The 288,358-nt window shown below is 38.0% G+C and overlaps 3 protein-coding genes and 2 long non-coding RNA genes across 5 annotated transcripts; 3 read left to right on the top strand and 2 right to left on the bottom strand.

Annotated features, from left to right (window-relative positions):
* The first annotated feature begins 6,755 nt into the window (after window positions 1–6,755).
* Window positions 6,756–18,500, top strand: LUM (lumican). The gene is made up of 3 exons (XM_010312353.2): window positions 6,756–7,124; window positions 10,212–11,108; window positions 17,459–18,500. The coding sequence occupies exons 2-3, from the start codon at window positions 10,232–10,234 to the stop codon at window positions 17,611–17,613; spliced, it is 1,032 nt and encodes a 343-aa protein (XP_010310655.2). The 5' UTR covers window positions 6,756–7,124; window positions 10,212–10,231; the 3' UTR covers window positions 17,614–18,500.
* An 11,087-nt stretch (window positions 18,501–29,587) lies between these two features.
* KERA (keratocan) lies at window positions 29,588–39,456 on the top strand. The gene is made up of 4 exons (XM_075748467.1): window positions 29,588–29,751; window positions 29,871–29,968; window positions 31,266–32,158; window positions 37,513–39,456. Exons 3-4 carry the CDS (start codon window positions 31,273–31,275, stop codon window positions 37,683–37,685), a joined length of 1,059 nt encoding a protein of 352 aa, XP_075604582.1. The 5' UTR covers window positions 29,588–29,751; window positions 29,871–29,968; window positions 31,266–31,272; the 3' UTR covers window positions 37,686–39,456.
* A 22,327-nt stretch (window positions 39,457–61,783) lies between these two features.
* On the top strand, window positions 61,784–86,120 carry EPYC (epiphycan). The gene is made up of 7 exons (XM_010312352.2): window positions 61,784–61,848; window positions 63,998–64,178; window positions 77,709–77,862; window positions 80,542–80,700; window positions 82,277–82,479; window positions 84,032–84,127; window positions 85,663–86,120. The coding sequence occupies exons 2-7, from the start codon at window positions 64,011–64,013 to the stop codon at window positions 85,831–85,833; spliced, it is 951 nt and encodes a 316-aa protein (XP_010310654.1). The 5' UTR covers window positions 61,784–61,848; window positions 63,998–64,010; the 3' UTR covers window positions 85,834–86,120.
* A 27,531-nt stretch (window positions 86,121–113,651) lies between these two features.
* Window positions 113,652–232,352, bottom strand: LOC142601021 (uncharacterized). Its single transcript, XR_012834572.1, has 3 exons — window positions 232,205–232,352; window positions 113,767–113,909; window positions 113,652–113,720 (listed from the first exon to the last, which is right to left on the bottom strand). It is a non-coding gene; the product is annotated as an uncharacterized LOC142601021 (long non-coding RNA).
* On the bottom strand, window positions 207,506–217,029 carry LOC142601023 (uncharacterized). The gene is made up of 3 exons (XR_012834575.1): window positions 216,893–217,029; window positions 215,650–215,710; window positions 207,506–207,679 (listed from the first exon to the last, which is right to left on the bottom strand). It is a non-coding gene; the product is annotated as an uncharacterized LOC142601023 (long non-coding RNA).
* Window positions 232,353–288,358: the final 56,006 nt, after the last annotated feature.

The following is a 288,358-nucleotide window of genomic DNA, read 5'->3' as shown; positions in this document are numbered from 1 at the left end:
GTAGAACCACAACTAAACAGACACAAGCCAATGGCTTAAAATTAAATATGTAAAGAAAAATCAGTAGACATTGTTTCTCTGCTTTTGGAGAGGAGTAGACTGATGTACTTTCATCAGAATGATGTATGTTTATCATATTGGGACTATCATGTTCTTTCTAAAGGGAAAAAACCCTAAATAGTATTTATTAGTGATAAATACTTCTAAATTGGGTTGTCATAATAATATGTACTTAAATATCTTAGGAAGCTGTGTAAGAGATCTTTGGTTCATTTGCAGTCCCTTTTCATGAGCCTGGGAATATCAGAACGCCAGTGCATTGTTACTGTTCATGGACTACCAATAGGTAGATACTATACCTCAAGGCTATTAAACTGCCAGCAGTCCCAGGAAAGATAATGTAAAAATCTGATACAGCATTCAGCTGGTAATGAATTAAGTGACAACTAATGTCAAAAAAGATACTAAGAGTTAACTAATGATATAATAGATACTATCTAGCAAGCCTTTACTTGCTGATAAGGTTGTAAACTTGGTGGATAACAGGATCTTCTGTAGTAGCAGTAGATTTTTCCCAGGTGTTTCATTTTAAAAATGATAATAAGCAGTACTTCAAAAACTGCACATTAAGTGGCTCCCAAACTGTCCCATCTTCATGGCAAAGACAAATTATCACCAAGCGGATATCTTCCCGTAGAGGGTCTCATTGAATGGCAGAAGGTCAAATGCTGTGTGCTGGTTGTCTGGACATCGTGTTCAAAGCTGAGGGGTGTGTGACTGCACATCACTTTAGGCAAAGGGTTGCAGTTACAGGAACTCACTGGGAGACAGTGTCTCATGGAGAAGCAGCATGATGCAGTAAACCAGCTTTGCAGGAGGCAGCAGTTCTCACTCCCACTGAGGTCTCGTAGAGCAGAGTGGCTGCTGCCCACTGCAGCTGCATGCACAAACAGAAGCAGCCAACTCCTCAGGACCTCACCATACACCTTGCAAGCTGGAAGCTACTGTTCCTGTACTGGCTGGCAACCCTGTGGAGTTTGTAAGCTTAAAGTTTTCTGGTGTTTGTGCTTCAAGGAGAAACAGAAGACTAGTGTACTGAGTGGGGATGCCCTGGGTCTGTGCTAGCTGAGCAGACCCTCCTCCCTATCAGCCTGGGAACCAGCTCTCTACTTCTGGGTGCTGCCTGCAAGCACACATTAGCAGGCACAAGGATGAAAACTGTAATAAATAAGCCTTACTCAACTGGCAATCTAAATTACGTTGGCTGCTACCCCAAGATGTAGCCCTCTACCTACTAATGGGAAAGTGCGGAGTGCCCATCATAGCTTGCCAGATCCTGAAACGAGACTGGGCAAAAATTGACAGATTTTTGCACCAAACTAGAAAACTCCCTAACGTTTCACGTCTTAGACCATGGTTATATGTTGTCTGGAGCATAAGTAGGAAAAGATGTTTTGTTGAACTCAGTAGAGTAGTAACAGGATGAAGTTTAATGGTTTGTGTTATACAGCAGGTAAGGGTAGATGATGCAATATCCCTTCTGACCTTAAACAGTAGCAATCTGAAAGGAGACAGACATTGCTAATACTTACATTAGGGGAAGATGTTTGGCACCCAATGATTTTCAAAGGAGGTCTTGTAGATACAGCATTAGTATATACAAAGAATAGGCAGTGAGCTAGCCAAGTTTGCCAAGTCCATCTCTTTCTTTGCCTATAAATTATCTGTACTGTTTAAAATATGGGGCTGCTACTATAATTTTACCTGTAACCACAACTTTCCCACAAATTCAACAACTTCTTGAGATTCTCTTACATTCTTTGCCTTAGGAATCCTTTGAATTGTTTCATGTTGAGGCTTTAGGCAACGTGGTCTAGTGGAGGGTGTCCCTGCCCGCAGCAGGGGGGTTGGAACTAGATGATCTTTGAGGTCCCTTCCAACCCAAACCATTCTATGATGATTCTATGATTCTATGTTCCAGGGCCACCTGACTCTTTTGTACATAGATCAGCACATTTTAAATGCTATAACACAAAGTACAGAGCATATATATATATATATATGAATCTGTTTTAAAAGCAGCATCTTGCCTTCATCTGTGCAGTTCTTATATAAGAGGTTTGATCAAGAGGTTTGAATCAACTCAAAGGAATTTTGCCATTGACAATTTTAATAAAATTAAGTGCAGTCTAGTACAAAAACAGTCTGAAAAGCAATGGAGAGGAGGATAACAGTACTAGAATGTAGACACTGTCAAGTTTGAAGCTAAACAGTGAGCAATTTTTCAGAACGACAAAAACAAAGATTTATGCTCAGCTAAAATATCTGTTGTGGTCTGCTAATAGGTTGTACCACTATTACCATTTTTGTAAATTTCCAAAGCTGTTATTTCCTTTTTAGGAGAAAAGAAAAAAAGTATTTGGATCACCACAAATTTTGTAATGCTTATAGTATGTGCTCTAACACTTTCCGTTTAACATGTAAGTGCAGTGTAGAGGCTGAACAAATAAAAATTTCAATTTAGAGGAATGGAAGTTTTCAGATGAAAAAATAATAAGCACCTACAGCCTTCAGAATCTGGAACTGAAGTGTTTTTAGTGGAACTCATTTGATATGAGTCAGCCTTAAGTAATATTTCCAAAATGCTGCAGGACTTCACAAAAACATTTAACTAATTATTACTGGAGATTTGAGTCAATATAATACTTTTATTTTATTCACGATATATAGGCTAACAGGCTATATATTCACTATTTAGAGATTTGGAAAACACCATGCATTAAGACTACACTTTAAAATTAAGTGGCTTGCTGTATGGTGCCCATGGAATGTCCTTTTCCATTAATGGAGATTTCTGTACCTTCTGCTGCAGGTAGGGAATTAAAATGAACAGTCTTCATTTCATCTTGAGAGTAATACTTGATTTAAATTTTCAGTGATCAGTGCAAAAACTCACTAATCATTTTATGTGGCAATGTGAAAAGTTCCACATGCATTTTTTCTGGGGCTATAGGCTCCTATGACCCAGATATCCTACTCTTAGTTTTGGGCATCCAAATCTCTTGGTTCTTAGGGTACACATCTGTGTACCAGATGTGTACACGGATTTAAGACTAAAAGGAAGCAGTTGATTTAGATAATATCTATTAGGTCTTAGTAACTTGAATCTTTTGGGAGAAAAGAGATTAAAAGCAAACAGATTGGGAGAGGTTTCCATTTCTGTAGAAGTGCGTAGAAGGCATAAAGATAGTTTTACAGGAAAGAAAAGGCAGAAAGGATATTGCTGGTGAGTTAAGAAGGAAAGTAGCGAAACTGTAACTTGGCAATATTTGAAGGCTAGATGTCACCCACTGCAAATTGATATAGATATAGTTGCAGTAAGCTCTGCTTTCAGATTCTTTCACTACAACCTACCAGGCATCTTGGCCATCTCCAGCCATTAAAACATGAATTAACATGAAAGAAACTTTGAATCAAATAAAAGGAATATTTCTGTTCATATATCACAAACCAAAGAAAACCAGATGAGAATAAGTTTTGATCACATTTCCCATCAAAGAAAAATTAATAAATAAGAAATAAATAAGGCTTAATTAAGAGCACAGTTGCTGTAAACGTGAAATATCAATATTCATACCTGATATCATCAGGTATGAAGCATATTCATAACTGTTTTTCAACTTAGATGTCACAGGTGAATATACACATTATTTTGTGTATTCCTTGGAAATTAGCTACAGTACATTCACATGCCATTTAATGACTTCTGAGAGCTACTAAAAAACCCCACAAAATAGGGCCAGAAAGAAGAAATCACCCACCCACTTTCCCACCCTTTGCTGCAGAAGAAGCCATACCTCCATTTGCTGGGCTTCAGTCCCCACCTGCTCTCCCAAACAGAGATTTATGAGGTGAGTGCTTCACGAGTCAGAACAGTAAGGTTAGGAAAGCATATAAAATGGTGCTTGTCATGGTTTTGCCCCAGCCGGCAGCTAAGCACCACACAGCCGCTCGCTCACCCCTCCCACTCCAAGAGGATGGGAAGGAGAATGAAAAAAACATGGGTTGAGATAAAGGCAGTTTAATAGGATAACAAAGGAAGAGAAGAAGAAGAATAATAGTAATAGCAGCAACAACAATAATAATACAAGTGATGCACAAATGCAATTTCTCACCACATGCAGAAGGCAAATAAACCAACCCAATGCCCAGTCTGTTTCCAAGCAGCAATCCCACCTCCTGGCTCGTTTCCCCAGCTATATAAGGAGTGTGACATTATACAGCAGGGAATATCCCTTTGGCCAGCCTGGCTGGGTCAGCTGTCCTGGCTGTGCTCTCCCAGCTTCTTCTGCACCTGGCAGGGCACAGTGAGAAGCTGAAAAATCCTTGACTTAGTGCAGACATTACAACTACCTAGCAACAGCTAAAAACTTCAGTGTGCTATCAACATTATTTTCATATTAAACCCAAAATGCAGCACTGTACTAGCTACTAGAAAGAAAATTAACTCGGTCTCAGCTGAAACCAGGACAGTGCTGAAGGGACAATATTAAATAACAGAATGGAGAGATGGCAAAAATCTTATTAATGAAAAGGGAAAACCTATTGGTTTATATCTTATTCTTGGAAGGCATATGATTCTTCATCTTGACCACGCAATTTATAGAGCTAATTTAAAACAGTAAGCACAACAGGAAATATATGAATGAAAAAGTCTCAGCTGAACTTTCTGTGACCCAAGCTTTTACCATACATTTATTGCAAAATATCATCATATTTGTTTAATAAGATTTTTCTACAAGTTATAAAGATATGCATGCTTTTTATTTCAGTTAATAGAATGAAAAAAAGGATGTATACCAAACCTACAGAAATCAATGTAAAAACAGCTGGTGCATAAATATACCTGTGCCAAACCCATATTAATTCTGCACTATCCTCTATTTGCAGCCAGTGTACAATTCTACTTGTATTGCAAATGTTAAACTACATCTATTACTGAAAGATCAAAAGATGTATTAATTTATTATAATAATAATTTGTCCTTCAAAACAAATTTTTAATCAGAAAAGCCACAACTAGTGCCTTTCCTGTGAATTTTAAAATTCTCTTTACAAATATTATGCTCCATTGCTCAGCTTGCTGTGCCTTCTTCCACAGAGCAAACGTCATTATTGCCTTAAGGGGCATCTCTCTCTACATTAAAAATCTCTTCTTTAGTCCAATTGATGTTTTGCTGAATTCTCCTGCTTGTTGCCTCATTTGCAGTCAAGACTACAGTTTAGGTTTCCTTGGTCAGCTGAAACTAATGAAGTAATTTTCAGATAAGTATCATATGGTGCATGAGAAACTCCATCTGGTCTCCCTTTGTCCACATGCAGAACAACAGCAGCTTTGTCCACTTCTACTTTTCTAGTTCTGATACCATGCACACTTCTTCACCTGCTTAGCTTAATTCACTATCGTAATCCCATTGCTTCACATTCACTTATTTGCATCATTCAAATAGTAATGTAGTTATGGTCTGTCATCAGCATGTTTCCTAACCTGTAAACGGTTCTCTCTCGCCAGGGGCACAGGTGTGATGTCAGAACATCAAAAGACAACATTCAGTCCCTATGGGTTGCAGTGGCACTCGGCACTCTGTCTTGAGCAAATTTGTTTGCCAATTTTGCTATTGAAGAAGCAATAGAGGTCTGTAATCATTTGGCAGCTTTGCAGTTCTCAGTGAAGGGCACTGAATTATGCCAAGCCTTTCCCTGCTCCCAGTAACCTGCACTGGCACAGAGGCCCAGATGCATCAGCAGCAGATTTTTGGGGGGAGCCCACATCCAGGCTCCTCTTCTTTAGGAAGATGATAGGGTTCTCCAGCCCAGCCACATCCTGTACTACGACTTTTCATAAAGATAGCAAGTTGATAACAGAAAAAAACCCCACAAACCAAAATAAAGCAAACCCCCTTGATCTGTGCCCAAAACCATTGCCGTCAAATACAGTTAAATACACCAGATACTTTAAAATGGCTTGTGCATGCTTTCTATATGCACATTTCACATTTGTCCCCATCCAGATTTATAAGAAAGAACTTGCATCCCATAAAAAAAGGGAAGACATCCACCATTTAGAGATAAGGAAAAGTTCTTATGGAAACATTAAGACCCACTTTAAACAGTTACTGTCTTAGTGCATTATTTTTTGGCATTGCCTGGTGAAAATAACATCTCATCCAAGCCTTAAGATGCATTCTTGAACTACATCCATGGAATAAGAAACAGACAACGTAAAGCTGAGTAGTTCCAGATTCTGAAAAGCAGGAGAAAGCTGTAAGTGCAAAAACGAACAAATGTATGAAGTGAGTTTACAGTAACTGCTGAAAAACCATGCCTGGGATGTGTTTTTATTAAACATACATTCAATCACCAAAGAAAATCTCCAGACCAAATAAATTCCAATGCGTTGTGGAAGAAACTTTTAACTCTGTACTTAATGTTGTGGAAAAGGTTATAATTCAAAGATATTCCTGCATCTTTGGTTTTGAACCTTAATCTAAAACTTTTTTAAAGGTTATTTTACTGCGGACATAAGATAGTTAAACAAAAAGGCAGAAAAATGAATGAGTCATTTGGCTGAAGAAGTACAGCAGCATTGAGGTTTGAGTGTTATTTGTTAGCTCATGTCTAGCAGTATAAAATAAGTTGGAAAACAAAAGTCTGTTTGTAATTTGTTTTACAATCTAAAATGTTTTCCCTCTAAAATACAAAAATTCCTTGTGTAAAAAATGGCTAGTGGTCTAAACTTTCTCAGGTTTGTGAAACACTGATCATTCTCTCATCCCACAGGAATAACAGATGGGTTGTCCTTGTACAAAATATGGTATCCACCTGCACTTCATTAAAGAGCTGCGTTTTTGTACATGCCACACCACAAGATCACCATGATGACATAGCAGCTTCAGAGAACAGCGTGACTAGGGCTTTTTTTTTTTTTTTTTTTTTTCGCCTCTTGTAACACAGAGGATCTGGCAGAGTTTTACCTCCTGACACTGTTTACAGCATATATTGGTTGATACAGTCCCTTATTGCATCTGCTCTGGGAATTAAGGAAAGCAGCTTCAAGGCAGTAAGGTAAGTGTTGCATGTTTTAACCGTAATGTTCAGCTATTTAAATGTAGCTGTAATAGGAATGTGAAAACATGTCAGGATAAGTTTGCCAATTTGTAGATTGAACACAAATCAACAGTTGCTTAGTGGATTCACTTTCTCACTTTCCTAAAACTACCTCACATATTTTGTGCATCAGTGTTGCACTTTTTTGCAGTCTGTTTTGTTCTACTTCAAAAGAAGAGTCGATGTACAGTACAAAGAAATTTGTAAGACTACTCACTGCTTACTTATTCATTCATAATCTATTAGTAAGAGCTCCAGAGACTCCATTTGTTAAATAATTTTACTTCATTTTACAAAACGACAAGGTATTCTGATATTTAAATAATTAATCAAGTAAACAATGATAAGAAAATCATAAGCATTTTGAATTTTTTATATAATTTAAAACCACATTTTCAATATACTGTTGAAACTTTTAAAAATTAAATCTTTTGCAAACTGTGTAAGATGTTATGCTGCAGAATTAAGGTATATTTAGTTTAAGGCTGATTGAATGATAAGATTATACTTGTTTTGTTTCACAACAACTTTAGAATTAACGTAGTATCAAAGTAGCTCCAAAATAGTTTGAATAGTTTGTCTACTCTACTGTAGTAAGCATTTTTCCAAAATTGTGGATTTGCCATTGAGTATGATTTGGCAAGTTGCCTCAGCAGCTTCACAAATATTTTCACAGGTATTTTACAACATAACTGGTTAGAACAAACACAGGCAATTAGTTCAAGCATGCTTCTGCTATTAGATAAACATCTAAGAATGCATTCTGATTTTATCTTTTGGATTCATGTAGTTCAGTGCAACAAACAATTATGTGTACACGATCTATTTACCTTTTACACTTCTGACAGAGAAACATTTAGATACGTGAATGAGAAATCCATGTATAAAACACGTTAACTACACTATATATGTACTTTACTGTGCTATTTTATGTCACACACATGATCATATGTCCTTGCACTACAGAATTGTCACCTATATATCTTAAAATGTTGTTGATAAAATAATTCAAAACACTTGTTATCTAACTTTTAAAATTATTTCCAGGGTCCTGCAGAGCTGTATACTATTTAAAAGAACTGTCAGCCTATGATATCAATAATAAAATTTATCATTACAAATATAATTTAAAACTAGAACAATAGAATTTGAATTTAAAATGGATATTTGTGTTACTTTATCAGTAAGACTAATTATGCAGATGTGTAAAAATGTCACTGTAAGGCCAAAGAGCGTAGTTCAAGAAGTTCATTAAACTGAGTCTTATACTTTGAATACAGAAGCAGTTAGTTCCCCCATCCTTAATGTTTAGTACCTAAATAGGACCAGATTTTGAGCTGAATTGTGTCACTGTAGTGTCTTTGCTTTCAGAGGAGCTGTACTTATTTATAGCAGCAGGGGACTAAAGGTTGAGTTTGCATGTTCTCATGCAGTAATGAAGAACAGACAAAGGAAATTACACTGATAACTCATATTCCAATAATGGCTCTGTCCTACGGTTTGTAATTAGGTAAACGTGACGAGACCAACACCGTGGAAAAGATATGCAATTGTCCTCCTCATTCAGGGGACAGCAGCTTAATATCTAGCAGAGGGACTTTGTGGGTGATTAACTGGAGATAACATGAGAACATTTTTTTAAAAAATCTTCATGCTGTACTGCATGAGATCAATAGGCTTGCCTAGAGGTACTTTAGTTGAGATTATTAGCTGACTAGAATGTGATGTGGCTTTTATCAAGTCAATAAAAGAAAGGAAATTTAGAATTAGGGAAGACTTTCTAGCTATGGCCCTGCATTTTAACTCTGTACTCTGTGTAACATTAAATAGTGCCAATAGCAGGACTGACTTACTCTGCTGGAAGATTGCCCAGATCTGAGATCAATGTCTGGTGGTCTGTTTACAGTCTTCACATACTTTCTGAAATTACTTGAGAACAAGAAGGTTCTAATGATTTTCTTAATCATCTCACTCTCCGAACAGTTGTTGAGTAGACCGAGCCTTGTCTTTTACTGGTGAAAAGTAAGCTCGCTGACTTCAGTGATGCTAGACCCACTTTTCCAACACAACATCTATCTAGGTAGTAAGAAATAAAAGTAAGATATTAACCGTCACAGATTAGCATCTTGTGGAGTATCTGAAGAGAAAGGTATGCCCTTAAAAAGTAAGGTGAGACCACTTATAGTGGATCACAGCAAAACATCCCCAAGGACACTGAACATCCTTTTGCTGTACGTGAACTGAGAGACCAACTATGTGAAGCCAGTGCTTTATTGTTCTATTGATTTATAATGGTCATACAATGTAATCAACACATTTATTGTTATACATAGAATTTGCACTATCTGAAATTCAGTCATTTCAGATCCACTGTAGATCCATATTAGATATACGTGTGCACACATATGCAGTGCTGGTTGTTTGACATATCCAGAAGAATATGCTAGGTATGTCTATTAGTCTGTTCTTTAAGTGAACATGAAACTTAGTGGACCATACTTTAGTGGACATGACCCATGAGAAGCTACAGGCATCTTAACAACACGCTATACAGCAGATCATTACCCTGAGTTTGTAACTTCCCCAGCTCTTTCAAACTTACGTCAAATTGCCACGTTATTTACATATGAGGCAATTTGGTATATTACGAATGTTTGATAGAATTTAAATGGCAGAACTAGCTCTGAACATGGCCTTCATCAAAACTGAAAACTCTTCTGTGCCAAGTTTAAAAACCATGGACTTTACCATCCTTCTTGTGACTTAATGAATGAATATAGGAAGACATGAAGAATGTTTTACTTACAACAGCAGAATGGCCTGCAATTTTGCATTACAAAGGTAGATTGTAACAAGACAAGGACTGTAAGTTTATAGTAGAAACAATGCAATACTATCAAACTAAATTTTTTTCTTGATAGCGTTAAACAGGAAGCTTAAATTAATTAGTTTCTAATTATAATCTTTATGTGGTAAAATTTCAAATATTGCTGAAAGAGAGAAAAAAATAAAGTTATAACTTCTTTATTCCCTTTCATCATACAGGGACAAGACACATTGCAAAGATGACTTTAAACTCCCTACCCATCTTTTTGTTACTGATTAGTGGCATTTTTTGCCAGTATGACTATGGTCCTGCAGATGATTATGGTTATGATCCTTTTGGGCCTTCTTCAGCAGTCTGTGCCCCAGAATGTAATTGTCCTTTAAGCTACCCTACTGCCATGTATTGTGACAATCTTAAACTGAAAACCATTCCGATTGTACCAAGTGGAATAAAATACCTTTATCTTCGAAATAATATGATTGAGGGCATTGAAGAGAACACGTTTGATAATGTAACAGACCTACAGTGGCTGATCCTAGATCACAACCACTTGGAAAATTCAAAAATTAAGGGAAGAGTCTTCTCTAAACTAAAGCATCTGAAGAAACTTCACATTAACTACAACAATTTAACTGAAGCTGTTGGACCACTCCCCAAAACTCTGGATGACCTGCAATTAAGTCACAACAAGATCACAAAAGTCAATCCTGGTGCACTTGAGGGGCTGGTGAATCTGACTGTCATTCACCTCCAGAACAACCAGCTGAAAGCAGATTCTATTTCTGGGGCATTTAAAGGCCTGAATTCACTTTTGTATCTTGACTTAAGCTTCAATCGACTTACAAAGCTACCAACAGGACTGCCTCACTCCTTACTCATGCTGTATTTTGATAATAACCAGATCTCCAATGTTCCCGATGAGTACTTCCAAGGTTTTAAAGCCCTGCAATATTTACGTTTATCCCACAATAAATTAACAGATTCTGGAATACCAGGCAATGTCTTCAATATCACGTCACTGGTTGAGTTGGATCTCTCCTTCAATCAGCTGAAGAGCATTCCAACCGTCAGTGAGAACCTCGAAAACTTCTACCTCCAAGTCAACAAAATTAACAGTGAGTTAAATCTGTGTATTTTCATTAATATTTGCCACACTCTAGACATTGATGGTCAATGCAAGTATCTGAAAGAGTAGATTAACCAGTCTGAAGAAATGGTACTGGTTAGACTGTTAGCACACTCACATTTCTGGGACTATTCTCCACATCAATGTCAAAAGACAGTTATCAGAGCTACTCAAATTAGCCTTAAAGAGAGAAATTTCTGTTTTCATACTAATGTGGGTATTATTGGTTAAATTCTCATCTCATGTTAGAGTAGCTCCATAGAAGCCAATGGAGTTGTCTTATACAATTGAGTAAAAAACAGTGGGAAAATTTTGATCAGTGTGGAAGATGTTTAGAATTTGTAAGTCAGCAAAAAGAGACAGAAATCAGCTGAAGATCTGACTGTGGTATGTGTAACCTTTCAGGAGGCTGGCAGTGAAAGTGCTGGAGGAAGGAGAGAGGGAGAGGACAACAAATTCGTAAGATATCAGGCACAAGGGATAGTGAAAAAGACACAAAGTCTCTGCTTTTTTCTCTTTCTTCCCTTCTCTCATGCATCGTCCCTTCAAACCCATCTTTAAATCCAAAGAGCTGTTCCTGTTGTTTTTTCTTTTCATTCCCATTTCCCACATCGTATGACCAGGTGGTGAGCTTGTCTCCAATCAGTCATGATTTGAAAAAATTGATTTGACTTCTGAAGTCAATAAATGTCACACTTTACATGAGATCATAGAGGTTTCTATTGGGACACGGCTTTTACAGGGCTGTCCTAATCCTGGGATGGGAAGGAGGTGTTGGAGAGCTGGAGGGGCCTCACCATCACATCAGAAGCTCTCCAGCTGCACCTCTGTCAGTGATGGTCCCTGATGGAGAGGCAGATCTGTCAAACATAACAGTGTTTCTGCATCAGTTTCTGATGGCTTACATCATCTTGCTAGCAGGGATAAAGTAAACCATAAAACTTGCTCTTCTATTTGCCTGCTTATATCCATCAAGGGTTTAGGATATCAGTGTTAGCTATTCCATACATAGCTAACTCCATACAGATGTGGCCTTTAAAGTCAAATATTTTAGCACAGATCTTACCAGACAGAGGGCAAGATCTTTGAAATATTTTGTATTTACTATGCTTCACATTTTTCTCAATGTTATTACATCTCAGTGCCTTGTTTCGATGAGGGAAAATAAAGAGTTAATGCTTCCCAACTGAGGGACCACATGCACTGACGTGTAGAACTCTATCAAATACTCTCCCTCTCCTAAAAGAGCTAACAATTATGATGTTTAATTTCCCATGAGATAAGAGGCAATATTCCCTGCCTAGAGTGGTTGTTCTCAGCCTTCTGCAAGATACCCAAGTACCGAGTTTGCTTTCCATTCACATTTCCAAGGACTTCTGAGTCAAGGACTATGACAACAATTTAATTTTCAATGAAAGCTGTATTTCCAGAGTACTGGTCAGCAGCAGAGGGGTATGGCGTGAGGAGTGGGTGTGCGCTGCCTACTGCTACACTGTCATTGTTACCCTATGGACTGATGCAAGAGAACTCTGATTTACTGGGTTTTGCTTAACCATAAAACCTAGCAGACTTCAATAATAAATTTTCTTGACTATCTAATTTCACAGCCATAATATTTTGTTCCCTAAATGCTAATTGACAATGTCAAAGAAAATTTAGTTATCAATAAGCATTTCAGATTAATGCAGTACCAGATACAGGGTGATCAAAGCCTTTGCAGTTCGCTACTTATTACAGCTGACCTACTGTTGTGAGTGCTTAGTCTTTCCAAAAATTGATTGACCTTTGAGTATTTGAGCCTCAAACAAATGACCAGTTTCTTTTTTTAATAAAATATTATAATTTGCCAGACATTTTCATAAGGATGACTATAAGCAAGGCCAGCTTCCCTTCCATACCATGGCCCATGGTACACATACACTGCGAGAGAGAGACTTCGGTATTAGGGGTAATGATAATTTGTCCTAAAATGTACAAAAGGTATAATCTTTCAGATTATGCTTACATAGCTTAAAGCTTTCACTAATACTGAAACCTAACATAAATATATTTCTCCAGAGTTCCTAATTTATTACTGTCTCCCTTTTTCTCAGGTACCTTTAGGCTAGAAATTAAGATTTATATTTGTCTAAAAAAGAGTAATCTGATTCCAACCTTTTTGACATTGCCAGAAAGAAAGGGAATATTTCTCTAAATTATTGTCCATGAGTTTCATCCTGGGCTTGCTACATTCATAAAAAATTACCTATGTGAGAAATACCCTCATTTGAGTGACTTTGAGCTTTTTGAACAAGAGTTGATGAATATACACATAAAAAAATTGTAGCAGAATTGGCTTCACTTTAGTATGTTCTATCTTTGTCTGTGATGTGAGGGTAATGGGCAAAGTGGATAGCAAACTGGAATGAAGACAAATTCAGACTAGCTCCTCTGATCTCTAACTAATAAATTGAAGAACATCCATTGTGTTGAATGTAAGTTTGGTATAAACTGTATTCTCTATATACTGTACTTGATACTAGTTGGATCTCCAAGCTAGCATAGGAGCATAGGTTTATAAAAGCCTTTGCTTTCTCCATACCTTAGCCTAAACTGTAACTTCTTTTTATTTAATATTTATTAGTAGTAATTTAAGGGTGGAATTTTCTGTTTAATAACAACAGTTCTTTGCTACCATGCTTTAAGATGCCACTAGGTGTATATATATTTTTTTATATATATATGCACACACACTTGTTTTACAGACTCCTCAAGACAAAAAGAAACTCTGCAGGATGAAAAAAAGTACAGGAATCAAAGAGGTTCAGTGATAGAAGAAGAGGGTCCGAAGGCAGGCTTCTCCATATTTCCTTTATACTTTTAAAGTATTAAGGAGAGAATTGCTGCTTCCACATGAAACCCCAGCAAGGAGTATAACAAGGGGGAATATGAAAGTGTGCCAGAGGACAGCTAAGGGGCCACATATTCTGCTCCAGTCCATTGGCTGGATCAATACCTACACCATAATTGTACTTATTCTAAATAGAGTTAGTTCTGGAGGTGCTTGATGGCCTTTTATCTGGTTCACTCCACCAATCCCAACAGGATTTTTTCACAATGGCCTGTGCAGAAATTTCTTACATATGATTACTGTGCGACCACAGACCAGCAAGGATGACTATGGGATTTCAGATCCCATTAGGATTGCCCACTGTATTGCACACCTGAACAAGGATTCTTTGCACAGTTAATCTTCCTCTCAGCTAAAGGCTGCTTACACTACTTATGTACGAGATGATACACTCTCACCTAGCATGTAGTACGAAGTCAATTCTGTCTAAAAAATAAGTGTTTCTATGGTCCCATTTTGCTCTGTAGGTATTGGAGAGGAGAGGAGAGATATACCTGATTTTTTTTTCTCCAGATATTTAAAATATTCAGATAATTTGTTAATATTAGAATTTCTTATGGCAACACACACTTTTAGTGAGAAAATAATTGTTCAGCTGAAAATCCAATTTTCATCCAACCCTTATTCCAGTGTTTGACTCATGCAGGAATTCTGTGTTGGGAAAATGCCACACTAGTGGTAAATTCTAGTACATTGCCTCTGAACCTGAGTAGTATAAATTCAGAAAGACATTTTAACACCTGCAACATTAATAACTGTAATAAAGGAGGAAGTAAGCTACTGACATATTTTATGCAACAGTACTCTAGTCTCACTAATTGCAGTTCCCATACAGATCATATAGGTATCAGCACATCAAGTGAATTCACAAGACCCACTTATTTTCTGCTACTGGAGACTGCAATTAGAAAACAAATATTTTTAATATGCTTCTAACGACTGACAATTATATGAACTGTATAAAAAAAATAAATCCAAATGCAAACAGTGTGCACCAAATATTGGAGCCAAATCCCACTGAAGTCCATGACAGGGTTCCTTTGATGTCTGTGAAGACTAGATCTATACCGACTTCCAAAGTGGTTTCAGTCTCATAGTCAGCACAGATGAGTATTTTGGTAACAGAGATAAATTGTGTGCTTTATATGAATGAAGTTTACATCTTTCGAGTAGTTAAGCATCTACCCAACTTATATAAGCATACCTTGTTTTGCAACCAAATGCTAGTATTTATGCTCAAAAGTCACAATATGGAAAAAAAACAAGTAAGTAAATTTAGAAAGTTTTTAAATGTCCACCTTCAACAAAAATATACTTACCATGTTGTTCCTGAATGACAAGAAAATGGAAAAAAAATGTATATTAGAATTCATGTTTATTCTAATCTTTACAAATTACTCCCAAACTATCTGCAGAAAACTGAACCTAAACAGTTAATGGCATAGCCTGTAGGCCAAGCAAATAAGTTCAAAGTCTCAGGAACTTACGTTTTCATTCAGCAGAATTCCACACAGATCTAATCTTATAAACATCTCTCAGATTATATGATCCTAACTCACAAGAATCATCAGTGCACTTCAGCTGGTACATTCTAAATCAAAAGAGTATCAGAATTAGTCTGCAGTCTTAAAATTATACTATATTGCAATATGGACTGCCCAATAAATGTGCCATTAAGGGTGCATTTTATCTCTTACCCTTCCAAAAGAAGGCTGTACAATCTGCAAAATCTAGGAAATTGTTTTTATTTGCTTTAATCAAATTGGTGATCAAGATCTAACATTTGAAATATTTTTTCCTTAATCCCTACTCAAAACAATTTATTTTATGAAAGATACACAAATCTTTACCCATTCTTCAACATCATATCTCTGTGTCCAAAAAAATACCTAAGCTCTCATGTTTTAAAGAGCTGCCTGTACAGATGGGTGTACATTTCGTAAAGTGTACATTAAGCACTAAAACATAATTAGTTTACACAAGCCATGTTTCATCAAAGATAGCAGATTATTGCAATGTCAGTTCTGAAAGAATCTAATTGAGGTTAAAGTGGAGATATGAAAGACACTTCCTCCACTTCCTTTAGTACTACAGCATGATGCAGGTCATCACGTTTTCTTGGAAGAGTTAACAAATCATGTAGAAAAGATGTATAAGGCAGTGCTTTCAAAAATCCATGAATGACCTATGATTGGTAGTTAAAATGGCATCCAGTTTTCCTTCCTTGATTTCTCTGAAATTATGAGAGCTAGTCCTTTGCAACCTAAAAGCAACTAAAGATATGAAATCTGTCTGCATACTGGTGAAAGGGTTCATTGAAGGAGTCCCTTTAAAATATTTCTGTGTGAATGCAATTGATGTCACTGGCCCAAAGAAGAACAAGCCTCTCAGACTGCTACTTAAGTCGTGATGGAGCTTTTCAATAGACTAACCCTCTGTCTGACTCAAAGGAAACACAAGTGAGAATGAAATAACATCTTTGCAGAATTACACAATGGGGTATGTAGGGGACATCAGGTTTATTTACATACGTTCTCTCTTGAGAATAGATCTTCTCTGCATAATAGGGGCATATAATATGCATATGTGTGCGCTTATGTATACTGAACACAGAATTTCTCTTCATGTGATTTCTAGCTTAGTTAATACTGCTCATAAGATACAAGACATAGTTTTCCATTCAAGACTTGTTAGGTGTTATATGAACCAAATAATACTTCAACTGAATAGAGACTACAGATATAATGATAGATAAATTACAGTAAATATAAATATTTTTATAAAAAATTTTTACATTTATACACACCTTCTAATCCTGCTCTTCTGGAAAGGTTCAACTATATAATTTAAATGTAAAACTCCTCCCCAACCCCAGACCCAAATTTCATTTTGCAACTAGTAAATCAAAATGACACATCCAAAATAATATTTGACACAGCCACTCATTGGACTGCCTGTTCTTAAAAGTAAGGCTGTATCATGATTTTACTTTCTCCGGAAACTTTTTACTTCCATTAATGTCTTATGTAGCACTGTTTTACCCTTCCATCATAACGTACCCAGCATGATTGATTCCTCCTTCTGCATCTCCGGTTTTACTGGAGATTCATTTTTTTACTTTTTTCTAAATGCCAGATTAGATGTCTATATAAAATCTCAAGTCTTAAAAATCAAATGGGTATTGGGAGCACACAGCCCTTCAAAAACTCAGTTTGAAATTCTGAGTGTCTCACAACTAATGGAAAGAACCTCTCCTAACACAAGCCTCTGAAGTTCCAGTAAACTCATGGGGAACTACATCAGTGGATATGTGAAATACTGAAAAAATGGTAGAATAAATTTAAGGTCACAATTTCAAAATAAAATTTAAAAAAGCAGAAAAATACTGAGTTTGTCCTATTTGTCCTAATTATTCATTCTTTCTTTTACTCATGTTCCCTTTGTTTCAGAGTTCCCATTGAGCAGCTTCTGTAAGGTTGTTGGGCCAATGACCTATTCCAAGATCACACATTTGCGCCTGGATGGAAACAATCTCACTCGGGCTGACCTGCCACAGGAGATGTACAACTGCCTTCGGGTGGCTGCTGAGATTTCACTGGAGTGAGATACCTGGGAGCATCCAGTTCCCTTCTAGGGGCAGTAACTACAGGAATTACATCATGATAGCTCTTTAAAATTAGGATACGCCTTTAAAAAATTGTCAATCTGCATATTATCCATTCTGTTTGTTAATATTTAGCATGCACTTGGCAACCTTAAGGAAATGTGTGCATATTTTTGCAAATGGTTGTATTTAGAAAGAACAAGAATGACCAAATGTAGTGCAAAATATGCCTTCATCTGGCTAGGTAAGTTGATGAAAAGCATTCAACTTCATAAAAACCTACATCCATGCATGCAATATATGTCAGCTGGTACCAGGCTGGAAGTCAGGTGGGTTTCATCGGAGTGCTGAACAGTGTGGGCTAGCTTCTGTAAATACAAGATTCCTCTCCAACCAATCCAACTTTCTTAATTATTGACACCTTCTTCATATTATTATCTATTACAAAAGAAAAAAATGTTTTAACAATTTAAGAACAATCTAAAATGTATGAAAATATGTTTTCAGAGCCCATGACATTATTAAATTAATGGAATATGTGACAGATAACAGGAAAACAAATATTTTCAGGTTAAAAAATTGTTTACTCTTCTTTTTTGTCATACTTCATTTAAACTTTCATGGTAAAATTTTTATCCATTGCTGGTATAATTATTATTTCAAAGTAAGTCATATATATAGAAGTATTTTTATTCAATTATTTGCATGCTACGTTTAACCAGACTGTAGAAAATAAAACATAGCAAATAGTATTTTTGTGTCTATATCATTGTCAATTAAGTTTCAGTCTTTTATAAATTGAAAAAAAAACAAGTTAAGACAAGATAAACTAAGCTATTCTATTATTATTAAAATTTATTTTAAGGTTAAATAAATTGTTTTCTCTACTTTCAAGTTTCAATATGTTTGTAAACATATAATTTAACATACTCCACTGCACTTGTGTTGGCCATTAAGTTGATGCCTTTTGAAGTTTGCAGTACGGGAGACATGGCACTATGAAATAGTGCAAATTAATTTCTCAGTATTGTCAAAAGAACAATGAATCTCTCAGAAGCCACAGGCAATGAGTAAAATGCAGCCCTAGCTACTCATGATAGCAAGATGGTAGTATATTCTATCTGGGAATGAATAGTCCAAAGATTGTCAGCATCCTGGAACACACACTAAAACAAATGTTAGTAACTGAGCACCATAAATGGCTTGCTTGAAGGACAGGTCATCCCATGGGTACTATTTTCCTTTCAACTACGAGACTATTAAATACTCAAACAGAAACTCTTCTAGTTTCTATAGCAAAAGCAGAAACTATCACCTCTGAAAAAATAACAACACACCAAACCATTTAGTTGGCACATTGTCATTTCCAGATGTTCAGAATCAATACCTGAGGCAAAAAAAAAAAAAAAAAAAAAAAAAAAGAGGAGAGATTCAAGAGACAATAGAAATATTTCCCTCAGTTTTGTCATTTTGGAACTCATAAGTGTTGTTGCTTTTTTTTATCCACATACAGGAAGGATTGAAAGTAATGTTTGTTACAAGTAAGCTAGAATTCTCATAGAAGAATAAAGTCTTAAGCTGGAGCTTTCTGAGCGCATCAGAGCTGGAATCACTATGGAATAGCACCTAGGCATTATAATGTAGGAGAAGAAGAAAGGAGTGCATGCAAAACCCCCCCAGAGAATAGAAAATTATATGAGAAACAGCATTCAACCATTTCCAGAGAGATCTTAACCCAACTGTCCCCTTCACAGGAAAATAGCCTAAAAACTAAGACCTCTACAGCACAAACTGATACTGAGAAGTGTCACCACACAGCTGTGATCTAGCAAACAGGACAGAAATGTATTCTTCTTTTCAGTTTGTTTCATCAAACCAGTTATTTTTATGCAAAATGAAAGAGTGTGAACAGTGAGACTGAGAACAGTTCATCTCAGGATAGATTAAAACCTGTTGACGAGAGTATTTTCTACATACCCATATGTTGCAATCAAAGCATCCACAGATGTTCACGAGGCATTTTGAAGTTCTGTTCAAGGGATACAGTAGAAGGAAGCCCTCTGTCAAAATAGCAAACAGTACCAATGACCTCCCTCAGAAACTGGGGAACCTTCACCTTGCAATGAGCCCTTGGACAACTAAGAGAAAATAGCATTTGGCAGTACATTTTTATCTGGAACACCTCTTTCCCATGATTCAGAAATTCCCAGTTAGCTGGGGAGAGATAACATTGCACAGCTTGCTCTTCACACTACCTGTGAAAAAACTAGAACATGAAGTCCTTCTGCTAAAGGAGAAATGGGACACTGTACCTCTTTGCTTTCATATTGTGAGACACAGAAGCATAGGTTTCTGCTGCTGCATTAATGAATTGCTCTAAATCATTATAAAGACTGTTTAAGTTCCAAATCTCTACATATCTTACAGAAACAAATAGGCCACAACATACATATACGTTATTTCTCAGTTTATGAAAGCTACATGAATTGTTTTCTAGGCACTAGGCAGAAATGTAGGCATTTGGGAATATTTCACACAGCTAAAGCCTTGGAAACTGAATCACTGTAACTTGCAATTTCTGCCCTTCCTAGAAGAGAAGGTGATGGATCTTGATTATAAAGCCCTCAGCATTCTGGATACTGAAAAATATGATGCATACATCCCTGTTCCCACCTAACCTGATTGTATTTTAAAATACTTATGTGTACATGCAAACATGTTACTTAAAAGTAGGCAGACAGGAACAGAAAATAACACAGCTGCAATAGCATGGAGACAGTGGAGTGGGTAAATTAGCCTGAACCTGAATTTAGGGCTATATATTTACTTAAAATATATGTCCCTCCTTCTTTCAAGTCAAAATGGGTAAATTTGTCATGACACTTTCATGTGAAGTTTCATATAGAAGAATTTACAAAACTCAAGATCTTTTGGAAAGACATGAATTTGAAAGCAGACACAAAAAGGAAAGTTTGCTACTAATGTAATGAAAAGCCGTATTACAATTACAATATACAAAATCAACAGACAAAAACTTTACCCATGAAATTTCAGGAACTAGTCTGCAAGTATGTTGCACAGTCATTCACAAAGATAGAGTAACCCTTCAAATAAACATATATTGTCTGATTTAAAAGACATTTTTCACATTAGATTATATTACAGAAGTTCTCTAGAAGGAACAGGCACCGATGCATGAATTTTTGGACATGCACTGGAAGCATAAATCCTAGATGCCCTCTACTGCTTTATAGAGTCCAGCATAGTAAAATGGATCAAGAAAGGGGTGAACAGTGGTTGGTTACAGCTGTCCTTCTAGTGCAAGGAACCTGGCAGGGTCCCATCCCTACTGACAAAACTTCAGCTTTACAGAAAGGGAATAAATAGGTAGCTGCTTAGCATAAAACAAATTATTTTGAAAACTGGGAACAAGAAGGCAAAAGATCATTAAGAAAGGCAGTCTGAATTATTATACGTACAGCTGCAACAAGCATAGACTGGAGACGGTAGAGACTGTTAGGTTATAAAGCAACATGAAGTTCAGTGGAGACCCACTAAGATGGAAGGCTGCAAAAAGAACTTCCCTAAGCTGCCTCCTTTCCAGGCTATGCCAAGTCACTTCCCTTAGCCTCTCTGAACATACCATACGCCTCAGACCCATGATCTATTGCAGGCTTCCACTGCCTAAAAGAGCACTATAGAAAAAGGGACCAGATTCAGAGGTGTACAATGAAAGGGAAAGAAGGTAAAAGAAAAGTTCCAAAAAGAGAAATTCAGGGTTGACATACAAAGAAATTCTTCACAATCAGTGTGTAACGCACTGACACGAATTGCTCAAGGAGGTTATGGATTCTCCATCCTGCAGATTTTCAGAACTTGCATGGACAGTCCCCTGAGGAGCTCATCTGGCTTTGAAGTTAGCCTTATTTTTAGAAGGACATTGAAGTAAATGACCTTCAGATGTTCCTTCAAGCTTATGTATAATTTATGTGAATCTATGGTTCTAAGAATACTAGTAGCCAATGGAGGATAACATCAATTTTAATAACCACCTCTACAGTTGAAGAGTTTTGTGTTAAATTCACAGGGAATATTTATTGTTTCAGGTTCTAGTCCATAAATCAGACTCCCATGATACTCACAAAATCATAACTCAGCTAATATTTGGATATAGATTCCACAGGTAAAAACCGTGGAAAGTTTCCTCCCATGCCCAGATATCTGCAGCTGGCTTGTGCAAATGTGCTCCCATTCTGACACTTGTGAGCTATTCGGTACTGGCAGTGAAGTCAAAGATCCACCCCATCTCACTCTCCCAGGTGGGACAGCACTGGCAAACACGCTAGGATGTCTGTGTGAAATAAGGGAAACAGTCTGTGAGCTACCATCCCAGTGGACAGAGTGCTCATGGAGGACATTTTGGTTCTGAACTTTTTTTTGCAGATTTAGATATTGGATAAAAGATTCTCAGTCTGCAAGAAAATAACTTAATTGGTAGGCTATATAGTTTTCATGGATAAATATCTTTTAAATCTTTTCTACTTACTGTGAACAGTTCAACACTGTTAGCACAGAGAAAGAAAAGGAGTGCTAACTCTGTACTTCAGGACACTCACCTTGAATGTAGGAATATCAGGTTCAAGTGCCTGGGCAAATGATCACTTCATTATGCAAAGCAAAACAGCCTTAAAAGTAGAGGCTGAAGCACTTCTAATCACACTATACTCCTCAGCTTCTGAGATAAAGATGTGGTTGTGGGCTAGACAGGAAATAATTACATGCATATCTCCACATGCTGGAATCACAAGAAGGATCCCAGCAGTCCTCTCTGAGAGGTGACCTGCCTGAAGTGCCCAAATCAATCGAGTTCAGAAATGAGACTGAATTGCTCAAGGCTGTGCTCACTGAATCACATAAACACTGTCCTGAAGATTTCAGTTTGGGTACTTTAAGTTGTCCTGAATTTGATTGCTTTTGTGGAGCCTTAAGGTTCTAGCTGGGGGGGTTTTGTCAGCATCTATATCCCTCCATCAATGTATATGATGGTATAGGTATATAATCAGGACCTGAGGATTTCAGTGGGCAGCAGCATATCTGAAAAATTACATATTGCTACTCTTTGGTGTTATAAACCGTGATTCTCTGTGGGTGTAACCCCATCTACACAGGTTTTTTTGGGAGTTATCTTTTCAGAATTTGAAATCTTAATCTGCAGATCAGAAAACACAGCATTTAGAACAAGTCTTGATTGCCTGAATAATTATTATTTAAGTATAATCCCCCTTAGGCAGTAGCTCTGTGGTACAGCATACATTTTTATTCTGAAATTGTTAAAGAAAAGCAGGAAAAAAAAATTGTAATTAGAAGGCAGTGAAGAAACGAGGCAAATAATACATGAAAGAAGAAATATTATTTGTAGTTCAGATGACAGTGTGGAAGCACATGGATTTGGTCAAATGCACCTGACTTCTGAACCAGAGGTGTTAGCACAAGGGTTTATGGCTACGGAGGTGACTCAGTTAACATGTAGCCGTTGGATCTGCAAAGAAAATGGACTGTTAGATTTAACTATAAGGGCAGCTACACTGTGCAAAAGAGCATTTTTGTCTTTATTCCTTGTCTCCTAGCATGGGATAAAGCATGCAAGACAGCAGTGTTATCTGGTCAAGCTAACTAGAGCACATATTCCAAAAATTACAAAGATACTTTGGAATATATTGAATAATATTTGTAAAAATATATTTCTGTTGGAGATAATGCTTTTATTGAAACATGCATCAGACTCCAGACAGAAGTAATGGAAGTCTTTAGAAATGTCATACCTTATAAAGCAATTTAATAATATGCTGTCCTCAAGATAAACAAGGCCAAGAATTGTTTTTCAAAATTCCTGTTTTCATCAGCTTTCCAATATCTCATCGTGTGTATCTGCTATCCATCTTAATCTGTAGACTGGTTTCCAAACTAGATAAACAAATGTTTCTTGAACTTCACTCTTAGACTTCATCATTGTGACCATTTTGCTGCCAAAGAAATAAACAGTAAGACTAATAAGTTCTTGAAATTATGTGCAACGTTGCATTGATTTCAAGAAGAATTTGTGATTCCAAGTGTAAAAATGAGATGTTTTCATTCAGGTTCCTAAGTTTGGGTAGTGAAAGTAATCCCTTGCAGTATTTTTCTTCCCAGCCTAGATTCAAAAGGATGAAAGGTATGTTGTTCCTAATTGAAACCATGTCCCTGAGATGAGGTATATATTATACCCAGAATGCAGAAAGGAACTAGGCATTTACCTCTGGGATTCATACCAGCCACCAGGATGAGTGGGGCATCATCTAAGATAAGAGCAGGCAATGCTGGAGCACAACCCCGACTGTTTAGGGCCTCTGGAGTGCTGCACGGTGCTTGCACGGGGATGGATGCACCAGTTCTCCCTGGAGCTGGGTTCCAGAGCCGTCTTCAAAGAAAAAGGTGGTGTCAGTTGGCACCAAAGTGCTGGATGTTGAAGACTTTCATCTATAATATAAAGACTTATTTTCAAAATGTTCCATCTGAAAGGATAATTAGTGACGGGAGTATTCATGGTGAGTGGGATTCTAGCTTCAAGTCAGGACTCTGGAAGAAAACTTGAGTGCTTTGGGAAATGCCAACTCTTGAAAGTTATGACCAACATGACAGTTTAAGAAAAAAAATAATCATATGTTCTAATGCAAATTTCAATATTTCTCAAGAGTACCTGCATTAAAAATTACACCAAAAAATACTACAATTAATGGAAAATATAATAAGGCCTGGGTTTTCATATGGCTTATGCCATTTGGCTTTTCTTTTTAAATATTAAAAAAGCACCTGAACCTTGAATTTCTCATCTGGCAGAATTACTGAAGCAGAGCTTTGTTGTAAGGAGACTAAAATATTTTTTTTCATTAAGTTGTGCTAGTACACCTTTATGAAACCCTTGCCATTTATTTTAGAGGACAGATCTTTCTATAAGTATAAGCTTCTCAGAATTCACCATCCTATTGTGACGGTGAAGACCAATTCAAATATTTTTTGACTTCTTTAACAACAGAACAAAATAAGAGAGCAAAAGTAACGCTAACAGTCTGTTTTCACTATCTTTATGCTATCTTAAACTATTTAGTTGATGATGGTTTATATTTCAAAACTGCAGATTTACTGAGTGGGCATCAGATGACTAAATTATACTTTAATTTACTATTACTTGCTTGGAAAATACTAATCATATAAATAGACCCACACAGGCCCAAGAACTCAATGCATGCATGTAATCGATAAATGCATGTTAGATATTTCATTTAAGATACATTTAGCATATATGGTTGTACATCTAGCATTTTAAAAATTGGGTCCCTGGGTAGGATAGATTTGTTTCAGTGTTGAAATTGTTGAAAGCCTGAAAACAAATTAAGGTAAGGATTTGACAGCCATATTTACATAGTAGGTAAACTAAACCTGGGTAGCCAAGATAAATACCAGTTCTTGGCATTGTGTCGTGGAACCTTTATGGTGTCACTGTTGTAAAGAGCTCAAAATAGAGAGAGAAAAGGAATAGAAAGCCAAAAAATTCCTTAATGAAGCATATTCAGGAGCATATTATATTTCCCATAAAAGCTGAGCTCTTTTCCATAGTTATTCTGTTCTGAAACGTGTTGCTCTGCAAGGATCTCTTTAAACTGAGATACTCAGTTCTCACTGGGGTTTTTTTTTTTGTTTAGTTGGTTTTTTTACACAAGGGAGTGAAGGTGTGCAGAAAGTAAACTGCTAGAATTTTGTTCCTATTTTAGAATAGGATCTCATCTTCCTAAATTCTATATAAACAAAGGGACAGGTGACATTTACATTTTACAAATTAAGCCAGCCCACCTATTTCCCAGGGTTCCTTTAAAGATTGTCTCCTTAATCTAACCTGAAAGCTCCCCAGGTTAACTGCCTATACTTTAGCTGCCTGCATATGCACAGAAATGCCTGTTTAAATAAGAGATGCAATTTCTCCCACTGGGGTGAAGGCAATTCTTTAGGCAGGCAATTCTAGCCTTCCAGTAGAAGTGCAGAGTTCCTGCTCCTAAGTCTGTTTTTTGTTTGTTTTGTTGTTTGGTTTTGTTTTGTTTTTTTTTTTCATCAGGAATGATGTAGAGTAAAATGCTTCCGTAGGAGCAGGGTCTGGAACATCTGTGCTGGCCCCTTTGATCTGTCTGCACTGTCCCTTGGGCTAGCCTGAAGGGCTCACTGCTTAATTTTAGGCTCTTTGGTCTTGCCGACCTTTTGTGGCTCCTTTTAAAAAGGAGCAGCAGATATTACTAATTGGGATAATCACTGTCTGGAGATCAGGAAACTGTTTGGAAATAATAGAAGTTTTGGCTTTCCGACTCTGAGTAAAATTCAGAGCTTCCTACTCTCCATTTCAAGCAGCAATGCAAAAAAAGAGAGAGAGAGATCACCCCTACACGCCAGTCTTCAGAAGTGAGAGAGGCAGATTGAACCTTGAGTGAATGTAAACACCCGCCTTAAGTGGTCTGCGTGGCTGTCTGCCAGTAGAGTATGTGGTGAAGGGTACATAAACTGGACTTAGTCTCTTCATCAGCCTTTGAAGCATCACCTTTTCTCTAGTCATCATGAAGGGAATTTAAAAGCATGTTTCAGATAAACTGATTGTCCTTTGGAGCAAGACACCTAGCATTTTAGTAAACCAGTACCCAAATTAGGCATACTGGATTGCAGCATTTGCTAAATGAAGCAATCCACAGGGCTGGTGAATTAGGTCTGCTTGCAGTATACTCCTGGGTTTGCTGGTGATGAACTATACACATGCTTGATGTTTAACAGACCTTGCTTCGTATTAAATCTGAGACATATGGCAGCCATTACTGAAAGCAAGCAATGAATTCTTTCACCGTCAGCAACTTTGATGCTGAAACAGAACAACAGCTCTTACAGCACTCCCAGTTGTCCATATCTCCTCTCAATGGGTCTCTCCAGTCTTTTTAGCTCTTCTAGTCTTTCTCAAGTTTGTGGGCAGTTCTAGTCTCAAGCAAATACATCACTCTGCTCAAGGAGATGTTACCACCCTCTGCGGTTGTCGGTGCACCTCACTTTTTGATTTTTTAAAATATAGATTGTCTTATTACATTGATTAACAATGTTGATTGCCAGGACACATATGGAGAAAAAAAAACCCGTAATAGCTTAAGACATCTTCCTAAAACTAGAATACTCCCAGCAGTATCTTTTAAAAGGTCTCCAGAATTCTCAGAGAGAGCATTCACAGTATTTTTATTGTAATAATTTTTCTACTTCCTTTTATTGTCATGCAAATACCTTGTACACTGTTAGTTTTGGGGAAATTGTTTGTGATCTCATCTTATTCTTATTTCATTGATATTTGCCTTTGATTGCTCAGCTTCACAAGTTAAAACCAACCTAATTGACATGAAACTCTTAGCCCCCTCTTACTGAAAATAAGACCCTGGAAAGTGTCTCAGGCTGGATACTCAAAACAAAAAGCCTCCTAAACCATTAGTCATTTTTTTAAAATATTGGCCATGGCCTTTTATTAGGCTGTAAAACTTTATCACCATATATTGCACCCTTTAAATAATAAATAGTAACACCAGATGATGGAGGACTGAACACAACAAATGCATGATGGAGAATATGTGTGTAGTCTTGAAGGTTTCATGGAAAGCATGACTTACTGCAAAGTCTGCTTGGGCACCCAAGCAATAGCTTGTTCCTGCAGAGATCTTTCCAAAAGTTTTGAGTGCACAAGAGAATACATATTACAGTCATCATGCTCTTTCTTCCTGATTGTGAGGATATTTCTTGTCATTTTTCTTCTCCTTTCTTTGCATCAGAAGAAATGAAAATTCACGTTATTCAGAAAGTCTTAGCGCATGTTTCCGCTCTCGTCTTCTAGTGAAGAACTGCTTCTTTGAATGGGATGGCAGTGTACTTGTTTGATAAGGATCAAATACGTGGCGCCCAAATCCACAAAGGGCAGACTGTGCCGTGCCTCTCCCTTGCTGATCAGTAGTTCATACAAATAGTCCCACTGCCTGTCACAAGGCAACCAGCAAGTCCCTCTGCCCGTGACTTCTGTGATGATAACATAATGAACATCTGTACGTGATTAGCAGGTTAAAGGGTAAATTCAGCCCCCCATGAAGCATAAGAAAAATCAATCTTTCTTTTTTTTGTTAAATGTGCAACATCTGGCAACTTGCATTGAAGCATGTCACAACAGATATCTGCCACCAGGACTCACTATTTTAAACCCTTCAGTATAAGGATTTGTGAATGTCTTGGCTCGTTTTTAATGGTGAACAGACCTCAGTGCCTCTGTGTCCTCTCTGCACACTCTGTGAAGATGTAGCACAAACGCAAACCGGTTTCACGTTGCACTGCCTGGCTTTTACAAGAATCATCGATGCACTTTTCATGGTGAAGCCTCCTTAAATCACTCACAACTGAACACACAACTATTTTAACCTTCACAGAGTGGTGCCTCCACCTCTCCCTCCTCACCTCTCTTCCGTGGACTCCTCGTCACTGATGTGTGGTTCCACATTGCTGCGGGAGGTCAAAGGAAACGTTTTAAGGCTTGGATATTTAAAGTGACACTCATAATGAAAAGGTTAATACATCTAATTTTTGTGCTTATAATTAGTACATATGCTTAAATCTAGAACCTTTATTTTTAGGTATAGATGTAAATTCATTTCATGTAATTTTAAACTTTTGAAATATTCAGCTTAGTATGCATGAAGGAATCAATTTTATACCTAGCTTATAAGAAAGCCCTAATAAACTCTAAGAGATCTTGCAGGGTCTGGAGTTCTAACAGAGTGAAACACTCAAGCACTTGTTTTATTTTTAAGCACGTACTTAAGCCATATAAAAATAAACTAGTAATAAGAATGTATTTTTTCCTAAACAAAAAGGAAACATATAGTTTTCAAAACATGTTATGACATGTTTAACATTAGCCTTGCTGAAGTCAGCGGAAGCTGCCATGTGTTGCTTTTTATTGTTATTATTATTATTATTATTATTACTTATCCTTTTGTCTGCTCTTCTTCTAAACTTCTTTTGAGGCATTCTTAGTTGAGAAAGCAAAATATTGAATATTATGAAATAAGTTGTTAGAGATTTTATTGTTAAAATAAATTAGATGAAACTGAATTAAAATAATTATATGACTAAATTTTAAAACTAATATAAACTCATAAAAGGTACCAGGGTATATTTTATGTTTTCAATATATTCATTAGCTTTTTCCTTAAAATACTTATGCCATTGTTCTTTGAACGTGGCTAGTTTTCCTGACATTAAGTTGTTACTTTAAGTTTGGACTAAAAAAGAAAACAAAAATGCTCCAAAATACTTAATGTGAGAAATATGTGTCTATGCCTTGGACAGCAAGTTGGCTGGAAAGAGTTTACTTTAGATCAATGATAAAACAAGATAATTAATTGGTGCCTTCATAATTAAAACCAGACCTCACTGCAGGAGGCACTGGAGAGTATGAAATATATGTAAATATCTCTCTGAACAAAAAGGAAAAGGCATGGTTTAATCTTTAAAGAAATGAAAATACGTTATTAAAAAATTCTTAGCAAATGCTTTTGCTATCTTCTTTTCCTAATCAAGAATAATGTCTTCAAATGGCATGGCAGCATCTGCGTTTGATAAAAATCAAATAAAATATTTCCGTAGAAACAGATGGCACTGTTTTTAATTCTTTGTGGCCAGTTCAGGTATTATGAGAATGAATTATGATGTAAGCGAGCTTTGCGTGTAAAATATCTTCTGGCAAAAAATTTTGAATAAAGGTACATTTTGTGTTACCTGTTTCATCTAGACCAGTTCCTCTCATCTGCTAAAACGTAAAAATCAAATGCCTTCAGCTCTGTGGCTGCTTGATATTAAAGTCACGGTTTCCTGTCTTTTCCTGCCTAGGTGCTGAGGTGCCTTAGTTATTTTAGGGGTTAAAAGCTGTAGCCACTGATGCGTATATATTAGGCTGTATTCATAGAACACGGCTTGTAGCCTGACTCAAGCTATTACAGTCTAACAACAGTGACCAATAGAAACAGAAGAAGATCCAAGAAAGCTGAGGTAAGCCCAAACTCTGAAGCAATGTCAAATTAGAAACAATAGCTAATAAGGTGTGTATGGTAATACATCTGGGAATACTCTAGCATGTACTTCAAGTTTTATATGCTATTAATTCTTAGGAGGACAGGAAGAAAACACAGTGGTTAGCAGCCAAAGGCTGTGAATTTACAGTGATTTCTAACTGGCTTCAGATAGCTCCAGGAACTTAACTAACAAGGTAAATTACTTTACATTTCTCTTTTAAAATGTTATTAAGCTTATGAATATTTACACAGTGAGAAGGTGCCATTTCACTGTGTAAATTAGAGATGTTATTCTTTATATTTTATTTGTCTTTTTTTTGGAATGCTTCCAGATAGCAGTTTCTGAGGCTGGAAGTAACTGCACTTGTTACTGCTAATAACAATGTTGAAAACTATAAAATGACTACATATTGTATGCAGCAACTTAACAGAGCTCTTAACCTTACTGGTTCTGTGAGAGAATTTATTTTTTATTTAAATACTATTTTTGCCAAAACTAACCTCCTATTTTTGACCAGATATTTCAGCTATCAGTCTCTTGCCTCTGCATTGTAAAGTGCTTGCTAATCTTCATCAGAAAGTGAGCAAGATAACAGAGCTTCTGAAGCACTGGTTTTGTGCTACACAAAGATTTCCTTTTGGGATAAATTATCATTGACGATTTTGTTCATAGTTTAATGGTGGAAGGCGCTGAACAAAGCAAATAATTAAGTAGGTAAAACAGATACAAGATGCGTGAGTGTATATGATATAATTTGGTTAGGACTTACATTTTGTGTCATTTAGATCAGGCATTTGTTTTGGTTGTTTGTTTTAGAGAAGTAAATTCATAACTTTGGATATGAGAGAGTGAATGAGGGAGGGGAATGGATTACTCAAACATATTCCCTCCAAGCTTTTTAAGACCATGCCCAACAAACAGCTGTTAAAACACTCTTTGATCTTTCACTTTTCTGTGATGAGAAAAGACCCTGGAAAATCGAAACCAGATGCCATTATAATTTAAGAGAGAGGAAAAACAGAAAAGAGGGTACAATTAATTTTAAAAGGAAGAACGCTGAGTACAATAGTATTTATATCATCATGGTATTTATAGCTTTACTGACGATGGTAAACTATATAAAGTAGTTTATAGCTCTGTACAGGAAAACTTAAACAAATGTATAAGAAGCACTGATTTAATATCAGAAAAATGATCCATGTTTTCAGGTTCTTTGAAGTGACACTTGCATGAACATCCGTTAAACTGGTAGCCACTGTGGAGTCTAACTTGAATCAGGAAAATGTTCTTCAACTATAGCACTGAATTGCTTATACCTCTTATATTACTGTTCAGTTTTTCCTTAACATGCCATAGGTAATACCACAGAGGACAGAATCTGGCTGTTTATAAAGGGGATATTATTTTCTATGTAATACTGCTTTGTTAATCTAGTGTGCTGTTAGAGTTTTCTGTTGAGAGACAGCTAATTGTGTTTCTCCCCTTCCAAGGCAAACAATGACTCTAAAAGTCTATACAAGCCTTTTGCTCTTATTTTTGGTCAATGCTGTGTGGACTCGAACTGTGAGACAAGTTTATGATGAGCTGGATCCTGACCATTGGTCTCACTACACTTTTGAGTGTCCACAAGAGTGCTTTTGTCCTCCTAGTTTCCCCAATGCATTATACTGTGATAACAAAGGACTTAAAGAAATACCTGCAATCCCAGCAAGAATTTGGTACCTCTATCTTCAAAACAATCTAATTGAAACAATTTCGGAGAAACCTTTTGTAAATGCCACTCATCTGAGATGGATAAATCTGAACAAGAATAAGATCACCAACAGTGGAATTGGGAGTGGTGTGCTGAGCAAGCTGAAAAGGCTGCTTTACTTATTCCTTGAAGATAACGAATTGGAAGAGGTGCCTGCCCCGTTACCAGTGGGCCTGGAACAGCTAAGACTGGCTAGGAACAAAATCTCCAGAATCCCAGAAGGAGTCTTCAGCAACTTGGAAAACCTTACTATGTTAGATTTGCACCAGAACAGTTTGTTGGACAGCGCACTTCAAAGTGACACCTTCCAAGGACTCAACAATCTCATGCAACTCAACATAGCAAAAAATTCACTCAAGAAAATGCCTTTAAGCATTCCAGCTAACACGCTGCAGCTGTTTTTGGACAACAACTCCATTGAAGTGATACCAGAAAACTACTTCAGTGCAATACCCAAAGTGACTTTCCTTAGGCTGAACTACAATAAATTATCTGATGACGGTATTCCTCCAAATGGGTTTAATGTTTCATCTATTCTAGATCTACAGCTGTCTCACAACCAGCTCACTAAAATTCCACCAATCAATGCTCATCTCGAGCACCTTCACCTTGATCACAACAGAATCAAAAGTAAGTGTGTATTGTCAGTGTGGGATCCTACCAAGACATAATTATTTTAAAATGTCTACTTAACTACCCAAAATGCTCTTTGAAATAAAGAGATTAAAAATGTGCTGTAGATTATAGGGAGATGAGCAAGAGGACCTCCCACAGGCCAGTTCTCAAGTCAGGTCTAAAATATGACAACCAAATATGCGCATGGAAGTAATACCACATGTGAAAAATTTTCATATGCATACAGAAAAAACACATTGCAAGCAGATCAGAAATATGAGTGGATTAAGGAGAATTTGTGCATTCACATTTTGCTATATACATGCCAGTAACCATTCTGTGGGAACAAATTCAGTTTTCCCCAGAAAGGTTAGGCGTAAATAAGCAAGAAAGAACAATAAAAAAGTAGGTGCAACAAGTTAGGATATTCAATCCACGTCTGTACGACTGCTAGATTTTCAAAGTTCCAGAGCACCTTAGGGACTTCACTAAACTAAAAGAATTGCTGTGTGCTCAGTTCTTCTGACTATCTCTCTGCCCGCCTAAATTATGTAGGAGGAGCATAAGGTGAGGCACCCTTAAAACAGACTAAAACGTTGGCTGTAGTCAACACAATGTATTTTAAATATGACTAATTAGACTGGATATTGAATATTTCAGGCTTGAAAATCCTCCCCATCTTTTCTTTACTGTGCACAAAATGCTGACACTTGGGTTTAGTCTTCATGAAATATCTTTTCACTGACTTTACAGAATCTTTGTCCTACTAAGGTTTATCTCCTCAAATGTCTTCTAACATTTTTCACTTTGTATAAATGAGACAATGTTTTTTACCCAAGGCAACAGAAGTCTGTTCTCATGTCATAGTTCTGCTTCTAGCACTGCTTCCAGATTGATTCAGATACAGCGGGGATGCGGTGGTTAGGGACACTGGGTAAAGTATCTGCTCAGTAAGTCCTACAGACCTTAAATCCTTTGTTTCATGCCAAAAGCCAAAATCAAAGTGATGACTTTCTATTTATCACTGCACAGAAGGTAACCAAGTCTCAACATTTGTCTTCCTATCATGGTGATTTAATTGAATAAATGGTTCCTTACTCCTGTTTTGTGTCTCTGTAGTTCACAAATATAATAAAAATAATGGTTTGGCTTCTTTATGAAACAAGGACATATTAAAGGAAGGTAGCTGTTAATAATTTAGGTTAATTCACTACATTTTGCAAAACAAATCTATGAAACCTTGTAAAAAAAAATCAATTTTGTACAACTGGTGCATATTTAAGTGGCCTGTGAGAACTCTAACAGATAATTAGAGTCAGGGCTTATGACATATGCTGTTACTGAACATATTTCATTGCCCCTTGGTTACAAAGGGATTTATTTTAATTGCTTCACTGCAGGACCTCAGGTGCAGACTTTATCTCCTGTCAATTTAAATGGACACTAAACTGAAGCCAATGGAATGTAACCTGTCCAGTTTAAGAAGTGTTTTGTGTCTAGGTAGTATTTAAAGAACTGCCAAATTATCTTCCTTTCCTAAATAAGTTTAAGGAAGGTTAAAACCATGAAAATCATCCTGTGTAGTATGTGCAAATTCAGATCCTACTTTTCAATGACACATGGCCTAAATCACAATAGTTGTACACAAGCCTTATACTCCTTAATGCCTTTACCATTTTTCAAAATTCATTACTAACTTAAGCAAAATTCTGCTTTTAATTAAAAAAAATAAATTATTCTTAGAAACTACATATAAAGTAGGCAAAAATATTTAAAAAGGCAACCTAACACCTTAAATGAAATGCAGGTATTATGTAAGGCACATTTTACCACATAGCATAAGTGTTCAAGAGGTAAGGGATAACAACATAGTCTTCATGAGACACTGCTCTAATAGACAATATCTCAAAGGGCCTTTAGGATCTCAAATAAGGAATGTAATTCCATCAGGCAGGAGTAATAAGATGTGGCATTAATTCTGCAGAGTGTTTTTGTCTTCTTAAACCCAGGAAGTTGATGATCAGTCATTACTTTAAGATAAACTATGTAAAACATTTGAAAACAAAATAACTGTAAAAGCCTGGATCTGGTTTCTTCACAAGAGTCCTCCTAAAAGTTTACTTTTACATGTGCAGTACAAGCCCTTTTTATGATATTAATTCCCAGATACCCCCGCACACCTGCCATTGCTGCTTTATTTTCTCTTGGTCGTTCGTAGTTACGTTGCTGGCATTGCAAGAGCTGACATCAAAATTTCTGTGTAGATACTATTTGCCTACTTTGTATTGTATGTTATTGTATAACATCAGTTCTTCATATAATTCCAAGACCTTATTTCTCCAGAGACCATTTATGAAGATATAAGGCAATACCCTGAAGCCCAGTGGAGTCAATGATAGCCTCATCATTGGTCTCAGTGGAACCAGGATTTCTCCTGTGGTCCTTTCCCCAAGGATCTCAATGCACAGATGAAAAAAAGTACTTCAAAGTTGGAAGCAAAATCAACATAAAACCAAAACTAATTATGGCTACAACAGATACACACGACACTTGTTCCATGGCATTTTAGAACACACATATTTACATATTTATTTATGAGATACACATGTGAGGCTCTGGGGAGATGTCAAGTGACAGAAAGGGGAGCAGTAGAGGAAGCAAAAAGAGAAGGCATGAAATTATGACGCAGTGAGTGAGCAAGGGTAAGCAGGTGGTATTACAGTGCTATCAAAGGAGTGGTAAAAGGGAGTGAACAGTAAGTTCCCCTCGAGGAACACCAGGAAATTGGAATATCTCCTCTGACCTAATGTTATTCCACGTGTAGTGAAAGGGAGAAGTCCTTGGGCCAAGTGGCAATGCCAGTCTGTCAGAATCCATTATAAGATACTTGGAAAGAAATGGTTGAAGTTACACATCCTGACTTATTGTCAGACGTCTGCACTATAGCTGGAGCTGACTTCTTTGCTGAAGAGCCCAGAAAGGTGCAGATTTCCAGGTTGATGCATGGCTGCTGCCATTAAATGTTACATGAAAAGGAGAAAGGGAGTTCAACTATTCAAGTTGGACTACAGTGAGTGCAACTAAAGGTTACAATAATAGAACAGAAATACTCTCACAGTCGTATATGTCAGAACTCATCTATCTTCTAGATCAACTTACTTTCTGAATGTTTCTAAATTATGAGTTTTACTGGAAAAAAACCCAGGATCTTCTGCGATTTTTCAGACATACAGTATTAGCCACAAATGAGAACCTCTTCTGCAGTTTTTCCCTTCAGCAGCTCCAGAGTCTCATTTTTAAATACTATACCACTTAACAGTACTGTTGACAGGTGGAATTTATCCGATTTGAATTAACCATCCAAGTTTTTGTATCTAGTTTGGGTTAGTCATATAGACCACCTACTCGATTCATGGAGAGAGACACAATTGCAGAGGGATAATCATGCCATTTTAAGGACCTGTGAATCACCTTTTGGAAGTGTTCATCTACCTCCAAAGTTTATAAACAGAGTGTAAATGATTTACTTAGACTGACACTTATCCTCTACACAGATAATTTTAGGTGGGGTGAATTGCCCTGTTCCTCCTGCTTAAGCAAAATTCAGCAATATACCCATGAACAGAATAGCAAGAGAAGAGGAGAGACGCTTTTACTCCTCTGATAGTTTGGGTATTAGTGTTTATTGTTCATGGGAAGAGAAAAATAAAAAACCCCAAACAAACCACTCCATACCACACATCATCAGGAAACAACCTCTTCGTAGGTGGCCTGTGGTTAGATAACTGCTGTTTCACTTTAAGGTTGGAGTAATTAACCCAGTGAAAACTAGTGCAGGGGGATAGTTTCTAGGTCAGAGAACACAAAGATTTAGAACACACTTGAAGCCATCTTGTCTCCTAAGGACAGTAACGCTAACCTGAAAAGGCAGATATTTTCTACTACATAGTGTTAATTCACTTGTAAAACTTTTAACAACTGCCTCACTCCCAAGCTTCCTGCTTTGTAGCTTCACACATAAAAATTAGTTGCAGCTTGTTTCTTCCAAGAATATCAAATGTTTTATAAACATTAATTAAATTTCACAACATAGGCAAAGACATTTTGATGTCATGGGTATGATAAAAGTTTTAGGCCGTGGCCAACTGTATGTATTTATCTAGTTTCCATGACAAGGATAAAGTTCATTTCCAAGATGTTGCAAACATCTGGGCAGTTTTTCAAAATGGGGTGTGGCTTTTTTTCCTTTTTGGGGAAAAAAAAAATCATCATGACATTTAACCAATTTTTGGGATTGTAATTAAAAGATATGTGAATATTATCATTGCTAAATGTAAGGAGAGAAAAAAAAAATGGTAGAAATCTTTTCTATTCCTATTTCTGGGCCGCTAAAAAAACCTGTGCTCAAAAACAATGTGTTACACACATTCTCCATTCAACCACTTTTTGCCAGTGGTCTGGGGACAAGAAGATCCTCAAGCAGTCAGATCAATCACCAAACACCATAATTTGGTCAAAGGAATTTGACATCTTCAATAAACAAACACCACTTCAGTGTTTTCTAGAATAAGGCCATTTTGAGGCTGAAATAGGGCAGCGACAGCCTCGCTATTCAACAACTGAAGACAAAATATGAAAAGCACGTTAGCCAAGTGACAGTGCAGAGGTAACTTAGAGGAGACAATGTAAAGAACCCAACCTATTCAACTCTTATGAAAATGGGTAATGATTAAAGCCATAGTTTCAAATTTTATTTGAACTGTAACAAGCTATGTGTGATTGATAAAGAATTTTAAGAGCTAGTTTGCTTTCAGATTAGGAAGAAAAATATCCCATTGCACCAGTTATATTCTTGCAATTAAAACCAACTATACAGAAGAAGTTGAGAGAACAAGAAAGTACAGATGTTAAAAGTTACAGACACTATATGAAAAGCTCCTCTGATTTAATACTGTTATCATTTTGAATGCACAATCTTCATTGGGGAATATTAGCAGGTAAATTAATGTACTGTCATTGCAGTAAGATGTTCAAAATCCCTCAAGATTAACCTTGTTCTGTGCTTTCTGTGGGCAGAGAGCTATTTCTCAATTAATAGTTACCCAGTAGTTGTCTAAATTAGTTTCTTCTCTGTCCAAGATAAAATTATGCATTTAATGGCCTTTATTCATAATTGCAGCACATTAAATATGTACTTGATCAAAAAAGCTACTAATTGTTAATTTGGCATTTTCCAACTCTGATAGGAGCAAATGTCTCCCATATGAATATTAGTGGAAGCCTGTTTTAATTTTTTTTTTTTTAAATGAATTTTATCTTCATGAACTTTTCCCATGGAAATTACCTAATGTGTTGATCTACATTCTCAGGTGTCAATGGCACTCAAATATGCCCAGTCTCAATTTCTGTAGCAGAAGACCATGGGTTTTATGGCAACATCCCTCGCCTCCGATACCTTCGCCTGGATGGAAATGAAATTCAACCTCCAATCCCATTGGACATCATGATATGTTTCCGCCTACTTCAAGCTGTTATCATATAAAGATATTGCAGTGTCATTTGTGTGCTGTGTGAATGCTAAGATACAAGTTTTGCTGGAATGAAACTTGTTCTAACTCATAAATCAAGAAGTAACAGCTTTATTTTTTCTTTGCTTGCATCTTTTCTATGTCTGAAAAGATTGTTCTTCTTTCAGAAGAGATTTTGGATGGACGTGAAACATGTGCTTAACACTTTACCTAAGAATTCCTAATGCGAATATATTGAAAATCTTCTGTGTAAGATCCGAAATATTGCAACGCAAATTCTTGTCTACTCCATCTTTCTTGTCAAATTGTACAATGTATATCCTGTTAACATCATTGCTATAGAAAAATTATATTTCCTTATTTTGTTACATAGAAACTAACACAATGAATTTGGATGCACTTGGCTAATATATGTACTAGAAAAATCATGAGTTGCATGACTACTAGTTATCAGAACTGCCACTGTCTTTTTTAAGATAGTGAATAATGGTGAACAACCACTTAACATGTAAATAACTCATAAATCACTCTCATCCTTTGAAGACTCATACTTTTAAAGCATGAAGTCTACGAGGCTCAGAGTCCAAAGCAATATACTGAATATGTATTGTTGTATGGATTCATACAGTGTATGATTTCAGACTTGGAATACACTGATCCAACTCAAATCCAGGGACAAGGGAAAATGAGACGAAATCTTGGTCTACCAAAGTGCCAGATTTCTGCTGTTTCATTCTGCAGTACTCCATCTCTAGTTTTGACACCATTTCCTTTTGTAGCTTTGAGATAGTCACTGAATATTTGGTTTATTTTAATTTCCACTGAGATAAAACCAAGAACAGTAATGATTACATATTGCACAGACAAAGTACTTCACAAAAATTGGAATGGCTAGTTAATATAATGGTAATAAAGAGAAAATTAAAAAATTAAAAAATACATCCCCTCCCAATTATGTACTGAACTAGCCAAATATTTGCTTAAGAATTGCATCAGTTCAAGCAAATACAATCAACTCAGAACAGTGTGTAGCTATCTGCTGACTTGTATACTCGCACATAGTAACACTGGATTTTAGAGAAGTCCAGGTATTTGGAATGCAGCACAATCCCAATTCACTAACAAGGGAGATATCAGTTGGTGTCTTTTTGTGATTTTTTTTTTTTTTTAAATAAGATAACATTGGGATTTAAATACACAACTTCAATATCAGAGTCAACCATTCACTGGGAGAATATGATATTTTTATTTCTGATAGCCAGCACAGCAGATTATCCATCAGTCATATTATTTTAGTCTCCTTGTATTTGTAGATAGAAGCAATTAGTTGCTCTTTGATAGCTTGCATCTATTTCTAATATTTTAAGATTGGCCTCAGTAATAAGCATTTAAAGACTACGCATGTGGTTTAATTTTTTCTTTGAAGATGAAGCATTTTCTTAAAAGTAGATTTTTAAAAGGGTTAAGAACTGCAATTTCTAACAGTCAATTTCTTTTTATCAGAAAATCAGGTCTTATTCTGCTCTGGTGCACTTGTGGAAATAACCCAGTAGAGAAACCCAGCATAAAAATAACCCACTCAGAAATCCTATCACAAAAACATTTATTTTTGCAGTTCTTTTTTACGTGATTGCTGAGAAACTCCTGCCCTTCTAACAAAATATTTTCTGTACCTCTCTGTTCACCCTATATGAAAAAATACAGATTTAAAATATCTCTACAATATGTATGCATGTTTACCTATGTTCTTCAATCAATAATAGCATAGTAATTTATTTTTTTGAAAAAAAAAGTGACAATACTAATTAAATTATAACAGTAATTATGTGCTTGTCCTTGGAAATTAATTTCTACTTTAAACAAAGAACAAATATACATACTGCAAAGTGAATATTCACAGGCATATATGCATATTATTAACATTATTTGCAGTTCTAACTGATCATACAGCAAAGCATCTTGAAGTTTCAGCCAAAAATTATGACCCTTTAGGCACTATATACATATTACAACAGGAAAGACTAATCCTTCCCCAAAGAGATGTCAAACTTACATGTGAGAAGGGATGATATGTAAAATGATATAGGAACAATGGAACATCAGGGTAGTCAATTTTCTTGATAGTGGCATTATGTGATGAAATCAGGGGCACATAATCTGATGAAATCACTTTTAGCAGTTATTTTCCACCAGTTAGCCTGATTTTAATGGATTTTTCCAATCCACTGTAGGGTGGAAAGCCTTATAAAGTAATTCTTCAAAGGTCAGTACAATCTTATGGAACAATCTTTGGACACACGAGATTGATGCTCAAGACTTGTCCCTGTCAAATCCCAGTTAATCTGAGTAAAGACAAAAATTCATGATACATCCTTGGACAAACTTTTATTGGGCTGAGGAGCTGCTGCTGCCAAGTTCTCTGTGTTCTACACCTTTGATGCAACCCTCTGACTCCACATCTGGGAACTATTTAATAAAGAGAAAATCCTAAGTATCCTCATTTAGGCTAATTTGTCCCATCTTGATTCCCTCTCCCAGAACCAGCAGTATGAAGCAGGATGAAAAATAGTTATGTTACTGCAGTGATCTTCACAAGATAAATCAACCCTGGTTGGGGTTTGAGCTGCTTTACTGCATGCATGTCTCTATGTGCAACAGTCTTAATGTTCTTAAACGTTCTGGGAAAGTTGGTGAAATTTCCCCTCAGATTACAATAGCAGGCCTAAATTGTATTATTGTGTGGAACTCAACAATGTAGGCTTTTGGCCACATCTCATTCAATCCATTTGTTATGCCGGAAGACTATAAAGGAAAAAGTAAAACATGATGTCCTTTTCCCTATGAAGAGGGTCCCTAAAACAATGTAAAAAGTATCACTGTGCTTGAAAGTCTGATGTTAATTCTTCCTAATCCAAGATTGGTCTAAGACTCCCCACTGATATTTCCTGGTTCAGAAAAAAATTGCATTCTCTTCCACTGCAAGGAGGGAGGAACAGACCTCTCAGCTGTCCTGTCTGAACCCACAGCTGCCTTCACAAAGTCGACATTTGTTTCATTTAATTGTCAGAGCACATCACAAACAGTTTTGAATGGAATATCACGTGCAGAAGCAAAGACATTTACAAGTATGAGCAGTTGAGAACAAAGCAGGTCACCTTAAGCACACTGCAGTTGCGGTCAATCGCTAACGAAACCACAAACACATAGTGCTTTGCCAGAAATGCATATTACGTAGGAGTTAATTTTGAAATTATGGTTGTTAACACACATGTGCTATCACCTCAGCCCAGGGTACAGACAGTTGCTCTGTAAAGAAAAGAATTAAAGCAAAGTGAGAGTCTCGAGAACTGAGAAATACCCAGACGTTTCTGACACGTCTGCCAGCTTGATTGGAGGCTGGATGCTGGATCTATCAAAAGACTTTGTGGTTTTATAATGCAGCGGCTCTGCAGGAAGAAAAGTACTTTAGAGATACAGCCATATGCATGAATCTCCCTGCTCCTTACTCTTCTCCAGCATTTTCTGTTTCTTTCTCAGCATTTCAAACAGTTTGCTACCACTTTCTTCTTCAACATTTTTAATAAAAACACCACCACAACAATCATCTGCAGAGATGCCAGAGACCACAGCAGCTTGTATGACACTAAAAGGAAGAAGCACAAAGTGGTAAAAATTTGGAAGACAACTAGAAAGCCAATTTGCATGTTTGTAATTGGTAACTCCAACACATATCCTGTGTCACTGAGGGGATTTTCATTCACCCTTGCTGCACCCAAATGGTTTCTAATGTTTGCCACAAATACTTGCTGTCATTTTTGCAGCCTATAAAAACTGTTTGCTCATATTATATCACAGATAGTTTTGCTATCTATCTGGAATCAGATTACTGTAACACCTAAACTACTGTGTTGGTTGTTGAACAGCTAATATCCCACTTCTGCTGCGTGGCAGAGAATCTTTGGCACTGTTGAAGTCAGTGAGCAAACATCCTCCTCTTGAGTCTGCTCCATAATTGCATGCCTCCCTGCCCCCCCCAGAATTGCTTACCCATTTAAACATAAGGGGTAGCTCTACGAGGCACCACGCTGTCTGTGTAATGATACTCAGGAGTAGTACTAACCACTTCAGGTCAGGCACGTGCAACATGCATCATTTGCATCATGGTCTGCCGTAGCTAATTTACCTTCTTCCCCATTAGTAGATGTAATATTGCTTCTGAGTCCTATGCTTGCTCTGTCAGTGCTAGTTTAAACAAATCTATACTATAAGGAATTTGAAACCTTTCCCAATACAGTTGTTTCTTACACCCCCTGCACTGTTGCCAACAGCCTGGGTGTTCTTACCGGTTTTGTCTTGGTTCTGTGGCATATGCATTTGATCAACCTATCTGCCTATCAGCTTGATTCAGTTTTGTTTCCTCAGTGGTTTTTTTTTTTAGCTTAATCATGTTCGTGCATGCTGCGCTAATGGCTGTTCTGATTTCCTCTGTTTCCTGGCAGTTGAGCCGCATCAGGGTTTCTCTAGGAGAAGCGCTGTCCTGACTGCCGCACACGTACCGCAGCAGCACAGCGTGCCGCGTTGCTCGCAGCATTCGCACCTCCTCCTACGCACGTGCAAGGACTCAGGCTGATGCTGTCGTGTCGATAGGGTACATCTGGAAATCTCTTTTCCAAGGCTTCCTCTCCCTGCCCCCAGTCTTTTTGTAGGAAAAATAGTGAAGAAACTGGAATCACATCTTCCACAAACAAAAGCTGTTCCTAATTAGGGGCTGTGGCAATGAAAGTTACATGTGGAATCAGCAGATCTCAGTGAAGCTAGGCTTTTTCAATAAATCAGTTATTCCTTAAACTGCTCTATCACAGTTTTTATGAATTATTAGTGACTTCAGAAACAATATGCCAATAGTTTCAGCCACGGGAAAGAAAAAAAAATTAGAACAGTGCTTCTTATTTAATAATTCTGTTGCTAAGACATCCATGTAGCGTGATATGCCCTTCTCCAGGTAATGAAACCCCGGAATTTGTCTGAAATCATATTTCTACTACTAAAAAGCCTATTTCAAGGATGGTAATCTCCTTGTGATTCTCCGCTTTGTTTCAGGACTTGAAACCATCACCAATTCTCTATCCTGTCAGTAAGGATAGCCTTCATGATAGGATCTAGGCTCAAATAGTTGTCTGAATCAGAAGCAGAGTATCGATTTTTTTCTCTGAGGAGGCTGTTTTGAGCACCAGACTAGAGGTTCACTCCGTTTTGTGAACTCTAAGATTTTTTTCTTTTAGTGATTGGAAATGCTTCAAATGAAAAGACTGATAGCAACCCTTCTCAACACTGCTTAGCAGAAGAATAGACAGGAGTTACACCTAAAATGTCTTCTCTGAGAAAGCTGCCAGGCACAGGGCCCTCAAATTCCCTGCATCTGAATTACTGGCCAAATGGGGAAGTGAAAGATGCTGGTGATGATTTTCTCCGAAGGCCATGGTGGTTTGGATGCTTTAAAAAAGTAGTCAATTATGTGTTTGTTTTGGTTTGATGTAAGTTCTTTAACATTCAATTTAAAACACAACATATAAACATGGTGTGAGGTTTATTTTTCATTTCAATATGAAGATGAAAATATTTAATTCTTAGGCAAATAAACATAAATATTTTTATAGTGGTCTGACCATCAAACAAATAGAAAAGCCAATTTTCTCTTGTCGAGCCAAGATTTCCAAGCTTTTCTTTTTTTCCTCCGTTGGTTGGTTGTTTTTTTTTTTTAACATTTGCATTCTGTCTGGGATCACGTAACAGACTTATCAGGTATTGAAGAACACTGAGAATGATTTCAGCTTCAATGTTATGCATGCTTTTTATTCTCCTCAAAGTGTTAATCAGACTTACGCCTGTATTTTCCTACTTTTGCTACCTCTGCACACAGGCCCCCTTTTTTGTGCTGTTTCAATCACAATTGTCAATGTTTGTGCAAGATGCCTGTGGAGGAAATACAGTGCTCCCAGGGATTCAAGCCTTTCTGTGGTGCCTGCTTTTCTCATATTTAGACACCCACTGCCTACATCCTGAAGTTCTCATGGGGCTTATTCCTGGTGGTTTAATACTACCTTGATACTGGGATTTTTCCCAATGTTGGTACTGTGAAGGATGGAGCAGGATAAGTCCCATTGTTGCTGGGCTGCTTCTAACGTGGGCCACCCAGGCTGATGGAGGAAGGACAAGCTGTGGGCCTTGTGTCTGAGGAGCTGAAGCAGGTGACCAGCAGCTGAGGTTTATCAAGAGGTTAAATTGAGTGGTAGCAATCAAGCCAAGAAAGGGTTTCAACAGCTAAATGAAGGCTATTTTATCACAAACATGCAGAGCAGAAAATCATCCAGTGCAAGTCAGATGGTCATAAAGATGGGGCAAACTGTCAGACTTACAACTACGTGCAAATACTTGTATGAGTGAGAAACACAGAGAGAGGCAACAATTAGCTCTGTCGGGCTGAGGATCAACCCCATTTTTTTGATTTGTTTCAAACCTGGAGGATCCTAATACTGACTGAAGTCCAAAAGCCCACCTGATGCATTCTGCTTGGCACATTAGACCCCTATAACAATTTTATCAAATTAAGGAAAAAAATCCTAAATCCTTGGTGTCTCAGTCATGCTTTCTGTCAGCAGTTACACAGAACTTCTCCCTGAAATACATTTTCTTTTACAGCAGACCTTAACCTTAAATGAGTCAAGAAGTAATTAGGAGTCAAGTCCACAGGCTCATCTATATCAATATCAGCAAACAGTCCCATTTAGGTGGGAGCTGCATGCACTCTGGAGGGCAAATATACTTCTAAAGTATATTTTCATGTTTCCTTCGAGCAGCCATCCACACAGATTAAACTATATGAATGTCCATGAACTACCTGGAGAAAACACAACCCAGTTCTTGCATTTCCATTCCCACGAGGGAGTCTGGAGGCTGAATGAGGAGCAAGGGAAGGAAAGATCCTGGTTTGTCTGGGGAAGTTTTCAGGGCAGCCCCTGGTGACTGGACACATGAGCCAGACCTCTTAGATTGGGGTGTCTAAACAAAAAAAGGAGGGGGGAGAAGGCAACCTAAAAATAGGGAATTCTTCTAAATTAACTTTGGATTTTAAGCACTCATAGGATTTATAAAATCATATGTGCATCAGGACTAAACATTTCACTGGTTTTTACCCAAAGCTGAAATTCTCTATAATCAGTTACTTGAAGAACAGAATTTTAAGATCACCTTACCTGGTTCAGTGCCATTTGTTGCGGAGTTCATGTAATGACCTGCCGCAGCTGCGTCTTGACTCATGCTAACTCAACTCATCGTTGATCTTTGGAAACCTATGCATGAAGCTGGGGCAGTTTGCTGCTAAGGCAAAAAACCAGAGGGGCTTCAGAGAGAAGAAAGAGTGGAAAGCTGTGGATGCAGAAATGGAACCTTTTTTTCCTCCTCAAACTGGCTCTTTTTATTGCACTGACTTTACATTTGCAGTTTTTTGAAAATGCATAATGATTTGCCCCTTCTTGGTTACCTTCTCAGAGATAAACAGTAGGTTGGTAACATGGGTGGGTTTGTGACTTTATTATACTGACCATTGTGATCAGGTCATCTGTCAGCTCTTCCAAGTCTCCAGAAACTGTTTAAACAGCAGTTCAGGCACAGCCCAGCAGTTCTAAGTGCTGCTGAAAGCTCATGTAAACATATCCATAGTTTAAAAAAAAAACCACAAACAAACCACCTCTCCTTTGAAAGCTGTTACTGTTTTCAGGGAGAATATGTCAAATACTCCTACAATTTTGATTAACTTTTTCATCATTTCAGAAACCATTTCCATAACAGTTCTGATGAATTCATGTGCCTTATGTAAAAGAAAATAAACTTCAAACAAGCATACCTTAATATTAGCAGACAATTAGAAATGTTTTAGATAAATCTTTTCACATTGATCTGCTAAAAGACACATTTTGTGTTGAATATATGCATCCCATTGAAGTGAAATCACTTAAAATTTCTAAATTATCCCTGCTCTGTGTGTGTGCAGAGACACATATTTTAATTTTAAGACTACTTTCAAATTCAACAAAGTGCCTGAAGGTCTGGGAATCGCCTGAGCTGGTGACTGCAGTCTAATTGCTTGCTGGAAATGGAAATTCCTATTTTTTCAAAAGAGTAAACCCTCATACCAAAGCCTCTTAACTTCTCTAAACATCAGTGGGACATGCTGAAGCCCTGTGCTTTCTACAGCTGAAAAAAAGCTAAAAGCACTGCTAAGTAGCTAGCTGATACAGTCCTTGACCAGGATTAGGTGATGCTTCCCCCTGTGCATCACAAGATCATGGAGTTATGCTGTCAGTAGTTGCTGAACTGCGAGCAGACACAGTGTGGAAGGTAAGTGATGTGATAAAGCCTGGTCATATGAACAAATGAGAAATCAGTTAATAAATTACAGCCAAAGTGGTTGTGGATGGTATTCTTTACTTAGAAAGGTATATAAGTTTTTGCCACATTGATGGTCTTTTCCACCTGAAAAAAATGCCCTTTCACAGTATTGTAATTGTGGAGAATTCTCAGACATCTCAAAAATCGGTGCAGTAGCTTCAGCCACAGTTGGTATCAATTTTACACAGTACTCCCAAATAGATGAAAAGGCTTTTGTTGCAGTCATTATCTGGCCAAATAACAAACAACTGTATTTGTAATTTGTCATGTCACTAATATAACCAAAATTCGATAAGAAGGAGGCAAAGCAAGTCAAATACTATAAGAGAGAGGATGAGAGATGTGAAAAAGAAGACTTAGGCAGGGAAAAGAAGAGAGGGAATTTGGGATGGGACATAAAAGAAGAAGGAAAATAAGACTAATTTGGAAAAATAGGAAGCTTGAGAGAGATCTTTCAGGGCATCCCTTTGCATGAGAGTAAAAGGAAGGGGAAGGAGTCCCAAAGAGCTCAGATACTTTTTGGGAGGAAATCTGAGAGTCTGGAAGCTTGGAAACTACCAGTCTGCAATGCCTCTTGTAGCAGTGCTGTGGTCTTTCCTAAAACCTGAGACTTACAACGCCTCAGCCTAGTCTAGCGTTACTTCTTTTGGGAACTGGCAGGACAGCAACAGCTAACAGCAAGTGTTTAATATCTGTAATGCTGTCTAAAGTGCTGTGATTAATACGTAATCCAACATTTGAGCCCTATCCAAACACAAAGAAACGGTGCCGATGTGAAAATAACACCCATGAGCTTTCTTCAGATCATGCATTATTACATTCTGTGCACTGTTTCATGCTGATGTGGAGTTGTCTTTTAGAATGAATTCCAGAAGGAATATGGTAATATGCCACAACCATGAATTTCGTTAAAGATTTGTTGGAAACCACATGAAGAGGTAATGTCAGCTGGCAAATCAACTCTGCAGTGTTCTCAGGCTTAACCTTTATCCTGTAAACCATATGCTTCTTCATGTGCTTAGTTTAATCAGTTAATGTTTCAGACACTGGCTGATATAAGATCCATGGTCTACTAATTTTCAGTGACCCTCTAGCTTGTTGGGTTTTGCAGGAGTACTGTGGCCCCTTAAATACTTTCAGGTGCTGAATCACGGCTCAGATGTACTGCTAGCTCAAAAACAACATTTTGCTTCTCACTGGCCTCCACTTAACATCACATAATGAAAAAGTCCTCATTTTTTCCAAGAATACCAGAAAAAAGAGTGTCCATGCTGAAGGAGGAAAGTCAGCATTCGATGGTTATGGAAACAATGTTTAAAGAAGTTCTAACTACAATCCCAACACTGGTTAATCATATCTCTGACATCTCTACTCTTGTAAATGGGATGGCTTTGTAAATTCATCTTATTTGTGAAAAGCAGACAACTAGATACTTAAGCTTGATTAATATGGAACAAAGTAAAATTTAAATTCAGATTGCAGAATCTCAGATATCCAACTCACAGGAATTTTTTCACTGGTTACCTTTCCAGATAAACATTTTTCAGACTTTTTTTTTTTTTTTTTTTAATGGCAGATAAATATCTAATCTTTCATCCTTCAGGGTTCCAGGAATCTAAGAGTGAATCGCTTATTACATGCATATATTGGGTTACTTTGGTCCCAAACGGATTCTGGTCAACAATCGACAGTGAAAACAGCAGCACTGTTTTGAAACGGCCATGACAGCGATAGCAACAAAATTCAGCTGTTCTCTCACCCTGGATTATGAAGTCAGTGAAGGAGTCGTTCCCAGACAATGAGGATGACCTTATGGACTCCTATTAAAACATGAAGGGAAAAGAAAGGGCTAAAAGGAAAATTGTGTGAATTTCCCTAGGTCCTTTTCTACTATAACAATATCTAGAACAATGAAAAAGTTATTAACTTCAAGGGCTGAATTTCAGTAACAAACAGGAGGGAAAGCTGAGCAGAAAAGACTCAACACCTCTCATACCAAACCCCTCTACCCATAGTATTTCTTTTTGGCTCAACCTTAACACAACAGCATTTTTATTTCAATACATAATCTAGTTAGGGAAAAAAGATGTTGTTCTGGACCATGCATTCCCTCTCCACATCTACACATCTTCTTGCCAGAATCCCACAGTGGTAGGGTTCATCCTTTTGCCAATAGCACATGACAGACACATATGGTCATTTCAGCATGTTGTTATCCCATTAAATGCATGTGTAGCACACAAAAGAAATATACTGCATACACATAAGACAGAGCATAGAGGAAGAGGCACAAGAGTGAATAAAAGACATTATGAAATGAAGACTTTCATGAAACTGGTTTTAGTTAGAGAAAAATGAGGCTTTTAACCATAATCAATGCTTCAAGCTATTCCGGAAATAATCCAAGAGAAATAAAAGGAGAATGAGGTACATGAAAGCTTCTGGGTTTGCAATAGTAACAGCTGTGTCTAAAGAACCTGGGCAAGGGGTTTTTTTACTCAAGTATTTCTGTTTTAAATAGCATTTTCAATTCAAATGTACATCTCTGTCCATTAAAACAAAGAAAAAAATCCATGGCTAAGCACACAGGACAAACTCCATATGATCTTCAATAGACAGCCTTATAATCAAACACCATGTAATTAGTGTAAGAATTGAATGCCAAAAATATGTTGCGATTCTATGAAACGTACCCTTAAGGATTTGTGAAAAAGAATAAATATTTTAGGACCTGTGCCCATTTATCCCATTCTGTTCCACATGAAAGAAATTACATTAAATCAACTGAATATCTGGAAAGAATTAAATCATCATCTCTCATTGGCAAGCCTAAAGGAAAATTCACAAGAAAGCACAGTTTTATATAATAAAAGTTCTCATGTTTCATGGAGTAAAAAGGAAAAAAATAACTGCCAAAGGGAAAGTTTTTGTTGCCTTTGGTTATTCTTCTTCTTAGACAATATATTATGGAGTTCTCCTCTGCTCCCTTTTATTATCTTTATTCAGTGTGGCAGATATAGTACCCAAAGTCATTTAAATGAAACCATTTCAAACTCTATCGCAGAAAGTCCTACAGGAACCAACTTTTCTCTCTAGCAGCTGATACAGTGACAGTCATTGGCACCGTACAGTAGCAACCAAAACAGACTGGTCCCCTCAGCAGGATTCTTTTTAATGATAGAAATGTCTGGCTTTTTCACTGTCCTCAAGTTCTGTTTAAAGTAGCATGTGGGCCAAAATCTGCCTTTGTTAATGGTGTTTCAGAGGTGTAAATGAAAACAAGGACTTTCTCCAGCAGACCAAGCTCATCATAGTGTCCAAATGATTTACCTCAGAGATGGCTTTAGTTCAGTAATGGAGTTTTACAAGTCGTGATGCACTGTTCTTTAATGTATATTTAGTTTTGGCACATCATACTTGTGTGTTAGCTATCGTTAAACCACCATAAAATGTTCAGGGCTCAGCTTTCTTTTAATCTGCGCTCTGACGTGGAAATCTGATGATTTTCACCAGCTGAGGCTGTGTCCCTCAGACTTTACTAAGGAGAAGACACAATCTATGAATACTGGAGATTACAAATGAGATGCACGCTTACATGTCTGCATAATAAATATAAACTGAAATTTCTGTTTTCCTTCCAGAAAATGACTGTGTGAGCAACAGGTGGTTCAGCATCTTATTTATGGGTTTAGCAGCAACATCCATTCCTGGGTGTCCTCTTACATCTCAGGTCATCCTTCAATAGGTCTTAGTCTTTCCCTCACCTTATTCCATGCCCTGCTGATCTCCCATTGCTCATTTTTCTTAGACAAGTCAATTTATTCACACTACTTGATCTTCACCCTCTGTGGTGAGAATTCCCCAATCTCCTGCTGAAGACTATATTAAAGAAACTAGAATTTGGAATGGCAAAACATGGAGCTTACTTTTTTGCTTCTGCAATTCTCTACAATGCTATCTATGTGTCTTCCTTACTGCTATTAATTTCTCCCACTCCTTCTTCCTACTGTGGTCTGAATTTTGTCAATACATTGCTATACTGTTTTCTATACCTGAACTATTATTCCTATGGATAGCTTTTGTCAGTATTTTTATAAAGCTTGGTTCTTAGAATCTCTTATTTCTGGTCTCCAGTACAGCAGTTCCTATTTTTTTCCTTCTCTCTCCTCACATGTGATCATTCAGACACACTTCATACGTTAAAAATGTACAGTTTCAAATCATCTTCGATGCCTATCATTTTGACCACATCAGGCTATATCTGAACATTTCCACTTACTCCCTTTCGCCAGCTGGTGAAATTCAAGCTTCTGATCTTCATGTAGGACTTGTTCATTTGGAGCAAAAAATCTCAGATATTTCGTATCATGTAATCCAATTCATACAGTTCTGTCATTTTACACTAAAGCTACCAAACTGTCACTGGACAGTTGCTCCAGAATCTATTTCTCTTACAGTTAGAAAACTTTTTAGTTCCCACCTCAATTTATACATGGCTGATGAAGGCCCTTTTGCTGTGGTGCCAGCAGATTTATTTTTTTCTGGATATTTACAGTGGACCAACTGACTACCAAAAGGAATCAGCAAAATAACTGTGGGCATCTGGGCAAACGGCACTATAATCACCACATGGCTCATCAAAGGACAGAAACAGAAAGAAAGCACCATTTATACAATGAAATTCAACACTGTTTCCCTTGTGCTTAGATGGAGAATTTTCCTCTGCACCCGAGCTGGAGTAATACCCTCAGTTTAAAGCTGGATGAATCTGGATTCATCCGGGTTTCCTGACTTCAGGAAACTTGCACAAGCCGAAGCTTCCCCATGAATGATTCCCTCACATGTTCACCGGCGCAGCTTTGTGTGAAAACAGGACATTAGCAATCTTGAAATGGCACTGAGACACACTACATCTGCAGTTACTTTGAACCCTAAAACTCTCCTTTTCCCTTCCATATCTCATCCAGTGCTTGTGTATTTTCCCAACACTTGTTTAGATCTGCTGCTTAAGTTTTGGATTGTCTCTTCCTGATGATATACAGTAGAGAAATTCTACTCAACAAAGAATTTTACCTGTATTTTAACTATATTGGCTGTGATAGATAAAAGGTTTTTTCATCAGCTAACTGTGATCCTGTTTCTGTTAATGGCAACACAGAGATGACAGAGCTCACGGAATACAAACCACATGTTAACTCGTTGCAGATGGTGAGCTGAGCAAATGCTGATTGCAGTTTAATTTTAAAAGCAGTGAGAGTCAATGACACATTTTGCAGGCAGTGAAGCAAAACAAACAACCCCCCCCCCCGCATCCCCCCCCCCAAGACGATCCTGCAAATCAGAAGTTTTAAGGTCATTTGATTACACTGTCTTAAGGTTTTGTGAAGCTACCAGGATCTGTCTCTGTGTGTGTGTGTGTATAAATTAGAAAAACACTTTTGGAAAACGCCTCATACATTTCAAATAGAAACTGAAAAGCAAAGTTTTAATATTTCAGATCAACCAAAACCAATCACAAAGTATTAATTTAGGTATTTTTCTTGGATATTTGCTTTTAAAAATATGACTAATATCTGACCTTTAAAATTCATACCTTGCTCTTCAACCAATGATAGTTTCCTTTATTGTCATGCTAATAGCAACCTGCATTTTTCCTGAACTGCTATCTGGACTGATATTTTCTGTAAGGTAAGATTTTTTTAAAGATGTTTTCCAAATATTTAATTGATAGAAATGGAGTTCTGGCTAACATCATTGTGTTTCATTCTTGTTTACAGCCACATTATTTTATAGATAATTGATAAATCACCATGGTAATTTTAGCAGCTAAAGAAAATTAATATTTTTCCTTAAAACCTACGAGAAAAATCTAGATTCTCACATTCTTTGTTCATTAGTGTTTCAGAGGACATTGTTCCCAAGTCTGAAACTGAACTCGGAAAGAACTAGTTTAAAGCAGAAATTCAAAACAAATAAACAGAAATATTGGCTGAAGGTTGGTGTGTCTCTTATTTACAGTGCCAGAGGTCCTGGAGTCAGGCTGTGGTTCGCTGTGGCACAGACCAGCTATGTCTGTCTCACTCTGTGCAACCGGCTCAGTCCTTCCACCCCGCGCTCCCTGCCTGCAGCATTCACCTCCCACTCTGTGCCCAGCGCCACGGTTCCTCCTGTACCTCTCATCCCTGCCAGTCCAACCTGGCTGGCCGCTCTCAACTGGAACCAGGGGTCCAAAAGCTGGAGAGAGCCTGAAATGCTGTGTTGTAGTCAGGGTTGGATCATCTAACAGGACCCATATGCTCTCAGAAGCTCTACTGGGAAATGCATCTTTGATTTTAGCCTGGTCGCTCCCCCACCAGATGACCTAGCGCTGGTGTGGATATAGCCATTGCATCACTCAAGCCACCTATGTGTATCTGTGAAGCAAGATAGTCTTTCCCCTGAACTAACCTCTGAATGCTGTCTTTTACTAGGAGGAACAGTAAGGAGGGTTACTAAAGCTGGTGTACCCTCTCCCTTCCCCCTCTTTGCACTGCCTGGTGCCATGAGTCATCCTGTGGGATAGTTGGTGGTGAAGCTGCTCCCCTCCTCTACAGCTTGTCTAAAACTTTTGGTGCTATTCCTGCCACTGCAAAGCAAGCCTGGATCATGGTCTTATTTTATTTATTTTTTTTTTAATATCAAATATTTTAAAGTCGGAAACTGCTAGGTAACAGAAAAGAAAATTTCCCATAGAATGGACACTGTTATGGGGAAAAAAAACTTTTGCTAAAAAAAACCCCAACAACTTACTTTGTGAAAACATGTAATTTAAAAAAATAATTTCCATTTTATTAGAGTAATGGGAAGAAAACAAATTGTATGCAGTCAGTTGGACTGGCAGTAGCAACCCTGCTGAAGTTTAGCTCAGCGCTGGATATAGTGACAGATCTGCTTTTGCTGCAATCACTTTCAACTGTGACCTGCAGCTCTATTTTACAGTGTATGTACTTCAATTAAATTCATTAGAAAAAGAATCTGCTTTGCAGATCTGCATATTTTGAAAACTGTAAACATAGGGTTACAATTTTAATATTTTATAAAATTCTATGAAATATATTCCAATATCATATACATTTTATTCCTGCCTTTTGCTACAGGATAACAATATTTTTTAAAAAAATGTTACAATAACTTTTCATATAAACCTCCATTTTTTTTCATTTCAAAACATCTGTAAAAATAGTTGGGGGAATAAAAGGGAGCTATTTTCATATCCCAGCTTTATAACAAGCATTTTTCTAGGGTTTTTTTTCTTCCAGGGGGAGACACTCTTATATTCAATCCTTGATTCCATAGGAGATTAAGAAAATGAATATATTTCCCAAATACCAGACCAGAGCAACGTAGGTTAATGTGACAGACCAATGCCCTCAGAGCCACTAACTTGGCTACTGATAGACGAAACAATAAAAAGGAGACAATGCATAAATGCCATTGAAGGATGCAACTGATTTTATGATAACATGAATGCCAACTGCATGTCTGACACACTGGTGCCTGAGCAAAGTATTATAATGACTGGTTTATACACTGCACTAATAATTCTCAGATTACGTTCTGCAGGTTGGAGTAATTACAAATTCTTTGGATGCCTGTAGGTGAGAGTTACTTGCTAGTGAGTTGTACTGATGTTGTAAAATGAAAGATACTACAAGTAATTAATATTCATGCATTTTATAACAAATTTAATGAAAGCAGAGATAATTTTTATGTTACAACTGTAGGATTGCATGAAGGAATTCAAATGCAAACAATCATGCTATCCTCTTTACAAGCATTTTTTGAACATTTTAGAAGCCTATGTAGAGGGTATAAAACACTGCAATATATGCATTACAAAATGTAAACCTACAAACACACATACAATTTCATATGCAAACATCACAGGAAATGGTAAAATTTATGCTAACGAGAAAAACAACTTTAATTCATGACCTCAATTTCAAATTTATTGAGGATATTGAGGACATTATGACCCTCATTATGCAACATAAAATCTTTTACATTCTCTATCCATGAAATAAGTATAGTATAATAGTCTTCACCATTTCTTTTGAATAAACGGGTATATGTCAACATATAATATACAATACAGAGCCTGTGCTCTAGTGAATTCCAAATCCTGGTCTTATTGAACCTTGTTTCTGGTTTATTTTTCCATCCCAAGCAAAACATCATACATCTTTTAGTGATAAATATGATAACCCAGTTCTGAACTGTACTTGTTTAGCTAAGCAAAAACATTCTGAAGTTTTCAATCTCTGGGGCCAGGAACTGCTTTTTCCTGAAAGGGTCTAACACCAACCAGTCCACAGGCTGGGCTGGAACAGCAGACAATAGCTCTGGATGTTAATAAAAACCATTCTGCAACACCACATGCTTGCATACTCAGCAGTGCTATCTTATGTTCAACTATGATTAAAGAAAGGACAGAGATTTCTTTCCCAACTCCTTCTCAAAACTGATGCAAATTATACCTCTTAAACAGCAAACTGTAAATTTGGTTTTAGAAGAATGGCAGTCTGTCTAATGTGAGTGGAATATAACCCAAGTATGTGAGTCTGAAGCTCTGACTCCCGTCTCTGGCCTCAGTGGGAATTCCTGAGACTGCCTTCATTAACGAGCTACAGTATAACATGCATATATCTGTGTGCGTGCACATAGCTGATAGACCGATGAAGCACAAAATGTACATTTCTCGTCACCCAATTAATTTCAAAAGTATGAAGGGATTAGTAACAAGGTAGAAAAAACCTGACCATTATGATTTCTCCAGCAAAATCTTCAGAAAACACATCTCTCCATCTCTCCTTTGCAGGCTTACATGGAACAAGGAAAAATGTTATCTTAAGCAGAAACCTCAATTTACATTATATTTCAGTATTACCTGCCAGTTGTGTCCAAACCAAAATTACTAAGTATGCTGAGAAAAATACATTCTCTTGAGACTTTGGAATCAAATAAAAAAAAAAAAAAAGAAGTGCAAGGAATATAATTTATAATAAAGGCTATTTCAAACCTGTTTTAGCAGAGTTTGAATAATCAGAGTTCTCTGATTTTCTAAGTGCTTTTCTAAGCTAACCATATGGTTTATTCATATATAATATATAGTAATAATCTGACAAGCTTTTCATCTGCTTGAAAATTTATAACACACAGAAAGAGTGACCAGCATGCTGTGATGGATTTAACTTATGGGCTGATTATACAGACAAACATTAGAGAGGGAAAATTGGAAATGTATTTAAGGAGGATCTTTGAATTTTACAGGGCAGTCATGCCAGCAAGCCTGGCTAAAGATGATTAAAAGTAATAGCTTTTGGATCATGCTCATAGTTTGCAACAAAGTTTAATAATTTCAGAAGCAGATATTGCAGGTTCTAAATAATCCTTTCCAAAAGAAAAGTATTCATTCCTGTTGTTGTAACTATGGATTTGTTGTTTGATTTTTCTGTAAATGTGCATGGTCCCTGTTAAAGCTAATGCTTTATTCTTAACAACTAAGAAATTCCAAGTATGCTGAATGCAATGATGAATCAGAGTCTAAAGAGATATGGGCTTTACATACGCAAGAAAACAATATTCTGGGTGGTCATTTAGAAAATCATCATAGTTTGGTAGACCAGACTATATGAAAATAATCTGACATTCCACTGTTAGTAATCAATATTTACCAGATTCAGCATACATCTAACAAATTTTAAATAGGCTTGTTATTTGTTTTCTGGGAGATAAAAAAAAAACCCAAACATCTGGACAGGCAGTACAAAAGAGCAATAATTAATATCTGAATGACAGGAAAAAGGTTTTATACTACAAGATCTGACACTTTAATCTGCCTACATCAACCACGGAAATAAGAGGTGATGATAAAAGAAACTTTAAAGGAAAAGAATAGCAGCTTCTAAGGGTATGTGATTTGAAAGGGAATTTGCCATCAAGAACCAAAAATTGGACAAACTGAGGTGAGAAATAAGGCACTTGAGTTGATCCATACGTAATGGTTTTTTAGTTATTTCTGTGACTCATTAAAAAGCCTTTTCTTCCTTGCATTCCCTGTTTATGCAGAAATAATGAAACCTAAACAAGACTTTACTAGTAAAAACAACTGCTGCTATCTCACTTTTTCTGTTTAACTCTCTTTTTCCTCCTGTTTATGGTGATTTGCACAAGGGATGGAACAGTTGGAGCACTCTAAATCCTTCTTTTGTACTTTGTTTAACTTTGATGAGCAAAATGGAAATGCTAATCCCTTCTGCAGACACATGATTTCCTTCCTTTCTCCTTCTCTCCGAGACATTTGGTTTTCTGTTCTCCGGCCTTTGTTCCCTAGTCCCAGTGAGGTTCATATGATGCACTCCTTCTCCCAGGGTCCTAGGGTGAACGAGGTTCCACAATCCAGCAATTCATGAAATGCAAGTGATACTGAGACAGGCAAGGGATATATCAAAGCAGCTTCCTACCTCTCCATCCTCTCACCATGTCTTTAGAACAAACAAACAAACAGAAAGAAGAGTCGGGGTATTCAGTAGCTCAGAAGGAAACACTCTAAAATACTGGCCTGAATTTTAGCCCTGAAATTGATTGTAGCTAACTTCAATGATTCCAGGATTTCACATCGTGGTTTCTCTTTGTTCAATATAATTCTGGCCATATATTTAAAATTGGAAAATAAAGAATAAATAATGACTTGGTAAATAATAATGTCACACACCAAGACCAAGTTGACAAAAATATTTGTTTGGACATGAAGCAGACTCTCTGGTACAGTATGTAACATTCATGAAAATGTTGGAGGATTCAAGCATTAAAGGTCTGAGGAAAGTAGGCTGTCAAAAACGGATCCAGGTGCAAAAAGAGAAAGCTCTTTGCTATGCACCTTAGTAAAATTCTTCATGAACATTCAGTGGACATAGTTTGGAGTGCTAAATACTACTTAAATTTAGAAAACTAAAAAACTATCCAATTGGATTAGATTGATGTACATATATGCAGGTTAGAGGGTATTGGTTGAAAGATCATATTTTAAATTCTAAAACAAATTTTTTACAAGTTCATAACAATAGATGTCTTTCCAAATAGTTTAGAATGTCTGTGGAAGGAGTTAGATCTACTTTGTGGTCTCTTCTCTACAGAAAAGTCAAAGAAAACAAGCATTCATTGTGGGCATTTTATTAATAAAGGGTACATGTGTGCCACCAAATACTCTGAAACCTGACCTAAATATATAACAATTTATAGTCATTTAAAAAGGAGAAAAAATTTCAAAAATTAAATAGTCTATATAAATCAGTAACCAAAGTGACACAATGTATAACATTTTATTACTTCAACTATGAATTCTCTCCTATGTTTTAGGAAAACAACACAAACTTGCTTTTTCTAGAAATAATCCTTGCATAGGTTTAAAAATATAAGGAATCTGCCAAAAATATAAATTTTAAATTTTAAATATTAAGACAAATGCTTTCTTCATCCACTGAGGTGACTTTATTCAGAATAGATAGCCCCTGCCCCTGCTTGGTGGGTCTTTGGCTTACACTCAGTGCTCTGTACCAATTCAACCTGACTATTTTTTGCTACCTTCTTTTGTAAGTAAGTGCCCCACATTTGCTTTCTTATACTAATATTATTGTTAACAAGCTAATGCTAACATTAACACGTTAACGTTGCCTGCAATTTATTTGGGAGACACAGCATAGCTTGAGAAATGAATATTTACGGACCTCCCACATATGACCAAAACACAGTTGTCCCCATCACATAATGTGAGTGACCCCATTTTGTTCATCTGACGGATGCACTTCTGGACACCGAATATGGAAACGAGTTGGAGGAAACCCAATGCGTCTCCTTAAGAGACTCTGTAGCCCAAGCAGCTGAACTTACTGTCACCAGTACCGGAACACTTAAGTATTTGCTCTCCCTTATGTAGACTGGTCCCTGGCCCAGAGGAAGGTGATCTTTCATTTTGTTACTATTGTTTTGTATGAAAAAACATTGACATCTTCATTTATTGCTCTTACTCTGTAGTTTCAGACCAGGAGCACCTTTTAGCCAGGTGCCACGCAGAAACAACCAAATGACTGATTCACTTTGGGACTCCCCTGTCACTTCTTCCAAAGCTGGATAATGTCTTGCCCTCCTTGTCAAAAATCAGCACCAGAACTTGCCAGAGTTGACACAGCAGACTAAAGACCTGCACTTCTGTTCAGGTTGGCAGACTGAGAAGGTGCCACAAGAGAAACTCGGTACCATACACAAACTCTTTCCGAGGGTCAGACAGGATTTTTCATTTTATGGCAAAGCTAGTATTTTTTCCCACACATTCGTTCTTATCACAAGTTCCTGGGGATGAAGCTGTGAGGCCCAAAAGAAAATAAAGTGAAGAAAAAAATATATTTATGTCAAGTGGATGCTGACAGTCTGAATCAAAGGCTCAGTGCTTTATAATCAAGGTTTTGGAAAAACAAGAATAGGACAACTCTGAGGCTTTGGCACTGAGTTCAAGAACACAGTTAGGAGTCATTGCACCTCCAAGAACTGGGAGAACTGAAATGGAAACAAAGCCCTTTCAAAAAACAAGGGAATAAATTAATTCATTTAGCACTGCCAGCAATTATACAATGGGAATGCATTTTAGCTAGGAATGTGTTAGGCAATGACCACAGCTGGATATGCTTCCAGCTGAAGTAATGTTCCAAAAACCACTGAATGTGATGGAACACTCCATTAACTTTAGTGAGCTTTTAATCAAGCCCAAGTTAGTAAGTCAGACAGCAAGATTTAGAGACAACTGAGGAAGTTTGCAAGACAGTAACTTGAACTGCACAAGGCCAGAAGATCTGGAAAAAAACCAAGTGTCAGTGAAGGGACTAATTAGAGGACACGAAAAGTTCACTCCCCAACGTCCTTTAGTCAGACTCAGGAATTTCATTATCTTCTATGATAACAGAAAGCACAAGGCAGTGATCTGAATCAGTTCCTAGCTCAAGCACAGATTTGCTGTGAGCTTTTTAAAATACTTGTCTTTCTGCTCAGCAACACCACAAAGGCTATAAGTAGTCTATCTTTTCCTTTTTTTTTTAATGCCATAATATTCTCAAACTGCTTAGATGTTGGGTCTCTTGGGTTTCTAGGTATTCTAGGGTTACTAGCATCAGGATTTCTGGCATCCAAGCTCAAGTAAAATGTCAAATGCTAATTCTAGAATCGACTAAGGCATGTCCATTACAGATATACCACTCATTCTCCAAGTTCTGGTTCTTTAAAGCATAAATTGAGACAAACAAAACTGTTTTCTTTCTTTGACCCCTATTGGCAAAATTTGTGTGCCATATGAAACATTATGCTCATAAGCTTGTAAAATGCTTTGTATAAAACATATCATTTTTCAGATAAGTTTCCACAGCTCTAACAAAAAACCCAAAGCAACAAAACAAACAAACAAAAATCAACAACAACAACAAAAAAAAGCACAGCAATTTCAATGTTTGTGAGGTGGCATTTGCCTTCAATTAATTTTACTTGCTTAGTGTTCCTGGAAAACAAGACCAGCAAAGCATAGTGTAGTCTGACAGGAATATAGTAACCCACTAAAATCCAGGTAAGTTAACATCCGTAGACAAAGTGGTTTGAACTCCATTCGTCTCAGTAAAACAAAGAAAAGCAAACCTGGACACCAAAAGACACAAATATTTCAGGCCATAGGTCACAGTATGTCTAAATCAATTTAGTTGTGTAAGATTGAAGAAAAAACCATTAATATAGATATGAAGAATTTGTTGTAGATAAGAATTTTCCTTCAATAAAGAATACAAGATTGAGGTCTTTTGTACAAGTGAAATCCATGAACGCTGGACCTGTGCAGAGAGAATATGTTTTGTAAATGAAGACATACTGGGAGTGAGGATTTAGTAGAGTAAGTCTTAAATGACCAAGCACAGCAGAAAATAAAATACTTAAAAGTGAAATAATGTTAACTACTTCAACACGTGGAACAGCATAAAAATTACCAGTAGCAGTAAGAAGGTGAAATGATGCATTTTGCTGCAGAAGATCTAGCTATTTGCATTTCTGTCAGGAAGGATCATACATAGTCACTGAAGGAAACTAGATCTTTAACTTAAGGAGTAAACTGAGGCCAAAGCTACTGACCTGAAGAAAAAGAATAGCAACAGGACACAGTAGTGTAATGGTCCCGCTGTACTTATTGCCCTCATTCTTCATGGAAGAAGCTGCTTTTACAATGGGAAGGGACTGTGAATAAGGAAATTAAAAATATCTGATCTAATACTTCAAGGCCCCCATTTTCATAACAGCAAATCATGCTGAACCTTCCTTAGACAGAAGTCTGTCATCCAGGAGCAGTCATAGTACTGTAAGGCACTGCAGACTTGACTCAATTGCCAAAAAGCACATGATACCTAGTGCAATTTGATGTGTCCTACAATATCCTACCCTCTACCTATCTGCTAACAGAGCTGTTGCTCTTCTACCCTTTAATCTATCTATCATCTGCTAAATCCTTTCAAATGTCTTGGATTCCCTAGGCTAGCACTAGAAGTTTGATGTTGGACTTTCAAATAATTGAGAACTGGCTTAAAATTCTTAACATGCTTTGAATACCTCATAAAAATTTGGCCTTCTAGGATGTACTTCTCATGGGAAAAAACATTGATGTGGAAATCATGTAAAGCAAAGGGAATCAGGTTTGCTTAGCATATTGGAATCTTCTGCATGAATCTTGTATTCCTCCAGAGATAAGGAATGGGTTCTGCCTTTTCCTAACTGTTCATATAGAACATTGACAGTATTATATTTCATTGCAGAGTTGCAGGAATGATGAAAAAGTTCAGAGGAATGGTTGTAAGTTGTACAAAATACCAGTAATATGAAAGTAAGCACAGAATTAAGTAGGAACTGATAAGAAAGAAAATACCATCAGTAATCTAAAGAGATAGGTTGACTCCCTCTAACATTGTAAACCCTATTTCTGGTGTAACAAAGCACACGATACTACAGTGTATGTCTATCATTTCCAACATATTATAGCAGTTCATATCTATTAAGGAAGTGGTATTTCCCCTTCAGAAGGAAAACGTACTGGAAAGAGTAGATCCTATGAGTATTGCCTCATAAATACTTACAGAAAAGCAAAGGAAAAAAAAGTACCTCTAAGTACATACCAGACAATACCCACAGCAGATGGAAATTCATTAAACATTATCATATGCAATAAGCCCCAAAATAGAAATTTTACATATAGGAAAAAAATATTCATATGTAATCCAATTTGCTTAAGCCTTGATTTTGGATATTAGAAAATATCCATTTCTAGATTATCAGAACACCCAAAAGATTGTTTACAGAATGCAACTGAGAATGATATTGTTATATTGGTAGGAGCAGTAAGAAATTTGAGGGGAAGGGGTAAAATGCTGTGATGTGAAATAAATGCCATTTGCCTACAACAAACCTTTGTCTGACCTTGCTAAAATTCGATTCAGCAGAATCAAATATAAAGGTGTTTGAAGTCCGAGAAACTCCCCGGGCTGAGGTCTCCAGTTGAGGGTAGAAGCTGTACCACCTCCCACAGACCCAGAATGCCACTGCCATTGGTCAGGGTCTAATACCACTGGCTCTGCATTCGGAGTAACTCCATCCCATTTGAGAGATTGGAAGCTAAAGGTAAGTTTTGGTACTTCTCTCTTAGAACAGTTGATTGGGTTTTTAACGCTGGAAATATTTTTATAGCATTTGTTTTATTTTTATCATGCATAATACTGATTCAAAGACTGCAGATTGAGGAGACTATTTATTTTTCCCTGGATATGCCTTAGTTCCTTCCTGTGAAAGGAGTACATAATCTTCATCAAAATATTTGATCTTACAGCTACTGCAGATGCCAATATCATTACAGTGTGTTCCAATATATTACACGTAAGGGAAGTACAGAGACATGCAAACTCTGCAAGTTAGTGTAGATAATATAGCCATGAGTAAATAATTATTTTTTTTCACAGAGATTATTAAATTTGCTGGTTTTGTCTATATATATATACAAAATTAAATACTTATCAAGCCCTATACACTTTAAAAAGCTTTCAATTTTAGGCAATGATGTGAAATGAAAACAATTTTGAATAATGAGTAATTTTTTTTATTTAGGAATGGTTTATTCAGAGGAAAAACTACACTAGATATTTTAGTATTATATTTTGGCTTAATAGATAACATCCCTTATAGCTGAATCATTTGGGATAAATGACATGCAAAAGAAAAACAAGACCAAAACCAGTCTTGTCAAAAATAGGCAGCAGAAAATATAAAGACAGAAAACAAACATACTCCAGTATACTTCAGTTTATTTCAGAGATTGGTTGCTTTTTTTTTTTTTTTTTTTTTTTAACGAAGCAGAATACCTTTAGTCATATTGGAAGCTACTACTGAAAGGTGCAATTCAACTAAGTCTTCTCAAAGACAAGTCCAAGTGACTCTAGCTTCTCCCAGCAGCAGCTGAAAAGTCTTTTTGAATAAAGCGAATGAGGGAAAAATGAATGCCTTGTGTTGCTGATCATCCCCAGAGGAATTTCATATCCTCATGCCTAAACCAGCTTCATAAAGACCTCTTTTCATGAAGCTAAAATTCAGCTTGTTGCTCAGCACACACATTCAAAAAAAGTCTTATGCATTTCTTATACTTAATCTATTTTAAGTAGGTACAGTTTAAAATTTCAATATTTAAGTGTGTGTATTATGGCATCACTTCATGAGTACAATTTATTAGACCTATGCACTGCTCATTATCACTCTGCTTTTGGTGAAATTAGACGGAATTGTAGCTAAATCAAGGTACAAGTAGAGAATGCTGAATAGAGCCTTGTGTCAGGCATCTTATATGATAATAGTGAATACATTGCTTACAAGGAATAGGGAATGCCTAAACACTAATGTTCAATTCTAATGGGAATTTTCTACTATTTTACTAAAATATGGAACTTTTAAATGCATGATAATTCAATTTTACAATTCTATTCTCCAAAGAGAACAGGTGATTGTACTATTCTACCATTTCTCACTACTTTAAAAATGGTGTTGATATTGAATAATGAAGGAATGCAGAGTAGTGTCACTTACAGGGCTATGGAGGACACTGACTACTTTTTACTTGGCTTCCCAGACCTTTGCAGAAGTGATGTTCCAAATATGCCACACCATTCAACCAATTAAAACTATATTCTGGCAAAACAACTACTGTGTGAAAAGTGTTTTGATTATACTCATCCAGAGACAACAAAGAAAGAGGTCCTAATGTTGGGTTGGGGTTTTTTTCCCTTTTTTTTTTTTTTTTTTTTTCCTGGTGGAGGAGAAAGACAAAATTGCATTGCTGCACACTTCAAAAGATTATTCATTGTAATAGACACAAGTAATATAATTATTTAGCTTTTGGTTAGTTTCTCAGAAGTTATTCTCTAATGGTGCAGTGGAAATAAGTGAAATTAGATGAAAGGGGGAAAAGATGAATATATATCTTCCTTTCACCTTTTCAGGTACTTTCTAATGGATGTCAGTTTAGTCTTATACCAATAAAACTCAATAAATCTTTCCTAAATTATCTAAATGTTAGTACGGTCAAAGCAGTCTGCGGAAATTTTCAGATCCAGGGACTTTTCATGAAGCAAAACAGAATAACCATTGAGTTGTCATGAATAAATATGAATTATCAATCAGAAATATTGTTGCATACACAGAAGTACTGTACTTGTGTGATTAAATTTTCATAGATTCCTTCCAAATACCATATTAGCCACATTTTGTCCATTTTCTTCTCTTTCAGAAAAGAAAGCAGAATGCAGACCTTTCTAAATATTTTTCTGGGATTTTTTATCTTTAAGTCTATTGGAGCTGCGCCTATCACTGATACTGTAATTTATGATTCTGATTTCTATGACGTACCACTTGGAGAGCTGCCTCACCCATTTGTCTATGATGAAAATGAGCAGTCTGACCAACTAGAGGTAATCAGAACTTCATTTATTCTGTCTTTCCAAAGTGCACAAATGCAGTGACTACTGATGAGGTTTTGTTGGCCATGAAAACATTTATCAGACAAATCTACTCATGTGGTTGCTGTTACCTTTGGTTGATCAACAGTTTTCTGTGCTAATAACACAGAGTAGTTTATTCACATTTTCCCTAATCTACAAATGTGGCCAAAATATTTCATGTTTTTTGGGTTTTTTGGTGGTAATCTTTGAGAGCAGGTGAAAGCTACCATGCTTCCCTCAGGTGCCCTTGCATTGCCACGAATTCTGTTGGAGATTGTCCTTATGATTTACCTGTCTGGATGAGGCACGAAGGCAGTTGAGATAGGACATGCTGTATTCCCCATTAAATGAAGTTGTGAAATGCTGTTTCCAGAGGTTATTTCTTATAGTAATAGAGATGTTCAATACAAGTATTTCAGGCTACAAATGCTACTGGTTTCTATTTCTGTTAGGAAAGTGGACAGAAGGAAGTAAAAAAGAAAAGGGAAAGCACTTGAATTGAAAAACAGGAAAGTAAGAAGAATTACTGAAGAAAAACTGTTGAAATTCTGTTATAGTATGAGATAGTAACGTGTTGCCTGTACAAGCAACAGACTCCATTTGTTGACTTAAATGCCTCCTTCCCCTCCTACATTCTTGTATTTCTCTACATTACTAAAAGGCTACATTAATTTTAATCACACTCTACTGCTTAGACATGGACACAATTTCCCTGAAGGTGATATATGTACTGCATGATTCAGGATTGAGTGCAATAGAAGTTGAGTGAAAAATATAACATTTAAATAATAGATGGTTTTTTCCTTATTACACATAATATTTTAGTACTTTTTCACATAACAGTATATAATTCATGAAAATATGCTCCTTTGAGAGATTCATGATTGCAGCTGGAGGGACAGGAACTAGTCTTTCATCAAGGTGAGATCAAAATTGGATAGCGGCCTTGAAATCAAAGGGCAGAAACAATTTAAGAATAAATATATCCCAAAACCAGAGAACTGAAGAGATAAAAATAATCTCAAAGTTTTCACTAAGATCAGAACCTTACAGTTTAAATTGTCTTATCTAAGACGGACTGAGAAGAACTTTGCTCTAAAGAAATCACTTTGCCTTTGGCTTGCCATGCAGAATCAAAGCTCTTTGAATACCCATGCACTTGAGCTTTCTTCCCTGATAAAGTCACCCCCACTTTTAGTCACTGGATACTTGTGCTCTCTGTATTTCACATTGACTAATAAGTCACAGTTTCTGTCCTTATTTGCTCTTAAAAATGAAGCATTTATCAGTCCTACAGAAATAGCTTCCTTCCCAGAAATGGGAGAGGCTATTTTGTATGTGCCTTGCCACCAAGTTTTTCTTATTCAGACAATAGATTTCTTAGTAATACATCGCATGCTAAGTAGGACTCTGCTGTGCTGTGCTTTCTCTGTGAGGTCCTATGACACTGAAGGATGGGGTGGACCCTTTCCAAGTTCCTGAGTGAAGGACAGAGACAAGGCAAGGCGCCTGTCGTTCTTTTCCAGCTGAAAGGAAATTCAGGATGATCAATATTGCACTCAACAAGAAAAGATACGACAGATCCTATCACATGTTGCTTTTTTTAAAGAAGCATGGAATAGGCAAAGAGTCCAAAAGGTCTTTTCATTTTGTCTTGTAAACTTCTTTTCCAGAGCAGGATTGTCTCCCATTACTGAGCATTTCAGACAGCCTTCTTAAAATTCGTGAAGTGAAGGTCATCCATTATAGCAGTTGGAAGGAATGTTACTTTGCATATGGATGGACCTCCCTGTGAGAGCCTTTTTTCCTAGATATTTATCCAAAAACTTTTTTGCTTACATTCCTCTTACTATGTACCACCCAAAAGAAACCTAAGCATTCACAATTCCCCTAAACCCAGGGGAGCTCAGAATGGTCATTGCTGTAGAAATTAAGCAGCTTTTATAGATGTGTATGTCAGTCTTGCAAGTTATCTTTTACACACTGAATATTATTGATGTCACTCAAGTTTTAAACAGAATACATCTGATTTCTTGATCATGGTTATGACTTTCCTCCCTACAATCCTGTTATTGTAAAGATGTGGACAACACAAGTGTCTCTGTGTGTAAAACCCAGTATTTATGCAAGGTCACAGGTTAGTTTTTATTATGCATAGCTTAAATGATGAGCAATACCACAGAGACCCAGACAAACAGCAGGCTTACATTAGATCTAGCCTGTGTACAATAACTCTTTAGGGCCTGATTTCCTTTTAGACAACTCTGAATCATGACTTTAGCCTTCTGAAATAGTGGAGAAAAAATGAAATAGCATTTTCTGTTGTTGCTGTCTTCAATTTAAGATTTTAAAATTCAGTTCTGTGCAAATATAAATCATTCTGTTTAACACTTTTTTAGACTCATTGGAGAAATGCAAACTTTTCCAAGGTTGTGTGTCGGACTGATTTTCAGCAGGTCCAGGAGACTCACTCTTTCTAGGACTTCAGATGCATGTCGTTCCTGTTGATTTCAATGGGAATTAGGCACCGGTGCATCTTAAGGCATTAAAGTAAGGTGCCTATGTCTGTATGTCCTTTCCAGAACATTACCCATTGGGTACTATAATCACTCATTCAATGTGTAACCACCAAAATGAGGAAAGACCTAGAGATAATTAGGGAGGGATTCCTCCCACTCATTCTATGTGGTTAAATTAGGTGTTGCATCCCAAGACCATCCTCCAAAACAAGTATGAATCATTCTCTTGGGATATCTATTGTGGCGGGTTGACCTTGGCTGGCTGCCAGGTACCTATCAAGCTGCCTTCTCACTCCCCGTCCTCAGAGGGACAGGGGGAGAAATTAAGATTGAAAACTCATGAGCTGACATAAAGGCAGCTTAATGAAGAAAAGCAAAGATTGCACGCAGAAGCAAAGCAAAGCAAAAAGATTTATTCTCTACTTCCCATCAGCAGGTAATGTCCGAACACCTCATTGGAGGTAGGGCCCCAGTACATGTAGCAGTTGCTTCAGAAGACAAACACCTTAATAATGAAGCCCACTCCTCCCCCCCCCCCCCCCCCCCCCCCCCCATTCCCCCTTTCTCTCAGCTTTTGTTGCTGAGCATGACCCCATATGGTATGGAATATCCCTTTACTCAGTTTGTGTCAGTTGTCCTACCTATGTCCCCTCCCAATCTCTTGCCCACCCCCAGCCTAACAGCCTTGGGGAGGGGAGGGCGTTTGGAGCAACAGCCTTGATGCTGCGCAAGCACTGCTTAGCAGCAGCCCAAACATTTAGATTTTAGAGTAACTTTAAGGTTTGGAAAAGTTACTTGACAATGGAAATCAGAGGTTATCTAGCATTGCTTGCTAACATCAGCAGAGCTGTTTCATTTCTCGCATTCTTTTAGCTGTATTCAATATATGTACATGGAACACATTTTCTAATGCAAAGATTTTGCATGTGGAAAATACTTGTAGTTGTGTGTGTGTTTACTTGGGAGAATTGTACTGAATCGTCCTCAAAGCTATGCATTTTCATATATTTGATGGGTCAAATCTGGGCTATAAAATCTGTGGTTTCCAAGTTCCTAGGTTAGTGAGACACAGAAGACAGCTAAATCTTTGCATCCAAAGGGAAATTATTACTGAAAAAAAACTTATAGTAATATATTGTTCAGAATATATAGTAATATATCATTCAGAAATAAAAAGTGTATAGACACTTTAGAGAGAACAGTATCAACTCTTTCACATATAATGGTAAAAAAAGGCAACGTAAAAGAAAAGAAGAGAAGAAGAAGAAAAAAAATTCTTCCTATCACCAAGGAAGAAATTTCAAGGTCCTAAAGGAGAAAGAGACTGCAAAGGAATGTCACTGTAAGATAGTGTATAAGCTTTGTGTTGGATTTATCTTCTGAAACTGCCAGTTACAACAGTATAAACATGAGCTGCTGTATCGCCTCTTTTCTTCACAGTAAGTTTCATCATTATTTTCAATGAATATTTATATCATAATAGGGTCCAGAAGCCCCAGTCAAGACTGGGTTTTCATTGCCCCGACTGCTCTGCAAACATACACAAAGACAGATTTCCATCTTTAAAATGGATACAGTTAAGCCAGACTGTCAAAGGCATTCTTGTGTAAGCTTCTCACTGGTAAAACAGAAGGCTCAGAGTTTTTCTCTCTTTGAAACTAAAACTTTGTTTGGATACTGTGTGAGAAAAACAAATTGTGCTACTAGTGTCTAATAAAATCATATTGCAAACTTTTGATTACAGTGCCTGTTAAACATAACTAGTCTGTTTTCCTTCAGGTAGGAAATGCTAAGTTAGAAAAATAAGACGTGAAAATATAGGGGCACCAGAAAAATATTTGCATCAAAAAAATAGGCTGTCAGTGAGACTGAGAAGCAAGGGAGCTATCCTAGCACTGAATAAGCAGCAAATCAAGGGAGTTGAATACAGGTTGGTCTGGGTCTGTGTACACAGAAGAGGTAAGCTGGAAAGTACAATCCACAGAATAATTAGAAACAAGCACTGTGAAAGACTGATTTTTGATCCTGCATTGGCTTGTTGAATTTGAATCAAACTAACAATAGGATAGTCAGGTGCCTGCACAAAGCTCAGAACTAGAGTCATGCACACACATTCACTTATACCTATGTGTGCATACACTCAAAGCATCTCTGCTGTTACCATAACACACATGAAGATGGATCTTATTTTTGCAAGAACTCCATCTTGCTGTTCCGCAGAGTTGAGAGACGCTTACACTGCTGTTTCTGTCTTTGTGGCAGGTATCTGATTTACTAAGACTTCAAGGTGGATATGCAATGACTTTTCAGGACGTCATGTACACTGTTAAAAAACTTATGAATGGGTACAAGTAGTGTAGAAGTCAGATAACTACATAGTTGATAAGAGAATTAAATGTACCATTTGAAGCTTTATCCCCAAATAGGAAATTTTCTACTTTTTCAGAAACACTTTGACTATAGCTCTTACATTCACTTGGCTGTTCATAACTGATTCTATATGCTTCCCTACAGATGTCTTCACAAAAAGTGAACATTTCTGTGCAATAAAAAGTAGTCATGAAATACCTGAGTGATGTTTCATCTATTTTGTCATATAGCAAAAGCAAATAGCAGAAATACCACAAGAAGAAAAGGAAGGATTTGAAATAGCATGGTAGTTCCTAAGTTCTAGTACAACAATCCAAGAAGCGCTCATCTCACTCACTTACCGACCTGAAATGTTATAAAGTCTAAGTGTACTTACTGGCTAAGACATTCTTAAGTGCCTAAAACTCTGATACTGGGCATGCCATTAGTTACCCCTACCTTAGCTGAACAGAGTAACTACATCCTTCTTCTTAGCTCAGACTGGGTAAGATTCTCTAAGTAGTTGTCCTGGTCTGAAAAGACCTAAATTGGTCCAGCTATAGGGCTCATTGCTTATGGGTAACTATCACAATGTTTGAAATTCCTGTGAGAGGTGACATCTGAAACCCCACAGTAAGATTGCATGGACCTTTTACAGTAGATGCTTGCTACCTCAATTTCCCTGGTCACTTAAACTATTTCCCTTCCCCCCCTTCCAGTTTTGTGGCTTCTTCCAGAAAGAAGTAATGTACATCATCCCTACTGAAGTCAAATAAGAAACAAGGATACAGATATTTTAGAAAATTACCCCAAATTCCTAAATTGTACCCATGGCTATATATTTTCTCTGAACACTGTTAAGCTAAATAACATGCATTTCTATCCCATTTAAAAATTTATGATAAGAATCATTTTAGAGCCAATCAAAACAGGATCCAGAGCATGGTTTGGTACACAGCTCAGAGGGGGAAATGTTGTGGTTCTTCTCTGAGTCTGCTCTGAGTCATTTCTGTCTTAGTTCATGTTTAGTGATTGTCTAATGCATGGGACATTAATAATCCTTTGAAAAGGTCACAGGTCTTACTCAGTTCCTTTTGCATTAGGCTACATAATCATGTTTCCTTTGGCTCATTCTCCTTCTCCTGCCATGAGTTTTGCCTCTTTGGATGTATTGTGGCTTTATTTCATCATCTCATCCAAACTTGCTTCTGGCCCCCATTTGGTGGTTTGGATGTCTTCTGAAACAGAGGTTTTTGGGGTGCAGCCTCCTCAGGCTAGCAACTCATATCTCAGCTCTCTTGCTTCTTGGATGAATGGAGAACCAGCACCTTTGTTTTCATCTGAACTCAAATAGAGTAAAACAGGTGTGCAAATTTAGCAGATGAGTCCTTTGAATTACTTAGGTGCAGGAATGACTCATTCCCTACACAAATAGCCTTAAGTGTGAGACAGATAGCACAATAAGTTCTTCAGAACATGCATAATTGCCCTAATGAAATTTCTGCCTGAATCCTTAGCTACACAATACGTATCAGGCACCCGAGTTAGTGAAGTAAAACTTCATTGAATTTCTTTTCCTAGATTCCTCAATGCAACTTAATATCTTGTTAGATGCTTAAAGACTTGGGGGACTGTCCACCAGCATCAGCACAGTTATTTTTAACAACTTGTACCTTTTTTTTGTTGGTTTGTTTAAAGAAAAAAATAGTATAGGAACGGTACTGAAGTAATTGTATATAATCCATAGCAGCACAATCCCTGTTGTGACATGTCAGAAATCTGGGGATTGAAAATTTACTTTGAACGTTATTTCTCAAGGAGGGCTTTGGCTCTGGCTTTCTTTACAGGAGATCTAAGCCTGAACCAGCTTCCAGTTTCTCCTTTTCAACTTCCACTCCCAACTTAGCTTTTATTAATAGAAGAGGAATGAGTAGCTGTGGATAAAATAGCTGCAGCTATTGATCCTGGGCATACAATTCAAATCACATGTTCAAGAAAAAATAGGAAGTAAAAAAAATAAATAATAATGTGCAGGAAAAAAAGAAAAGTTCTCTTATTATTATTCGTTTTTTGATATTGGTGTTCTTTATTATTATTCGTTTTTTGATATTGGTGTTCCTTATTTTTAGAGTTGTGTAAGCAATGCCTGTTATGATGCAGAACGTCCCTTCCAGTGGCAGGAAATGCATCACACCTGTGTTCTCAGCACTTTGTTCCTTGCACTATATTCATGTCCTAGACCTGTCACTAAATGTTAACTGATCTTACACTGACAGGACATTTCTATATAGTATAATAGTCCACTGTGAAGACAAACCTAAACTATTAGAAACTTTTCTAGTTCTGGAGATACAGTAGCTTGTAAGCACTATGTCTGTATCACTGCAGGCTACATGCATGTACTGGATTGGATCAAATCTGATTAAATGTCTTTGCACTGTAAGCTGTAGAAATGAGAGGAAGAGCACATCTGACAACAGACTTTGGCCTTAATGTCTGGTAAAAAATATGATTGCCTCTACATGGTCTCCTTTACGGTCAAAGGAAGATGGACAGGCACCTCAGGAAGTTGATTCACGACATATGCGTGCTAAACCACTCTCAGGAAGTAATTCTTCCTCCACTGTCAGCACCAGGAGCGTAAGGAGAATAAGCTACTAAATAGAACACTTAAATTAAATGTCTGATGTTAAGTTGGGTGATTCTGGTCCTTTCTGTTCATGTTTCTAACACTGTTTGGTCATAGTTCAGATTCAAAGGAATCACAGTGCATTCAAGAAAAGCCAGGCTGGTGAACTGAGCAAAAGCATGTTCAGCCCCAGCAGTGCCTGGTCTGCCTGGACTGCGTGAGGAAATATGCTTGAGACCCTGAATCCTCCTTTACAGTGAGCTCTGGAAGTCCAGCTGACACAGGTCCTTACCACGGGGCTGAGGGCTGACAAAGTTACTGGTTGATACTCTGGTCATCTGAGTGATCTCCAACTTTGGCTGGCTGTGTATGCCTACTTTGTGGCTTGGATCAGCAGGAGCTCCTGTGAAAATCTTCATTAAATAGCTGGGGCTAGTTTTCAGTCCCTTTGCGCTTTATAATAGTGCAGAGAGCCCTGTTCTGATTTCTAAAACTGGCATATTTCTCTTTGAAATTTTATGTAATGCGAAACTTCATCACTGTTCCAAAGAAAATCATCTGCTGCAGGCTAACTCAGATATTGTATAGCCCTCAAAGCAGAATATTAGAAATAAATTCTGTGATTTCAAATACAGTGTTGGAATGAGACTTTGACTTCATTTGTACTCATGGAATTCCAGATTAGCTCCATTTATATGGACTTCCTTCGTTCTCAGACAACATAATTAATAAGTAAAATCTCTGTAGCAGTACTGTGCAGCATAAATGTTTTTACTTACCTAAATTCAGACATGACGTAGGTATACTTGCTTTTGAGACAATTAGCTTTAGGATATTCTGTGTTCAAGGTGCTAAAAAGACTGCTTCTCTTGCTAAGGCTAATTATAAGAACCTCAGAGTCTACCTATATTTTCCAAGGCAGAAGCCACAGACATTAATTTCTAGAGAACTGGGTTACAACTCTAGAGCTTTGTAACTTAAATATTACGGTTGGTCAGACTGAAGTATGAATGGAAATTTATGCATGTATGTGTGTGTAAGATCCAGCAGAAGCACCAAAGTAACTTTAAAAACTTAGAAGGCTTAAAGGGCTAAAAGAATAGCCTGCACTGATAATGAAGGACACTGTACCCGACTGCACCACTTCCAGACGCTGTTCCCAGCAGCAAAACTGAGGAATGGGTTGTTTATGCCAAAATCAAAGGTCTTGCACCCTGATAACGTTGCAGCACAGATGACTTCTCAGTGAAGACCCTACTACCAGCAGACAGGAAGTAAGGTTGTAGAGTACAATATATATTGTAGAGTACAATAATATAATTTCTTTCCATCTTAGCCACCATGAAATCACATTTCCAATAGGGAAAAGGAAGCAATGGGCAACAACCTGGTGTAAGATTGATGGACGCTGGAGTACCCAGGACTCTGAGGAAAAAGATTGCCCCATAACAGCTGGTGAATCTTAAAGGAGATAAAAACCTGTCCAAAGATTAATTTTCAATGCTTGTTAAGAAGAACCCCAAAGGCACTGAAAGCACTCAGTAGCTTCTGTACCTTGTCTTCTGTGTTGAACACAGGAGATGCTGGCCAGACCACTCAGCCACACATGTAGGTATGTGGGAGTATGTGGGTGTAAACGTGCAAGTGATTAAAATCTGAGAGAATGAGTGTGAGTAGGTAAATTTAGAAATTAGAAATGAGAAATTTTATAAACAAATATCACCTTCCCCAAGATCTCACTGAGTTTTATTACACTAATTTCTGCACACAACTTATTTATGTAGCTCTGTACAAGAAAATAACAATTTATCTGAGCTGCATAATTTGCAGTCTAAGTAGTTATTGCATTAACATGCAATGGCTTACAGATCTATTTTTTAAGATAGAACAATATAAGAAAAGAAGACCTTAAATGCAAAATTCAAGAAGAAACAAGTATGAGCCACTTTTGGAAAGGAAAACAAACCAAAAATGTCTACCATAATTAGACATTTTCTTGCAAGCCTTTGGTAGTTTCAGAACAGCTGTGGGGGGAAACTAGTTCCCTTTGATGGGTCAGTGTGTGGGACAACTGTCCCTTCAAGTTTATAATGTCTCTTTTTAAGTTCTGAACTTTTGTTTGTGTATTTAAGTATATTTTTTTTGCAGTAAAAGAAGCACTGAAACAGATTCTCCTGTGGATTTAAATTTATTACATGTAATATGTCAACTTTGATCCTAAAAGATGTAGACATAAAACAATAGACAAAATATCTGCCACTGGAATTACACCACCTCAGAAGAAAAATATTGCAACTGATGGCTTCCAGCCTTGCCATTTACCTCTTTAAATCTATTTATTTTCTGTATTTTATCACTTTGCATAGAGTGGGTCCATAATCCTCATATAGCTTACTCTTATCTACATTTCTGTTCTGTTCCACCCCTACTGACTCCTAGCCCACAGGGGGTTTTTTCACAGCTCAGCCTCCTGAGCCGTTTCTAATCTTAAAAATCTTTTCATTTGTCTCCCTTCCTTTTCAGCCAATGGTGAGAGATAGATAGCTAAAGAGCCCGTCCTAAAATAAGCATCTGTGGTCAGTGGCTGCAGCTACTTTTCAGAAGTATCATCTCATTCTCTGCTGTGAAAGGATGCTAGCATAGACTAAATGCTTAGCCTATGGATGACCAAAGTTATGAGTTGACTTTTACCAATTGTATTTTATCGCTCATTGATATGTTCAGATTTCTGTCCTCTTGACTTCTATAACTTCGTGGTCTGAACGTGCCTCTAAACTGGCCATCCACAAGCACTTTCATTTGTAAAGGCAGTCCTATTGGATAAATATAGGAAGGGGAAACATAGATACGCCATGCAATCTTAGGAATGATATTACTCTGCTTATGGCATGCTTTGTGGCTAATATTTTGCACTGATATTCTCTAAATCTCTTAAATGATTCCAAAGACAGAGTAGGGTAACTATTAACCACATAGTTAGATGGCTAAGGGTAGGTGATGTGATTCCCTTTCAATGTTTTCTTATGCCATGTATTAAATCTGCGTTGGAAGGCTGATTATGATTTGAAGACTTGCAACTATTGTCAAAGAGAAACATGCTTTATTGTATTTCTCTACAACATTCTTCCTACTTTGTGATTTTTCATAAAGATTATTCTTAGAGTAGCGAAGGAAATACAACCCCACCCCAAGCCCCAAACCCCCCAAACCCTATGGAGAAATCCCATTAAGGGATATAGAATAATTTGTTTCAATTTTTTAGTAAAGTGCATGTTGCCAAAAATAAACAAACATCTGGAAGATGAAGGATCATTCTGTCCATTATATAGTCCAAGAAACATCTTTGCCTTGTTACAATCTTGTGTGATTTATCAAATATTTAAAGATAGAAAGCTGCATGGATCAGATGACTGATAATGGAAAACAGACTTTTACCTTTAGGTTACTGGTTCAAGTCCAATCTACGTACAGCAAGCAAATACCGCTCATGCTCTGGATCTGGTATGCAACACATATGTATCAGTGAACTCCTACTCTGTTACCAGTGTAAAAATGGCGACATCATTAAATTCACTGCCATAATTGGTATTTTTTGACAGTCACAACTGGTGCAGGAGACTGAATAGATATTGATGCTAACTGGTTGGAATGGTTTCTCTCGAACCCAGATTTAGTACATTGGCAAGGAAACTATGGGGAGATTTTTAACTGTGGATCTCCAAAACCAGGTAATATCCTGTAATAAAAGAGAGAGAGATAACAGTCTAGAAACAGATTTAATACCTCTGCTTTGGTACCCAACAGCTACAGTAATTAATCAACTAGTAACACCTGAGAAAGCCAAAAGCAAATCACAAATCCCAAGCTAGTAAGTTCCATAAAGTATGCCCTCAAATATTCAGAGAAGTGGCAGTCAGTGTAGATGACCCAAATCCCATGACAAGTGAAAGGAACATTATCTTAGGTGTGATGCCTATTTACAGACTGTCTTGAAAATGCTCTTCTGCATAATACTATTTTCAGTAGAACTGCCACAAAAGATGCATAAAAAGTTGTTAATAGGTCTCAAAATCTCTGGATTTTGTTCCAAAGTTCAGGACACGGACTCTTTTATCTGATTTCCACAGAACTGGTGAAGATGTAGACTGCATGTGCAAGCACTTTAGTGCAGAACTATCCTGGGTCAATAAAAGTCTGGAATGCATCTCTCCCTCTAGGCTTCCTCCATTCAGAGAACATCTGTCCCATTTCCTTTGTTCCCAAAGTCTTCTTTTGATTTGTCCCCAAGTCCATTCCTGGTTAAGCTGTCTTACTGTCAGTGCTGCAGATGGGAACATTGTGTATTTGTCTGCACAAAGCAACAAGGTACATCCTTACTCTTACTTACACCAACAGGTTACTCAGTCATAGTTCAGCTGAAGTTCATTTTGCTCATTTGATCACGTTGCATTTTGCAAAGTTATGATCCAGGTAACGGTATCAGGCGTTTTTATCCATAAATCCTACTTAGTAATAGTATCTATGGCTTATTGGAATACAACTAAAGAATATACAGAGAACCTGAAGTGTGTTCAGCCAAAATCTGAGTTTTTGAGGTTCAGAGTTGATCCTGGTTTTTCATTGCTTCCATACTCTTTGTCTTCAGTGAAACTAATTGATGCAAGATATTTAAATTTATGGCCACTATGTAACTTAAACCAAATTATTTCGGTGCAAAAAGTGGGTTTTAGATGATTATTTAGATGTTCTCAAGCAGTCCAGGGTCATAATGCTTAATACTGCTAGTAGTGATATATAGTTACAGTGCAGAGACTCCATTGTGAAGTATTTTCTTGTTTTCTTTTAACCAGTACCTTAGATGTGAAAAACCCTATAAGGACACTAATTCATTGCTGGGGATTAAAAAAGAAAAAAAATAAAAAAAAAAAAAAAAAAAGAAAAAGAAAAAAATGCATTTTCAAAGGAGGCCCTGGGGTGGTCAAACAATATTATTACATATGGGTAAATCAAGATACAGTGGTAAAGTAACTTGCAAAGGTCACAGAACTAGAATGGATTCTCAGTGTCTGGGTGATTACAATAAACTACTCTGCCTCTTTAAAAATGTAGCCCCTCTGCAACAAGCCTGGCAAGTCTGCAGTACTCTTTTTATATGGGGTGATATGATGCAAGAAAATTGCTACATCTTAATTTTTATCCTGAAGTTGTCATATAGCAAAATCAATAGAATACATCTTTAGAACTACAGTTAACACAATAAATTCACTGGTTTGACTTATTACGTTGAGAGGAGAAGAAAAAGTAAGGTTTCTAGTTCCATGAAAGGATCTGCCAAATTTTATAGGATTTTTCTAAATCAAGATTTTATCTGACATTTCTTATTTATATTCTTAATTTTTCATAGTACATAATGCATCCACTGATGAATGAAGCTAACCAGTGCCTGCTGTTATTCAGATTCAGAAAAAAAAAAATTGACAAAAACACTGCCAACATATTCAGAAGTAGTACGTGAACTTAGACTTCAGAATTCTTAGATAGTAAGATTTTTAAAGCATGCTACTGTTCTTAAAACAGAGCCTGCACAGCTACATTGGGTTTGAATTTATGCTGGTACAATTTACAATTTTATGTTTCACAGCAAATTTTGTCACACAGAATATATCCATTTTTATCACAAATCTAATTTAACTTTAAATAAATATGGAAAAAGCATTTTGTTAGTACATATTCTTGCTAACGAAGTATATGCAGTGTGTATGCATGTGTACATACAACATAACATTTGAAATACCGAGATAAAAAGTGAATAAGCATGTTGGAGTTTCGTGAATTGTTTACATATCATCAGAATTCATTATAGCTGCCAGATAAAATGCAGATCAAGCACTAAACCTCAGAACATATATGACCTCTAGTGGGAGAATATGAATAACTGGAAAAGAAACAGCTGCCAGTGGAAGTAAACAGTAACATTTCCTGTTCCCTCTTAATTTTCCCTAGACAGAGATTGGGACAGCACTACCTTCTGTAATTCAAGAGAGTTATTCTTCTGCACCATTGACAGAAGAACCTGAGGAGGAAGCGTCAACGCCAAAATTAATTGATGCATCTTCAGCACAGGGGTCTGGGGTTCTTGGACCCCAAACTCAAGATGGTTAGTAGGAAAGAGAAATGTGTTTTGCATGTGTAGTTTTTCTTTTGAACAAGCCCACTTGGCTTGCTTATGAATGTCTACCACTCTTACTGTAGAGAGGTATAACATGCCTATCTTCAATGCTTTGAAGTCAGATAGGTGCCTAGTCAAAACGTTTCCACATTATTTCCACTATGAAAATGTCTGTGTGCCAATGAAGATTTTTTTTTTCAAATAGAATTTTGTTAACAACACTTACAACATTAGCAAAATTTACTAATGGTTGGCAAATGCTACCAGTCTTTTTTATTGACTTAGATTTCAATATCATTACCAACTATCTTTATAATGATTTGTTACATGATTTTTATAAATGTGTTCATACAAAATACAATTGAAATCTTGAACAATTTTTGACCATGAAAACTAGAAACCATGAAACTTAAGGAAACTATTTATAAATTTTGGGTCAAGCTGATTTTCTGTTCTTCTGAATAGCTATAGTGAAATAAGAACTTTCTACATCTCAGAGGGGAATTAAAATTGTAAAACACTATCTGTCCCTCTTCCATACAAACATTGTGATGCTTATAATTGGCATTTGTTAGCAGCTACTTTAAACTGTTGTGGTTGAAGCTCAGCTGAGTTATCCACTGTTGTGATGGGTCTTTGTGTTGTATGGTGATCAACACACAATAGGAAAAGCCTACTTTTTACTATGCCTGACACCACAGAACACAAATGAAAAAAAAAACCAACAAAAAAAGAGTTCATGTTTCCAAAACTGTGTGTTCGGTGAAGAGAAATTAATCATTCCTAGTCTTGTTTTCATACATACTACTAGTGAGCCTTGGCCAGACAAAAAAAAAATACACTGATGTCAAACCAAATAAAAATGGAGATGTGAATTTCCCAGGAGAATTCTGAAAAAACCCACACAATTTCCTTCAATTTTGAAAGCTGCAGGATGTTACCAAACATTTCACATAAATGTTACATATTATGAATTCTGCATCTGTCAACATTTTTGAGCACTGAATGCAAATCAACATCAACTAGTGCATCAACTAAAGATATGCATGGGAAGCTCAAGGTTGTAACAAATCAAATCGGATTTTTTTTGTGTCTTTTTTTTTTTTTCAACAACATATTTTCCTGTCAGATGTTGCTGCTGTTCTTGGCTTGGTACTGGATAGAAGAGTACAAGACTCAGGAACATCAAGCCAAGTTCATTTTTCTTGTTGATATCTTTTTGAATCCTTCCCATACCTCTGTCTTTTTTCAGTCTACCTCAGCCATAGGTGACAAATACCACTCCTTCAAGATCAAAAATAGAAAAGCGGGGGAAACTCTCTTCCTGTGCTACGTTGCAATATTTTGAAAAAATGTCAGCCATCCTGAACTCTACATTCATTTAAGTCTAGATTTGCTGGAATTGTTCAATGTGTGACAATTCATTTTTCCCCTGTGTCAGGCTTGCTCTCTGTAGCTAATTTAAAATGTCCTGTGGCAGAAATGAGAGAAAGTATAAAGAGTCTCATCTCTCCAGATAAGTTATTCCTGGACACTCAAGTAGAGATTCTCAAATAAACGAGTACTCTGGTCACTAATTCTTTAATCTTGTCCAAAAAGACACCACCTATATATCCCGCCCTTCAGTTAGTTACTGCTGCCTGTTGGTAATTGACACAGATTAAGAAGGCAAATCTTATATGTAGCTACAACTGATTTGGGAAAAATCTCATCTGCAAGAAAAACAAATTTCATATTCATTAATTATGCTACTATTTTATAAAATAACCAGAAACAACCAGCCATCTGCTACAAGGAGGAGGAAAACATGAAACAGAAAAATATTTTCTAAGAAACAGATACGCTGATTTAGACTCATAATCAAAGAAAAGATGTATCAAAAATTCAACACACATAGCAACTTACAACTTTTCCTACTGAAAATTACACTCAGACAACACACTCAGTGTCATAATCCTCACCAAATTTGAATAGCATCATCAAAAGAAACTTATGAATTCACTGTATTCATGCGGTTTTATAACTGAGATGAAATGACCTGATTTTTCATTTTCATGAATTTCTAGTGGTAACCAAATGTTTTGTTTACATGGTCTTCAAGTTACCTTAACTCAGACTGATCGAGAAATTTTTCATGATTCTGAATTTCTGAATCAGAAAAGGTAATTAAACATGCAAAGGAAATTCAGGTTCTTATCCATAGCTCTGTAGGAAAATATTAATTTCCTTCCAAATTATTCAGAAGTACTATTTACAGAACCAAACTCAGGAAATCATAACAATTTTGTCATCAGCTGCTATTTCTCTATCTAGATGGAAGTGCACACTTGCCAGCTTAGGGAGAAAATGATCTTTGGCTGGCTGCTGTCACCTAATATTCTACTGTTATAGTCTGAGAAACACTGCATCAGAAAAGTAAGTTGAATGACCTTCTAACAGGCATAGGCAGAAAAAAAAAAAACCAAACACGCAACCAGTTTTAAACAGAATTTAATCACTTTGTTGTTGCAGTTATATGATGTGGTGATCACAACAGAATGGGAGTGAAGTTTATCATTGACAAAATGTTATCATTTTGTGCTTAGGTGAGCATTTCATTGTAGCAATTTTCATATCATTTTTGTACATTTTTTTGTAACAAACTGTTTTCTTTTAATTCTTTGATAGGTCTTCCCACTTGCCTTTTGTGTACATGCCTAGGGACCACAGTCTACTGTGATGATCATGAGCTTCATGCTGTTCCACCGTTGCCTAAGAAAACCACATATTTCTACTCACGCTACAACAGAATCAGGAAGATCAACAGAAATGACTTTGCTAACTTAAGTATGGAGAGTAATATTGCTGCAATTAGCTTTAATTTCTATTATTTCTGGCTCATACTAATCTAGGACATACTGATTCATTTTATGTAATGTTTGATGAAGGTAGGATTATACACATAAATGCACATATGGAAAAATGGTTTGCTACTTTTGAATGTAAAGGCCAATATTTCAAATGTGGATTCTCTATCAAATTTTTGATTTATTAGAAATAATAATGTTCATCTATCTTTTTGCTGCTACTTGTAATCAGCTTTAGAAAGGTAGAAAAAAACCCAAACCTCATGGAACATTTGTAGCATATTAGAAAGTAATGTTTTCCTAAACAAGACAAGTTCTCAGGTAGACACACTTTCAAATATTTGCACAGTATCGGTGTGAAAGGAATTTTACCTTTAAATTTTACCTTTGAAGTATATGTTCATTTGTTTACTCCAGAATTATCTAGGAAAGTCTTCAGCAAATGAAAACTGTTAATCCAGAACCATTTGTGGCCAAAACTGGCCAAAATTGGTGATTTAGGAATCTTATGTTTTCACATTTCATACCTGACATTCTTAAAGATACTGATTTTTTGGGAAGTATTAAGCCCATCCTGTTTAGGGATAATGACAGCCTGAATATCAAGCCACATTCTTTGGGTTTTTTATGTTGTTTTAGATCTAACTTTCTGTAATTAATGCTTATTGATTTCATGATGAGAAGCGTGGAATCAGTGTCAGAAAAGGCTGCTACAATAATTCAGGGGAATGCAAAGATCCTTTTATGAAAGAAAACTGTAAGGGTTTGGCTTGTTCAAACTGAGATCAAGGTTTGGAAGAAACACAGCTGGTATATAAAAACGCCAAGGAGAATAAAAACTAAGAGGAGAGAGAATTTATTTAGGCCAAAATATTCTGCTAGCATAAGAATAAAATAAAATAAAATAAAATAAAATAAAATAAAATAAAATAAAATAAAATAACCATGAAAAACATTCTGGGTGGAAAACAGAAGCAAGCTACAGAATATCACATTTAAAATTAATGCATATTAATGCACTGATTTTTAGACATTGTTCTTTTTCCCAAAAATAAGTTTGTTTGTTTGTTGATTGATTGATTGATTGATTGGGAAAAGTGTTTGAATGTCTTTTAGAAAAAAATCAATATATCAAATTTCTTACATATAGGAAAATGTTGAAAATAAAGAAACATGTAGAACAAGGTAGTAGAGAATATGGTTATTTCCCTTTAAATGTTATTTTTCCAAAAGATAACCATTTAAAAGATTCCCAGAACACACAGAAATTTTAAAATTATTAATTTTAAAATCTTTCACTGAAAGATGTATGAAGAATGACACCAAAATTCTAAACAGGATGAGAAAGAGATGTTGGTGCCCTTCCTTAGGAGAACTGTTCAAATCCAGTTTATTGTATTATATACAGAGAGAGAGAGCTTTCACATTGTGGGTCAGGAATGGATCTGATTCAAGACACTTCACCTGTAATTTCAATAACCCATTTGCCTTTTTCTTTTTTAAAACGCTCAGGAAATACATTCTTACGTGTTTGTTGTATCTTATTTCTCTGCCAGACAATTTAAAGAGGATTGATTTGACTGCAAACTTTATATCAGAGATCCATGAAGATGCCTTCCGGAGATTGCCACAACTTGAGGAGCTGGTGCTTCGTGACAATAGGATAAGGCAACTCCCTGAGTTACCATCAACCTTAACTTTCATCGATGTTAGTAAGAACAGGCTTGGTCGCAAAGGAATACGTAATGAAGCATTTAAAGTAAGTCTGGGTTTGATGGGAAAATTTTTTCTTCCTCTCTCCAAAGGATATGATCAGAAGAGCAGCCTAAGTGTCCCTCTACAGTAGTAAACCTGCTAAGATTACAGGCACCATGACTGTGCTGGCTGCTGGGTAATCTAAAAAGATGGAGTAAGAGGTATGAGCACTATCAGCTGGACATGAGAACCCTTTTTATTCTTCTTTACGAAGATCCACACAAGACATGTGATGACACACCGTGTTTGTATCTATGAACCAACTGCTCACATGACTAGCAAGACTCCAGAAAGCTGCTTGGTGTTCCCTTAAAAGTAGGCAAGAGGGAAGGGTAAAGCTGTGGATCCTGCTGCTTCATACTTACTCTGCCATGTATCTACATGGGAACTTGCTAGAGTATTCATTAAATTTATATACTTTCTTTCCACCTTGAAAAGCAGGGAAATTGGAACCTCTGAGTGATTGTCCTTCCTTGAGAATTTTGGTGGGGAGAAGCAGCCGTGCACTGCTCCTAGTTGCATGTGAAATCTGAAGTCATTATAGAATATAGGCTAGCTTCATATGTTAGACCTGGCTCATATGCACTATTTAATTGCATCTAAGAATGTGGTTGTAACCCCCCATCTTTGAATTCCTCCTTTGGAAGACAGGTTCCTAATGAAGCAGCCCACAGCAGTTAATGAATAAGATATTTTAGAATCACTTTTTTTCTCCTAGTCCAACATAAAGCAGGTGTTGGGAATAGGAATGATGGGCAAAAATCAGTCCCCCAAATTGAGACTCTGGCCTAGCACTCTTTTCTTCTGCACTGTCCTGATTTTAGCCATGAAGGAGTCTCAGCCTTTATCTTCCACATTTGCAAAGAATCTTCACCCTGATATTTCAGAGTTCTGTCAGTAGGAATTAAACTAGGGCATTGCACTCAAAGAAATAGTTAGGTACTTTGATAGCTTTTGTGTGTAAAAAGTGGGCAAAATGAGAGTATTCTACTGAGCCTTATTAACCTAGCTAAGTTTATATCTTACTATTGTTATAATTACCAGATGAAGCTGCTTCTTCCACTAAGTCGGGGAGAAAATTATTTAGCTTTTCAAATGGAATGAGACATTTATTTTTAGCTTAGGCACTTCTTATACAGTTATAATTTGCTTCAACACCAATACACTTTTGCAAAATTGAGTAAGCTTGTCACAAAAGCAAGAAAATGGACAGAATAAGAAGCCTTTCTGCATAATGACTGGGAGAGGCAGTATTTTTGCTTTAGAATAACATCATTGAAATTATATCTCTAATTATTAAGTCTCTAGACATTTCAAACATTTTTTTTTCCTTCATTTTAATCCAAACATGTAATCATTAACAGCAACAGTTCTCAGCCTGTGCAAATGAAAGTTCGTGACTCTCTCTGAATTTCTGCCTTTTCAACCACATCATGCTGAACCAAAATGCGTTTGTATCCAGTGGTGCTCATTGCAGTGATAGATTTCAAATTTGCTTACTAGAGATTTTCAAAAACATCTGTCATTTTCCCCTGCCTTTTTCCTTCACCCTCTAGGATCTGCATGAACTTCAGCATCTTTACATCACTGACAATAACTTGGATCACATTCCATTGCCACTCCCTGAAAGCCTCCAGGCTCTTCATCTTCAGGTAGGCTACAAAAGTAATGGTTATATATATCATGTTCAAATACTAAAGTAAAACTGGAAAGAGTAACTAGTTTTGTTTTTTCTGTTTATCCAAATGTGTACTTACTTGGCTAAGCAAACTATTGGAAACACACAATTAACTAATGAATGTAGTATTTGAAAGAAGTAAAATTCAGCTCAGCTGAGCTTTAATTATTAGAATTTGCAATAGAATAAATGTAAAATTCTAGATTTATTGTTAGTACAGATTAAACGTAGGTTCACAGCTGTCAACAGCAACATTAGTAGAGTCTTCTAAGACAGAAATCCCTCACAGCGCTCATAGAAATCTTCCAACAGGAATACTTTTAGATACCCAAAGAAAGTTGCTTTATATATTGGTTGTATCTATACCCAGTGCATTTCATTCTCTTAATAAAGGTCATTCCCAGTTGCTAACATTTTTTCAGCCAAACTTTTCCATTTGACTGTGTTGGAAAATCCCATCCATCATCTGTCTGTAATCCTTTTTTTTTTTTTTTATTTGCTTTTACCTAAACCTTTTTTCTGAATTCTTCCTTTTAACCTTTTCCATCTCTGCTTCTTTCCCTTTATCTCCTCTTGTACCAATGCTCAGTTTTGATTATCAGAAGATGTTTTTATTTATTACATAGTACAGAAATACATCCTTTGAATAAATAACCTGGTATACCGTACATGATTTGACCTCTATCTTTCAATAAATAAATCTATAGAAATACTCTGCCTGCTGAGTATTTTTTTTTCACCTGCCCATGCCTGTAAATTAAATATTCAGTGCTAGGTGCTACAGACAAAAGCTAGTGAGCTGCACTTTTTCCACACCAATTTCTGACTAGCAAAGGAATGGAGAAGGAAAGAATTTTCAGACAGCCCTCATTTTAGGCGATGACCTTTTTTAGTCTCAATTTCTAGACAATATTGTATTCTAGCAATTCATTTTTGAAAATGGTTCACTTCAAGAACAAAAGCTCAATGAAGATAAGGTATATAAGAGGAATTTAAATCAAAGAAATAGAACCTAAACCATTCAATTTCCCTATATGTATACAGATGTGGTTAATCTAATATGAGAGGGCCTGGAGGAAAGAAATTTGTCACAGATCAAATTGCAGAACTGTGCCTTTGCAGGTTGAGGTATATCAAGCTGTCAGGATGATAATTATGGCTCTATGGTTTTTGGACTGGCCTATGCTGGTTCCAATTTGTGTTAATAAGGCTCTTCAATGTGATACCGGAAATGAAAATGCTCTATACTTCTATCAGGCCCCTCCTGCAAAGCCTGTCTCTGCCACATGGTTTGAGTTACTCAGCTTTGAAGCTTTGCGCTGGCCAAGAATTTTTCTCCACGCTTGGAAGGTTTCTCTGTTGATGATTTTCAGCCACAATCTTGTCCCTTGAGTTCAAACAAGTATCTTTCTAGACACTGAAAATACATCCACAAATTGTTCTTCAAAGAGTAAAAAATTACTTTCAGGCAGATTTTCTGATAGGGTTTTTTGTTTGGTTTTTTTTTAGAACAACAACATTCAAGAGATGCATGAAGACACTTTCTGCAAAATGAAAGATTTTACTTACGTACGTAGGGCTCTTGAAGACATCAGACTGGATGGTAATCCCATCAATTTGAGCAAAACACCTTATGCATACATGTGTCTACCCCGTTTGCCAGTTGGTAACCTCATCTAAGCTTTGACAGAGACCAATACTGTCATATCCTGTAAGAATCTTTACAGACAAATTATTAACTCAGTGCTACACTAAGCAAGATGCTTTTTTTTCAAATCTCATTAATTTGGGAAATATTTCTATTAATAATGAAAGCAATTTCTGAGATACAAAGAATAATATGAAATGCTAAAAGACAACTCCATTCTCTACCAAACTGTAAGCTGTTAGCAATATCAGGAAAAATATTTTACTAAAAAAACTGTACTGAAGGCAATAAAAGATCATTGTAAATGCAAAATCTTATGCTGAAGTATTAAGATCTAATGTATGAATTCTAAAGTAAAATTATTATATATGTTTAAATGTAACTATAACATAGTAAATAAAGAAATAAAAAGAAAACATGTGTACACAATAGAATATTTATTTCCTTTTCATTTAATTAAATATTTGTCTCAGAGAAAAATCCATTTTTCTACCTCTTTCCTTAAAGGTCCTTTCATTTTGGAAAAGTACTAGCAGTATTCCAAAAAACATGTTGTCTTTAGCAAACAGAATGTTTCCTTGAATCAATAATGAAATATAGAGCTTAGAATTGTATCAGATTACTCCAAAAAAGTACATAAACTATTTCTTTATACTTTTACAGTAATTGGTCTTTGTAATGCTGATGAGACCCAAAGCTGTCTTCTGTATGATTGATAAACTTGCCTGCCAGATTATCTGGCTAATAAAAATATCATGTAAAATAGTCTACTGGAGAAATACTGAACTTTATTCTGCATAGGAAGTGGAAAAAACTCCCCTCGACGTATTTATACAGTCACACAAAATATTGCAGATCAATATAATAAGTACTAGAATTCAGAGACCCAAGTCACAAATATCCTTGTGGAGCCATGGCTCAGTTTCTAATTATTTGAAACAATTTCACTGAGCTTTTCTGCTTTACTGTTTAAGAGTCTTACCAGTCAAAGATTAGGAAATATCCTCCCTTTGGACAGTCTGAACAACTCTCCTCCTTTTGCACGGGAGCTTTAATACATTTTTCTAGAGAGAAAACCCCCAGGAAAGATGCACTAGATACAGCATAGGTAGTTGCTGATTCTGTTCTACAGTGACAAGCAACAAATAACACCTGCAAATCTTCAGTAATAAAAGTTTGATGGAAGACTTCAGCCAAAAAAAACCTCCATAAAACATAACAAATCCTTCCATTTACACAAGCTGATATTTGTTTAATATCAAAGTTCTCTTTCCTCTGACTGAACATACATGCTCATTGAAAATGTAAGTGCAGCTGACTTGCTAAATTTCTGTCAGTCCAGGCAATGGAAAGTCTGTTCACAGAGACCACATTCTTCACCCTCACCGCCATTTTCCAAAAGACAGCACACGGGGAACATGAACAGCAGATTTGTACACAACAACCTCAGACAGGCTAAAATCAGAGTTGAAGAAATACAGCAGGCTACAACGTCTGTGCCTTTATGACTGTACCTCCACCAACTTGGCAGTCTTACTTGAAATCTAGATAGGCAAAAAAATCCAAGCCAAACATAACAGCTGGACCCTTCACTTCTGTTTAAAATAATTTTGCTTTACAACAGCTATCTTCATTTTAGCATTTCTTTCCAAAGACATGAGTTGTTCTTAGATACATGCTCTCAGAGCTGAGACAGTATTTTTCTTCCACCCACCAGTTCTCTCTAATAGTAACTGAAAGGTCAAGGATTTTAAAAAACCCCTTCCAAGCTACAGACTTCATTTCAGGCCTAAAATCTGAACGTACGGGACTGTGTTTAGTGGTCAAAGGGATGATGTGCAATACATCCTTAAATACACAGAATCTACAGTGCTTTACTCTGTAGCCATTTTGTCTTACCTGTGGGACTCAGTTTTCTTGTTCTGTCAATCTAGATGTAAATAACCAGCTTTATATTATTTTGTCAATCAAATGAAAATTAATATTGAGGAGGAAAAACACTACTTGTTCTACTGGGGGGTTGTTTTGATTGAAATCTCTGTCTCTGCCAATGGGTTGCACTGATAGAGGATACTGCCTCTAGAAGGTTATGATCTCTTAGGGTTTTCTCATGCATTGCTTTCTAAATATTAGCCAGCGCTTGCACCCACCATCACTCTCTGTGCATCTGCGTTGCTTGGGCATATGCGTATGTTCAGACAGAAGCTTTAGGCAGGTTTTGGGGCACACATTCAAAAACAACCACGATTCTGTGTTGGATTTAAATGTCTATGTGCTCATGTCCCCAATATACAGACAGGTTGAACACTGCCTAATCTACAGTCATTTAGCCTGCAATATTAACACATCTTTCAGAGCTCTCACAGATGTGGCCAGTGCCATGCAGACAAGCTTATTCCTAAAAGAGTCCTAAGATTGCAGTGTAAATTTATCTCCAAAGACTTCTAGCTGGTCAAGTTCACATGGTTAACATAGGTGTGGACATTGTCTTACACTCCAGTTCAAGTAAAGTGTTTTCCCAGTGCCTAGCAGGTAAACAGAAATTCTCAGAACTGGCCGTAACTGTGCAGTTAACAGTATCACAGAAATTAAGGAAATGGTCAGAAAACAACTGATCCTGAGAAAACATTTAAAACAAAACAAAACACCACCCTATTGCAAAATGTTATGGTAATCTAATTAACATTAATGTTATATTCCTACAGAATAGGGACATTTCCATACCCAGATGTTTCATTACTTACAAATGTACGTATGAATGTTAACATCTACCAGCTATTTCACACCCTGATTGTGAAGCTCTTTCCCCTCCAGCAAATGGAAGTATAAGCAAAAGAATTCCTAGGTTTGAATGAGTGACTTGCCTACCAAGCATGAGAAAATGGATAAATAGCTTTCAAAGGGTCACAGAATATAATGCAATAGAGGGAACTGTGCTGCCAAAAAACTTCTGGGAACTGAGTGGGGAATGGGGCTGGGAGGAAGGAGGTGAGGTGAGGCAAGGACAATGGAGTGATATGATGAAGCAAGAGAGGAAGAAAGCAGGGTTGAGAGCAAAGCGAGATTATTCTTGTTCTCTCCTGTCTTGCTGAAAGGCAGGAGAGCAGCAAAATCCCAGAAGTCATACACTCCAGCTGCATTTATTTTTATACTCAAGAGATTCTTGCCTTTCCTTTCCATTCACACCTCAACCCCCCATGCCATCACTAGCTCTTCATGTTCCTGGTGGAGCACGTGTGCTCTGAGAAAGATAAAAATTCAAGGGTTGAGGGGAAAGTGAGAGAGATCGCTAAAGCCCCTTTCACAGTTGCTGCCATAGGTTGAATCAGCCCCTGAGCTCTTGTGTAGAGGTCAAGCACTGTGATATGGTTAAGGAATTTACTGCCCATACCACATTTGTTTCAGAGAAGATGGCTATCAGTTGGAGAGTGCAACCCTTGCTAATCATGATGAGTATGGTGCACCCTAATTATAGAAAGGAATGTAGGTGTTCAGATATCTGGTCCCCAAGTGTATTGTATAGTGTGTACCTGCAATGTGAAGACTGTTTAGCAAGCTACTCTCAGATCAAGGACAATGACAAAAGGATATGTTGCAAAAAAAAAAAGCAGCAATTCCTGTGGTAGCCAAAAATAACTATTGTACTCCAGAAGTCAAGAAATACTGAATGGAATATAATCCCTCTCTAAACTCTGCCTTGGAAGAAACCTCCAAAACCACAGATCAGAGCTCCATCCCTTGCATAGTGGTCATCTGTACTAATTTAATGTAGACCTTACACAGCTGTGGAAATCTAGCCAGGGAGTTCACAGTTTCTGTGTATATATTTTTATTTTGTGTGTGGTTTCTCTGAACTTCAGTCATGGTTCCACATTATAAATCAGACTGAGTCTCATGGGACTCCGTTGTGATGCTCAGGTGCAGAGCCGCTTCATGTGAACAGACCTCCTGAAGCTCGCTACCAAATTCCATTCTTCAGATGTTTGGGAGAGGTGCTCAGCACGCAGGGTGCATGTGCTACCTGCTCTGCTACTTTTCTCTGCCTGAGCCTTAGCTTCTCTTCCTCTGCAGTTCAATACCCTGCAATAGCACTGCCAAACATAAAGTCTACGCCTGCTCTTGTCTTTCAAGCAGTCTTGCAACTTCCCCCTTCAAGTACATGCCAAGCCTGCATTAGGGAAGAGATATGTTCTGACTTCTGCAACTGTGAGTGTGTGATACAGGCAAAAAGTCAATGTGAAATTTCACCAAAAGAAATTGTACCAAAACTGCACCAAAGGAGAAGCAGACAAAAACTCCTACAACGTGTCCTTTGGTCAGAAGTGTCAGGTCTGGCACACACCAGAAGGAAAGAGTGCTGGAGATGCAGAAAACAGACACCTCTATTCTTATGGGCTTCTGTTTCCAGTGACTGTGAAGACTCCTAGGGAATATTAACAAGGCTGTGAGCAGCACTGTAGCTGTCATTTTCCACTGACTTTTGTAAGAGAAAAGCCTTTAGAAATTTTCTACTCAAGTTATCTTCATGCTATTTTCACAAAGTGAATAATGTGCATGGACCTGATTGATAAAAGGTAGCTAAAACCAGAACTAAAAGCCTTCAAAAAACTTTGTAGTGGAAAAAACTAAGCATTAGAGACTGTGCCCAGTCCTATACCCATACTATAAGTCTCTGCTTCCTAAGGAAAACAAACAAAACCATTAATAAGGACAATATTCTAGTGAGGTTCACAAGGCCAAGCACTCTCTCTACATTCTCAATTTTATTCATTATACATATAGAATATCAGTTGTGATCCTTTTATATTGTGAGTGGATGTTAATGCAAAAATAATAATATCTTCTGTTCTCTGCCACTGAGTGTACTACCTTTCACCATTCATATTATTGACATCTGCAAGAACAGTATCCTCACCCTTATTTGGTTGTGTTTAAAAACAATGTTTGCATGAGTTTCTGTAATTATTTCAAAAGTGATGTTTACGAGATTTGGGGTTCTCATTTATTAAAAAGAAAGGAGGCTAACCAGAATTTCAGGCAACAAAATGGAAAACTCATGGTAAGTAAAAGGATGTGTGCCCAGGTGGGTGGGTTTGAAAAAGTAAATAAGCCATAAGGACACAAAAAAGGGAGAGAGTCTTATTTCGCTGAAAATGCAAACACTTCTCTCAGCAATGGAATCAGGCAGAATTTTTAGGAGCAAACCCAGACCTAGACTGCCCTAACATCAAATAATTGCTTCAAAATTTATTCACGGGATACAGAGGGGTACATTTTCAACACAGGAAGACAGATGTACTGCTTTAATTTAAATTCTCTGCCCCCAGACTGAAAAGCATATATATCCTTTGTATGCAGAGCCTGAGTACTTGAGTGACAAATGAAAGGTGTAAGATTTGCAGATAGTTCTCTTTGCCAAATACTCAATATTGGGGCAAGAACCTGGAAAATCTGTTAAGAATAAAGAGCTGAATAAAAAAGTAATTTAAAAAAACACCAACGACAAACAGTGATTCCCAGCTTTTCTGTAGCCAAGCCCTATTTGAGGAAATTGGCCATACTTCACTGAATTCAGTTCCTTATCTCTCTCCCTTGATCCTTTCTGAACTATTCTACTCTTACAGCACAGAATTTAGCTGCCTGCAGAAAACACCTGCAATGTTCGACTTACTGGCTCCAGAGTGGAACACCAAGTGAGGTATCTGATGCTTTCCATGCTGCAGGACTTTAGTGCCATGGAGCATAACCAACACCAGCTGGTTACTACGACACAGTGAGTGTGGTGTCAAGTCGTCAGACTTGCCTCATCGTGTTTTCTGGGTTGTAGGATGGTATTTCTGCTTATTCTGAATCCACAGTCTGAAAAGGTATATTCTGTCCTGAATTCCTTAATTAACCAGGTCTTGCACTACTCTTCTAGCACGAGTGTTACCAGAGGTAATACAGTTGATGCTCTTCCCACTTCAGAGGTTAACACTAATAATGCCAAGGCTACACGTCTGGGTCATGTATGGGCCAATCTGCTGCTGTTTTCCACCACTCCTGTCTGGACATGTAGCAAAGTCCTGGAAGTGGCCAGAGGCCTGACTTCAGGGGTAGTTTCTGCAAGTACCTCTCTGCTAGGAAGTCCATGCTCTTAGAAAAGCTCTGTTAGTGAATCACAAAAGCAAAACTAGTGCTGGTTTTAAAAGAAAAAGATTGCTGTTTCATTTTATAGACAGTTCAGTGCAGCAGTCATGTGTTTGACATCTTTTGAGAATGTCTGCTGGGATTATCGTAGGAGGAATTAATGTATAAAAATCATGTCTTGGCCTGCGGGACTGAACTGCGCTGGGAGGACATCAGTTGTCTGGAACAGTGGAGCTATGTTACCCTTGTGCTCCTCTCAGTAAATCCTGTTAACCTAGGCTTTTTGCAGAGGTGTAGCTATTTCTGCTGCTAAGTTCTGGAGCTGGGAGGATACAGGGTTGTCTCAGCAGCACAATCCATTGATCAGTACAAGTGTTCCTTCACCCACAGGACCAACCTGACTCAGCTTGGGACATCCATGAGAATCTCAACTGCTCAACACTGTGTAATTATTTTAAGTTACAGGGAGTTGATGTTAAATGTCTAGTTTCTATCAAAGAGCTCATCTGAGAGGAAATCCATGCAGGCACATTCTGCAGAAAGACTGAAGCTGTCAGTGTTCAATGAGGAGATAAGTGATGAAATCAAATCAAATCAAACTGATCATTGTGAGTATTAAGCTACTTTACATGTCTAAAAGACTTTTTCTTGACAGACTCTTGAAGTGACAATGCAGTTCAGAAAAAGTTGTATTTGCTTAGTCAATATGTCTCTCCAGCAAGCACTTTTGATACCTCATTCAAAATCGATCAGAGGTAAAGGATCATTATTAGTTGAATTGGCTGCTAAAGAAATCTTTCTTTTGATTTGGGGAAGTCCCTGAAGTGCCACAATTGGACCAGGAGGTAAAGAATGGCTACAGAACCTGCTGTACCTAGCATGATAAGCCAGAGAAAGCTTTCCAAAAAGTCACCATGGTTAATGACTTCACCAGACTGCCACTTTACACATCAATTGTGAGATCACAAACTGTATCTGGAATAGCAGCTAGCTTAACCTTGATTAAGCGAAGACTGTGAACCTTCCTCTTTTTTTTCTTTTTCATTCCTCTGTGGAGCTGAGCTCAGTAACTATCAAGATTCGTAAGCAAATACTGTAGCTATCTCTAGAAAAAATATAGAGATTTTGTTTTATTAATGTGCAGCAGCAGTTAATCATTTCATGGACTACTACTGCCATCGTGTGTCGATAAATAGTAACGCTAACATTAAGGGTAGATATGACTTGTCTGTTTATTTTTGTTAAGCTTAATCCTATACATATTTTTTTTATTATTTCATCTTTAATGAAAGTTGAAGGAATGAGATTTCTTTCAAGAGAAAAACAAAGGAACATTGTGTGCATTTGTTGTGTGTGTGGTGTTATTTTTTTAAATCAGCCTAGAAAATAAAAAAAGGAAATAAATTCCTTTTGCATGGAATACTGCAAACAAATATTTTGTATTTTAAAAAATATTCTTTTATTATTATTATTATTATTATTATTAAAATAAATAGACTAGAAATACCATCAGTACAATTTATGTCTCAGGACATAATACTGTAAAGATGCTCCAATCATTTAGTGTGAAAATGGAGGGTCCTTGATGACATCTCTTAGCAAAAGATGGACACAGAATCTGGTATAAATGTGGATTTGCATCGCTTACTATGAAACCAAAAGCCTGATCTGACAGTATCAGTGGATGGAAGGGGGGGTCTTTAGCAATAAATCCCCACTTCTTCCTAGCTACACAAGCCTTGTTAACTTCCACAAACATAGCCACAATAACCCCACACCTTTATCTTTGTGTGGTGAGAATGAGGACACAACACCTGTTTTTCTAGAAATAAGGGTATTGTACAACACCTGTCTTCAACCTAACAATCTTTTATAAAGCTTTTTCTCTCACCATAGCAGACAAATTTATTTATTTGTTCTCTACCCCAGGAAGCCAACAAAAGGGATGCTACAAATAGCACTTGGCGCGATGTAAATATAGTGTGTATAGAAAATGAATCTTGAGATAGGCCCGCTATCCATCTTGTTACCTTTCACAATAAAAGGACAGGAATTAATTTCAAAAGGTGATGTTAAGGACTGGATGCAGCATTTTGAGTGAGGAGAGAAAGAAGGGCTTTTTGGCAGTGCTGACCTTCTGTGCGAGCTTGTGAAAGTTACTTAGTCCCTCTGCATCTTCCTCTGCCACGTGACCAGAATAACGTTCGCTCACTTTTACAAGGTACTTTGAGGCAAGCAAAAATTAGGATTGACTAACATTAAAGCTAGACCTGGTATGGGGCCTGGGCTTATGTGGGAGGGAGGCGCAGATACACCCTGTCTCCCCAGTGACCAAGGCTGAGGTCACAAAGGCTGGTGCCCTTGTCACAGCCATCACCCCCATGTCACAAACATGCCCCACTGGTTGCACCAGGCAGGGTGGCAAGGCAGTCTGTCACTTTGCCCCCAGGCCACCCCAGGTGAAGACACTCTGTGGGACAGCAGGGTGTCAGCATGGGGCGGGCAAGTTACAAGGCTTCCTTTCATGTCTCCCAGCTAAACAGAAGAGAACCCAGAACAGAACCAGACCCCAGCAGGACAAATCACCACTGGTGCAGCCAACCTAGCCGTGCCACATCGCTGGCCATGGCCAATCCTGGGCAGCATGAAGAGGCATGGCAAGGTGGGAGCAGTGGCAACAGGCAAGGGCAACAGCAGCAAGTGCAGGCAGATGATGTGCCCCAGTTGCTCCATGGGCACAACAGAGCTGGCAGGGGCAGAAGGCAACAGCAGCAACAGCAGCACAGAAGACGACAGTATTTTAACAGAGAGAGTCAGCTAGGGCAACAGGAGAAAGAGAAGGATCTTGTGGAGCAGGACCCCCGTACATCATCTTCCAACGCCTTCAGGAAGAAGGGTGGCCAGCACAGGTCTACTGCGCGTGGACCACAGCGTGAGCAGCCTAGGGAGGCATGCTGGCGGGGTCACAACTGGAGGAGGAATCGACGACAACGTACTCAGCCCCTCCGCCAAGACCAGGTCGGTGGCCAAGAGAAAGTGCTGTTCTGGAACGTGAAGAAGCACTGCTGGGTCACGACCTTGCACATGCCGACGGAGACACTGCAAGAGGCAAGGATGTGCCTCCGCCCCATGAACATGGCAGGGTACTGCCTGCCAGGGATGTGCACACCCCACAACACCAGCCAGTACATCATGGACCAGTATGACTACACGTGGAGAAATGAAGAGGAAGCAGCAGCAGCAATGTCTAGAGGAAGTGGTAACTACAGCACTGAGGCTGAGGACTTACCTCTCATGGTCCTTCTCCCTTCCACGGCCCAAGAGAATGAAGGCACATCTACAGAAGAGGAACAGGAAGGAGAGCATGCAGCCTGCCTGCCTGCCAAGACTAGGAGTGCGAAGACGATACTTTGAAACTTAAAGTGGACTGACAGCACAAGGAAAGCATCTGACTTGTAAAATCATCAGCTATTAAGAACAGGCAAGCTCTTGACATTCAGCTCCCTAAATAAATATATATCTGCACTTTTAACCCTGCTGCCTACTACCTAGTGATTCACACACACTGAGATAGGGCTGGCAGAATAAGAACCGGAAAAACAGAAAGGTTAGCGCTGCATATGCCAAAGTGGTCAAAACTGCTAGCCCAGAGATTGCTCTTTTAGAGACCTGGTGTTCCCCTCACGTACATATGTCCTATTCAGGAAGACTTTTAAACACATTACTATGCTCTATTGAAAACAGACAGCCTTACTAGATGATTAAAACCAAAAAAACACAACATATATTTAAGCACACATTGGAATGGAGGCTTTTTTTGGACATCAGAAAAAAGAAAGAGCATTTGTTAGGTAAATATGCTTTTTGATATAAATAGACATGAAAACCTGCTTATCCATGGTTAAAGTGTGTATTTGCATATATACATGTGTATATTGTATAATATAAGCAAAATAAATGCAGGTCCAGACTAGGAGAAAAAGAACAAAAAATCCCATTTGGAGTACAGCAGCCTGGTCACAGACCACGCACCTTGACCTGTCGTGAATGCTCATATCATTTTCTTTTTACCAAAGGTCAAGAAGAGAAAGAGGCTTTGCGATATGCCCTAGCTTCACTTTTTAAGGTGACTGGAACTACAGCCATGGAAACCATCACAAATATACTAGTATTTTAATCTCAAGGTGAAAGAATCGTATATGTCTACTAGCCATCATAAGAGAAAAGCAGTAGTCAAAAACCCTTGACTTAAGAGGCTGCTTAAGAGAGACTGATACTGATGTGGGCTAGGGATTTAAAAGAGGGAGAAGGAAAAATGGCATTAGTGGGAAAGGCTGTCTCTGACCTTTATATTTGTGGACAAAGATAGAATAAGGTGACCTGAGCCTTTTCTAATTTTGGTTCAAGTTGAGACAAGGTCTAAAACTCAGCTAGTTATAGAAATACTCCTTTTTTCATGTTTCTAGTGAAACAACCCACTAAAAATCAAAAGGACACATAACAATAGTAAATACAATTTTACTATAGATGTGAATATGCATTCTGTGTAAAACAACTATGTATAAGTATATAGTTTTATATATAAATATACATATTTAAATTTCTTGAATACCTTATGTAGAATTAAGTGGCCATGTAGATCTGTGGATCTATTTTTTCCCTTTGGGTTCTTTTCTCCAACTGTTTAAAAATCCCGAATGCTCTTGTTGAAATTCTCCTTTAAACCTCATAATGCTTTAATACTTTTTGCTCTTAGTCCTTTGCATTCTGCTTCACTGCTAGTTAATAGAACCCTCTCAAAACGTTAGAACTTGAACATTTAGCAGTATACAAATCCCTTATTTCACAGAAATCCTCATTTTTAGCTCCCTTATCTTGACATAGCCCATGAGATGATATCATGGACTGTAATGGGATAGGGTGGTGTAGAAAGAGAGGCAGTAAAGCAAGAAGGAAAAGTCCATAAACTAACTAGCAGAAACTGCTACTTCATGTTAGACTTCTCAAACCCCTACTTAATTGAAAACCACGTTACTAAATTTATTCCTAAATCAGTGTAATTTTCAATCTTTTCAGTGCCTGTAAGAATTATTTGAAACCTTGGTAATCATGAAGAAAGCAATTTGAGTAAGTGTAAGTTTTATAGCCTCATTATAGTATCCCCTTTTGGTATATTTCTGCCTTTGAAAGGCAATGAAAGCTTGATAAACCCTTTAGGCTTATCAAAAGGGATCTAGATAGATTGGAGCATTGGGCAATGATTAACGGGATGAAATTTAACAAGTCCGAGTGCTGGATTCTGCACCTGGGACAGAGTAATGCCAAGCACAAGTATAAACTGGGAGAGGAGTGGCTGGAGAGCGGCCCTGCAGAAAGGGGTCTGGGGGTGCTGGTTGGTAGCAGATCAGTACGCGTCAGCAGTGTGCCCTGCCAGCCCAGAGGGCAAACCCCATCCTGGAGTGCATCAAACACAGCGTAACCAGCCCGTCAAAAGGGGATTATCCCGCTGTATTCAGCGTTGGTGTGGCCTCACCTGGAGTAGTGTGTGCGGTTCTGGGCCCCACAATTTAAGCAGGATGTGAAGGTCCTTGAGTGCGTCCAGAGGAGGGCAACAAAGCTGGTGAGAGGGCTGGAAGGAGGGCAACAAAGCTGGTGAGAGGGCTCAGTCCTCTGAGGAGAGGCTAAGGACTTTGGGCTTGTCTAGTTTGGAGAAGAGGAGGCTGAGGGGCGGCCTCATTGCTCTCTGCAGCTTCCTGAGGAGGGGAAGTGGAGGGAGGTGCTGAGCTCTTCTCCCTGGTGTCCAGTGACAGGATGCATGGGAGTGGTTCAAAGCTGCACAGAGAAGGTTTAAAGTGGGCATTAGGAAGCATTTCTTTACTGAGAGGGTGATCACACACTGGAACAGGCTTCCTAGAGAGGTGGTCGATGCCCCAAGCCTGTCAGTGTTTAAGAGGCGTTTGGACAATACCCTTACCAACATGCTGCAACTTTTGGTCAGCCCTGAGGTGGTCAGACAGCTGGGCTAGATGGTTGTTGTAGGTCCCTTCCCTTCCCTTCCCTTCCCTTCCCTTCCCTTCCCTTCCCTTCCCTTCCCTTCCCTTCCCTTCCCTTCCCTCTCCCATTTTCCATTTTCCATTTTCCATTTTCTTCAAGTTTGGAAGGTTAAGAACTGGAGTGTCACAAGACCAGAAAAGCGAGTTTCCCCAAAAGCATTTAAATTTAGTTCTCAAGTATTTCACATTCTTATTCACAATGTTTCTATTCAAATCTTCTTAATAGTTTTTAAATTACAAGATTAAGATAAAAAATTTTCTTTTCCATAATGGATAAGGAGTGATTTGACCAAATTTTTTTTTTTAAAGTGACTTTCCCTATCAAGATGCTTCATAAGACTGCCTGAGATTAGAAGAGGAAAATGATTTTCTTCTTTCTCCCTCTTATTAACTTTTAGTTGTATGTAAGACTGAATTTGTCTGGAGAAATATTTTGACAAAATTATAATGATGCTAGCAACCACTCAAAATTGACATTTTGGTCAGACTGAGTATTCTGTTAACCCAATCTGTAATGCATTCTTTGGGTATTTATTTTTATGCAAATTTCAGTTTCAATGTGCTGACAAATATTTGGTTTGTAAAAAATGACAGAAGAAAACTCTTCATTCTGATAATAGAAAAGAGAAATCTATAGATTTTGGTTCTGTAAGATGGTATCATAGCTGATATGAAGTTTGGAGTAAGCATATTGGCTACAGGTTTCTGCTAAAATGAGTAGTGATGTAGCACAATGCTGATTTTATTACTTATTATATCTTCACTGACTTCATTCTGAAAATTAACAGGAAGTTCAGATCTCCATGTTTTATACTTTTTTTTTAATTTTGTTTTTTTTTAATTGTTTTTCTACTTACACAGACCAGTAGTACTATATGATCACAGTTTAGCAAACAGTTCATAATGTTCATAGAACAGTGGAACTAGTATTTCAAGCAATATTAATTAGTATTCAAAATTCAGAAAAAAATAATTTTTGGCATCTTTACTTTGGTCATGGAAATAAGGATGCCTTATGAAGCTGGATTTACTTACTGCTTTTCTCTGTTTTGTTATTGTACTAGAAAAGATAAGAATGCAATATAACACAGTTAGTACAAAATATTTATAATTTTGCTACACAATTGAACTAGTTTGAATTTGTTACAGTGTATTTTCCCCATTCACAATCTACAAGTTACATGTCATCTGCTTGACTTCAATGATGGACCATTGACACTGTATTGTTCAGGTGTTGCCACGAGGAGACTATTTTAAAAGATCCCGAATATGACCTCAGTTATAAAGTTGAAATACCTTTCTTCAGAATTACTTCTGCCATTATTTATATAAAACATTAATCTTTCAGAAGTAGTTGTAATCTGGCAATAAATATTTTAAAGTGTAAGTTTTGAATATCTGATTGTTTCATCTATTTCATTTGCTTTTGTGATATAATTGGGAAAAACAACTCTGTAGTACTGCTCAATAATATAGCAGAGCATGGTTTAAATATTGAATTTCTGTCTAAAATGCTTCTAGGGAGAAAAAAAAAAAAAAAGCTTATTGCATTTTTAACAGTTTCATCTTCTGACAAAAGAAACTACAATTGTTAGATGAGTCCTGTCCATTTAATCTCAAGAGCACAAGGAAAATTTTGGGGGTTTAATCTATTGGTGTGGACAAGAGAAAGAAAAAAAAAGTTAGAAAGTGGAAGATGTTCTTACAACAGTAAAGAGCCTGGACAAATTCTGCTAAAGGGATTATCGGTAATAGCGTCCCAAGAGGGTATGTGGGAATTGATGGTGAAAAACAGTAGCTGGGAGAAAATACCAGATTCTTCTTTTTCCACCTTTTTTTTTAAAATGTGGCCTAATATAGCAAAATAGTTTGCTCTAAAGTGCTCTTGCAGGTAAGAGGCTGAAAGAACACTAAATTCATGGCAACATTTTGAATTGATCATATTTTTCAAACCACATGTTATAGTTAAGTTCTCCAGACAATCAGTATCTAATGATTTCAAGCTGATGCGTAAATACTTTCAAATATGTTGCACATCAATGGAATGAGAATGTGAATAATTTATGTATAAGGATAACATTTCTTAAGTCTGACGAATAACATTTCTTAACGCCTCCTGAAATATATACTGCCTAAAACATGAATTTATTGTGAACTGTGTCTGAATATATATTTCTGAATGACATCTGAAGGTACAAAAAGATCAGCTTGGCATTGAACTTTACGTTGGAAAGTCATTACATAAAAATCTAAATCACTAATATTTTTACTTTACATAATTAAATATATACTCAATTTGGTAATTGAGGCCAACAGGGTATTGCTATGAATGCCATTGATGGCACTCCTCAGACCTGCCAATATCTCTTTATTGCACATTAATGAAGCAGCAAGGCTATTTTTGTTATTTCTTATCTCCTGATAGTGGTGCTGGAAAACAAAGTCCTAGTCTTCATTTACTGAATGTGATATTGACAGAACTAGTTACCACCCTCTTCTTCACCCTGGGAGTGTATTGTACAAGCAGCAGAGCAATGTGGCCTCTCTCTTCCTTTCCAGGGTCTCACGTGCCAGAAACAAGAGAACAGACTGATTGGTGCTTCATTTTATGTATCTCATGAAAAAAGTGACCAAAAATAAGCTGAGAACCATCTTGCAGCCACTAGTTTAACATATTACCAGAGATAAGATATCTGGATTCCTATCTGTGCTCCAGTATGCGATTTATGGTACTGCAAAGTTGTACAGAGTCAAGAGAATGGATTAAAGCTATACTGAAGAATGGACACTCAGATCTCCTGAATCCTGAGTCAGTATTGAAATCACTGAGCTATTAAATGGTGAGGGAACAGTATGATCCTCACCTTTGGAAACTTTGAGAATCTCTTCTTTGAATCTTTGTGGTGTAATCATATTAGAAATTGAGCGCACACTGTCTCTAGGACAGGGTTGGTAAGCTATGTATTAATGTGAAATAGGTATCACCACATAGATTATTGACAGGTTGTGCCATAGTTAGCTAACTCTTGACGAAGGCTACTACATCACCAAGGGTAATTCAACTAAAAGTACCATGTCTCCTTCACAGATGGCTTATCCTACAGCTCAGATGTCACAGTGATTCCTGAGGTCTCGTTGCTGCTATTGGCGTGATCTCTTGGATACCCCACTGTGACAAGTGAACGACTCTCTGTTGGGTGTGAGGATGGGTGCCCTTCAGGTACCTTGAGAAAACTGCTGAAGAAAATGGAACAGGACTATTGAAAGACTCTTTTAAAGAGAAGTAGTGGGATGCACCCATTCTTATTCCACTTTCACACTACTATGATACAAAGAAGCTGTTGAGAGAAAGTCAGACTGAGCTAGGTCTGGAGACAATGATATAATGGAGAAAGTCCAGTGAAGGGCCAGGAAGATTGTTAAGGGATTGGAGCATCTGACATATGATGAGCTGCTGAGAGAGCTGGGACTGCTCAGCCTGGAGAAGGCTGAAGGAGATCTTATGAATGTGTATAAATGCCTAATGAGTAGAGTAAAGAAGAAAGAGTCAAACTCTTCTCAGCGGTGCCCAGTGAATGGACAAGAAGTAATGGGCACAAATTGAAATACAAACAATTCCATTTAAATATGAGAAATACTGACCATGCCAGTGAGGGTGATCAGACAGTAGGACAGATTGACCAGAGAGGATCTGGAGTCTCCATCTCTGGATCTTCAGTACCTGACTGGGCATGGTCCTGGGCAACCTGCTCTAGCAGACCTTGTTCTGAGCAGGAGAATTTGACTCAGCAATGTCCAAAGGGACTTCCTAACCTCACTCATTGTGGGATTCTGTAAGCACTTTACCTTCACTGTGTTTTTATCCTTTGGCAACCCACAGTAGTTGTTAATCACTATTCTAATAAACCAGTGATTCTCCTGAAAACACAGTTCCACACCATTATTGATTACATAATAATGCTCCTTTGCATTTACCATCCTAATGATCATGAATGAACTTTTTGAAAAGCAATAAAATTCCTGCAGGTATTACAGTTTAAATGGGAGGTGTGGCTTAGAATATACATCTGATATGTCAACATTAAATGGTGCTTGTAATTGTTTCCAAATTAAGCCACATAAATTTAAAAAATTGTAAGGTTAAGGATATGCTTAAAAGAAATCCAAACAATGTAATATTTTATTTTTTGCAAATGAGACATCCACTCGATTTATTTTCTATTATGTATTGATATCATTACAAAAATACAAAAGTGTAACATCCTTCAAAATCCATGAAATCTAATCTGGGACTGCAAAGCACTGGACTGATTATCATTCTGTGCTGACTGCTGTTATTGCTACACCAGAATAGAAATTAGGGCATCTTGCTTTGACAGATGTTTAGGAGGTGAGTATACAGTATTTGAAAATTATATAGTGGTTTACAAAGACTGCAATTAAATTACTTTCTGATCCCAGGCTTCCCCATCCAGGAGCTCTTCATCCATGGTAAGCACTTTCCCTAAAGCCAGCTCTCTTCCAGTCTCCCTTTTTTTATTTAGACCCCTTCCTCAATGTTCTCCTCTGATATTCCCAGACTGAGTGGTTGAATGTTTTCTGTGTTCCCACCACGCTCCCACCATACGCCTTCATCTACACTAGAAAACTAAAATGCTCAAGGCACTGTAGTGCAGCTCTCCATACCATAAACATGGAGCCTGGCATTATTTCAGCCTGAATGAACTAGTGGTCTTCCAGGCAATACCTGGAGTTAGTATGGGCTGGAAACCACTCAAAAACAGCACTCTGGATGTGGCCATCCTATTTAGGGTGGGAAGGGATCTGAGCTATATAGCTGTGTCTGTTGGCCTCAAGGTCAGAGAGGCCCATTTTATCTATTAATGTAAATGCAGCTTCAGAATCTTTGTTGCAGTCTGTATATCCTTTCTTTCCTTGTTTGATCCATCTTTTCTCTCCTCTAGGTTCAAATTAAGTATTTTCTCCTTGGTAGAAGCACAAGGTCATATAGAACAGCAGCAAGCTCCCTACTCTGGGTTTAAACCTCAGCCCCCAATCAACCAAAATTCTTTTGAACCCCTTCCAGCCCTGCGTTGGAATACCTGCTGGTATGTGTGCCCACGTGGATAGCATGTGTATGCTCAGACCAGGTGGAATCCTCAAGCCGTCAAACTGCAAAACCTTTGCACGTCTCCTATAGTCATAACTAAAATGCACTATCTATAAAGATTCATTAATGGAAGAAAAATGAGTGTGGTTTGTTTTTTTTTTTTCCCATTCACAACAGAAGAGGTATACCCTAAACCAAAAGGCATTCTTCTGCACAACATCAAATTCCTGCTATAAAGTACAGGAGGTTGAAAAAGAAGAACCATAAGGATTTTTAATAGGGTCACAACACCTTTTCATAGTCTTGTTCTCAGAAACAGCTAAAATAGATTTGACTAAAAGTTTCCCAAAAGTTAAACCTGAGAAAGCTAACCACCATGGAAAATTTCAGTCCCGTACTCCATCTGGCAAACTTACAAACACCTGAAGATGAGGTATTAAAGTGAGAATTACCATTGTTAATAGGCAGTGCTTAAAATTACAAAGTAGTGAACTACCAACAAAAACTGTACACATGTGAAGTAATTGTTCCCCCATTAAATTACAGCTGAATAAAAACATATTCTGAAGAACACAACTGTACACCAGAGGGAATAGACAACTTTGGTCTGTATCAAAGTTTTCATACCTAAGCCTGAGATGGAAATCATCCCACCTAACTTTAGACTCCTACAAAGTCAGTTGTCTCCTACGGGGCTTTAACAACAGGGTCCAGATACAAAAGAGAGGAAAAAAGAGCTTCATCCATGCAAGTGCAAGATACATTCTCTAGGTCACACCGAGCTCAGCTTCATGCCTCACCCACAGCACGACTAGTTTTTGCCTCGAGAGTGAAAGGTGATTTCTGAGGGATTATGCAGTTCAAATTGGTACAACATTTTGGCAGACTAATGCGTGCATTATGGAGATATTAGCATGATACAGTATTTATGTATCCACTTCTTAAGATAAACATGGAAAATTTTGGTCACCTGGGTGAGAACAGGCCATACAGACCCATGAGTTACGACATTTTCAGTCAGAGGACTGACCAGGTTGCGATACTTAGCTATGACAAATTTGACATCCCAGTACTGTACCATTTCTTCAGAACTGTGGCTTAAATTGTCTACTTACATTTTGAAATCCTTTTGGATGTGAAAAATCTGGATGGAAATCCTTAAGTAATTATGGAGTCAGCATGATGACACAACAGAGGAGAGTGCATTAACAAAATTAAATGTGGCAGGCTTTGGAGTTTTCGGGGGGTTTTTTTGTTTGTTTGTTTGTTTCGGTTTTTTTGGTGTATGAACAAACATTCTCCTCTCCAGCACCCTACATTTTGCCATTGCTTTCCGGAGGGACCTGTGTCCGATTCCCAGGCAACGTGCTGCCGAGCCGGGGCTGCTGGCGGCCGGCGGCGGCTCCGTCCCGCTCCCTCCCGGCGGCGCTGCGCGCACGGCGACGGCAACAGCCACGGCGACGGCAACGGCGACGCCGCGCCGGGCGGGCGGGGAGGCGGAGGCGGTGCTGGGAAGGAGAGCGTTCCTGCTCCTTCCTTCTCCCACCTCCGGCAACGCCGCCTCTCCCTGCCGCTTCCTCGGAGCTCGGCTGCGGGTCTTTTCCAGCAGCGGCACGATTCCAGTGCAGTTAGAAAGCTGCAAAATCGGGGAGTTAGGGGCACTTCAGCACTGTTAGTTTAACAGGTGGGTGTGTTTTTTTTCACGAAGAAAGTGGCAGGCCTTTTGCAGAAAAAGGTTTTATTTGCGATGTTAGCTTTTTGTCAGATCGTTTTTTGATCATTCCTTGCACTGAAACCCTTCTCTGCTCAGCAAAGCTTTTTGCACCAAGTGACAGTAACCTGAAAAGACCGGATGACAGCTCCAAGATACCCTTTCAGTTTCCCTAACAAATGACACCTGGGCACTAAGGCACTACATTACTTGGGCATGGAAGGGACAGTCCTCTTAGGACAAGTCCTAAAATGTTTAATAGCTTTAATACTTAAGAGACAAAATAGTTCAGGAAAGCATGAATAATGTGCCCACAGCCATGTAAAACCTGTTTTCGTCTCCACTGCAGTCCTGACATGCTGAACAATAATAAGAAAGATGCCAAACAACTTTGAACTTCGATTTTTCTACAGGTAAAAGAGTGATCTTTTACTTGATATTATTAGATATGTCAGTGTCTTTAATCCATTCATAAACTGTTTAGAAAGCTCTGGATACACATTGCAAACAAAACAAACCAAAAAACCTCAAGACTCTGGGTATCCTGGGGTCATCCTGGCTCTTATTTGGGGTGGGGAGTATTTTTAACTGTTACTAAGAAGCAAGAACTGAAAAACAGGAGAAAAATCTGGTTTCAGCCCCAAAGAGGATTGAGGGTTGGGAGTGGGAGGAGAAAAATTTTAAGCCAGCAAAAATTCCTGGGAAGTGAAAAGCATCAGCCCCCTGAATCTCGCTGCTGGTGGGAGTAGTAGAAGTAGCTTTCCATCTGCTCAGCTCTTGTATACAGAGCTAGTTAGAGAGTCCAACAGAGCATTTTCCTGCTTGAAATCACAGTTTGTCAAAATTGAAACGTAGTTCAGGGTCACACTGACAAATTGTCATTGTTTAAAAAGTAACAATGATGATAGAGGGCAGATTCTGCTGAAAGCCAAACAGAACATATTTTGGGTTTGTTTCCAAATATTTTTTCATTTCTGTTAGCATGAGTTTGAGGAAACTGAATCATCTATACATGACAAGACCAGGATCAAGTTACATCATACCCACCCCCCCCAAGGAAAAAAAAAAAAAAAAAAAAGAGTGCTCAAAATGACTGTTATATTCCACTGCCATGTCTTCTGGATATACCACAAACAGTGCATAAAAACTACTTTAGAAATGTTTTAGAGACTTAAAAAAAATCCACACACTGATTTTTTAGTATCATTGCTTCTATAGAATAGAGCTTGAGAGCACAAAACCATCCTGAATATGAAGTATAGTGATGATTTTATGTCCATAGGCAGAAAAAAACCCAGAGATTTGTTTACAGAGGCGCCTATAGTTGATGCAATATGATACTGAATTTGGCAATGCTGCACACACACAAAAAAAAGTGTTACCATTCTAGGGCTGAATCTTCTCCCTTTTAGGCTTGTTAAAATACAGGCCAAGGATATCTCTGCTTTTAAATGTAGAGGACCACCTACTTATAACCAATCTTCTGAGGAGATAAAGGCATATTATCTATATTTTATATATATTTTATATATTTTTTATATATTCTTTTATATATTTTATATATATATATATGTATAAACCAGTAAGTTTCAGAAAAAGGGGGTGCTTGGCCAGAAAATTTGCAAGGTTACAAAAGATGCATGAAGTCTTCAGGTACACTGCAGAGCTGAATAAGCCTATCCATTCTCCTCAGAAGTCTTATTCTTCATAATTTTGCTGCTTTTGTAGGTAACCAAGCTCATGCAGACTTTTTAAAAGATAGCAAATTGTCCACTTTGCTGTAGATTTTCAGCAGAATGGAAGTTACAACAAAATTATTCTCCTCCTCTTTCAGTGACTCCACTGGGAGGTCCTCCAACTACCTGGGGACCTAAACTGCCTGACTATCTATATTTTATCTTCTCTCCCTGCCCCCCACCCCCTTCCCCTTCCCCAGCCCATGATAGCAGGTAGCTAGGTAATTAGTTATATAAATTACAATAACCCCAAACACATCAAGCTTAATTCTTACGTTGTGTTAATAAGGATATCATTTAAATCAGTGGAAGTCTGTCACTTCATACAGTATATACATCTCATCCATGTTATTTGAAATCCAGGGAGATTTCTCTTAAACTTGTTTTCACCAACTTTCACTGTTGCCTTGCCTAATTATCAAAGACATATCTTGCCCCTAGAGAGAAAGTAATTTAATATGTTTTTCTAGTTGCTACAGTAGCTGAGTCATAATACAGGGTTTGTGAAATTACATCCTTTCTTTGGTGATGGGCAATAAGATAGAGGGAGCTGCATGAATTAGTGTATACGTAGGAGAGATTCAGAGAAGAGATGGATTTTGGCAGGGTAAAGTCTACTTTAAATCCACAAAAGTATCTCTAGTGTAGAAAAAAGGACTAAAATACCCACTGGCAAACTAATGTTTTTGGCAGAACATTTCTCCTGAAAACACGCTCCAGTGTGAATTGTCCCTAAAAAAACCCTCAGATAATATATTAAAATAAAGTAGCTTGAAAGTACTTCTTGTGAGTTTTTATATCCCTAAGCACATACTTTGTTAAATCATGTTTTAAAAAACAGGATTTCTTTAACAAGGTGTCTAATTAGAACAGATATGTCCAGAAATTACATAACTGTAATATATTGAGAAAAAAATCTTCAAGGGGAATATATTTTTTTCTTTTTTAGCATTTAATCTTTTAAATAAATGCTTATACTGATTAAGATAGCTATCTTGGCCAAATAGGCATGCAATTTTTAGATTAATTGACTATAAATTTCTTCATTATTTGAAAATATTTTACAGCTAAAATTCATTCAGTGTTCAAAATGAGGGTTTACCAGAGAAGATTTCTGTTTGAATTATCATTTTACCGAGAAGAATTCTTTTTAAAATTAGGATGATGAATCCCTTTTTACCTCAAGAGTAAAAATAAAATTTAAAAAAAAAAAAAAAAGTCTTTAAAAAAATAATAAAAAGAGAAAGGGAGATACCAATAAGATGAGCAGTCTTTTAACATGTCGGAATAAAGCTAAGAGCCTTGGAGAAGGAATTAAGAAAGCAATCAAACAGAAGGCACAACTGAAGAAAGCCCGGTGACCGCAGGGCCTTCTAATGCGGCACATGTTCCTACCAGTCAGCATTTCCTTTGAAAGGCTGGAACACCCTTGCTTGCTCTTTAGTGACAGATTAAGCACAGATGGCAATTCAACAGTCTTGTCTGCGCTTGTTGGCCCAGAGAACGTGACCTGCATCTGTTTTAAGCAACAGACTAATGTGTTTGCTCAAGACAGCAGCAGGCATTGCTGAGTAATCCTTGGATTCACATGAGAGCCTCTTTTCTTGCCTCTGAGACTTTTCCAACATGGAAGAGCAGGTGTTCGTATGTGCTTGTTCTAGGATGAAAGATGGCTTTCTGGAACACTGTTGAAATTTCTGTTTTGACAGATTTTTATGTGGAGAACGTGAAAATGAGCACATTGTGTTTCAGACGAAGGTTATTGGAGTGCTATGCCACAAAAATTTTGTTCTTAATATGTTAAGGCAGCAGGCCGTGATTCAAATGTGCATTTAAAATAAAATATTTGTCACAAGTCTAAGAGTATTTACTGTATAGATGTATAGCATTTTCTGCAGACCAAGATTTTTTTGTGAAGTAAACACAAATCTACATATGGCAAGTTTGTCATCTGTATTGCTACCTCTAAAAAGAGTTTTGAAAACAGCATTTGCCTTCAAGCTAAAACACAAAGATGTGCTGAACTACCAGAAATTAAGGCAATATCTATAATGTCTTTGAGCTAGCTAGAGGCAGACCAAAACCTGGTACGCTCGCAAACATAGCCCCCCACCTCCATATTGATGTCATTGCTCTTTGCTGTTGAAGTTAGGCCGTTCCAAAACCCTAACTGTCTTCTGAAAAGTTCCTAAGTAGTACGCTATCCACTTTCACCCCTCCAAAATTTCCCATTGTGCACAACTCTTGGGATATCACTTTGAGGGCGGACGGTTAGAGGTCTGGCCAGTGCATGCTGCGATCCATCCGTACCGCACCTGCGAACGTGATGCCGTACGCGCAGTAAAGCCCAGGCTCCTGGGTACGTGTGCTCCGTATTCTCATACCTGCACCTCCGTGCACTTCTGAGAGTGTATCGCACAAGCCGTTCTGCACTAGAGGCAAATGTTGAAACTCTTCCAAAACATCAGGTAGTCTCAAAGTCTGCTTTTAGTCCCTACAGGAATGCTATTTTGTTTAAAAAACAACAAAAAAAACCCCCACCCCAAAACCCCAACAAAAACAAATGCACCCCCCACACACCCACCCCCAACCTATAAATGTTTCCTTGTGTACATTTCTCTGCAACAGTGGGTAAAACTTGGCACATAACTTGTTCTTTGTTTACAAAAGTGGTAAGATATAATTAATGTGGGGAATAAAGATTTTCTGCAAAGAATTCTAAGGTACTACCCCAGAGATTTCACAAAATGCTGAGATCCTAATGGCCAAACTTGGCTTTATTTTTCTGAAACCTAAATGAAGACACTACTTGTGTGTAACATTTAAACAATTACTATTTCTAAAAAAATATATATATATATCTCTCTCTCTCTACGTAAGGCCCATTTTGTTTCAAGACTTTTTGTGCAGTCAAGTTTTGAAGAGTTAAATGGTCAAACTTCCTATTAGTAGGGATTTCTACCTGCTTGCATGCTACAAAGTACTTTTTTCCAAAATCAGTTTTATTCATCCTTTTTCCACTGTGACAACTTTGCATCAGAGCAGGATATGATCATGCAATGTAAATTTTGGGGTGTTATGGCAGAAAGGCTGAGGACTGCACCATGGAAATAAGGAGAAACTAGGCATAATTAGAGACAATGGTAATTTTAAAGCATTTTCTGGTCACATTATATTCTTTTCTTTCAAGGAAAAGAAATTTCATAGTTCTCAGACAATTCAGTTAGCATGACCTGCAATTCAGTAGTTAATTTTAATTTTAAATTTAATTTTAATACCAATAACTTTACTTTTTAAAATCAGTTCCTAAAACTCTTTAAACTCACAAACAGAATTAACTTGAAGTTCAGTCTTAAGAGACCTATAATTTAACAGGTTTTTGCAATCCTTCCAACTCTTTTTACAATGTTTTCTCACTACTGCTTTACAAGAAGAACAGGATATAAATTCTACAATCTTAAGGAACTAAGAACAGGAGGATTTGGAGGTATAATATTAGATCATTTCTTGATACAAAACTCCTGAAGCACATCCTCACACTCTAATGAATGTCTCAGTACACAATACTCCTAGAAACAAGACAAATAATTGTTTTGTCAGGTTCCAGCATTAAAAACTTACAATCATCTCATGAAAAATCAATATTTTCTTTTCCAGAGATGGTAGCTGAACAAGGTAGTATATTTTTTTTCCTAAATCAAACTCTGGAGTCAGGTGGCAAGACTAATGAAAACCACTAAAGAAAATCCCTGATCACTTTTACTACTTTATTTGTGAAGTATTTTTTCAGTTAAAAAAAATAAATACATTTATAAGAAAACAATCTGACATTGATTTTTTACATGTAACTTGTACTTCACTAAAAAATGTCAGAAAATTAAAACTATCTGACTATAAATTTTAAGATCACATTATTAAATAACTTATTTTAAAATAAATACAAGTAATAGTCACTGAAAGTGCATCATCACTATGTTAATGATACTCAAGAGCTTAAAAAAGAATCAAGAAATCTTCACCTAATAAATACCATTAGTTGTAACAGTTGGAACATATGTATATTTTTTGTTGTTGGGGTTTTTTTAATATGAAGGCAAAAATAAAGAACCTATGGGGCACGTGTCAACTTTTTTGCCTTTTAAGCATTGGCCAAATTAATGGGTAGCATTAGCATAATAGAGATTTTGTGAACTGGAACTACTGTGTGAGTTGACAAAGCTATTAAGAATTATTTTCCTGTTAATTTAAAGCCTGTATTCCATTCCACTCCATGGAGTTTAATTTACTTTTTCATTACTTTAAAAAGAAAACTGTGTTATACATTATGTGAAAAATAACACTTTGCTCTAGCAAATGATTTTTGCAAGTGGTGCCATATACATTACCAATGTGTGTATCAGGGATATTCTTAGCTAATACATACTGTCATATCCAGTCAAGTCAGTGTCACAAGAATTATTTATTTCACCTGAGAACCTGGATTCCACAGAGGGTTCTGCTTTCAAGTTATTAGTAACCAATGTCACACTGAATACATTGTTTAGTTATTAGAGTTTTAACAAAGAGTGCTATTTCTCTAACTACCAAACCAAGCTCACTGAAAAAAAAAAAAAAAATGGCACTGACCAAAACAACCACAATCATGCTGATCATGCTGTCTTTTTTTTTTTTTTTTTTTTTTTTTTTTTTTTTTTTTTTTGTCTTCCTTCTTCTCATGAACATCGATAAAATAAATTCTGGTCAAACCCAAGTTGATAGGTACCTATTGTATATTGACATTACCAGCCTCAGAGCAGGCCAGGCCTGCCAAACCAAAATGCTTTGAAACGTTGTCTTTTCAGCTCCTCTCCTGCTATTCTTTTCATACCTAAGTCCATGGGCCCTGATGGGATGCACCCACAAGAACTGAGGCAGCTGGCTGATGTCTGTGAGGCCATTCTCAATAATCTTTGATTGATGATGGCAGCTGAGAGAAGTACCTGAGGGCTGCTGGAAAGAAAATGCCACCCCCCATCTTCAAGAACAGCAAGAAGCAGGAGCCAGGGAACTGCAGGCTGGTCAGCCTCACCTCAATCCTTCGGAAGGTAATTCTGGAAACTATTTCCAGGCACGTTAAGAATGAGAAAATCATCAGAAGTAATCAGCATGGCTTCACCAAGGGGAAGTAATGAATGGATGGTCAGACAGTGAGATGGATTGAAAACTGGCTGTATGGCTGGCCCCAGAGAGTGGTGAACAGTTGCACAAAGTCTAGTTGGAGGCCAGTGACTAGTGGTGTACCCCAGGGTACTGGATCCCATCCTGCTTAACATCTTCATTAATGATCTGGAACATGACGCAGAGTGTACTCTCAGCAAGTTTGCAGACAACACAAAATTGGTATGTCAGAGGGTTGTCCTGCCATCTGGAGTGACCTTTACAGGCTGGTGAAATGGGCTGCTAGGAATTTCATGAAATTCAACAAAGGAAAGTGCAAGTTCTGCACCTGGGGAAGAACCAGCCCATGCACCAGCATGTGCCAGGGGTCCTCCAGCAGGAAAGCAGCTTGGCAGAAAATGACCTGGGGGTCCTGGTAGACACCAGGTTGAACATGAGCCTGCAATGTGTCCTTGTGGAAAAGATGACAAATGGTATCCTCAGCTGCATCAGACAAAGTATTGCCAGCAGGTCAAGGGAGGGGATCCTTCCACTTTATTTGGTGTTGTGAGGCCATCCCTGGAGTACAATGTCCAGTATGGGCTCCTCAGTACAAGGTAGGCATGGACATATAGAGAGAGTTCACAGGATAGTTAACAGACCAGAGCAGCTCACATATGAGAAAAGGCTGAGAGAACTGGGACTGTTCAGCCTGGAGAACAGAAGGCTCAGATGGGATCTTATCAACATATATAAAAAACCAAAGGGTAAGTGCAAAACGGATGTAGCCAGAGTCTTTTCAGTGGTGCCCAGTGACAGGACCAGATGTAGCAGGCACAAACTGAAACACAGGAGATTCCCTCTGAACATCAGGAGACACTGTTTTACTGTGAGGGTGACAGAGCACTGGTACAGGCTGCCCAGGGAGATTGTAGAGTCTCCCACCTTAGAGATATTTAAAAGCCATCTAGGCATGGTCCTGGGCAACTGGGTCTAGGTGGCCCTGCTTGAGCAGGGGGAGTGGACAAGATGACCTTCAGAGGTCCCTTGCAACCTCAACCATTCTGTTGTCCTGATTCTGTGACAGACATATTCTCTCCCCTTAGCATTCAGACCTTGCTCAAATTTCCAAATAGAAAAATAAATACACTTAAAACATGCAGGAGAGGAAAAGAAAATCCAGGTAGATAATGTTGACAGATGTCTACTCAACACACACAAACTGAAAGTGCAGCAAGTTTTAATTACTTTAGTTCAGGAGAACAGAAATAGACATTGGTAAGTATGTTGTCCTTCCACCTAAGTACAACTGGGGAAATAAAATATTAAAAGACTTTGTGGTGGGTTGACCCTGGCTGAGGGCCAGGTGCCCACCAGAGCCGCTCTATCACTCCCCTCTTTCATTAGACAGGGGAGAAAAGGTACAATGAAAAAAAAACTTACAGGTCGAGATAAGGACAGGAAGAGATCATTCTCTAATTATCATCACGAGCAAAACAGACCGAACTTAGAGAGGGAATTCATCTTATTTATTACTAAGCAAAACAGAGTAGAGGAATGAGAAATAAAACCAAATCTTAAAAACACCTCCCCCCACCCCTCCCATCTTCCCGGGCTCAACTTCACTCCCAGCTTCAACCTCCTCCCCCCTCAGCGGCACAGGGGGACGGGGAGTGGGGGTTATGGTCAGTTCCTCACGCGGTGTTTCTGCCGCTTCTTCATCCTCAGGGGGAGGACTCATTGTTCCCCCGCTCCAGCGTGGGGTCCCTCTCACGGGAGACAGTCCTTCACGGCCTTCTCCAACGTGAGTCTCCTCCACGGGGTGCAGACCTTCAGGAGCAAACTGCTCCAGCGTGGGTCCCCCATGGGGTCACAAGTCCTGCCAGCAAACCTGCTCTGGGGTGGGCTCCTCTCTCCACGGATCCACAGGTCCTGCCAGGAGCTTGCTCCAGCGCGGGCTTCCCACGGGGCCACAGCCTCCTTCAGGTGTCTCCACCTGCTCCGGCGTGGGGTCCTCCACGGGCTGCAGGTGGAATCGCTACACCTCCTCATCCTCCCTCCATGGGCTGCAGGGGGACAACCTGCTTCACCATGGTCTTCACCACGGGCTGCAGGGGGATCTCTGCTCCGGCGCCTGGAGCACCTCCTGCCCCTCCTTCTGCACTGACCTTGGTGTCTGCAGAGTTTCTTACATCTTCTCCCTCCTCTCTCTGGCTGCAAAAGCGCTCTCTAACTGTTTTTCTCTTTCTTAAATATGTTATCACAGAGGCGCTGATTGGCTTGGCCTTGGCCAGCGGTGGGTCCATCTTGAAGCCGGCTGGTATTGGCTCTGTCAGACACAGGGGAAGCTTCTAGCAGCTTCTCACAGAAGCCACCCCTGTAGCCCCCCCACTACCAAAACCTTGCCACGCAAAACCAACACAGACTTAAAAAAAAAAAATCCAAAACCAATCAAGTGAGGAGACATATAAGGGTAGAAAAATAACCAGTGTGAAACATGTTATAAATTAAATTCCTGAAATTACTGGATATTTTAAAAGGAAAATTCAGTTCAAAGTTACCCACATTTTAGGCATATTCTCTTCTATTTCTAATCACTTTAGGACTATGGAGAATACTGGGTTACTTCAGTGAAGTTGGGATAGCACTGCTATAACTGGACATTGGATATTTTCCAAGACCTTTCCTTTAAACCTCTGATCCCTCCCTTTCCTGCTACTCTCTTGACAGTACTGGTATCTCTGTAGCTTTGATCCTCAACTAAAGCATTCTTCTACAATATTTAATCTTGTACATCTAGATTGGGTCTCGGTCTTGCTCTTTTTCTTTAAAGAGTATCTGAAAGATTTTTTGGTGTGCTTGTTTTGTTGCATCCAAATACATATCTTCTATCATAGCATAGGAGCACTCATGATTTTATACACTGCTATAAATACGTTGCTAGAGAAACATGTAAGCTGTATTTATAGTAATAAACCAAAGAGTACAAAGGGATGTTCCCAGGCCCTGAAATGACCAGTTTATAAAGCTAAATTGTTAGAATGTGTCCTGTGGTGATTTGGCCCAAGTCAGCTAACACTGCTCCAAACACCTCCTGGGTGCTATTCAGGGGTTAGCATGGGCTGAATACTATTCTCATGAGGCAGTTACAAGGATGAGCTGTTTAGAAGGTAAGAGAGTTTAGTCGTATGGAGAATGGTCCCAAATATATTCAGCTCATTAGTATAAATGGATACTAATGTCTATACTCTTTCCATCAGCTGCAGTCTGAAAGCCTGACATATAGCCTGAAAGCCAGTCTTTCCATCAATACTCAAGCCTTTTGTCAATTATTTTTCTCTTTTCTTTTGTCACAGAAAAAAATGAAGTAGGCAAATCTCATGACAGCCAAAAATTATTAAATTGAGGTTCACAAAGATCAACACAAGAATTTCATGCAACATTTTCTTTACCCCTCCTTAAATGAACCAGGGGCTGTTCTCATAATTTTCTCAAACAATCACTTTTCAGCTTCAAGATTAATGATCTAAGTAAAACAACATGGCTAGAATTTAGGTTAAAGATTAAGACATCTAAATATTATGCTTACACACTATCATCTAAACTCTCAGAATAATGTAGATCTCCCCAGTGCAATGGCAGCCTATGCACCTTGCTCAATGTAGGTCTGAAAGTCCACTTAAAGATTCCTTCACTAGGTACCATAAGCTACAAACTGAATCTCATTTCCTCCTATATCACTGCAAATCCAAACTAAATTCTACAACTAATTTAGGATTTGGTTTTTTTCTTTTGATACTACGGAGATAGAACCATTTTTATTTACTGAAGAACATAGCTAAATGAGTCCAGCTGAGCAATCACTAAAAAGTACATCTATGAATGAAAGCTCAAACATAACCAAAGCTAAAAATAAAGGTTTTTAACATGGCAATCAGTAACAACTTTGTCCTCTTCCCATTTCAAACTCTAGTTACTTTAGTGTTTTTGTTGCTTGTGGCTGGGACAGAGTTAATTTTCTTCATAGCAGCTAGTATGGGGCTGCACATTGGATTTGTGCTGGAAACAGTGTTGATAACACAGAGATGTTTTCGTTACTGCTGAGCAGTGCTTACACAGAGCCAAGGCCCTTTCTGTTTTCGTTACTGCTGAGCAGTGCTTACACAGAGCCAAGGCCCTTTCTGCTTCTCACCCCACTAGCGAGTAGCTGGGGGTGCACAAGGGGTTGGGAGGGGACACAGCTGGGACGGCTGACCCCAGCTGACTGAAGGGATATTCCATTCTATATGACATCATGCTCAGCATATAAAGCTGGGGGAAGAAGAAGGAAGGGGGGAGGATGTTTGGAGCAATGGCGTTTTGTCTTCCCAAGTAACTGTTACACATGATGGTAGCCCTGCTTTCCTGGAGATGGCTGAACACCTGTGTGCTGATGGGAAGTAGTGAATTCATGGTTTTGCTTTGCTTGAATGCACAGCTTTTGCTTTACCTATTAAACTGTCTTTATCTCAACACATGAGTTTGCTCACTTTTAGCCTTCTGATTTTCTCCCCCTGTCCCACTGAGGGGGGAGTGAGCAAATGGCTGTGTAGTGCTCAGTTGCCGGCTGGGATTAAACCACGACAGTGTTTTATTTTGGCTTTGATCTCTGTTCAAAGATAATCTGTCAACATTTTGGAACATCTCAATCGACCTTCTTGATATAGATCAAGCCTGACAGAAAAGCAATTGATTTTTGGTCTCATCATTAAAATACTTTCCTCCTTTTTCTTGTAACTCTAAGGTATTGATCCATGAGATAGATATGGCTTTAAACACATGTCTTAGAGAAACAATGAATATCAGTAGCTCATTAGTTCCACTATGTCTTCAGAGAGATCTGAAGTATCTTTACAGATAATTCAAGTGATATTGTGCCATAGATTTTTCTTACTGCACCTACCTACATTAAATAATAAAATATCATCTGCCACTGGAGCTTGACCCAGTGCAGCTTGAAACATCAACCAAAACAAAAGCAAGGACTATGACTGGGACTGTGCATATAAAACAACAGAAAAATACCCATTTTTCTTTGGCATGATGCTTTCAAACCCTGGTAAAAATCCAAATAAAGCACATGTTTACTAAGAAGGTACAATGAACAACGAAATGGCTGTAAAAACATCCATCTAAATAGCTCTTTTTCTGCAATAAGGTTTGTATGGGTTTATTAAAGAGAGAAATTCTATAATACTGCCATAATAAATGCTATATAAGTATATCCTGCATACAGACTTGATGGTTTGATAGTGCTGAGACTGAGGAATGAATGTTAATGCAGAAAAAGGCAGGAAAATGCTTTTATTACCGAAACAAAATAATTACTACTGACAATGCTTAATGTGATAAATATTTCGTATGTTATAAAACCTAGTCAGAACAATGGACTATTTTAATACCATTCTTTTTTCCTTAGAAATAAATGCATTCAATTTTGATATGAAGAGCTTGCTAAATACAAGTGTATTTTTCAGGAATGCCAATGAAAGGGGTTTAAGATGGTCATCAACAGGAGACAGCTGAACAGAAGACAAGCATCAGCAGTACTTCAATGTAATTAGATAGGTAAAGCATCTAAATCTCTGATATTTCTTCTTAAAGTTCACAGCAATCAGTTGAGATTTTAAGCCTGTCAAGCAAGAGAGGTATTTATTTAAGGTGGTCCAGCAGTCATAGCACGTGTTCTTGGCCAAGAGATGTGAATGTTCTCATATACCATTTTCAAAATTACACCAGTGTAATCACTTTCAGCCCTTAGTCACAGAACTGCACTCAAGTCAGAATTCAGTGCTCTAAACCTCTACTTAGTCACAAAACACATCTGCCACAGACTCCAGTTGTGTTTGTATGGCTTAAGAAGATTAAACTTTTCAGAAAACTGCTAAAAATTAAATAATTGTAAGTGTTGCACTGTTGGCGTGAAGTAAGGCTGCAGCAACTGCAGTCCCAAACCTACACATATACATCTAAATTCTGATTTATTTCATTACAGGTTCCTCCAGAAGATCTGTGAAAAGTGAAAAACAGTCTTGACCTTAGCCTGGGCAAAAAGGGAACACCCTTAGGTGACCGTGTTCTGTGCTATCAAAGATTAAGAGGAAAGAAAAAAGGAAAATAGTTCACCATTTTTCACCAGTGCAAAATGTGGTGGTCAGCAATTCAGGACACATTGTGTGAGATATTGAGCATCCCTGCACCATCTTTTACAACCAATGTTTCTGTGACATCTTGCTTTGACCAAGGGCCACCACTTCTCACCACATTCATTGACTACATTTAAGAATGGAGTTTAAATGCAACAAATGTCAAGCAGTTTTCCTCAGAGAATAATGGATTTGGTCCCTGCTTTTTTTGGGGAATGCTTCTTGTCATCTTGATATGTATCGTGATTAGAAAGGAAATACAATTAAAGCAGAACTGATAGTTTGCTTAATACATAGACTTATACTGCCCGTAAGTCAAACAAGAGGAGGCAGTTTCGACTTATATATAGAGGGGGAAAAAGTGAATAGTTTAAGAACTTTGAAAAGCATCTCCTTTATGACTCTCTGTATTTTTAGACAGGCATCTGCTTCCAGTGAACAGGCAGCAATTCTCCAGCAGCACTGAGAGGGGTCTTTGACAGACACTATCTCCCAGTTCCAGGGCATTACCCTGGCTTTCTAACCCATCCTTTTTTTTTTTTTTTTTTTTTTTTTTCCTGTTGAACAAAATGCTTTGAGAATAGTTGATATTTCTAGTTGGTAGCAATGGCTTTTTAAAATGTTGTGTAGTCAAACTAAAATTCTTTCTCTTAGTTTCCAAAGTGCTTGACACCTTTTAAACCTTTTTTCACCTTTTCTCCCACATTTTCAATTTGTAATTGAAAAACCTTCAGAACTGACTCATTCTGAAGATAACAACAACAACAAAAAGGCTATGACATTTCCAAAATTTTCCATAGTCCAATTCTTTTTTTTAGCTGATCCGGAAATAGAGCAATCTTCACTGTCTGAGAGGGCAATATGCTGCCTGACATAGACCTTGTAGTTTTCCCTCCTGTCTGACGAGGAGGATATACCTACCTCCTTTTCCAAACCATTCACTAAATTAAATGGAAATATGTAAAGAACTATAATTTAATGTCTGACAAATTTACTTTTGAATTAAAAAGTGTTTTGTAGGAATTTATCACATACAAATGAGTGCTTGGCCTTTTAATTTTTTTCTAATAATAGCAGACATAACACAGGCACCCTTCAGTACACTTATATGGCACATGATTGTTCAAAAGCATTCTCACTTGGCTGACTGTATCTACTTTTAGCCGTAGGTTTCTTTATTCTAGGCTTTTTTGTGGATAACTACGAAATAGAGTAGAAAATCTCCTTTCCATATTCTGTTTTCTTCTCTAAGAGATCATGGTGATCAAGCATTATAAAATTTAGCTACAAAAGAGATTTTGTAGAGCTGGGAGTTAATCTCATATTTCCAATAATTTGTGTATGTTTAAAACTTCTTTAAAGTTTCTTATTTCTGCATGACTTTCTTGTAGTGTACCAAATGAGGGTACCATGGTAGCTGTGACTGCTAGCTAATAAGATGATTATTTTTATCATCTGTAGTAGTTAATTGGAATGGGTCATGTACCTGTAGGCAATCAAAAGAGAAATCAAAAGGACCAAGTTAATCAGGTTAGAATTTAAAACGTCTGCAGGAAGAATCTTTCCAATATCAGAAGCTAGCTTTGAAGAAACTGCCACATGAAATAAATACAACTCTTTGGAGAAATAAAAAGTAGTTTTCAGTCTAAAACCTGAAATACAAAAGGAAAATATTGTAGGAAGAATATTTAAGGTTTTTATTCATAAAGTTACGTTTCTAGTTAATTTCCTCACTGAAAAGTGTTTTTCTGCTTAGTATATGTGTCTGAAATAAATGAGACCAATAGGAGACTTGCCAAGGCTTGGATTTCACACCAAATGCTTTACATGTGAGAAGACCTTTTCAAAATAGCAGTCTTGACTGCAGAGAGGTTTTTATTTTAAATAGCTCTGATGATCCTTAGATTTACATTTTAATTTCTGCTTGCATACTAACAAAAAGAAAAGTAGATTCATAGGAAAAGAAACTATGCAATTAGACATTCAGTCTTTATATCCCCACTGTATTTGAGAAACAACAACAACAGGGTGGCTGACTCACTACTGTTGTGAAGTGGAAAATGACTTACCTTTTTGAAGAATATTTTCCAATACAGGAGAAGTTCTATGTGTTATTTTCCAGTAAATTATTTATTAGACGTCACTCTTCATAGCTTCTCAAAGCAGAGGCAGATATTAGCTTCACAAACGCAAGTTTTGGGTTGTTTTCTCATCTCTCCTCCTGATTCAATGGACACAAGATGCTCTATTTTAATTCCCACTGGGAGAGCTGTATGTGCTTCATTACTGTTCCTCCATGAGAGGAGCTCCTTGTACATCTTCCTTTCTTGTGGTCCTCATTTCCTTTCAACCAGCATGCAAATGCTTCAGGATATCAGTATTTTAAACCATTCTACAAATCATGGAGGTGGATGAGAAAGGGAATGCTATTGTGCTGAAAGATAACAACTCCTCAACAGGAGAGCTGGTTTTAGTTTGTCAGTTTAACACAAGAGTCTTGACCATGACACAGCTAGGATTCACGCAAGCCACTTCTGACAGAGTAGGCATCTCGCCTGCTGTAATCTCAGCTAATTAGTTGTAACTCAGGAATTTATAGTATCAATATACATGATAAGCAGTTGTATATATATAGCTCTGAGCTTCTTCTCTACATGGAGGCCACTTCTTTTCTCAAAGATAGCAATGTCCTCTACTGCACTATCTGCTACAGATTTCAGTGTGGAAACCGTGTATTAAGTCTGAAGAAGCTTTGCTTTCCATGGTTTGTTTTCTACTTTCCATGACTGACAGTCTCTGTTTCCAAAGCTTTCCTCAACGTGTACCACAGACTTCTCTTCTGGGGAACCAGCTACTCCCTTTTGCCTAGGATAGAGTTCTTGAGCAGCTATTTTCTAATAATCTGCTTGCTCACAGCAGAGGATAATTAAACCCTTCATTTATACTTTCTGAGTGGCTGCTTAACTCAGGGATGTTTATGCTCTATTGCAGGTTCCATGTGTGTCTCATGAGTCTCTGTGGTGTCCTAATTTCTAGTAAATAGACATGCCTGCAGATGTCTTGTTCATTCCTTAAGACGTTGTTGATCAGTTATGTTGTTCAAAAATCACCATGCTACAGTCATAAAACCTAACATTTTATGTACAGGATCTTACTTTGTGTAGCCAGTTCTTTCAAGGGCAGTAGTACACCTACTATTAGTCAGAAAGCAGTATCAGAACTGAGTCATTAAGACTTTGATCATCAATAAAAAGGATCAGTTATCCAACCCTTAGAGAAAATTATCTATGTGTTAGGTAGCTGGATGAAACTGATTTAGGAAACAGACTTAGTGACCATAGAAAAGGGCGAAGAAAGACCACATTAATAAATGATTTCTTTTTATTTCTGAGTGAAATTATATGTAGAAGTTAAGGGTGAAACTCTGGTTCACTGAAATCAATGGCCAAGCCTCCAGTTAATTTCACTGAGGACAAATTTTACACGTTATCCCTGCAGTAAATTCAGTCTGAAATAGGCTTGAACACGTTTGCAAATGCTGAACCACCAAAGGTTAGCTTTCATTGTGAAATCATAGACATGTCTGAGCATGTGCTCAAAAGCCCACTCAGGTCACAGACAGCACTGAAACTCAAATGGAAAAATGCTAAGGAGGATTTTAGATACATTGCAGAATATTTTTTTAATGATGAAAGTAAAGAACAGAAATATAGATTGTAAAGCAGAGGAATGTGAAGAAGGAAGAAGCAGGATTTGAGGCAGTATAAGTTGACAGACTGTAACCCTACTAACAAGCCCACTAAATAAAGTTTGAAACTGAAGACCGAGTCACCACCTTCATGGCTTCATGCTGTGTCAGTTCAAAGTGTTACCCTTCCTGTCCCCTAGCTTTCTGCTCTGTTTCTCCTCGAAGCAAAAGGGAGGAAGGTCCTCTCTTAGCTGCCATACGTCATAGACTGGTGTATCAACATAAAATGAACTTGTTGGTGATTTAAGATAACATGTCAGCCTGTGATATGCAGTGGCTAAGCAGCAGCAGAAAGATGGAAAGACATCTGGATCCACTAACCTGTTAAGTCTCCACAGATGAAACATTAAAGATTGTGTGTTAAAGCTCTGAGGAGTCATGTCTGCAAGTGTATTGCAGTCACAGAGCTCCTTCAGTCATGGCTAGATTGAGTTAAATGCTTGGGGATGTACGAAGCCCATCACTAACATGAATACTTTGTATATAAGAGGTCTGAGAGCAATGGGATGTTCAAAGATGGAGTTTGAGGGTGCAGTGACATAGCTACCTACCTGGACAAAGACACATTTTGAGTTTCTGCTATGCAGTGATGCTGTAGCAAGGACATCTGGATGGAAACCAGAGCTGAACAGCAAAGAACATGCCAACCAAGTCCAAATCAGATATTTTTTCCTCACAAAAGATGGATGTAGCCGATGGGATACACTGAGGTTGAAAAGAAAAAGCCATGCTAAGGCATGAGAGACATTGGATTTTGCACACATACACCAATGCTGATATGTCACTTAGTTACACACACACAGAGGGACGCTCTGTTGCTTGTGTATTGAGGTCAGACATGGTCCAGGGTTAAGCCTATTGCAAAACAACTCTGCGGCATTGTGTAGACTGGTGAGCTATGGGGTGGACCATTCGTGGCGGTGCTGTCACACCGCATTGACTGCATGTGGGCTTACTGAAGGATGAAATTGAAAATAAAACTCTCCTAGTTCCTACTTCTGGTTTATGCAGAAAGGAGGACTGATATAAATTAGGGGTTTTTTTTGTTTGTTTTGCTTCCCCCCCCCCCCCCCCCCCCCATTGGAGAACAGCTCAGATTATCTTTCTTTAGTCACACAAATGAAATAGTTTTTAATTGATCCTCCAGGGCACTGACAGCACTTTCAGACAGTCAGGGAAATGCAAAGAACAGTGTTGATTTGCTATAGAAAGAAAAGATTCAGCTTTCAAATGCATCACAGAACTGTATCAAAAGATGTTTGTAGACACGCAGGGAGAGCACAAAGTTTGTACCAGCTGCAATTAAAAGTTCACAGAAGGTTTGTTAGAGCTAACTCCTGAATGCTGAGCAGACGTGAATCAGAGCCGCAAGGTGCTTGACATTTTGATAGTGTGTTTTCCAGACCTTTAATGAATATATAAAGCCATAGAGCAAATGGTGGAATAATGAATACATAAAAATACAGTGCAAATGACAGAATTTTGTTGAAGAATAAGCTACATAGCTAATGGGAGACAGCCATTGTATGTGCCCTCCAAGAATAATGGAAAGAAATAATCAGGTATACAAAGAGATGCTGTCTGGATTTAAAAATAGTGATCTTCTGTAAGAAATCTCACTCATAATGACATATTTAAAGATGGGCACTTTCCTATAGATAGGCATCAAGTGCCTGATTTTGATGATCCCAGGAAAAAAAAAGGATTTTAAAATGTTAAATATAAACAGAAAGCTGTTGCTTTGGGAACACATTCACATTGCCCCAGCAGATCATCCTTTTGGGACAATCCTGCCCGATTAGGCAGACCCCCACTGGCACACCACTACACTTTCATGGCTGGTGAAGGAAGACAAAGACAAAGAGATGGGAAGGGAGAGCAAAGGAGAATATCACAGTTAGTTGTTGTTATCACCTATATCACAGCTTATAGGTAGTGTAATGGTCTAAACAGGTCAATAATTACAGATTTCCCCTGATTGCTGGAAACAACAGATTGGATATCGCTGACTGATCATGACTCAGAGCTACAGTGGAGGCCAGGTGGGCACTCACAGCTCATGTGCCACGCCACCACCAGCACTGTTCCCTGAGCTGGTGGTCAGCGGTAGCCAGCGGTGACCATCAGCTTCCCCCCAGAGCTCCTCTCATCCCAGGGCTGCCAACGGGCACCTCCATGGCCTCCCTGGGGCCACTGTCCTGGGATTGTCTTCAGAGGAGGGTGAAGGCAAGTCTGGCCAGCAAAGGAAAGGTTCCTGCAAGCGCTGAGATGTAAGATTTGAAGATCTTTGTCTCTGCCAAACATTTGTTCCTCTCTTTAAAAATGTTAGGGGGGAAAAAGAAAAAAAGGAATAATGGTGTTGGAAGGCTTTCTTTCAAATGCACCCTTCTCCCCCCTATCTCCCCCCCCTCCCCCAAGATCATAAAAGTTTACAGTGGCACAGTGGAAGTGGAACTTTGATATCTCAAAATATACAAAAGGAAGGAGCTACTGGATGCTAAAGCCGTGTGACCGTCCTTCTCTGGCTCTGCAGAGACTGAAGAAAGTGAGGGAATTATAATTGACCTTGCACTGATGTCATTTTATTAGTGACACCTCCTGTGGCAGCTTTAATTACAGGAAGAGACTGGAGAGGTGGGAGGGTCATTCATCTAGATGTAACATCTACATTCAGGATAAAATACACCCCTTTGCCAAGAAATGCTGGTTTTATTTATAGAGAATTCTAATATACTGGGCCACAATCAGCTCTCTGAAAAGGGTCAGCGTGAGTCCTAGGCTTGCAGTTCTGCAAAAATATCTGCCATCCTGACCTTCAAGTTGGAATAAATAAAACTTGTGTTAATATGCTATCGTATGTGTCATACTGTGTAGCCAGTAAGCCCCTGGAGGTAGATGATTTTTTCCTTTATTGTGCTATGAAAGGTTTCCATGTTAACAGAACAATCAGCTTTTTTTTTAAGCATAAATTGGCATTTCTAAGCTGTTCAGTGTGGGTGAACACTGTCACTACCATAGTTTTTTGCTGCAGGAGACTGTGGAATGAATAAATAAATGCTTATTTCAAACATCCCCCTCCTCCTTGAGTCTAACATCTGTCACTGAATGAATCAGGGAAGTCAAGCACCGTTGCCTTCCTCTTAATCCTTTGACACATCTATAGCTCACATACTCTCAGTCTTCAGTTAAATTCATTAGATATTCTTTCAGAGACTTTTTGATGACAGAATGACAGAATTTCATTCCTGTAGCAGAAGCTTGCTTTAATAATAATAATAATAATAATATTAACAACAACAACAGAAACAACAACAATAATTACAAAAGTATCAGCAACTTCAAGCCCATAAGCCAAAAGAACTGAGAAGTGAAAATACTGATGATCCATCATGAATGTTTCAAGTGTGAAGAGTTCATGAAACATGTGACTACTATTAACACGGATATTCCATCACAGTGATTTAGAAATGGAACAAAGACTTCACCAGTACCATCAAAAGATAATTCAGTGAGTGTGTTCTTGGGGTTCAGGTTCACTATAAAATCAAATCAGTTCTGATCCAACTCTCAATCAATAGAAAATCCTGAAAGATTAGTCTCATGAATTTATGCAAATCCCCTTTTTTGGACAACATGAGAAGAAAAATGGATTTGATATCCTGTTGAGCATTGCAGAAATGGAAGTATCAGGTAAAAGCATTGACTAGAACAGAAAGAACATACAAGCTAATAAGTTGCCTTTAGAAATTTGGAAATAAGTATTTTGCAAACTAGGACAGCTCTTTTCTCTCTGAAATGACAGCAAACTCTTTTTGGTGCTTTTCCTCACACACCTTACTTACTGCTAAAGCCCCCCCTGCAAAAGAAACAAGATACTTCTTCCTAGCTTGGGGTTTCTCAGGTTCCTGGCAGAACCTGGGACCCTGTGGAGTGAGGAGCCCATGCGGGAGCAGTTTTGCTGGCAGGAATCAAGTGCACTCCATTGAGCAGCAAGAATTGTTGTTTTGGGGAGGACTCTTTCTTCCAGGTCAGCCAGTATGGGTGCGTGGCAGTGAAGAAGGTCAGCCTTACCTGGAAAAGAGACTTCCTTCTACAGAGCACAGAGCTCTAATGCAGATGCCTCAATTGGGCTAGCAGGACATTGTGCCTGCCCCTGTATACAGGCTGTCTGAAGAAGGCATCTGCTTCCTTCTCTTGATCAGGCAGGCTGTACCAGGCATCTACCACAATTGCACCATGATGGTCTGTTCTCTCATCCTTACCCCATGCTGGCCTTCCACCTCTTTTCCAGCTCATCATTTTGAAAGCTCTGAGCCATGATGGTACACTCACCCTCAGCCTTCCCCTTGTTCATCTCCTTACCAGTTACAGGCTATGTTGGCTTTTTCAGGGAGGAGTCATGCTTTTGTATGAACAGTTTTAATGACCCATATCTGTTCAGAAGCAGATGTACTTCCATTGGGTTTTTACTTTTGCTTAAAGCTACTTTCTTTCTTAATATGAAAGTCTTTTGCAAGGGATGGCAGAGAGCTGGGAGAAGGAGAGTGGATCTGGGGGTAATGAATGTCTAGCATCAGGTGGGGAGAGTGGAGAGGGAAGGAGTGCACGGAGGATAAAGGGTATAAGAAGTAGAGTGTGCTTTGCGTGAGCAGAGATTATGTTACTTGGAGATACAAGAGACCTGGCTGTGAGGACCCTGTGGGGCAGGGACTGTAGGTCTTGGGATCTTGACAGTCCATCAGAAAGCAGAAAAGGCACGGTCACTTCTGAATAAAGCATATCTGCCAAAAGCCTAAGCATGGGGGAGAGGGTCCTTGACAGGTGGGTGGGAAGGGGCCAGAACAGCAGGGTGGCTCAGTGTAGGGGGGAAGGTTTTCACAGCGGTGGTATCATTCCTGCAGGCCCTGATCAGGTAGCTTTGCTCCCTGTCTCCCCTGCCCTTACCAAGTTTCACTGCTCTGAACCATGGCAACCGCCCTGCCTCCCCTTCTCCTTGTCTCCTGTCATCTCCTAGCAAAGCAGCAAACAAGCAAACCCACGTAAAAAAAGCCTAAAAGGATACAGAGGATCAGGAGCAATGTAACTTGAGCAGCAATGGACCATGGATTGTGTGTCACTGGGCAGTGAGTGGGTGAAGCAGGAAAGCACTAGAAGATTTGGGAAGGCATGAAAACACCCCAGATCCTTTTGGAGAAGGGAGGTAAATAGATGATACTAAGATATACTGTGAATCTGTTTCTCTCTAATCCTATCATTGGATTTATTACAGTACAAAAAGACTTTCTGTATAATCACCCCCATTATACTGTGTCCATTCCTGGATGCTCAGAATGTTCACGGCCTTCACTGGTGAGGGAGCAGGCACCATCTGACACACAAGTGTTGCTCTGGATGCCTCATCAGCTAGCAAAGGATGCAGAGGGGTGTGCATACACACACCAAAGAAACTGGTTCTCATGGTCTAGACAGAAAAGCTCACCTAGGTGGAAGGGTTATCTGTCCACAAAGTCACACAGTGCACAGCAAAGAGCTATGGTTTGGAGAATTTGGGAATGCTGGTGTCAGGTCTGTCACACCATGCTTGCTGTCTTGCGATCTGAGATCAGACCTTCAGACTTGACATAAGCTGTACATAAGCTGATACAAAGGCTGTTAGTGTTCATCTACCTGTGGGTTTCAGGTTAAAGCATTTGGGGACAGTATGTCCAATGGGGACATTTTACAAAGGAATTTTTCAACAAAGACAGAAGTGTATGAACCAGTGGAGAGCCACCTTTAATACAACATCCTGACTTCACTCATGGAAGTTTTGGATTTGGTCAGTATTCATAAGCCAGGAAGCATTTCCTGCCTTCTTAATTTGGTCCATTTCTTGTTCTCTTTGTTCTCTGTATTAAGGAAAATAATGTTTTAAAGCAGTTTGTGTCACTCTTTTCTCATAGATTTATGAAGAAAGCTCCCAGCTCCATCCCTTCCTTTCTTTAGCAGTGGTTAGCTTCTCCACTTGCAATCACTCAAATTCAGTGTTTCTTCTAGTAGAAAATATTTTGTCACAGAAGGGACAAGATGCTCAATGGCCTTTGGCCTAGTGTCTCAGATGTTCTAATACACAAAAGATGGGTTTCATGGTTTGACACAAACATATTTCCAGTCAGTTCCACAGCATATTCTAAACAAGCTGTGGTATATTTGGTGGGTTGATTGTTTTGGACTTGTTTCACAAAATGTACTGTGGCAAATGTACTATCCTAGTCATGGCACAAGATATAGTAATAACCATTCATCAAGTTGTTATTTTTGGTTTTTCAAAGGAAAATCATTCTCTCTTATTTATCAAAGCTATTTTGTAACTTCTTTCCTCTCAAAAATGAGACAATAAGAAACCTTTACAAGTTTTTTTTTTTTTTAAACCTGACTTTGTCTTCTAAAATAATTGTTCCTCATGGAAGATCTGCTTATCAGATAATGTCAGTCATCCTTTTATTATAACAACAACAAAAAATCCTTAGCACTTTTGCCTTATTTTCTTCACATTTAAGTTCTCTGCATATATTTTTACTTTTCCTTCTTCAGTTATCTCAGAATCTACTCGTTCTTTTTATCTTTACCATCACAATTCCATCACACTCTCCTGTGATGTCTTTCTTTTTTTCCTTCATTCCGTATGCAGTTCAAATACCTTATTCTCAGTTCTTAAGTGTATTCATGTTTCTATCCTTATCTAAACCTCTGCTCCCAGTGAACACAGCCTATTTTTGTACCTTTTTTTTTTACAATTTTTTCTCTTCATTCATTAATGTTAAACACCTTCCTCCATTCTCCTGTTGGTATCTGGAACATCTTTTTGATTCTAAAGTGCCCATCTCCTCTGTCTGTGTCGAGTGAAAACTGTGGAAGATGCCTCAGTGTGCATAAGCTTACATTTTATTTTTATCAGTAATAATGATGATATTGGATGCATTACAGTATCACCTTGGCACAGCCACATGTAGCATGATTTTCTCAGATATTGAGCAAATTGCAGTTGCATTTTTTCCTTCATGCTTATTAGATGTAAAGAATCTAGTCACTTCACTCAACTGCAAATCAGAAGTAAAATGTAATTTCTTTTCATAGTGAAAAAAATACAAGATACAATTTTCTGGTACCTCCAGGTCGTTTGAAAACCATAGCTTTTAATGTCTCCCTTAGCAAATATCCATGAAAATGCAGAATTACAGCAGAAAAAGCCCTTTAAACAAATTATTTTCAGGAGACTTTCTTCATTTTCTCAAAAAGAAGATAATAAATCAGGACTGTGTTTCTGACATCTTCATTTGTGTAGTCATTTAAATCTTGACAAACTGAGTAGAAGTAGGGGCTATCTTCATACCTCATTTCTTCACCTTGCTGACAGAAAATGGAGGAGGCATTCCTCTCTGCAAGAACTGGTTTTGCTGAGGCGTACAGAGGGGATGAGCACAATGCTTGTACTAAAATCTGAATATACTGCATAGCAGAGGGAGGCAGGAGTAGAGTAAGAAATTTGAAAAAAAAAATTGGCTTTTTGTCTGGCAACAAGACCAGAGACATCAATTTTTATTCAAGAAACATGTATTAGTATAAATACATTCCGTTTCTGGTTAAACAAATTGCTTTCTGCTCCATCTCCTTTTCCCAAGCTAAAAACTATGACCACAGTAGATTTCCTCCACTTCACTGAAATGTTCTAAAAACATCTGCAGGAGAAAAGTACAGCTTTAGATCAGATTGCTTTAAATACTACTTGCTAGTTAGTGGCACTTCAGGGACTAAGCCAAGTAATAAAGAAAATGACCTCATGCAAATTGCCTGTTTACTAAGAATATGGCTATTGAGCATCAACCTAGAACAACTTAATATGCACTATTTTCACTCATGTTTGCTGTCACTGGATGTACTCTTCTGTGCTCTGAGTTATTGCTGAAGGAATTATTTCATAGCTGATATAGAGCTCTACTGACTGATAAAAGAATATACAGGCCTTTGACAAAATCTCATATGGGTAACTCCTAACCATAATTTTATCAGTGTTTAATGTTCAGTGCTTCTGGTTGCATTTCTGAAATGGACTGTTTTTTTCAGACTAATCCTCACATTTCAAAACTTCCCAGTGACCAACCTACTGTCTTAGCATTAGTTAGGTATGTTGCTTCCACAAAATGTTGAGATGAATCACCATAGCAATCTTTCTTCCACTTACCCTTACTTCTATTGGAAATGACTCTGACTTCTTTTCTATAAACTTATCAGAAAGTTATGTTAAGAAAAAGAAGAAAAACACACTGACTAAGAATTTGGAGCCATTTTGTGATGTGTTTATGGTAACATCTCAGATGTTCACAAGTTATTGAAGACACATTCAAGGACAATACCAAGAACAAACTAATATACCATTCTGTGACTTACTATTATACTTTTTTTCCTGAGCAAGGCAGACATTAGTCCTTTTAAAATATATAAGTTAAGAAAGTTTTCACCAGCTGAGAGTGTATTTTAGGATGTTTCATAGTATGTTATTTTAGGAAACATTCTTCATGTACATCCTTACTTTTGAGGAATTGTAACATAACATATTTCATACCTGTTCTGAAACACTTGAGAAACATATATTGAAGATAACATACTTCTGACACTTTTACCCTTAAGCTACAATGTCTACGGCTGCTTTAAAAAAGAAAAATCAATTCCTTGTCTGACTAGAGGATTAGGATAGGCTTATGGAATGACATCTGCTTGACAGAGAAGATACCAATGCATCAGCTGTAGAACTCATTCTTTTCTAAAGCTGATGCATTGAAAATATGTCTACTTAGCTTAAACCACGTGTAAAAATAAGTGACTAGGTACAAATACTTACATCAGTGCTTAAGTTATATTTCAATGCTGAAGTACTACAAAATAGTTCCAGTGTTCCCAGAGATCCTTAATATTTGCCTTAGAGAATACAGATATCTTTATCCCAGACAATGAACCATGATTTAGGTTAATTATTTTGGAAACTAACTTTCTAGTTTGATTTAAACTTATGTATGTGTACCAATGAGATATGAACAAGAATCTAGATGATGCCACGTGTTTAAAAGTAATTGCATTTGCTGGAGGTCTAGAAGATTGATTGCTTTTTATTTTGATACTCTTCTGTTTGTTCTTTTAGAATGGAGCTCATTAACTATCATATATCAACAATGATGGGGGGTTTTGTTGTTTTTAATAGTGCTCAGACTGGAAAATCTATGTGCTTTTGTGACATAATCACTGGCATATACTCACAGATCTACAAAGTGAAAGTACCATGCTTGACCCTGCCAACACACAGTATTGCAGTCTTCAAACTTATGTATACCTGTACTTAATTTCACTTCTTTGTCAAGTACTTCTGAGTTCACATTGTGATTAAATTATATGAGAATTAAGTTAAATGCCATGAAAACAATGTTTGCAGGATTGAGCCTGGATGGATCTAGATAATAAGAAATCTTATTAATTTTATTTTGCTGTTGTTTTGGAGATAAATCAACCTGAAAGATAAAATAATATATGCTATGATAATAAATATATATGCTATACTTCATGTATGCAGCATACAAATGCTGAATATGCAATTCTCATGTATTGTCATATATTTGCTTGTATCAACCTATTAGTGTGAGTGCTGATCCACACACAAACTAAGCAACAGATTTGAAATTGATGCCTGCATTCACAAGCTAATAGATAGAAACTGATTAAAGAAACAGGATATACATAAAAATAAGATATCACATTCATAACAAATGCACAGAATCTTACAAATATCAACATTTTAAACAGAACATTTTGAAGAACATTCTGCCTTTTTCTGAGCAACAAACAGAAATCTGTGGGGTTTTCTCCCCCATTTTTTAAAAAAGAAATTATTTTGTAGTGAATTCATACAGCTTATTAACAAGAGAATGAGTAATTCTCGTTACACAGAGAATCCTCACTAACATGTGAGGTGGGTGGTGTTGCATGTTGCAAAATCCTCTGTGTATTTCTGACTCCCTGGCTTTATCAGGTCTTTCCTGACAACTGGTTTACATGGTGATTTTATGATCTTAAGATATGTCTGGTAAGAAAGAATAATGTAATTCATATTTTGTTTTCACTCTGTGTTGATGTGAAAGTGTAGAGCCAAGTTTGCAGAAAGGAATTTTTAAGACATTAAACCGTGACAGTTTCAGAAGAAAAAAATTGTTCTTTCTGGTGTGATACACAGAGAAGATTTGAATATGTTCACTTAACCATGTGGAATAAATATCACAAAACTTGTGGAATAGCAGTATTGTTTTTTGCTAGTGTAATAATTCTATTGTCAGTCTTAAGGTTTAACTTTCCATCATTAAAGCACATTTCTGGCGTTTTGAAATAAGTCGTGGAGCAGGGAGAATCAGAGAATAAGGAAGAGCAAAGTCCAAGAGTGTTTTGCACCATATTATTTACATACACCCTTTTTCATCCCATCTAACTTATATATATAATTGATGTGCCTATACTGGCACAGTCATTACAAAGTGAATGGCAGGGGAATATCAGCATACATAAAATTGAATGGGTATCTTCTTTGACTAGATAAGGAGTTATGGACAATATGTTTTGAATTTAGGTGCTTCACTTGTGTACCTAAAGCTGGGTAGGGTAAAGCAGATGCTGCAGATCAGACCTGCAATGAATTAAGTGGAGTCTCCTATTAGATTTAGTGGAGAGGCCTCTCAAATGCATTAAATTTTAATTCACTGCTTTTTTTGAAGGCCTAATCAGAAATAGGAACACTGGTTTAAAAAGATGTTTAATCCTAATTATTTTAATAATCTTTTGCCACCTGTAGATGAGGCTGAGGAATTCAAACTGGGAATTTTACACTGCTTTTTAGTAGAATTTCCTTAAATATTCTTGTTTGACATTTATGTATGTGTGTGGCTGTCCTTCCAATGCTCACATATACATCGTTCAGTGAAGACAGACTGCAATTATCCAATTGTCAAAAATAGGTTTTGCTGGATCAGGCACATTCTCAATTGTCTGTGTTGTCTTAAGGCTTAAATATAGTTTACTGGGTTCCACACAGGAGCTGTAACTTGAGTGAGTGTTTCCAAATTAAGATTCCATTGACAAAATGGACTTTATTTAAAAATAACAATGATCTTTCCACAGAGATGCCTATTCTGCAAACATCTATCATATGTTCTTTACGCAACACTGAAGCTGGTTTGAGCAGTGTCTGACTGGACTCCAGAAGTTCCAGCAGACTCAGATATTACTTGATAGGGTGGCTTTTGGGGGAGAACATCTGCATATGTAAAGTTTCAGGAAGACACATTTGGGGAAACACTTGCCAAAAAGACTTATTTTCATTCATATTATGATCAGAACACCACTGTGTTTGACTCCTGTGATTTGGGACGACTTTGCCTTGTATACTCTTGTGTTCCTCTATTATGTGAGCAATATTGTTACTGAGGCCAGACATGGACACAGTAACTAGCAGTGTGATTAACAGACCTACCTGTGTTTATAAACTTAATCCTTGACACAGATTAATCACAATTCATGTCTCCAGTATTGGAATGCAGGCTACTGGGTGTCATTCCACGTTACACCTTCATAGAGGCACTGTTAAACCTTGTTTGGCAAGGATAAAAGAGCCTAGGAGAGACAGAGTTCCCACATCTTGACACAGAGTGAAAGAACTTTATGACAGGAGAAATGCTGACTGCTGGTACAGTTGTTAAAATACATAAAACCCCCATGTTTTGTAAGACAAAACCCATGGTAATACATCCAAGCAGGCATTTTTCTAAGAAGTCCCTCATCTGTTTTATGGTGAGGGGCAACACTTCTCAAATTAGTGTTAAGTTTGACTAATTTGGAGCTTCTATTTCATTTTAACAAAATGTATCTAGTGCAGTTTCAAAACTGCAGTGAAATTAGCTTTCGTACAAGGAGCTACTGGAGGGGGTTTAAGATGAAAATTCAGCCCAGTGGAAATGGAAATGGCTTGGCAATGCCTGTTTTATGAAATGTGGGGTAAATCATTCTGTCTGATACTAATGCAGAAAAAAAGATAAATTCCAGCTCTTAGAATAAAATCCTGCCTAGCTCTACAGAGCATTTGAGACATATTTTAAAGATTTAAGTGGTGCCAGTCCCCCTAAGGAGTGAACAGCACTTGTAAATATTGAACAAAGGCACTCTTTAAGGCTCTGAAGCGATGAATAGCTACTCATATGCTTACTCAACTCACATGGATAGTCAAAGGACTCCCACATGTCAGAAGGGAAGTAGGTGCACAAATCTCTGCAGGTCTGGGTTTAATTCAGCTAAATGTAGTTTTTCTTGTCTTTTTTTTTTTTTTTCTTCTTTTTCTTTTCCCAGCAATATAATGCCATTAAGTTCATTTTATCATATTGTCTACTATTTCAGTGTTAGTTTCACCAGAATGTAATTCTGATTTGAACTTCACATCTCATTGTTAGTAAATTAACACCTTTTCACCTGCATTTCTTATTTAATTGTGTGGGCAACTGCTGCAAGATGAAATATAAAGATCTTGAAAATAACACATTGGCTGAAGTGAAAAAAGCAACAAAAATAAAGACGTTATGACAGCTTTGTTCCATTACTGTATTGAAAAGCGGAAGTGCTGTTCTTCATGCCTTTGATCCATTCAGACGTTCACAGATAAATAGCATCTCATTTCACCCAGGTGCATTGATAGTTCCTTTGTTAGTGAAGACAAAGTTATGCCTCATGGTCCTTATTGCTTATTTATTAATGCATTTGTGTTAATTTCAATCAGATTAGTCTAGCCAATAGCCCATATAAGCACAAATCTACCCGCATATCTACAAAATAAATACCACAAAAGAAATACTGTTTCCAAAGTACTTGAAAAAATGCCACAAATTAAAATGTAATCTGTATAAACCTTACACTTATTAGACAACTTTCATTTGTGCACAAAAGTCCTTGTGACGTCAAAGGATTTCTCTGCACAGGTATGAGAAGATCATTGTAAAGGCTAAGCAATGACCAAAGCAATGTTCAAATATGATGTCTGCATATTTTGCCTAGGCCTAAAATTTAAGCATCTATTTTTAGGTGGTCATCTAGTCTTCCTCAAAAGTCAGTGTACAGGAACAGATAGAAGCCATCATCCCATCTGAGACACTTATATATGGATGGACTGAAGTTTCCCATCCCTCTCCAATTATTATAGAGGGAGTATGATAAATATTTAGATATTGCATTTAGGTGCAATGGATCACCAGCAATAGATATCAAAGATAAACATTTTATTCTTGTGCACTTGTACAAAGGACAGCAAAGTAAAAGTATCTGTTACTGACTTCAAGAGTAGCAAGAATGTTGTAGTGAAAAAGCGCACAAGCTATCTTTCTATTCCCACACAAATATACACAAAATTATAGTAATGATATACAGGCATGGTGCTCTTCTAGCCACTGTTAAGAGGTACACTGAGCATCTTGCCTTTCCAAATTGGTGAGGTGATTGGTGTCAGCCAACACGCTTCACTAAGGGCAAATCACGCCTCACAAATTTGGTGGCCTTCTATGATGGGATTACAGCGTTGGTGGATAAGGGAAGAGCAACTGATGTCATCTATCTGGGCTTGTGCAAAGCATTTGACACTGTCCTGCACCACATCCTTGTCTCTGAATTGGAAAGACATGGATTTGGTGGATGAACCATTTGGTGGGTAAGGAATTGGCTGGATGGTCGCACTCAAAGAGTTGCGGTCAATGGCTCAATGTCCAAGTAGAGACCAGTGACAAGTGACCTTCCTCAGGGGTCGGTATTGGGACTGGCACTGTTTAACATCTTTGTTGGCAACATGGACAGCAGGATGGAGTGCACCCTCAGCAACCTCACCAACAGCATGAAGTTCAACATGGCCAAGTACAAGATCCTGCATATAAGTCAGCACAATCCCAAGCACAACTACAGGCTGGGCAGAGAATGGATTGAGAGCAGCCCTGAGGAGAAGGACTTGGTAATGCTGGTGGACAAGAAGCTCAACATGAGCCAGCAATGTGCACTTGCAGCCCAGAAAGCCAACCGTATCCTGGGCTGCATTGAAAGCAGTGTGACCAGCAGGTCAAGGGAGGTCATTCTGCCCTGTGCTCCACTCTCATGATACCTCGCCTGGAGTACTGCATCCAGCTCTGGGGGCCCCAGCACAGGAAAGACATAGACTTGTTGGAGCGAGCCCAGCAGAGGGCCACGAGGATGATCAGAGGGCTGGAGCACCTCTTCTATGAAGACAGGCTGAGAGAGTGGGGGTTGTTCAGCCTGGAGAAGAGAAGGCTCCAGGGAGACCTTAGAGCAGCCTTCCAGTACCTGAAGGGGGCCTACAGGAAAGCTGGAGAATGACTGTTGACAAAGGCAAGTAGTGATAGAAAAAGGGGTAATGGGTTTAAGCTGAAGGAGGGTCGATTTAGATTAGATATTAGGAAGAAATTCTTTATTGTGAGGGTGGTGAGGCCCTGGAACAGGTTGCCCAGAGAAGTTGTGGATGCCCCCTCCCTGGAAGTGGTCTAGTGGAGGGTGTCCCTGTCCATGCTGGGGGTTTGGAACTAGATGATCTTTAAGGTCCCTTCCAACACAAACCATTCTATGATTCTATTCTATTTTGGCTGTTTTCTACTGGAAGATAATCCTTCTCCCTCGCCCTTCCCTGCCCTTAATAGAGGGAACAGGTTCCTAATTTAGATGTCCAGATTAAAAGGCATGAATCTAGGTCCCTTCCGACCCAAACCATTCTGTGATTCTATGATTCTATGATTCTGCAGATTTCCAAGGAACATTCTCTTCTATTACTTCTTATAACTGATGACAAGCTTGAAGCTTAAAAATCTAGTAATGTGGCAGTTACTGGTCAACTGATATACCTTGCTTACTTACTCAGAAAAACCAACTTTATTCTCTTGCTTTATAACTAATGCATGAAGTCAATGGGATGATTATGACCTGCTGTTTCCACGCTAAGAATTCAGGACTGTTGGGGAACACTATGCACGAATACCCTAATTAAAAGACTTAGTCATTTTCTTGCAAATTGCATTTGCAAAATAGAGAGACCTGCATTAAATATGGACAAGTGCTGTGAATTCCCCCTTCCTCAGAAAGAGCTTTCTGAGTTACCGTTGCTATGGCATTTTTCACTTACTTCATTCCCACTACTGCAGGAGATTCAACAAAATCCTTATACGTACAAGCAGGTGCTCTGATTTTGGAATTGCTCATATACTTTAAATTAGACACCTGCAGTAAGGCCTTGTTTAACAAGACCTGGTGTCTCATTTTGCTTATCTTTTCAATTTGCAAAAAGAACTATAAAATAAATGTTCTTTGTACAAATGGTTCACAAGCTATAGTTTTTGTTTTATGGGCTGGATATAGGCTGGATTTTGTCATTACTAACCATGCTGTTTACAGAGCAAATAGCTCTATGTGAACCTTGTGCTAGGACAACGTGATGGCTCAGAATGCACTGTAGAAATTCAGAATTCCTGTACCCCTATGAAATTACTATAGAAAATCACAGTATCACAGAAACTAGGGCTGTGATTTTGAAAGATAAAGTATTAGGTAACAGTATCAGTTTAAAGTGCATCTGCATTTAAAAAATACAATTTTTTTGAAGATTTGTTTTTGTTTGAGGTTTCTGTGTGCTTGTTTAGAGTATGGTCACACAAACAGTTGTGCAGGCTGAGCCGAAGCTAAGGAACGGGAAGGAGGAATGAAGGGCAGAGGCAGATAAGCAGAGCAGAAAGACATCAAGGTAATATTGCTGCAGATAATTTTGTAAAATCACAAACTAAGGCTACAGAAACCCTAGAAATGTTACTGAGTCAAGCTATCTTCAAGATAGGATCATGGTTGACAGACATTTGTCTACCTTGTTTTTAAAGACTTGAAACGGTAGAGACTTCAAGATTGGTCTAAGCAATTTGTTCCTATGATTATCTTTCTCTTCATGTAAATATAAATTATGCATTAAATGCTAGTACTATTATTATTATTACTGTTAATAACAATAATTATTCCCTTTACATTGACTGCAAGAGTTCTGATTTTTAAAATAAGCATGAGCATTGGAACAGGGAACATATTGTTAATTTTTGATACATAATTAATTATATATAAACTATAGTGATCCATTCCAACTGTATAAAAAATATTTACCCTACAAAATACAGATATAATAATTAGTAAGCACTCATTAATAACCTGTATATTTTCTACGTATTTTTATTTTATTTGCTATAAAACCCCAAAATTATGTAATTCAGCTAAAGCCTCATAAAAAGTATTGTGGGCTTTAGAATAATGTCATGTGACTCAAGCCATTTGCATCTTGCCTGTAAAGTATATAAATACTTTTACTGCGTTGGAGATTGATTCCTTTCAATTTTCTTAATCTTCTCACTGGTATTGACTACAACTACTGTGGCATTAATAGTAGCTTTCATCCCTCTGTGTTTCTTTGTTTGAAGAGAAACAATGTACCTGGAGGTAATGTCCAACCAATAAATTGTGGCATCATGTGATAAGCTACAAAACCAGGTGAGAAACTATGCCATGTCTCATTGCTAAGGATGGTAGTTAGGCTTATGCCAAGAAAACTTCTAACCCATATTGTTACTGATGCATTTTGCCTACAGATTATGAAAAAAAAGTCTTTTCTGTCAGGGGATGGCATTCCCAGTGTGCAATTCAGACCTCCAATGTACATACCATCCCTGCCAGCACTGAGGAAATAATTGCTATCTATATTAACATCTTTTAAAGAATCACTAAAATCTCTGAAGCTCCCAGAAGCATGGGAGAGTTCAATATGTCAGTGTGTTTTACTAGTTGGCAGTTGCTTTTGATGACTAGCTGCCTGTCAGCTTGTTGTACAAACAGTCATTAACAGGACTGTCCTGTAACTCAGAAACTTAGGATATCCAGGGATTGGTGACACTCTACAGAACAAATGTAGAAGCAAGGTCGATTTTCTAAATAAACACCTTAAATCTACTATCTGCCTGGTGCCTGTCAAATTGAAGAACTAGCCATGATAGAAGTCACTTTTGTGTAAGAATATGTGAAACTTGGAAAGCATTAGTTTTCTGAACACGGATCCAGATAACTTACAAGAGTACATCTGAAATATGTAGATTAAAAAAGTAAGGTTTAGCTCAATTTTAGGGATATTTTTTACATTATCATCATGATCAGATTGGGATTCACAGGATTATAAAAGGACTGTTTTGAGGAATGTGATTTATATGACTTTGCCAACTATTACTTTTGTGACACAGCTAGGAAATGAATTGGTGAAGAGTAACATATAAAAATAATTATTCTTGTTGCACTTAGATTTCATGCACAATTTTCAGTGAACCGTCATCCACTTCCTACTTCCCTTTTGTAATTCTATATATTCTTTTCTTCCTGTTTCCTAACTCAATTTGCACTGTTTGACATAGGCTAAAAGGCAAGGCCTCTTTTGCTATAGGTGGCAGCACTAGCTTATTATAAATGTGGATGGGCTTCCCTTTCTTGAAGGAAATAGATATAAGGATACCTGGGCAGCATATGGTTTCTGTGTGAAGTAATTGTGTTTAAAAACTAGAGTTCCAAAATGCAACCACTTTTTTTTTTTTTTTTTTTTTTTTTTTAATATGGAAGATAATTGTATTATTTCCCTCATGTACATTTTCTAATGCCTAGTTAGGAATGATTGGACTGAAACCATAGATGCAGTCTTGGCTGGATTAATTATAAAAAAATAAGTCAATTCATAAAAAATGCACTCAAAAGAGCACATTTGTGGGCTTGTGGAACTCTTTGCTTTTCTAATGAGAAACTCTCCTAAACTCAACTTCCGGAACATCAGTTTCCAGAATACTGAAATTCTGCCATGCTGATACAGATGTTCTTTAAGGATTTGCTGTGTTTTGTTCTGCAATTCAATGGTATTCTATCCCTGCAGCTCTTCACGTCAATACTCCAAACAAATTCTGCTGAAGAAATACAATCCCCGGTCCCTTTTCTTTTTTCACTTCAAGTTTTGTTATGATAACACAACCTTTCCTCTGAGTATCCTCACCTAGTCACCTGTGAGAGGCTCTTCATTTTGTTGGAAGCTGTTTTCATATGATAGAGGAATTAGCTTTTTGTCTGTCGTTATCCTATGTCACCCACATTCTTGCATTTCTCCTTAGGCATTTCAAGCAAGAAGTGTAATGGAGTCTTTAACTTTTAATAAATATAGGGCAACCTGGAATACATACTGTACCACACCAGTGGCTATTGTTTTATGAATATTCAATAGGAAATAATTCCTCCTACTACCTTTGATGATGCTTTAAGGCTGGAGAGCTAAAAGTATGACCATCAAAGGCAACCAGAAAAATTCTGAGGAGCATGCCTTTCCTGAGTCACTGCTTGACAGAGAAGGAAAAAAAATATTGTTTAGTTGCCAGACAATGGCTTCCATCATAAAACATGATTTATAGGGCTGTTAATTTCCATTACTTTTCTGCATCAAACTATGTTTTTCTGCAAAACAAATACATTAATAAATTTGCACACTCTGCTATTCTTTCATCTGTAGCTATGCCTGAAATAGATGCCATACTATACACTAGCAAACCTATGCCAAACACATAGTAAGACATTGCTGTCACAAAAATTCCTATAAGAAGTTGTAAGAGAAGACTGTATGAAAATTGTTAGACTTCTGTGTTCTTGTTTAGGATTTCAAAATGCTGAGCACCAAGAACTCCAATTAACCTCAAAGTCACACTTAAGCTCTATTGCTCCCTAAAGGAACAAGACCTTTTCCAGGAGGGTCCCTGTCATTTCAGATATTTGTAGCATTGTTTTGATGGCTGGCATAGCTAAATATGATGATAAAAGGTGAATGAAAACAGCAAATGAAATTCGAATGTTCCCTTTTTTTCCTCTACCTTCTTTCAATGTATTCTTTCAGACATTAATGATAAAACCCCAAACAAACAAACGAACAGAAACTTTAGGAGTTCATTTGAAAACTCACCTGAAGATCTGCAACTTTTCATGCAAAACAGTAGCCTATTTTAATTTCAAAGAGGATGGACTTTTTTCCTGAGTGTCTATGTGGTGCATGTAAATTTTGCTATTAAAATCTGAAATGGAGAAATTCTCTAAATACATTCTGGTTTGCTGTAGTTCTTGCCAAAATTCTCCTTTGCAGCTTTGTACCAGGCTGCTGCTGGATAAATCTTCATCTTGCCTTCTTTCTAAGGATCTATGCTCTATCAGCTACACCAACTTTTCCTAAACCCCTTGACTCTGCCCACTACTGTGACAGTTCTTTTGATCACTGTCTCCCTCTCAAACTTCAAGTAGCTTTTATGTTCCAGAAGGTTTAGACAGTCCTTTCTCTTTTGTTCTACATTTCTCCTAAAAATTAATCTCCAGTCCCCTCTGCTATAGTAATTACTTGAAAAAAAACAAGCATTACATTTAGAAAATTATTGTTGTGATTATTGGCTAAGGCTAATTCTTAGGGAAGCAGGATGTTGGGAGGAGATGAAAGAGCACTGCCAAAAATCAGTGCTCTTTCTGATTAAAAAAGTGCACTAGGACTAACAGAATCAGAAAATCAGAGAATGGTAGGGGTTGGAAGGGACCTCTGGAGATCACCTAGTCCACCCCCACACACACTAGAGCAGGATCACCTAGAGCATGTTGCACAGCACGGCATCCAGGCAGGTTTTGAATATCTCCAGAGAAGGAGACTCCACAACCTCTCTGGGCAGCCTGTTCCACTGCTCCATCACCCTCAAAGTGAAGAAGTTTTTCCTCATATTCAGATGGAACTTCCTGTGTTCCAGTTCGTGCCTGTTGCCCCTTGTCCTGTTGCTGGTCATCACTGAAAAGAGTCTGGCCCCTTTGTCTTGACACCCTCCCTTTTAGATATTTAGAAGCATTGATAAGATCCCGTCTGTCATCTCTTCGCCAGGCTAAACAGATCCAGTGCTCTCAGTCTTTCCTCACAAGAGAGATGCTCCAGTCCCCTCATCATCTTTGTAGCCCCCACTGGACTTTCTCCAGTAGTTCCCTGTCTTTCTTGAACTGACGACCCCAGAACTGGGCACAGAACTCCAGATGGGGCCTCACCGGGGCAGAGAAGAGGGGGAAGATAACCTCCCTCGACCTGCTAGTCACGTTCTTAATGCACCCCAGGATACCATTGGCCTTCTTGGCCACAAGGGCACATTGCTGGCTCATGGAGAGCTTGTTGTCCACCAGGACTCCCAGGTCCTTCTCTGCAGAGCTGCTTCCCAACAGGTCAGCCCCTAATCTGTACTGGTGCTTGGGGTTATTCCTCCCTAGGTGCAGGACCTATGCTTGCCCTTGGTGAATTTCATTAGGTTCCTCTCCACCCAACTCTCTAGCCTGTCCAGGTCTCGCTGAATGGCAGCGCAGCCTTCTGGTGTGTCGGCCACTCCTCCCAGTTTTTTATCATTAGCAAACTTGCTGAGGGTACACTCTGTCCCCTCATCCAGGTCATTAGTAAATATATTGAATAAGACTGAACCCAGCACTGACCACTGGGGCACACCACTAGCTATAGGCCTCCAACTAGACCCTGCACTGCTTATCACAACACTCTGAGGTCTGCCATTCAGCCAGTTCTCAATCTATTTCACTGTCCACTCATCTAACCCACACTTCCTAAGCTTACCTATGAGAATGTTATGGGATACAGTGTCAAAAGCCTGACTGAAGTCAAGGTAGACAACATCTACTGCTCTTCCCTCATCTTCCCAGCCAGTCATGCCATCATAGAAGGCTATCAGATTCGTATGCATGATTTCCCCTTGGTGAATCCATGTTGACCACTGACAATAAACTTCTTTTCCTTCGCATGCTTATTGATGACCCCTAGAATGAGCTGTAACATGCAATTGTATTTTAGGTCACAAGTGAAAATATGCTGAATCTCACTGTAGCATGTCATTCTCATACATATTTTTTTTTTCAGCCTTGGTGCTTTTGTCCAGGAGCTCTGTAAAGTGTGTTCTGTTGACAACTGGGCAAAATGTAATGCTGGAGAATTGATAGTAAATTCATTCCTCTTGGCTTTCTATATTTATTCTTGTTGAGGTTACAAGAACTTTGAAGCAGCATACTTACTATCTCAGTAAATTACTGGTCAGATTTTGAGTACAGTAAAGATCATAATCCTACGGAGATCCCCTTAAAGTGATTCTTCAAAGAAGCACTGCTGGGGCTTTATTTTGACAAGCCATATCAAAACCACATGTAAGCATCCTTTCTCTTTCTCTTGTAGTAGCTCATCGTAGCCTGGAGTTCACCCACGCTATGATCACAACATGTGTCCATACCACTTCGTACACGTTTCTAGATGACTCAGAGAGAACTATGTACCCCAATTCTCCTTCATAGTGACTACTAAGGCTGGAAAACGACCCTGTGTTGCTACTCTTGCTTACATGTCAAAGTGTGAGGAACGCTTTTTACCCCACTTGCAAGCTGGGAGCCATCTGAGACCTACTGAGTGTCCTATATAATGTTACTTTCCCCGTATTCCAAAATAATAGCTCTTGTCCCACTACATTTCTGAGATTTCAGTGAGAAGCCCTATTCACAGGAAAGATAATAGTAAAACTCTTATTTTCTTCAGTGGTGTCAGGATATTACCCTGGATCAAAAAAACCCTGAAAAATCAATGATTTGTTCAGTAGGCAAAAATGAACTTTCCTTGGCTGACAATCACTGTGTAGGTAACTGATCCCTTAAGAGACTTGAGCTGCAATGCAACAGCACTGGAGCATTTCAGTTAAAATCAGTAGTTAATTCAAATGCGATAACAGACTGAATTAGAATGCTTCTCTCTTGGTGCCTTCCAAAGTCTTTCTTCTCATGTTTGTTAACTTTGCTGACATTATATTAAATATTTGTCATTGTGATAAGCTTCAACTCACCATTTCATTAATCATCACCTACAAGTGGTAATCTTGACCACTGTAGAGTTTTTTTCTGCTCACTTTCACAATGCATGGAGAGAAAGGGAGGGGGTTTTATTTTTCTAATGCAATATAAAGTGTGATACAGTATACTGAATTAACCTTTCAGTATAACCTTGAAATTTCTCTTCTTGACCTTGCTCTGTTTTTTATCTGTCCTCAAAGTTTTAACACCTTTCCCAGGATACTCCAACTGGGAGTGGGGTATAGATAAATAATAGGCTAGTGTGTTTATTTCATATAGATAAATCAGAATCTGATGGGTGAACTGCTGAGATTCATGCAATTTCATATAGGTCTGCAAAGGCTATAGAGTCAGTGTGGTAAAGAATGAGCCAATCAAGATTAAGCAATTATACATTTTGATTAGCTGTTTCAGATTCATCTGAAAAACTGATGTGAAAGGAAGGAGATTTCACTAGCCACTTCAGAGGGACTAGAAGGTCACTGATCACAAGATAAGGGAAGAGAGAGACACAGCTAAGGATGGTGATCTTGTACATCTCAGAAGACTTGACAAGAAGCTCTTGACAAAGCCCCATACAAGACTCATAGTGAAGAAAACAAAGAAGAGGAGGGTGTGTAGTTTTTCTACTCTGTATTTTTGTTCCGGCTGTAATTGTGAAAACAGTAGTAGAAATTGTTGAGACCCTTGGCTTTCATGAGCTTCAATTACTCTGTATCCTTGGAGAGGTGTATTGTAAATCATAGTAATCACATGCCTGGACTTCTGGAAAATGAGTGTCCTCAGGGTATACGTCTGGGAGAGACGTATTAGTCCTAGGACCTTGGCAGTCAGATTAGAAATTGCTAGTCCTCAAGACTGATGTTAAACAGATGACCTTCAAGACACTATATTTAAAAGCCTAAAGACAGACTCAGTGATTGGACTTCACCGAGAATCAAAAAGCTGAAAAATTCACATGTGCAGTGGGAGAGGGAGCCAAACAGCAGCCTCCTGAATGATCAACAAGGGCTGTTCACCGAGGGCTTGGACAAAACAATGCTGTCGGATACCTTTAAAACAAAGCACAACATCAGAAACTTTATTTTAGAGTGAAAAGCAGAAGTTTAGCCCAAGACAAAATAAGAAAGCCCTTGAGCTTTGGGCAGACACCAAAGACCCCTGTTTCATTTTTGCGTTGTCTTCATTTTCTTTACTGCAAAACCAGCCTGACTTCTTGTTACTCCATTTCAACCACAGCTATTTTAGAAATAATTGCCTCACATAAATGTCTTGCTGGTGTCTGTTTTTGCTCCCCTCCTTCCCTGTCTGCAGAACCATACAGAACACTTTGATCAACTCATTATGTAAAATAAACTAACTCACATATTTATTTTGGTGATCACCAGTTAATAAAAAATCACATTTTCAGTATCGGGTAATATCTTCTTTTATGACATTACACATTTTCCGTCTATCACCTGTCATTTCTCAGGGTTAGTTTCAGTGATAACATAGAGTGATGGAAAGCAGTCAAGCTGAAAGATCATAAATAAGTGTAAATGATAAAAAGAGTGTTTACAGTAAGGCACTGGTTGCGTGACCTTTGTAACGGATTACATTTTCAAAATACACAGTTGAAACATATTTCTGAGCACTCAGAACCTGCAAGGAATGTGTGCTTTTGCATCCTGAAAAGGATAGAGTAAGTGAAGTTATCATATATAGGTGCTAAACTTCAAAAGCCCAAGAGATTCAAAGAAGTACCTAATAGTCCAATTCTTTGTGCTTAAAAAATAAAAATAAACATTAAAAAAAAAACTTTGTCAAGCAGATTCTCCTGGATGTCTTACAGGAACAGTCTTTCTCCTGTGTTTTTATGTTTCCTGGTTTAATCCACTCAGAAAATTCAGTGACAGAATCATTTCCATTGTATGTCTACCTGTGATTCTTTCCTAAAAGCAGAAAGCACTGCAAAGGCACCTAAATGACAAATAAATAAAAACTCAAAGCATACACAAGTTTCTCTAACCTCTGGAAAGGTTTGGGGTTCCTGTTATGTTAACTGTGTGGCTTTTCCTAGACCAGGTGATAACGCCCTTTAAAAGCTTTTAATGTGAAATAAAGAATCAGCAGGCCATTTTCATTTAGGATGAGGAATTTTCAAGGCAAATATCAGAGCTATTTGTACAGGCTAAGCAAATATTAGAATGTATAAGAAGAAACAAACTCAAGGGAATCAAAGTTAATGTCATGAACCATTACAAATCTGGAGGGAGTAATGAGGGACAATCTACAAAAGCTAGTTAAAGCTAAAAATCCTTTGAATGTACTTTCGTTGGACCCTAATTAGCTTAGGGTCTTTCAGAAACTGTCATCAAGCTATTGTAAAGAAGAACCAAAAGTTTAAAATGTCATTAGAATGACAAAAATAAAATAAAGCAAAGTGCTAGTTCAAAGTCTAACTTATTAATAGAGTGCCTGTGACCCAGACTTCACCAAAATCTCCATTTTTACTAAGCCACTAAGATCTGCACTTCAGAGTTGTGTTCATCTTGAAAGAGTGGGTGACAGCTGCAGACATATAAGAAAGGCACTGTGAGTATTTAAAGCTTTTATGTCATCTTTGTTATTGTCTTTCTGGAATAATTATACCTTACCTTCCCCTCTACATTTGCAGGCTGGGTTTTGGATCAGCTGCGGAAGGGACCGTAACCACAGAACCCTTCGTGACTTGACCAGGCCTATTTTAAGACTTCAGGAGGCGGTCATCCACATACCCTTTGAAATGATGATTTGGGGGGCCAGAGATTGCATTTAAGATAGCGTTGTATTTTACGCTGTAGGTGTATATACTGGATTTTGTAAATGCTGAGTAGGTGTCTGTATTTGCATCCACACGTGAGTCATACAGACAGAGCAGCGCACAGCGTACACACTCAGCGCAGGCTCTGCCAGCAGAGATCATGGTCACAGCAGACATCCCATTGCTTGCTCTCAGTTCTGAAAGATTTTGCATTTGAACTGAAAAACTGGATTCGGTCCCTCGCTCCAGCAGCCCAAGGTGACAGAGCTTAGGATTTAGGCTGCAGCTGAAGGAACTGGGCTGAGATTTAGAAAACAGTGTCACAGTCCTCGCAGAAGTTATTCTCAGATAGGGGTCTCAGATCAAGCCCAGACTGCCCAGAGGGCCGGCATCATCACAACCTGCCCTGGAGAAAAAGTCTCGCTTTGTGTCATTCTTACAGAGCTTGGACTGAATTGAGCTGCCTTTTGTACTAGGACAGAGTAAGACCAGCATGTACCTCTGTCCTTTCCTGGATTTAATCTCCATAGGACAACTCAGATTCTGGGCTGTGTTTTGGTGAGTGAATTTACATACTTCCTTTATCTTGATCCAGCTTCAATGAAGGAAAAGAGATTGTAAGTTGTTTTTAAGGGTGGATTTACATGTGGACAGCTCTGAATAGACAAAGGCGGCAGTTATGGCTATAGTAAACTATGCATGGTGGCAACCAACCATAGATATTTTGCCTGGTTTTGGGTTTTGGAAAACCAAGCTGACTGTCACTGCAGCTGAGGGTGCAGTCATCGCATGTGCTCTGGCAGCAGCTATGGGAGAGGAAAGAGGAGCCCCTTTCAGGAGCAGAAGTCATTGTCTTCCCTTCTCCACCCCTGGATCTGCAGATTGATTGCTAAGACACTTCCTCCATTGTCTTCTGCTTCCTGGGTACAGAGAGCCTGCCTTTTGTCAGATGGAAACATTTAGCTCTTCGGACTCTTTTGAGAAGCCTCGGACTACCTCTGAATTTGTTATTTTTGACAGATAAATGATTGGCCTAAGATATTATCTTGTCTCACTTTGAGTACAAAAGAAATAAGCCATTCCAGAGTTTCTGTCCAGAGCCCCATCCTGGGGATACTCTGTGGGTTATCCTCTCCCAGAGTCATAGAATCGTAGAGTAATTTAGGTCAAAAAGGACCTGCAGGAGTCATCTAGTTGGACCCTCAATTCAAAGCAGGATTGGCACTGAAGTTAGGCCTAGTTGCTGTAGACCTTGTCCAGAAGAATTTTGAGTATCTCCAAGATGGTGTCTAAGCCAGGAAAGTGCTATTCTCTGCCCTGTGTTTAGAGGGATCCCAGACAGCTGCCTCGGACTGTATGCTCACTTTCAAATAGCTGAAAGGAGATAAGAAAAAATCCATTCAATATTTCAAACTATTGTCTTGTACCCCCTTTCTGGCTGAGGCAGTGCTCCTGAAGAGTAAAGAACGAAAATGTGAGATGGAAAATCAAAGCTTAGGATCTCCATCACGCGTTAGCATTCCACTTTAGTTCTCCCTCAATTGTGAAATCAAGATTTCAGCCACAGTTAGCATTTGCCGGTGCTTTACTCTGGGTGGCTTCCCTTTCAGCATGTGAGATTTGTGGACTGCCATTTTCAAGAGCCTACCTCTCCTAATTAATTCTCTTTATGTAAAAGCTCCTGGACACTTAATTCGGGGATCAAGATTCTGCTCAGAAGCATTGCAGCACTAATCTGCAGAGATGCTGACATCTTAGTATATCTAACCCTTGACTATGAAAGATTATGGTCTTCAATTCTTAGCTATCTATTTGAAATTATACCTAAGTTTTATCAGGACCTTAAACAGCTTTCATTGATACTATTGTTTGATTATTTCAGAGATTTTTAAAAGAAGTTTTAATGCTATGACAATCTATTTTATTCCCTACTGATGGATGGTTTGCATCTCTACCAAAGCTCAAGCAAGCTAGTAAGCATTAGAATGATTATTTTCCACAAATCTATTCCCTTAGCTTTAAAGTAATTAGCTGAGTTGGGCAGTAAAGTGAAACGTTTCCTACAAGAGTCAGTAAATGGACTCTGTGTAAGTGCAAAAGCTGATTACTTTGATATAAAGAGGGCCATTATTCTTTGCACCTCTGGAAAGCTGCCTAACTTGAAAGCCTTATAATCTGATTTTCATAAATCCTATTTAACACATTATTATTTTCTTTTTAACAGGCAGCACCTAAAGCTATATCACTCTTCTCTGATGTTACCCCTTCTTTTTCATAACAGAATCCCACAGACCTACTTATACATAATTTGTGTAATTGTCACCAAAATGCTATATTAAATCTAATCTTTTTACATTCATTTTCAGTCAAGAACAATTGGAATCAAATGGCATACAGTTTACATTTTTACAATCATACTGACTCATATTTGTGTCAGATTTTAAGGTCCTTGCTCCAGAAAAAAATCCAATTCTTCTCTTCCAAAGACTCATGCCTCAATAAGATTTCAGTATGTTGAATCTTTGACCTGAAGGGAAGTATGATGAAAAAGAAAGAGAGAAACCGATTAACAGTTCATTTTGGCAAGGTCCAGTGAACTGTGTTGTAATCAAGACTCAAAGGACAGGCAAGGCAGAAGAAAAACACATTAAAAATAGAGATTGGTATGAAATTCAAAAGGAGCAATTTTTCCCAATTGAAGAAATTTTATCTGATCAGAAATCCATCCTGAAAAACAGTTTCCAATGGGTAACTCCCAGACCTGCTTTACCCAGCTGTATGTTAATGTAATAAGCAAATGCATTTCCCCAGCTTGAATTTGATACTATTATACAGTCTAATGAAAATTAATGCTAGCAAGTCCCCCTTTATATTCAATATCAAAGTCCTTTGCTAAAAGAGTTCTGTATAGGACTCACAGGATCTTCTAGTCCAGCATCTTGTCCGGTTTGCCATTGTCACAGGCTTCATATAATCCCATACATAAGTATAGCAAGCTTCACCTTGAAAAGGGTAGATCTTCCGGAGCAGGGATACTTCTCTGTTTAAAGGTTATTGGAAAACTTGTCTCATCATTAGCTTCATTCTTCTTTCCAAATCTGTTTATTGGTATTTGTTGTGCCAATATTGTTCTTGAGGCACATTAATTTTCTCTCCCTGTTTACCTTGCTGCAGTATTTTTGTCAAAGTAAGCAAGCATTGCTTTTCCAGGCATGTGGCTGTGAATCTATTTCTTTTGCCTGGCTAATTAAGCAGCCACTCACGTGGCACTGTGTCTACACTAATATGATCTATCAGAGACTTATTGGCAGGTGACTATCTTAGCTTGGGCACTCTGTTAGACACCATCCATCGCAGAGAGAGATAGACAGACAGACAAAGAGACACAGAGAGGCAGAGGGAGAGACTTCAGCTGTCAACTTTGGAGAGTGAGCGGAAGATCTCTGGTCTTTGCCTCTCCTCACATGGCCAGAGGTACCTCTTCTACACTTCCCTCCTCTCTACTCCACCCCCCACCCCCAATTTTTATCCTTCTTTAAGAACAAATTTTCAAACTGATCCACGGTTTATTTTTATGCCCACTTGTGAAGAAATTTGTACCTGCACCCAAAAACCAGAAAGGAATTTCTCCTAGAAGAAAAGAACAGAACAGATATGCAGTGATGGGTTTGCACACAAAAAGTGAGTCTTAAAGGTATTACTTGAGACCTGATAGTGATTGTTACTGTTCCCAGACTCCACATAGTTTTATGATAGTTTCCTCACACTGTACAACTGCTCGTTGCACAGACTGAGAATTCTGTGAGAATAATCCATGTTTTGGAGAGGACTTCTCATGAGCTGAAGATTACAGTTTTCTGGGAACGTATTCATTAGAAGATGAAGTTGTAGATAGGCTCCTGAAAAATTAAAACAAAAGTCTAGGGCAGAGGTTTTCCTCTAGGTTCTTATGACTTCTGAGATATGCTGACTACTAGTGTGGCTGGCAGGGAGGACTTATGCTTCTGTGCAGTCGCAATGCCTTCTTATTCCTCTTCCTTCCACTCCATAGCCCAGCAGTTGTGGTTCTGTAAATACTGACTAAGAATCTGTTATTGCCCTTTATTGAGACCTAATTATTGACTAGCAAGGAAATACAACCATTATTAAATCACACTGCTATGTTTAACTCTACTTTTTAAAGTTTAGGGGGTTTTTTATTATTATTTTTAATCTACTTCCCTGCTCACGCTAAGGACAAAGGTACATTTTTTGTTAACACTAGTACAAAGTGAGCTGTTAAATGACTGATTTTATCATAGCAGATATTTTACTATTTGTCTTCCTGATGTGGAATGGTGGAATAGAAGATTAAACTCGTGAAAATAAGAACGTAAGAGCCAAAAGGGTGAAGGGTCTGGGAAAATGTATATTTATTGATTTGAACAGGTGGAATTCCTATGGCTGTATTCAGTGGCATCATGTCCTTTAATCAGCCGAGTAAAAAGATGGCTGCTCCCTTTTACAGCCTGCTTCCCATAATAGCTCTTTACTTAAGGAGCCTCAGCATTCCCTATTCACTTCATTCACATGTTCAAAAGAACTCAATTGTTCACATATGAAAATAATCTATGAAGATAAATTTGTGGGTTAATTGGTAAAAATAAACAGAAAACTCACCAAAGTGCTGTTTAAGATGAAAAAACCCCATGTCCCCAAGGCTGAAATTTTTACTTTTTAGAAAGAGAGGTGAATAATCTTGATCTTGAAGAAGTATGTAGGCTGTATAGCAGCCATGCTTATACCCAGCTTCTCCAGTGAGCTGATTTCAGAACAAAAAGCAAGCATTTGTCTTACTCCCACTACTTTTTTTGCTTCCTACAGGTATTTAGTGCCTCCTCCATTTGCTGTCTGTTTAGTGACATTCATCTAGTCACCCCAGTTCTTTAATGTTAATCTCTTTTTAATGAAATCAACCCATATGTCAATTATTTATCAATTATTTAAATTTTCTTCTGAGCTCCTTCTAACTTTTAATTTTTTTCAATTAAGAGGATTTTTGTAGGAGGCTTAGACTAATTACACTTGTATTCACTAGCTATATTCCTAATTAGCAATGATTCCTTTTTTAAGGTCTGTGGGTGACATGCTGCTGAGTACCACAGCTTTCTATTTAATAAGAAAAAGGAGCCACTAAAGTTTAATATATATTTTTTGTGAGTTGTTTGCTTGTTTTCTTTTTTTTTTTTTCTGTAATATATTATCAGAGCACACTTTATTTCCATTTTCCATCCAGCTCTAGTAACAGTAAGATCTGGACTTACATACAGTTACATAAGCTAACAATTCCAATATTTTATTTCTGTGACTGAAGCTACTATGTGCATATATTTGTACCATAGAAAACGTAGATATATACTACCAAGTTTTATGATCAAGCTTTGAAAAAAAATGTGGAATGCAAATATATATACAGTGTTGTGTTGTTTTTTTTTTTTAAAAAAAAATGCTTATTTCCCTGGATATTGTTTTACTTTGAGGATTAGATGTGGATTATAAAAAAACAAAGCCAGTTATTCAGAATAAAGCTGTTTAAAGAGAAAGGATTGTGAGACTCTCACCTGAAACATTTGCCTTTTCTTTAATCTAAGCTTGTCTAATTTCAACTTGCTGCTTCTGAAATTAAGTCTTTATTTCCTAGATTTTCTTTTTCCTCTGTACACATATTTAAACTTTGAGATCAGCCTTCTCTAAGCAGACCGAATCCAGATATCTCTCCCTTCAGGTCACGCATTTCAATTCAATTGCCATTCTTGTAGTTAAGCTCTGAAAACCCACTAGTTTTTTCACCACTTTTCATGAATTTGGGATGCGGTATAGAGCTGAACACAGATTTCTGGACTAATCCAAAAGCAAAATAGCTTCTCCATAGTTTCTTAGTAACTGCCTATAAATTCAAGGTTTAGCTGAACCCTTTTGCTCCTGCCTTGCATTGGGAGCTCATGTTCATATGACTATGAATATCCCAAGATATTTTCCTGGACGGAGTCTGTGGGGATGCTTCCATGCTTGGAAAAAATATGTGTATAACAATGATTGCTAACACAGGAATGTCAGTGTGTGTGAATGGAATACCCAAAACTGTCTGAGGGGGCATTTGCCCAAAACACATTACACTGAAGAGCAAGACCATCAGCCAGATGAAAAAGTAACCACAAAATTACCAAGAGTCAAAAGAGACAGCTTGAAAAGGAGCTATAAAGGAAGCCCGACAATTTTTAACAGTGGAGAGAGACCTTGCAGTGGCAACAGCAGTAGTCAAACCCTGGTGCTGCCAGAAGTGGTCCCACCACCATTTCAACCTGCCTAGGCCAGACAGGGCTTCCTCCCAGCTGGACACCTGGAGCAGCATTCCAGCCAGTTGGCCAACCGTACGGGTGAGACGAGGGACCCACACTGGGGGTGCGCATATGTGAACTCATGGGGTGCTTTCTGGCTGGCATGTGTATTAGTGGACAGCAGGGCACGTCTCTGTACAGAAAAAGCTGGAGCATTCACATGTCCAAGAGGATGTGTGGTTTCTTCTTCTTACAAAAGGTCCACTTACTTGACCTTTTTATTATTGGTTTTCCCGGCAGTGTGTCAGCTGTCAACATTTAAAGATACAAGTTTGTATATATTCTAGGATAACAAAACCAAACAAAATCTACTGTAGAAAATATGACAATTTATCATTTTTTTCCTTTGAATGGTAAACTTCTAAAAGATTCTGAGTTAGACTACCACTTTGCAAGAAAGCAGTGATGTATTAGCTCACATAAAGTTACTAAGTGTGGCTGTAACTGCGTCCCTAATCACACTACATGGATTCCTCCTCTCCACTACGTGAACTCTGTTTGCTTCTTCTGTTTTTAATGATTTCTTTTGTTCTTCCTTGTGTGCCTGGACAGCATTCTCCCAGTGACTTCTCATCCCTTTCTCACAAAACAGCTGCAAACGCAGATGTTCTGCAAAGCCTCCCATCTGTAGGGATCTCGGGGCAGATTCTCAACTGCTGTAAATTGCCTGAGTACCACTTAAGTGTATAAGATTTGGCTGATTCACACCATCTGGCCCTTTGAGCCACTCTGTGTTTATTTGCATAATTGAACATATTGTTTCAGGCTCATGCTGTTTAACTGTAAGATTTCCTGGCCAGAGGCTCTCATAACAGCATACTGTACAGTCCCGAATAAACTTAGAGAGCTATATAAATAATGATTGTGATTGTCCATTTTCTTTTACCACTTCCTAAACCTACACTCAAAGAGCAGAGCTTTCTGTAGCTGAAGTTAGGTAGGACAGACTTTGGGCAAGTTCCTGGAAAAACAAATAGCACAAGGCTTTCTCAGACTTAGTGCCTAACTTAGCTTCTACAGACAAGCAAGTTAATACCAGAAGACTAACACTGAGGTTATTGACTTATTTTGTTACACTTCAAGTTTTGCTGTTATCTTTCCTATTCAACTTGGTTGGATTATTATTTTACTGGACTGTGTCACCTTCAGTATCTTTACTTTTTCTAAAGTGCTTCAGAAAGGTTTTACTACCCAGTACAAAATTAAAGAAGAATGTGGCCCATTACCATTAGCTGATAGGGTGAACATCCTCCACCCTAGATCTAGAGAAGATGAGCATACTGTTCCTTCTGCCATTTTATACCAGGTGAACAAAAGGAAAAAGTATCAAGAAGGGTCAGATTATAGGTTCTTACTTGGCCTATAGTTTCTTAGCCTTCTTAAACAGGGATGAAGCAGCACTGTTAACCTATGCAAAGAGAAAAAAATACCAAACCTGGGAGATGTCTTTTCTTTTTACTGCAGAAAATTCCTGTATTGTTTATCCCTTATCTGTTCTAGGAGAAACAAAAGAAGTACTGAATAGGTACGCCACTGTCTTATTCTCTTTTACATGGTAACCAAAAATGCCTCACTTTCTCCACTCCTCATAGCAGTCTGTGTATGAGTGTCTCATTGGGACCAGGAGTGGGGAATATGGCCAGAGGAAACCTCATGCTCCTTAAACTCGCTTCATACTGTGCCCATGTGCATTCCTAGGAGGTAGCCAGCCGGACTCCAAACTGTTCTCCATGTGAGGGATTAAACCCCACAGTTTTCTCAATTTCCTAATCATTGGACTGAAGGAGTAAAGGTATTCTCTTTGTATTTTAAGTGTGTGCATAGAGCTGCAAGTCATCTGTTACTATACATATTCTGCTCAGAACAGTGCTTTGCTGTTTCACAGTGTCTTCATAGACTTCTCATTTGTTCCTTCCTAACAGAAATATTTCCTTTTTTTCTGAATATAAATTATGTAAACAGTCTGGGTTTGTGGGGGTTTTTTTGTGGTTTTTGTTCGTTTGTTTGTTTGTTTTTTAATTTTTCTTCTATTGATTAAAAGCTCTTTATTCTGTGGCTTCCTGTGAGGCATCCTGAACCCTGAATTCCTGCATTCTTTTCTCTGTAAAATCTATGGCAACATAAGATGTCATAACAAAAGTCATTTCATATTGCACAGTGTCAATCAGACTGATAAGAGAGAGTCATGAAAATCAGCAAATTTCTCCTCAATCTATTTTCCTAGAAGTTTTAAAATTACCTTTCATATCTAAGGCATAGAAGAAATATAAAACATCTAGACATGAACATCAAGATCTATACAAAATAAGAATGCTACTGTTTCCCATCTAAATGTTTTGCAGAAATCAAATTTATTCTGCTAATATTATGTACGGTATTGTAGTACTATTTATAATAGTGCAGTATTTGACATCTACAGTGTGATGGTATTTAAAATTAAAGCTGTGATTTTCTAGTAATAAATATTTATATGTACATATGTATTTTAAGTATTTATTTTCAGGTAATGGCAAGATAAGAAAAATTAGAGCAATAAAAAATTACTTATAAATACATTTAAAATAAAACTACAACAAGTTTCAAAACAAAGTTGTCCTAAATTTTTAAAAATTGGGATATTGCATAAATTATAAACTTTTCCATATTTTCTCAAAAAACCCCTACAAATAATCAGAGATTAAAAATGGTGATTTGGGGGCATAAAGGTGTTTGGTTGGTTTTATTTGTTTGTTTGTTTCACTGTTTTTGCAGTGGTGGTGGGTGGTTTAGTGTTTTTGGTTTTTTTTAAATTTTATTATATTTTATTTGTTGGGTTTTGGTTTTTTTGTTAGGGTAGCAAATTCTTTTAATCCAACAAGTTTGGCAAATATAGGAGATATTTCTTAAATATTTGGTTTGGTTTGGTTGCATTTTTTTTGCAAGTCGTTTTGGCCAAAATATTTTTTCTATGTCAGCCTAGAAGTCCATATTAAGATCACAAATCTTAGTACTATAAGAATGTATATATTTAAGAATGTATATATTTAACATGTAATATATGAGTAATTTTATATATTTCAGCAGAACTTGCTTCACAGGGTGTTAGTGTGTAAACTTCTACAGGACTTGAAGATCGTGAAGCAGGAAAGTTTCTTTCGTAGGAGAATTTGTTCAAGTGGAATTAAATTATCCTACATTGTTATTTTCTCTGTAAATGAGGCAGCTACAGGGTAGTATCATACAATTGCATATTCCAGACAACAGGAACAAAAATGTTCTTCCATCTCTATACATTTCATGTTCCACACAGCATGTGGCAATTGCATCTCATTCCTTAAACTTTTATCATGTGCCACAATTTTTTAAAATGGCATTTACCAAACATAAATGATTTACAAATAGTAACCTGTAATTCCATTATTTTCCCTATTGCATTCATTATTAATTTTGGACATAACCGAGGAATACTGGACAGAATGCCACTCAAAAGGACACAAATACCACATGTGTTATTATTTTGTAGCCCATCCGTGAAATGCACCAGGTATAGCAGAGTCCTGCCACACACGTTTCTATTTCTTCTGATTTTATATGTATAGGGAAATAACATAGAAATTATATTGCCATGGGGTTTTGAGTCTCAAGGTAAAATCTTGCTTGGTTAAAAACCTTGGGAGCCATGATTTCAATGGTTCAGTTGTGCCACTAAGCTTTTTATTCTCCCATAAAGGCACATGTCTTCATTTTGGGCGCCACAGAAAGACTTTCAGGCACAATTTGGTGTGAAGTGGAAGAAAGCAGTGATGGCATTCATCTGCGGGCTGCAGCAACCACCTCTCTGCGTGCGGGTACACCGCTGCAGGCTGCTGCAGAGGGTGTTCAGAGCAGGAATCCTTCACATCACTGTCCCCTCTTGGACATCCTGACACTCATCATCCATTTCAACATTTTGTTGTTGTGGTAATTCTTCTAATTTTCTTTGTTAGTGAGTCTAATGTTGCCAAACAGTACAGACTTTAGGACTGTGGGATTATTCCTTGAACCCGTCAACTTTTTCCTTAATGAGACAAGATGTAAATGTTTAAAAAATGGTAGCTGCCTATATAGCTCCTTCCACATACAGTCAGCTCAAGGCCAAATTGCTGCTTCTCTTCCTCCTGGAGAAGAGGAATTAGTATGCATGTCCTGTAGAGCTCAGAGATACTGGTGAGGAGTGGGGAGAGAGGCGTACAATTTGCTGCTCAAAATCCCAGAGATGTCATTCTCATGGCTAGTGGAGAGAAGAGAGGAAATTCCCACAATCTCTTCCAATTCCAACGTCAGGCTACTACGAGGAAAATTAGATTTGGTGCCTAACTGATAAAACAAATAGAAAGGATATGTCCACTTTAGCATTTTTACTTGAATCTGGAGCACACTAAAGCAAATATCCTGGCTGTCCCCACTTGCTGGGCTTTGGTTCTTATTGCATAGAGGACTCAGAGCAGACAAACTGGATTTCATTTGGGTAAAACAAGCCAGAATGTGCATTCCCAAATTACATCTAAAGCACTCCAGCTGATGAGGACACTCAGTGCATGGGACCAGACTGGAGACAGTTCAAAGCAAAGCATCCTGAAACACATACACCATGGACATAAGTTCCTCAGCACCATCTGGGGATTTCTGCAGATATGTTCTCAATACTTCTCAATGAAGCCAGAAACAATGAGAGATCATCTGGACCTCCCCTGTAGCTCAATAGAAAAATTTTTGTTTTACTTTACTTTCTGATTTACTTTCTTATTTAGCAATATGCAATACAGCTGAGGAAATGTTGCCAGGCTTTTGTACATATTCTTTCTAGATTTTTTTTTTTTGGGGGTGGGTTTTTTTTTTTTTTTTGGGGGGGACAAAAGGAAAGGCAAAGTAATATTTAAGTAAAAGCCCTGGCTGTAAGGCAGGATGTCCAGATTCTATTCATAGGTCTGTAAAACTTTTTGGGTGTGTGACTAACTTGTTTGACAGAAGCAAAGTTTTTCATCTATAAAAAGGATTATAATACTTGTCTACCCTATAAGGATTCTGGGAAGATGAATAAATGAATGTTGAAATGACTTTAATGAGAGACAGAGTAAGCCCACACAAAATCAAAATTTAAATTTTATATTTATCTTTCCTCGTGTGTATTTAGGCAAACTTGAATAGGGAAATTTCTATCTGCAGAACTGTTAGAAGAAATCAGATACTTCAGATGACAAGAATTTCAAAGAGAAGAACCACTTCTGTCAGATTATTATGTAGAGAGAATAGTTAGAAGTCCAAAAAATAAGGGATGCTCTGGAATTTATGAATATAGAACTTCTTTTTAAAAAGAAAACAGTGAACACTGCTTAAGTGTTTCACACAACTGTTGTCTCTACCTTCAGGAACAGATTTTGGGTTCTAAAATTGCACAGCGTGGAAGTGTCTACCTCTGTCTTACCTAAGTACTGGAATTGTGCAGGATTTCATGCACAGCTTCTATTGTATCTTAACTATCATGATGACTGGGACTATTCCAGCATGAGGGGCCAAATGCTTCCGAGACACGTGAGATGTGAGAGGTCTCCACATGGACAAGTGCAAGCAGCAGACCATGCTCTCCAGTTACGTTGGTGAGACATAAAGCAGAACTGTTGAAGAAGCTAGTTAGCAGGGTTTGCACGATGCTGTGACAGAGGTTATACACTCTGCAGTGCTCAGAGCTTGGCTGAAGGGAATAACTGACTGTCTGAGGCAGATATACCCACACACAATTAACATGTGGGGTTTTGATCCTGCTGTGGGCCACATTCTTGAAAGCTAGGCACAGTGGTGTCCAAAAAGCACATGTCAAATTTTTTCATGACACCCAGCCCCTGGACACTTACGTAAATGTATCTTCATCAAAACAAAAACTGAAGAATTCCTGAGCAGTGTTAAAAAGTCAGCAATTACCACTGGTTGAAACACAATTGTATTTGGGATTTTTTGGGGTGTAGAGTATCTGCTTTTTTGTAAAGAAGATCTATCAGTTGCATATTTGACAAACATCAAGTTCCTGAAGGTTTCAACATTAAGTCCATCTTAAGAAATTTCTTCTGAGTGTTTGTTTTTCTGTTACTGAAGGACTTGAACTGATATTCTTACTGTGAAACCTTTGAGCAACACTCTTACTTATAAATAAGCTTACTATTAACCTCTTTTCTCTCCTTTTGTGACTCTGGATATAGTTTTCTCTCTTGTAAGCAATGAGTGTTGCAACACGCCGGAGGCTATGTTATGCTATAGCATTTAGAAAAATCAGCATACACATGGAAACATTGAAGACCAGCTCCAGATCTGGGGAAGCCTGGATATACAAGATAGTGTCTTTTGGAAAATTAATTGGAGTTTTAAAGTCCTGACATTAAAAAGTCCTTACAGATGTTGGACAGATCAGTTCAACTACCTGTCACTCTACAGCTGAGCACATCTACCTCTGAAACAGGCAGGCAAGAAGGGCAGTAAGAATGTCTTTTTGCCCTCTGAAGGTTATTAAGGCCTTCATTATTTTTGGGGCAAGAGGTTCTTATTTTGTAACTCTGAAGACTGAACATCAGCACTATTTGAGGTTGAATACACACCCACCCACAATTTTCCAACAGTGTTTAAAAGGAGAGGTATCGCTGATACCTAAGACGGTCTGGACATGCAACTAGGTGGAATTCAGCATCCTAAAAGATGTTCAGTTTCCTACTTTGCTTTTAGTAAAGTCCATACAAATCTACCCATCATTTTGGTCCTACTGGATCTTGAAAATTCCAAATTATCCCAATCAGAATAGAATACATTTTTATTAAAACTGAATGGCATATCTTAGCTCATATAAAGAGCTTGTCTTTACTGATAGCTAATTTTTAATGTGTGTCACAAACCTATCTCCTGATGACAAGTTCTGTTTTACAGCAGGTGTAGTGTTCTGACCTGCTGGTATCTGGCACACTGTGGCAACTTAGTGTTTTTGCTGTATTTGACACGCAATCACCTCAACATTATAAGCTGAAAATGAAGACTTCTGGAAGACAGTAGTATTTTATTCTGATAACTATAATATATTTTAAGTGGCAGTTTTCACAGGATCACAACTAAAATCTGCTTTTGATTTAAAAAGTTGAAAGATTTCCTTTCCTTACAACATGAATTAATAAAGTTACACTGTGTTCTGTTGTGACTTGTCAGAATTAGATGCCTTTACTACCTTGGAAAATCAGATAGATTCTTGCAATAAAATCCATCTGTCTTTGAGTACTAAAAATCAGTAGATATGGAAACTACAGGTCACCATCCTGGCCTGTGTAGGGATTTTGGCTGCCTCATTTTCTTTGAACAGCAAAGTGAAAGAACCTGTTTTACAGCAAAACTATTTCACTGCCAACACTTCTTTGATGATGTTAAAGTAACAGCAAAGGAAACTTGTGTTTGTTTAAACGTTAAAGCAATAATAGACTCATGAAACAGTGTGTAAAGCCTGTTAAAATGGAGGAAGAACTGCAGTTGCTTTTCAGCCAGTTTTCCAAAGGAGTAATTTTTAAATTGCCCAAAGTATGATGATCAGAAATATCCCCTTCATTCTCTTCCACAGTGAGAATGTGTTGATTATAGTTTCATGAAAATAAAAAGAGCCTAAATGTTTAATAAGACCCAAAGGATTTGGGTTTTAATTTTTTAATAAGGTGAAAAATAATGTGAAGGAAGAAGAGAATTCAGGTCTTGCACTTTCTTTATATCATGCTGCTATTGAAAAAGAATGAATAGCTTGTATTTTGTTTGAGGAGCCTTGTATTTTATTGGACCCTTATACTAGATGCATTATCAAAATTAAAAATTTAGACACACATAATATAATTATTTAATATTGAATCTTGTTGTGTAATACTGTTAAACTATTTAAGGCTGAAATTTCATCAGATCTTTAATAGGATTATCTAAGTATTGGTTGGAAGATTAATGAGGAGTCCTTCCCCACCATTTTCATCCCCAGAAAATGTGTTGGAAGTGTTAATGATTCACTAGGTGTCACTCTTATCTTTATGAAGCTGCTGATAGAAGGCTATTCCAGCATGGCAGGAGTCAACATTCCCTGCTGGAAATGCCATATCTCAGCTGGAATATAAAACCATAGGCCTGCTTACTTGTAATCATTAAGAAGTCTGCACCTGTTTTCAAAAGAGCAGGAACATTGTTAACCACACCAAATTGCAAGTTGTCATAATTGCATTCTTGCTGGCTTAAATATTTCTCTATTTTAAATCAAATACTATTCACATCTCTTTCTAAAACCAGTATTGACATATACAGTTAGCTGCATTATTCCTTACCCAAAGACACACATTTTCAATGGTTAAAAGCTCATACTGAGAGAGACTGTACCTCATTTAATAAAGCATTAAGATATGTTACCTTTTGGAAATGAGAGATGGTATGTAATAAATATCGTATAGGAGACTGCAAGCACAACACATCTATGTCCCAGAATCTGGCTATGGTTGGAATCGTGAAATTATGGTGGGGTACTTTTTTCCTCTTGGTAAATAGTTCTGAAACTTATAGCAAAATTAAGTAGAATGTAATTGTTCGCTTAGGGCCTCCCGCTGCACTCCCTACACAAGAAAATTCCACAAAACTCCTACAGGAGAAGACAGTCTTGATTTAACTAGTGGGTCCGTTCCAAGGGACCTCATTCACCAACGAGGAGACCCAGCTCAGCCTCCCACCTTTCAGAAAAAAATGTATTTGTTCTCACTGTCTTCTGCCAGAACTGTTCCTCTTTGCATGGATCCACAGAGAATATTTCTCTACCTTAGTTTTCAGAACCATTATAAGGAAGACAAGACAATGTGAGCTCCAGTCTGTTCTCCAATAAACCTCTGAATGTTAAGTAAAACTGAGAAAGACCCGTCCAGAAATGCATTCATCCATTGGCTAAGAAATATTGGGCTTTGACTCCAGTGTCCACACATAGGGTTTAGATTTCACAACTGTGAATGTCATTAAGGACCATTCAACTCTGCTCCTATTCTGTGAATTTAGCCTTTTGTTTATTTGGCCAATATTAGAAGGACTCCAGAATAAACATTTTGCCCTGTAATTTTAATGAAAAGAAAACGCCAAAGAAAAAAATATTTCTAGTCCATTTATATCTCTGTATTTATATTTTTAAGCAAGAAAAAGACAGGTTAGGTTTGACATTAAGGTTGTCCTGTCTAGTGTTCATGAGGTTTCAGACAGAATATCCAGCTTTATATTTGTCCATTTTAAAATTGTGACATGCATTGGATGATTTTTGGACTAAGAAAAGAGATTTCTATCAGGTTTTTACAGTTTTAGCTTATTACTTTTTCTAATCATGGATCATGTTCAATTCCCATGATAGGAAACAGATTTGTGGAAGAAAGCAATCTACATAATAAAGTAAGACAGTATTACAGGAAACCAAACTGTTATTTGTAGAAGTCTTCAAATAATGTGGCTGCATTATTGATTCTATTGAGACAGTATCCGGAAAACCATACAAAGATTGATGTTTCTGTCTCCTGCTTGCTGCAAAAACTTGGTGAGACATAAATCTTCTCAATCACTTAAATTCTGTAAACAGCTTAAATAAAGAAAGGGACAGACAGGTAAAAGTTCAGAATGATGATGGATACATGTCAATTTAATTCTGAATTCTCTTATTTGTTCTCTTAGGACATGCCTACAAGTCAACAAATAAAAATGTAAAGACCTAGAGTCATTTTGCTGCTCAAATAAATCTGAATATTATCATATTAATCCTTTTCCTTTCTTATTGTTTAATGTCACTCCACTGTTCTTACCACCAAAAATTCTTCCTGATGTCCAAAATTTTCCTTAGAAACAAGTATTTCATCAATAACCTAGGGAAAATTACAGCATTTTTTCTATATCCACGTATTAGAATGGATGTAGGAAAAAGCCTTTATATTTATATATCCTTTTATATATTTATAGATTTATGTATATTTACACATTTACATATTTATATAAGCCTTTATATTTATATCACTCCAAGCTCAGGAGCAATGCATCCCAACAAAGAGGAAGTCAGACAAAATGCAGGCCAGGAGGTCTGCATGGCTGAACAAGGAGCTTCAGGACAAGCTGAAACACAAAAAGGAAGCCTACAGAGGCTGGAAGCAAGGGCAGGTAGCCCGGGAGGAATACAGAGAACTTGTCTGAGCAGCCAGGGATCAGGTTAGGAAAGCTAAAGCCCTGGTAGAATTAAATCTGGCCAGGGATGTTAAGACAACAAGAAAAGCTTCTATAGGTACATCAGTGATAAAAGGAAGGCTAGGGAAAATGTGGGCCCTCTCTGGAAAGAAACAGGAGACCTGGTTACCTGGGATATGGAGAAGGCTGAGGTGCTCTAATAACTTTTTTGCCTCAGTCTTCACCAGCAAGTGCTCTAGCCACACCACCCAAATCTCAGAAGGCAAAGGCAGGGACTGGGAGAAGGAAGAACCACTCATTGTAGGAGAAGATCAGGTTTGAGACCATCTAAGGAACCTGAAGGTACACAGGTCCATGGGACTTGATGAGATGCATCTGCAAGTCCTGAGGCAACTGGTGGGTAAAGTTGCTAAACCATTCTCCATCATATTTGAGAAATCATGGCAGTGCAGTGAAGTTCCCACTGACTGGAAAAGGGGAAACATAACCTCCATTTTTAAGAAGGAAAAAAGGAAGACCCAGGGAACTACAGGCCGGTCAGTCTCACCTCTGTGAGAGCTTGGCAAGATCATGGAGCAGATCCTCCTGGAAACTGCTCAGGCACATGGAAAATAAGAAGGTGATCAGTGACAGCCAACATGGCTTCACTAAGGGCAAATTGTGCCTCACAAATTTGGTGGCCTTCTATGATGGGGTTACAGCGGTGGTGGATAAGGGAAGGGCAACCAACATCATCTACCTGGACTTGTGCAAGGCATTTGACACTGTCCCGCACCACATCCTTGTCTCTAAATTGGAGAGACATGGATTTAGTGGATGGACCACTCTGTGGCTAAGGAATTGGCTGGATGGTCACACTCAAAGGCTTGCAGTCAATGGCTTGATGTCCAAGCAGAGACTAGTGATGAGTGGCACTCCTCAGGGGTCAGTGTTGGGACCGGCACTGTTTAACGTCTTTGTTGGCGACATGGACAGTGGGATGGAGTGCACCCTCAACAAGTTTGCTGACGACACCAAGCTGTGTGGTGTGGTCAACATGCTGGAGGGAAGGGATGCCATCCAGAGGGACCTTGACAGGCTGGAGAGGTGGGCCCATGTGACCCACATGAAGTTCAACAAGGCCAAGTGCAAGGTCCTGCACATGGGTTGGCACAATCCCAAGCACAAGTACAGGCTGGGCAGAGAATGGGAGAGCAGTCCTGAGGAGAATGACTTGGGGGTGTTGGTTGATGAAAAGCTCAACATGAGCCGGTAGTGTGCGCTTGCAGTGCAGAAAGCCAACCGTGTCCTGGGCTGCACTAAAACCAATGTAACCTGCAGGTCGAGGGAGTTGATTCTGCCCCTCTACTCTGCTCTTGTGAGACCCCACCTGGAGTACTGTGTCCAGCTCTGGGGTCCTCAGTACAAGAAAGACATGGAGCTGTTGGAGCAAGTCCAGAGGAGGGCTATGAAGCTGATTGGAGGGATGGAGCACCTCTGCTATGAGGACAGGCTGAGAGAGTTCGGGTGGTTCAGCATGGAGAAGAGAAGGCTCTGGGGAGATCTAATTGCGGCCTTCCAGTACCTGAAGGGGGCCTACAGGAAAAGTGGAGGTGGACTGTTTATCGGGGAGTGTAGTGCTAGGACAAGGGGTAATGTGTTTAAGCTGAAGGAGGGTCGATTTAGATTAGATATTAGAAAGAAATTCTTTACTGTTAGAGTGGTGAGGCACTGGAACAGGTTGCCCAGAGGGGTTGTGGATGCTCCATCCCTGGAAGTGTTTAGTGCCAGGTTGGATGGGTTTTTGGGCAGCGTGGTCTAGTGGAGGGTGTCCCTGCCCATGGCAGAGGGATGGGAACTAGATGATCTTTGAGGTCCCTTCCAACCCAAACCATTCTATGATTCTATGATTTAGTCTTGTAAGAACTGGTTAAAAAGGATTTCCATAGGAAGAGACACTATATCCCAGTAGATGAGCAGGAAGGAGGAGGTAGGAGAGCTCTATTGATATGTTATTCTGAAAACTCAAAACCTTAGATTTGGGAATATTCAGTGAAGTTAATGATGTATATATACGCTAAGGAATCAAGTCCTGCTGGAACATGGACTTCATTAAAGAATGGGGTGATACGCAGGAACTGATGAACCTAGCCCAGTCTAAGGTGAATCACATTCAATTTGATCCCCTTCAGAGATCCACTTCCATAATGAAGTTGAGAATGTCATTATGAAAGTTTTGCTCAGCTGTATCAATTAATACATTTAATTAGTTCATCAGTAACTTCTAAGCCAAATATCTCTGTAAAATCTGCATTGCAGATCCGCCAGGTACTTGTTCTTGAAACATGGAATGTTAAGAAGTCCAAATTTGTTTACATAAGTTTGAAATTTTGAATGTCTATTTCAAATCACATGTAAAAGATCTTTTAAAATTGCTCAGTTACTTTGATATTTTTCTACAAGATTCTGGAATAAGGGAAAATGGCAACAGTGACATTTTCCTTGTACCCAGTTGCTTCCTTCTTCATATTGAACATTTACAACTTAAAAAAGGGATTCTTGCATAATTATTTCTGTTATTATTTTGATCCTAGGAAGCAAATTGTATAATAATACCATCCAGGAGTTCAGTGTTGCCTTTTGTAATGGATGTTTAAAAACTAATAACCTGTATTAAGCAGTTGCAACATACCATTTCATTTTAGGGGATTCTTTCATAGTGCTAAGAAGTAATAGTTTAAAAAATGAATGAGGAGCTGATTTGAGACACCTCAAAATAATCTTCAGAAAATGCTGAACACTCAAATTCATACAAGTAGGCCTTTTTTTGAGTGGTCTGTAAGCAGTAACTTTGAAATCTTGGCCAAAGCCTTTTATTGAGAGAACCTTATCCTCTGATCAATACACCTGTAAATATTCTTCTTTAAATTAAGCATGAATAAGTAAATAACTTTTAAATAAACACAGTACACATATTTTACTTCCCCTAGTGAAACTCTTCTCTTTCAGCAAGCTCTTTAGATGTTTGTATACTTAAATGAAACACAAATTTTAGCAGTTTGTACAGACATCTAGTTCAGTGTCTACTTGTAACAAAACCTTTGAATAGCTGTGGCTTGATGCCAAGATAGACCATCACTTACAGAACAGGTGTGTTCATTTTGCTATGCAACTCATTAATATTTCCTAAATCCATGATGTACGTTCTGATAGAAAATTGGAAAAAATAAAATGCTATGAAGATAGATACCGTAAATGGGAAATTAGAATATAGATCTTTTAGTAAGCTAAAGAACAAAGGCTTAAGGTAAATGTTTACTACATTTCATCACTGATAACAGCTATGATGTTTGTATCTTCAGAGCATGAGCGCAAGGACATTCCTCAGCAGAGCAAGACATGGAGCATTTAATCAAAATCTTATCAGTGGTATTACATTCTGTTTCTGGCAGGAATGTTTTTGAATTGCTGAGATTTTGTGAGATTTGGCTGATGAAACCCTCCCAGTAATGTTGTCTTAGAATCTAATGTTTTCCTGCTTGAGCACATCCTAAGAATTCTGGTATTAGTGTAATGGGACAAATCCAGCACCCATCCAAATCAAAGGAAACATCCTTCCTTGCTGCAGTAGAGTAGCATCAGCACGTCATCTACCATTGAATATCTATAGGTCCTTGAGATAGGAGGCTGTTGTCCACTGAGTTCCCGTACAATCAGTGGACACAAAGTTAGGTATTGCTCTCTCAAAAGACACCCCTTTAACAATCAGAGAGAGGGGGAGAGACTTAAATTAGCAGGGAACTGGAAAGCAGAATTTTAGCTTTGGAATACCAGTAAACAAATGATGACTACTAAAGGAGTGCTTCAATGAGTTTAGCTGCTTGATATGTTTATGTTTATAGGTAATGCTTTCAGATTAACAGTTTGCTTTTTCAGATTAGTAACATTTAAAATTATTGATAAATACATTTACAAATCTCTTACACTGCTCATGTATTTTGCTTATTTCTAATTAAGGGTGTGCTGGTTGCTTAGAGAATGTCTACAGTACAGTCTCTCTCTAACACTTTGATAACTGCAAATAATGTCTTAGTTTAATATTCATATGTGCTAAACACTTTAGTTCACATAGGAATCATTGCCGTGATTTGAACTTCACTTTCATTGAATGTTTGTTACAGAAAGTTCACTGACAGAAAAAAAACCCAACCAACAAACAAACAGTGTAATATAACCAGAGAATTCATTAAAAATGTCATTTGAATACTGCCAGAAACATTTTCACTCTTTGCCCATCTTGACTGAGGATTCAATAATGTTTATTCTTATTAAAAAATGTGCAGGTTTCTAGGTACTTGTTGACTACTTGAACTATTTTATTGTGCAGATTCTGTTCTGATATAACCCTTGTGCTGTGACTTACCGATGTCTCAACCAACTGATTCATTAGGATCTTATATACTGGTGCTTGTTTTCTATCACAGAGAGAACAGGATACTATATAGCTTTTCATGGCAGTAAAGCTTTAATGGTTGAACCTGTTCCTTTATCTTTCTTGATTTACAATGCAGAGCGCAGTTTATATTTAATCAAATAATAGGTATTGTTTTCTTGTTCTCAGAATCACCAGCTCTGCCGAGAATATATCGATGCTATTTTAAATCGCAGAGTCTTTTCGTCCTTTCTGCTCTGCATAAAATGCACCTCTGGTTTCTCATAAAAACAGTGGAGAAGAAAGTATGTCACTGAGGCACATGGTTGCTAGAAATTTAAAATATTATTCATGTATATTTTCATGCAAAAATTGATTTAAAATATAAATACTGATGCAAGTCCTTAACTTCCATTTTGCAAGTACAGTGGAACCCCAGCTAACTGGCATATTAAGAGTAATTTCGATCCAGCATATCCTGGAACTCACTAATTTAAACAGGTTGGTTAGCAATAAGCTAAATTACTGCCACCTTTGCTCCTACTGCTCATGTGGCAAATAAAATATTTTTTTCTCAGATACAGCTAGTTAAAAGTCCCTGATTTTGCTTATCTTATGCTAAAATGCTCACTGTGAAAAAAAAAAAATCAGTAACATATACAAGCAACATGTATCTACACTAATAAGTACTGCATTGCAATAAGACAAGCTCATAGTGATCTGAAAAGTAATGTAATTTGGATTAAAAAGATAGAGTTATGTTTTCAAGAGAAGTTCACATTAATAATGTTGCTTCAATAGAATAATATTTTGCAAATAAGTTTCACTGGGTATTGAAAGCCTATTATTGCATAAACAGGTGACTTCAAATTTTCTTTTTTTTCCTGATTTTTTGTTTTCTTGGATTAGTTAGCCATCTTCCTAAGAGGCTGGACTGTATGTGAGTTCAAAAATTTGGCCAAGGACTATGAAAGAGCAGACCAGATTTTTGAGATTGGATTTGGAGCAGAAGACTGAATTTTCTGTCTGAAAATTTGTCTGTATCAGGTTTGCCTGGAAAAAGGTAAAATTTACGTCAGTCTAGACTGTGATGGATGGTATAAATGTTTTATTTGTTGGCTAAAGGCCTGTACCCTGAATGCAGTATATAAGTTTTTAAAGCACAGTGGCTGGCAGCAGAGCAGAAGTCAGCCCATTTACCTTGTCTGAGTGGGGCAGATAACATGAAACAAGTGTGGCACGAAGGGAAGGAGGAACAAGGACAGACACTTAAATCTTGAGGAAATATTGCAGAGGAACCAAAAAGGATTGTGTACAGTTGGCTTCAGCTGAAAGCTGCGGGAAAGTAAATGGCTTGGAGAGCAAGACTGGAGGAAAACAAGGCTGGTGACAATGGTATTAGTTTCAGCTCTTTAAAGCACTCACTTTAAAAAGAAGATTTGAAGAGTTTAAACTCAAAGCTTTAGCTGACTTAAAGTCCCATCACAAAAGCTTCTGACAATACCTGTACAGCACTTGGATGACTGCACCAGGGTTATACTGGTTATTGGCCCAGAAAGCATAGAGGAATATTGGGAATAATGGTTTCAAGGCTCCATTACATTGAAGTAATAATTTATAAAGCAGTGTAAAGTATTAAAATTGGTAGAAAATAGAGCATAATCAAAAGGTTTATTTACTTTATTATACATTATATCATATTTTAAATAGGGAAGACTGAAATCTACTCGTACTTTTTTCACCTTATTGTGCTATAAGATTATGTATTTATTTGCTTTGAGATAGAATGCATATGCTCTGAAGCAAGAATTCCTGCACATGAGACAGGGCTTTACTAAGTTATTGCTTAGAGAATGGATGTTTTAGACAACACTAGTACAGACAGACAGGCATGTAGCAGCTCTAGCAGAGAACCGCAAACTGGAGGGTCTTCAGCCTGAGGGAAGATACCACACAGCAGCAGAGCAGCAGCATCTTGTCATTAGAAGTGGCAGCATCTGTTGGTTCCCATGCAAACACAACTGCATGTAAACTCTTATTCGAAAGAGAAGATAATAGCGTGATATCCCACTTTTAAAGGAAGGTCCTGGAATAGGTGGTCATGTACAGACAATCTCCACTGGAATTAAGTAGAACAGGAGAAAGAAAATTAGGCAAAACAGAAGAAAGAAAATGTTATCCTTATTTGTGTTTTAAAATTGCATAAAGTGGTTATTTGACCAGAACAGAAAATTAAATAATACCTTTATATGGCCAGCTCAGGATTGTCATAACAAGAACTTCCCCACCCCCACCCCACGTTCTTCTGGCCACTCTTCTCCATCCTTGTAATTCTATATATTTTAGAGGGATAATTGTAATCCATATGTGTACAACAGGGGTGGGGTTATTTATGGTATCCTGTGAAAAAAAAAGTGAGATTTTAGAGTAAAGGCTGAGATTTTAGAAAAAGAAGAAAATCAGGATTCCAGTAGAGTTATAAAATATATGCAAACTCAGTCTTGATCTTTAATTAGGTATTGTATACCATGCTGATAAAGTAATAATGATGACAATGATTGTAAGGAAACAGCTATGAACAAAGCACTTCAGAAGCATCACAGAATAAAGGTCACCCAAGCAAAATGATTGCCTTTGGTAAAAATATTGTTATTAAAGGGAAAAAAAAAAAAAAGAAGAAAAAGAAAAAGAAAAAGAAAAAAAAAAGAAGAAAAAGAAAAAGAAAAAGAAAAAGAAAAAGAAAAAGAAAAAGAAAAAGAAAAAGAAAAAGAAAAAGAAAAAGAAAAAGAAAAAGAAAAAGAAAAAAAAGAAGAAAAAGAAAAAGAAAAAGAAAAAGAAAAAGAAAAAGAAAAAAGAAAAAGAAGAGAGACTAGGGTTATTGAATATTTTTTTCTTCCTTATTGTATTAGGCAAATACCTTAGTTCATTCATGTTTTCAGACTCTACCTGTCATTACAACTATTTTTCATTATTAGTCTTTATTTATAATTATGACATCCTAAATTCTATTTTTTGTTATATTTTCCCAAATAAATAAATAAATATATAGGTTGTAATAATTTTTGCGCAATAAAATGTTGAAATATACAAAATTCTCAAGGATCTTTTTTGTTTAAACAACTCATAGTTTATGAAAAGGTGATCGAATAGTGAGCAAAGGATGTAGGCTTCTTATTTAATACTTTGATTTCAAATTCCAAAAGGGTGTTATCATTTAGCTATGCTACCTTTTATCTATCTAGCTATGTTATCATGTACTGTCATCATAGCACAGCTTGTTATCATTTTTACTAGAATTTAGTGAACTTTATTATTCCTGCCATGAATGAAATCTTATTATTTGTTTTCATTCAAAGTTAGAAAAAAAAAAAAAAACAAGTGAAAAAGCAATAGTTTTTGAGAAGATTTTGAAAAATCATGATGGCATTCACATTGGTATTCTTGACAAAAACCACTTTGATTTCCAAATTGTTGTATTTCAGTTTCTTGAACAGACACACAAAAAAATTGGCTCAGGTCAACTCAACATTAAATTTCATTTTTTGTATCGTGATTTATTGCCCGAGAGCAACTGTATGCAGCTGGGAAACACTATAATGCTGAGCTGACTCCAAACATTGTATAAATATCTATTTGCTTTTACACTGGTCTGACATTGTCTACTTCAAAGACTGCTAAAGCAACTGCAATGTTCTTGTTGCATTTAATGGGGTCTGGATCAGGTCTCACCTTAAGGAAATGGGAACTGCTGACACCAGCATATTCTACAACCAATTTTCAGTACTGAGTATTCCAAGAAACTTGGACTTTTGGATTTTATTAATTTAACTTGAAGAGGAAAAAACTTCAACAAAAACCTTTGAGGAAAAAAAATGGTTTTGAAAAGCCTATGAGAACAAAGGTAAGAATAATTTTACTTCAAATAGTGTATGTAATATCTTTTAGCAAAGCAAGGTAATTTTAACTTAAAGACATTGTGAATTCAAGTCCATTTATCAATATAATGACTGTCTATAAAGGGCTTTAAGCTCTTACTGCTTCTTACTACCTTCTCTGAAAGCAGGCCTTAGAGAAGAGGCTCTTCTTGATGAAGAGATATGATACAAAGAATTTAGTGAGTAAATTATTGATTTTTGGAAGTCTGAATTTAACTGTTGCTGCATTTCTGAAGGATCACTGTGTTTATGCTAAGAATCTCTAAGAAAACACTTTTATCTTTCTTTCTTTCTTTCTTTTTCTCTCTTTCTCTCTTTCTCTCTTTCTCTCTTTCTCTCTTTCTTTTAATTCCAATGGTTCTGACCAGATAAAAATAAAAGTTTAGATATAATTTCATTCACACTGAGTTTTTAAATTTTTCTCTTTTAAATCTCCTAAAATTAGACCCTCATTCTGGGGACATACATATGCTTACAACCTTTTGTGTGTAATTCCACTGAAGTCAGTAGGACTACTTGGATATTTAAATTATATGAAAATGTGTATAACATCATGTATTAGAGATGATTTTCACTGAAGTCATTCACAGACAGAAGTTCTGATAAACTAATCAATGCCAACTGAAGACTAAGGAAATAATGGTCCATCTGGGTATCCACAAAAACAGCTGAAATAAAGATCAAGAACTACTTTTACTCATACTGAGAAAGTCTTTAATTCATGAGTCATCCTGCTGGTTTCAGTGAAGCTTTTGCTGGCACGTGATATGAGAAGAGGAGGTAACATTCTTAGTATGTGATTCAAAGCTAGAAGCAATACCTGAACGCTTGCTTTTGCTGAGGAACTTCTCTGGAAATTTCCCTTCAGCATTATGATTTAAATATTATTTCATAATCAAGTGAGACCTAGAAGTAAATATAGTTCCTTTTCCTGTAATTCCAGATCAATTTTTGTTTTCCAAAAATGTTTTAGCAATATTTGCATATCTGTTAGCATTCAGTATCTATTAACAACTTGGTAGATGACAAGAGGCAATTTGGTTCTATCATTAATTGAGTTTTTTAAATCTGGTGCCATTTCACAGGGTGCTTGGCTTATGAAAAGTAGTTACAGTGCACTCCAGCATAAAGCTGGGCAGAAGTATACAAACGATACAGCATTCTCTTATGCAGGATGAAAAAGCAAAGGCAAGCCCTGAAACTTCCGGAATGCAGAAAGAGTAGTAATATTCAAATCTAACGTAATCTTAAAAGTTTAGGAATTTCTGATTCCCTGTGAGGGGATGTAGAATGCTTTCTTTCTCTTTGTTGTTGATGAATTTCATTTTTATTTCCTTTTTTCTTTCTCTTTGGGTTCTGATTTCCCTAAGCATGTTTGGTATGCACATCTGCACTTCTAGACTTGGACACTAGTCAGTGATCAGCGGGTGGCAGCCTGTCCCGAACAGTGTTACACACCACAACCGTGATCTGTTATTACTTACTTTCCCATTGTGGGCCTCTCTCAAGCAAATCTGAGTGTGCGGTCCTGAGATCTAGTTAATAGTGGGATTTATGTGGTTGAATTAGGATGACATTATAAAAAAAGCCCAAACAAAAACAAAACCAAAAAAAGAACACAAAAGCCCACCACAGTTGACAATGAGCCCATGAGAAGCAAAACCAAAGAAATAATATTCTTGATGCTTTGCCAAACAAAACATTTCACAGAGCTCCCATTAATGGAAGAACAAAAGAATTGGTGCTTTTCTTCCCTTTTCCCCTCCCTCCTTTCTGTTTGACAACCAGTTCACAGTTGACTGTGTGCATTTATTCCTACTTTCTCCCCCATGCCAATGTGATGTACAATATTCTTCTTCAGTGCGTTAGAATTAGGGCTGGCAGGGGATGGTTTCATCACATAATTTCACACATGTCTTTTCATTTCTTCTCCTGTGTCACTGTGCTGTCTATATAACTAATGTCAGGAAAAGAGCTCCTTGAGAGGATGTTTTCAGTGCAGAAACCCAGGTGAATTCTCTCAGTCTCTCTGTGGAGATTCCTGTCTATCCATTGGCTATATTTGGAGCCTGAGAAAACTAGCTTACTTCTCATATAACAGGCTACTGCATTATCTTGCATAATATAAATACTCCCCAGGTCATGAGAAGCTTCATTTGAAGACTTAGGCACAGGCATCAGAGCTTGACTCTTACCTGGGATAAAACGCCAAACTTCATAGCAGATGAAGATCTACAGTGCAGTATTGCTACAAAGGATTTGGCAAAGTATTTTTGCCCCTTTCTAGCCATTAATTAACCTGCTAATTTAACCAACAGCAGTGGAAGTTTTTCACCATGACTGCTGCTTCCAATAAACATTTCAGGGCTATGAAGCGATTAACAAGGGAAATGTGACTGTTATGCATTCGCATTTGATACATACCGTCTAGTGTTTGTTACATCTATCTTCTATTTGAACAGCTACTAATAGATCTAGAACGTGGTTCTGCTTGATAATAGGTAAGAAAAATCAACATGCAGTAAGAGATAAAGTAAGATTGGAAACTATGTGCATTTTGAAAATGATTCTGCCAGACAGTGTTAAAAGATTTGACATGAAAATACTATGTTTTTGTAAAAAACCCCACATATCTAGTCAACTGACTTACAGGTTTAACAATGAAGTTCTTTAAAAAGAACACAGACATATTTCACAAAAATCTTTTAGAAAACATTAGCGTTTATGACATTTGAAGCACAGCTACTTTGGAGGCCAACATCTCCCAATATTAACAGGCCAAATGTGGCCTTTATTTCATAAGATTATCCCCACAAATCCATCATCAATTTCATTATGGACTGGGAGCAGTTATGTCAAGACACATTTTTTTTTGTGGCTGCTTAGGCTATTTTATAAACACTGCCCTGAGTAAAATCTGGCAAAGCCAATGGAAACTGTGATTCAGAGCTGTGATTCCAGAGATTAGTGAATCTTCTCACCTTGCTGGGTTTGCAGCTTTTTACTCGTCAGAGAAGTGTAGTGGGCGTCTGCAACAGCAATAAAATTACAAAGAACTTACCAGGGTCACTCAAAACCAGTTTGATAACTGAGGAGCATAAATAAGAAGCCAGGAAAATTACAGATGATGAGCAAAGAACAAAAAGGTTGTTGGAAAGGGGCCTGTGGTTTTTCAGCATGGAACGTGCACATCTTTGTAATTGTGTTTAATTACCGTATTATTACGAGCATTCATTTTAGCCCACAGAGTAGAACTGAATTTTGAAATGCATTTGTATAGGGAAAGGAGCTCAACTGAAATCCAGAGCCCTCACGGGCTGCAAGCATACAGGATTAGGGCCTATTATAAATATTTTAAGTGAAGGCATTTGGGCCTTTGCCCAGCAAAAGAGTGATGTACATGCTTAGTTGTTAATGCTTTTTACCACATTTGTACCTTCCTGCGATTAATGTCTCACTCAGACTGGGGGAACTAAAAGCTTAGGATCATGCACACCTTTAAATGCTTTGATGGGTCAGAGTGAAAGATGGTGAGTCTTTTAGACCAAATCTAGCACAACACTTCAGCTCCAATGTTTGACTTAGTAATGTGTCGTCTCACTGAAGGCAGGCCCACACACATACTGAATTCCTCATTTGTCTGGTGCCAGAATTTGGTACTCCTTTCAAGAAAGAGGTGAGATTGCAAGAAGAATAGAAAAAAACTTTAAAAAAAAAAGAAAAAAAAAGAAAAAAAAAAGAAAAAAAGAGTTTTTGTAGTACTTGGCAATATCTGATTTCTGGCACTGTAAGCATAAGTCCTAAAAAGGAAAGGACAGGAGTACAGCTCCCAAATGTAACCATTTTGGGAAGCAGTTTATGTGTAGCTTAGGTGACCTGTCTTCTCATAACCTCAAATTTTAGCTCTGTCCCTCATATCTTCTAGAAAGTTATCTTTCTCCTTGTTCTCTTAATAGCTAGGATGATGTTTTTTCTATTACTAAGACATGTGCCATGCAGTAGGAGAAACTGATCAGTAGAGCAGTTTTGAACAGTCACTGTCAATTTTTAGAATCAGAATTTTGATGCTCCAAACTTAAGAGTCCTCAGGACTTCCTGTCTGGCAGCAACTGTGTCTCTAAGTTCAAGCTCGCTGCACGTTTCTTTACACTTTCTCAAAGACAAAGATCTTTTGTAGGCAACAAAATAACTGTAAGACTGAAATGACTGTTTATTCAAAGCCGAAACAGGCCTTTTTTTTTTTTTTTTTGATGAAGAAAAGAAATTGAAGTAATTTCTGCTAAAAATATTTCCATTACATTTACCATTGACCTGTTAAATCATTCTTCTATAAAATGTCTAGACAGACAATCTGTATTTAATGTGCTCAGTATCACTCAGCCTAGCAGGGGCAGTTTAAATGATACTGTTATGTTTACTGAGTACAAAAACCACTCATACACTGTGCAAAAGATTAGTGTAGAAAGATTTGTAACTGCATCTTGAGATAATAAAAATTAGTTTCCTTTCTATCGGGATGACCACGCAGTGCAAATCTGGATGCATGCACCAGTAGATGAAACCTTCACGTCAAGCCCGGGTTGCATGTTGGGTCCCACTGAAGAGATGCCCACAGCTGGCTCCACGGCTCAGCAGCAGACACAACACACACAGAGCCCCTGGCTGATACGCCCAAGAGAAATCTGCACACCCTGAGCGCATTGGCATCAAGGTTTCTGAAAATTTGAAGATATTATTCTCCATAGCATTAAAAAGTTAATTTGGGGAGTCATAAAATTATGAGGACTTTCTCAATGGGACTTACAGGAAGAGACTTTTCCTCTAATTGTAATTGGTTTGATACCTGCCTTAGAATGGGATGAATCACTGTTTGCATTGACAACTTAAGGAACTTAGAAACTAGTTTAGAGGAAGGAATGACCACTTACATGTCCAAAAGTTTGGTGATATGATTTCTGTCTCATACTGAAGTATTGGTTAAATTCACTATCACCTGAATGCGAAATGGTGGAAACAAATAAGCTGGCATATTTTTGTGCCATATGGTTCTACAACTGAAGGAAGTATGAGAAGTCAAACTCAGTCTTACTTCTTCAACCACATACTGAAATCCAACTTTGATAACTAAGTAGTTGTAAATCATCTTAAGGATATTGCATAGCATAAAGACTAGACTGCCACAAGCAGGCAGACTGGGTCTTCCTAGAGTTGTGTGATTATTCTTTTATTTTTACTTTTTGATTAATTTTGATTATTGTTATTAGAAGACTTTTTGCATAATTATGACAGTGAAATCAGGATTCTGCTTTCTGCCACACATTTGGGCTTATTCGGTGTACCTTGTCATGGTTTTGCCCCAGCCAGCAGCTAAGCCCCATGCAGCCACTCACTCACTACCCCCATGGTGGGATGGGGGAGAGAATCGGAAGAGTGAAAGTGAGAAAACTCATGGGTTGAGATAAAGACAGTTTACTAGGTAAAGCAAAAGCTGCATGTGCAAGCAAAGCAAGACAAGGAATTCATTCACCACTTCCCATGGGCAGGCAGGTGTTCAGCCTTCCCCAGGAAAGCAGGGCTCCATCACTCCGAACATCCTCCCCCCATCCTTCTTCTTCCCCCAGGTTAATATGCTGAGCATGACCTTATATGGTATGGAATATCCCTTTGGTCAGTTTGGGTCAACTGTTCCAGCTGTGTCCCCTCCCAACTCCTTGTGCACTCCCAGCTACCCGATGGTGGGATGGGGTGAGAAGCAGAAAAGGCCTTGACACTGCCTGAGCACTGCTCAGCAGTAACAAAAATATCCCAGTATTAGCAACACTGTTTTCAGCACAAATCCAAAGCAGTGCCCCATACCAGCTACTATGAAAGAAACTAACTCTATCTCAGCCGAAACCAGTGCATATACCTGGACTTAATTTTCTTCCATGACCAGTGCTGTGGAACTAGCTAGATCTGACTGTCATCTCCTTTGCACAACTGGCTGTGCACTTGGCAAAGGAACACAACACAGAAAATTTCTTAGTTCTATTTCTGCCCTTTCCACCTGTCTTGTGACATGACTAGCAATTTATGGGTACTTGTGACGACTTTGCCTCCAGAGCAAGTTATCTGAATGCATGTACGTATGTGCTAGTGATAAATTCAGTGAGCTAAGTGTCCAAGCTTCAGTCAAGGCAGATTTGAGGAAGGCTTCAATTCCCTAAACACAGGTATTAATGCTGTTTGAGATGGCAGGAGAATCCAAGCCACAGAGCTACCTAATACAACGCAGGGCTTACAGGAAATCTGCACGTTTGTGAAACAGCCTGGAGGTGACGTGGTACATCCCACAGCACCTGCAATTCCATCACCTGAATCTGTTTAGGCAGCTGAATCCCACTCCAAGACAACAGACTGTAACTCCCTGAATGAGGCATTCCTGGCTGCTCAGCTGAACTGCCCTCTGGGTTCCCCTGGCTGTATTGTCTAGACAGCCACAGACTGTAGTAGCCCATTTAGCTAGCTCACCTAGCTTAGTTATAGACATCTACATCTACACCTATGCTTAAATTTTTTAGTCTCAAGCTAATTGCCGCTGTAGATGAAGCATTCACTTGGGAAGAAAACCTCCCCACCTGAAATTCATAAGGTAACCCACAGTAGATGTGCTGTCATCCTGGCAAAATAATAAAATTCTTACCTGTTTGTCAGATAATTTTTTTCTCTGATTTTATGCTATGATTCTTTCATAGGCTGGAAGATATTCTATAGAAAGCAAAGCACATTTTTTCTCCTTCTTTTTGTTCAGTTCTTCCTGACAGAAAATGTCTTTAAAATATCTATTGCTGAACATGATGTAGCCAGGCAAATTGTAATAACAGTTTTACATATTTTAAGTCATAGAAATGTTAACTCTTTTTTTTAAAAAAATTACTTAATGTACTAGTATTTATGCATCCAATGCATAACAGACTGAAAGCATGAAACATCTGTGCACACACGAGCACAGAAGCCCATGTGATAAATGTTCCCCCAGCAAAGAGAATTCATTATCTGAATCCAGAGGAAATACTCAGGTGTTATTTTAGTTTACAAGGCCTCATAACCTTTTCAACATTCATGTATGGTACCTAGTCTTAACTATAGCAAAATATATGCATTTCGTTGTTCCTTTTCTGTCAGCTAAGCCTTGCAATGGAAACTTTTGAATAAAAATCTGCTGAACCAGTTCTTTCTCATAGGTTATAGGCTTTTTCTCACTCATCCATGCAATACCTTCGCTAACCATATTTCTTCATGTCCAAAAAGCACTGAAATGAATCAATTTAGACGGCTGTTTTCTTCAATATTGTCAGATTTAATGATAACAATGCTACTTACGTACAGCATTGTGAACAAAAGAACTATTCTAAGCAGCATTTATGTTTATTTATTTATTTTTCCCTATGGCTTTGGTAAGTGATTTTGACTGGTTATGAGAAACTGTTTGGCAATCTTAGAACTTACTTGTCAAATCCAGTCAGCAGCAAAATCTGATTCGTGCTTTGCAGAATTCATATTTAAACTGCAGAAGTTTCTCTAAAAGTTAAGTAATTTATTGGTCTGAAATCAGAAACAATGCCAGTAATTTAAAAGAGAAGACAGCAGACAGGAGGACAATGAATATGTCTATTTTTCAGTCCTCCACACTTTTATGAACTCAAAGTGGATTATTCCATATTATGAATTCTTACAAAATACCTGTAGGCACGTCTATTCCCTTACAAAATTGGACATCTGGAATACACATGTTCTCCTATGAAAATAATTCAAACAAAAAACAGGTAGAGATTTGCACTGACAATCACATCATTGAAGACATTCTTTGCTGTCCTTAATTATCCATTAATTAATTTTGCCATGACTGCTAATGCGCAAAGCATCCAACCATTTTTTACTTAGCACTATGTCTTATGCATCATTAGTATTACTATTATCATTATTAAATATATTATATATTATTAAACTATATTATTATTATTATTAAAGTAAAAGATGATAGATTTAGATTAGATATTAGAAAGAAATTCTTCACTGTGAGGGTGTTGAGGCACTGGAACAGGTTGCCCAGAGAAGCTGTGGATGCCCCCTCCCTGGGAATGTTCAAGGCCAGGTTGGATGGGGCTTTGGGCAACGCGGTCTAGTGGAGGGTGTCCCTGCCCATGGCAGGGGAGTTGGAACTAGATGATCTTTGAGGTCCCTTCCAACCCAGACCATTCTATGATTCTATGATAATGATGATGATGATGATGATGATTATGCCTTGTGCCCATGAGAATAAGTTTTAGATCCTTTCACCAATTGGCACTCACATGACATCATGATAAGTTAATCCTTTGTGAGAATAAGGACCAGAAAAGTTAGACATGATGCCTCCACATTGCATTTTGAGCTCAAAGGAGAAATTTTTGATCCTCCCTAAGGTCTTTTGGCACATTCTTCAGGAAGACTGGAAACTGTTTCAAGCTCCAGGGCAAAATACACACATGCTTTCTCTGCCATCCTTACCACTTCAGCCTACCCATTTGTTTCCCATTCTACCCTGTGAGAATCCTTCCTGTTATCCTTCACAGAGGTGGAAATTTTGGGGTGAGACATAAGGAGAATAGGCAAATGGCACATAAAGAAATTTGCTTGAACTAAATAGCTTCTCTCAGCCCTCCAGGCTCTTTAATATTGTGAAGTCCCCATGGAAATATGGTAGCTGTCCTTCCTATCGGCCCACATACACCTGACAGCCCCTTCTCAAAAGGCTTTCTTCATGGCCAGTTGGAGGATCCTCTTTCATAGTCACTGGGCTGAGTGGCGTCTTCTGTGGCAGGGCCCAAGATAGACAGCAAGAATGTTTTGAGAAGTGCCCTTGTGCTTCCTCACCCTTGCACCTCACAATTTTTAAATCCCCTTCATGTTGTTGTTCTTACTGAAGACAGTAAAAAGAAGACATTCCAAGCAATGCAAGGGAAGACAAAAAATTCTTATCAAAATATTTTGGATATCTAACAGCCTCTGTTGATATCATCTAGGTCAGGACAGGCTAGGGACATGAGGGAGTAAATCTGCATCAGAAGAAAAGAGAATGGAGGTGATGTTTCTTAATTGAAATTATATTTATTTTTCTTGTTTCCTTTTAGTTATCTAAGAACAAGTGGATGTAACATGCTTTTGTAATATGAGCTGTTCTACAAATATGTCCAACATGCATGGGATACATATTTTTACTTTTTATTTGTCACCAATGCAAATCTGCCTTCAAAAATAAGTCCATTAAGTTGTCAAAATACAAGTATTCTGTTAGAGTTGTGGGTGTGTGATTTGTTTTCTTCAAATCTCTTTGTGATTCTCACTTTAAAGAGATTTTATTAGGTACCTGCTACATCATTCTAGTTTCTCATCTGTGAAAGCATTCAGACACAGCACTTCCAATTAGGGTAGTAACTCTAGCAGTATAGAATAGTAGCTTCACTGGACTAGAAAGGATTTTTCACATCAATAATAACTCTGGAGAAAAAGTGGAAGAGAGTAAGGAAAAAGAGATGAGATAATGATAGAAGGCATAGCTATATGTGGCTTCACACCAATATCAACATTTTGAGAATAAGGAAAGAGAACATTGATGTCCATCAACCACAGATATCATGCTCCAAAACAACCGTAGGGAACCTTTGTCACTTATGATAGGATAAAATTAAAGTAAAAAATGGTATTAGAAGCAGGCCTGATCCTGCAAACAACTTTGCCAGCAAATACATGGCTTTATCAGACATAAGTGGTCCTGAGCACTCTGGAGTTGCTTCAGCAAAGACTTTAATAATATGTGCTTTATTTCCGTACATCTCTTGACAAAAATTCAATTTCTCAGACTGTAAATATGTGTTTAAGTGCTTTACTGGGTGAGAGCCAGACTACTCTACATCTTTCAGGATCGAGTCCTGGGTAACTACTGCTTTGAGTTTCTTCTGTAGGATGGATTATCACATTACTGAATGAGCTACATGTACTAATGAGCATTACATGTGGTTTGCATGGTAGCTGTTTGCATGGTATGCTGTTAAGTTCTCAAAGAAATAAGACAAAGTGTTTATAACACAACAGCAAAAATCAATATTAAAATGACCTGAAAAATAAATAATAGACTGAACCATCAAATTTATCCTTATTATAAAATACTTCATAATGTCAGTGATTGGCTGTTTGTGGATAGCTGATGGTTTGTAATATGATAGATAAGAATACAGCTGAGAACATTCTAGCCATTAATAGAAGAACTAGCGATTAAACTAGGAGAACAATAGATTGAAATTTTTGCCTCAAATCTTGGGGACAGACTTAATACCAAATTTTTCTTTCTGTCATATTCCTGTATCTCTTCAGTTTTAATGATTTTTAAAAAGTACGCTGCCAGGGGTTTGTGTGGTTATTTGCTATTTCCCTTAAGATGCAGATTGTTTGGAATGACTGATTTGTTTCTGTTCCCATTTTTTAAGTAATCCCTTAGCTGCTCTTTGTTAATACCCACTTTGGCAAAGCCTTCTTTATGTTGCTTGTTACAGTCAGATTTTAAACAGTGATCTTTTGCCAGTTTTTGAACTCTACAGATTTAAAATTTTTCAGAAGCACATTTAACTTTTCTTTAAAATACCCAGTGTCTCAAACGAGAAATACTTTACACAAGAATTATGTTATTTCCCACTGCTTTCACTGGCTTCTTGTTTTTATCTTTCTGACCATAGCACATTCTTTCTGAGTATGATTTCTATGCAAATCACAAGTACATTTATTCTATTTTTGGCTGCTTTTCTGTGTGTCATTGAACACTGAGAAGTAATTTGCTACTTTAAGTTATATTTAAAGTTATATTTAAAAACATGCAGGGCTTCTTGTTAAATGATGGAATTCTCATTATGACTTCAAATCAGCATACTGCTCATACATATGCGTGACTTTAAGCTCCTGTTGATTCTAATTCAAAGGCAGCAGAGAATAGTTTTGTCCTAGAGTAACAGATGCTCCCATCTGAGTAGACTGAGATCATATATCTGTTTTGTTTATGAATTGCTTTGAAAGTCAAAATAAGGAACCCAACACAATTAAGGCAGCATCTCAAACACTTGTGAAGTTTGGGACAGTTCGTCTTCATTCAGGGTCTGGTTTTAAACGGCTACTATAGTTATGTTTCTATCTGATATCAGACTAGTACCATGCCCTGCTCAACTATAAATCAAATACAGGGGTCTTTTTTTGTAATTAAAACTGTTAGAGTTGTATACTGAAAGGTCTATAATGCTCTCCATCTTCACCAGTGCATTGTGTTAGCCTACCAAACTTAGCTTGAGTTTAAACTCCTGATTCTCCATGCTGACATATACCCTTATGCTGGATAACTCAAGACTAGAGACTGCATTAGATACATGCACGGGTTAATGCTCTAGGCCCAGGTCTGGACTTGTCATTTTTGTTTTGTGAACTAGACTGCTGCTCACAAAGCCCCAGGCACATGCTCAGCTGTCAGCATGCAGGACCAATTGGTTGCTGGAAATGGTTCATCAGAGGTATGAAGCTTTGTTTCCTCCTAGAGTTCAAACACCCACAGGAAACTAAGTGATGGTGGGATGGGTCTCACTGCCTTGGAGGAGAAGGTTGGGGAAGGAGTAGGCTCTTTGCAGCCCTTTTCCCTAATGTTAAAGCTTGCCTATGTAGAAGTCTGCCTAGGATAAATGACTGGTTTCAGGTCTATTACCATTCTGAAAATACATACCTGAATTTCAGAGACCTAAATAATCAAGGAAAAAAAAATGGTACCCTGTTGTTTGTCATCACTGTGCTACCTAAGCATGCTGTGACGCACACTGTATGCATGTATACGCATATTTTGTGAAATTTCCATTACTCTTTTGGTATTCTTCCTATGTCACTGATGATAATAAAGTTCCACCCTCTTTGAAATCAATGTGAGTCAGCTAAACTCCTTCAGAGTTTTTAGTATTTAGTGTTTGGAAAATCCCACTATGCACCAATTTACATATTTCAAAATATCTTCCATCGTCAGACCGTTATTTTATAAAGTTCATTTTATCTTGTGATCAGAGGAAATTGTCTAGCTTTTCTACAGCACCTTAATAAGTAAGTTTGTCACCATACTGTTATCCATAAGTCTGCCGTGTGTGGCTCTGTAAACAATTTCACAAAACTTATTTCAGCTTCGAACATCTATGAATTAAATCTCCTGAAATAAAATTAATAATAATATAAAATAATATTCACTGTCCAGGATAATCTTATGATTTCAAATGGGGGGGGGGGGGGGGGGGGGGGGGAGTTTGAGAGAAACTGGCAAGTTTTTTCTTACATAAGATCTTTATTGCTAGAAATCAGTATATTATTTAACCAAGAGATTTTGCAGGAGATAATCCATGACTGAATATCTACCCTGCTACTTTGCCAAAAGCCTCTTTAGAAACATTTCAAAGATCTCATCCAGTTACAGTCTTCTGATATTTTTTCCTAAATGTTTGTAAACTGAACTTTACACAGTTCACATTATGGTGGCACCAGTTTATGGAAAATTCCTCTCTGTTTGCACTCTTGCAGATTTGCCAGATTGTGGTAAGTTTGTACCAGAAACATGACTCAGACATAGGGGACTTTTCCAACCCCAGAAAATCAAATATTTATCCTCACCTCAGCAAAATATGCATTTTAGACATTTCAGTTAAAACAGTATATATACAGATTTTTTTAAAAAAACCTTTATCAAGATCAGTTACTCATATCTGAAGTCAGAATGTGAGAAACATATTAGAAGCACTAAAGAGCAGAAATCTGATTATCCAGTCTCTCATTTTTGCTACTGCTAGAAGACCTGAGCATTTAGGAGTACTTTCACAAAGTGATTTATACACTGTGTTTCTCAGCATTACAATGCCTAATTTTGAAGCATATACTCTGAGACTGGAACCTGAAGTCTGCTATAAATACCAAATCTTCCCCTAAACTGGGGAAACACATGGGACTTCACACAGGATCACAACAGTCAGCGTGTCAGATTGGGAGCTACCAAACTTGGCCAAGAGGAATACCGAATGTAAGGGTGAGTTTTACATCCCACCATTACTGGATGCCTAAACATTTTAGACTGCAATAAGACAAATATGTCATATTGAAATTAAAAAATCCAACCCCTTTTAGACCAGTAAGGCCATTAACTAATTTCATCGAGTAAAGCTTAATGTGAAATGCATTTGAAATCTTTGAAAGGTGGGTGCCCTTCTTCCAGACAAGTTTTTGAATCACTGAGCTACAGAGCTTTGACACCTCTTGCTTGCTAAAGGCCTGCAAGCTTCTGAACTGTAGGATGTCTTCAGCAGGATAAGCAGTGATTTGTAGGGACCTGTGGACCTGTGAGAGGAGCCCACGCTGGAGCAGGTTTGCTGGCAGGACTTGTGATCCCATGGGGGACCCACATTGGAGCAGTCTGTTCCTGAAGGACTGCACCCCATGGGAAGGGCCTATGCTGGAGCAGTTCGTGAAGGACTGCAGCCTGTGGGAAGGACTTGCATGGGAGAAGTTCATGGAGGACCATCTCCTGTGGGAGGGACCCCATGCTGGAGCAAGAGAAGAGTGTGAGGAGTCCTCCCCCTGAGGAGGAAGGAATGGCAGAGACACCATGTGATGAACTGACTGCAACCCCCATTCCCCGTCCCCCTGTGCTGCTGGAGGGGAGGAGGTAGAGAATTTGAGAGTAAAGTTATGCTTGGGAAGAAAAGGAGGGGTGGGGGGAAAGTGTTTTTAAGATTTGGGTTTATTTCTCATTATCCTACTCTGATATGATTGGTAATAATTTAAACTAATTTTTTGCCAAGTTGACTCTGTTTTGTCCATGATGGTAATTGATGAATGATCTCTCCCTGTCCTTGTATTGATCCATGAGCCTTTTGTTATGTTTTCTCTTCCCTGTCCAGTTGAGGAGGGGGAGTGATAGAGTGGTTTTGGTGAGCACTTGGCATCTAGCCAGGGTCAGCCCACCACACAGGCTGAATAACTCATCTCACTTTCCAGGACAGCACTCTTATCGTTAGCTGCTGGACCCTCTTTCCATCACCCACCGTAAGGGCAACATACCAAGAATTCCCATCCCATCCTCCTCCAGATCCCTTTTTTCTGCTTCTCACTGGAGGTTACTCTCCTCCCTACTCTGCTAGTCCAGTTGTTCATCTGATAGTTCCGTTTAATGATGCATGTTAAATATAAGAACTAGCTTTCGAGGAGAAGCTTTATTTTAAATTGGACCATGTTACTGGTCTGTTTTATTGTCTGGCCGTGCAAGGAGTTGCACTGGCATAGCTGAGGATCCTGGGCTGCATACAAAGAAGTGTAGCCAGCAGGTCAAGAGAGGTGATTCTGCCCCTTTACTTCACTCTGGTCTGGTAAGACCCCACGTGGAGTACTGCGTCCAGCTCTGGGGTCCTCAGTGCAAGCAAGACATGGAGCTGTTGGAGCGAGTCCAGAGGAGGGCAGCAAAAGTAACCAGAGGGCTGGAGCACCTCACCAGTGAGGAAAGGCTGAGAGAGTCGGGGTTGTTTAGCCCAGAGAAGAGAAGGCTCCTGGGATACCTTATTGTGGCCTTTCAATGCTTAAAGGCGGCTTATAAGAAAGATGGGGACAGACTTTTTAATAGGGTCTGTAGCAATAGAACAAGGGGTAATGGTTTTAAACGAAAAGAGGGTATGTTCAGACTATATATAAGGAAGAATTTTTTTATGATGAAGGTGGTGAGACACTGGAACAGGTTGCCCAGAGAGGTTGTAGATACCCCATCCCTAGAAACATTCAAGGCCAGGCTGTATGGGGCTTTGAGCAACCTGGTCTGTTGTGTCACTGCCCATGGAAGGGCAGTTGGACTAGATGGCCTTTAAAGGTCCATTCTGACTCAAACTATTCTATGTTTGTATGATTCTATGATTCTATGAATAACCAGTAAGAGGACATCATTAATAAATGGCTCTGGGCAGGAGGGAGTGGGGGTTTCTTAAAAAAATATCTCTTGAGGTGAAGGATTTACAATGTGGAAATGCATCTGAGAAGGTAACAGAGAATCTTCAAAAAAAGTATAGACACAATGATATCTATGTTTATCTAGATGGCAGTTCTGACCATGTGAAAGTTCTATCTGCTTCAGCCAAATTGTTAGAGAGAGGATACACTGTTGAAATTAAGCCCAAAACATAGTCTACTGGGCCTTCTTTTCAAAGTTAACACATTAAGTGTCCAATTAGAAAAACAGTGTCTGAAACTGCAATATATGTATTTCACTCTTCGTTCTTTGATTTTTATATGGACTGAGAGAAGATGATGCTTTATGCTATCAGGAATACTCCATACTGTGGAAGTCATACAACAATCCTTCAGTACAACTTTATTCAACAGCTACTCTTCTGACAACTTTATTAGACCCTGCTGCTTACTTACTGTCTGACTTATTCTCTGTCATCAGTTCTCCTGAGTCACTTCACATCAACTTGAAGATTTTTCCCTTTCAGCTTTTGCTAGGTTTTCTTATTGCTTCATATCAATTACCTCTACCCAGTCCATTACAGAACTCAGTTCATTAACTTTTAGATAATCATTTGTCTTTTCTCTTCAGGGCAGGTTCAAAAGCTATCCATTGCAGCATACATCTTGATACTTTAAAATGTCGGTGGTTAATTAAAAAGAAAACCATTCTAATGGTTTTTTGCTCTTATTTCAAGCAAATACAAAAAATATGTTCTGGATATTGTTTTTATACTAATTTTGTACCTTAGCACACTGTATATGAAGAAAACTTGGTAATTTTAGACTATGAGGCACATAAATAATGGATAAAGAGTGGTTAACTTTTCTAATTTACTCTGCACTCAGAGATCTGTCAAGCAGGATTTCATATGCAAATGAGAAGTGGAATAAGTACCTGTATATAGCAATCTTTTGACAGAATTCCTCTGAATTGCAAAAGCTTTCTTCTTTTTGTGTTTAGTACACAGAGACAAATTAGAGGCTGTCTTTTACATTCCTTTCTATTTGATATCCATACAAGTGATATAAACCAAAGAAGGGGAAGTCAGCTTGCTTCCCATTCATATGAAATCATATTTAACTAGCTGCCACAAAACCTTGAAGCTTATGGTGCCCAAAGATGTGATTCCTTAAACTGGAGATATGGATAAAACTAGGGCTGAATGTTGAAAAATTATCACACCTTTAACAATAGGCATACGGAGATTTTGCACCTCCTGAACATTTCAGAGAGGATTCAGCAGGACCAGTAAAAGGATAAATTAACCAAAAAATTTACTGTGAGCTAGGAGTCCAGAAGAAGCATGGTAAGAAAAATATCTCTAATGGGATTTTAGGAAGTTCAGGTCAATTTGGACAGTGTCTGCAGTTCTGTATTTTATAATCAATAAGAATTTAATGAAGATACTTTCTTCTAGTTGCTTAGTGCTTGAATCCTCTGCTGGATGAAGGTTCAGTAGGAGACTGAACTGAACTTGTTCAAAACAAGAGTGTTCTTCCTTTGCTATGTAGTGTTTTGAGATAGTTTTCTCCAACACAAGTGGAATTACCAGGTTGCCTGAAGTTTCTGCTCAGCCCAAGTCATTCCGTCTTATAGCCACACATGACAAATGGCACAAACACTTTGAAAGCAGTGGAAAAGAAGACAAAGTAATTCTTGAAGAACCTGCCCTGACCAGGACCCCAGTTGCAGGCTGAACCTATTTTAAAATGTTTCTGAGCTAAATGCTGTGGTGAGTTCAGTCTCCAAACCTATATGCTTAAAAATTTAGAATGGAGTGCTTGGGTTCTGCCACTTAAAAGGAAGATGATGTGTAGGTCCTGAATCCAGAGATCAGATGTAAGGTTTATATTCAGGCCTACTTATTGGAGATACATAACATAATATAGCTAAAATATCATTCAGGTGATAGTTCATTAGGCAACTGATTGCTTTTTATCTAAATGACAGAGGCTTACCCTTTTCTTACATGTTTACATATGAAACTGCTGATGGATTCAGAAGAAAAGTACATGGTTGTAAGAAAGACTAGTGGCATGTAATGTGATGTAATGTTATGTAAAATTAGGTTTTAATGTCAAGAAAATTTTGTACCTAGTTTGGCAGATAGATAGCATTTCTTTCTCAAATAATTTAGAAATTTAAAACAAAGTGTAAAATGTTATTGTTTTTCTTGGAAACTCTTTTTATTCTTCATCCAGAACTTTTGTTTTTGCAACCCTTGAAATTAAATACCACAGTCCATATTCAGAACACATTATGCTGCATATATAAAACTCTTACTTCCTGGCAACATGACTAATTCCTAATTTTACTACCCAGCCTACTGCTTCCTCAAGAGGAAAAAGTCAAAGCATTAATGACGTTGTCCATGCGGGAGCTTAATGTACACTACTGAATGCTGTTATTAAGGCATGTAAAAATGATCTAATTACCAAAACTGGCATCAAATTATCCTTGCTAGCAGGAAGCAAGCCCACAGTTTAGGGAGTACTACAAAAGTGAAATCAGCATGCACCTTTTATAAGCTGCATAATGTTATATACATCTCTCCTTCCCTCACTAAGGGGGCAGCAACAGCAGGCACAAGGTATAGGACATGGACATTTTTGCTGCGTCCTCATTGCTTTGTGAGTTCATAAACAAATAGATAATGCTTTGCAGCTAGCTAATCAGTCATGGAAACTCCTCTGCACACCTCCCAGCATGAAGCCTTTTGAAGAGCGTGGGTTTTCAGGGGTGGCAGAAGAGAACAGGAAGGATTTTGAACTGTGCCAGCTGTTTTCTACTGGCAACAGCTATGGTGGGTATGCCTTTTGGGTCAATTTGACCGGTACTTTAAGTTTTGGGGTAATGTTTTTCACAAACATAGGATTCAAAAAGGTAATGCTCAGAAACATTTTTCTCCCACTTCATAAAGTTATCCACAGGTGAAAAACACTTCTGAAATACAAGACTTTCTGCTTGCTGAGCAAAATAATTAGAATTTCTTTTCAATGCTTATTAAATGTATATATTTTACAACTTTTGTGCACCAGCAGCCTCACATTACATAACCCATTTCAGGAAACTTAAAATTAATTAAGTGCTTTTTTGCTTATTTTGTTTGGTCTACTGCAATATGATATAGAAAAGAAGCTAATGAACTGTGGAGGGGTTCCCTCTTCAGGAGAAAAATCTCAGACTTCCACTGGGAGCCAATTTTGTGATACTGATATAATGATCTGAGTACAGTTTAAATACTTACTGTTGAATACACTTTTCGAAGCAGCCCATTTCTGATGGAAGCCTGAGGGTCTGAAATATTGGCAGTGCTACTTTGCCTGTGCTTAATGGCATAAAACCCCCTTACAAAATAGGTTAAATGTAGGTAGTAAAAGGCAGGGGGATTTTTTTAATTTCCCTTGAGATACAATCGACTGTTCCTCAAGGCTGTTTGTAGTTTCATCTGTGATTTGGAAGGAGTTCTACTGTTTAATGGCAGTAACTCTAGTCAAAACATGGCTTTGTAAAAATATATACGCAGCAGCGTACACTATGGGAGATGAATAAAGAGCTGAAGAAAATTGGCTGTAGTTCAAAAATGCATGGTAAATGCATAGCTGAAAATGCTTACCATCCAGATGCGAAGGTTGCCATGAACATGTTTCCAAGGCAGTCTCCCTACCTACACATTTTCTAAGGTATCATTTACCACTGTGAGGCTTCTTTGACCATCTGTATGGGATTTGTGGACTCCAGGCCACTTAATAAGCATAATGGCAGTAGTCCCAATAGCCCCATTACAGGCTAGAGAAACCTGGGAATCCAGGACTGTATTAATTGTGCATGCACAGAATTACCCTCCACTGTGTGCAAGGTGAGGTGACGGACATGCTTGTGTGACAAGCTGGGCTGGATGTGCTTGGGTAGCAAGTAGAATCTAGTCAAAGCGATCAGACTTCTTCCACATCTATGGGCATCAGAGAAGTGATTCAGACATGACAGATCCCTTACATGTTGGACTCATAAGTGGAAAGTGGTTGCACAGCATCTTTGTTGGTTTCATACATTGCACACAAACAACTTGTTGTCCAGTCAGAAATGTGGAGGCTGAGGCTACGTTTTTTTACACATCAAATGTTGCTGACCATCTACATTGAACCTCTAAGGTGTGAGGACTAAGCCCATGCTGACAGCAGGGGAGACTGAAGGAGCTTTGGACTTCATAGGCTGAAGTCTGCACCTCATAGGCAAAGTTAAAAACAAATATTGAAAGGCTCATAGGCTGAAAAAGCTGCTGTGAGCAGGGAGGAGAAGAACAAGAATAGAAACAAACATAAGGCAATTTTAGAAATTCAAAGAAACATAAGGGAGAAGAGCTGTAAAATTTGGCATGTTCTTCTCTTAACTGAAGTAATGGTCCAACTCTGCATACCCTGCACAGGCTGAGCAGCTCTTACCTGCAGTTCAACATCCACTAAGACAAGTCTGGTATGAAGCTGAAGAAATTGCAGTAATTTTAAAACCATATTATTTTATCCATTATTGGATACCCCATATCCCTTATTGGTTACCCCATCCCCATCTGTGTTTCTTTTGTACTTTGGAAATAATGCAAAAGGCAGAGAAGCTAACTTTAATGGGGAGCTGGGATTTTTCTAAAGGAAGGAATTTCTGGAACAGCAAAATACTTCATGATTCACCTCATTTACACACCAAACAGACTGAAGGTGTGGCTGTGATCCAAGATGGTGCTCCAGATGACCTGAATTAAATGTAGTTGGAAAAGACAGTTACCATATATGCCAAACAGCAAAAAATTTATATTAATGTTTAAAAACTTAATTTTTATTCAATACAATTGTCTTCAGGATGTGGGATTCTTGTATTTCTTTCTTTCTTTGAAGAACCTAGGATATTTTTTATCTGATTTTTTTTTTTTTATTTCCTGTTGAAGATGGGAAAAATTTCTCCTGGTGTGAGAACTTTCTGTGTAGTAGAACCTCCACAGTCAAAGGGAAAAAAAAATATTTTTTTCTCTTTAAATACTGATATTAGAAAATTTTACTTTCCCCAATATCTATGCAGGACCTAAGTCACAATGCTTTCCTAAAGTTTCTGAAGTAAGTTGTATAATGGTATCATCACCTCTACTGTATATTTTTCCATAGTTCTGAGGCAGACAATTCTGGGTTTCAGTCAGCCGGACAAAACTTGTGCTTGTGTGAATGGGAGAGATTCCACTAATTGTATGCTTCTACCGACGCTTACAATTTAACACAACTACTAATCTAACAAAACTTTGGGAAAACAAAAACAGAACAAAACCCAACAAGGTGAATTTTCTAGAAATAGATCTAAAGTCTTGAAGTTCACAAGGAAGATACAAAATTATGCACATAATATTAGATTGCAAATCTTCTTGCAGCTGAAGTGAATTGTATTTTAAAATATGCCATCGAATTTAGGGGTCTTTGGGCCACTATGTTCTAAACAGTGCAGCTGGAAAGACAGAGACTTTGATCTTCAGAGTCCTGCTTGACTGCTGGGTGTCAGGACAACAGCTCTATCCCCACACCATGTGTTGTTTGGCAAATTGTAAACAACCTGTATCTCTATTATTCTATTCTTTGGTATGTTCCTTTGCAAAAAGGATGCGATATTTCCCGTTACATAGGGATAGCAGTGTAAGAACCACTCAAAAAGAGATTAAGAAACAGAGAGAAATGCTTTCCAGTTTTGGAAAAAAAAAATGTCGTTCTTAGGCTGACTTACTTAACATTAGAGAAAGAAGTAGTATAAGAAGAGAAAACGTTTGTTCTTACAGAGACATCTGGGTTAAAACACATTTGAATACCATCTACGACAGCTATTTAATTTCTTTACATGAGAGGCAATAATTTGCCTTACTGTGCAATCCATTATTGACAATGATGTGAGCTAGGAAGCACAGGTTTATAATGTGGAATATTCAGATAATTTCTCTAGTAGATATCTATCAGGAGACAGGCCTTATCTTCCAAGCTCTATATCTTCATTCAGGCTGAAACTCTGTCATTTTTCTGTTTTGCAAAGTTTATCTTCATGATACAGTTTCAAAGTTTTAAGCTTCCAGATGAGTATGTGTCCTGAGTGCCTAAAGCAAACAACTGAATGATAGTTTTCTGGGCACAAAGGAAAAGCAAAACAACTGTATATTTATTTGCAGAATAAATGAAAATGTTTCCTGAGGGGCTTGAGTTTTCTGATATTACAAACCTGGGAAAAATCAGAGGGAATAATTTTAAATGCTACTGAATCCTTAAATGCTAAAAATGAGACTATTTACTTAATACTTTTCCTGTGTGTCTCATTAAATTCTGTGCTAATTTTAAATAAATGCTAATGACCATATGCAACACTAATTTATTTTTAAGAACCTTGAGGAACATGTTTCCTTTTTGACCTTACTTGCAGTCTGTCCCAGATTGTTGAGCTGCATTTGTAAGTTTCTTTTCATAGGTCATCCTAAAATAAGACTTTGAGGCAGATCTCTCCAATTATGTGGCCTTCAGTCAAATAACGAAGTGATCGTGGAGGTCACTCTTCTTGTGCCCTGGAAAGTCAAGAGTCTATTAATTAAAGACGGGATGGTGGAACAGCATAGGTTTGTATCAAAATTATTAAGATATGTCAATAGCTTGCCAAGAAAGAGAGTCAGATTGTTTAAAGTGCCATAGAAGAGTTTACTTATGCACCACTTCCTTAGAGTGAAGAAATGCTAACAAAACCATTGCTGAGTCCCTTCAATTTTTGTTATGTTGCCTTCTCCTTTGGGAGGGAAGAATTCTAAATAGGTATAGATTTAGGCAAATATTGAAATGAAATATTTACTTTTGAATAATGTTTAAGACATAAATATGAAATGTATAAAGATATATTTGATTTAAAAAGGAAGTTTCCCAATTGTAAGGTTTGAAGTTCCTCTGCCCCACCAAAACGATGGTGGAGGAAGTGGTTTGCTCTCAGACACCAGGGTGTAACAAAAGTTACAGGACTTTCAGGTCCGGTCAGGTTATGGTGAAGGACATTTCAGGAAAATGCCTCTCATGGCAGGTTACATTATCAGTCGTCACACATAAAATACTTAAAGCCTCAGTTAACCCCCAGGATAGTGCCTTAATTTTCTCGTTAGAAGGATTTATTTTACACAGGTGCTTTATAACTTCAACAGCTAGTAAAAATTTATCCTGTGAGTTGCATTAAGTGTCATTGAAATGAGAACAAGAATTACCTTTCCCTGAGACTGTAAGGTGGAGCATTTAAATACCTCTTAACAGAAAGCTAAAATCATAAAGTTCTGCATCAGATCAGAAGGCAGATCAGAGCTTTGTGCTATGGTGGCTGAGGAGTTTCTCAGGGACTGATACACCACATATAGTGAGCAATAAGAAGAGCTGTTCTCTAAAAGTGAAGTTTTCAGTGGTTGGCTCAATTTTGAAAGGAGTTTATATAGGCAATATATAAAGTTTTTCTTTTACCAAGTATGCAATCTCAACGACTAATGAGTCTTGGGTAACAATACTAATTCGCTGTAACAGTCAAGTGATAGACACAAAAGTTGATGAAACAGTTTACAACAGTTGGGGTTTTTTCCTATATCCAGACTTATTTTTTTTAAAGCATAAATATTTTTAAAAAATCTGACTGATAGCATTTCAGTTAGAAATATTTTTATAGCATGCTCTGTTACAATGTGATAGAAAACAACTGAGAAATCCCTTTCTGTTTTAAGCTACAGTCATTATTGTCCTCCTTCACACAAAAACTAGAATCAGAATTATAGAATAATTCAAGCTGAAAGGGACATCCAGAAGTCATCTTCCTGCATGAACCAGGATAAATAACCTCTTCACAACTTCTAGAATGTACAAAGTCTGTTCTGTCTAGAAACATATTTTAGGGTGGAATACCCCCGTTGTAGTCACTGTCATGGGAACAATCCTTACAGACTGGGAAATATCAGTACCTTAGAGTATGATTTCTGTGGACTCCACACATCCTACCTGCTGGCCCATTATGAGCTCCGTGTACTCTGTATTTATCCCACAATAAACATATGAGATAAAATCATCCCCTGCATTCTAAAATATTAAGTATATGGGCTAAGTCTATTTCCAACTATTTTATGCAAACTAGAGCTATTCTGGAAGTATATCTCAAGCATCACTAGTGCTTAAATGGTTGATGAAGGTAACTAGGTTTTCTTTACAAAGTCTGTAGGAAAAAACAGACATTGTAGTTTTAAAGGTGCTTCATAGTTGCATACAGGAGACAGCCATCAGTAAAGGTAGCTCAGAGTCAGTTGCTCAGAAGACAGGGGGAAGGGAATATTCCCAAGAGTTTCCTCCATCATTTCTCACTTTGCCTAAGTCTGGCCCGATTCTTCAGTCTTCAAGCAGTGGTCACCCTGAGGGACTGACAACTTCTTCCTCAAAGAGATTGTCATCCATTCCTTGTTCTAACTTCAAAGACTGTTTCAGTGTCTGTCACAGGGCTCTGAAATTTTCTTCTGATAAGAAACTAGAAATGCATTCAGTGAGGCCCTGTAAGAGCATGAAGCCTATTTCCTTTAGGGGCTGCAGAGCCTGGATGAAAAATTGCAGCAGTCAGTCATGGCTGTCTATGGCCTCCTACACAAGCTTCTTTGAGGCCATATTTTGAAGCCTTTCCAAGCAGAAAGGAATGGCTGAACTTTTGTAGGAAAACCACGAGAACTCATATTAAGTAATCTTTTGTGCTTTACATAGTTACAGAGGAAGTTCAGCATAAGTTCTTTTTCCCTTAGGGTACTACTTCTGTCCCTGGGTTATAACATCAAAGTTAGAGGCCTGAGGGAATATCACATTTCAGCAAGCAAAAATCTCAAACAGAAAACTATATTCTTAGCTTTTGTTTTCAGCGTGCTGCGTAGTTCACTCTTAAGATAGTGCAAAAGGAGAATCTTGTAATTTGTTTTGTGGAAAAACTAAGGTTTCTTTAAGGTGAATTCTATACTGAAAACAAGGTTAATTCAACAATTACATTGCTTAGTGTTCATCCACAAGGTATCGATGGAATGACTGAGTTAGTCTTCCCCTCATTCATGTGAAAAATAATTGGACTAAGACATGTATAGTCAATTAACCATTCTTTTCCAGCTACTAGTATTGCACCAGAAAACATGGACTCTCTTGCCAGTTCCTGCTTTTGACTGGAACTGACCAGGAGGCTCCTGGATGAAGGAGGGAATATTGTAATTTTCATTTGTGTTTCTGGTATTATCTGTTACCTAGGGCAGGAACATTGCCTTCAAAGGCATTTGAAGAAGTTTAAATTCTGGGTAGGTGTTCACTGAGTAAATATAAAGGACAACAAGGGAAAATAAACTGGACTACAACAATTTATTGTGACTTTTCTTGAAATATAAGAGCATGAGAGGAATTATATTTGAATCTACAGTGACAACAAACACTTTATCATAGAGACTACTGATTTGCAAAGGCTTTTACCAAATAATATAGTGCAGCAAATGAAAAAAGTAATCAGATGTATGTCAGGATTTTGGTTTATAACTCACAGAAGAGATAGGTGACAATCAGCTTAATGTAGAGACTTCTAACATCATTATATTGATAGGATTCTCCACTGCTGAGCCTGCTGGTAAAAAAGGTAAAAAGTATGCCATGTCAGCACATTAAAAAAGTGTGTCTCATGAGCAGCCTGAATGGTCCCATGTGAGGTCTTCAAGACTTGCCTTATTGAGATTTCCCATATATAGAAAAGGGAAGAATATGTGCAGTACTGGTCAGTATAGTAATGGAAAGGGGTGTTGCTCCCAAACTCCTGCAGGAAGATGACTACAAACTAGGCATATAAATCCCAGTTCATCGAGTTACTTAAGATACAATAGGACTATTTATGGCTAAGGAATCAGGCACTGCTCCCATGCTATCTGAACAAGAAACATAATTTCAAGATCCTAATTCAAGATCCTATTACAATCAGTGCCATTAAGAAAATTTTAAATAGTTAGATTTAAAAAACGCCAGGCTTTCATAATAAAAATCCTCCACAGGTTTTGGGTTCCTGCCATTGTGTGTGACTTGGGCAGCAGAGCTCAGTGCTAGGTGTGAGAACTCGCCTCTGTGGGGCTTAGCTGGCTTCTTCCAATGCTGGATTAGCTCCCTAGTCCAGTTTCAGTACTGCCACTGAACAATATGGATCATGGAAACACTTCCTAGGCTGACACACTGGAGCACTTCTCCAGGGCTGTACTGACAACACGGAACAAAAGACTGGATCTCACATGGACCCCATGAGGAGGTGGCTCCTGTCATGCCATAGGTACGGGCTATTCAGCAGAAGTAGCCTGTTTGAGGTAATGGTAATAATTGCAGGTGTTTTGAGCTCAAATTGAATAAATATTGAGCAAAGTAATTAAGCATCAACCTAAAAAAAAGTAATTTTTTTCCTACCCTTATGAGTATTTTTATCTTCATAAATGTAGTAGGTACAGAAAAGTGTATGCTCTACAATAATGAAGAGACAACTATAGCTTGAAGCAGTATGTCAAGTCCATTTTTTGCTTTTGTTCAGGTTTTTATTGCTACAACTTTATTAAATTACTTAGGTTGAGAGTTCTATGATGTTTTTCTGTGACAGGAGGCTTTCAACATCTCTCACGCACTGCAGGGTGTTTGCTTGCTAGGTTTCTTTTACCTTGGTCTATTTTAGCCTTTCTTCTCTTTTTTTTCTTTTTTTTTTTTTTTTTTTTTTTACATGAGTCACTGTCTGGTGAAAACTCATTAATGGCCTTGGCAGATACTAATTAAAGGCAGTTTAATGGCTCCCAGGAAAAGAAGCCCTTGCCCAATTTCTTTGGCTCCAAATGAAGATCATCAGTCTATTAGAAAACAAAATTGTGAGGAGAAGACGACTTATGTGTATTGAGGAGAGGACTGACAGAATCATATGAGCCGTATTAGTCACAGATGTGGTTGATTTTGTAATACAATTGAAAACATACAAAATTATACAGGAAAATTCATTCCTATCATTATTTTATTTCAGTCAGCCTCATAATTCTTGACAAAGAAAACATTTATATGATTAACTGGAATGATACATCCTAGTTCTGCTGAAACATTTGGTCCGAGTTTTCCAGAGTAGGTAAACATGAGTCTAGATACACAAACCTTCTTTAGCTGAATAAATCAAGATTCTTAGATAAAATTTCATGTTCAGTTACATTGGATATCACCATTTTAATAACAGCATGGTTTTTGCCATAATGCTGGTTCTTATGTTTACTGCATTATCATAGAATCATAGAATCATAGAATGGTATGGGTTGGAAGGGACCTCAAAGATCATCTAGTTCCAACCCCTCTGCCATTGGCAGGGACACCCTCCACTAGAGCAGGTTGCCCAAAGCCCCATCCAACCTGGTCTTGAGCACTTCCAGGGATGGGGCATCCACAACCCCTCTGGGCAATGTGTTCCAGTACCTCACCACCCTCACAGTAAAGATTTTCTTTCTAATATCTAATCTAAATCGACCTTCCTTCAGCTTAAACCCATTACCCCTTGTCCTGTCACTACACTCCCTGATAAACAGTCCCTCACCATCTTTCCTGTAGGCCCCTTCAGATACTGGAAGGCCGCAATTAGATCTCCCCGGAGCCTTCTCTTCTCCAGGCTCAACAACCCCAACTCTCTCAGCCTGTCTTCATAGGAGAGGTGCCTCTGCCCCGTGATCATCTTCCTGGCCCTCCTCTGGGTTCGCTCCAACAGGTTCATGTCCTATTGGGGCCCCCAGAGCTGGACGCAGTACTCCAGGTGGGGTCTCATGAGAGCAGAGTAGAGGGGAGAATCACCTCCCTCAACCTGCTGGTCGTGCTACTTTTGATGCAGCCCAGGATGTGGTTGGCTTTCTGGGCTGCAAACGTGCATCATCAACTCATGTTGAGCTTCTCATCAATCAATACTTCCAAGTCCTTCTCCTCAGGGCTGCTCTCAATCCATTCCCCGCCCAGCCTGTAGTTGTGCTTGGGATTGCGCCGACCCACATGCAGGACCTTGCACTTGGCCTTGTTGAACTTCATGAGATTCACATGGTCCTACTTATCAAGCCTGTCAAGGTCCCTCTGGATGGCATCCCTTCCCTCCAGTGTGTCGACCACACCACACAGCTTGGTGTCACTGGCAAACTTGCTGAAGTTGCACTCGATTAATAAAAACATAAGAAAACTCTTTTCAAGAATAATGACTAATACTCTAGAATTAGTCTAGAGTACTAGATTAAAACATGGTATGATAGTTTCTATCCAAGTCTTGATAAATAAATAATAACAAAAAAATCTTTCTATTATCTTGTAGTGTTGTAGGCTTGCTTCAGAAATATGTCAGAGCCTTTAGACAGGTATGGTCTGTCAATGGTCATACCATTTAACATCCAGGAATTTTAGTTGTATGATCTGACTGCTGTTTCAAGGCAAATTACTCCTGTCCTAGGACAGATGTGTTGCTCACTGAGCCTAATAGCTAATTTAACACGACCTATGCTAATGATGTCAGTACATTAACAGACACATTAGTAAATTTAAAAAAAAAAGAGTGAAAAGAGGGAGAGCTTTAAAAATTATGTTTTCTTTTTCAATTGTGATATTACAAACACAAAGAACTTCTGAAAATTTGGCTAGTTCATCTGAGAATTAATTACAGCATCAGTATAAAATATTCAGCAGGAGATAATCTCAACATAGAAAGATTGTCCATTTATAATGATTCTGGAGCTCCATTTGTTAAAGGACTAGTGTGGTTTAGCATGATGTAGTTCTCATACAAGCTCACGTTCACGTCCAACACTAAACAGTTTTCTGTAACAGGTTCTGTAGCAAACAGAGCAAGAGCATTTAACAACATGACTTATGAATTTACAATGCTCCCAACAATTAAACTGTACATGCACAGCCTCCATGAGTGAACTAGAACAATCTTGGGGCAAGCCCTCTATCAGGGAACCAGAAATACTGGAAGTTAAGAGCAGAAATGCTCAGACTCCACAGGTATAAGAACCGGTGCTCTTTTTGTCTTTTCCAAAAGACCTGGAAAGCCTGAGAAAAACTCTCTACAAATCTTAAATTCTTTTCAACCTGTTGTCTGCTTATTGGTTATTGTGCCACAGCGTATGGTGTTATCATAATATTACAAATAGCCCAAGGTGGGAAGCAGGACCCATGATGCAATGCACTTTACTGTATGAAACAAGCTAATAATTCACAATACAAAGGTAACAAATGACAACAAACAGCTTAAGGGCATCCAGGACAACAATGGCTAATATCCTCTGCTTTTGCCACTGGGCACCAAGGCTGGAATTAATTTGAGCTATTATAGATATCTGCAAAGGAGCCCTTTGTCTGAGACACTAACATAGACTGTCTTCACTGTCCATGGTACAATTTATTGAATATAAAGTAGGTCAATAAAGTAATTCAGGTGAATCATGCCTAAAAGTGTCTATACTCCTCTGTTGACAAAACCAGTGCCATTATACATATTTGTCCACATGGTACATATTTACAATTAGATGAGACAAATCCCACTTCAATGACTTAACATTTCTGATGTTTTGTTTTAGTTTTGGCACTGGTGGAATGTATCACAGAAAAGAAGTTGTAAAGATGAATGGAAAAGAAAATAATTAATCTTTTAGCTGGAATGATGTCCGAAGTCCAACAACATGGTAGCAACACACTGGAGCGTGGATAAGAGTAATTCTTACTTTGTAATGGTCAGAGAGGAAACTGTCTGAAATATGTTTTTCTAAAGGAGATTTCATTTGGAATTTTCTCTGTGGATTAAAAACAAGACAAAATCCCAAACCCTTTTGTTCTGAGAACTTGTCTCTGCAGTGTTGATCCTGTTAGGCCAGGCCACCATACAGGCCACAAGATTAGTGGTGGAAGAAACTAAAATGTTAGTGGAAACTCAGCTGATAATCAGTCACAAAGGCTTTCTGGGACTTCACTGTTTAGTGGCCACCACATATTTCATTACTATATGAACCCTGATATATACTTTTCCCAGTTGCTTGACATTGACTTTGATACCTGACCAAGTCACACGCAGCCAAACACAATAATCAGCTGGATAACTGCTGTGTGTCCAAATCTCACATTCAAATACATAGGTGCTTGTTTTTCTGCCAATAAAATCTGTTCTTTAATAAAAAATCCATATTCTACTTCTTACTCAGCCTGGAGTGCCAATCTCTGTTCTGAGAAACAAGCCGAAAAGGGCAATAAGGCATTTCTGGGTCCAGAGAAAGGACAGCTGTACCATGAGAAACTTACAGTAGAAAGAATCTGAGGTTTTACAGAAGATGCAATAAAACACGCCCCAGTCATGAAACCCAGAAAGCTCTCTGCAACAAAGGAGAGTTTTAAATGTCATCAGAAAGATGGCAACACAGTTGAGAATGTTAGGAACAAAAGATTCATGTGGGAGAGATTAAGAGAGGTTTTAGTTATGTTGAACTTCAGCTGAAAGCAAATTTATATAAGGTAGTGCCAGAAGGAAGCCAAGATGCTTTTGGACACAATTCAGCCACCACTTGATCTCACAGCTAGTCCTTATTTGAAGATACCAACCTGAAATGATGTGAAAAAAGGATAACAAGTTCAAGGACATTTATTCAAAAAAGGAAGGAAAGCAAAGGGGAAAAAAATGATGGTACCATAAGATGCAAACAGGGTAAACACAAGTGGTAAACCTTAACTGAGAGTTTAGAATATTTTTAATAAAATCCCTTCCTATGTAACATAATTGGCAATTCACAAAATGCTGTTCAGCTTGTATTCAGTATACGAAGCACACACACAATATCAGGCTGTAAATTCTGCAGTAGATATTCCACATTTTCATCTGTTGTTTGAGGTACTGCTCTACAGTGGAAACATATAAAAATTATATACGTAAATACTAATCTCTCTTTCACTGTATGCCAGCCATGCTAAAATAAATACTCTAGGCAAAATATATACATCCGTTTAAGCACATTTGCTTAATAACGTTGATTATTTCATCCTTCTGAACTAGCAGACTTTTGCCCATATTATAAAACTACCATGGATTTTTGTCAGACTTAATGTGTCCATTCACCACATTATCAAAGCAATTTGGAAAGAAAGTACACTTTTGACATTGCTTAATAAAAGTAGGTTTATTGCAATTTATTATGTGATGTCATAATGAAGCCATAAATTGCAAAAGCTGCTGCTGCTGCTGATGATGATGATGAAGAAGAGGAATGCTATATGTATTCCTATATATGTATAGGAACAGGATTTTAAATTATGACTCAAATTCGGTTTTGCTTCTTTTGCTAAACACTTGGAGTTGAGCTATGTGACCACAAATGGGCAATAAATTAATGACATTGGACTGCCAGAATGGTACCTTTGTTTTTCTTTTTAGACTAGCTATTTTGTTCTGCCAGTTGTGCTTTCTGTTGCATATGTAATGGATTTACAGAAACAGTTGACAAATAACTGCAGGATTTGATAGGAGCAGCAGGTGTCTATTTTTTTTTGGTCTGAATAAACCTTTTTCTCAATAAAACTTCACACTTCAAGAAATAATTAACACTGCATGTAACAGTAGAACATTAAAACTGAAAAGAAATTATCGCAGAATTAGCAATGGCCTTTACCTGAATACATATAAAAGTTTGATCAATTTATGACTCTTTTTGGTTATAGCAAAAGCATGCAGCTGAATCATTGTCTTCCCTTGTGGCTAGGTTACTTCTGCAAAAGTAATTTTCCATTTTCTTTTTCTTCTACCAAGCCCACTTTCATATCAAATCTGCCCAAATCTCTAATATGAAAATCTTTTTCCAAACTGCCCCCCTAACCTTTCCTCCCTTGGTTATTGCTGAGTGCAATTCTGTCTTACTACTTTCATTATTCAGAAGACTGAAGTACAATACAGAAACAGCCATGGGAACCCATGAAACATTACCATTATGTCTGAATGAAGTGTTGTTTAGAATCTCTTGTGGATGGATGTACTTTGAAACAATGCATGGTAGTAAACAAAATAGTTTAGATGACAACTGAAGCTACATTTTCAAATTCATTCTTTAGGCTTTAAAAATAAGTAAAAAAAATGTTTTGAAGACAGATATGGTCCAGATTTGCTCTCAACTCAAAAATGTATAGGTGCACATGTGCCTTTGTACACAAGGTGAAGACACATACATACATGGAGAGGAGGAATGGAAGTAATCACTTGTTATATATTTTTCAACTGAGTTAATATGAAAGAAAATATATACATCCCCATCTTATAGGGATGAATATCCACCTAGTACAAAGACTAAACAATTAATTAACTGTATTTCCTATAAAATACAGAATCATTATTACCACATGACCCACAGTAATCTTTGGAGACCAATACAATACACTTCATTGGGACAATCAATATGAATGCATCAGTTTAATTGTTCTTTACATGTTTGCCTGTCTTTACTAAAATTGGTGCTGGCAAGAAAATCTGAAACTCCATTTATATTCAGCAAGATATATACAGAATTGTCACAAGATCATTGAATTTTCACTAGATGCTACTTTTATTTTTACTAAATAGAGCAAAGCTTGTTGATGCTCCCTGTCTGCACCAGAATGCAAATGTTTGGTAAACATAATTTACTTGCTTTTCATGTTGTCTGAAAAGTCATTAGCCAAATGAACATAATGACCAAATGTAAAACTGCAGCATGGATCAAGCTAAACTAAGGGTGTTAAAGTATTCTTCTTAGGAGACTATACACTTTTCTTATACTGACTTACCTGTGATTCTCTAAGTTCCTGTGGGACTTACTCACTGGCTTTCCCTTTCTTGCAGGGTTTATCCTTTCATCCTGTCATGGGACGTTTGTATGTACATCAACAGCAAAAGTGTGGTATTTGTCTGTGGTTATGAGTCAGTCATAGGGTGAAATCCACATATTTAGATGCCATCCCCTCTTTCTTTTTTAAAGATGAGAACACAGAAAGGTTGGCAGTTTGATTGTGTGATGTGTCCTACTTCACAATACATGAATTATATTCTGGCATCCATCTAGAGCTAATTTTATGATAGCAGGGTGCCCTTCTAAAGAGGTGTTTATAAATAAATATCCAAACAAACAAACAAAATAGAATATAGAATAACAAAATGGAATATTAAATTCCATTTACACAACGCTCACAGATTCTGGAAACATTATCTAATCTGACAAACCAGGAGAATCAGGGCAGCCTGACAGGAGAAAACTGGGGAAGCGTGAGTGTGCGCACGTGCGTTTCCATGTGTGTATGTGTGAGAGACCACAACTGTCATAAAGTTCCTCCAGATACCCATTTCTAGGGTATGAAATCCAACTAGGATTTGATGGTTTCTCACACAAAAGGGAGCCTAACAAACAACTTCGTTTCTTTCCCTACTCCAGATGCCTAGATTCCAGAATAGAACATCCAGAATAACAGCATTAAAAAAAATAAAAATGAAAAAAAATAAAAAGTAAAGAGAAAACTGTCCAATAACTCATGTGAATGTTTGAAAAAATGTTTAACATTTTTCAGAAATCTAACTGGAGTATTAATGAGGTAATATGTAGACAGAAATACACTATGTACTGGGAGATTGTGATGTTCTTTTTCATTTCAAAAAACAATATCCTGATTGAGAAGAGAGTTAATTAAAATTTGAAGAAATGTAAGGCATAGCTGAACTACTACCTTATTCTGACATATCTATCTACCAGTGAACACAGAGAATGCAAGGTAGCCAGTGATGGTTTTTATGGTTACTGAAAAAGAAATCTTCCAAGAGAGAGCAGGTGGAAATCATTAATGAAGTAATGGTCATAGAAAGGGTTAGCAGAATAGAGGCAAGACACTGTCGCGGGAGTGAAAACCAATTGATGTGAAGCCTTTACAAAACACTTGCACTCTACTTACAAGCAGAGTTATGACCTTTGGAATTGGAAGAATAAAAGTAGCTGGGAAGCTTCTTGCCCTTTGTGTCCCTTCAAAGTGCTGTCTTCTGTGCCACATCAGCTTGTCTTAGTTCTCCTCTAACCCTCTTTGGCATTCAAATAAATTCTTTTTTTCATGCTTACTCTACACTGCATTCCTCCTCCTGCTCCTTGGGCCATAGTGGAAGGGCAGGGAGAAGCTTTTCTGCTCTCATTTCAAAAGCAGGACACAAAACCAGACCCTCCTAAAATAGTCTCTACCAGTTGAAAGGAGTGACTGAAGAAAAAGTCAAATTTAATCTTTCTATCCATTAAAGACCTTCGGCAGTAACAATTCAACATAGTGAATAAGCAGCTGGTGGCTGCTTATAGAGGTGGCTACTAGCCATGTGGCTGACCACGAACACGGATTTTTTTTTGAGTAAATTATATATTTGGATACATTTTCATACCATTAGCAAAGTGTGTCTGTAACTCTAGAGTGCCTCAGTTCTATATTTCAAAATTTGTAGGTACCAGACTGTATAATGGCATTTTCTTTAACAGAGGTACATATTGTCTGATATTAACATTGCTGAAATGTTCCAGAGGAAATTTTTTTAATAAAATTGAGTCTGTTTGCAATTGCTGTCTTGGAAAACTTCAGCCTGAAAAATTAAATGAGCAAAATTTTAAGAAACTAAAAATATAATTTTATGATGTGAGGCACCACATTTTAACTATTGGCAAGAGCCCAGTTCTAGCTACAGTATCATTGCATACACAGTTACGCACACGTGTATGTATGTACATAAGACTACACTGAATTATTAAGATTGCAAGAACAAATACTGCATTAGGAAGTTAAAGACAGTGATGCTAATTTGAACTCCTTCACAGTAAATGCCTTAAAGTACTGTTTCTGTAAGCAGCTAACAGAAATCAGTTCATTTATCACAATTTGTTACTATATGATCCCTTGTTTGTGTGGCTGTCATGAGGGTCTCAAGTCAGGCTTAGAGAACGAGGAAAACAGATCAGTGGCCATCTTGGGACTGTTTGTCATGACAGCATCATGTGGTTGCAGGCTTAAGTGGTTTTGCGTTCTGTTTTGAAGAAGGAGTTGGGGGGGAGTTAGGTTCTGATTTGCAAAGTTCAGATGGGAATCAATAGAGTTTCAGGAATTTGGCCGAAAGTACCTAGGTTCTCACAGTAGTAGATAATAAGAACTGACTCATGCTTTTATTATTTCAGTAAAATTAATAAAAAGCAATGAAGAACACATAATACATGAAAACATAATGCTTTTGGGTTATAGATGTAATTATCAGACGTATTATTGTTAAGACAGTAATTATTCTATTCCAAGGTATCTCTGGTACATAAAGATCAGTTTCAAGCATTCTTAAATGAATTAGGGGGAACTCATAGAAGATCAATGGAAAGGAAGTTTGGAAACAATCTGTATAGCCTGAGAGGACTGGGGTTGTTAAGGCTGGAGAGGAAAACATAGGATAACAGTATCAGGGAGGAAATCAGAGGAAGGAACACAAAAAGTTTCAAATACATTAAATGTTATAACAAAGAGGACAATAATGAATAACATTCCACAGTTGTAGAGCACAGGACAAGGAAAAAAAATCAGTTTAAATCAGTTGTTTCAACCATTAAAGAGATATTATAAAACATTCCTAATTGTAAAGATTGTCAAACAGTGGAACAGGCTACTTTGGGAAGCTGTTGAATCTCTGTGCTGAGTATTTTTTATGATTAACACAGACGTTGTTCAGTTATATTTGACCTTGAGTCAAAGCAGGGAAGTGGACTAGCTTAATCTATGATCCTTAAATATTAACATTCTCAGGACAAGAGCCATGCAGACTTCCAAAAGAAGGGGAAAAAAAAAGCCTATTTTAATTTTATCTGTGCAGTTCACAGAAGAGCCATTTACAAGTCATAATGAAAAAGAACCTCTTTAAAAATACATGAAGGGCAAATGTGTTTTCTTTATCAGCCTCAACAATTTGGTGCACGTTCTAATTTCTTTCTGCTGTAGCTTCCAGGGTCCCATTGATCTTGTGGCGTGGGAGGACTCTTAGGTGGGAGTCTGTTACCCTGAGCAACATGACAGCGTTAATTCAGTTGTGCTCTGGGAAAATGAAAGTAGGCTACATGCATATTTGCATCTCTGCCAATAAACACATTAGTGCTGCAAGTGCAGGAATTTTTGCCACATTAATCAGTCTGATTCCTCTATTAGTACTTTTTTTTAGTGCTACCTGTCTTCCATCTGCTTGATAAGAAGAGGAAGGGATCTGCTTGTTGTACGTTTCATATTGAACTCTGCTCAATGGGTCTGCTTTATTGCATACATTCATTTTAAAGTTCATAAATGAGAAATCCAATAATATGCAAGTGCAGAAACCAGCTGGTTTTCATGCCATTTCAGCTAAATAATTATTTTTGTCTTGCTAAAACACAGAAAGCATTCTTATTTTAGAAATAATTTTAGGATTTATGGAACATAACTTGATTCATACTCATTGCTAAAATGTTTTTTCCTCACACTCTGCTAGCGCATCCAATGGCTGTTAGATCCATGAGAAATTTCTAGATATATCTCAGTGCAGTCAAGTTGGGATTCATCTTGTCTAACTTTACTATGTAAGAGTTAGGCTTCTAGTCATCTAGATCCCTGCTCTGGTCACTGGGAAGAGAAGCACCTTGAGCTGGTGATTCATCTCACCTGCAGTACTTACTTTAACGCAAATGAAAACCCAGGAGTATGGAATTCCTGGGTAGTATTACACTCAGGCCAGTCCCCAGCTTGGATGGATGAAGGGCCAAGACATTGGAGAAGTGATAACATGAACCTTTACAACTCAATCTGGGTACTGTTGCAGTCTTTCTAGGGGCAGCTATAACATACTTTCCTAGTTGTAATTTGGGAAAAAAATACCCTATTAGAAAATTTCCTCCTTAAAGACAAATTTTAGGAAGGGGCTGTTTTATCTTGATTTCGGGTGGGGGGTTTTTTGTGCTGAAGTGATCCCAGAGGAGTGGGAATCAGCCAGGTTTAAAGGTGCACCTTGCATTAGGACTCCTAAATGAGGCACGTTTTCTTCCACAAAAAGGCTAGAAGCCATTGCACTGCAACTCCACAGCTGGAGAAAGTGTTTCTTCAGGCTAGCTTGCACAAAATACCAGACGGGGTCTAAATGTTCGACATAGAACATCACAGTGAGTGTTTCCATGCACTTGTTCAGAACCCTGAATCCTTCCCTGAGGGCAGGTGCTGCACACTAGAGCAGGAGGCAGATTTTTCTATAATAGACCCACATGGTGAGAAGACTTGCCCAGAAATAGAGACTTTACCTTTGAATCCTCTACGAGCCGCAGGAGTCTTGAGTCCGTTATTCGTACTCTTCAAGGAAAGGATCTAACCTCCAACTCTCTCCTTAAATGGGATCAACTCCCAATACCATTTATTCACTCTTAACAGTGATGTTTTAACAGAAAATCACTACAAATTTAATGTGTTATTTTACAGTATTTGACAAACTACTTCTCAATTTCTTTAACTAATGATCTAATTTGGAAAGTATAACTGGCATATAGTATGAATTTTGGATGAAATGGACTATATATCAAAATGAGCAACTCGAGGTTCTTCTGACTTTCTCTAAGAAGATGACAGCAGGAACCAGGAGACTTGCTCAAAGCATGCATTATCCAAACTAAGCATGATAAGTAGAAGATAATATTGATTTATTTTTATTTACATTAATATCTGCTTTAAATTTAAGCAAATGTGTACATTGAGTTGGGAATTAATTAAAGGTAGCATCTTGCTGCGTGTCCCTAAACTTAGAGTCATCTGCACACAGAACTTGTTGGCGTTTTTTTAAATCTCAAATCCCTACATATATTGTAGCTTTACAGACTGTAATACAGAGGAGTCAAAGCCACCAACTTCTATTTTCATTCATGATTTTTAATGAATGAGAACAATTGTGTGAAACTCACATGTCCATAACCCAACTTGCTAAAACCTGTGTTGTGTTTGCATGTGTGTGTAAGGTAGAGAGTGAGTGATGTACAATGGGGAGTAACACAATGTTGAGACAGGAAACTTAAGACATTAATATCTTAATTTATAAGTTATAAATCTCATTTTCCGCATCTCCAGCCCCATGAGCCTGACCTTCAGCTGTGAAACTTAAAACAATAAATGTGAATAATCAATAGCCTGTAAACATGTTGGGTATGTTTCCTACCAAGATGATTCAACTTGCAATTTTACGCCTAGTTTCGTATCTGATGTTGGTAATTTTTCAGAATAATAGAAGTTATTTCATACTGATGAAATTTCCCTTTTGCACAGAGATCTAAACCTGTTCCTGTGCTATTACGTCAATGCAGAGTTTTGCAGATAAACAGTCCCCCTCCATGAGCTCTAGGCCCTGTGGACCTAAGCCAGCTCTGCACTGGAAGTGATACAGCAGTGGTTAGGGTAGCATTGAACTAACCAGCCATGCTGGGAGGCAAGATACATTAGGTTGGACTTACAACACGATAATATCTGTAGGCTAGTTTGGAGTGCAAATGGCTTAAGGACACATCTGTCTGAATAAGAAGTGGAGACATACCTTCCAGTCAGCCCAAATGAATTTTGAAAGTTTACCAGAAGCTCAAAATCTGTAAGTGGCATTTACTGTCCTGCTTCACTACTCTTTCTCTTCCTTAAGATGAAGGGGTGGAGGAACAAGATTGTTAACAAGAAACGGTCTGTTATTCCAGTTTTCCTTGGGGTTTCCAAACGGAAAACAGTTTCTTTCTTGGTTCATCCAAAGTAACACTGTCTCACCCAACAGCTCTTAACATGCTTTTTATACTTCTTTTCATATTAATATCTCTATTACTATTTTTCTGGGGTTTTGTCCCTCTTTAAGCATCCTACAATCTCCAAATTCTTTTTGGACTTGTCTACTTAATTAAGCTGAAAGAGCTTAAGGTATGACAGGACCTGTTGCTGCACTGAGTGGAAGTGACCTCTATCTAAAGCTTATAGAAGTAGCTCTACTGTTGGTACCCAGACAGAAACTGATTAAAACAGACACTGCTACATGGAAATATTATTCATTTTAATAATGCCAGACAGTCTCAGGAGTATGATTGGTAATGGATTCCATCTGGTTTGGTTGTCTCTGTTCTGCCTCAGAATGACTTTATAATTAGCTTTGAATCTATTTAGCTCCATAATTTCAATCCTGAAATAAGCTAGGTGGCTTCATAAAACTTTAAAGGTAATATACAGGCTTAGACTTTCATTTTAGAAGATCTGTATAGGAAGTCAAGGATTGACTTCGGTTAATCATACATTCTGATACTTGTTTAAAAGACCAAATAGATGAACTGGATATGAGCTAAGGATAGTGGATTAAATTAAAATATGCAAAATGGTAATTTGGATAAAGTAAATCGTAATGGTAATTTGGATAAAGTAAATATTAATGGCCTTTTTATCACTAAAAAAATCCTGAATTTTATTTACTATAAATTGCTAATTCAGGACACTTACTAGCAATTAAAAAATAGAAATGTGAGAAGGAAAATTCCTTCATATCTCTAAAAAGTAAAATAATGATTGAGAAACTCACTCTGCCTTTACTGATGGTGTTATTAATGAGTTTGACTCATTATGCAGTATTTTTGCATCTCTTTTACACAAAGACTTCTGGAATAATTTACCCCACAAATGAAACCTTGCCAGAAATCAAATTCCTATGGATACAGGAAAGAGAGTAATTTTTATCATCTTCAGCATAAATAATAATCTAAATTAATTTGAATTAGTATATTGTCTTCAATTATGCAGTTTATATACATCTGTCCTGGTTTTCAGCTGGGATAGAGTTAATTTTAACAAGAAGCTGGGAGGGGACACACCCAGGACAGCTGACCCAATGTGGCCAAAGGGATATTCCATACCATATGATGTCATGATCAGCATATAAGGGGGGGGGAAGGGAGTGCTGGCTGGGGAGGAGGGATCACAGCTCAGGGATGGGACAGGCACTGGGTTCTGAGCGGTGAGCAAATTGCATCGTGTATCACCCACTTGCATATTCTTTTATTAGCATTGTTGTTGTTATTTTCCTCTTACTTTGCTGTCCCAGTAAATGGTCCTTATCCCAACCTGTGAGTTTTACCTTTTTTCTTCCAATTCTGGTGGGGGCAAGAGTGAGTGACTGGCTGTGAGGTGCTTAGTTGCCAGCTGAGGCTAAACCATGACAATATTGTTCCCCCGTGTTAGCAGGGAAATATAACAGGATGAACACTTTTAAGCAAAGTTTTTTCTAATTATGAAGCAAAAGATCAAACTCGGCTGATCATTGACTCTAAAGCAAGAGGAAATAGGAAAGCTGTATCATAAGAATTAAAGAGATTTGGAGATGAAAAATAATACTTTCCATCGATCTTGTATAGCCAGTACAATTGTGCAGTATCTAATAGATAATTAGCTATTAGAACACCTCTAACATTAAGAATTGATTCTACAGAACATCACGAGAAGTACTTCTAGATGTTTACATTGGATCCCTGAGAGAAATCCATCATATTAAATGTATTTCTCCAAAAAGATACATACATATATTTTAATTAAAACTGTGCAGAAATTAAGTTTCTTTAATTTTTACAGTTACCTTTGTAAAGGCCTGTGATGGTAAATCAATGGCACTGATTCAAACTGTTGGCAATGATAGGAGATGTAGTCTGGAACCAGCAAGAATGAGCTACAATGACTTTGAAATAAACTTGACCTAATACTCCAAGAAGGTTCCTCATCACTACCAATAATTATGTTGCAATTCTGCACTCATGTTGAAAACTAAACTTCTTCTGAGTCAGATTTCTTAGTAAATATGTTTGCATACAACTGTTGCTAGGCAAACCTCAGTAGCAGACATTATTGGTGTTTGAAAGTTTCTAGCTAACAGCAAAAGAGGAAATCCAAGAAAAATCATAGGAGACGACACTTCTTCACTTCTAGTGTGAAAGGCCAGTGATGTTTACAGTAGTAGCTGTAATGCTATCTACAAGCTACAACTCTGAGACATTTGATAATGTTCTATAATAAAAAAGCAAGTAAGCGAACCTTACTTTTAGCTGGAGGTAACTTTTTTCCTTTTGAAACAATTTTGACAAAAAGATTCATAATGAAAACTCCTTGTAACACGCTTTCACTGGAGTGGTGCCTTTTGGTTTTTGATGTGTAAATGGAGCATGCCAAAAGGCCAAATACAAACAACAGATGTGCAGCACTTTCTCAAATCACAAAATACATGCATTGAAGCCAATGCTACCAATGTTCCATAACTGACCTTCATTCATATCTACAACAGATTCGTCTCTCTAACTTTCTGGGTGTTCATATTTCTGACAGTCTCATAACCAGTATTATTATTACATCTGTAAGGCAGGACCCTCCAGTCCATTTTCCTCTCATTCAAACAATGCTAAGCATTGATTGAGACTGATTTCAATACAGCAATAAAATGAGGTGGGGCAAAGATACTGAAAGGCTTTAAAGGGTATGAAAAAAATTAAGTATTATATTCTTTAATTTTATCTGAAAATGTCCTCTGACATCTTCAAAGACAGGTCTGTTTTGATTTAAATCAAGTTATTGATAGCATCTCTTAAAACATTGGGTCCAAAAATAATTGAAAATCAATCTGGCAGATCACCAATGAGCCACAGACAAGGAGAAAAATATTCCTGTATTTCAGTGTACAGCCACAAAAATGGGTTGGTCCAGTAAAGATGTCATCACACAGCATAACACAACTCCATGCATTGCTAGTGAATAATCCTAAAAGCAAAGCAATAGAGTAAAAATAAATAAATGAAACCATAATGCTTTGACCTCCTACCAATCCTGTAACACAAATGTTTGGGTTTTTCCTTTGATCTAGCCTTAAGCAATCTTGAAAAAGTAACAAAGTGTACAATCTTTTTCATACATAAATTTAATTATATTTACATATACACACACCATCTAAATTAAAAACTCTTATAAAAGCCCAAAAAGCATTTAGCTACATCTACTTATGTAAAAATAACCCAAATTTACTGGTGTCAAAGAAGAAAAAAAAAAGGAAAAAAGAAAGATTAAAGATGTATGTGATTGCACTTTTTCTTCTTTTCCAGTGATTGTTGTTTGTTGTCCTTTCATCTGCCAAAGAATTTTCTTGTAGAGTCCATTTTTAATAATTTGCTGAAACATCCCTTTGGCTGATATGACAGAGGTATTGTTTAGCATAAAAAATTACTTTAAATTAAAAAGTAGGACTCACTCTTGCCCAGCTTCATCATTGGGATGTTTGTATCCAGCTAGTTACAAAGTAAGAGTCAGCTCTGAATTTTAATTAAATAAAGGTGTAAGATTACAAGTGGGTGAATTATTATGCATAAAAATGCACTAAGCTAGGAAAATTACTAAAACTGACACACCTCCTTGAACACACACTGAATAATTCATAATTCTGTGGTTTAAATACATATTATCTAAACAGTTTATTTTAGATAAGGCAATGCAGAAGGTTATGCTAAAAAGGCAAAATATTCTGAGGGCACTGCAGGTAGGAAAGATGAGGCTCCAATCTGCACAGGGAGCTGAATTTCTTTTATTCAGACATCTTGTCTAACATTTGCAGAATTTCACCAGTTACTTGTGTTAAGTTCATAACTTCATTCACAATGACAATTTGTCCTTTGAAGGAGAACAACTTTTTATTTTTAGATTTCTATTACTGAACACCCTACCATTTTCCCAGTTAACTTGCACACTTAGTGCCGAAATGGTGCACTGTATTTTTAGTTTTAGTTTGTTCAGCTTCGGCTTCACTTTGCAGACTTAGAACAATTCTATTAATTTTTTGTTCTGCTTTCAATGGCATCTTCTCTCTATAAATACCTACAGGTCGTGAACTCGTCACTTCATCTCATGTTGAATAAAGTATCGACTCTTATTGAAAGCAAAATTCAGCATTGTTATAGTTCTTTTCTGGATACTTCCAACTTTTATCATTTTTCTGCCACATAAGCAGGATAGTAACTTTCACTGTTGTTATTTACAGGAAAAAAAAAAAACCAACTTTTTTTAAATCTTGATATCACCTATAATAACCATCTGAACCTCATGTTAATCTTCTTATCTGAAGGAATGCACTGAGAACTCAAATGTTTAGCTACCATTAATTTTGAGTCTTTTGTAGGATCAATCCATATTCCAGTTCTGCTAGAAGTATAATTCACATTTTAGTCTTTTAGTTCTGACATTGCATTTCTAATGCTTATGGCAAAATGAAGTTACTCTGACATGTAACCCTGATCATGGTGACAGCAATTAATAACTGAAACATTAACTCATTTCAATTACAACTACTCTGCAATTTTTTTTCACCCATGAAATATTATCATCAATAAAGTCTTCTTGGTGGGCAACACAATGAACATGAGTTGGGAATACCCCTTTGAAGCAATTTATGCAAAACACATATTGGGTTGCATTAGCAAAAGCATAGCCAGCTGACCAAGGTGGGTGATTACTCTCCACTCTTCAGCAGTCATGAGTCTGCATGTGAAGCACCATGTACTGTTGCGGGCCCCCTGGTACAGGAACGACAATTAGAAACTCAAATGAGTTTTCTGGAAGGCCGCAGATATGGTTAGGAGATGGAAGCACATGACATACATCATGAAGGATGATGAAAGGACTGAAAGAGTTGGATGTGTTAGCCTGGAGAAATCTTGAGGAGATATTTCTCCAGAGGAAAGGGGAATTTAATTTCTGTCTTCAACAGCCTAACAGGTTGTGGTAGGGAAGACAGACTCTTTTCTCATATGCACAGTAAAAGAAGAGGACACAATGATCATAAGCTGCTGCACAGGAATTTCCATCTGGACATATACCAAAACAAAAATCACAAATAGTGTAGTTAAGCCCAGGAACAGGTTTCCCAGAAAGATTGTCTCTGGAGAAATTCAAAAGTTGACTGAACTAGGTCCTGAGAAATTTTGTCCAACTTTGAAGCTGAACCTGTTTTGAGCAGGAGATTGGTCTAAATAATCTCCTGCAATCCTTTCCAATATAAATTATTCAATAATTTTATTATAAATGGATTTTTCAGTTAAAGAAACCAGAAAGAACTATCTGATTCACAATATTTTGCATTATATAGAGGTTTTTAACTTTTAAGACTGACAGGTAACCTTCTAGGATGTACAGCATCCCTAGATATGGAAAACATTGGCATTGTTTTATTCATTTTCATTTGGACAAAAAGTCAATCCTTCAGATTGCTTAGGTCAAGAATAGCAATATATGGAGGAAATACACTTATTACAAAGCTACAGATCTAGGATACAATACCAAAAGTAATTCGAAGTGATGCTAAAAGCAAGAAAACTCATTCATGCTTAGGTAAGCCTCAGCAGGAACAGACATGGAAAAATTAGTAATGACAAAACCTCAACCTTACTTTGTTGCTGAAATCAAGACAAATATGTTAAAGCCTAATTTAAAAGGGTAGTAAGTAATGAAATTGATATTAATCTCAACCTCTGAGACATTTTCAAAATGAGTTAAATTACTTTCCTATAATAAATCTTAATACAGTTTTAAAGTTTTTATCCTGCACAGAACATTAAAAATAATAGTCCCTTGCCATCTGGGAATGAAGGCTGTCAAGATTTCATGGTGACCATTAAAACAAGAGCAATATGAACGTCTTCTCCTGCTATTCTCCTTTAGCAGTTACAAGTTGTGTCTCTGATTTGTTCCTGAAGAATTCTATTGGGCTGCAAAATAACCACTCCCCCAGCTCCCTGAATAGATAATTCTTGAGGTTCTATTCATGCCTCCTAACTCTTACAGTACATTTAAATATTTTCCTTCTTTCTGAGTCCTTCACAATGCGATACCCCCTGCTGAGTTAGCCTAAAGCTTTCCAGCAGAGTAGTCCACACTGGATTTGGAAGGGCACTTGGCACACTCCAACAATGGGAAGGAAAGAAGAAAAGGAAAGTTTTGGAGCTGCAATGCAAAAGGAGGGGGACAGTCCTCGATACTCACATTTCTTACTCTTCGTGCAATCAAAAGAAAGATTGTATCCTCACCAGTAGCAGCTGTCACTCCTTAAATTGGTCCTCCTTTATCAACAGCATTTTTCCTTCATTTCTACAATACCAGCATAGGGAAACTAAGAAGTTAGATGAGGGTCATTTTGCTATCTTTAATAACTTTACCTATGCCTAGAGCCAAATATGGCCTCCAGTTCCATCCATGTCCTCTGTAATATTCCCACTTCAATTATCATCAATCCTGTTGACTGGATAAAAGGTAATGGATAGCATAGCTGGCTGTGGGCTAGGACTGTGCTGTTTAACTAGTCAAAGCACAAGTTCTGATGGCTGGGCATGTATTGCCAGATAGAACAGGTAAAGACTGACTCTCCTTCTGTCTTTTCCTCTGTAACAACGCTAATCATATTGATTTTCTTTTCCTTAATCTGCTTGGTCAGTTCCACGGAACCATTAGGAACTTAACATCACTGAGACTCTTTGCCTTTACATCAAATTAAGTTGAAATTAATCATCTGCTTCAAAAATTGTTAGTTAGTGGCACTGACACACCTATGCATATGGACAGTGAAAACAGTTTGGAAAACCACAATTAAGAAAACAGGCTATAAGTGAAAACATATCCAGAAAATGAAAATAGGAAGAATCCATCAGGACAATTACTTTAGTAGAGCTTCCCTCAGGGAAGAAATGCAGATGGTGGTTGATCCTTCAAATTGAAGCCTGAGTTTTGCATTTGGGGGGTGGGAGACAGAAGTCTAAGACATGGAATTAATTAATTCTGGTGGCAGCAGAGTATTTTTTTGCTGTATTACCAGCCTGAAGTTCAGTACAAAATCTGCACTAAGCAGAATAAAAAGCAAGGTATATTTACATAGTTTCATAAAATTAATTGCAAAAACTAATAAAACTTACAATATGCAGAAAAATCAATTGCTAGAAAAATACTTTTAGTATTCAGTGTACAATAAGGGTATCAAGAAGACAGAACTTTCTGATGACTTACTAATAATAACAAATAAATACATTTCTAAATGTGCCTGCATTGTAGTCATGGCTTAACCCAGGCAACAGCTAAATCGACTACACAACCTCACTCCCCTCTGCCAGTGGGACAGGGGAGACAATCGAAAATGAAAACAAAAAAGTTAAAAAAAAAAAAAGTACAACTTGTGGGTTGAGATAAAGACAGTTTAATAGGACAGAAAGGGAAGATAACAATAACAACAACAACAACAACAATAATAATAATAATAACAAAAAAAAAAAAACAACTCACCACCCAAAGTCAATGCTCAGCTAGTTCCTGAGCTGTCCCACCTCCTGGCCAACCCCCCTGTTATAAACAAAGCGTGATGTCATACAATATGGAATATCCCTTTGGCCAGTTTGGGTCAGCTGTCCTGGCTGTGTCCCCTCCCAGCTTCTTGGGTGCACTCCCCCTCTTCTCGTTGGCAGGCCGGTATGAGAAGCTGAAAAATCCTTGACTGCTTAGCAACAACTAAAATTTTAGTATGCTGTCAAAATTATTCTTATCCTAAATCCAAAACACAGCACTATACCAGCTGCTAGGAAGAAAATTAACTCTGTCCCTGCTGAAACCAGGACAATCATTCAAAAATGTGAATTGCCATGGGTTGTGAACATTAAGTCATCAACAGAAAGACCTATTATCTGCGAATTGTAATGGTAGCCTATAAGTACAGAAGGCATATATGGTAGCTTGCTGTTAATAATATAAAGGGCCTGCATTTTCATAAATTATCTCTTTAGAATGCATGGTTTGACTGCCTCTGACTACTGCACTTTGCTTATTAATACTTGAGGCTTTGGCTTTACTAAGTATATTGAACATGTCTCTGTTGTATTGCTTATGAGTGCAGTAACTGGGAAATCATGTTTAGGAAAATTAAGAAAGTTAATTTAAATCTTTTTTTTTTTTTCCAGCTTTAGTAAAGTCTAAAGCTTCTGCTTAATCACAAATGCTTAAAATGTACACCAATAACCCCCACAAATTAAATGTTAGAAAATATTTCTTAGCAGAGTTCAACTCACTATATATGGTTAGAAGATGGATTACCTACATTCTAGTTACTACCCATGACTGTATTAATCTGGAATAACTGCTTTAGTACTTTAGTCCAATTTTAAAAAAAAAAAAGAAAAAAGAAAAAATATTTTTAAAAGTGTACTGATTTTGGCTGGGAGAGAGTTAATTTTCTTCATAGTAGCTAGTATGGGGCTATGTTTTGGATTTGTGCTGGAAGCAGTGTTGATAATATAGAGATGTTTTTGTTCTATGGACCTATTGCTGAGCAGTGCTTACACAGAGCCAAGGCCTTTGCTGTTTCTCACACTGTCCTGCCAGCGGGATGGCTGGGGGTGCACAAGAATTTGGGAGGGGACACAGACAGGGCAGGTGACCCAAACTGACCAAAGGGATATTCCATACCATATGACGTCATGCTCAGTTTATAAGAGGCCTGGGGGAAGAGGGGGGGGGCGGCAGTGTTCGGAGTGATGGCGTTTGTCTTCCCAAGTAACCGTTACATGTGACAGAGCCCTGCTTTCCTGGGGATGGCTGAACACCTGCCTGCCTGTGGGGAGCGGTGAATGAATTCCTTGTCTTGCTTTGCTTGTGTGTGTGGCTTTTGCTTTCCCTATTAAAATGTCTTTATCTCAATCCACGAGTTTTCTCACTTTTACTCTTCTGATTCTCTCCCCCATCCCACTGTGGGGGAGGTCAGCGAGTGGCTGTGTGGTGCTCAGCTGCCAGCTGGGCTTAAACCACAACAGGACAAAAAGTTAAAAGACAATTTTTTAAAAAATGTCTTTCCTATTTGTGGAATACTCTGATTTTTCTTTACAAACCAAAATTGTATCAATTTTTGGCCAATAGAAAAAGTTATTTTTCTTAAAACTTTTGGATATCTCTAAAGAATAAACCTGTTTTGTTGTTTTTACTTAATAGAAGGAAGCAAATATTTTCTGTCAAGCTCCATAGCAATATTATTTCATACAGTTTCTTCTTCCATAAATCTCAAAAGTCTTGCTAATGCACTCAGTCTCACAGCAGGTCTTTGAAGCTGGGAAACTTTATGTCCAATTCATTGCAACAGAAAAAAAATGTAGATTTAAAGAATCATCAGTAAGCACTAAAAATATTTTAGCCAATGAACGAAACCACTGCAATCTTGAAAAGCCCTTCATCATAGCTACCAAATGCTTGACAGAGATAGGTTCTGCTCGTGCCAGCACTTTGGACCATGATATTCTCTAGGTACACAAATACAGAAGTCCAAATCTATACAGATTTTGAAAGTTTTCATAACCCATTTCCCATCTAAACTCTATTGCTGACCAACTATATTCAAATTGCAACAAAGCATCACATAAAATGGCAGCAGACTCTGATTTAGTAGGTGTTCTAAGACACACCTCACCCACCTAATTTCTGCACAGAAATGGACAATCCCAGTCTCTTTCATTCAAAGGCCTGTCTTCAAGGAGGAGTTGGGTAGCATTATATACCTTTAGTATCATATCTGGGTAGATAAATCAATTAGGAAATATTAAATCTGATTTCCATCCACTTCACTAAATGTAGAAATTTAAATCTAGAACTCATCCATTTGGGAAGGGTGCACTAGCCACCCAGGCACAGGATAAAAAGAGGAGATAGTCCCATTATTTTGGGAAAAAAATGAGCAAGCTGGTGCCTGACTCTGTAGTCCAGTGATTAGGGCACTTGGCTGTGGTCTAGGACACTACTGTACTTTCATTGCAAGGCATGTCTTTTCCTGCAGTTGTCAGGAAACTTCATTGGTGAGGTTAAAAATTTTAATTAGCTTGCTAATCCATGGATTATTAATGTACCCTTTTACTTCAGTTTATGTTGTCACATTAATTAAAGCCACATTTATACTGGCCTAACCACCTAATTGTCCAAATTAATTATGAAACGAGTAAGTATGGATATTCTTCAGTGTAACAATGAATGTGGTTCATTTTCTTGTGGCAGTCAGGACTTAGAATATTTTTTTTGGCTGGGAAATCAGGAGGTTCAATTCTGTAAAGCAGTTAACATATGTCCAGTCTTTGACTTTTACTCAAATTCATCTTGATTTGCTAGATAGCTTTGGCATATGTTTAAAAATAAGTCATATTAAAACCTCACTGTTTTAGAAGTTAAACACACACATGATACTGCTCTGAATATGAATATATGATTTCTGCAGCTGTATCAGCATGTTACTAAAGCCAATATCTACTTCCCAGATCCATACTAATGTTAATCTGCTGTAAGAAAATGTTGTGCAATATTGAAAGTAATTACTTTGCTTTTACTTTTACACTTTTGCTTCTTTGACATGCTAATTCAGACATCATTCATAAGTCTGGAAACCAATTCAGGCCCACAAATACAGATATTTGTGCTTGTGATAAACTTCCTCCACACTGATAAGGCAAAATTTGCTATATGAGTTATCATACTTAATTATATGGTTTAATTATTAGGATAAATCAGAAAACCTGTGAACCAATCTTAGTATTTTATTGAAATATTTATCTAAACACACTTTTGCCCTATTAATTTAATTTCTATGAAGTTAAGAATAAATACTTGGCTTGACTAAAGTCATATGAGAAGCAATAATGTGCTTCTGGAAGTATGAGAAACTTGATCAAATATATTTAACCTCAACAAATTATTCTCAAGATGTCTTCCTCTTTCAGCACTTTATTGTCTGTGTAGAGAATACTGTACTCACCAAGAGCATTGAAAGAGATCTATAGTTCAGAAAAGTTGTGTAACCTGTAATTCACTAAAATATGAGTGACGTATCCTCTAGTTGAACTGAAAACATGATCTAGAGAGAATCATATCTCTAATAGAAGTTAGAAGTGTTTAGTACTTTAATAATGAGCACCATAAAAATCTCTTTCAAATAAATAATGTCGGGAAAAAATGAGATAAAATCTGTTTCCAGGATGGGTGAAGATCATACTGCATCTGCTAGATAATACCACATAATACTGAAATAATTGAATGTACTGCATTTGGAGGATCTTTGTTTCCTCTCAGATTATTCATTTTGCAGGAGTGCTTCACCCAAGAAGGTTGGCTTCTGTGCCAACCTATGCTCAGAACTGCAGGAGACAAAATCAAGTTATGTATGCATTATGAAGAGCAATGGAAAATGCAGACACCAAGCTAGTTCAGGAGCTATAAACATTCTTAATATGCTGGAATGGAGTGCAATATGTCTTGCATTATCCTACCTAGAAAAAGACTGGTAGCTGGGGAATTCCATTTGACTGACAGGACAATCTACGCAGACAAGACAGGAGATGAAACAAAATTACAGAATGACAAAGGGAAATGGCTAAGTTTATCTACCTTATCTATCATAACAAGGAATAAGGCCAATGTCTCCAGTTGATTTCCCAAAACTTGTGCTGTCTTTGTGATTTTTTTTAATGAGATATGAATGGAAGGGGCAATATACATCATAAACTCTTGGAAAGATTATGTGGGATTTGCTTCTTTGTTTGGAAATGCTTACCTCTATCTAACCATGTCCTTTACTTTACAATATCGAGAAAGATAGAAGAAAACCTACCTCGTTTATGGAGATACTTGTATCATACATACACATATATGCAGAAACACACAACTAGAGACTTCAAGTAAACTTTCAGCAGTGGTTTTAATTCAGGGTCCATAATGTTATATAGCAAGTATGTTCAACAGGGAAAATTGTGTTGACTTCAGGAAGATCTTGGGAGCCATAGTATTCAGATGGGCAGGAGAACAACATGCAAGTACATTTATTTTTCTCATGAGCTGAAAGTAAATTACAAGGCAATTTTACTCTGACCTAAAGTAGAAATTATGCAGTCATAAAGATCACTAATTCTCTGCACTGGAAAGTTTAATATATTTTTATGAATTTTCCATTAAAACTATTTTAGTGAAGGGAGTCCTGAAAGGTCTCATGCATGCTCTCATTGCACTAAGGCTGAATGGATGTCTTGGAAATTCATTGTCCTTCTACTAGTAATATAAGCCTGGATTATCATAGCTAAGCTAAATATGAGTACCTGTGTGTTTATAGCTATTAGATCAGAACCAAAATGTTTGCCATGCTTCAGGATGGAGCACAGGATGGGTAGACAACAGTAGGTGACTTTATCACTACAAGTTCTCCTGGAGTACCAAATTATGACTAACAGTAGTGTTAGTCAAAACAAGCAGCTTGACATTCCTATCCATTAATTATCAAGTGATGAGCAATTCAAAACAGTATATATTTGCAAAGATTACTACTGATAGTGCACTAATGGAGTGTCATGAGTGGTTGATACATTGGGCACCACCAAACTGTTACATTAGAAGCCCCACTAGTATGGATCTTTTTCATCAGGGACCTATATGCTATTCTTTCTGGAGGGACAATCCTGCTCACAAATTGGGGTTTCTCAAATTTAAAATATGGATTTCCCATTAATTTTACAAGTAAAGTAACTGGAAAGGAAAAAAAATGTTTGCCAATATACTTAGAACATTTTCTTTCTAAAATGGATCAAGGTTATTATGCTGAAAACAGACATGACAACAGTTTTAGAAAGTAATCTTCAATAAGAGCTGTCTTTTAAATCAACCATTTTTAACCATGTTAATAGGTATGTGGATTATGAAATGAGTAAATAATTGAGGGTCTTTGCTATCTGTCTCATATTAACGTGTTAACTGGAATCATTTAATGTGCATTTTCTGCACAGTTAGATATCTGTGTACCATGAGCATGAGTAATTCTTTGTTCCTTTGTGTTTTTGCTTTGTTTAATGTATCAGTAATAGTAACACTGCAATTCCTTATAAATTCTAAAACAATGATGCTCAGAAAGCAAACATGACTGCAGTAGCTAATCTTTTTTTTTTTTTTTTTATCACTAAGGTATCATGAGTGTGTGTGGGAGGGATTCAATTGTTCTGATTTATTTTTTTACTAGTAAACTGAGTTTGATGCTTGTGCAATTACTGACTATATCTTCAGAAAGAAATTAAGTTGCACCAGGCTCAAGCACTGCCCCAGGATCATTTGTATCATTTAATTATTTCCGTGTTCACTAGAACAGACTTGGCCTGAGCCAAATAGTTTAATCCCAAACAGTTTAGGGGCATTATCAGAGCGACAATGTGGGGGTCAGTAAAGGGTATGAATGAAGCCAGCCTGTTTGTTGGAAGAAAGAAGTCTAACCAGCTAAACTTGAGCTATGATCTACCATTAGGTTTCAGGGTTAGGGAGCATTATTTCGCTATTAGAGATGTGCCACTTCGTTAGAAATATCAGGACCGAGCTGTAGTAAGTCTGGGGTAAAATGCTAATATCTATTCTGACAACAGTTAAAAGGAGAATAAGGAGGCAAAACTGCTCTAAGCTGTCTGTGATCAATGGAGAGGATTTCTGCAGAGCAGGGTCTATGGAAAATAGCCAGAGTGATATAACTAATACAAGAATACAGTATCAAAGAATGCAGTACCAAGAATGCAGTACCAAGAATACAGTACCAAGAATACAATATGAACGCCTGCTGTCTCTCCTGGGCTACAGCTATGCTGAGTATGTGGAAGGCAGAGCTAACATTGCCTGTATTATGGACATTTTGGATGATAATGGGATTTGGAAAGTCTGTAAACATTTTATAGCCATGCTTAAGGCTTCCCAGTTTTGCATCAATGTGTCTAGCCTTGCAGCTGTTTTGAGGCATGACTGAAATGCACCTCAAGGAGCTGAAAGACCACCCAGGGATACTCCAGTTCTTATTCTAAGTTGGAGGCTCTTGTACTCCACTCAAAGTCTGCTGCAGCTTCCTCAATTTATTTTCCTTGTCCATTCTGGAAGGTACTACAGCAAAACAGATTAAAGGCAACACAAAACCAGATTTGACTCTTTTAGATTAGTGTATTTAGAGTTCCAAGGAGGAACCTGCAGGGCTCTAATATGCATTAAACAAGTACTGAGGAGACAGCCTCATCCTTTACCAAAAAGTGTGTACCTCTGGAATATAAAGAGGTATCTCTTTGACTACTTAGATTATCTCCAACATGGTTAAGGGGAAAAAACAAACAAACAAACAAACAAACCATAAAGAATAACACAGGCATTCAACCCATACTTGAAAATGAGATGAGTGAAATGGAGGTGACACTGTAAAGTCTGGCTCAAACGCAAGCATCAATATTGCAACTCCTGCAAAAATTGCAGTGAGATCACTAATAGCCAATAGCAGTCAGAAAGGACTGCAGTTCTAAATTGTATTCACAGTGAGCACTTCCACTAGTTTTGTGCTATCTAATGTCCTGAGCAGAGTCTAGAGATGCACTGCAGGCATGTTATGTGGGGTTTTTTGGATGATCAGATGCTAATTTTCAGATAGTGACTGACTGCAGAACGTTTTGAGTTCATCTGTAAATCAATGTGCATCAGTGTAAATAATCATCCTGTTGAAGGTACTCTTCATCATATAAAATAAGCACTGCTAAATAAGTTACTTTTGCCTTCTGAAAGGAAAAGCTACTTTGAAAAGTTCAAGGAATTATCACCTACAAATTGGGTGTATCAGTAGTTTCTCTACAGATATGCTTAAAAAGTATTTTATATATTTCAGACATCCATACACCAAAGTTGGTGAATATCATATATTCAGAATATAGCTTACCCCAATGTTTTTAGATGCCAGTTTCTGGATATTTTTTTTTTTCTTTTTCTTTTATGAGAAGCCTAGAATTGACAGAAGAATGCCTTCACTGTAAAGGATATATACTTTTTATTATTTACTTTGAATAAATATAAGGCCTAAAGGGTATATGCAGCTTAATTTCTGTCACTTATTTAATATTCAGTCAAATATGTTGAATCCAGCTCTACTCAAGAGAAAATAGTAAGTTTTAGATTGAAAAGGAAAAAGGAGAATGATTTTTGTCAGGCACTCTACTATGTTTGTCAGTCATGTTGTTAACGGAAGTAATTAATCTCCTGTCAATTAGTTCTATAAATACAGCAATGCTCTCAAATTTTTGAGACTCCAGTTAGAATGGGAGATGCATTACTTCTGTTGTATACAATAAACTGTTTCAGAGAGATAGCTAATTTCTTGGCTTAAAGTTCAACATTAGAAAATTAGGAATGTCCTGTTAGTTTTGCTTTCACTAGCATGTGATATATTTAGTATCTATCAACAATTCTTTTCATGGTTATTAAAATAAGACTTTATCAGTGTCAACATCATGTGTCTGCATTTGGAAATCTGGTGCCAAAAAGAGTATATTCATTTAGTGCCACAGTAAAAGTCTTTTATAACCAAGACAACTAACTTAACATGATTCATCATTACCGGAGAAGACAAATTTCTACAGGATTTTCTCACATGGCTGCGGTTAGTGTTCAGTGGGCATTCATATTACAAACCAAGGTCTGTGCAGGCTTATGCATCTCACCATTTTGACTTACGATAAGCCAAGTCTGAGACTTCAGATCACTTGTATTTACATGAGGTGGAACCAAATAAAAAAATGCTGGAATCTCTCTAGACCAGGAATCTGTGTGAAATGCAATTAATGTCTCCCTCCAATGCCAATTATAAACTACATATTTCCTCAGCTCCAACTCTATAAGTAAAAGCTGATCAATGCTAAATTCACCTTCAGCTATCCTCTTTAATGTCAACAGGGACAATCATTAATAGTCAAGTCATCCATCACTAATGGCTGTTCATCATCCCAGCCTCAGGACTACTCTGGGAAGATAACACAGGTATAGCCAGAGAGCCTTCCGGTCAAGAATGACAAGACATTTAAAGTGTCATCATTCATATTACAGTGATGAAGGGGAGGGGGAAGTGGGGGGAAAAAAAAAAAGAGCTTTGTTCCAGGTATGCTTGTGTAACAGACTCCCCACCCTAACTCTCCTGTTGCTGTGTCCTTAAAGACTAAGGTGTTAAACAGAAGGTGCTTAAAATTCACTTGTCATTCAGCTTCACAATGCATGGGCTGGTTTTGACAGATGTTGGGTACTCCAGCATTTGGTCTGATGTTCCTACAGGTAGCGAGTCAGACATTTTGTATACAGAAAATAAGCATTCTTTATAAAACAACCAAAAGGTTGTTGCAGAAAAGGTTCAATTTATGTCAGTTCTAAATTTAAAATAAAGATTTAAGAAAAGTTCAGAGTAGCATATCTTGATCTCTCAAAATGAAGAGTTCATTTTTCATGAGAAATAACATTTTAAAAAATATAACTTAGTTTATATAAAGAGTTAAAAGTTTAAATCAAAACACAATGCTTTGAAATTACTAAACCAGTTCTATTACTTTGACCTGAAATGTATGGTTTACACTTCTGATTTGAGAAAACCACTAAGATTTTCACCTGAAGATATCTTTCCAGACTTTTTTTCCTCTGTTATCATGACAGTTTCCACCTAACTTTGCTCTTTGATCACGAGTTGGAAGTTTAAGCAGCCATTTTGGAAAACCTTTACTCTTGAACATTCATGTGATGACAGTTTCTTGAACGTGCGTGGTGCTGTTGAGTAAGAGTAAATGAAAGATCTGTATAAATTAAATTTCAGCGACCATAAATCATATTAGTGTTTGTGTAACTCTCCACATTTTTGGCAAAGGAACTCAAGTCTGTATCTAATAACCCCAGTGAAGTCTTTAACCTTTCCTGATGAAATGCCAGTCAGTCATGTTAAACAGAACAGTGGACAGTCATCAGATGAAAATAAATGTGCAGTATTCTCTGGAACAAGATGATCAAATTCATTTTAATCTGTGACATCCTAATGAACTAAACCACTCTATAACCTGTCCTGAACATAGAAATCTAGAAACTTCTGCAAACGTAGGCAATCAAACACCAGTATTTTCAAAATGCCAATTGGGCTGTAAAATAGTTGCCTAAATGAGTTCTCTCCTTGAGGAGAAAGCATGATTTGCTCCTAAGTAATCTTCAGACTTTCCATTGCTTTTAGTTTTTAATATTAGTGCGAGTTGATCTGAAAGCAGATCAGAGCCTCAAGGAAGCTTTTGGCAGATTTTGATGGGATGTTGATCAAGGATCTGGTATGCTTTTTAACATCTATCTTTCTGCACCGAGCTACATGCTGAAATTTGAAAGCCAAACACATTCCTGAAGCAGATACTGCTACATGAGTGTTTCTTCTCTCCTACAGGAGGCCACATTTCTACACAAAAATATACATGTATTGAGGTTTCTGAAAACAAGAAAAATAAGCAATTGAGTAGATAATGAGAAAACTCTGTACTTTTTGATGAGGAGAAAAGTATGAGGTGAACACCTTTAAATAAGCACACCTTTAAGCAAAAGATACTAATTATTGCCATAGAAAAGCTTACATACATAACTCCTGTCCATTAAGTTGATGATATGAAATTTAAAAAGCAGGGTACTCTCAAGGTTTGACATTTTCACAAATTCTTCTTCACCACTTTTTTTCCATTTAAATCTTCAGATTATCTTGCTTTTGCTTTGGTTTCAACAGCAAGTAATGGACTGGAAAAGTCTGCATGAATCTGCTGACAAGTTGGAGCAATGTTGGCTTTAGTCCAGTATGTTGAGACTGGGATGGAAGTTACATGGACTGTTTTGTGGTTTTGAGGCTTGGGGATAGACCTGAAGGTGGAATACTTATCCCCTGACATGACTGCATACTGACACAGTTAAAGCACCCTAGAAGCAATCAGTACAAAAATGTTGGCAAGTGCAGCCATTCAGTGCAATCGATTCAGGCAGCAGAGAGTGTTCCCAGTATTCAGAAACCTTTGCGGTGTTCAGAAATGAACCAATCCATGGCACACCATGCATGTAAACACACATCCTCTATACAGAAATAAAGAATAGGAACGAGACAGAAAATCAAGGACTTTCCCTTCCATTTGAATTCTTTACCAAAAAGGCCAATAAATAACCATCATTAGGTTGCTGTAAAAGAAACAGTGATCTAAAGGAAAGCATTGGTTGCTATCTAAGGGCAATACGATGGTAAAAGTATTTATTTTATAATAGGCATGGTGCCTATCCCTTTTTTCCCAAGAAGTGATGTCATAATAAACAATAAACAGGCCTCTGACAGAATGGACATTGTCAGCACAAACTGGCGATGTTTTCATTGTTATGAAGAGGAAGATAATTCAAGAGACCATGACACTTTTGTGCAGAAGCTCAGCCAAGAAAATACTGTCATTTCTTCCAAAGCGCACAGCTATTTGTCTTCCCACTCGAAAAAACAAAAGAAACCAAACAAAAGAGGAAAGACTGTTTTCCTTTCATCACACAATAAAAAAAAATATTAAAAAAATACACTAATAGTGAGGCAGGACATTTTCAATTACTATGAAAATGAGGAATGTTACTGTTGGAATGGAAATGGTCCTGTTAGTTCCACATTAACACTACTGCTGCTTTAAGGGTGAATCTTTATGTTAACATTTTAAAGGGAAATACAAATTCTGTCTGCTTTTCTGCTCTTATTTCATTCCTTTGCATTACTAGTAAAAAGGGATACTACATAAACCTTATGAAATGTTCATATATAATATTTGTAAAATATGTATAGTCAGGTTAATTGTGTCAATATTCAAGCACCCCTTCCTCCAAGCTCAAGATTGGTGCATCCCTAGGAGAAAGAAATCAAGAAAAGGAGGCAGGAGACTGCATGTATGAGCAAAGAGGTTCTCGAAAAACTCAAAGAGAAGAGGGAAGTTTACAGAATGTGGAAAAAGGGACTGGCCATGTGGGAGGAATAGAGGAACATAGTTCAGGTTATGCAGGGATACAATGAGGAAGGCTAAGGCCCACTTGGAATTAAAACTGGCAAGGGATATCAAGGACAACAAGAAGAGCTTCTTCAAGTACATCAGCAGCAAAAGGAAGACTAGGGAAAATGTGATACCACTGCAGAACACTCCGTTTATCCTGTTTGTGAAAAGGAAAACAGATGGTAAATGAGGTAGATGTAAAGAAGTACACAGAGTTAAGAAAAACAGGTCATATGAAAGAGGACAACAGAAGAAAAAGGCATGTGGGCAGAAAGAGTAACACTGCAGACTTTAAGGAGAAGATTTTAAGATAATTCAGTAAAGGATTCCCCAGAAACAAAAAATAATTGTGTTCAAAGGGCTACTTGTGCACCTGTGAGCGTCAATTAGCACTTCCTGGTTTTTAAGTGAAATCCCAGGGCAAACTGTCTAACTTTAACAGTAATAAAGTAACTTATCAAGATGCTTAGTTAGAAAAATGCCCCTAAAGTATCTTTGTGTTATGTATGGATTCAAACTAGAGCTTGGAGATGCACAAAATATTTTAGATTGGATTCACTCGTGTTGGCTAAACTTCAACATGACTAAATCTCAAGTGGCAGTAGCTTTTAAACTCAAATAGCAGTGTGGAATATGGCTATAGTATGTCCCTTTTTATCTACATAGGAAAATGAGCATGACTTCATAACAACACTGAAAGATGCGAGAGATCCGTACTTTTCAGGTTTAGCACCAGAGACAGGTGAATATTAGCAAGAGAATTTTGTCTGTAAGCAAGCAAAAATTAAATCTATGTGATTTCTTCTGTTTAATTTGCAGCTTCTCAAATGCCTCTGTTCTTTTCTGCCCGTGTATTTTCTATTTATGTATTAGATCTTACTTCTTCCTTTCAAAGTTAGAAAATAATTGTTGTCTGCAGTAATCAACAATATTGGCCTTCAGAAATTATATACCCTGCTAATTTTCATAGTTTTCTCACCTAATCTTTCTTTAAGAGGCTAGGAGCTGTTAGCAACAGTGCTTCTAGCTGACTTCATACAGCTGCTGAGATTTGATGTGGTGTATCAGGCATTCCCTCTTTTATACCTTTTCCACATTATTCAGCTTCAGCTGTTACAGAGTTGGTCACACAGTCAAAACTAATCTCAAGTCCTAATCTCTCCTGTGAGAGACACAGAGGAAGATACACCCCATTTTGAGAAAGATGTGCACAGTAAGACAAATGACTCTCCTTCCACTGAACAGAGCACATAAAAACAGTGTAGATGAATGTCTGCCAGTTATACGGTACAAAGGAGAAGGATGAATCCTTACCCTTCTTGCTAGACCTGTAAATGACACATTTTGCTGGCATTCAGGTGACTCCTTCCCAGGCCCTCTCTACACATCCCTGTGCATCTCTGTGCAGCACTGTAGATTGTCTGCTCTTGGAAAGAGTAATACTGACAGAAAGACTCTCTGTTCCTGCAAAGGAGAATATGGCTGGTTTTGCAGCTGACTCCATAAAAACTGTCATTAGCAGAGAGCAGATGAAAGTGATCTGAATTTTAGTCTTAGCACTACCTGGCCAAAATGGCATTTGACATATAAGCATTTCACATATATATATTTCACTGCAAGGAAAGGCTTTCTTTTCTTCCATTGTAGCCATGCCTCCATTTCCTGAAGCTGCTGTAAAATGTGTTGTCTTTCTAAAGTTCTTGCAAATAAGGATAACAGTACACTGCAAGCAGCTACTATTCAATGCCACTGTTGCCTTAAGTTGGAAAAAGTTGTCCCAGTACCAAGCACGGACATCTAAAGAAAATTCCTGCTGATGCTGAAAAGGCTTGAAAACTTTCAGTGCTTTTAGAGTCAGAATTACTGAATCATCTTCCCTCAATTATGTCTTCATTAATCTGTTATGACATGGAAAAATTACAAAATAACTTATACGAGGATAATCTTTGTTTCAGATACCAAGTAGGTAGTTTGCAGTTGACACATATACATATATATTGAAGAAACAGATTTATTTAATTAAGACAGAAAAAAAAATAAGTGAAAGGACTTAGTTGAAAATAAAAACAAAAATAAAAGAATGCCTCTGTACTAAATTAAATAAGGAAAACATCAAATGAAGTGGAATGTGACTGCCAAAGTAATGAACAACTGAGAAGGTGGGCTACCATGGAAATTGTCTTTCTACCTGAATAATCCCAACCAGTGAACAATAAACAAGAGACAATCAAAGTTTTATATCTGAGTCATTTGTTATTTTCAAAGATAAGAAATGAGGTCTGGATCAAGTTGATCTACTTCAAGAGAAGATCCTGAAGCTAAGAAATTTTACGATGTTTCATATTTTCCATTGTTGAAGGGGGGATATTGCACTAGTCTTAAACTTTGGCAGAAAGTGTACCTTCTTAAAAAAACCCAAATCAACCTCATGAAACACGAATGAGGTTGTGAAGATTTTTGGTGAGCATTTGAGGTTTCAAAAATTTACACACTTATCTTTGTGGAAATGTGAGAGTTGACAGAAAAAGCTAAAGGCTGAATCAGAAAAAAAAAAAAATTAGTTACTTGAAAATGTAATTTCTTTCAGGAAGCTTCTACACATCCCAAGTCCTTTGTGCAAAGAACAAAAAAGAGCTGGATCTAATCCAGCTTTGTAATAAAGAATGTACACACATGCCAGCAGATTTATTTTACCTAACTATGACAAGGTAAAACAGTTGGTGGTGATCCGAATAAACAGGTCTCTTCCCAGCTCACATCTGGACTGAGATGGGGTCAAAAGTGACATCAAATTTCCATGTCACCAAAGCCCTTGAAGCCAGTGGCTAAACATTTCCAGCTGAGTTTCAGTTTCTTCTAAAATTCACCTAACATTAGTGTGGTGGGTTGACCCAGGCAGGAGGCCAGGCGCTCACCAGAGCCGCTCTATCACTTCCTCTCCTTCACTAGACAGGGGAGAGAAGGTGCAACAAAACACTTGTGGGTTGAGATGAGAATAGGGAGAGATCACTCACTAACTGTTGTCACGAGCAAAACAGACTGAACTTAGAGAAAAATTAATCTAATTTATTACCATGCAAAGCAGACTGGAGGAATGAGAAATAAAATCTTAAAACACCTCCCACCACCCCTCCCATCTTCCCGGGCTCAACTTCACTCCTGGTTTCAACCTCCTCCCCCCTCAGCAGCACAGGGGGACAGGGAATGGGGGTTACGGTCAGTTCCTCACGCGGTGTTTCTGCCGCTTCTTCATCCTCAGGGGGAGGACTCATTGTTCCCCTGCTCCAGCGTGGGGTCCCTCTCACGGGAGACAGTCCTTCACGGCCTTCTCCAACGTGAGTCTCCTCCACGGGGTGCAGACCTTCAGGAGCAAACTGCTCCAGCGTGGGTCCCCCACGGGGTCACAAGTCCTGTCAGCAAACCTGCTCTGGCGTGGACTCCTCTCTCCACGGGTCCACAGGTCCTGCCAGGAGCTTGCTCCAGCGTGGGCTTCCCACAGGGTCACAGCCTCCTTCAGGTGCCTCCACCTGCTCTGGTGTGGGGTCCTCCACGGGCTGCAGGTGGAATCTCTACACCCCCTCATCCTTCCTCCATGGGCTGCAGGGGGACAGCCTGCTTCACCATGGTCTTCACCATGGGCTGCAGGGGGATCTCTGCTCCGGCGCCTGGAGCACCTCCTCCCCCTCCTTCTGCACTGACCTTGGTGTCTGCAGAATTTCTTACATATTCTCACCCCTCTAACCTGTTTTTTTCCCTTCTTAAATATGTTATCACAGAGGCGCTGATTGGCTCGGCCTTGGCCAGGGGTGGGTCCGTCTTGGAGCCGGCTGGCATTGGCTCTGTCAGACACAGGGGAAGCTACTAGCAGCTTCTCACAGAAGCCACCCCTGTAGCCCCCCCCACTACCAAAACCTTGCCACGCAAAACCAATATAATTAGGCACACATACTATGTAAGAGCAGAAAAGGAAAGCTCTAGTAGTTTGCGTTGCTTTAGCATAATACTAAGGGGTGTGTGTTGAAACCTGACCAAAGGTACCTTATTCAGCAGTCTGGACTCAGGAAGGCTAAGGAACAGGTTTGGACCTAATTACAGACACAACTTGGTTAATGTAGGATTTGGGGTTAAGTAGCCCAGCAGTGGGCTGTCACCTGTAAAACAAAATTTAAATATGATTACTTCAGGCATAGAGTTAATATACCTGCTCCACAGTACCTGAAAATGAAAGTAAAATGCCTGTCCATGACCAGCCAGGCCAGTCAGACACCAGCAAGGTGTCCCTGCTCAGTGTGACTACAGGCCAGTCTTTCCTTCTGCCAGGCAGGCAGCAATGTCCTCCAGAGCCCTGCCAGGGTGGGGGCCAAGGCCTGCAGACACTATTCAGCTCTTATTATGTCAAGAAGTATTTCAATCATGCTCTTTGAGCCAAAGGATCCTGCTTAGCTATCAAAAGGGGAATTTCTGAAAAAATACAACTTGGGGAAGGTGGCAGGAGCTGGAAATCTCACACTGTGTGGACAGTCTAACGACTCCTATGTGTGCCAGTCACATTTAGGAGTGCAAAGACCACTTAATTGTTCCAACAAATACCTCCATTTACGTCCTTGAAATAACATCACTTGATTCACTGCAGAATGCTTTATTCACATTTTGCTAATAGTACTGTCCTGGTTCTGGCAAGGATAGAGTTAATTTCCCAAGGAGCCAGGACAGGTGAGCCAAGCTGGCCGGGGGCTATTCCATACCATGTGACGTCATGCTCACCATAAAAGGGGGCTAGTTGGGCAGGGGCGGGTTCGGCGTGTCGGCGTGGCTGCGGGACGGGTCGAGCGTCCGGTCGGTCAGTCGGTCGTGGGATCGGTAAATCGTTCTCTGTTATCACCCATTGTTACTATCTGTTATCAGCACTGTTGTTGATCGTTTCCCTCTCCCTTGCTGTCCCAGTAAACTGTCCTTATCCCAACCCTCGAGGCTTTGCCCTTGTTTTTCCGTTCTCCTCCACATCCCACCGGGGGAGGAGTGAGCGAGCGGCGCGTGGCACTTAGCTACCCGCTGGGGCTAAACCACATCAACTACTGTGAAAGAATTGTGTGGAAACACTAGAGACGAGAGATGGGCTGTAATGTGTACCTCAGCTGTGGATGAACCTTGGCAAAGTTTGGGCTCAAATCTGAATTTTGGAATATCATCTGCAGGAAACTTCAAGGGCTCAGAAAAAAGTGTAGATGAAGCTTCTGCAGAGTGGTGGCACTTAAAACTTGAGTTTTAGAGAAATTGCATATACAAAAAACAGGGAATACTACTACACAATAAAAATCATTCAGTGGAGCTTGAATGGGCATCTGTAGGGCACCTCCCGTAAACAGCGAAAACACTCTACATTGATCTACCATTCAATCATTATTATGCATTTCCTGATAAGTGATATGCCTTAACCATCATTGAAGATGTTTTGCTATCTAAATAGTAATACGATGATCACTAGAAATGCTGCACAAATGGTTTACACTTATTTATGGTCGATTTTCTTCTCCGTTTCTGAGCAGAAGTGGTTGAAAATGGCTAGAGAATGAATGAACAAGGATTTTCCCACTCTGCCTCCAGCATCAGCCACCACAGAATTTAGTAGCACACATCATTTATGCCTGGGAGAAAACGAAAAGGAAGGGGTCTGTGTTTCATTTTATTCTGTGGAAAATTATAGCTGGGCACAACCCAGGATTCTCTCTTTTCAATTCAAAACAGAGAGAGTGCTCCTAAACAAAAACCTATTTTACAGCTTGACTATGTCTTTCCATAAAAAGTCAGTGGAAGAGGTAAAACAATCTCATCTGTTCTTAGCTTATAAATTAGATCATTCTGTCTTTCAGTACCAATAAATGAGTTGTATTTCCTCCTTTTTTTTCAGTTGTTGGCGGAGCTGTTCAGTCTTACAAGTGCACTTGGCATCTTCAGATCTTTTACTTGGGCAACATTTCCACGGTCATTAACACTGAAACCAGACCTTGTCCCCACCTGACCTGAATCAGGTCTAGAAGAGCACTGCAGTTTTCCCTGGTTATCCACAAGCCTCCATGAGGAATCATAACATCACGCTCACACGGCACTGAGCTTTGCTACCTGCCTGGGGATGGATGGATGGCTGGCTGGATGGGTGGATAGATAGATAGACAGACAGATAGTGCTGACCAAACCTCAAGTTAGGATGGAATGGACAGATGCATCTGATTTCACAGGAAGCCTGCATTTGAACTGTTATAGTAAGATGATGGATCAATACTTCAACACAGCTTTTTTTGATCTGGTGCCAGGTCGTCTAAAGTTAGATTTAATGTATTGTCAACCCACAGCCTCAGGGTGAGGTTCATGCCTCTGCGCAAGGGCAGTAAAAGGCCTGAAAAACATTTAAGTTTTACTCAGCACCTCTAAATAGATCTTAAATGAGACTTCACTGTTTGGTAAGTCTTGCATTAGTTCTTGGTACAGAAAGAAATTCGCCTCCCTGAATGTCCAAAACACATATTAGGAGGAAGGACAGTACTGTAAACTAATCCAACACGATATTTGCCAGACACGTGCTGGATACAAGCATCTATTCAGGCAGGACTATGCTGCAAGGCAGAACATCTATCCCTGCATAATGACACATGGCATTTGTTCAGCACCATGAATATGATACTTCCAGCCAACCATGCCACTGGCCCACAAAGAAAAGGTCAAAGAAGGAAAATTAAGATTTTCCATTATTTTTGTGGTTTGTGTACTCTTATTTCAGGTTTTCAGTGATATGCAGTCACCATGTTGTCTGATCAAAATATGCTGTTTGCCTTCACCTTGTAGCACAGCAATTCATTGTGAACGTTTTCCCTCGTCACCCTAATCTAAACAGGGCTGGATGTTTTAGGCCCTATTATGGTCTCACAGCAAGAAGTGACTTCACCAAAGGCCTCAGCATGGGGACTGTATTGCATTCCTAAGAAGATTTCACCCTGGGCAGACATCACATGGGAACAACAGAGGAGGAAAAACCTTGGAAAAGAAAAGATTTACTTGTAGTTTCAGCAATTACAGATTTTGTTGGGACATAAATTTTCAGGTGATTTTTCTTCTGGTTATCTGCTGCATAGAATCAGGAAAGTGATCTCATTAACCATCAATAACTCCAGCAAGTAAAAGTTTGCTAGATGTTCTGGTAATTACATTTCTGCTGTAAAATAGTAAAGATATAATAAGACCAACATCAATTGTTAGCGTATGTCTGTGCTTTTTGTAATACACAAATCACCCTCTACAGGGTTGTTTTTTTACCTTTAAGAATAGATGTGGTTCTGTGAGTGTTAGAAATACCTCTTAGAACATTCCTTTTTAATTCTGAATATCACTTACTCCTTTTCCTTCTCTGTTCCTTTATTCCTTTTCATGGTGCCACAGCACCTTGAAGAGAGTTATTTTAACCAAAATATAGGTGCCTGGTGCTTTATTCCCACAGTTTATGGAGGAACTCTTAGTCCCTTTAAAATCAGGAGGAATTAATCCAACAAGGTCTGCACACCTAAAATTTCGCTTCTCTAGAAGACTTGAGTCAAGCAGCCGTGGCAATGGGAGGTCCGTACTTTGAATCTGAGTCTCACCAGACACACCAGCACTGCAGAACACTCATTTTATCCTGTCTGTGAAAAGGAAAACAGATGGTAAATGAGGTAGACATAAGGAAGTATGCAGAGTTAGGAAAAACAGGTCATATGAAAGAGGACAACAGAAGAAAGAGGTGTGTGGGCAGAAAGAGTAACACTGCAGACTTTAAGGGGAAGATTTTAAGAGAACTGAGTAAAGGATTCCCCAGAAACAGAGAGCCGTCACACATGCGATGTGGTAAGCAGTCTAGACACGTGGCAAGTCAACAGTGATGGAAGTGGGGCGGGAAGTCCTGCATGACCTGAAGGCACCCGTGATATCCTGTGGCTGCAGGAGCTGCTAGTAAATTATTACCTCCTAATGTTGTTTATTTGCCTACACTAAAAATAAAATGGAATAAGGGAGCGATTTTAAGGACTGCTTAAAATAGCAATGTCAGCTCTTACGTCCGATTAAAAAGAAGTGTTTACTGTTACCAATAATACCTACAATTACTGGAAGCTGAGATTACTAAAAAAGTAGTTCCTGTAATGTTTGGTTTGTTTGGCATGCTATGCATAATTAGTTTCACTGTTTTCCCCTTTCTAGTTAAAAAGTCAGTTTCCCTTGGTCGAGATAGATAAAACAAGGAGGATTTACCTTACTTACTAAAAACTTACTAAAAGCCTTAATGTTTTGTTTTCATGCTTTGCTTTTAGATAACATTGCTAGGAGGACTTAAAAAAAATCTGAAACTATTTAAGGAACTGCATAAAATCTTGTTTCAATTGATCACGTCCCCAGAAATTGGTATGAACTGCCCAAGAAAGGGCATCCTATTTCATTCCTGAACTTGATGAATTTCTGTCATCAGGGAAAAGAAAGATTGTGTTATTTTTTTCTGTGACTTTTTAATTAATAACTCAGCTTTTCCGATAATGCTTTGTATTGGTATCTACATATATAAATTAATTTTATCTCATGTGTGACATTCTATCTTTGTTTAATAATAATTCACATTTAAAAAAAAAATTTTTTTTTTAATTCCAATGTGAAATATATGCCTACATTTCTGTGTGCACACTAATAAAAACTTCTGCTATATGACAAGAAAGAAGCAAATTTAAAACATCGCAATCATCAAAATGTCATTGGGCTAACATTACCTTTAGATGAAGTCTGAGCACTCAGATTGAATTATTTCATGATACATGAATGAGGGGAATAAATAATGATTTAATTTCAAATAACAGCAATTTCAACTAAGACAAATAAGCCAATCACAAAAGGTAATATTTATAAAAAAACTATTTCAATGTGTGCAGAAGCGGGAAATGAATAGCAACCAATTTACTTTGAATTCCAGACAATCTGGAGCCTGGGCCAGCTCCAGCTGATGTTGGTCAGGATTGGATCTGGATGTGAATCCTCAAAATGGTTAGCTATCAAGTAATGGCATTAGAAACGTCCAACAGCTAGAGAAAAAATGGCAGTCAAAGCAGACCATGAACATTACGTGACTGGAATCACTTTTCTTCTCAGAAGGCAGGACATGAACTGAAATTTTGGTATTTACTTGCATGTGGACAAGACTATTTGTGGCCCCTTTCATTGACTGTTGAAGCCTCATTGCCATCATTATGGTTGAACAAGTGTAAAATTGGAGTCATGTAGTGGCTAAGCAAACCTGTAAATTTTCTCCTCCCACTGTGGAGATGTCTTTGCTGTTGTTTTTTCTCCTTTTCCACAACCACCACTGTACTGTAAAATCTGTGAGTGCATTTTTTTGTATGTGCCAAAGCTCAGATAAGCATGTGCAAGGATGTTATTACATTTTAAACTACCAGTCTGATTTTCCATGTGAAGGTTTCCAGTGTGAAGTTTTGTGAAATTCAGTTAGCTGACAAGGTCTGAGATCATTAGAAAGGCTGCATTTGATCACAGTCAACAAAACTGTTGAAACAAATGAAACACATTGTTATATTAGGCTGAAATGTCTCTGAACTTGGTTTTCTCATCTATGCTCATTATCTTCTACAGCATCACTGTTCAAAATACATTATGCTTCCTAGGTAAGGAGCTGAATTCACACTTTCTTTACATATAATTTGCTATAAAAGTGCTGAAGAGAAAAGAAGATGACAAATGAAAATTTTCCCTTAATCATGTGAAGCTGAATTTTGTACCTATTTGACAACTCAAGGACTTTTTACTCCACCAAGTTCTGTACAGGAGTTTTGGGCAACGCTCTTCTCAGCTTTTCTGAGAGAAATGTAGATCTGAGTCTTGCATTTTAATGGGTCATTTCGGGTCCTCTTTTGAGCCACCTGATCTGCAGGATCTGTGCAGCCACTGTTTCAGCCACGAAAATCTCTTCCCTACACAAGCAGCACTGACTAAACTGAGGGTGGCAACTGTGAAATAGTGTTGTCTGTGAACCATGAAGAAAGAACAGACAAGTGTGGACCATAGACAGCACATTGGACTACACCAAGGCTCTCTGCAGAAAGAGCTTTGCAGTAGCAGGTCAGCACTGCAACAAATGCAGTAAGTCTTCCCCTGACAGCAATCTGCATAGCACTACAGCTTGCTTTCCTCCATCCTCTGCCTGTTTTTCAGAAGCGTGTTGGGTTTGTGTGCCAAGGTTTTGGTAGCGGGTGGGGGCATGGGCTATAGGGGTGGCTCCTGTGAGGAGCTTCTAGAAGCTTCCACAGTGTCTGATAGAGCCAATGCCAGCCAGCTCCAAGATGGGCCCGCCCCTGGCCAAGGCCAAGCCAATCAGCGCCTCTGTGATAACATATTTAAGAAGGGGGGAACTTTTTTCTTTTTTACAGCGGGGGGGGGGGGGGGGGGGGGGGGGGAAGTGCGGTGATGTGATATTAAGGTCACTGCAGGAGGAGGTGCCGCTCCAGACACCGGAGCAGAGATCCCCCTGCAGCCTGTAGAGGAAGGATGAGGGGGTGTAGAGATTCCACCTGCAGCCCGTGGAGGACCCCACGCTGGAGCAGGTGGAGGCACCCGAGGGAGGCTGTGGCCCGTGGGAAGCCCATGCTGGAGCAAGTCCCTGGCCAGACCGGTAGACCCGTGGAGAGGGGAGCCCGCGCCAGGGCAGGTTTTGGTGGCAGGACTTGTGACCCCGTGGGGGACCCATGCTGCAACAGTTTTCTCCTGAAGGTCTGCACCCCATGGAAGAGACCACGCCGGAGCAGTTCGGGAAGGACTGTAGCCCGTGGGAGAGACTCCATTTTGGAGCAGGGGAGCCATGAGAGGAGTCCTCCCCCCGAGGACAACGAAGCGGCAGAAACAACGTGCGCTGCACTGACCGCCACCCCCATCCCCCTCCCCTCATTCCCCCCCCTGCCGCTGAGGGGGGAGGAGGTTTGAAGCAGGGAGTGAAGTTGAGCCCGGGAAGGTGGGAGGGTGGGGGGAGGTGTTTTAAGGCTTGATTTTTTTTTTTTTTTTCATTGCTCTATTCTGTTTAGTAATAAATTAGATTAATCCCTTTTTCTAAGTTCAGTTTGTTTTGCTCGTGATGATAATTAGCTCTCCCTGTCCTTACCTCGACCCGAGCCTTTTGTTAACTTCTCCTCCCCATCATGCTGGGGAAGGAGTGAGTGACTGGCCGCGTGGCGCTCAGCTGCCGGCTGGGCCTAAACCACGTCAAGAGGAAACCAGTCTGTGCCAGTGGATAGTGTAAATGCAGGTTTTACCTTCCCAGGAAATCAGTATTTGGCTGGGGTGTGTGCTGGGTCAGGGCTGTAGGGACCACTGTACAGCACACCTGCACCACAGTGTTACTGCCAGAGACATCTGTTCTGGTTCTCATAAACACATCAGTTGCTTTCATCAAGAGGCCGAGTACTGGTTGCATCATCTGATATTCTGAGAGCAACATCTCACTTTTCATGTTCTGCCAGTGTAAGTTTCCTACAGAAGCATTAGAGAGAACTATCATTAATAAACCCACCTCTTCAATTTGTGTCGCAGTGCTCCCTAAATAAGGCATAGGACAGTGATGCAAATATGTGGAGAAGAGCTCACTTAAGCTGACTAAAATAACTGGAGATATCAGCCCTTACAGGCAAACACAATGCTTGTCAGTTTGCATCAGTTTCTGATCTGAGAACCCCAGAAATAACACTGCTACGCTATTCCAACAGTCTCAGCTAGCTGAGTTTTCAGCAGTCCATACATGCCTTGCCATGCGTTTGGGCACAGATGAGCAAACTTATTTGTCCTTTCCCTTGCCGATGCCACACACAGTCAGGTCCTTTGACAATTCACTTGTCACAAACAATTCAACTTTGGCTGCATGTATGAAGGTCTGGGTTATGTGTTGCTTTTAGCTGCTTCATTTGTCTAGAGCAAACTGCGGGTATATTCACCAGTTTTTATGTCAGCATTTTCATCCCTACATGGGCAAGAAAGGATTGATCCAGGTGTAATGCTAGCACAGACTGATGATCTACCAGGGAAATGCGCTTGCAGCTGCACAGAGCAGCCTTAAACCCGTGTCTGCTGACAGCTGCGTGCACTGGTGATCAGTGCAAGCTCAGGAACACAACCTGAGTCTGCAAAAGCTACGGGAGCAAAGGCAGACAGGGAAAACACTATGAAGAGTTTCTTCTAGGTCTTCATTCTGGCAGACCTCCAGTAGTGCTCTGATAGGGGCTCTACCTGGCTTTGGGCTGAAAGCAGCTCAGACAGCAAAGTCATCTCTACTCACACAGTTTAGCTGGGAAAGGGAGGTGTAATTTAGAGCAGTTTATGACAGTGTTCTTGCACTTTACCTACCTTATAGTAGGCCTGCTATCTCCCAGCCTTTTAATGAAATGTAACTTAAAATGTCTACCTCCGGAATAGCACGTTCTTCTCTCTGCTCTTCGTCAACACAAAAACTGTTAATGCTGCCTTCAGTTGTCAACAGCAACAGAGATACATTTTGGTAATCAGGGCTAAGGTATTTCTTTGAGCAAGTAAGCACTGATGTAGTTCCTTGCACTGGGCCAACACCATCTGTGCCAGGGCACTACCTTGCCCAGTACCTGTATCCACACCGCGCATCCCTTTGAATTCCCTGGTTTAGTCCCCAGCCCCTCTTTACTGACACTCGGTACTTTCTGTCAGCTTCCCCAGCTAAGTTCTCACAGGAAAACAGTCACAAATATAAATCTTACTATGAAATAGCTATTCTATATATAGCCTGAGGATTATCTTTTGTGAAATTTTATTCTATAAACTGAAAGATAAGGCTTTCTTGACACACATAACTCAATGGTTGGTAGCTAGCAAAGGATTTGATGGTTAGCAGATTGGAACTACTAAATGTCATTGATTTTCATTAGTGATGTTATTTCTTATTCAGTCATAACACAAACTAGAGATATACACATATTTTTCTTTGTCATATATTCAAGGAACTGCAAGAGGATTAACTGAGGCTTATGAAAGGAAGTTAGAAAATTTTGAGATTTTTTTATACCTTTTAAAGTTCCGAAGAAAAGCAATACAAAAGGAAATGCCTGGCAGTCTGAATTATCAACAGATGATCTGAATGAGCAGTATTAGAAAAAACAGAATTTCTGCATAGAAGCGAACCTTCCTCAGCTGATGCTCTACAATGTGTTCTTCATTACCTGATATTCTCACTCCTTACTCCTTTGATCAGGGTCCTTCTTACTGCCACAGTAATTTTGTGAATATTGACAGATCTCGTATTTAACCCGGCTTGTCAAAATGTTCTTTAAGAGAGTGTGACTGAGCATTTCTACCATGGAAATAGTATAAAATTAAATTGCTCATTATTGGTCTTTGCAGTTCTATTAATGGAACTACAGTGAAGGTACTCTGTGACATGAAGAAATGATCCAAGAAATTCTTTCAAAAAGAAAATTAAATGTATCTGGCAGGTAATGCATTCATGGGAGCACTGCAGGCTATGCTGTTACGGGGATTTTCCATTCCATATCTTGACTATCTGATTTTCTCATCAGCCCTGCTCCATCCCCTCTAACAGCCCCTTGGCACTGTTGATTCTGCTCCCAAAAGTGAAGAAGGAAGGGATTACTGGCATCTGGGAAAATCAGGATGGATTGTCACAGAGTCATTAAACATGAGAAAATAAACACCTTTCCAGCTACATCGGTGATCCAAGTAGCCCAGTGGTCTGTCATCAACACTGATATCTGCTACCGGGTTGGCAACTGTAAGCAGATAGAAACAGAGCTTGTGTGTGTCTCGTCTCAGCAGATGGAATGAAGAGCAGAAAGAGAAATAACAGGTTTTTTTCTTTCTTGTACTAATGTCTTTAACAGAATTGATACCTGGTATCCTTAGGGAGCCCACATGCACGGAAGGGGGTAACAGCTTCCATTCCAGGATCTGATGTACAGTAAATGAAAAATCATGCTTTGGTGCAAGAAAAAAAAATGAAAATGCTTTCACTCCTAAAGGATTGTTGCAACTTGGTTATCTACATGCAGATATTAATTTTTAATGAATTAGATGAGTTCCAAAATTGAATTATTAGCAGTGATCTGTTTTCTCCTCATCATATCAATGGAGAAGAAACCTTCCTCTTTCGACTTGAGACAGTTGTAACATTTCCATAGGCTTAAATGGACAGGCAGCTGGCCTTTCCCAGATCTCAGTCCTGTAGTCACAATAAGCAAAGGATATCTCCTTTGAATTACTGCACCAGGCTTGCAAAAAAAACCCAACAACAGTAAAAAAGTATGATTATATTATTTCTTTACACTGCAAGAATGTTGTGAGTAGATCTTACTTCTTTCTATGTAATCTTTTACAAAAAGCAGTATGTGTGGTGCTCCAGTAACTAGAGGCCACATAGACACATTGGCACAGTCTCGAGCAGAAGCCAATGGCCAGCACAGTGCGCACAGCTCAACAGCATCCTGAGATGCATTCCAGGCATTTCCACTATAGATGGCCCCCATGGATGGCATAAACTCCAGACATCCCCCCCAGCTTCACAGTACAGATGTGACATTGCTGACAGTGAGTTACTGGGGTGGGGGCAGGTTCTTCCTTTCACTATTTTTAAATTCTATAAACAAAAGAGCCATGAAGATTTGTCTCCCTGATTCAGTTTAATCAGCAAAATCCTGTTGTATAGACACGTGTTTCAATTTCAAATACACAGAAAATGTAATTTTGTTTTCATCATTGTCCTGGTTTTGGCTGGGATAGTTAATTTTCTTCTTAGTAGCTAGTAAAGTGCTGCGGTTTGGGTTTAGGATGAGAATAATGTTGATAACACACTGATGTTTTAGTTGTTGCCAAGCAGCCTTTACAATTAAGTCAAGGACTTTTCAGGTTCCCAGGCCCTGCCAGCGAGGAGACATGAGCCTTCTGCAAGAGGTGCACAAGAAGCTGGGAGGGGGCACAGCCAGGACAGCTGACCCAAACTGGCCAAAGGGATATTCCATACCTTATGACGTCATGCTCAGCATATAAGCTGGGGGGAGTTGGCTGGGGAGCACCGTGGCTCAGGAACTAGCTGGACATTGGTCCGGCAGGTTATGATCAATAATGTTGTGCATGTCTTGTTTTGTATTTTCTTCTTCTTCTTCTTCTTCTTCTTCTTCTTCTTCTTCTTCTTCTTCTTCTTCTTCTTCTTCTTCCTCTTCTTCTTCCTCTTCTTCTTCTTCTTCTTCTTTCTTCTTCTTCTTCCTTCTTCTTCTTCTTCCTTCTTCTTCTTCCTTGTTCTTCTTCTTCCTTCTTCTTCTTCTTATTCTTCTTCTTCTTCCTTCTTCTTCTTCTTCTTCTTACTTCTTCTTCTTCCTTCTTCTTCTTCTTCTTCTTCCTTCTTCTTCCTTCTTCTTCTTCCTTCTTCTTCTTCCTTCTTCTTCTTCCTTCTTCTTCTTCCTTCTTCTTCTTCCTTCTTCCTCTTCTTCTTCCTCTTCTTCTTCTTCTTCTTCTTCTTCTTCTTCTTCTTCTTCTTTCTTCTTCTTCTTCCTTTTCTGTCCTATTAAACTGTTTTTATCTCTCCCTCATTCCACTTAGGTGGGAAAGTGAGCAAACAGCTGTGTGGTTGTTTTAGCTGCTCGCCAGGTTAAACCACAACAGTTACAAATACTGTATGTATAATAAATACATCACTATTGAAGACACTTGTACTAAGAGGGCATATTTTAGAAAAGCCATGTTTTTACCAGTTGGAGGTACTGCAATACATTTTACTGATTACTAAAAATGTTTCAACTCTACGCGATATTAATTGGATGTAGTTTTCATTATCTGAACTAATTCTTCATTTACTTGGAAGAAGAATTAGATTCTGGATGTAGATTGGATTCTAAATAAGTGTGCCCTTTTAAAAGAAAAAATGCCTATATTCTTTTGTACTTTGGGGAAAACAAAAAATAAAACCAAATTGAAAAAAAAAAAAAGCCACCAGTCAGTTTTCCTTCTTCTCTTTGTTCCTAAATGCAAAATAGTCCATGAGGACATTAGAAAAAGCAGCAGTACCTGCTGTGATGGGCTGCAAGCTACTCATATATCCTGAGACTGGGAGCTGCCTTGCTGAATGTACTAATAATTGTGTGGATTTCAGATACCTTTTTCGATTCGTGCATAGGAGTAGTTGGGGTAGTCAAAATGTTCTCGGGTTGTGCTAGGATTCATTTAGAAACCACCACATAGCAAACCACTCAAGAGCTAGCACGGCTCAGTGTCTGGGAGGTGTCATTCTGCCTTTAAACAATTTTTGTTCTCTGGACTGAACCTGAGCAACGTGATGTGGCAACTGCTTCGTTTCGTTTAAAAATGCAGTCATGTTAAGAAAATCTGATCAAATATGCAGTGTATGAAGGTTGATTAATTCAAGATGTTTGAATTTAGGCACTTAGTTAGATGTAGTAGCCCTGTAATTAGGATCATACAGGGTCTAATTTGTCTTTGATTAAGTATGTACTCAATTAAAAAAATCCCATGAATATGCACATGGAAAAAATCTACACTTTTTTTTTTTATCCATATATTTTCAACCACATAAACTATCTAACTTAATTATTGTATAACTCTAATACAATTTTTTCTTGCATATTCATTGTAAAACATAAAAAATATGGCACAGAAATATAGTATCAGAAAAGTTTTATGTAAAATTATCAAATGATCGTATTTCCTAACCACCAGGCATATGTTTAAATCATAGCAGATCCTGATCAAATTATCACTATTAGTAATTAGAGGATATTCCAATTGATCCAACAGTGATTTTTTTTTTTTAATATATTTTCCAAATTAAAGCAAATATGACTGGCAGGATGTGTTATATTACTGGTGTATTTAGAATTATAGTTTGTCTCACTCCATGCTCCTTGATGGTTCAAGCCAGGCCATCCATGCAAACTAACTGCCTGGAAATTTGGAGTTTGAGGGTCAGGCAAAAATATTCAGAGGATGACCAACTAATACATTCAATGTCGTCCATCCTTACAAATCATTTCAGGAATTAATGCATCATTGCAAGGGATATGTGGATCGATGCAATGTCTAGGATACATTTTCCAAAAACCCATTAGAGAAAAATCTGTCTCTGAACCAGGTAAAAATTATTGCAGTACCATGGTAGTGTGTAAAGATAGCCTTCTGAGCCTAACTAACTGGCTGATTTTACTGAAGCATGATTTTACCACAAGATTCACAAAGCAGAATAAAATACTCAGATTTGGGGATCTGTGTGGCAACACCAGTCTTTTGGACACTGTACCTGGGACAAAGAAGCAGTGAAAACAAAATATTCCACAGATGGTACAATAGTGTGACAGTCTTCTAAAGTAAGATCTACTGCACTTGCATCTAATTAGAGTAGTACAAAGATTTCTCATTTTCTGGTATAGAACAGTAATAAGTGAGTTCAGTGAATTGTTACTCTGTCACATTTCAGCTACTTGTTAAATCCATCCTTTTCTGTATCACATCTACATTTCTTGCCTTTATGGAAGATACTTGTCTTCAATAATTTAGTGCCGGAGTCATGATAAATTAAGGACATAGACAAGACAAGATAGATACATAAATATAGTCATAGCTTCTGCTATACTAACTTGGAAAATTAGGCTTTCAGGAACAGAAGCCCTTCCTCAGGTTCTCTGTGCACAACATTGGTGTAATTTTGTAGCTTCTATCTCTACCTCCAGGCATGTCTTTACACGTGGTGATTTCTGCTTAAAACATCTGGGTGTTATTCCTTCTCTTTGTGTTTTAAGAACTCAGTATATTTAGTGTTTTCTGTCAGCTTACACATTAAAAAAAGCAACCATGTAACTGCAATCTGCAGTTTGGGTTTATCTTCTGTTTCAACATCACTGTTGGAGAAGCAGCAGAACAAAATTGTGAATCTTTGTATGAATCAAGAAGAGAGAAAAAAAAATCTTGTAAAACGCATTTCTACCATTGCACTCTGATGGTGGAAAATGACCACCTTCACTACAAGGGATTACAACAAAGCCTTTATTTGGACAGCCATTACAGGTAAGTCTGTCACTTGGGATGTCCTAAAACTAGCAGCATATAAGAATGAGTTCTGTGTGGTCTTCTAAAAGTGAACTCTTTAAAAAAAAACAAAACAAAAAAAACCAAAACAAATCCCACAACACTCCCCTAAACTTAAAAAAAAATTGGACCGTTGTTTGGAAAAAAAAATCCATAGTGTTAAATAAAGAGCTGAAATTTTTACTTTTGAAAAAAGGTAAAAATGTGTAACAGGGTCAGTATTTCAAAGATCCTCAGAGAATACTTATTTTCAGGTAGTGAAGCACAAGAAGGGGCTCTAAATTGAGATACATATATTATATATACTAAAAATAAAATGAAACAAAAGAAAAAACCCTAAACAACCCACAACAGCGAGGTTTTAAACCACCAAGAACTGACTGCAGTTCAGTAGCTAAAAGAAAACTCTCAGGTTTAAATAAGGAACTGAAACCCCAGGGCAGGAGTCCACTTTAAAAGACAACACTTTGGTGAATAATTTGCATGAACTATTCCTAAAGGGTCTACAAAAGTAACTTAAAAGCCCTATTCAATTTGTTTCAAAAAAGCTGGTTATCTGCTGAAAAATTCATCATAAAATCTTAACACCAACTGCTGCAAAGGCAGAATATTTTTGGGTTGGTTCCTTAAGTACTTGGCTGAGAAAGACCTCAGCAAAACCCTGAACACCAGTTAGAGGAATAAACTGATTTGAGGTAGATTTTGAGATTTTGTTTTCTTGCCCCCCCCCCCCCCTTTTTTTTTTCTTAAATGGTGCTTTTCCTTTTATATGCTTTCCAGTTTGTAAGCCAGAATGTATCCCTTTCCTTGATAAGGATAAAACTTGCTGTTCACATTTAAACCTTGGCTAGTATTTAAAGTGAGCTCAGTGAATTTTATAAACTGGAATTGCCTTTTCCTTCTCTCCAGAGGAAGCAAATCCAAAAAAGCAACAGCTACCCAAAACAATTTCGAGACTCCTGTTGGAGTGTGCTCTGATGCTTCTTGGAGTAGGGCATGCAGAGGAAAAGGAAGGGCTGTAAGCTAACACTGCTGAAAATTTGTTGCTATCTGTAAATGAAAATTGGGCGATTGCTTTATGACAATATCCAGGGCTTGACATGTCTCCTAATCAGGTTCCTTGTTTCCTTATACTCTTGTGCAGTGTTTCTTCTTTTTTCCTCCAGTAAACAAGTTTTACATCCAGTTTACTGATGAAGATGACCTCTACTTCTTGGCAACACAAAGTTTGCAAGACAAACAGTCATAAATACCAATAATCAGAAACGTTTGTGTATCTTATTTCACAGTTAAGTTTTCTCTGGCTTCAATTGTTCCTAAACCTACATCCTGCCCCCTCGCTCCCATATGGTACTGTTTGTCCTTTTGATAAGGCTGGGGTAATGTCGAACATTTTCTAAAATGAGTTATCTTCATTTGAATTCCCTGAAATGAAAACAATAAATGCTTTTCAGATGAAGCCATTAATTACTAATTCAAAAAAGTCTAAAGCAAAAGTGTACACCACCCCCAGTAATTAAAATAATAGGTTTTCCATTAAGATAGATTTCGTCAATTTATGTATTTACTCAGAAAATTTCCTACAGTTTGCAAATAAAGAATGCATTGCACTCCTGCAGTGCGTTCAAGAACAAATATAGATAAAGCTTTGACATTCAGTTTAAAGCAAAAGGGTTTGGCAGGCTGGGAAGCTTGCTGCTGTGACTGGCATTCTGAATTCATTATGATATTTACCAGTTTAATTTGTGCATCTTATGGTTTGACTGTAGCTGTACATTGTATCATTTAAAATACTGGAAACATATATAAGCAGTTAAAGCAAGCAATAGGCTGTACATAAAACAAGGCTTTCATTTGGAAATCTAAGTAGCTCATTTCGTCAAAATATAAAGTCTGCCTCCCTTTGCATCTTTCAAAAAGTATTTCCATGTCTGCAGTTTACCATCATGTAATTTGTCTGGAAAATTAAAGTAGTAAACCCTTAGTTTGTTGCTTGTCTAAATGGTAGCTATGATTGTCTCAGTATGGTGCTGCAAAAGCTGGGGAAAAAAAAAAGTCCTTGTAAAGATATGCAGACAGAGCAAAGTGTTAATTATTGGACACTAATGGATGACTATTATGCATAATGTATTTTTAAACTGTTTCTTATCTTAAAAAATGGTCTCTTTATGGCTACAATGGTCAAAACTAAAAAGCTAGTAGATGCCATTTTCAGTTACATAATATAGAGAATAATTGTGGCATCTTTCACACAGTGATGTGTTAACTGCAGATTTTTAGTGGCTGGCAGCATATGGTCACAGCTGTCTCCATTATGGGTAAGATGTACCATTTTGAATGTGAGCCTCCAATATCTCTTTAAAGAAGGCAAAGCTACAGCACACAGACTTACTATATCACAAATCCAAACTTTTAAAAAAAGTCACTGTATTTTTTGGTAGTTCAAAGTGTAGGAAAAAAAATATGGATCATCAGCAGGAGATGTTCCTCTGGGCTGCAGAGACTTTCCACAAATAGGTCTGAAGCTTATTTTCATCTGGTAATCAATACCCAGGGTAACTGTCCAGTAGAGCACACCTCTCTACTTGCTCCATCAGCACGTTGCAGAACGCCTGCCTGACCACGACACAGAATGCTCAACCAAGTACCCCAGTCACAGCATCTCATGGTGTGAAGTTGTGTTGTTTCGGAATCGGTAGGTGTAAGTTGTTTTATCAGTATGGCTTTAGAATACAATAGAGAAAACTGTGAGCTGATCTGGGGTTTTTTAATGGAGGAATGCTTTGTATAGATAAGCCGTCTGCAACCATTCAATTAAACAAAAATCCAAGTAACCAGGCCTGAGTTACATAGGCATAAAACTGCAAAGAGTGTAAGATCGTACTAAATCTAAAAATATTTATATAAAAAATATGTACTGTAAGCAGAGGACTCGAGCATGTAAGCCTGAACATTAACATGTTTTGGTTTTACATTCACTTTCCTCCATCAGTTTATTCCAATTTTATTGTAGTAAAATCAAAAGGCTTGTCATCACCTTTTTTTCTTCCCTGGACACTGAAAATGATAGCTTATTAAGTGTTAATTTATAAATTAGATGCAACGTCGTACTGGCTTTATTGAAAAAGTCCATCGACTCAGCTGCTATGATGTCTAACTTGTAATACTGCAGTCAAATAAGACAGAGCAGGTCACATGTTTGCAGCAGGATAGCATACTTTTCAAGAAGTGAAATAGAAAAGTGTTGATGAAGGGGTTTTCAGACGAATTATTGTGGTTACAGCTATAAATCCCTAAGAAAGGCTACTGGTACCTGAAGGCATAGCTAAGCTCTAGGGTGAAGTGCAGTTTCCCTCTAAGTGACATGCTTAGACAGCCTAGAGATCATTTAACTTCCCAAAGGAACAAAGATTACAGTTCTGAAGAAACATTTTTCCCTGATAGATGTTAATAAATCAATATTCTCTGGAAGATTTTTTTTTTATCCAAACTATGAGAGGGGCAGCTACAGATTGAAACTCATTGAAACCTGTTCCTCAGACAGATTATATTGGTAGAAGAATGAAGTGATTCTTGTAATTTTTCTTCCTCAGACCTAAGAATGTTTAGAACTTTTAATTAGCTATCATGAGCATATAATGGTCAATATGTAAGTTATTTTTTGTGTATAAAATTTATTTTTCTATGTAGGGAGGGCACAAAGCCTGTGATGACTGAAGTCTTCCCGATGTCTCAAAGTGCATTGCGTATTATCAGCATACGAAGAAAAAAGAATTAGCAACACATTTCAAAAACTTCTCATAAATTCTTCCAAATTAAACAGCATTTGTATTAAAGTTGTAGACAAAATCCTACAAAATCCTTCAATTCCTCAGTCCTGGGAATTCCAAAGAAACAGCCTGGAATATCATATTGACCAGTAGTCTAAATTTTGGTGATATGAAGAAGGAGCAATATCAATATCTAACATTTCTAGGGACATAAATATCCTGTGCCCTCCTCTCTCACAACCACTCTTATTTTAAGAATTGTTTGACAATAGAATCTTCGAATACCATGAAATTTCTTGACAATTATTGCTTAATTTGCATGTATTTTTTATAGTCCTTAATTGTTCCCACTAGGTGGATGAGGAGGCTGAACAAACTCAGACATAAAGACACAGAAGAAAATGGAGTTTCAACTATCATCACAGAGAATTGATGCAAATCAGAACTCATCAACATTGGTTTTTTTAAATGGAAATTTTTTCTACTTTACCTATCTGAACTTCCAAAATTTTTTCTTAGCTGAATAGCATTGACAATATAGTGGAAGAATTACAGTTTTTAAATACTGTTTTAAGAATTGGGAGGAATGTTTACCTTTTGAAGACATGTGAAGTAAAAGACTAATATGCCAGCACTGCAGTATGTGAATAAGGATACTTTGTGATCTTGTAACATCCTCAGTGCGCGTACTGCCATTCCCTTGACCAGTGCAGCTACATTGCTTTTTTCATCCTGCTGTCAGCCCCTGCAAGAGCCCAGGGGAAACATTTCCATATCACTGCTGCTGAGAGCGTGGCTTACTGACCCTCCACAATCAAAGGTGGGATCTGGTCTGGGACTCATCCTTCTTACCTGTCTGGCCCAGGACATAACCTCATCACAGCAAAAAGAAGAAATGATACTGAGAAGATAAATGCAGGCTGAGAGCAATTTATATGTCATTTGGGACAAATCACTCTACAAATCATAGCTGTCCAGCCTCCATTCCCTTCCTTTACAGATCTATTGCTCTAATGAGTCCTATTAATATAAGGTCCTGCAGTCTAATTAATCTTACTTCAGGACACAAGCAGAATAACAGCCAGAGTAGAAGCCTCACTGTTCTTTTCACACTTCGCAAGTCTTAGATACTCTGTTAGTAGGATTTTAATGAGGAGAAACAGAATAATAGAATTGTAGAATCATAGAATGGTTTGGGTTGGAAGGAACCTTAAAGGTCATCTATTTCCAACCAGGAACTAGGGCAGGGACACCCTCCACTAGGCCAGGTTGCCTAAAGCCCCATCCAACCTGGCCTTGAACACTTCCAGGGATGGGGCATCCACAACCGCTCTGGGCAACCTGTTCCAGTGCCTCACCACTCTCACAGTAAAGAAGTTCTTCCTAATATCTAATCTAAATGTACCCTTTTTTGGTTTAAAACCATTACCACTTGTCCTGTCACAATATGCCCTTGTAAACAGTCCCTCTCCAGCCTTACTGTAGGATCCCTTCAGGTACTGGAAGGCTGCTCTAAGGTCTCCCCGGAGCCTTCTCTTCTCCAGGCTGAACAACCCCAACTCTCTCAGCCTGTCTTCATAGAAGAGGTGCTCCAGCCCTCTGATCATCCTCGTGGCCCTCCTCTGGACTCACTCCAACAGCTCCATGTCCTTCTTATGTTGGGGCCCCCACAGCTGGATGCAGTACACCAGGTGGGGTCTCATGAGAGCTGAGTAGAGGGGCAGAATGCCCTCTCGCGACCTGCTGGTCACGCCTCTTTTGATGCAGCCCAGGATACGGTTGGCTTTCTGGGCTGTGAGCGCGCATCGCCAGCTCATGTTGAGCTTCTCATGAACCAACATCCCCAAGTCCTTCTCCTCAGGGCTGCTCTCAATCCATTCTCCACCTAGCCTGTAGTTGTGCTTGGGATTGCCCCTATAAATGTGCAGGACCTTGTGGAACTTCATGTGGCTCACATGGGCCTACCTCTCCAGCCTGTCAAGGTCCCTCTGGATGGCATCCCTTCCCTCCAGCGTGTCGACCGCATCACACAGCTTGGTGTCGTTGGCAAACTTGCTGAGGGTGCACTCCATCCCACCATCCATGTCGCCGACAAAGATGTTAAACAGTGCCGGTCCCAACACTGACCCCTGAGAAAAGCCACTTGTCACTGGTCTCCACTTGGACATCAAGCCATTGACTGCAACTCTTTTGAGTGCGACCATCCAGCCAATTCCTTATCCACTGAGTGGTCCATCCATCAAATCCACGTCTCTCCAATTTGGAGACAAGGATATTGTGTGGGACACTGCTAAATGCTTCGCACAAGTCCAGGCAGATGACATCATTTGATCTCCTCTTATCCACCAATGCCCCATCATAGAAGGCCACCAAATTTGTGAGGCACAGTTTGCCCTTAGTGAAGCCATGTTGGCTGTCACTGATCACCTCCTTATTTTCCATATGCCAAATAATCCATGTCTTTCAGGGTGCAAAATTTGCAAACTAGGTTGGGAATTTTTTTTAAAGCAATTTTTTTTTTTTTTTTAAAGACAGATGAGGGTTATTTCCCCTCATTAAGATGTTAATGAAATGCTGACAAGTGTTTGGTATTTTTAACATAATTAACTGTAGGGCTATTTTTGTTCTTTTCAAGCTATTTTTCAATGTGCCTTTTATTTTCTGAGTAGCTCATCATATAATTAGGGATAATGAAACAGTTCAGTCCCAAAAACACAAAACCAACAAAAAACTCAGCCCCTAGACCCTCTTGATTCTTTTGAAAGGAAAAAAAAAGGATGATTTGTGAGTAAGGTTAGAATAAACATTATACAGATTACACCCATGCATTTCAAGATAAACTGATCCTGATGCTTGATATTAAGGATTCTGTTTTGAAAAATGAGCTTTTCTGTATTTACCCATTGAAGTAGAACAGCCACTCACTGAAAACAAAAGCTCCTGCTGAAGACTGCTGAAGGCAAAAGATGGAGAAACTGTTCTGGAAAGAGAGCCATACCAGTCTTTGACCTTCACCTTTCTCAAGGTTAGCAGCTGGTAAATAAAAACATTATTTGGGGACAGCAAAACACAGTTTGAGTCAGCTTCTGTTTGATTTCAGATTTGGGCAAGTAGTGGGAGGTGTGGTGGGGGAACCGGTGTGTATTTGATTTTGAATATAGCATTCGTTTAGAGGAGATTGCAGGAGACTGGGAAGCAGCGGACCTGGTTGCGCTGCTGGTTGCCTCTGAAATGTGTGTCTGTCACTTGTGACGTCCCCTTCTCCCCACAGCAGCCCTTTTACCTAACAGTCTTTTAGACCTTGGCAATTGCTTTCAGCCCCGTCCAGGTGTACACCTCCTTGCAGCTGGTGCAGCGTGAGAGGCCAGCAGTCCCTGGCTCTTCTCGAGCAAGGAAGCTGGGGATTAATTACATCTAAAGGGGACTAAAAGTCCATCTAGCCCCACGTTTCTGGAGAGCAAATGGGACAGAAAGAAGTTAAAATTAAGCCTCAATTAAAATGTTATAGTTTTCACTTAGCAATGAAGACAGTAAGTTCAAATGCAATTTTCATAAACACTAAATGTTATCAAAGACATTTCAAATCATTCTAGTAATAGAACTCTTCCACTCCACTGGTTAGTATAGAAAGGATTCAAAGGGTAATACATACAAACCTACACCTGCACTTAATCAAAACCAACTACTTCCCAGCAGTCCTGCTTATCAGGGAATGAGGAAATTGCCTCTGTGTGTTTCACAAATGCATTGCAAAAAAAGCCATTAAACCAGCTCAATTGGCACTTGTAACAATAACCTTTATCCCTTTAGAGCCATTTTGTAACCACTAGTTAGAGTCTTATTATAAACTGAAAGAAATCAGCAAGAATAATATCATACTACAGGAAAACAGAAGAAATACAGACTTACTTTCCACTTCATATGAAAAAGTGTTCACTTTATTTTATGTTCTAATATTAATTCATTTGATATTCTTCATTGTAAGGACACTATTCAGAATAAACTGTCAGATGTCTATTATGTTCTTGCATAAAAACGTTAGCTAACCTATGGTGGAAAACTTTCCTGGCTAATGTATCAAGCTGTGAATCTAAGTACACCAACACTTGCACTAGATGGCTATTTCTTTTCTAATTTCTTTATAAAATTCATATTTTGATTGTTGCTTTTCATTTTGGAAGGCTTCGGCAAAACTGTATCTGAATATTTATAATTTCTTATAAAAACATTATTGGTACAGACACATTTTTCTGTAGATATACTTTAAAAATGTTTACTTTTGTTGACTTTTACAGGCACCTAGAATACAATTTAATTAAAATTAGAAAGATGTGCTGATGCAGAGATACACTTACATGGAAAAGCAGTGGTAAAAGTATTGAGGCAATATTTTTGGACTTTGTTATACATGGAGCAGATGAATTTAAAAAGCAGAATCAAAGCAGATAAGCAAATAGCAATTTCTGACAATTCATCAAAGGTTATGTGTGCTCAATAAGTTTCCTTTTATTTTTTAATGCTCTTTATTTACAAATTTAATCATCAAAATTGAAAAATTTGAACTAAAGGATTTGCCAGGTGCCATGAAATAAATTGATAATAGTCATAATCTTGATCTTGTTCTTTCTTCGCTGATTCTTTGTGTGAACAGATTCTCAGACTCTATGAGTAATCATATTTTATCTCTACACAATACAATATAACACAACTTTAAATTCCTTACTGGACCAGATGGATAGATGTGCTGTTATTACTTGTTTAGGGCTGCTGAAATTTAGAAAAAAAATATTTTGAAGTTGATTTTGAACATTTGTGGTATCATAAGTGTTGACAAGTCATAATGCAAAGAGTAAAATTTAAGACCTTTGGAGTTTTGAAAAAGTGAGAAAACATGAAAAAATTCCCCGAAGAAGAATATATGAAATTGTGCCTTAGCTGAGAAAGAGTCATGTTCCTGTCTTGAAATTTAATTTATTGCTTGTATTCATTAGTTATTACCAGTAATACATTCACAAATAATTGGTAAGCAGACTGAATAACATTTACCAATAAAGTACTTTCTCATATTTTTCCTGTCTTTCCAAGTAGTTCAGTGTCTCTTAAACCACTTATATAAATAGTTCCATGATATTTATCAAGTGATATAAAAATCAATCAGATGTCAAATAAATTATTCTGTGTTGATATATTTTACTGTTCAGGCTGCTCCAGTCAAGGCTAGAGTTCGTCATGGAGTATTTACCATTAATTACTTCCTACAGGCATACCACAGCATAATATCTCCTTTCTTTCATGCAGTTTTTCACATATATCCTCACGCACAGACTTATACGCATCATGATTTCTTTTCCTTTATATAAATACATTTAAGTACTGAGAAATGGAAAAGATATTCAACATTTCTCAGCAGATGGTACTTCAGGGTGGGAGTTGCTTAATAGCAGCAAAAAAAAAAAAAAAAGCCATTTTAGCATTGCAGTAAAAATTGTTGAAACACTAAAATAGGGTCTTAAAAAAGCGGTTGCCTTGGTAAAGCCAAGACATCTGGTCTTTGCCTAATAATTTTAAAGCAAAGTTTCATAAAGAAAGAACAAACTGTGAAACAGCATCATGCTTTCTTTCAATCTATTGGCTCTCAAAATAAATTGATTTGACATGTAACACATCCCTGTGACCGTGCGTCCATTTAAAATGCTTCTTCCTTGCCACAGAGAAAATGCTTATATGTGAGATCAGTCATCAGAGTTACAGAGAAATCACTCCCGGTCTTGAATCAAAACAAAGCTGATTTGCTGAAGAACATCCTTAAAAACGGTTTCTTCCTGATAAATAAAAAATATTTAAAACCAGATTAAAAGAAAGAAAACCCACCCACAGCCACTCATCGCTTATGCCAGGCACCATTTGACAAGCAGCGTAGGCATCCACCTCCTCCCCAAGGAGGTGCTCTGTCCAGGAGGCACGAGACTTTCCCAGGGCAGCACCTCGCCACAGCAATAGGAAGGACGCCCTTAGCCTCAGCAGTGCAGAGAAACTCAGCCCTTACCCCACACCTCTGCAACAGGATACGTGCATGTGCCATTCCCCACTCACATCCGGAGACATAAAACAGGGTATCTAAAGCACTCCTTGCAAAACAAGAGAAAAAAAGGTAATACAGCTTTCTCTTGCCTACAGACATATATCTTTCCTACTGAAAACTCATGTCATGTTCTCATCTGTCAGGAGTGCACTTATCCACTGAGGAACAGTATACCCCAGAATTTCATTTTTGGCGTTGGAGTCCTTTTGGTGCTGCTCCTCTTTGCAGGAACCCTTAAAAATTCCTTGTGCTAGGAAGAAGTCTGAATGGTTGAACAGCGAAATCTCTTTCTCTAAAGAGACTTGGCTTTAGTTCTTGCTGCTGTCAGTAGCCTTCAATTCTCTTGTGTTGAGTGAGACATCTTCAACAGTGCAATCTGAGACTTTTCTGTACAGGTCTCAAAGCCCTGTGGCATCTTCATGAACCTGAGGAATAGGGCATATATTGAACGTGAGTGTTCACTATGCAGACAGTGAACATCCAAACCCACAGCCAAGGAGAGAGAGAGAATTCCCTTCTCACTGTCTTCGGTCTACTCACACCTGAGCTGCTCCTTTCTTTGGGCCTTTTTGTTAAAAAAAATAAAAAAAATAAAAAAAATCCCACTAGCAGCTTCCTGTTTAGAGACTAATTATACCTATGCTTTGCATTACAGACCTTGGCCAGTAATTCCACATTGCGAAGTGTGTTCAGCAGCAAAGGGCATGACAGTTAAATATTTGTATTGCTGACTCAATGTCTTGAATCTGAACCTAACTCCTCTCTCATTTCTGTTTTATGTAGCTAAATACTTGGTAGAAGAAGTTTGACAATCATATTACTTTTTTCCTTAATGTCACTTTCTTGAAAACAGTGTTTGGGTAAGGCATTTCACTTCAGAAGGGGATTCAGCCAGACCCTTTAAGCACATAACAGTTGGAAGTCCCAGTTCAGCATGGCATTCCTCTACTAAGAAACAACAATAGCTCCATTGGTTTAAATTAGATTTAAAGCATATTAAAATAATTTTCTGAATAGAAATGTGCATTTTTTACAGATAATATTTATTGTGATTCTCAATGTATATGGAAATTTACAGGCTTTATTAAGAATTGTTTAGAAAATATTATTTCATCTCACTAGCATTTTTCATATCTTGCTTACTACTGGTCATAATGGTTCTAATTAGGTTTGACATTTGGTATCATTTCCCTGCTCAAAGGTAAATGTCTACTTTGCTTCTTTTCATTGGGATGTTCTCACCTGAACAATTTGGGTGCCTAGCAAAAATTGTGGTGTTAATTTCTCCAGATAGAGTCAGGAAGGGGAAGTGATCTGAAAAGCAAATAGAAGGGTGATGAACGGCTAGATCATGTTCCTTAATGCATAGCAAACATTAATTTTGTGCTCTCACTCATGCACTTTTTCTCAATAGTTTTTTTAAAATGAAAGTATTGTGAATACCTTTGTTTTCAGAAAAGTTGAGATAAATCCCAAGTAGTTGAGAAAAAGTTTGTGCTTGTAATTCATATGATAGTCCTGTTTCAAGAACAGCTATCTCCAAGCAGCTTCCATAATATATAATGTAATTATATAGGAATATTGACTGAATGTTTAACTAATCAAAAATTATTAATTCAAAGCAAATTTAATCATGCTTAAATACTATGGAAACCTCTTATTGGAACTAAATTTCACGTTAAGTTTTTATTTTCCTTCCTTTACTCTTGCTCCTTTTCAAGTAATTTCTGGAGTTTTGCCATTCACTTCAGTGACACAAGACAGTCTCCTGCTGAACAAGTTCATATTCAAAACCTAACCCAAAGAATTGCAGTAGATAATTGCATGGGAAAGGAGAGGTTTCATCCTGTCAGAAAAGGTGAAGGTATTTTGTAATGGTTGCGTTAATAATTATAGCCCAAATACTTGTCCACTTCCTGCCAGTATCTTGATCCTTTCTTTCTCTATTCTCAAGCAAGAGAGGAAATCTGTCATTCACTCCAGTCCTTCCCAACACTTTTCTGCCTACTAGCTAGCTTAATTTTCCTTTCTGCATTAAAGCTGTACACACAGATTTCACCATAAAGCATGTTCCTGAGCTTAGGCAAAAGTATACATGTTGTCAGATTAAGGTGTCTGTGTTGCTGTTTCTGTAGACTGTAACCTATCCTGAACAGAGATGAAGTATGCATATGGTTTTGCAGAGAAATTGCTTTAAGATGATTTGGTCTCAAGGGCATAAAATCTTTGCAAAGTATTGAAGGTTTCTCTATAATTTTGATCCCTTCAGAATATACCAAATAGATTTACCTTTTACTGTTACAGATGCCTTACAGCTATATGACCTACATGAAAAAGGAGGAGGAAAGTACCTGGGAAGAGAAGTTGTGCTAATTCTGCAGTACCTTTTGTAGTACTACCTAAAACTTGCAGAATGTTTCTAAGTTTGGTTTCAATTTTACCTTTGAAATAAAACAAACGTTCCTTCTCAAACACATCTCATATTTTCAGTTTGTCAACAGCTTAGCACACAAATGAAAGAGTGAAGCAGCAACCCGCTGTGTTAAAATAGAATGAGCATAAAGAATTCCTGTAGGTAGCTTGGAGTGCACTGATTTTTTTTCTCTGCTTGATTGTACTGCAAAACACTATTACAGCTCATGAGACAGGCCAAACCTGTGTGTCTAATCACAAAGTGAAGTGAGGCCTGTAGTGTCTTAGCAACCTTAAAAAGTCACTCCAGCTCTCTTTCTGACTCTAGTGCTTTGCAAAATTTTGGCTATAGCGTCAGTTCCACCTTCACGTAAAAGGGACATCTATTGCTTAATTCACGCCCCCCTTGCTTACTCCTGGCTGTCGGACTGAAACGGAGTCAGTGAGCAAGAGCTTACTGCAGGACAGTAATTTCATTTCCCAGCTCTCCGGGAAAGCTGTTTGCATTCTTGACACGTGGGCCTGATGGTCACTGGCAAACAGGAATCACCCACCTATCGACTGTTGCATTTGGCATGAAGACTGCATGATGGCTGCAAAAAGGTTACAGCTCCAGCTTAGGGGCTTCTGCATGTGACCGTTGGCTCCTTGAATCTGCCCCTGAATTTTCTTCCCCGGAACCCACACTTTTCACCTACGTTGCTTCTAAGGAATCTGTAATATCACATGGAAGGAATACCTCTAACATCCCTCAAAATTGCTGCCCCACAGAAACTTTCTTATCCCATACAGAAGAAGGATTGCATCCAGCCAGTTGTGCTCCCAGAGTGAGATTTAGAAAGTGGAGCCAGCATTATTCCAAAAATACCTCTTCTTCCATCAACATGGAGTTTTAACAAAAAACTTAGTCTTTCACGATGGATATGCTAATGGGAGCACGTTCTCATTTCAGGCAGCTTTTGAGCAGATGTGAGAGACTCTTTAAAAGGCTTCATGAATGATTGACTGGGAGATCCCAAACTTCTAGTTAGCCATCAAGCCCTTGTAAAGTGACCTAACAGACCAGCTTAGCTTTGCAGCTGTGACTCTCATGTGGCAAATCTTTCAGCTTTCATTAATTAAATGCTTCGAAGTTAACTTCAAAGAGGTACACTGGGGTTGGGCCTAAATTATAATGTACCTCACGATACATTGCAACAAAATCAAAACCTGACTGAAGAAGAAAGCAGAATTAGACTTCACAGATCCTCGTAACAGCAATATGTATTATAGCAGTGCCACGTTATATCTTTCAGTACCTCTTATTGTAGAATCCTGCAAACATTTGATAACCATTAAACATATACAAGCACTGCTGCACAAGAACGGACAGAGATTATAAGGGGCAGCTGCCACACTTGAGGTTTGGAAAACCCAGGTGTGAGTCCTCGATCGGAGTCGGGCAGACTGCCTTGAATGCTGGATTATAGCTATTCTCACTCTGTGGAAAGATTCCTCAGCTACCCAGCTGGTCCGTGGTACAGTTACATTTCATGGCTCCCAATTATGTGTTTGTAGATGAATGATACTGTGACTAATTTGGTGGCATAATATATAACATATTAAAATGAATACACTCCCTAGACTTTTTTATAGTGTCAGTGACTTGGGCCAGGCTGGATAGAATGGATCCCAAATGGTGTTCTGGCAAGAAGACAGTCATTTCCAGATGGATCATTTATATAATTTTAATTTTTTCTAGCTAAACTGCATTCCTGCTAACTGAGCGTGCTGTGGGTATTTACAACTGTAGGGATCAATAGGCCATTTAGTAAAGGTATAGTGGAAAGATACCTCAGAATATCCATCAGGCTAAAAGTACACACAACTATAGAAAATGCAAAGCCATTTCTCTGACTTTACTTGTATAAATACATTATTCGAAAGTGAAAAGCAAAAGGTGTCATGAGATTTAGATATCAATAAAAATATTAAAAATTACATATGAAACCGAATGTGCTCTGATTTAGAAATATGTATAGTGTATCCTGGAGAATGCACATTAATATTAATTCTAAAGAAAATAAATATAAATAAGATTCATTTCAGATGGCAGGTTTTAGTTTCTTTAACCTCATCTTTTTCCTGAATTGTAGCAGCTACCACTACTCTTCATATATGTGATGCCTAAAGAAAACTATAATGCACAAGGTGATTTTTTTTGGCCATTAACTGAAATGCTGTGGTTAATTTAAGAATCTCCTAGGCAATCATTCCTTGTAAATGGCAGATGTGAAGGGTGACAAGAAGAATATTTGCTCCTTAGTTATAAATATTCACTGACCCTCTGGGTCTGCTTGCAAAGGGGAATAAGGCTTTTACAATTTTTATTTTATTGCAATAAACTCTGTGGTTTCACTTCATGTTTCAAGCTTTTATTAAGGTTAACTATTGTGACTTTTTTCAGGCAGCTATGCCTAGACTCAATAATGGACATAGGCACCTTTAAATTAAGCAAGTCAATCTATCATTTTTTTAGGCTTTCTAGTAGGAAGTTTGAATGCATGTGCAGGGCACTGCGCTGGTCCTGGGAAAAGTGAGTGTTTGCAGGGGGGGAACCCCCAAAAGTCCTGTGTGCTGGTGGTCAGAAAACAGGCTGGAGGGCATCTGTCATCAATGCAGCCCCTTCCCTGGGGAGCGCTCGAGCCATGAGATGAAAAGCAAGGATAAATGGTTTTATTGCAGCAAGCAGCAAGAGATACAAGAGATGAGAAGGAGAGAGGGAGAGAGAAACAAGTGCTCAGGGTACGCAAGCAGAGGTAGGCAGACCTGAGTTCAGGTAGGTTTGAGTTGTCTGTCTCACATAGGCTGATTTTCAACTTTATACCTTATGCAGTGCCTTTTTTCTCTGTTTTTTGGCTTCATACTTCAGATCCCTGGGTTTTTTTTCAGTAGAGATTCAGGTATTCTTGTATGTGGGGTGCATTTTTACTGAAATGTTTCAAGGCAGAATACATAATATTCATTTAATATATTTATTTTGATTGGAAAAACAAAACAAACCCCAAACAAACAAGCAAACAAAAAACCCCAAACCCAAAACCTGTAGAGCTCTTGAGTAGAAATGCCTGATATTTGGTTGATTGCTTCTCATGTTTCCCTTAGAGTGACTTCAAAATGAGTCACATAACTCACTTGTTCACTCTAGTTCTTGTCACAGGCTGACAAACAGATCACTGCTGCTTGAATTAAAATGCCATTGTATCCAGATTATCTGAAGTGTCTGATGGCCTCTCTAATGCTTAGTAACCTCTTAATGCTGAGGACGGGACCACACTGCTACGCTTCATAATAGGGAGAAAGCAAAATGTTTTTCTTCCCTTAGGGCTAGTCTAGCACAAACTTGAGTCACAAGTAAAATGTTCTACTGATTGCAAAAGAACTGATGTTTAAAGCAGAGGGAGCTCTGTAGACCCATGTCTTGATGGACCTACCAGGCTAGGAAAGCACATACATCTAAGATAGGTCTAATTCTTAGTCCTGTTTTCAGTACGATGGTGAATAAGCAAAAGCAGTTTTGAGAGAGATCTCTTTTATTAAACCAACAATTATGAGTAAGCTTTTGAATATATAGAAATTATTCTTCTTTGGACTTGAAATAGAGAAACAAACATCAAATTGTATTCATTTGGAGACCATTCATGATGGCAGCTCTGCAGTGAGCCAGACTCTTTCCCAGGCAGCAGCACTAACAGTCCTAACTAACAACACTCGAGGAGGCAGATCTGTGTCATGCAGGTTAGAGAAAAAGATCATGGTGATCTGTAAGCCCTTCTACATTTAAGATGTTAATGTGTTTGGGGTTTAAAGTGCCCTATGATGAATTTTGATCTAGCACTGAACAAACCAATGATTTAAATGTTGCGCCTACAGATCAAATGAACTTTGAAAAAATGTTTTGATATGAACCAAAGTGAATTTCCCCCCAGTGTTTTAGAAGCATGCTAAGTAAACCAAAACCTCACTTTTGGTCAATCAAAGCAAGCTCATTTTTGGGGGATATTGAAAAAAAATGCATTTTTTAAATTTCACGTAAATTAAACATTGAAACACAAAACATTTTTTTGACTGAAAAGTCAAGCTTGTTACTTGTTTTTCTCTGAAGAAATGGGGGAATAATCTTTTAATGCCAAATATGACAAAATAAGTTTCAACAGCAAAAAAAGTGCTTCATTAGAAGCGCTCCTGCCACAGGAAACATAGGCAGTACCTGTCATGACAGACCAGTAATTTGTCTATGTTAAATCATTAAGTAATGATATGGATTCTTGGCACCAGCTTGCAAAAGTAACTTTTTGTACAAATAAAGGGAGTCAGAACTGACATAAGATTGGTTTTGCGTGTGCTTGTTAATTTTACATTAACAGTGTCAATGTATGAAATAAACATCAAAGCTCTGTGAGCTTTGGCAGGTCTTGACTCATGTGTAAGGACAAAACCACTGGCACCAGATAGGAAATTATGATATTTTATCTCATTTCCAATTTCGTACCCCTGTCTATTGTTTTTAGCCATTTTTACTGGACCATTTCAGTATCCATTCAGTATCTTTCTGTAGTGCTTCCCTTGTTTTGGAATATTCAGGTTCAAATTATCTTTTTGATAGGCTCTGAGGGAAATGCTTCAAAATGCATTGGTACCCAGGGAATATCCCACACAGTCCACTTCCTTTCAGATGCTTTTCCCTCCGGGGACAATTTCAGCTTCTGCCTTAGAGACACAACTCCTCCTCTTGGGACCCTGAGATACCTGCTTACTTTAAAGGATCTTCTCAGCATCCCTCTGGCCTCACTGTCGCTCTGGTCCTGGTCTCTATGTGCTGCTCATGGGAACAACTGACTGCGCACCCGGCAGCCTCTTTCGAATACCCTGACTTCACCAGCACTCTCCAGGTCTTCTCTTTCCGATCCCTGGTCCCCATTCCAACCCAGCCACCCAAGGTTGAGTCCCCAACCCCTGCAGAAGTACTTGACTATAGCTGATGTCCGAGTTTTACCTGCACTCTGGCACTAATTTGCATTTCTCTTCTTCACTCAGCTGTGAATTTTCACAACGTTTTCAGGAATTTTACACATATGAGAGCAACATCTTCCCACGTGAAACAGTCCAGTCGTTCAGAAATTATGGGCTGAGACTGCCAGCCAGCCAGCATGGCTGAATAAACTTCATTTCCTGTAAGCACCTAAGTTTAAATCAGGATTAGGGAACCTCAAGAGATCATCTAGTTCATACCAAATCTGTTATTGCTATTCTAAGAAATGTACTTGGACAAGTTGAAGTTCAACTATCTCTGCCTCTCCAAGTACATTAATGTTGAAGAAATTATGAACCACACTGGGCAGAATGCCTGAAACAATGCCATTTACCTTCTCATCCTGCACATGTAATCTGGCCCAGTTAATTTCTTTTCATAAATCTAGAAATCTTGTATTCTGCAGTTCCCACACTACTTCATAATGTAATGAAAGTTTTAAAAATATAGCACATTGGTAAGTTGGATTCCACAAAGTTTTCATGAGAAACACTGCATCAGCAAAAATTACTGAGGATAATAATATGTTATACTGATTTCTCAATAACTTCTCAACATAGACTCATTAGTTTGCTTCCTTTGGCTGATGAAGAGTTCATAAAGAAGGAACAAGAGAGATATTTTTACATAGAAATCTTCCTAATAAAATAACCCATTGTCCTCTGCTATATTACCTGTCAGCAATGCTACCACATCTTTTACCTGTGCAAAAACCTCCATCATGTCTCACAGAAATAAATCTAGAAGCTCTATGGCTTATCTAGAATTTTCTTTCAGCTTTGACTGTACCAGCCATAGTATCCCACATTTCATTTTGATTTCTTCCATAGATTTACAAACATTGTAATTGAATAAGACTGAAGAACAGATTCTTATTTTGCAAAAATTTCCCACCTTGAACCAAGCCTAAAATTTCTACATCTGTCATCTAAGTCTTGTCTCAGAACAAATGAGTTTTTTCTTTGTATAACATAAAATTTCTAAATATTATCATTTATTTATAATTTTAACTCAAAAATGTCTTAAATTTTAAGATGGGAAATTTTTAATGGAAAATCAAAAAGAAAGATATGCTCAGAAGTAAGGCTGTGTTATGAAAGGTTTCACTTTCACAAAAAATCAATAGTTATTTTGAAATAGAATTGGTCAAAGAAAAATTATTCAAATGCTACTAATTATGTCTTAAAAAAAGAAAGAGAATCTGTTTGTTGAAATAATATGTTGAATTAAATTTACTTGTTAAAGAGATCTTATGAAAACATGTACATCTCTAAGTGCATTTAAATCTTTCTTGTGATTAATTATGCAACTCCACGTCTTCTTGGGGAAGAACACAAACTGTCTTGAAATTTTGAATAATTTGCAAGTGCTGGCAATAGTGTGACACCAATTCTGAATGACAAATTGCTAATCCACGTGATTATTTTAAAATCTATTATTTTACAGCTTAGTCTTTATTAATAGAAGATTGAATGATGTTGCATACTCAGCGTAACAAGCTAAAACCAAACCTCAATTTAGGAAAAATTTTAATTTCTATTGACTTCAGTAGGCTTTAAGCTGAGCAGTAACTGCTGTCTAAATCTCTCCCCAGTGACTCTGGGCGCTGAGCGACAGCCAGAGGCAAAGCCTACTCAAGGCTTCCTAGCGGGAGGGTATGCAAAACTGAATGCTACTGTCCCAAGGATATGGATAAAATTAGTCAGCCCTGGGGAGACAAGCTTGCTGGGTTTGTTTTCATGAGGGGACGGATGGTTTGTTTTCACAGCAGAGGCTGCTGTTTCTGTTGAGTCCCCTGCCTTGCCTAGCAATGGCCACATCCTTGCGGAGGGACCCGACCGTCTGTGATGGTAACGACAAAAAAAACCCCCATGTTCTCCAGAGATCTGGCACAGGCAAAGCAGGCAGTAGGCAGCCCCCGAAGGGCTTTAACTTCCAGCTTCACCTAACTATAAAGCTTAGAATGGTGTAAAGTGTTTAATGAAGTGAAAGAGAGAAAACAAAAAGAGAGAGATGCAGATGGTTGTGCTAGCTGTCATTCTGCTTATGGACTGCAGAAGACAGAATCAATTGCAAAATCAGTAAGAGTTTTGACAGTCATCCCAAATGGAGATAAAATTTCACCTGTGAAGTTACACACATGCAACACCATGCTTCAGTCTGAGTTTGGGTAGAGCAGTGAGCAAGAGAATAGGTGAATGAGCCTTCACTTTTTCTGTTTTATATTACTTTGGAAAAACTCACGCGGGGAGGAGTTAAAGGAGTCTGGTATTTGATACACAACTGTTAACAGAGACAATAAAGATTAAAATGAAGGAATCTTTAAGTGAGACCCCTCCTTTAGTGTTAGGTCACATTTGCTTCTTATTTTAGTACTACTCGTTCTAATTTGTGTTCTATTTCTTTGTATGTGGATATATTGAGGTGATCCTCATTAATCTGACTTGAACATGTTATTTTTACCTTCACATTCTGTTAATTTTCATTAGTTCTTCTTCACTGAACACATTTTCTCTAGAGACAAGTATTTATACTTGCCTATATGAAGCAATTTCTATTAATTTGCACTTTTTACAGTGTTTAAAAATTTATCCCTAACTACATTTTCTGGAAAATAATTCACAAAACATATCTGTGTCATACTGTTCCACTTTTCAGTTCCACTCTTCACTTCTTTCAACTGTTTAGAGTTGAAAGAAGTCATATTTACATTTTACCTCATGCGTATTACCTTTCCAACAATGTGGTATGTTACAGTCTTACAAATCCACAATAAACAACTTGGATAGCACCCAAAGCTGCAATACAATCACAATCCTTTTACAATTTTTTCCTCTTCCCTTTGTTCAGAATAGTAATGGGGACAATATTTCTTTGCACCAGACTACCCAAAGAAAAATTTGTCCACTAACAGAGGCTTAGAATAAACATTTCCAGACTGAAACCCATTCATCTATAAACAGAGATGACATGGTTGACATTTGCTGAAAAAATAAGCAGAGATTATCTTTTCATAGTAGCAGGAGATTGAGAAAGAGTTGAAACACTGGGTTATTTTTTTTTCTTCCCAGAAAGCTTTTTGTTCCCTCCTGGTAAATTTTGGTGCTCATGATCTTTACACTTAAATGCAACTAATGAACATCCATTGTAATTTAGACTATGTGCAAACAAAGCCAGCAGAACCTAAGAATTTAGGTATACCTTCAGGAAGAAATAAGAGTCTTCTACTACCTTCATCTAGAAGGACATAAATTTTAAAGTTAATCTTTGTCTCTAACAGCATCAAATTTATTGACTTTTCATGTTCAGAGTTGGCGGTACTTAAAAATACTTCATACATCCACCCTGTGCGTTCTTTGGGGAATCAAATCTGCCATATGTCTAATGTTTAAGTTGCATTCCAGTAATATAAATCCTCATAATTTTTTGTGTGTTTCTGTGGGTCTTTTTTTTTCAGAAATAAATAACTGTAATGTTTTGGGGTTTTTTCAGGAAATCAAATGTGGGATTTAAAAAAAATATATAGTCTGCCTAAAAAGTTGAAAATTTCCAAGTTAAGCTGGAGGCAAAATTAGATGAAGACCAAAAGAAGCCTGAAAGAACATGTACAGATGACCCTTTAAGTGTGGGAAAGCAACTCCAAGTGCAGTGGATTAGAAGAAATTATTTTAATACTGCTTTAGTAAGGGAGCAAAAACACTCATGAGGCACAACAGTACCGTAAGCCACACCTGTTTAGAATTACCAGATTTATTATCGGTTTCAAGGATATGGATAATAAAGCTAACCAACACCTCAAATAAAAATGTAACACACTCCAGTACAGTGTGGTGTTCCTTTTCTATGGGAGATCTGTACTCCTTTAGTGTGATAAACCCTGCTTTTCTGGGAAGACAAACCTGACCTGAAAGCTGACTGGTAGGTTATTGTTTTTTTCCATATATGAAATCCCAGCTATGAAATCACCAATATGGCTAATTTCCAAAGAATTTTCCAAGCATGTGTTTCGGTTTGCTCCTGTGACATCCACTTTCTGGCTGCAGATGCAAAGGATCAGCCCCGGTTCCTGCCTTGCCAAACTCCCTGAGCAACAGTGTTCCCCTGGGAAATTGCTCACAGAAAAGCCTGCGCTTCCTCACCTTCTTGTCTTTTCACCCCATGACTCACCTTAGGCCAAGCAATGCAGGTCCAAGACAGGAAACATTGGCTGTAGGAGGCTTTTCAACAGTAGAGCTTCCCAGTACACAGGGAGAAGTCCTGTGGGACAACATCCAGCTGCTTTGTACTCAAAGTGCAATACATAATAGATAACCATGTACTAAAAGAGAGCAAAATGAACGCACAGAATTGGAGGAGTAAATCCAATATTTTCTGAAAGTAATAATAAGAATAACACTATAGCCCTCATTATTATGCTTCATTATTCTTCCATCTTTTTCAGTTTGTCACATTGACCGAGAAAGGTAAATTAAATGATAGATTTAATGCTGTAATTAGTGTGCTTCCTTCTACTCCAATTTGTCAGCAGGAACCCTCATGTGTGACAGGCAGATGGAAGTCTTTTTAGGTTTTTATCCTTCCCTAATTCTTCAAGCAAACAGTCTTGTGCCTTCTCTATTGTGTCCAGTTCCTTCTTCCCCCGAAGTCAAAGAAAATTCTGTATCCCAACAGGAGAAAACACACATGTTGAGTTCACTCATGTCAAGTTCTCCAATTTACTTACATTTGCTTTGCAAAAAAAAGTGAAGTATAGAAACTAAACCTGTGTAAGCCCACAACTGCCAGCAGGCAGCAGCTGTCAGCAAACCAAACCCAGTCACTTTTCAGTGAATCATGAATTGCAGCTGAAGAAACTTGCTGCCTTTTTTTTCCTTGTTCTCTGTCCTTCCTGACAAAGATTACACAAACCAAAACCTTCCACTCTAAATAGCAAACAATCACGTTGACTTGTCAGAAGGGGTTGGCATTTCATCATCATCATCATCATCTTCTTTGCTGATATGAAAACAGATTTGATGTTCTCCTGCTGTTTCGGAGGCTGGCCTGTCCACTGTGACTCTATGACGTGAAAAGCCACAAGTGGATCACTGCTAGGTCTGCACTGGGTTATCTCACTGCTCGGCTGGGTGCAAGTGGTTGTATGTTTGGATGAATCAGTGCTGCTCTGAAGTCATGCTGTTGGAACGATGAGCCCAGGCAAACAGGTCCTGATGGGATGAGCAGAGAATTCATGCTGGCTCATCTCTATGTGGATGCAGCTCTGGGGCTTCAGGGCGGGAGCTGCAACATAGGTGGGATCACACAGTTTGTCTGCACCCATCCTTGTGAACATGAAAGCTGTCTGCAGGGCTCTTAAGCTGCACTGCTGCAAATCCAGATATATCACACCAGTTATAACTCTTCATAATTTTATGTTATATTATTTGGTCTCCAAAGGCCTCAGCTAGAGCCACAGTCCTGTGCCAGGTGCTACAAAAAAGCATGCAATTCCGAGAGGGACTGATGGATACACTGAGACTGATGAGTACAGTCTGTCCTCCACCTAAGCTGTCCATAAGAGGTAAATAAGTTGCTGAGGTGAGAACAATGTCCAGATCAAAATGCAAGCATATACCACTGTCCCAACCAAAAACAGGTATAAGAAGGCACTACAGTTTAAACTAGCTGGGAGCAGGGCTCAACTGAGTATAATTTTAGTTAGAAGCATGCATGTGTAAGAAGCACCACAGAATAAAGCACAGAGAAGGAGCAGAAACTTAGCCCATGACTGAACAAGCACCAAAGCAGTCACTTTCTGAGGGATCCATAAAGGGCTTTTGAATGAAAGGGACTTGAAGTTGAAGCAAAGAAGCTCTCTGCTATTGTTTGATTCTTGTTGCATTCAGGAAATCAAGACTGTTTACTGTCTGTGAATAGCTGTGATTGCTCCTAAGCTGGCTGAGACATAATCAACTGCTCTTTTCATTTGGAAGCAAACAGGGAGCCCTGAAACATGGTGAGCCGCTTGGGTCAAAAAAACCCTATCATATAAAAGGCGTTACTTTTCCTGTGACAGTTAAAGTGGCGATAGAACCACTGTAAGGGTTGTTTTCTCACTTATTCTTGCCATAGAATGTCAAGCTGAACCTATGACTTAAGGCTTTTACCTTCTTAATTTTCACTTGAATCTTGAATATCAGGTGTGTTTAATTTGGGCAGAAAACCAAAGTTTGGACAACTGTGTTATTTTCTATGCCTTTGGAATGTTTTATACATCAATTTTAAAGTAGCAAAATTCCCTAATGTGAAATTGTGTATTGAAAAAATCTCTTGTGTCATTACTTTTAAGACCCTTACCTTTTAGGGTGCTCTTAATCAGAGTTCCTAAATCTCAGACCTCGTCTGAAAACTCTCCTTTCAGTCAAACCATAAACAGTGTATGTGATGTTGTCTTCTCTCCTCCTAATTGTTGCAAATATTAATCAAATAAAACGTCTGTTGAAATATTCATATTTCTGTGACATTTAGAATCAGTTCCAATGAATTTTCTTTATGAAAGGGAGGATGCCTATCCTGGGCTCTCTTGACTGTATATACTTAAGGCTCATGATGATGTACAAGTATTAAAGGCTGAAATTCATGTTTATGAATTTGGCACTTCATCAGCTGTGGAGCATTTTGCGCCCATGATCAAGGCCATCTTCCCTACACTGTACTTCATTCATATTAGAGGTTCATCCTTCTACTATTGTCAGACCTTCTTGGGCAACCAGCCTGTCTGTACAGCTTCCTATGCCTACAGGCTCATGACAGCAAATCTCCATGCAAAGCCCTAACATATTTCTTTCCCTTGTGAGATCCCTCTCCACTATTTAGCTTTTGTCTAACACAGGATGAAGACAGAGAATGAGAATCAGGGCTGCAGGGCTGTTGCCTTCCTGGGAATGGTTTTTTAAAAGCTGGCTTTTTCTGCATGCATTTTTCCTAGTAAGTATGAAATGCAAAATGGTGGGTACATGGGGAAATAGCAGTTTCTGACCCAAGCAAAATTTTCAGCAAATATTCAAGCACAGAATGTTGCAAATATGTTATCATCAGGCATGTTACCTTGGTTTTGCATTTGAACTGTAATTTCTATATGTCTACATTTCTTTTTATGACTGTAGAGCAAATGCACCAAAAACATTTAGCAACATCTTATATTTGCATTAACATCTTTTCCTGCTATTTCTGATATTTTATGATATTTCATTATAATGAATGCATAGCATAGCATAGCATAAAATAACAAAAATAATAGTACATTAGTTTAATGTTGTTTCAAGAAAAACATGGTAGGAAGCTTAAGCTTCTTCTTCCACCTCACTGCCTCATTGGAATTGCTCTGTATCATCCTTTCTACTCTGTTCATAAGGCTTGTATAAAACATTATCTCTTAACTGTTTTCTAGTAAACTGTTTAGGGGTAGGTGACTGCAAAACAAATTTGGATCATGGTACAGAAAGCAACATCAAAAAAACAAGCACAAATGTTAAAAGTGTTTGGCCCTTGGAATTAGAAATCCAAACAAGTGATAAATGCAACCTAAACATCAAGAAACAGTCATGACAGTGTTTTACACAAAAGCATACTGTGACTTATCTTGCAGTATGGTATTACATAATATCTTGAAGTTTTTCTGAGAATAAAATCTTGTACATATGGCTTAGTGGTGGCCTTTATACTTTCCTGGAAAATTATGTTCTTTATGCGTTAACTCATTCACAGATGAAAGGTAGACCCCATAACATCATCATGTTCAAGGCAGAATGCTCTATATGGATTTTTTTTTTCCCTCTCAGCAAAAACTAGCACAGACAATTCCGCAGCAGCCACACTCTAATAAACAGGGGGAAAGTAGTTAGCCTTACTTGTCAAAATAGGCTCTTTGGGTGAGCTTGCTTCCCTGCTGCTGCTTTGACAGTAGCTTCATATACTGATGTCCAGCTCTCGAAGGATATGGTGCTGTGCCCAGTTGCTCCTCAGTGACCATTTCAATGAACATGTCATCTACACAATTGCCTCTGATCTAAATTCAATTTCTTTCTCTAATCTCCTATTTCTTTTTAACAGTGTCAGTATAAAGGAAAAATTTTGCTGGGTGATGGAAGACAAATATGTTTCCTCTTTATTGCTTCCCTGCCCCTTCTTCCTCCGAAATGGAATAAGGTGAAAGAAATTTCTTTTTTTTTTTTTTTTCTTCAAAAAATAACCACCCCTTCTCTCCTTCTCTCTCTCTCTTTTTCTGTGTTTTTTGGCAAACCCGCAGAAATGAAGTACAGTGTCATGAAAATCAATTCACGTTTTGCTGGTGACTTCAATAGGTTTTAGCTATTGACTTTTATTATGCTTTTCCTTAAGCTGAAATGGAAGTTAGCTTGATTATAAAAACTCATATTCTAGATTAGTGTATTGGGATAAAGTTTAGATCAAAACTAACTATATAGCCTATAGCAAAGCCTCAATGACTAAGAAATGTGAAATACAGACTATAAGAGTAAGCTGAGAATATTTCACCTGTTCTTCACCAGTGCAGCTTTCTCAAATACATTCATATATGTTTTTGACTGAACTATTAAGAGTTAATTTTGCAAGCCTGGTGCTGCCAAAAGCATACAGACAGAGAGGATGAGAACTCATCTTTCTTATTCTCATCATTCTTTAAAACCTCATACTGCATACTTTCATTCCAAGCCCTTGATAACTTTCATTAAAACTGTTTTCATTTTTGAATATTACATGATCTGGGAATAGATGTGCTTAATAGGTAGAAGCAGCAAGTGAAATTCACCAGTATGAAATGAGCAAATGAAGCACCTTGCTTTTTCTTGAGAAAATGTGATCTGCATGGGAGGTGCAAAATGAAGATTTTTAGTACAAAAGAAGTGGAAAACCCACCAGTGCTGGCTCACACTCCCTCTCTCGTTGTATTCACCAGAGTGATTCCTATTGTTTATATAAGGTTGGTCACATAAACATGGTTGCCATGGTTTATTTTATAACAGATATATATTTGGAGACAATATTACAAGACTTTAAAATCAGATTTGTTTACATTGCATTCACTTCTGTACTTTGAAAACTATCATTACATTGTCTAGGTGACTTTTCTTATTGTAGATTAAAAGTCCAAGACTTCTGCTGCTCACACAACTTCTAAACAGTTTGTTATATACACGCAAAACTGATTAATGAGCCTAGTTTGTAAAAGTGCATTGTGATGTTATTCCCCTAATGTTCCTTTTGGCAATCTTTAGTTGATTTAATCTAATTCAGTAAGCACCCATACAAATGCATCATCATGACCAAAGAGACAGCACTGTCACCAACAGGCACTGCTGCGACTTAGTATTAAGTTTTTATACTGCTTTATATGTTTTTGTGTAGTCCTTAATTAAATCAAAGACCTAGAGGAAAGTGAGGGCTGTGCATCCGATCTGTGTGCTAGTTATCATGAAGAACACCTAGAAGAAAGTGAAAGTAAAAAGTCATCTGTTTGCCAATGTTGTTATTTGCCGTCCCAAAGAATCATTTGATTATTGTAAGCATGTGTTGCAGCCGGTGAAAGAAGCTCCTAAATGGCACAAGGACTTTTCCCAGAGAGAGAATTTACTACTCATGTGGGCGAGCCTGGACTCTGCGAGTGCTTGGCAGGCTGTGAGCTTTTGCTGTCTAAGAATGGGTGCAAGGAGCAGCGATGCCTTGGAGTCTTTGCAGATGACCTTTTATCAACAAATTCCCCAGGCAGATAGTGGCTCTTCTAAGCAGTTACCCAAACACTTTTCTGGGTAAAGACCAGTCCTTCTGAAACCCCAGGAGGAATGAGAAGAGGGAGATGTCATCGAATGTGTCACTGTGCATTCTTTATGTACATTGAGATGATCATAAATAGGGGTTTTCCCTGACATATTCTGGCCAGAAGATGACTCAAATACAAGAGACTCCATGTTTGACTGAAACTAGTGGTGCTGAGAGGGAGCCAACACTCAAAAGCAGTCCAGAGAGCGCACTGGCAAAAAGTCACTTTATAGACAGTTTTCCAGGGAAATGAAGAGAATATGCTGGAGACATCATCAAAGCAGCCCATAATTAGAAGCATGAGCATGGGAGTAAAATCTGGGGGTTTCTTGAAGGTATCAGGTTGTAATTCCCAGAATTAGAACAACTCCTTCATAACAAGGATGTGATTTCAAGAAGTGGTGGTCAATGTAGTGGTGGTCAATGAAGTGGCTAAGAGAATCATTGCCAAATTGGCTTTTGTTTTGAACCTCAGGAAAGACTCATAGTCACAAAGTTCATGACAACACAGCTCAGAACCTTAATATTCCTTTTTTTTTTCTTTTTTTCTTTTTTTTTTCTTTCTTTTTTTTTTTTTTTTTTTTTTTACTGTCCTATAGACTTTGGGCCTTACTCTGTCTCCTTATATCAAGTAAACACAGCAACTTCTATACTGGTTTCTAGCTCTGCACACCTTTGCTCTTTTCCAAGCCACATTTCCCACGCCTCTTGTCTCATCTTGCTGAAACTTTGTCTCAGAGGGTTCCTGTCTTCCTCCTACTCTGCTCTAATTCACTTTCCTTTCCTCTCACTGAGAGCACATGCCTCAGAGAGGCAAATTAAATTGACTAAATACAAACCAACTTACAAATGATTTACTGTTCTGTTCAGAAAACTGACAAAATTTTGAAATGTGATGCCCAGAGACCCTCAAGGACTTGGGAATATTGGGAAGCAGGAACAACTTCTACAAGCATATAAAACTCTTGTTCCTAACTTTGTGTGGTTGGGAAAGAAAATGCTAAACACAGCTACATTTTCAACTGTAAAGAAAAATTGTTGTTGGTCCAGAGCTGAATGTTGCCCATTCTGGGCCTTAAGCCAGGATGATTTAGTGGGGAGGAAGGGAGATTACATTTGGAGAGAGAATGAGGCAATGTTTCTCTGACAGGTTGATTTAAAGGAATGACAGCTGTCTGAAACTGCTGAGGGAGACGGCATCGTACAGTGGATCTTGGGGCACATGATGCACATGATGCAGGCAGACATGAGCATGCAAAAACCAGAAAAACGCAAAAAAATGTACTTGCATACGCTTATGAAGCTTTGGGAGCCTTTATATTTTGGGGGATGATCTTTTTCCTCTGTAGCTTAATATGTCTTCAATAATGAGGAACAAGCTGAATCCCTGAAGCCTCCAGGGAAGCTGCACTGGAACACAGTACTTGCCCACCACCTCCCTCTGGTACGTCTCCAGGTGGAGGAGATTCACTGGCTTTCCAGTTCAGCCAGGCTTGTAGAAGTTTCAGTGACATGATTGGAGTTTAATGAACATAAAAAATCCAAACCTGTGTTCCAATAGGTTTGAGTACAATATTGTGCATAGCTTTGTAGATGATTCATGAAAAAGATAATGCATAAAACTGCAAGACTTCATCTCTTCTGCCATGGTGCTGCTCTGAGCCCCTGTGTGAATGATCTGCCAACAGATGGTCCTGTTACAAACGGGAGACCAAGGACTTTCATTTCCATGCACCAGAGTGCAGCACATCCTGACAGCCATGGGCTGCTGTAGTTTGTCATACCAACGAGCTTCAGTTCAGACGGTGCTAACAGACAGCTGCTGGAAGTGCTCCAGTAGGTAGTGTGGCAAGCCTGGTGCTAAGGTCCTTTAGAGACAGGGCACAAGGTGGATTTGACAGGGTGGGTTTCAGGTATGTATTGGGCATGTGGCTAAATGAAGGATCATGGCCACGGGACAGGCAGAAGGAGACCCTGGGTGCCACTCAAGTCAGTGTCCACTGCCCATGAACAAGGGCTTGTTGGTGTGGGTTCAGGGGCACATCTTGTTGGCACCTTCCTGCCCTGTCTTTCATTTATTCTCCTGCTTTCCTACAAGAGCTGCAGCTCAGTCACTGGGTCCAAGAGCCGTGGCTTTTCCCAGAGCTGTTTCTAACCTTCTTTGAGGACTGTCTGTGCATTGATCTTCTCTGCTCTCTATGCTGAACAAATTTTCCCGAAGGCACAAGTTAATTTCCGATGCATGTTTTTTTCAGAGATTCAACTTCTTCCCATTTTGCTAAGGGGCTAAGGATGTCCATGCCAAAGTTACCTCACTTAATCCTAGACGTTGGTGAGGAATTTGTTAACAATATTATTTTCTGCGTGACAGAGCATTGTAATACACAGAGTATATGATACTTAAAATCCACTAAACTTCATTATCTTTATGCACAATATAGTATCTAGAAATTTTCCTCAGTAAATATTATTAGCATACAGTTGGTGCAGTAAGTCTGGAAGGACAAGATCTTGTGTAGCTTTGGGAGAGTTATGAGTCATAGCTATTTTATATCCCTATGAGAAAATATTATAATGCATGTAAGTCTCTACCCCAAACTGTAACTAGGTTAACAGCGTTTTGCCTTTCCACATTCCTCCACGGACTCAACTGATATGACATTCCCCATTTCTTGTTTTAAGTCATTGCATAATGCTGAGATGTGCTGTTAGAGACTTCATTATTTTGCTCTACTTTTCTGCAGTGAATGAATGAAATAACTCCTGCAAATAATTTGTACATGGGTTGGGTAAGCCATAAAATATTTTCTGAGACACTGAGATGCAAAGGTAGCATGTAAAGGCTTTGGATATTTACAGTAACAATTCATATGAAATTTATTTGTGAATAAGCTGAAATATAAAGATATAAAGGAGAAAAATAGAACAAACAAAATCTTCAGGATAAAATATTACATTTGGAAAAGATGACAGAAGCCTTGAGTTGTTAGGAAAGATTTATTAGCCCAGGGAAAAAGAAATTTGAGAGAAACCGTAAGTCATGTAAAGTCATTAGGGATAACTGGTGCAGATACTGGAGATGCTGTAGAGGCAAACTTGCTGTAGCAATACAGTCCATCTAAACAGCCAGAGAAGTGAAATGAAAGACCACGTTTTTAAAGAACAATGTAAAAGATCTAGAGCAAATAAATGGCTGATTGTAAATGTCCACGTAATATCCCTGCAAGACTTGAAGTGCCTGTGATGATTTTGTATGGGAAGCGATGAATATCCTGAGTTTCCCAAAATTACAAATAGTGTCTATGTGTTTTATTAAGGCAGAGAGAGAGAAAGAAAGGAGGTGGAGAGAAATGGAAAGAAAAAGCCAATGAGAACCAAAGGAACAATGTGAGCCATGTTTCACAATCTGGCATTTAGCTTTCATTAGAACTTTATATATCAATTTTAATATAGCCAAATATAAAACCAGCTTGTTATAGAGTATTATGTAAGAACAGAGGTGAAAAGCCATTGCAGATGAAATGTTGGAAATTTTTCTACTGACTCCAATGGCATCATGATTTGTTAGACATTCCCTATTTAAAGGTGGGATGTCATGGGTGAGGGTTGAAGGCTGAACTGCATATTCACTGGCAAGGGCTAATACAGATCCAGCACTCTTGTACCCTGTCATCCACCTCTGCTGTAAAATTTATTCCTAACTTAAATTTGTCCATAATTGATATATTTTATCTTTAATCTAATTAATAGCTATTTGAGGCAATGTTTGCCATAAATTGTGTAAATTTGATAAAGTCATGCATCTTTTTGTGTTAAAATTTGAAGAGATTTCCACCTAATACACATATCAATATTGATTGAATTATAAAAGTAGTCTGAAGCTACTGTGAGGAACTATATGGAAATGAATGGTGTTACTGTTCTATTTTATTTTAATATGTAAATCAAATCACCAACAGTATAGCAATTTTAGTTTTTGTATTGTCTTGGGAGCAATGCAAAATGACAGACAACATAAAAATTAAATGGTTTGGAAAACAGTGATCAGAATCTGGTTGTAGTTAAAGAAAGCTGGGAACATCCTGACCTTCCATACAGCCAGATGTGGAAAATGTACTTCAAAGTCTTTAAGACAGCACTAATGGCATATGAGATTAATGAGTACTGTTCCTGAAGGAAATCAGGGGCCTTGTAATCTTGGAATCTATGAAAACAAGGCATATGTGTAAAGTACAAACTGATATTTTCTAAATAAGCTGGAAGAAATTATATTTCTTATCTACAGCTGGCCAAACGCTTTAGGAGACGTTATTACCTGTTCAGTTAGTGTTTTCCTTTATTTAATTTAGCTGTTCTTTAATACCAGCTGTTTCTTTTACCAAGATCATTATGTATTTAAGTTTTACCAAAATAAGCTAATTATAAATAAGTATTTTTAAAAGATCTAAGTTGAAATATTTCCAGAATTCCCATTATTTCAAGCTAATTTATGGGAACATTCATTTAAATTTACCTGTGTACTAATTAGGCAATAAAATGATTTTATTTGCAGAGAAAAATAATTCATAATGCTTATTTATCCAACTGTAATGAATCAATACTTCAAGTTTTAATTACTAATACAGATTAAGATTTTTTTGATCAAGCCAGGCTATCATTTAAAGAAGAATATATTTTGAAAAAAATCATATTTTATAACTTATTTCATATTCCTTGTAGAAAATGTAAAGTTAGTCAAATTTCTTATTATGAATTATTTTGCATTTTTAAGCTATTATTTGATTAAAAATGCTACCAGTAGTAGGATATTCACCATGTTATTATATAACCTTGTATTTTATACAATGGTGTCTTTTCCTTCAGATTTCATATTTAGGGTCTCTCATCTCTGTTTCTTTTATTAAGTAGAATAACCCCATCCAGAAATGACCACACGGAATTTCTTGGTACAAGGAATAGTGTGGAAAAGTGCAAATGCACATCATCACAATCCGTCTTCACAGAGAAGCTGTCGACATCAAACTTTTAACATTTCATTCTCTTCACTTTTCCCCTTTGAAGAGAAAAAAAAAAACCCCAAACAAAAAACCCAAACAACAAAAAAACCCACACCAAAAAACCACCATGATGACTTATATCCAGTCAGTTCTACTTTATTCAACAAAATGGAGAAGCAGATGGCTTGAAGAACTGGTAACAAGGTATGAAGCCTTTTATCTCCATGTCAATGATTTAAACAGAGCTTAGGTTAATAGTGACTGAAATCTGTTCCCAAGAGACTGCTGCTCAAGTGAAAAGCCTGTTGGACATTTCAGTACAGTCTCGGTGCACTGTGTAAGTGCGTCTTGGTAACCAGCATCACAACTGTCATCTCTGCAGCCTTCCGCAAGGAAGCTAGAAAATCGTTCCGGGCAATGAAATACTGTCACTAATAAATCATTCCCTTGGGAGTCCTGGGACACACAGAGAAAAATGCAGGTAAAGCTTTCACTGTAGCTTTTCCTGTATGTGTACTTGCACGTATACAGGTGTATTTGCCCGGTTTTGATCTAGAGCAGGAATGAGCGTGGCAGGCACGGCGAGGAGGCCCAACCAGTAACCCATGCAGCATTGCACTAGGTGAACTTTGTTCAGGGATAAGCTTTTAGCAATTCCACTCATCAACACACACATTTCCATTACAACTATTTATCCTATCCCTACCAAGAAAAAAAAAAAGTCACTCCTCAACCCCACCTTGTCTGTACTTAAATAAATGAATTCCAAATAGAATTACTGTCAAACAACTCAGCATTTCTGTAGATCTAATGAAAGCTTTTTCCCCTTGGCCCCTCCTTGCAAACACTTAAGTAAATTAGCACAGGATAGACAAAGCCATACACAGATCAAAGGAGCAAATCATACTAAATGGTATACGACTATTAATGTCCTCCTTTTAGACAGAAAATGAACTTTTGTTTCTGTTTTCCCAAGGTGCAGCCCCACTAGAAAGGCTGTCAGATCAGGATCAATTAACTTTCTCCACCTGTCAGAGGATCTGTGCACCTATTCCTCTCTAGCAGGACATCTAACTGGCATGCAAAAACAGAAAAAAATGCTCTGATCTGGCTTTTCAAATCCTAAAAAATTGGTAATTCCCTAGTTATGATGCCAAGTTCTCTCTCCCTCATCTACCCACTTCCTATGTATCTTTTCAAGATACTTTCTTAGCCCTGCCTGCTCCAAAACACCTTATTCAGAAAATCCCAGTCTGATGATCATTTCTGCACTGTTTGTATTGCTTCTTTACCTGACCCCTGACCTACTGCCCTTCCACAAACAAAGCTCTGGATTTTTTAAATGAAAAAGGTCATAATTCTCCCCGTTGCTCTCTTTATGACTTATTTTGTCTTTTTCAGATGATGGTGTACCACTGTTGTGTTGCTTTTGTTGTCTGTAGTTCTGAAACTTTAGAAGGTAACATGGTTTATTGCCTAAATATGGATATAATTAATAGTCACTGAGGAATGAGCCAATTCATTAGCTGCTCTGAAAACTCCTTTCCAGCAGCAGGAGCACAACCCGGATTGCCCTCTCATGAGCCATGCGCGTGAGGGTACAGTGCTCAAGTAAAAAAAAAACCCAGAAGCAGGGCTTTTAGTTATGGGAAGAATAAACGCTTCAGCAAAGAACAGATTTGGCATCCCAGACAACCCCCATCACCAGCAGCATCATCCCCGGCTGGGAAATGCCACCCCACAGCCCAGCAGCAGAATTCATCAAGGTGGAGACCTGCAGTGTTTGGTCACCCCTTTTTGAGCCCCTTTTTAGGACAGAGCCCAGAGCCTCTCTGGTACCTTCTCCAGAAAACAGCATGTGAGCACGGCCGCCAGTGCTCTGAGCCGGCGATGTACGCGTCAGTGCGTGGGCAGAGCAACCGTGTGCCTCGCAGCCGGCCAGATAGGGAAGGAGGTAAGTGTCCTTCTCTGCAACAGGAGAGGTCAAGCTCCTTCAGTCCAAAAGAAACAGTCTTCATCTGCTAAATGGCCCTTCAGCTGGGATTCATTAAGGAGCAGACATTAAGAAGATGATGATGGCTTGGGGAGAAGTGTTTCACATCTTTCTCTCTGCTTGGTGCTGGAAGGGACTTTGCTGGGCTCTGAAGGCAACTGCCCGCCTGGAGCTGTGCCAGGAAAGCCGGTCCTCCCTCCCCAGCCTGGTCGAACGCGTGGCTGACTTACATTGCCCCAACTAAGAGAGCTACTTAATTTAAATACCTTGAGGCAGGGACCTGATTTAATTTCAAGGCCTCCGAGGTCCTGCCGGTTAGAGGAATGGTTTGTCTCATATTAGCAAAAGGCAAGGTCAAAGGTAGGTTTGAATGCACGGCAGGCTTGAGCACGTTTTAACCCTTCAGAGTTTGCTTTTCTTTAATCTTGCACTTCTTGCTGCTTTACAAGAAATGGATCTAGTCAAAAAGAGGACTCAACAACTACTCACAGTCAGTCACTTCAGCAGCATTTTTTAAAGGAATGGTAGAGAAGATCACTTCTTTTTTGTGTTTTTATGTTTTACGTCTCAGGCCTTTTATAGTCATATTGTTTGCTAAGTTAGTGGCACAATACGAGTTTCTCCAGAATGGTATCTTTGCACAGAACCATGAAATGTCAAAAGCTAAGATGCTGTGAAATGAACATCTGTCATTATAATTCATAGTATCCCCCCCAAAAAAAGTCTTGCAGCCCAAAAATAATCAAACAAAACAACCAGCCAAGTCCACTGTGATCTGACTTCAGCTTACAATAGCCTGGCCATTAACACTGAATCATCCCCATCCTAAATCACTCGGGCTAACCCTGAATTCTTTTTCATTCTCATTATTTTGTGCTCCTCTTGAATTACTTTTCTTTTAGCATGCTGCTGCTTGGCTTCTGTTGTTGGGGTGAGGGAGGTCTTTTATTTTTTTTTTCTTCTGGCTGTGTGGCTTCAGCAGAGATCTTTCTTTGAAATGACACAAAATGGTTGTTCTTTTTTGAATGACAGATTTCTTGTGACATACATGACACTTGTCAGCATTCACTTGTGAGATACAAGTGAGCACTGGAGAGCTTTGAAAGAGTAAAAATAAGTCAACACCAGAGAAGGACACCCAAAACTCAGGTGTTGTTTGTTCCTTGGGACATTCGGGAGCTGAACAGGAAGTGAAACAACCTCATTTGGAGCCTTCCAATTTCCATATTTCTCTTTCTGTTCCTATTATATCAGAATGAAAACCAGCTGTTTATCAGCTCATAGTTTGCTTTGCTGATTGTGGTTTTGGCAGACAAACGAGATTTCCTCTTTTTGTGCTTCTTGCATTTTCCACAGTACCAAAGTCTATTAGAGGGGAAGAGTACTGAATATTAATTCCAGACACTGCATTGTAAAGTTGTACCTGGCATTCCTGTTCAGATGCATTAACATTCCAGTTTAAATACATTAACATTCCTAGACCCTGGTCTGACCTCACTTGTGCTGATTTTACACTTATATAACTGCTGACTGCTAAGGAGTTGTCCTTAATTTACACTGCATTGCTTTTACTGAATGTTTGCAAGTACATTTACAAATGGCTGGTTATTTACTGTACTTCTATTTATAACCTTATTTTGCAAAGAAGAGAGTTTTTCTCATTTATCTTGTGAGGCTGTTGCATGCATCACAACAGATAGCACATTTTTTTGTTATTTTTCTTATATTTTAATTTCTTTTAATTCTTTCTTTTAATATTCTTCCTCTTAATCATCTTTCTTAATCAATATTCCCACTATTTATGTGAAACAATTGTTCTTCTCCTTTGATGTACATCCCTTTCTAGAACTGGTAAAACATTTCGCATGTGAGGTCTGAAAATATTCAGTGGCTGTTTTCAGTCACCATGAAAGCCAGCAGCAGAATGGAGACAACCTGGTTCCCACCTCTGAGCCAGAAGACCACATTTCCCTGCACATTTCACTGTTCTTATCTTGGCTGCTTTAAATCCTCTGAATTTCTGAGTTGAATAAGGAATTTGCTAGATACTGATAAATAAATCTAATGACTGTTCTGTGACCAGTCAAATGTGTGCATTCTTTGCTTTCCCTCATTTATGTATACCCAGGGGGAATAAAATGACTTGTATTTTAAGTTTCTAAAGCAAATTAAAGGTCATTAAAAGGCCCTCTGCTGTTTACTGCTGATGATCATTGCATGACTGTGAAATGAACTGAAAAGCAATGTTTCTAGACTGATCAGGTCTAACTTCCATTTTTCTACAGAGTGGATGGTCTCAGGGTGGGAGAGGTAAAGAAATGGATTTATTAGCGTTCTTCAGCCGTTAGTTGAAAGGGAAGGAAAAAGAAAGAAGACAGTACCCTCACATTTTTTTTAATATATATTTTGAATGTATTATAGAGCTTCTGATAGCAACATGTAGACCAGATAAGACTAGAAGGAAATATCAACAAAAAATCTGAGACAAAATATTAGATAACTCTTGGGAGTAATTTCCTCAGAACCAGACAAATCATCCCAAAATATATTTTATCTTGTTTACCCTTAGCATGTTATTAAAATAAACCATAAATTGTCTCCATGCAAATTATATTTCAAAGCAAGAATAATAATAATAAGTTATGTTCTTATCATAGCCTTGTATTGTCTTGTCAGCTCTTGGTACTGTTCAGGAATACCTTTTCTCTCCATTTTGTTGTGTATTGATTCAAACCCAGCTACTATTTTGAGCTGCTTCATGATTTGGTTTTAAATATATTCAGCTGTTTCCCATTGGTTTACAAAGGCAGGAATGATGATTAAGATGTGAATTAGAAAGCATCCTGCTCCAGCATGGGGAAAAACTAGCTTGTCTTTTTAGAACTGGTCAGAAGATTTCCAGTGAACAGGATCTCAAATGGTAAATTGTGATTCAACAGAACTGAAGCCTTCTGTGGGATCATGATGATTGCATGACAGCTGTGGAAACCTGGGAGGTAGGTAAGTTCTAAGATACTTCCAGACCTACACGGTTGAATACTGTAATACACGCTTCCTGGGCTCCCTGCTTTATCAGAATGGCCTAAATCGCTTGCCATCTCACTGGCTTGAAATTTTCTTCAAAAAAATAAATGCTGTTGTGCATTTCCTGTTTTGTGTTTGCTTGGATTTTTTCTTACAAAAAAAATTTAAAAATCCCAAATTTTCCATAGGATGAGCATACTGATTCCTGTGTAGCTTTATCCACCTGTGCTTGGAGATTAAGACTCAGCATAATTCCCAGCAGTCAGCTATAAGGAATTACAATTGATCAAATATTTCCCATATGCCACTTGTAAATAGTAAGGGACAGCCTTGAATGTGGTGAAGCGAATTCCAGCTCTGCTGACATCAATGGGATGAGTTGAATTAACATCAATTATTGACTACGATGCTTTCTTGCTAAAGTCATTGGCATCCAACTACTAACCAGTAGCATACACTGATAACCTCTATGGGATGTAACAGGTGTATACATATTAGAAGAGTTCCTTTCCATTTTAAAGGCACTAAAGTAATCCAAAAGCTCTGTCCTATAATCTCCAAGTGTCGTATTGCTGGTTTTGTCATTATTATTATTATTGCCATTATTATTGCTACTACTACAGCTAGTTTTATTCTCTAATCTGTTGCAAAGTCATGCACAGATATCAGAGAATTCATTATTTCCTTTGTCTTGCCATTATTTCTAAGACTGACAGCAACTTATTTTAAATGACTGAATCCCAAGAACACCCATTTTATTTTGAGAGCTTATCAAATATAGTAAACTATGATTAGTAATGCTAATCATTTGTATTCACTGGAGAAACTGATGTTTAATCAAGTTAATCTCATTGTCTATAAACAGTCTCTGACATCCTTTAAAGAAACAATTGTATCTTCTTTTAGGGCATTGATTCAGGGGATTAGGAACAGTTTATCTACAACCTTTTATCTCTTAGGCTGCCAGATAAAAAGCAACCCAACTTTCTTGTCTCTGAAAGTTGTTAATATTACATTCTGTGGCTTAAATTTGTTTGTCTAGTCACATAGATCATACGTTCTGGCTACTGTTCTTTCATCTACCTGTTGTGTGAACTGACCATGGGCCTCTGACCCCATGTTCAAGGCCACACGTATTTGTCTGCAGTACATCCAGAGGGTGATGGCAAAGGTAGAGTTGGGACAGAGAGGAAGAGAGGAAAGCTTGAACCTGTGATAGCTGTTTCATGTGTATTGTAGCAGTCATTTATCCATAGTGCAGATGGATAGTGACCTGGTAACACCAGGTATCCCATCTGTTGTCATCTCAGAGGCAAAATTTAATGGCCTAAATGTAGCTTTCTGATGCCATTTTAGATCCTGTGGCCTCCTGCTGTCACTCCGGAAGGGCAGAGGTCTCCTTCATGTCCTGTGTTATATGTCTTAACCTCATGCAGAAATGTTTGAAACTTTAGAACATTAATGGCACAGGTCATTGTCATTGCCTGATGTTTAGGCAATTGAAACATGCCTCATAACAAGATAGTCCTCATCTGTCCCCAAGGTAGTTGGATTTCTACCCAAAGAAATCCAGCTGGTAACTGCCCTACAATACAGACAGATCTGCCATGGACATCACATGCATATATAGATGGACAGTGTTAAGTCAGGGATCACACCAGGCTTCAGCATATTCTCTGGATACAGATCCTAAAGACAAAGCAGGCGTAACCTGGCAGGAAGGGCAAGTTTGTTCTTTTGCCTGACTATAAGTGTGCATGAATTTAAAATTTATTTTCCATGAAAACTCACACATATGGCTTTATAGAAAGCTTTAATAAGGAAAATAAGGTTGTTGGGATTAGACTGAAAAGCGAGCAGAGACACGGAGATACTAGTGTAATAACTAAACACCTATCCATGGGCATATTTCAGTATTATTTTCCATAAAAGGACAATACAGAAAGCTGTGGTCAAATATGGGATTTTATTTCATTACTGTAGTCAGAGGTTACTTAATTAGTCAAGCATTAGTTCTAATACCTCTTTCACCAACTGGAGAAATTGCAAATAATTCAGTCTCTTTGCAAGAAAATAATCTTCAGGAGTATTTTCACACACATGCACAAACACCAGCCAAATACTAGAGGGCAAATGGTGTTATTATTGCCCCACTGACTACTTGATCCAGTGGTTTATCATAAAGCTTCTTTGTTTCTGAAGTGATAATATAAGTATTAATGGTTGCAGGGAAGAAATCTTAAAAGCTTTTCAGACTTTCTCTTTGGGCTGCCAATCGACCTTCTGTTTACTGAACCATCATCTCTTTATCTCAGTCTCATCTGATGTATGTAATTAGCTTGTCAGGCCTGTTCAGTTCTCTCTGTTGTTCAATCTGTGACGTAACAATGCTGAGCCACAAAAGCAAAACCAATAAGAAGTTCTGCTTAATGGTAAGACAGTAGGCATCCTACTGATTTCATGCAACAGCATAGGAGTATTTTAGAATATAAAGTATTGTAGAATCTTTCTGGGTGGAAATTGCAGATGGAATTACCCCTAATGGTAAAGATTGTTCTATGAGGACTGCACTTACGAACACTTCACTGGGGCAATGGGGCAATGATGATGATCAAGGAAATGTTAAGCAAGAAAAGAGAAATTGCAAATTTATGACAGGTAAGAAGACATCAAGTGTCCACATACAGACTGGATAAATGCCTATTAAGGACAAGGTGTAGAGACACTGGTTTTGCATGCAAAGAGAAGAAATGACTGTTTAATAGAACACTTTGTTTTAGAATCTACAGGAAAAACGCTAATCTAGAGTTGATTCATAGATAGGACCTAATTCAACAAATATGATTGGAAGATCCGCTTTGTGGTACCGACTACCATTTAATTGAGAGAGCAACATAAATACAACCATCACATGGATATTCAGTTTAAGAAAGGCTACTGTATAAATGAGGTAAATTGCAAGACAAGAGAGAAAGGGACAGGACGGGACAGGATGGGACAGGATGGGAAGGGAAGGAAAGGGAAGGCAAGGCAAGACAAGGCAAGGAAAGGCAAGGAAAGGCAAAGCACTGCAAAAAAAAAAAGAAGCCTCTAAGCAACCTGGAATCTGTTATAAAAATTATTTGTTATAATCTCAGGAAAAAAATAGTGCCAAAATTTAAAGTTAAAAAAGAAAAGCAAAAATTTGCATAGCTCAGTGGAAATGTTTGATATAAGGAAAAAATTAGATGTTGAAAAAGCAAAATACCTGTACAAATGAAGGCAGCAGAAAAAAGCCATGAAACACAACAGGTCAAATCATCCATCTCAGTGCAGGTAGGGGATGGAGAACCACGTGGCAGCAAAGACATCAGGGTTGTTGATGTGTTAGAAACCATAGAAGCCCCTGACAACAGTCGCATAAGAATTAGGGCTTCTCCCCAAAAAAAGGTGGCAAGATCATTATCTCTCTGGCAAGATCAACACATCTACACCAGTGCACGCATGGGCAACATACAAGAGTTGTAAACCATTGCACAGCTGGAAAACTATGATATAGTTGCAATCACTGAAACATGGTGGGATGACTCACACAACTGGAGTGCTGCAAGGGTTGTCTATAAACTCTTCAGGAGGGATAGGCAAGGAAGGAGAGGCAGTGGGGTAGCCCTGTGTATTAGGGAGTGTTTTGACTGTCTAAAACTTAATGATGATGATGAAAGGGTTCACAGAATCACATAATGGTAGCAGTTGGAAGGGACTTTTCCTCTGGACTAAACAGCCCCAGTTCCCCCAGCTGCTCCTCATAAGACTTGTTCTCTAGACTGTTCCCCAGCTTCGTTGCTCTTCTTTGAACATGCTCCAACACCTCAATGTCTTTCTGGTAGTGAGGGGCCCAAAACCGAACACAGTACTCGAGGTGCGGCCTCACCAGTGCTGAGTACATGGGGATAATGACTTCGCTAGTCCTGCTGGCCACACTGTTCCTGATACAAGCTGGGATGCTGTTGGCTTTCTTGGCCACCTCGGCACACTGCTGGATCATATTCAGGTGTTTGTCAACCAACACTCCCAGTTCCTCTTCCACCAGGCAGCTTTCCAGCCACTCTTCCACAACCCTGTAGCACTGCATGGGGTTGTTGTGACCGAAGTGCAGGACCCGGCACTTGGCCTTGTTGAACCTCATACAATTGGCCTTGGCCCATCGATCCAACCTGTTCCGATGCCTCTGTAGAGCCTTCCTACCCTCAAGCACATCAACACTCCAACACAACTTGGTGTTGCCTGCAAACTTACTGAGGGTGCACACAATTCCTTCATCCAGATCGTTGATAAAGTTATTAAACAGAACTGTCCCCAATACTGAGCCCTTGGGAACACCAGTTGTGTAAATGTAAATAACAAATGCCCCCCCTCCTCCTCCTTTCTCATAGCTTTAATTGCTGTGCAGATGTCATATGGTATGGAGTATCCCTTTGGTCAGTTTAGGCCAGCTGTCCTGGCTGTGTGCCCTCCCAAGATCTTGCCCACCCCCAGCCTACTAGTGATGGGGGAGAATGTTGGAGAAACAGCCTTGATGCTGTGCCAGCACTGCTCAGTAACAGCCAAAACACTGGT

Source organism: Balearica regulorum, chromosome 1 (genome assembly GCF_011004875.1).
Source record: "Balearica regulorum gibbericeps isolate bBalReg1 chromosome 1, bBalReg1.pri, whole genome shotgun sequence".
NCBI lineage: Eukaryota > Metazoa > Chordata > Aves > Gruiformes > Gruidae > Balearica > Balearica regulorum.
Note: the sequence above shows the minus strand (reverse complement) of the source record. Positions and strands in the feature narration are given on the sequence as shown.

What these genes read in the sequence shown, in the direction of transcription:
- LUM (XM_010312353.2), top strand. Translation starts at nt 10,232, where the DNA reads ATGACTTTAAACTCCCTACCCATCTTTTTGTTACTGATTAGTGGCATT. An exon ending in CCAAGTCAACAAAATTAACA is followed by an intron (nt 11,109 to 17,458) that starts GTGAGTTAAATC and finishes CCTTTGTTTCAG; the next exon opens with AGTTCCCATTGAGCAGCTTC.
- EPYC (XM_010312352.2), top strand. Translation starts at nt 64,011, where the DNA reads ATGCAGACCTTTCTAAATATTTTTCTGGGATTTTTTATCTTTAAGTCT. An exon ending in AGCAGTCTGACCAACTAGAG is followed by an intron (nt 64,179 to 77,708) that starts GTAATCAGAACT and finishes AATTTTCCCTAG; the next exon opens with ACAGAGATTGGGACAGCACT. An exon ending in TGGACCCCAAACTCAAGATG is followed by an intron (nt 77,863 to 80,541) that starts GTTAGTAGGAAA and finishes ATTCTTTGATAG; the next exon opens with GTCTTCCCACTTGCCTTTTG.
- KERA (XM_075748467.1), top strand. Translation starts at nt 31,273, where the DNA reads ATGACTCTAAAAGTCTATACAAGCCTTTTGCTCTTATTTTTGGTCAAT. An exon ending in TGATCACAACAGAATCAAAA is followed by an intron (nt 32,159 to 37,512) that starts GTAAGTGTGTAT and finishes CTACATTCTCAG; the next exon opens with GTGTCAATGGCACTCAAATA.